The sequence below is a fragment of the Maylandia zebra genome, linkage group LG4, assembly GCF_041146795.1.
Source record: "Maylandia zebra isolate NMK-2024a linkage group LG4, Mzebra_GT3a, whole genome shotgun sequence".
Lineage (NCBI taxonomy): Eukaryota > Metazoa > Chordata > Actinopteri > Cichliformes > Cichlidae > Maylandia > Maylandia zebra.
The window spans coordinates 15,519,411-15,763,407 of record NC_135170.1 but is presented as its reverse complement, the minus strand read 5'-3'; the positions used below and the strand labels follow the sequence as shown (position 1 = coordinate 15,763,407).

Below are 243,997 nucleotides of genomic sequence, written 5' to 3'. Positions count from 1 at the left end.
AAATATGGATGGCTCAAGACTTTTGCACACTACTGTAAAGGGTAACTGTTGTGTTAGATATAGAATGAAAGAATCTTGAAGGGAAATATTAAGTATTAAGGTCACATTTGTGAAGACTGTGACTTAGTGATGTTCAGCAAGACAAAATCCACCAGTGGCAAAACACAACACCTGTTGTTCCTTGGATCTGCTGAGCCACTCGCTCCACACAGCAAAACCTTCTTTTCTGTGATTTCTGACAACTTACATTCTTTTTTTGTGTAAGGAGCAGCTTCAGAACATAATTATAAAGGTGAAAAACCAAAGCGGTGCACTTATTTGGTCAAAAGTTTTAACCCAGTGACTACTGGTGTAAAAACAAGCTATTCCATCTTATTATTGCTTTAACAAATCCTATACAAATGTGCAAATTTACAAATTATGCTGCCAGGCTAACACCAATGAAACAGTGTTTCAAGACAATGCATGCTTTTTTCCTGTTGTTGCTCTTTTTAAGTTTCTTTTAATACTCAATAATTCTTTTATGGACACACTCCTTTACTCTATTATTTTTCCCTCTGCAGGAAGAAACTTGACCTCTACTTGAGCACTGGCAGCCAGCAGAGGCAAATCTTTTAATAAACACATATTGATCCTGTTGTTACACACCACAGTGTGGTTGCTGTGTAGAAAGTACAATCTATTACTGTTTCACAGACTGTGATTAAAACCTTACTTAACTTGAGTGACATATTCTAAGTTCTCCATGATGCTCTGTAACAAAGTATCACAACCACTAGATGGCACTGTTTGATTGTAAAATGAGGAATCGGAGGCTCTTCATACAAGGATGAACCAAAACATTACAGTTTTTTCTGAATGCTTAAACCCTAACTGTGATTCCTGTAGCACAATCTCTAAAACTATTCAGACTTATAGCAAAACCACTCACTGAGTTTGCAAAACTAAAAGCTCAAAAACTGCTTTGCACTCAGTTTGCAATTTTGTAACACACACTTTGCAAAACTGTAGGCACAATTCACTGCACAACACTCAATTACCAAATTTCCAACACACTCCTAGCAAAAGTATACACATGTATGGCTATCATTAACACTAATTTGCCAACTGTCTGGCACACTTTCACATGTGAAAACTTTTTTAGATAATTAGTTCACTTTGCAATCAGCCTAAGCACTATAATACAGGTAAGCTGTGTGTGCGGAGTACAATGGAGGGAGCAGAAAGAGTGAGAAGTAGAGGAGGCCGAAGAAGAGGACGTGGAGGTGAAGAAGTAGGACGAAGAGGACGACAAGGACAAGGAGGAGCAAGAGGAAGACGAGGAGGGGGGAGAGGAAGATGAGGAGGGGGGAGAGGAAGGGTAGGAAGAGTAAGAAATAGAATTGCTGATGACATCAGAGCTACAATAGTGGACCATGTAATCAACCGTGGAATGACCCTGAGGGTAGCTGGCCAACGGGTCCAGCCCAACTCGAGCCGCTACACTGTAGCAAGTACCATAAGGACATCTTGAAATGAGAATCGGTTAGTACAGTCACTTCGCACAAAGATTTGTAGCACTGCCATATGCCAATGAGAAACACACCAATACCATTGATGTAAAAATACTGAAATTGTTACTTTACAGAATTGCTAGATGACCAGATGCTGGGGGCAGAGGAAGCATGTTCACTGCAGACCAAGTAACCCATATAGTCATTATGGCGATTGCAAATAATCCTATACTTGGAAATAAACACTTGTGTTTGTTTTGATGTGTTTGAATAAACACCAGTACTTGAAGTTTGGATCCCTCTATGCTTATGGATCTATGACAGAAGTATGAGCTCAAACTGACATAGCCTACCTTGTGCACAGAGAAAGCAAAAGCCAGATGTGTTTTATATTCATACCATCAGTGTGCAGTTGGCGCATTGTGTGCTTAGTAGATGATGGCTTGTGTGTACTGTTTGATACGGAAACACCATTTTTACGAAGGTGTGAAGAGTTAATCTAGCTGTGTTTGCTTTTGCAAGAGAACTACAATGTTTTGATTATTGGGTGACAGGTTTTCTTATTTGTGTGAAGAGTTTTGCAAAATTAGCCAATAGTTACAAAAAATGTGCTTAAGCAATCAGAAAAAACTGTAAAACTGCCTCCCTAATAATTTGTTGGCAGTGCAGCTCTCACCCTTCGGAGCACGGCCACAAGACCTGTGGGGGTGTCTCGGGACCCTGGCATCGGATTATTTGAATCCTGTGAGTTACAAGATGGGGCCTTCAGGGATCGGTCTTCTTCTGACTTAACAAGTCCATAAGTACCAGTGAATCCTAGTTTATGATGCATGGCACTAGCAGAGGGTTTGCAGCTGTCCTTATTAGGCGACAAACAGAAGAACAAATGATAGTGTGCAGACAATCTATCAGGACTACAATGAGACATGGTCGGAATAGTAAAGTGTGCTTCTCCGTCTGTGGAGTTGGACATCTGCACCCGAAACACTGCAATCTGATCAAAAGGGAAACAGCAATCCATTCTTCCAAGACATGCTGATCTTTGTGCATAATGCTGCAGACTAATGAGCCCAATCTCACCTCCAAGCTTTGCAAGATCTCATTTAAATATGACCAAGGAGTGCTGACCTTAATGCACTTTCTCCCACATTCATCTGACATCAAGCTTTCTGGAAGTTTTTGCAAGCGCTTGAAGAGAGCCGACGGAAATGGCAAGGAGCCGATAAAATACTTGCAGATTAAATGTTCAACTTAAATTGTTGAACTGATGTTGATTATTTTGGACACTATTTGCCCCCCTTTGCTTTTGATAAAAATATTAAAGGAGTGTTTCTTGGCATTACCGAGACCAAAAACTGCAGGAAAATGTATCCAATCTGTCAACATTGTGATGTCTTTGAGTTCAAATGCTCTGATTCTGAAGAGATTTGGCAGCCTGATATAGTTAACCATTCCTCTCACATAGTTTTGCTGCAACATTTTCCCTTTGTAAACCTTCGAGACACCACTAGATGGTGCTGCTGAACATAAGCTGTCAGTGGGAAAATGTGAGGATAACCTCTAAAGCTGCAAGAGTGTGTGCACATATTACAGTGTGTGTATGTGTCTTTACGTGTGTGTTTGTGTGTAATGTGTTTTTGTAAGAAGTAAAGGTCAGGATGACAGATTCACAGAAAAAAAGAAAATCAAAAGCCTCCCGCCCCGCCTTCCAAGCCGCAAACAGCAGCGCCTGCTAACAGCTTGTCTTTTAGAGTGCCAGTTATATTTATTTTGATTATTTATGTAAACCTTTATGTAGCTCTGAAAGACTCAATTTTAATTTATTGCCTGTTTCTAATAAAATCAGCTCTGGGCTTTTTTTTTTGTTCGTTTCAGCCAGCTCTGCCTTTTGATGTGTTAACAGACAGATTCTGGGTTTGGATGCAGCTCTGCATCTCCACGATTGAAATTAGCCAGTTTAAGCTGCATTCAAAGACTCCCTTTGCCTGCGACCATTTAAAGACGCATCTCTCCTTCTGGCTTATGGTCTCTTTGAAGCATGTTTTAAAAGGCAGCCTTGCAGATACTGTAGCAGCCCTTGGCATCAAGAACGACAGAAGAGTCTCTAACGGGTGCAGCCATTTATTTCCTCACCACACACGGCTCATTCTCTGGACGTTGAGCACCGTGAAAACTATAAAATAAGAAAAAATTGATACGCGTACAGTACCCTTTGAACTATAACAATGAGCTTAAGTTAATTCAGGCAAGTTCAAACAAGTAATTCTGAGATATACAGTCACAGATTAAATAAAACAAAAGGGGTTACTTCAAACAGCATCAAGGGATTACACAGTTCAGTTAAATAAAATATAACAACAGATCATCTCTCATCACATACCTCAGTCCGCTTGCCAAGGGTGCAAAACTCCGGTAAACACTTAAACACTTCGGCCCGTTTCTCATGGGGTGCTGCTAGCTTGCATGACACACATGTCTAGCTAAAAAATAGCACATGGATGTAAGTAACGTAAATAAAGAATAAAAGGGTTTTCAGATAGCTCACAATACAAACGCAGCAACATACCTTACATTAGAAACACACTTATCATACTTATCAAAGTATTATCGTAACTTACATGGACTTTGTACAACTTATTCCTGCCGCGACAGACTGCTCTATACGCGTTACGGAGCATGCCTCTGATCACATCTGTCCTTAGTGCGACTGCGCATACAGTTCCGACAACCCCCGCAAGGATGACTTATGGTACAGATCAGCGGTTCATTACACTCCCACCAATCATGCTATGATTTACAAACTAGCTAATCATACATGATTTGAACAACAACAAAATGAGACCACTTCAACCAATATACAGGTGTACAAACATCATAGAGCAGGTGCCACCTGGACTGTTACATTGTTTATGTCAGTATGTCAGTTCCTCTCAGATAATAACATGGTTGTTATTATTCTCTTTCAACAAGAACCACCAGTTTTTGAATAGGCCGCTCGATGATGGGGGGCTTGAAAGCACGGTCCTGTTTCTTGGTCTGACTTTGGACTCCTACTTGAACTTTGACCCGACGGACTAAACCATCATCGCCTTCGATAGTTTCAACGATACGCCCCAGTTGCCACTGACACCTTGGTAACATATCTTCCTTGATGATAACAATGTCATTCACTTTTAGATTACGGCGGGTTTTGTGCCACTTCTGTCTTGTGGAGACATTCATGAGGTATTCTCTTTTCCACCTACCCCAGAACTGCTCAGTTAAGTATTGTACTCTACGCCACCTCTTCGCTGCATACAAGTCTTCTCTCACAAATTTCCCAGGTGGTGGTAGAGCAACTTTGGACTTCATCAGTATAAGATGGTTCGGAGTAAGAGGTTCAGGTGCCTTTGGGTCACAGATACTGCCCACAGTCAAGGGGCGGCTATTTACAATAGCCATGGCCTCATAAAACAAAGTTCTAAGAGAGGCATCGTCTAGTCTTCCTGCACACTGAGCAGTAGTGGCATTTAGCACATTACGAATGGTCCTAATTTGGCGTTCCCAGATGCCACCAGCATGACTTGCAGAAGGAGCATTGAAAACAAACTCACACTGTTTGTCTGCCAGGAAAGCCTCCAGTGCCTGCATGTCACATTGTTTGAGAGCCTCTCTGAACTCATTTCTGGCTCCTACAAAGTTTGTGCCTTGGTCACAGCGGAGTTGGCAAACAGCTCCTCTGAGGCTGATGAAGCATCTAAGGGCATTGATGAATGCATCTGTTGATAGGTCTTCTAGCATCTCGATATGAACAGCACGTGAAGACAGGCATGTAAAGATAAGCCCATACCTTTTGTACTCCTTACGGCCCCGCTTGATGGAAAATGGACCAAAGCAATCCATACCAGAGTACGAGAAAGGAGCGGAGGCTTCAGTCCTTTCTTTCGGGAGCTCTGCCATGCGTTGCTCCTCGGTGGGGCGCCGAAGTTTTCGACATTGCACACATTTATGTATTAACTTGGCAACTGCTTTGCTTCCCCCAAGCACCCAAAACCCATTTGCTCTGAGTTCTGCTAGGGTTTGACTGCGACCCTGATGACAGATGGTGGCATGGTAATGAGACAGTATTAGTCTTGTAATGTGACTTTCCTTTGGAAGGATAACCGGGTGTTTTAGTTCTCGACTGAGCGTTGCCTTTGTCAGTCTTCCACCTACACGAAGAAGTCCTTCATCTAAGATGGGATCAAGACAACTTAGGGGGCTAGAGCATGGAAGAGAGTTGCCCTTCTGAAGTGTCTTTATGTCTTGCAAAAAGGCTTGTCGCTGAACCAGACTGATTACTAGTTCACAAGCTTTTCTCCTTTCCTCTACCGTCACAATGCTACTGACACGATCTGACTTCATGCCTAGTCTCTTAATTCTTGCAACTACTCTGATGAGCGTTGTCCAGCTGGAAAAGCGGCTTAGACGGTTCAGAATGTCATTTTGCTCATTGGCATGGGTGGCAAAGGTTTTCACCGATTTAACTTCAGGGTCACAGACTAGCAAATCTGGTGAAAAATGTAGTGTTGGGTGTATCTCAGGTTTCCATAGAAATTTAGGACCCGATAACCAGTTCGTTGACAGAATGTCCCCTGCACATAGACCTCTCGAAGCGTGGTCAGCTGGGTTTTCTGCCGTATCCACATAGTGCCACTGAGCAGGGTTTGTGGTTTCTCGGATTAGCTGAACACGATTTGCGACAAACACATGGAATCGCCGTGCCTCATTGCTGATGTAGGCCAATACAACTTGGGAATCAGTCCAAAAGAATTCCTCGTCAATCTGCATGCCGAGCTCTGTTTTTAACATGACGCTTAGCCTTGCGGAGATTACTGCAGCCGAAAGCTCCAGCCTTGGGATGCTCATGAGCTTTGTTGGTGCGACTCTTGCTTTGGCTAACACAAGGCTACAGTGTACTTCATCCTTTCCATTCTTGTATCTGAGGTAGGAACATGCACCATAACCTATGTTACTGGCATCTGAAAAGTGATGCAGTTCCACCCTCACTATGTTGCCAAAGTCTGGAGGATGGTAGCATCTGGGTATCGCTATTTCCTTTAGCCTGTGTAGATCCCTTTTCCATTGCTCCCACCGTGCATGTAGGCTATCGGGAAGCTGATCATCCCAACCTACGCCCATGCGACACAGCTCCTGGAGAATACATTTACCACTCAGGATAAAGGGAGCTACAAGACCCAGAGGGTCGTAGAGGGAGGAGACAGCGGACAGGATACCACGACGAGTTGAGGGTTGGTCCCTTTTGTCAATGTTGAAGCTGAAGGTGTCACTTTCTATTAACCACTGAATGCCAAGTACGTGACCCTCCGCTGTTGAATCCAGGCTAAGGTTGAGAGGTCCGGTGGTTACTGCCCTTTCTGAAGGCGCAACACCACATAGCGCCTCCACCTTGTTCGAGTTAAATTTGTGCAAGTGTAAACCTCCAGTCTTACACAGCTGCTGTGCATTGATAATCAGGTCTGTAGCTTCTGTGACTGATGGGACGCTAGTCAGTCCATCATCAACGTAAAAGTTCTTTTCAATGAAAGCAGCAGCCGAAGGATAATCGGCTTCGCATTGCTGTGCAAGATATTTAAGGCCGAAATTGGCACACCCTGGAGAGGAACCAGCACCGAAAAGGTGCACCGCCATTCTATACTCTTGGGGTTCTGTTTCCAGCTGACCGCCCTTCCACCATAGGAACCTCAGGTAGTTCCGCATGTTGGGTGGAACATAGAACTGATGGAACATTTTTTCAATGTCGCAGGTGATGGCTACTGCTTCCCTCCTAAAGCGGCAGAGAACTCCTACTAGAGAGTTTATCAGATCAGGGCCAGTCAATAAGGTGTCATTCAGAGAGATGCCCAGAAACTTGGCTGAACAGTCGAAGACCACCCTAAGTTTATCTGGTTTCCTAGGATGGTACACCCCATGATGTGGGATGTACCAAATTGTCTCTCCCTCATGTGCTGGGGGGGCTGGTTCTGCAACACCTTTGCTGATGGTTTCCTCCATGAATGCTGTGTAATGGTCATGGTACTGCCTGTTGGACCTTAACTTCCTCTTGAGGTGTTGCAAACGAGCTTCAGCCAGTCGCTTGTTGTTTGGCAGCATAGGTGGAGAGCTGCCCTTGAAAGGAAGTGGCATCTCATAGTGTCCATCCTTCCTTTTTGTGATTGTGCTGCTGAGGAGTTTTACAAAATGAACATCATCTTGAGAAACATATTTATCTTGATAGTTTCTTTCGCTGAAATCCATTTCTAGGACCTTCAACACATCATTGACCGGAGGCAATGGCATGTCCTTTACTGCCACTCTGTGTACAAAGCTTTGATGTTCCTTTCTATCAAGATATGGATTTGCTGATCCTATGATGCTCCAGCCAAGCACGGTTCTTTGAGCAAATGGATGGTTTTCTGACCCTACAATGACTTCTAGAGGGGCCAGTGCTGATGGGCAATCATAGCCAATCAGCAATCCCACTTCACAGTCTTGAAGTGGCTGCAGCTTGTTTGCCAGTTGCCTCAGATGTGGCCACTGAAGTGCGGTGTCCTTTGTAGGAATGTGAGACTTATCGACTGGGATGAAATCCCTTGTATATGCCTGGCGTAGCTGAACATGCGACTCACTATGGAGCCCACGAACTTGCAATCCACAAGCCACTTTGCTAGCTATGACTGTATCTACTGCTGTCATTGTACTGAGCCTTAATTGCACTGGCTGAGTCTTCACATTTAGTGCAGAGACCAGATCTCCCAAGATGAAAGTTGAATCGCTCTGTGTGTCGAGCAGAGCATATGTGAGAATCTCACTGTGGGGGTCTTCTGCCAATGACACAAAAACTGGAACAATGCTAGACGTAGCTGAGGAGTATCTTGTCAATGTGCGTGACATGACATTGCGGACTTCCTTTGTCTCATTTCCTGCAGATGGTGAATCACTGTTTAACATTTCACTGGCTCCCTCAATTCTCTCTATGTGCAAGCAAGTTGGATGATTTCGACCACATATAGTGCATGTGTGCCTTCTTTTGCATTCTTTACTAGTGTGACCCTTTCTTAAACAGCCAAAGCAAAGACGGTTTTCACGAATGAAAGCTCTCTTTTCATCAGGAAGCCTTGTGGCAAAGGTTGGGCACTTGGCGACGCCGTGTGTTTCATCGTTGCAGACGAAGCATGGTGGTCTTGGCTTTGAAATTAAGGTCCCTGGTTTACCTGCAGAGTGCTTAGCTTGAGCATTGGTGCTGAGTGCCTTGGTTCTCTTAGGAAGCCTTTCATCTGTAACTTTAGTGGTTAATAAGAAGGGAGAAGCAATGGGGTTGCAGGCTATTCTAGCTTCCCTTTGTAGAAATCTGGTGAAATGAGCAAATGGTGGATACTCTTGACATCTGTCTAGTTCATCCACAACAACACGACCCCATCTGCGTACCAGCCATTCGGGCAGTTTTTTGAGAAGTTTATGATTTTCTTCACAATCATTTAGAATTGCCAGCCCTTTAACATGAGGGATGGCCTCGGCACAACTTTGAAGGAAATCTGAAAACTCTCTGAGGGCTACTGGGTCATTGGGAGCTATTTTTGGCCATTTCATCAGTTTATCCCTGAAAGCCTTTTGGACGACAAATGAACTTCCATACCTCTCCTGAAGAATCTCCCAGGCACCCTGATATGCATCTTCTGAGTTTCGATAGAAGAATCCTTCGACCGCCTTCCGTGCCTCACCAGCAAGATAACTTTTCAAGTACAACATTTTTTCGCCTGCGGGGAGGGGTTTGTGGCCAATCAATGCCATAAAGGATATCTTCCAGTCTATAAACTTTAAAGGGTTACCAGTGAACACTGTGGGTTCAGGTGCAGGCAGACGGTTGGAGACGAACAAGCTTGCAAGCTCCTGTGTTAAGCTGACCTCCTGTTGCCTTTGCAAAATCTCAGGTGGTGCACACTGAGGTCGAAATGATTCAGCCTGTGGATTCAATGGATTCTGAGATTCAATGATTTGGCTATCAAGTTGTGATTTGTCATCTGCTTCATACTTAAGGCTTTCCAATCCATCGTAGTTGTTGTAAGCTCTCACTCTGGCTGCTGCTACTTTTACCTCATTTTCTGCCTGTAGCTGTTGCAGTTTAGTTCTCTCTTCCTCTAGCTTTGCTGTCATTTCTGCAATCATTTGTGCTTCCTTGATTTTCCACTCATGCTCTAAGCTACTCAACTTGGCTTGCTGTTCATGTATTCGTTGCATTGCCTTCGCCTGTTCTAGTTTAGCTGCAAGGTCAGCTTCGGCATCCACACGTTTGCTAGAAGTCGTAGATGTGGCTCCAGAGTATGAATCTGAGCCCTTTGAATGCTCTGAAATAACTGTTTCTGTTTCAGTTTTCCCAAAAACAGATCCATACTCCTCCTTACTTAATATCATCCTTACACGCTCCTTCTCGAGCCTGTCATTAAAAGTCTTATCTATATCTTCTAGTCGTTTACTAATGAGATCACAAATTTCTGTTGTTAGGGCAACACACGCATCCATTTTCTTGACAACATCTGGAGTAGAAGTATGATTACGTCGGATAGGCTCATACAGTTCATGCATTAACGCTTCTTTAGCCTTAATGTCCGTTTGTGTTCTAACAAGGTCTTCGTTTGAGCAGAAACCTTTCAGCCTTGTTCTAACTCCTCTTGCTAACTCCTTCCAGGACTCATATGCCTTGCTAAATGACCTTTCATTTTTCTTGGTCTCCTGTTCATGCATCTCCTGCCCCTTTTCTGTTAGTCTTCGCTCTCTGGAGCTGGACCTGGCCTCTTGTGCCTCTGTAGATTTGTCTATTTCTTCAACAGGGGACAACATTATTATTAATTTTATTTTTGGCTTGTTGCACCTGCCCTTTTAAGTGTATATATCTTAACTCAAATGGGTTGAGTGGTGGTTTCAAACTTATTAACACTCAACTTAGATATTTACACCTTTAACCTCACAGACTGGCAACAAAACCAAAATAATACTGATGATGCCCTCAAATCAGACAATTTGCCACTTAAGTTTTTACAGAAGTACAACTGATAGCATAAAGCCCAGATTCAGTCTTAGACATTCTGATGCAAGAAATGTGGGATATTCAGCATCACAACTTTACATGCTACTGTGTTAAATACAGAAGAGGTCTTTCTTTCTTGCATTACTTTAGACTGCCATGTTGAAGATCATTTGCTCACACAGCTTACAAGATGAAGGTGTGCATGACATTGTATTTATAATGTCCTTATTTTGAGTCCTTTACTGATCCAGTAGTCTCTAGATGATGCGATACACTCCTTTACTCACAGTTCGACGAAAGAATAAGATGAGTGTAGATGGCTGCAAGGCAGCGATGAGTTTTCACTGTAGCAGCCCTTGGCATCAAGAACGACAGAAGAGTCTCTAACGGGTGCAGCCATTTATTTCCTCACCACACACGGCTCATTCTCTGGACGTTGAGCACCGTGAAAACTATAAAATAAGAAAAAATTGATACCCGTACAGTACCCTTTGAACTATAACAATGAGCTTAAGTTAATTCAGGCAAGTTCAAACAAGTAATTCTGAGATATACAGTCACAGATTAAATAAAACAAAAGGGGTTACTTCAAACAGCATCAAGGGATTACACAGTTCAGTTAAATAAAATATAACAACAGATCATCTCTCATCACATACCTCAGTCCGCTTGCCAAGGGTGCAAAACTCCGGTAAACACTTAAACACTTCGGCCCGTTTCTCATGGGGTGCTGCTAGCTTGCATGACACACATGTCTAGCTAAAAAATAGCACATGGATGTAAGTAACGTAAATAAAGAATAAAAGGGTTTTCAGATAGCTCACAATACAAACGCAGCAACATACCTTACATTAGAAACACACTTATCATACTTATCAAAGTATTATCGTAACTTACATGGACTTTGTACAACTTATTCCTGCCGCGACAGACTGCTCTATACGCGTTACGGGGCATGCCTCTGATCACATCTGTCCTTAGTGCGACTGCGCATACAGTTCCGACAACCCCCGCAAGGATGACTTATGGTACAGATCAGCGGTTCATTACAGATACTCTCGCATCTGTCTCCATATGTCCCTGCACTTACCTGCTCTTCAAACAAGTCAGTCACCTGGCACTAGTCTGCTGTCAGCCAGGCAGGTTTCTATCTTCACAGCGCCATGAAACATCCGCTATCTGCTTTTAATTGGATATCTACATTTGGTTGTTCAGCAAAAGAGGCTTGGTTGTACCACTCTTCAAAAAGTCCCCTCCTTCAGCATCTGCTTATTTTCGGTGTGAAGCAGATTTGTCAGGTGGTGAGATGACAACTTCTGTCTGTTGAAACACGAGTAATATATGCACAAAAGAAATGTGGCATCCAGTTGCAGTAAGAAACTTGCTGATATTGCTGGTGGGTTGAATGAGGGTAATATATATGTACACACACACACACACACACACACACACACACACACACACACACACACACACACACAGATATCGCTGTGATTACAGTGAGGTACATGTGCAAAGTACAATGAGGTCTCTACATGCTAGCTTTAGCTGCTGACACTTAGCTTCATGACAAATAAACACAGCTACCAATAAATACACTATATGCCAGGGTCAATTTTTTTTACTGTTTTGTACCTGCTTACATGCAGATATACACGTTTTTACACAGTCTCTAGACTTTTGCTAGGTGGACTGGTCTGTTTACCCCTACTAGACCTGCTCGTTTTAGGGGACCCTTTTACACCCTTCTGTGGTGTAACCAAGCAATAACAACTCCTTCAGTAATACAATATATTGCCAAAAGTATTCACTCACCCATCCAAATCATTGAATTCAGGTGTTCCAATTACTTCTGTGGCCCCAGATGTACAGTGGGGCAAAAAAGTATTTAGTCAGCCACCGATTGTGCAAGTTCCCCCACTTAAAATGATGACAGAGGTCAGTAATTTGCACCAGAGGTACACTTCAACTGTGAGAGACAGAATGTGAAAAAAAAAATCCATGAATTCACATGGTAGGATTTGTAAAGAATTTATTTGTAAATCAGGGTGGAAAATCAACACGTTCTCACTCCCAACTCGTCAAACGTGTGACGCATGGTCAGGCTCCCTCTGCTGCACTTATGGACGCACAGGGTACCCCTCTCGCGTCGGGAATTGACGTGAAGGGTCCGCGGAAGTGCCTTTTGTCGGTATATTTAGACATTTTCCAAATCACATTGTAGTGACGTATACAGAACACAATAAATTATATAATGTAAACAACTACCTGAAAAACAGGTAGAACAATACTTTTGTATGGTTTATTGCATTTACGGAGGGAGTGATGTATGCTGGGTAATGGCACAGCTAGCTACTGGGTGACTTTATTCACCCGCTTCGGCTGTTATCAGTCCATACAATGGGCGTTATTAGCACAAACCAGTCCCATAGATATGGGCCATCTCCTGCTAGATTGTTCAGAAGGTTGTTCTCATCCATCCAGATGGAGGATCACTAACAGGAGCGTGGAAGACTCCAGAATCCACTCTGGCTGGAATCCGGTGGATATGCAGTGTTTACAGGTAAGACCATTTAAACGGACAGCATTTATAGAATGACTATTAAAAGTCAGCGAGTGTCAGTAATGTTAATGTGGTTATGTTAGTAATACACCGAGTGCTAATATAACAGCTGTAAGATGCATTTGTAGATGTTATTACGTGTTTTACCGTCTTTATGGTGCTAGCTTAAAGTTACGGTGTAAACGTTAGCCTATATTGGAGTAAAGCTGTTCCTGTTTAAACGATGTTAGCACAGAAATATTAGCTTCTGTCATGACTGATGAAGTTACTAGTTAATAAAGTTTCCAGTAAAGTGTTTAATCGCAGCCACAGATTGACAGCAAATATCTCGATTAGCTTCAGTGCATCTATAATAAATATGTGCAAGTTTCAGTGCTTCGTTTAAACTGTATGATACTTATACTGACCCAGGGTCAGTGTAAAATACAATCCTAGCTGTGTGAACAAAGCCTGGCTGCTTTAATCCTGCATGACAAACCTCAGGATGCAGGTTATTATTACTCTTTCCTGCTGGCACACCTGTCACACCTGAGAGTCAGCTAGAAACTTACAGTGACGTGGACATCATGCAAAGACTGCCAGACTCTGTAATACTGCAAATGATCAGTGACTCAGGTTAACACTAAACTTTAAACGGCACCTCTGTGTCTCTGTGTGCTGAACATTTAGGATTGAGTCAGGCTGCATTGACTGTGGGACTTTAATGTGTTAAAAGCAGGTTGAAGACGGCTCAGAAACATTTGAAGATTAAAATTTAGCATTATGGCTGCTGGTGGTTTGTAAAGCCTCTACTCAGCTGTATTTTTGTTACTAATTTATGTTTGTTGTTGTTTAACACAGATTTCAGAAGAGCAAATATGCTTAATAGTTTAACTAGATTTCATTTGTCAGTGTGGGACTGCTGAGTCACCTGAAGAACTCATTTCATTCATTCTCCACATGATGTTCATTTACAGAAATGTTTCACAGGAACTGATTTCTCCCAAAGGGTGAACTAGTGTGTTTCCATAGATTACCTCTGTATGAATGTACTTCTTAAATGAAGGCAAGTGTTTGTCCTTTTTTGTTCCTCAGGTACAGTACGTGATATCAAGGGCAGGCGGTCAACACTGGGGGTAGACAAGAAGCAGACGTACTTCCAAGAGGGAGCTGCAGTGAGGTCAGAGGTCAGAATCTGAAACAGCTCAGGTTTATATTTTAGAGGTTATAAAAAATCAAAATGTATTATTTAAAGAAACCTTTAAATAATAGTCATAATTATGATTATTATAAGAAATATCAAACATTTAAGTGGATTTTCTGTTACACATATCGTGTTAGCCCTGCGATAAACTGGCAGCCTGTCTTTGTCCTGTATCAGCTGGGATAGGCTTCATCCTCCCGCAACCCTGAATTGGATACATTGTATTCCAATTATGTAATCTGATCATTTACAAACTCAAGGTATCTAATCAAAATGTAAGTAATAATTATAAAATGGGAAAGCAGAAATAAGTGTGACATAAATGTAAATGTGTTAGCTGACATAGAGGACAGCTACATGTAGTCTGAAAAACCTTTGTTGTCAAGTTTGCTGGTATATCAGCACGAGACATTCTTACATAGAAGAGACATTAAAGTCTCTGACTCAGTGAAGCATTATTGGTCCCGTCTGTTTGGATAAATATAGTAAGTTGATGTATGTCCATTTATTGACACATTTTCTTAAGTGCTTATCCAGCTCAGCATCACAGTGGAGCTGCAGCTGGATATGTTTACTAAATAAACCTTACAAAAGTTAACAATAAACCTGCATCCATGTACGTTGTTGTCCACAGGATGAGAAAATCAAACTGGAAGACTGTGGAACATGTTAATAAATGTTTGTATGTTTATGCCTGTGTCTTTCACAGGTGGCGCTGGAAGGTTTCCCTAATAGTTCCTGGTGAATCAAAGCAGAACCATAAAGGTTGCTGGACTGCATGATGGCCTTACCCCTGAGCAGTCATCCTGTTAAAGGAGGAACCAGTTAGAAGCTGTTTTCAAAGTAGCTGAGCAGATTTCATCTCAAGTAAGCAATTAACTGTTTGTTCATCTGTTCTGCCACTTAAAGAGCATTTAAGGACGTCTTTCGAGTGTCCAGTTGAATTAATTCTACTGGCTCTTATGGTCATTTGTTATTATAGACATATTTTTCATGTTCATCCAGCTATTTAGTAAATTCTATCTATTTAGTAATATCCGTCAGCTATAAAATGTAATATAAATATAAAAATATCTAAATATCTCCTGCCCTTTATATTTTAATGATGTAAGTCTGTTATCGTGTTACATTAGCATTCCTCACATATCAATGAGATGCTGTACAGTACAATCCTACTGACGCAGCAGAGGGATAACGACGGCTATTCAACATCGTTACACGACACATTCGAGCTGCATGATGCAGACAAAGTGACTAAATCATCTTTTTGTGGTTTATTGTCTTCAAACCAGCAGACAAGGCCGATGGCAGAAGATGTCGGAGAAGAACTTCAGGCCGTGGACTGAAAAGGTATTTTTTTCTTGTTATCAAAGACATTTGGAGTGACGGCTTCTACAACTGGTTGTGCTAAAGTAAAGCTTACAGTCTAAGAAGTCACAGTGTTGATGTTCAGCACAAAGAGAAAAGCTCACTTGTTTGAATTTATTTACAATCATAGTTTTATAAATTCTGACTGTAAACAGCTTTTACAGCTTTGATATTGTTTGACACTCAATATCAGGTTTAATTTAAAGGTTTCTGTGTCCCAATGAGCCATTTACACTGACCAGTATCAGTTTAACTGTAACACATTCATTATTTAGATCCAGCAGAGAAATAACTGAATGTAAAAATGGCAGCCCTCAGGCAGGTTTATAGAGATATATGCATGCATTATGAAATTTATGTATCCCAGATAATTGTTATTCATCTAGTCATGGCAGACCCACCCCTTCCTCCCAAGTTAACTGCAACCCAAAAGAACTAGTGGGGCTATTTACACACTCACAACCAGTGTGGGGTAAAAAGAGCCACCAAAAAGCTGTCAGCCACAGATGTGCTAGAAGAGTTAGAAACTCTACTTATGGAGAAGCTTTCTAAGTCTAACAGGGGACAGGTACTCCTGCCCAAATAACATGATATAACCCCACATACAGCCCAGCCATAAAGTGAACCAAGTCATTTAGTTAAAGACAGCATGGGACCAAATGCATGTAACCAGCCTGCATCAACCTGACATTTCTTCCTCCTGAATTAAATGAATGAATGGATGAAAGTTAAATGACTACAAACCTAAAGCCCTAAAGCCACTAGTTCCCACACTGGAGCTCCCTGACACTGTGTGTTAACCGTATTTAGCTTGTATCAACAGTTGTAACAGGCTAAGCCACCTGAGACACTGCATTGAATTTGTTCCTGTCTTAATGATTTCAGCTGACTGGTTTCAGCTCAGATGTTCTGCTTTTTCATTTCAGTAGATCAAAGCAGCTCATGCTCCTTCTGCTTCCAATTTAGAAGAAGAAGAAGAAGAAGGCGAAGGCTTCAGCAAAGTGGCGTTCATGGTCTCAGTGAACAGTCACGGTCACACACTGCATGTGGTTTTAAAAGCAACATGTCTGTTCACCACAACAATGGAGATGTGTAATATTAGTGCAGCTACGGTTTGTTCTTGAACATCAGTTCTGTTTTCTACTTTGATCACTTAGACCAAAAAAGTGTTGTTTTCAGATTCTTTCTTTTAAATCTATAAAGCACCTGCTCATTTTTATTACAATTAGTTTCACATGAATATTAGTGTTTCCTTTATGATCTTTTAATGCTTACACCACACTGTACACGTCTACATTAGAGACATTTCTGTTACCTGTTTCTGTTGACTCAGAGTTGTGAAATGTTCTTTTATTTGATACACAATATGAAGTTCATAATTTTCTTACAAATAAAACTCTAATGACAAACATGAACAGCTGTGCTTATTTCTGAGACATGAGTTTTTGAATGTGTTCATATTTAGACAGTGTGCATCTGTCTGCTGAAACTGTGATGGTGAACCTGAGGTGATGGTCAACAGAAGGCAAATATATATCAATATAAAACAATATTGAAGTAATGTCTTTACCCTCTGCAGCGTGTGGACGCAATCACCTTATTCACTGTAGTAAACGTGCACCGCTAGCTCACGTGACTGACTGTCTCCATGGTTACATCGTATATTATTAGCTATGTTAACAGCTTCCAAAGATACCGCCATAGCTCTCTGCAGCTGTAACACTTTCACACTTTGCAAATCATTTCACGTTTTTGATAGTTATGAAGACAGAATATGTTTTTAAGGTCATGCTAGGCGGTTGCTATGGTGGTTGCTGTGGACTTGGGTGGACCGCGTCCGATTCCTGTTATTAGCTGTCCGCCGTAGGGAGGCTGCGTTCCATTTACAAGTAGTGACAGTCTGCCGCAACTCGAACTCAAACCCCGCTTTGTTCTTTAATTATAGGCCTTTTATAGCCGTTCATGACACGCACACACACACATAAAGCACTTTGCCTCACCATGAGAATGCAAGTTTACCTAACCTAACCTTAAAGTATCTGATATAGGATAGAAAAATGAAGCAACCAGAGATTTAATTATGAAGACTCTGGGTTCTGTAGTTCACGTTTTACAGACCTGAATGACTCTTTGCATATGATTTATTGAAGAGCAGTTTAGAATGCACTTTACATTTAGACTGTTGCTGTTTCATTTTTTACATTGTTGCCGTGTTATGTCATGAATAAGGTTCACCTGCTGGGGGTTTGATGGATCAGCTGGACAATACAGTCAAAGACAGACTTCATTCATCATATGCAAGAATCCTAGTTGGATTTTTGTTGTCACTCGTGTTTTTGAACCAAATATTGAAAACAATTCTGACAGACTGGATACCTGGCCAGGGTGTACATTACCTTGTACTCAAGCATCCCAGGACAGAGCCCTGCCCCACCATGAGCCTGGGTGGATACGTGGTTACGAATATAAAAGGACCGATACTGAATATGAATATTTCATGAAAATTGAATTATAATACAAATTAGTAATAAGGGTTTCTCTGCGCCCTTATCTACCCCATACTCAAAGAGCTGCGGGCAGAGAGGGTGACAGGAGAGGATGGCACTGAAGAGAAGATGCTCGGCTTCTGGAGTCTCCTGGTCCTGTCAGTATTAGTAGGATGCATCTGCTGTGTCTTCTCGTGGATGCTCACCTACCTTGACTCGTTCCAGCCTGGTATGGATTTCCCAACACTGCGGACAGTGGCCCACGTCAGAGACGTTTAATATTGATTACATATGTCTGAATTGCTAACCCTAACCCTAACCCTAGCTCAACAGACCACAATGCCCTGGACTGTCAGTATTATTACATGCTGTGAACATAAGTAGCTTTGATCACAGTTTATGTCGTAAAAGAGAAGGAATATTGAAAAAAAGATCAACATTGTGATATTATTTGTTCCAAACTGACCAGAAACATGCTTGTCAGACTATCACAGCAAAGGATCAGACTCACTGTGCATGACAGCTCGGGCCAATGATGTCTGTTAGATTGTCAGTTGTTTAGTGCTTCTGTACAGTTAGGGTCACCGTCTCTATTTCAGAATAATTAATATGCGGAAAACACAAAGTTGATTGTCTTCCAGTATTCTAGCATAATTAAAAAACTTTGACTTTGTAAGTACATATTATTAGTCCTAATGCCAGTATGATTCTTCATAACTCCTGCTTTGAAATACTGAACTTTAAAATTTACCTGATGAAAGATCATTCACAGTGGCACTCTGTCAGGATCATTCTGACTGTAAGATCACTGTATTAATCTGAATCCTTCTGAAATGTGCTGTGAATGAATGCTGATGCAACTCACTGTGGGAAAGCTGTTAATAAAATGAATCTGTGACACATGCAACACATTCACAGAGGAAGAGGACACAAAGGGAGGACACGCAGAGGCTGTGTTGAAGTCAGAAATCCAAATCTTTATTAAAAAACAGGCGGCGGTAACAAACAGGAAGACAAGCAGTCCATCAAACAGTCTACAGGGTCAAACATTCAGAGAATTCAAACAGCAGTAAAAAATAACTGGAACTGAAAAACTTAAAGCAATGTGTGACGCAATAGAAGGAAGCAGCGCAGTATATTCACTGAATTATCATCAATTACAAAAGAGAAAAACAACGATTTCTAAGGATTCTTTTCTTAAATGCAGTTAGAGTGTGGCTGGTAAAGATGGAAACATACAGAATGTAAACTGTGTGAGTTTGTGAACTTTGTTAGTAACAAATGAGGTAAAAAAAACAACCCCAAAACAGACAAAACAGAGAAAGAGGCTCTCAGTATTCATTCATAATTAGAAAGAAACATTCTGGTCGTGGATTTTTACAGTCTTAGTTCCGCTCGCTGTCATTATTATAATCATCATGATCAATGGTGAGGTCCTGAGGTGGGCGGGGCTGTCTCTGGTGATGTCACCATGAAGGAACAGCATCTGGCACGTGTTGGTGAAACATCCCAGTACACTGGTGTAGTTTCCTCTCCAGCTGTTTGACATGTGACACTTGAACATTAAGGGGAAGAAGAAGAAACAGTGTTAGGTCAGGTGACCACATGGTTTCTAAAGTAACTGACAGGAAGTAACCAGGCCGTCAGAAATGGATGGCATGTGTTTAGAGTTACTGGAGTTGGGTAACTCTACTTACCAAAAGCAGAAGCACACAGATGAAGGATCAGATGCTGAATGTTGCAGGAACATGCTCATGTGTGGTGGTCATTCAGTGCTGCAGGTTAGACAGTCCAAGACTGATATGCTGCCCATCTGAGAGTTTGAAAACACACATGCAAAGATTTATTTTGTGTTACAGTCAAAGTTGGATGTTCATTTTTGTCCTTTAAAAATGTTTGTGTATTTAAAAGCACTAACATTTAAGGATGACTTGGATCGTCTCCTTTAAAGGGGAGACAAGTGTGTCCACGGATCTACGTCACTTTACCTGGATGATGACTCCTCCCCCCTCACTCAGAAACACTCCTAATATAACCAAGCAAATAAATAATATTGAAGATTTACTTACATCATTACAAAAACATCAAAAACATCTCCCTTTGATTCTATTTCTGCATTCCTGCTGAACATCAGGCAACAAATATCTCAATAAATCACAGTAAAATGTAAAGCACATGTTTTCTCTGCTTTGTCTAACCTCTGCAGAGCCTCTGTCAAGAAAAACACATCTGTAAGCATAAAACAAATATACATTTCATAACACGTCACTGGACAAACCTCGGTCAGCTGATTTCCTCTGTGCAGTGCAGACGAACATCAGTCAGCAAGTCAAGGTGGTGAGATGGACTGGTGTCCTTTGTGACTCTGCTGGTTCTTCTGAGGAAACACCACCGTCTCTCCACACCGTCACCATCTGTGAGCACAAACTGCTGCTCTGCTCTGCCAGCATGTAGGAAATCACATATCACACACACAGGGGTGAAGAAACATCAGAGCTCAACTTTGGATACTTTAGATCTTAACAGATCAAAGCAGCTCTTAGTTTCAACAATCAGTGAGCAGACAAACAATGATACCAAACTGATTCTGTATGAATACAATATGGTATTTTCAATACAGCTGTCAAATTAATTTATTAAAACTAATACAGATATATGTATATATTTTTTTGATAAATTAGTTTGCTAAATTATAAGAATATATATTTTTATTTTTTTCATTTAACAATTGCAACTGAAAGAAATTCAATATTGAACAAAAATATATTGTCACATTCTGAGCATGCTCAGCACGCTGACAGACTTGAAGTTGCTACAGATTTTAAGAAGTGATAATTATAGGGAAGAAACTTCTCTTTTTCATCCGTTTAATCAAACATTTGATGCTTTAGATGTCTCAGTCCTGTAGCATTCTGCAACTACAACTAACCTGAGGCTTGGATTTGGCTGCAGGTGCCCCTGTACATCCTTCTCAGCAGCACACATGTGGGTACCATTTAATCCCACTTCTTCCTGAGCTTTGCTTCATCACAAGACCAAAGGTGGCATCCCGTGTCAGTCTTATCATCATCCAGAAGAAACATTTGAAGAAACATCATGGAGAAGAAACATTTACGCGCCTCCTGGTTTTGTTTTCTGATCCTGCGAAAAGACTGAGGACAACAAAGCCCAGAGAACACGAGATACACAACATCCAACATTCAGACTCAACAGCCTCCATAAATGAAGAGCACCAGGTTGGTTCAGTTATAGTAGATATGAGCATACTTCACATTACTGGGTATGAATAATAATGAGGAGGCAAACTTTGAAGATGCAGAGCATGATGTCCCATCATCAGACTGTAAACAAACATCCACCAGGCTTCTTTGTTGCCAAAATTGATGATTCTCCCATCAGGGATCAGTAGAGTGTATTAACCTGTGGTATAAGCAGCAGTCACTGAAATATTACTGTTTCAGATAAGAAATCTAGCACATAAAAGCCAGGGTGGGAGGGATCTCTGCAAACTGACTTACCTCTGCAAGTGTGAAGCTCAACAAAATCTGACTCTCCAGTCACAGACAAACAAAAACTCCAGCTGGGAGATAGAAAACGCTGTCTGGGTCTTGCTGGATGTTGCTGGTCAGAGTCCACACATTAGCAGAGTGCTTCTTGGTCCCACTGACCCATGTGGACAGCGACTGTGGAGAACTGTTCTGGAAAACAGAGAAGAGAATTAAAATAACAAAAAGCCAAACAGGATTTCCACAAAGACTCTCTTGGAATCAGCAATCAAAAAAATTACTGGTTCATATTTCAATTAAATATGAACAGGTTCCTTAAATGTACGCAGTTCAGACCTGATTTAATTTAATTTCCTTCACACAGCACATTCGTCCAGGCTGACAGGTAAACATAGAATTAATCTCAGGTAACATGACTCATAGTAGAGATTCAGTAAGAAAGATTGCAGGCTCTAATATTATTACCACACAATCCAAGGACACACCAACAGCTCAGATTTGTAGAACTATTTAAACAAATGTCTTCTGAATATTCAATTCATGTTCACAGTGGGAGGGGGGCTGTGTCGTGGAATTTTTTAAATAAAGTCTGCAACACAGAAAGAGCTGTGATCAAGCTATTTATTACTGCGCCAACACACATCAAACATCACAGTTCAGCCATGTCAGCGCTGCCACAGAGGTCGTGCTCCTGCTCCTTTATGCATTCCAAGGAAGAGGGAGGAAGTTACAAACTGATCCTACCACACTTCACGTGTCTCGCTATGAAACCTAACGGATCAATGGTTAAGCTGTTTTGTGCCCTTGGCCTTATCAGCACCTGTAAAGGGAGTTGTTTTCTCAAACTGCTGACGCTGAAGTAAGTTCATCTAGTTTTAGAAACTTTCACTGAACAGTAACAGTGTCACAACTAAGCACATGCATAAGCACTTAAATACTTTAAATGAGAATAACAGAACATTTCTATTACAGAGGCTAGAGCCTGTCCCAGTAGTCATAGGTAGAGCACACCTGGACAGGTCACCAGTCTGTCAGAGGACTAACACAGAGACAGACATCAGAGTAACAAATCTATTTAAAATTAATGTAAGTTTGCTGCAGCTGTATGTATGAACATGTGTTTCTGTGCTCACAGTCCACCTCTCAGGAACCTGCAGTTCACTTTTAGTCTACTTTAAACAGACCTCACAAAAGGCTGATGTGGCTGGATCAGTAGTCTGATTTAAGTACGATACCTTTGGCCAGGGATTAATCTGGTGCATCGCTTCACTGCAGTCTTACGTATTTTCCCCACACCTGAATAAAAAAATACTGATATATACAAATAACAGCTTCAGCTGATGCAGCCTGACTCAATCCTAAATGTTCAGCACACAGAGACACAGAGGTGCCGTTTAAAGTTTAGTGTTAACCTGAGTCACTGATCATTTGCAGTATTACAGAGTCTGGCAGTCTTTGCATGATGTCCACGTCACTGTAAGTTTCTAGCTGACTCTCAGGTGTGACAGGTGTGCCAGCAGGAAAGAGTAATAATAACCTGCATCCTGAGGTTTGTCATGCAGGATTAAAGGAGCCAGGCTTTGTTCACACAGCTAGGATTGTATTTTACACTGACCCTGGGTCAGTATAAGTATCATACAGTTTAAACGAAGCACTGAAACTTGCACATATTTATTATAGATGCACTGAAGCTAATCGAGATATTTGCTGTCAATCTGTGGCTGCGATTAAACACTTTACTGGAAACTTTATTAACTAGTAACTTCATCAGTCATGACAGAAGCTAATATTTCTGTGCTAACATCGTTTAAACAGGAACAGCTTTACTCCAATATAGGCTAACGTTTACACCGTAACTTTAAGCTAGCACCATAAAGACGGTAAAACACGTAATAACATCTACAAATGCATCTTACAGCTGTTATATTAGCACTCGGTGTATTACTAACATAACCACATTAACATTACTGACACTCGCTGACTTTTAATAGTCATTCTATAAATGCTGTCCGTTTAAATGGTCTTACCTGTAAACACTGCATATCCACCGGATTGCAGCCAGAGTGGATTCTGGAGTCTTCCACGCTCCTGTTAGTGATCCTCCATCTGGATGGATGAGAACAACCTTCTGAACAATCTAGCAGGAGATGGCCCATATCTATGGGACTGGTTTGTGCTAATAACGCCCATTGTATGGACTGATAACAGCCGAAGCGGGTGAATAAAGTCACCCAGTAGCTAGCTGTGCCATTACCCAGCATACATCACTCCCTCCGTAAATGCAATAAACCATACAAAAGTATTGTTCTACCTGTTTTTCAGGTAGTTGTTTACATTATATAATTTATTTGGAAAATGTCTAAATATACCGACAAAAGGCACTTCCGCGGACCCTTCACGTCAATTCCCGACGCGAGAGGGGTACCCTGTGCGTCCATAAGTGCAGCAGAGGGAGCCTGACCATGCGTCACACGTTTGACGAGTTGGGAGTGAGAACGTGTTCGGAAAATAAGTATTTGGTCACCTCAAACAAGGAAAATCTCTGCTCTCACAGACCTGTAACGTCTTCTGTAAGAAGCTTTTCTGTCCCCCACTCGTTACCTGTATGGATGGCACCTGTTTGAACTCATCATCTGTATAAAAGACACCTGTCCACAGCCTCAAACAGTCAGACTCCAAACTCCGCCATGGCCAAGACCAAAGAGCTTTCGAAGGACACCAGGAAAAGTATTGTAGACCTGCACCAGACTGGGAAGAGTGAATCTACAATAGGCAAGCAGCTTGGTGTGAAAAAAATCAACTGTGGGAGCAATCATCAGAAAATGGAAGACATACAAGACCACTGATAGTCTCCCTCGATCTGGGGCTCCACGCAAGATCTCATCCCGTGGGGTCAAAATGATCATGAGAACGGTGAGCAAAGGTCCCAGAACCACACGGGGGGACCTGGTGAATGACCTGCAGAGAGCTGGGACCAAAGTAACAAAGGTCACCATCAGTAACACACTACAACGGCAGGGAATCAAATCCCGCAGTGCCAGACGTGTTCCGCTGCTGAAGCCAGCGCATGTCCAGGCCCGTCTGAAGTTTGCCAGAGAGCACATGGATGATACAGCAGAGGATTGGGAGAATGTCATGTGGTCAGATGAAACCAAAGTAGAACTTTTTGGTATAAACTCAACTCGTCGTGTTTGGAGGAAGAAGAATACTGAGTTGCATCCCAACAACACCATACCTACTGTGAAGCATGGGGGTGGAAACATCATGCTATGGGGCTGTTTTTCTGCCAAGGGGACAGGACGACTGATCCGTGTTAAGGACAGAATGAATGGGGCCATGTATCGTGAGATTTTGAGCCAGAACCTCCTTCCATCAGTGAGAACTTTGAAGATGAAACGAGGCTGGGTCTTCCAACATGACAATGATCCAAAACACACCCCTCGGGCAACAAAGGAGTGGCTCCGTAAGAAGCATTTGAAAGTCCTGGAGTGGCCTAGCCAGTCTCCAGACCTCAACCCCATAGAAAATCTGTGGCGGGAGTTGAAAGTCCGTGTTGCTCGGCGACAGCCCCAAAACATCACTGCTCTCGAGAAGATCTGCATGGAGGAATGGGCCAAAATACCAGCTACTGTGTGTGCAAACCTGGTAAAGACCGATAGTAAACGTTTGACCTCTGTTATTGCCAACAAAGGTTATGTTACAAAGTATTGAGTTGTATTTTTGTTATTGACCAAATACTTATTTTCCACCCTGATTTACAAATAAATTCTTTACAAATCCTACCATGTGGATTCATGGATTTTTTTTTCACATTCTGTCTCTCACAGTTGAAGTGTACCTCTGGTGCAAATTACTGACCTCTGTCATCATTTTAGGTGGGGGAACTTGCACAATCGGTGGCTGACTAAATACTTTTTTGCCCCACTGTATAAAGTCAAGCACCTATGTGTGCAGACTGCTTCTACAAACATTTATTAAAGATGGGTTGCTCTCAGGAGATCGATGAGCTTCAGCTCAGCGTGGTACTGTCACAGGTCCAGTCATTAAATTTCTTCACTGCTAAATATTCCATGGTCAGCTATTAGTGGTATTACAACAAAGTGGAAGCGATTGGCGATGACAGTAACTCAGCCACAAAGTGGTAGGTCACATAAAAAGGTCAGCATACACTGAAGCACAGAACGCACAGAGGCCAGAGGCTTTCTGAGTCAAGTGTGACATACTGACAAACTTCATGTGGCCTTCAGATTAGCTGAAGACCAGTGTGTAGAGAGCTTCATGGAATGGGTTTCTATGGCCGAGCAGATGCATCCAAGCACAATTCAAAGCATCGGATGCAGTTTTGTAAAGCACGCCACCACTGGACTCTAGAGACGTGTTCTCTGGAGCTACAAATCATGCTTCATTGTCTGCCAATCTGATGGACAAGTCTGGATTTGGTTATTGCCAGGGGAATGGCACTTGTGTAACTGCATTGTGCCAAGTATAAAGTTTGGTGGAGTGGGGATTATGGTGTGGGGCTGTCTGTCAAGGCTGGGCTCCTTAGTTCCAGTGAAACTTTATGTAAACACCAGTGCACAAAGCAAGTTCCATAAGAACATGGATGAGTGGGTTTGCTGTGGAAGAACTTGACTGGCCTGCCCAGACTCTTGATCTCAGCCTGATATAACACACAGTCTGCGATGAGTTAGCGCGTTGACTGCGAACCACTCCTTCTCATCCAACATCAGCGTCTGATCTCACAAATATGCTTCTGGAAAAACGCTCAGAAATTTCCATAATCACAAGGGAGGGCCGACATCATATTAACCCTATGGGTTGAGAACGGGATGTGACTCAAGTTCGTATGTGTGTGAAGGCTGATGAGCGAATGCTTTTTGGCAATACAATGAATGTCACATTGGAGACAGAGACGCACATGATTCACTGAGCATTTCTTCTTCACTCATCTCTTTTCACTCTGTTTATACACCTGTTACTGAGTAGAAGCAGTTTTAATGTTTTATTCTGTCTTTTATTGGTTTGGTTTTATAAACATGGTTTATCCATGTTTGTATGTATTTTAATTTAATTGATTTTATTTAAAGTTTTTATTTTACTTCCTACCCACATCATAATCAAAGCAAACTGCATAAAAAGAGGTAAGTCAACAGAAGTCACAGAGCCCAGGCAGTCAGCAGAGGAGTCGCAGAGCATGCACAGAAGTGGCACAAGCATGAAGACCGCAGAGCTTCAGCAGAGCAGCAGGCTGGAGAAGCCAGACAGATGCCAAGGAGATTGGCCCTGGAAGTGTCTGCAGAACTGGTGTTGGATATGGTGGAGGAGTTGTATGGAGTAAGGCCTTTCTCAGTGAGATGCAACCAATGAAAATGAGGGATTTCTGTGATAGTTGGTGCTAGAACATCTATTTCAAGACTGTTGCACGTGTCATACATTTTATATACGTGTGGGACTTTTAGCTTGGTTTTGGTTTTAGTTTTTTTATTGTAAATAAATGTTATCTGCTACTCTTGACTTTTGTACTCCTTGGCCATGACCGCTATTTATTTTATTTATTTATTTGTTTTTAGCTGCTCTCCACCTGATCAAAAAGGACCTCCCTCTTCCTTCTCCTTTTCCCCCATTGCCCACCACTATTGTATTTAATCATTAGCAATTAAATCAGTTAGACTCCAGCTCTATTGTGTGTCCTTTGTCCCGTGTCTCTTCGTTCTGATTGCCGGGGCTTCTTTCTATTATTGGAGGGTATTTCTTTACCCTAAAATGTAAAGTGCCTTGAGATGACTATTGTTGTGAATTGGCGCTATATAGATAAAACTGAATTGAGCACAACAATAGTCTCAATTGAACATTTCTATAAGACCCTTGTGCTTTTAATTAGAAGGCATGATAATCATCGAATAAATAACCTTAATCAGCAAATCACTGTGCGGGTCTGAGGAAGATCATTTCTAGTCCAACAAGTCTTTGCTGATACTTCAAATCAGACATTTTAGACCTCTCTATTGTTACGAACTGAAAATATAAGTTCATTTGACCATTTATCAAAATATATTTAATTTATAGTTGAATGATGAATATTATTGAAGGTCTAGCCTCTCAGCTTTGATGTGAAGAGAAACAGCAGGGAAATTTCAAGCCTCAGTGTTTGAAGGAAACTGGATATATAAACATGAATAAGATATCAATTTGTCAAGAATACTTTGCAGGCAGTGGCCATCCTGAGTCCTGACTTAACATCCAATCCCAAAAGACTGTGCTTCCCACCTGGCTACTCTTTTCCAGGGCTTTTCCTGAAGATGTGTTTCAGTCTTCAGCCCCATTGGGTTTGAGATCTGGTGAGTTGCTCACCCAGGTAAAAATAATAAACCTGCTTTCCAATTTGGGTCATTGTCCTTCTGTGCTGTGCCATCCAGAGAACTTTTCAGAATCTGAGCAAACAGTAAAATTTTTTCAGAGTTCATGTGGCTGTTTCTGTCTTTTGTCCCATTCTCCGAAACACTGGTGACTCAGCCCATGCATCAAGCATCACACCAATGCACTGGGTTTTACAGGCTCTGTCCTGGGCTTTTCATCATTTATCACATTATTTTAAAATACATGACTGTGTACAAAAATAGTTTTAATTCTTCAAGGGCTAATGTAATATATTTTGTTCAGTGCCTTAAATGAAAAAGTGAAAGTCTTCCCTCTAATCCCATATAAAACAACTGTGACTTGAATACACTTTGGTACAAAACTTAAAATGAAAGTTGCATCCAAGAATATATGGAGCTGTCTATATTTAATCTCAGCTCGCTGCCAAGATTCAGATATAGTGAATTCCCTCAGACCCACATGATCAATTTCAGAGTAACATTAAACATTAAAAGACAGAGAAGCAAGAAGCCACTTACTAGAAGAACACTTGGCTTAATGCTCCTCTGGGAAATCAGGGTTATGGTCACTGCAATTGTTTCATCATGATCGTGATTGAATGATTATGTCTTTTTTTTCATCTGCGTGGGTCCAGTATTTTATAAATGTTAAAACACCTCGTTGATTACACTCACAGTTTGCCTAGAGGTGAGTAATATTTTCCTCATTCTCTGTGGTCTGGTTCTTGTTCATCATTACACGGCCAGCATTTATGTATTTCATTCATTATTATCAGTATACTGAATATATAAGACTTGACCTCATTGTACTAGGAAAATGGGAAGAAGTGCATATTGAAACATGTGCAAACATAGATGGAAATAAGGCATAATATACAGTAAGGCCGTATATGAGGCAAAACAGAGTTTGTACAGTTCTAATAAGCTCAAACATTAATGTTTCATATGACAACATTTTTTTTCTTCAGCACAGCCTGAACTGTATTAGGTGAGCTTTCATTAAATAGTCTTCAGGAAAAGTTAAAAACAAAACATGAACCTACTTTTCTGTGTGCATAATTTTAAATTGGACAGCACCACTGACTGAAATGCAGACCCAAACCGTGACAGAGCCCCACCGTGTTTTACAGATGGCTGCAGACGCTCGCTGTTGTACCGCTCTTCTGATGTCTGCCTTGCATAATTAAAAAGACTTAAACTAAAATTTTCAACTTTGGGTTTGTCTCCTTATCAGACCCGTTGCTACAGATTTACAGTGCTGTTGTTGAAAAATCTGGCATAATTCAAACTCTGCTCCTTATTTCCCTTCCCTTAAAAAAGCTTCTAGGTCAATGTGAGGCTGTGTCAGGCAGGAGGTGGACTCAAATGCAGGACTCAGACACAAAAGGTGAACTCAAGGCAGCAGCTTTATTGCTGGGAAAAATAACTAAAACATAAGCACAAAAACAAACTAAAATCCTCAACGTGAAAAACAGGAAAAGAACATTGTGAAAGTAGAAACATGGAACGCAAAGAGACTTATACACATAAGGAAGCACAACGCAACACAGAGCAAGGAAAACACAGGGCTTAAATACACACTGGAGCAATCAGGGAATGGGAGACAGGAGGGAAACACAGCTGGGAGAAATCAGAGCTAACAAGACAAGGGGAAGCAAAACCAGATACACTGCACACAGGAGTGGGATTACCAACATAAAACAGGAAGCACACAACAGGCACAGAGACAGACTAGACACTGAACATAGAGACCTGACTGACTGGGGAGACAGAGGGAACAAGGAGACGAGACATGACACAACAAAGAACATGAGAAAGGCAAAAATAAGAGAAACCAAAATCCTAGCACTAAATATATAAACTAAACCATTACAAAACACTGGGTCACACATCCAGTACCATGACATTCTTGACAGCCACAGATGCTTTTTTATGACTCCCACTTCTTCTTTTGTCCCCCATGTGTCCAGTATCCTCAAATTTATTAAGCACATGTAACCACTGACTCATTTTAAATAGTTTAGGACAGCCAAACTACGGACCAGTTGCTAGGTTCGGCAGGGCTACAATAGAAAGCGAGGCGAATGCAGAATGAAATGGCTGGAGACAGGAATTTGAGCAGCAACAGTTATTATTTTGCACAAAAATGAAATGAACAAGACACAAATTCCACATTGACAGTAGTAGTGATAATAACCATAACAATAACAAGAAGAAGCCGGCAAAACAAAAATAACCCCAAAAATAGTCGTTTGAGCTCAATATTCAATTGTCTTTTTGTCTTTGGTCATTTGTCAAGTCAAAAATTCTTAGTCTAGTTCTTGTTCTCTTTCGTTTGTGGTTTGTGTGTTACCACTTGGTAGTCTCCGTCGAGGAAGAAGAGTAAGTTCCTCTGCAAAGTTCAGTCTGGGCTCAGGCTCGCCATCTCCATCCGGAGAGAATCCATTGGAATCCAAAATCTTAGTTCCTTCCACACGGACAAGGGAAAAAAAACCTAGCCTGCCTGCACAACAATATTAACATTATTGTACACAGCCAGCTCCGTTTCTTCTCTTGTATCACAGCTATAGCTTTAGTTCTTTATCTCTTTTCACATTTCTTTCACATTACCAAAGTAATACATTACATGCATGCTTTGAATATATCTCTCGTTATACATGAAATAATTTTAACCATGTAAAACAACAAATGAATTTCTTGTTCTCTTTTTAACCATGAAATTATGATTAATAGGTATTACCAGCAAGATAATACATTTTTCCAATCATCCTTCGAGTATGCTAAACAAATCCTACCACAACAGCATTTCAACCGTTTTTAAACAGCAAATTACCACTCGCGAATCGGTATGAACAGAAGAAACAACTTTTAGCAACAGACTAACACATTATTAACTTTTCAAACCCATGGGCTAAACTCACCAAAATGTTAGAAAATTCCGCACGAGCTATCCGTGACCTGTCTCATCTATTTCCACGTGCGAAAAGATCTAGCTCATGTGAAATGATGGTCTGGTGTTTCGGAAGACGGGGCTAAAACCACCTTCAACCAATGAAAAAGGCATTTATCCCTTGTGATCCAGCAACAGAAAAATAAAGTTTGCTAGAGGATCACACTTCCTTTTTTCAAAATAAATGTTTCTTTTCAAAATAAAATAATGAAAATACATTTATACAATCAAAACGAAAACAAGAAAAAAATAACAAAAGGTAGTTTTCTCTACTGGGTTACACACACACTGCACATCATGCTAAGATTTGTCACATTTTCAGCTAACAGCTCTTTGGGAATTCCCCTGTCAATGAAAAAAATCCTATTTTTGTCTGTCAAACTGTTTTAATTTATAGATTCAACTAAAGAAATTAAAAGAAATAAGGTGTTCTTGTGAGAGGCTGCTAGTAACAAAGTGCCTAGAGATGCAATTTAAAATAGCTTCTTTGCTAAGATGTCTGTTATATGTAGATGCAACACTAGTTCATCCCTTGAGTTAGGTGCTTTTTTATGCTTCAATGATTCATAGGTCACTGTTAAGCCCTAAAAGTGCTTACATGTACTTCTACAACTTTGCCTCATTTAGTTTATGCAGCTCTATGAATATGCAAATCCCTGCCTCGCCTGACTCTCCCCCTGTATCTGTGAGTCCCACTCACTTGGTTGTCTTGCTTCACAGAGGGAGACAACAATTCCAAAGTTTGTGTTTTCTTAAGGAGAGGAAGACCTCTCTTTACTCCCAGGACTGCTTCGAAACACAAAAAAGCCGTTGTCGCTTGTTCATCATTACATATAACAAAAAGTCCTTAGTGCCTAGAGCATAGCAGTGAAAAACTTGAAAACTAAAACTGTCATTACAAATAAAGCAATTGGGCATCAACACTTGTGAAGCGTCTGTCTACTGAAGCAAACATGGTGAAACAGAGAGCAGAGCACAGCAGCGGATTAACTTTCTTTTTACCTCTCATACTGAACTGAAATGAAACTGGCCCCACTCTTCCAGATGATCAGATTAGTATCTCAGGTTTATTTGAAATCTTGATGATTAGTTGATGGTTGATTAGTATGATTAGTCTGGTAAGACTTTAAGAGTGCGGATTTCTAAATTTGATTATACATAGAGCCCCTCCTGTATAAAGTGATAAGACAGCTTTGGCCTGATGATATCATTTTGTCTGTAAGACATCTAGAGGTTGGTGAGAGTAAAAGACCCTTTATCTGAAAGGAACATCAAATGTTATAACAGTTATATAGGATACGTACGCCATCTGAAAAGATAAGCTTAATGCATGGCTCTCCATGTTGTAAGCATTGTGCTTATCTCTTTTTTTTTATTATATAAATGTATCTGTTTTTAAATTTTCATCTGCATATCCTGCATAAATATTATTTTTGCATGAGGAAAACCTGGCCTCTCCTGCATTTCCATAAAGGCTGTTAATATTAGAATCTTTTCTTAATAAGGCTGAGAGCTACACATAAACTAAACCTACAGTAGTTCATATTATGCGTGATGCTTTAATGGTCCAATGGCAAGAAATTCCATTGCAATGAGGTAAAAACACAACAAAACTTTGGCCTTGGTGCCAAAGAGAGGCTCTATGAGCTCCACATGTTCAGAGATCACCGAATAGTGGGGCGAAAGCAAAGAGGCAAGATGTGTGGTATTTCACAATGCAACCAGTGGAAAGGTAACAATTAAGGATGAAGTCATGCTGCTCAGGAAAGTGGAATAATTTCTGATCTCATCACCTTATCCCATTGGTAGCTAATGAGGCTTAAAGATACTTTGTCAGGAAATGCTGAGGAAATGGTGTAGGCTGATGCCGCTGAATACCTGATGCCTCGTATTACCGAATGCCACACAAAATAAGAATAACAGAAGTTTCACTCCAGTAAGTGCGTGACAATGAGATTTCAAATGAACTCCAAGTGGCTGCAAATTATAGTTTTCAAACTCAATTTTTAGAAGTTCATTTCTAAAGTCTGGATATCATTCCAGGAGGACATTAGGTTAATTTAACGTTTCACAATGTGAAAGTCGTGTCGACCATCTGCATTGTTTTGATTTCTTTTATTTTAATGTCGTGCTATCATTTATTTATAAGACGAGTTTTTGTTTCTTTATGAGTGGAATAGGTTTTTCCAAAGAGAATCAAATGAATGGAAAAGAAGAATAATGAACATCTGTTGTTAGATTAAAAAAAAGAAGAGAAAAAACTCTTTGCTTCAATCAAAAGGTAAAGTTTTCTGTTTCTGTCTTTCTTACATTGTAATAATTGTTTCGCAAAAGGTTTTCCCCCCCTTTATTCTATCATTTCCCTGTCTTCTTATGAATTCTGGTCATTTGTGTTGCTCACTATTATTCTGTGTTGTGCATGCTCCTTTTTTCCTCTGTGTTTTCTGTGCCTGCTCCCGTTTCCTCCCACAGTTTAATTGGTCATTCTAAATTGGTCCTGTGACTGACTGGCAACCTGTCCGGCACGTACCCCGCCTCTTGCATAGTGACAGCTAGGATGGGCACCCGCCCCCTTGTGACCCTGCTGGATAAGTGATTAAGAAACTGGATGGATGGACGAATGGATGGATTTGTCCAAGGCAGGAACAATATTTCTTGCAACACTGACAGGTTGTATATGTGATACATTTAAAAGTGCCACTTTCTGAGTTTAACAGGATTTAAGAGCAGATTGACATAATCGGGGATTTTCTAAACAAATTGCATGAAGTATAAAGACTTCATAAACACTGTGGTAAAGATATCATATCGTCATAATGTACCCCAGTAGCCCCAAGTCTTTTTGGTCTCTTCCCAAATACTAAACTAGTATACAGTGCTTTTCCTCTGTTGCTCTCTCTCTCTCTCTCTCTCTCTCTCTCTCTCTCTCTCTCTCTCTCTCTCTCTCTCTCTCTCACACACACACACACACACATGGATTTGTCTTCAGCACCTGTGTTACTTTGAAACTGTATTGCATATTTAACTTCTGGGATGTATGGATTTATGCTTTAGGAGGAAATATATGCCATAGCTATGTTGTAACATAACTATGGCATACATAGTTACTTTACAATGACGATGAAAAAGAGCGCTTTGTCTCGGTAGGAGCAGCCAAATGAAGGAGTAAATCCCTCGGACAGCCCCTGATGCCCACTGTCACAGACCATTCAAAGAAGCAAAGGATATCCTGGTAGCTCATAAAGTGGTGAAATTAATGTTTCCATCATTGTGTTGGTTCTTCAGCATTACACTCAGGTGTTATTGGTCATTACAGCTGTTACTGATAACGGATAAACTATATTCAGACATTTAAATAATATATTCAGTGGATGAGTGATCTTTTTTTCGATTTTTGGAAATGAAACAACACATACCTCAAACATAAATTATGAAAAAATGTCTAGATGTAACACACTAACCTTTTTGTGTGGACTGTCAAGTCTTAATACAGCCCATTAAAACAGCAGAATTTGACCCAAAGTGCTTTAGTACGGAGCCCCGCAGGGGACATGGGAGAAAGAAAAATTAAGATGGACTTTTGCGAGATCTTGCAAAACTTTTGCGAGATCCCGAAAGTAAGGACACGCAAAAGTTTTGCATCTCCGTACTTTAGAGACGCGAAACTTTTGCGAGATCTCGCAAAACAAACTCGGGATCTCGCAAAAGTCGAATTCCAACAATGGTGGCAGCTACTTAGTTGTAATATTACTCTTTCTGGGTCACAAAATACACTTTTAAGATATTTTGAGTCGTGAATGTAGTTGTGTAAATGTCAGATATCTGCTCGGTTTACAAGACATCACATATTTGCAAAAGTGCTCCGACATTTTCGGAGATCTGACACCCACCATCTCGAAGCTAACGGGAGGTCAAGACCTACTACAGCCGGGAGGAACACCGCTTTCCCGGCACATCGTGCCTCGACCTCCCGGTCGGCTTCGAGCTGGCGGCCTCCGAAGAATGCGGCTAAAACTTTTGCGAGATCTTGCAAAAGTTTTGCGAGATCCCGAGTTAGTTTTGCGAGATCTCGCAAAAGTCTGTCTTAATTTTTTTTCCCTTCCATGTCCTCTGCGGGGCTCCGTATTTTAGAGACACATTTATATTCCAGAGCTTCAAAAAAACTCGAAATGCAAGGCAGTTGGAAAGTTTGTTTTGTTGTCTTAACTCAGTGATTCCCAAACTTTTTTTGCTGGGCCCCCCTTTGTTTTACAAGAAAAATGTTCACGCCCCCCCCCCCACCTAAACACTTTTTAAAACTCCTTTTTTGCGTTTACGTGTGGACGAGTTATACAGAGTTCGTCACGCAACGTCAAAGGTATGTGCCTTTTTTCACGTCACGCTGTGCGCCACGTTATTGTTTACATGCGATGAATTGCAGAATGGCAGATAGAGACGAAATACGGTTAATCTGACTATCTGCAGATAGCTTACATACACACGCAGCTACTGTCCCTCCATTTAGAAAGGCAGAGGCGTCACGGTGTGATTATTTTACGTGTCGTTGTTTTTTTTTTCCTGTGTAATAATATTCAACATTGCTATCAATACATTTTTCAAAAAATGTCTCTCTGTGCAAAATGGTTTTAAAAACATAAACAACTGTAGGATCCTGTTTGTCCGTGATTTGAACAAATTACAGCAGGATCAGCCTGATGTTATTTGTATCCCACTGTAACTTTACTGTATAAAGAGCTAGCATCTCCAAAATGTCAGGAGTAGTTAGTCATTACAAGAAGTGTTTGTGAACTAAAAATCAAGAATGTGGGATACTGTTTGTCCGTGATTTGGAGAGCCCAACGCAAGGGAAAGCCAAAGCTTCTTCATATTTTCTAGTCTTTGGCTTGGAAGGAAGTTGGTTTGGAAACATATTTGGCGATGCTTCATCTCCTGCTTTGCCAAATATGTGTGGGAACCCCATCCAAAACCTGTCAATTATGCTAGCAGTGTCCAAGCTTTCTTTTTTTTTTTCATACCTTGTCCCCCCTGCAATGACTCTGCGCCCCCCCTAGGGGGCGGGCCCCACACTTTGGGAACCTCTGTCATAACTGATTATTCTGGAAAGCAAAACTCATGGTGATTTAGTGGTCATCAAACTGTGTTCAGATTTGGCAAATTGATGGTGTTTACAGTTTTTTTCAATCGCTAACAAGCGCCTACCCATACTTCAGATACTTTTTCTAAACTCTTAACACAGACTCACACCTACAAAACACAATTGGCCAAATGGATAATTTTCTTCTCAAAAATACATTTTGTTAAATATATATTAACTCTTCATTTCAAAATAGAACACATCTTTCTCTGCACACACTAACTGTACAAAAACACTATAAATCTGACTCAAAATGAAATTAGTCTGTCAAAGAATAACACTTGTTTTCACCTCACAAGGTACATGCAGTCAATCAAAGTACACCTTGTTTCAAAATACTGGCTATTATTGACATTACAAAAACTGCATAGACTTTTATGTTTCAGTTTTACAGGTATTTGCATGCGAAACATGCAATCCACCATTTTGACACCAGAAATGTCTTGGTTGGTAACTGTATGTCCACATGTACAGTAATGTTCACATTCAAAAGCATTCCAGTAAAAAGCAAACAAGTTTTTGTTTCTCTACTGTTTACTACAGGAGGTACAGTAGAAACACGGTATGATAGGACAGAGAAAGTTTTACAGTATTGCTTACAGTGAACAAAATATCCATGAAACACACAAGAGCATTCTGAACAAAAAAACAACAGCAAAAAGCCAAGATAAAAAGGGGGGAGGGGGAGGGGGGCTAAAAAAAGGCAAAAAATTTGCATCTAATCTCTGCGATCTTCAGGGTTAGGCCACATGTTTTCATCAACATCACATCTGATGTTATCCAAGTCGATGCACCTGGGATAAAACCGCCCGGTATGTTGGATCCACCCTTGGCAATCGTCAATTGTGATGTCCCTGGAGCCAGCATCCATGGCTTCAAGGAGGGACATCTGGTCATGTGGCTGATGGTCATAAACCTTCCACCTCCATGCAGAAAAAAACTCCTCTATGGGGTTGAGGAAAGGTGAATAGGGTGGACGGAAGAGACTTACCAGTCTTGGGTGGACTTCAAACCATGTTGTTATTGCTTGCGAGTGATGGAAAGCCACATTGTCCCAGGTAATTACAAAGGTCCTCATGTTTTCACCCTCCTGACCCTGCTCTGGAACCAGGCGCTGGTGGAGATCATTGAGAAAGGCAAGCAAGCGCTCTGTATTATAGGGTCCAACCTGACATCTGTGAAGGAGTAATCCTGCATTTGCAATTGCTGCACACATGGTAATGTTTGCCCCTCTCTGTCCTGGCACATCAACTGTGGCCCTTTTTCCAATTACATTTCGTCCACGTCGACGCCTTTTGGCCAGATTGAATCCTGCCTCATCGATGTATATGAATTCATGAGGGGCCTGGTTGGCCTCCAATTCCATAACTCTCTGAAACAAAGTTTATGTAAGTCATGTTATTACTGTATACCATACTGTACTGTAACCTAGTATTGTGTAGGTTACCTACTTGCAAAGTGCAAAGCTTATAGAACTGGACATTGGATTGAATATACACTGTACCTGGACATATTGTCGTCGTAGCTCCTTGACCCTCTCACTGTTCCTCTCAAAGGGAACAGTGTAGAGCTGCTTCATCCGCACTCTATGTTTGGACAATGTCCGCGTAATGGTTGTGAGGCTGATTCTATCGATATTGTCAAATATCTCATGGTCCGCCACAATTCTAGTTTGAATTTCACGCAGTTTTATTGCATTATTTGCAGTAACCATTTCTACAATGGCAAGCTCCTGATCATTACTGAGGAGCTTTCATCTTCCCCCAGAGGGTGGAAGACGTTGCATTCTTTAGAAAGACAAAAAATTCAACATATGCATTACTGTATGACCATATTGACATGTCAAGTGAGAATAGAAACAATCCATGTAAAATGCAATACTTACCTGTTGGTTTGTTGAAAGATGCGTATAATGGAGGCAACCGTTGACCGCCTCAAATTGGGCTGCACTCTTTCACCAGCCTCTCTTAGTGAAAGACCATGGTTGATTACATGGTCAATGATAGTGGCACGGATTTCATCACTGACTACTGTTCTTGCAGCCCTTGGAGTGCCACCACCACGCATTCTTACACCTCTACCTTGCCCTCTCCTTGGGCCTGCTCTTCTCCCTGGGCCCCTTGCTCTTACTCTTCCTCGACCAGACATTACAGTATTTGTCTTTTTTTTGTTTCCAAAAACATCACTCCTCAAGGTCTTGCCTTATAAACCCCACTGAGTCTAAGCCAGAATGGAAGAAGCTGTGGTTGGCCCAATTTACCCAACATAAATCAGCTGTGTGTCAATTATTCAATTGTTTGTTTATTATCAGCTGAGATATATTTTTGATATTGATATTGTTTTTGTACTGATATCATTGCAGAAGCAGAGGTTTTTATACTGTATCTACGGTTTGGAATATTGTTTTTGCTATTGTGGGATGTTGTTTGTTAACATTCGTAGATACTACAAAAACAGTCCATAATTTTGTTGGGAGGTATAGCTTGACTGTTAAGAAAATGTAAGCATCGTGGAAATGTGTTCACTGACTGCATATTGGGTGAACACGATATGAAATGTGTGAATGGTATGGCCACAACAGACCGATGCTGTGCTAATTGTGTTTAGAGTTTTGCAAATGTGACAACTGTTTGGACAAACGCTTGTTAGCGACTGCAAAAAACTGTAATCTCTTAACTCGTGACCCATCCAAGTGCCTTTATTAGTTGAAAGCACTGGTGTTGGACTGGTTCTGATTATGACCTGGGTATCTGCAATACTGGCTCTGTATTTATCAGATCGATACCAAAAGTTGCAGTATTGCAGTGCTAGTGGAAGGAACAGGTGAAGTCGATCGAGTAAACAAAAACACGACAGGTGAGGAAAGTACAGCAGCGACAATCATTTCATTTAGGACAAACACATGTGCACCTTGGGTGTTCACATTTGTGTGTCTGTGCATTCGTGTAATATATGTGTGCTATAATTGAATAGATGTGTGTGTGTGTGTGTGTGTGTGTGTCTGTGTGAGAGAGAGAGACAGCGAGAGAGAGAGAAAACGGGAGATACAGAGAAATGAGAAATTGATTTTTATTATCGGGCCGCTGCATCTAGAAAACCAGTGGAAACACTGAATTATATTCTCAATAAAAAGATCAAGAACCATAAGGGAAACTAACTGATCTCCATACAGTATGTTATGTTGCAGTGGCGTGTGTATTTGTGTGTATGGGGAGAGCGAGATCCTGTAATGTCTGTTTTCCAGTATGTCTGTCTCATATTTGTGGTTGCGTTACCGTCCGTGTGTGTGCGCGCATGCACGTGTGTGTTGTACACCCCTTGAGGCCATTCTGTCTCCCAGACAGCTGTTTGGTGACCTGGTAACACCCCTCCTCTCCCTCCCTCAGCATGTCACACAGACACCCTTCCACACACACACACACAGACACCCTCCCACCCACACGGCAGCGCAGCATGTCTGCCACCACTGGTATCCCCGAGCCATCGCACACATAGACACTCAAACGCAGTCACAGTCAGACACCTTCAGTCCCACACACAGTACACTTCCAGATCATCCAACATTCTTCATTTGCCTCTAAAAGTAGACGCTAAACCTTCTCAGTTGATGATTTTTGATCATTAGCACTAAAAAGTAAAGGATAGTTTAAAAATCAAACATTATGTTAATGGCATCTAGCATCCAGGCGTGAATGTGGTGGTCAATGCCAGACTGCTGCTTTCTGCATGTCACAGAAATTATTAAACAGCTTCTAAAATTCCCAGTCCGACATCAGAAAGGTGTGAGGATAAAGAAGCTTTTTAAACAGCCACTAAGCGCTCACAACAGAATATGTGTATATGCAACACTTTCTGCCACCAAAGGTACAGGGACCTTTACAAAAAAAACAATCTTTTGAGCTATCCTAAGATAGAGCGTCATTTTGATAAATAATGGATGCATGGAGATTTGTCAGTCTTGTGTTTTGTGAATATTCTCCAAAAGCTTGTTACAATATTGCGCGTGCAGTCCAGAGGGCTCTGCTGCGGAAATAATGAAAGCTAAATTAGCATTTTTGGCAATTAGCTAACCTTACTTCTGGACTCCAATCAGGATGTTCCTGCCTCTGATTCCTGACTGTTATATTCAAGTACAAGAAGGTGCAGCCAGACTTTCTGGATGTGATCCAAAGTGAAGGCATCGGGGTGCCATCTGACATTGTGCTTCAGTGGACCATGGTTACTGACTGGCACTGGAGCAGCTTGCAGTAGAGTGTTACACAGTCAAACTGGTAAAGCAGCATCACGTAAGGCATAAAACATCAGCATGTCCGGTTCCACCTATGAAGGGCTTAACTGAGTTTTTAGGGCTTCTTTTGTTATAGCCGTGCACTTCAGGTTTTTTTGTAATGTTCCTGCTCTTTTATTTGTAGATCAAAATCTAACTTGTGATTTTATAACTTTATTTTGAAGCTAATCTTTTTCTGAAGATCCGATTGAAAACTTTTTTTCCCCCAACTTCTGCTAACCAGAGGAAGCAGCAGTTTTTTGTTTCTTTTAACACAGCTTAGCCAAACATCCTGGTTTTATTTTAGACGATTACATTATTTTACTTTGCACACGTAAATAAGATTATTTCATAACCCCCAGAATCAAAATTGTTATTTTATGTGAATAGTCAGTTGTGTTGTTTTTTTTTGTACTGGATAATAGCCTGCAGACACATCTCGTGAATGATCCCAGCTCCTTCTTCTTTGCTGGTTCTCTCAAGCGCCTCCAGATTTGATGCTCGTCTGGCACAGACCTTCAGTTCAGCCCACAGATTTTAATAGGATTCCATCAGTCAACAACAGCTTCTGGAAGTAGAAGTGTGTTTTGGGTCATCATCGTGTTGATCATGATTCCTGACGAAATTCCCAGTTCCAGATGCACTGAAGCACCCCCACAGCATAATATGCCAGCCACCGTGTTTCATTGTGGGGACAGTGTTTTTTGAGTTGTACGTCTCTCCCTTCTTTCTCCAAACATAAGCAGCATCTCTGTGGACAAAAAGTTCTAGTTTGTCTCGTCTGACCAAAACATGTGCTTCCAGCATGCATAATCTTTCTCCAGTATGTTCCTAGAATACTTCAGTTTGGCTTTAAGGCGTCTCTTTTGCAGAAGTAGAGTTTTTCTTGGTCCACAACCCTACAGTCCATTCCTGTGAATGGTTCTACTGACTTCTTTAAGACCAAAATTCCTGACTTGGCTAAGTCATTCATTAATGTCTCAGCAGTTGTTCTTTGCAGAGTCTTTGAAATTTTTTGCTTCTTACCTCTGCCAGGCATGTTCGGTGTTGCATGGCTCTCTTTGAATTTCTTGATAATCCTTCTCACTCTAGTTTTCGGCACTGTGATAGCTTTGTATATCCATCTACTGCTCTGTGAGCATCAACAGGTCTAAACTGGTTCTTTTGTTTTTGGCACGATGCTTTCTCGAGCGACAGCTCAAACCCTTGCTGAAGATTTTATATTGTGTGTAAATTGAAACATAACCCACAGTTTTAACTTGATTTTACAAGCACTGAGCATTACAAAGGCAAAGCCCATCATTTCACAGCAGTGGTTTGTGCTATGGCTCAATATAAAGGTCAATTTTTCAGGGGGGTAATAATATTGACCCCGGTCAAAATACACTGAACAAAAATATAAACGCAACACTTTTGTTTTTGCTCCCATTCCCCATGGGATGGACGTAGAGACCTAAAATTCATTCCAGATACACAATATAACCATCCCTCCCAAACAGTGGTCACAAATCAGTCCAAATGTGTGGTAGTGGGCACATCTGCTATATTGAGATAATCCATCCCACCTCACAGGTGTGCCACATCAGGATGCTGATCTGACATCATGAGTAGTGCACAGGTGTACCTCAGACTGCCCACAACAAAAGGCCACCCTGGAATGTGCAGTTTTGTCTCACAGCAAAATGCCACAGATGCCACAAGCAATGAGGGAGCGTGCAATTGGCATGCTGACAGCAGGAATGTCAACCAGATCTGTCGCCCGTGCATTGAATGTTCATTTCTCAACCATAAGCCGTCTCCACAGGCGTTTCAGAGAATATGGCAGCACATCCAACCGGCCTCACAACCGCAGACCTCGTGTAACCACACCAGCCCAGGACCTCCACATCCAGCAGGTTCACCTCCAAGATCGTCTGAGACCAGCCACCCAGACAGCTGCTGGAACAATTGGTTTGCACAACCAAACAATTTCTGCACAAACTGTCAGAAACCGTCTGAGGGACGCTCAACTGCATGCCCGTCGTCCTCATCGGGGTTTTGACCTGACTCCAGCTCGTCGCCGTAACAGACTTGTGTGGGCAAATGCTCACATTCGATGGCGTCTGGCACGTTGGAGAGGTGTGCGCTTCACGGATGAATCATGGTTCACATTGTTCAGGGCAGATGGCAGCTGAGAATGTCCCAGTTCTTGCATGGCCAGCATACTCACCGGACATGTCACCCATTGAGCATGTTCGGGATGTGCTTGACCGGCGTATACGACAGCGTGTACCAGTTCCCACGAATATCCAACAACCTCGCACAGCCATTGAAGTGGAGTGGACCAACATTCCACAGGCCACAATTGACAATCTGATAGACTCCATGCGACGATGTGTTGCACTGCATGAGGCAAATGGTGGTCACACCAGATACTGACCGGTTCTGGGTCCCCAGACCCCCAATAGCGCAAAAAACTGCACATTCCAGGGTGGCCTTTTGTTGTGGGCAGTCTGAGGTACACCTGTGCACTACTCATGATGTCAGATCAGCATCCTGATGTGGCACACCTGTGAGGTGGGATGGATTATCTCAATATAGCAGATGTGCCCACTACCACACATTTGGACTGATTTGTGACCACTGTTTGGGAGGGATGGTTATATTGTGTATCTGGAATGAATTTTAGGTCTCTACGTCCATCCCATGGGGAATGGGAGCAAAAACAAAAGTGTTGCGTTTATATTTTTGTTCAGTGTAATTCCTTCAAATAATTACTTTCTAAAGATAACTAGTATTTTTTTTTTTAGAAATGCAATGTTGAACATCCCTTACTGTGTTAAAAATAGAAAATATTGAAAGTGAATTAAATTTAAAATTTAATTAAACTAAACAGAAACCCTGGTTATCCATGTGTTCTTATATATTCTACTGTCCATTGGACTGACAAAGTCTACATTGTGTATCGCCCTCAGCAAATAACTGTAAATTACGAACAGGTCACTTGTCAGATGTAGGCTATTGGATCTCCATTTATGTGTCAAATCAATTCTGAAAGAGGATAAAGTTGATTATCTGATGAGGCAGTCACGAGTGTATAAACTAGTACACTTCAAAGATCTGGTATCGTCGATAATAAATAGGAGGTCATGCTACAAAAATTGGTTTTATTTTTATTCCTGCGGCGAGGGAATGTACAGATGGGTGGAAAAACTGTAACGTGCTGCCAACAGCTTAAATGTACCTTAGCACTGATTCTCCAAGTCTCTGGGACTCAACTGGAGGGAAGAAAACTGCTTTAATAATGTATGCTCAACAGGGGTTTTATCCTGAACCAACCTGTGTTTTTATCCGAGCTTTGAGCATGTTTTCCACTCACTGTGAAGTTGTTTGCTTTAGACTTTGCGTGCCTCCCACTTGCTTCTCTTTTTACCAATGTGAGATACATCATTGCTTCAGTATTTTGAGCTTAGAAGATTTTTATTTTATTTTATTTTTTACCAAAGTATAATCACAAGGTCCATTTGAAAGACTGAGGAAATCCAAATTATGCTCGAGGACTTGTGTTTGTTGCTGATATCATTGACTTTGTATATTTTAATAAGCGGTCATCACTGGTTGTTCCTGCATATTTTTATCTGTTGCCCCTAAGTACTCCCAATTGCTTTCATTTATTGGTATCTTACTGGTACTATAAACCTAGTTGTAATATAATTATAGCTATAATTAAGTGCTGATAATCTCACTACACTCTTCAAAGACTTTATTAAGCACACCTTGCAAGTACCACATTGGACCACCCTTTGCCTTCAGAACTGCATTAATTCTTCGTGGCACATATTCAACAAGGTGCTGGAAACATTTCTCAGGGAATTTGGTCGATATTTGGCATGACAGCATCACACAGTTGCTGCAGATTTGTCGGCTGCTCATCCATGGGGAAAATCTTCTGTTCCGCCACATCCAAAAAGGTGCTCTACTGGATTGAAATCTGGTGACTGTAAACCAGTTTGAAAAGGTTTGAGCTCTGTGACATGGTGTTTTATTCTGCTGCAAGGAAGTATCAGAAGATAGGTGCACCGTTTCCACCGAAGGACTGACATGGTCAACAACAATACGCAGCTAGACTGTGGTATTTTAACAATGCTCAGTTTGGTTTAAAGTTTGAAATGAGAGAACTGATGAAGACTTACACCAAAGGTTTGTGACCCTTGTTTCCAAGTCAGAAACAGTCCTAGTTAAGCTACTACACAACATCAGTGACTTTGTTAAACGCAGATCAGTCCAAATATTGATAGTATCACTACGAACGCTGGTATTAGTATTGGATCGCGTGATAGGGTCGATATCTTGTTTCTATCCTTGTTTCTAAGTTCAATATGTAGATCTTAGAGGATAACCCGTTTGTGTTGACTGTCACATTTATTTTATTTATTAATTTATTTATAGTGCATTTAAACAACAGAAGCTGACCCACAGTGCTTTCAAGACAGGCACATTTACATTGCATGTCTCCAAAACACCCAGTTTCAAAATATATGAAAAGCTGAAAGTTGTATTTTATTGTATTAACTAAGTATTACGGAAACTAAAAATCACAGTGATTTAGTGGTCATTAAAATGTGTTCAGAATTTTCAAACGGTGATGATTTAGCTCATAAATCATAACACACTGCTCTTCCCTAGTAAGTTGTCTTTACAGGTTAAAAGTATCAATAGTGGTATATATAACACTGGGACTCTATTTAGTTGGTATTGGATGGATGCTAAAATTTGTAGTATGGCACAGCACTACAAGAAACCAGCAGGTGGGCTCTAATCTGAGCAATGAGCCAATGAGAACATCAGCAAGAACCAAGGCATCATACCTAGGTAGGTTAATTAGTGCAAAAATAATTCATGTTCAGTAAAAGATCACCAGCGAAGATTTCAGGCCAAGCCTTTTGTTTTTGTCTGCATTAAAAAGCAAGAAAAGCGAAAAAATCCACTCCATGTAGTTTATTGTACAATAATAACATTATATTAACATTATATTTTTCTTTTTCACTGTAGGACCTATGGTGTGCTCTACTGTAGTTTTCCGGAAGGATTGATTGTGTTGGGGGAAAAAATGAATGGAGGGAGCCGCTGCTGTCAAAAAGAAGATTAGTCTTGACAAAAATAAGAATTGAAATGGTGTAACGTTTCGGGAGTGGAGGGTAAAATGTGCTCTCTCGCTCATTTGTGATATAGCCCAACTGTGTGGGGTTTTTTTTTTTTTTTTTGACTGAGCCGCTGCCTGATGGAGCTTTAGCGCAGAGAGCAGGGGAGAGAGAGGGAGAGCGACAGACCGACGGACCGCCAGTCCGTCCATCTATCCAGCTGCCCCTGCCTCTGCAGAAGCGCGCAGGCACACACGCTGACTAAACGCCAGCACGCTCTCTCTCTCCCCCCTCTCTCTCTCTCTCTCACACACACATGCTCGCGCGCGCGTACGCGTGAACGACAAGAATCGTTGGGAGAGGGTCCCATGCACGGCTCGCAGGCTGCCGGAGCCTCTGCTGTACTGGTCAATGTGCGTGTGCGTCTATGTGCGCGTCCGGCGTCTGCATCTTCCCCCTATGCGCTCCTCTCCTCCCGGGACAGGAATAACGGGATACGGGGAGCTCCAATCGCACCGAGGCAGGTTGAACCCCCCCCCCACCCCCCACCCCCCCACAATGCGCGGGGCCAGTGGAGATTGCAGTGGAGAATCAGCAGCACAGGCGCACACACAATGAAGATTGGATTACAATGTTTTTTATTCGGAGCGGCGCGCTTGTGAAGTGCTAAAACGGGGGATTTCATTCATTCTTTTATTTTTCTTTCTTTTTCTTTTCTTTTCTTTTTTGTTGGACACGCTGGAATAATTCATTGCGAGAGAGTCGTTGAATTTTTGTTCACCCCCCCTCGCTCTCCTGTTGTGCAGTGTTTGTGAGACCATCAGTGGCTACATGGTTTCTCGGAGGATAGAGGGGACTGTTGCAATGCCATCTCGCACCACTGTTTTGGAGCTCTGTGGAAGGGAGATGCTGTAAGTACTTTGCCGTATCTCTTATTGCTCTCCGAAAATGGGTTTTGATGATCATAACCCCCCACCCACCCCATCTCCCTTGATCGGCGCGTGCCACTGGCGCCTTTTTGTTTTACCCACAAGCGTCCCTCATCCAAAAAGTGCGGCACCACACCGCAGGGACACGGCGCTCTAAATAATAATTAGAATAATAATAAAACAAGATCAACGTGGATGAAGACGATTAAAGGGAGTCGGTACGCAAACAAAAAAGCAAACTCTGCAGTCCAGCCTCTCGCGTCAAGCGCTATAATTTCCTATTAATTTACACTGGCGCAGTGAGCGGAGCGCAGGCGGCTTCACGCAACACACACAGAAACGCACGCACACACACACACACACACACACACACACACACACACACACACACACACACACACACCAGTTTATTCCCTTAACTTAAATTCATTGGCACACCTAGAGCTATAATCTGTCAGCTCGGCTATGAGGAAAAAAAGAGAGAAAAAAAAAACAGCTTCTTCGGCTGATCTTTGGGGGCTCGTGCACTCCTCTTCTCCAGTTTCTCAAAGTATAACCACCGACACAAGAAACCGAGCGTGTTTTAGCCGATAAAAACAAAGATGGATGATTGAGCGATGAGTATTATTTTATTCAGAGGTTGGACAACACGTTTTTTTTTTCTTTTAGTCATCCCAATTGTTGGCACAACTTCTAGCTCCTCTCATCCCGCATCAGGATGAACAGTCATCATACATCAAGGAGGCCTGTAGTTAATTTCTTTTTAAAGTTGTAATTTAAAGAAGGGAGATGCACATCGTGCCTGTTCCAACCTTAAACTGTGACACGAAGTGAGAACGAGCTCAAAAAAGAGAGAAAAGAAAGCTCTTTCACTGTGCGAGGAGCGTCTCAGCCAAGAGTGGGGGATTCAGGCCCACTTTCGCTTTCACCAGTAGGGGTCGCACTTGTATTGTATTGGCTTCACTGAACCAAACGGGGAGATCCAAATGAATTTACATCTACCCCTTCCCAGCACCAACGCACACACATTCTCTCTCTTCCTCCTGCTCCCTCAGTCACGTTGTTAAAGCGCAGTTCTATCACGGAAAAGCTCTCTCTCTCTTTCCCTCTCTCTCCCTGCATCCAGAGGCTGCTGCCCATGGAAGGACAAGCCAGTTTTTTTTTCATGACATCAAAAGGATCAAATGTATTAAAACCCACTACTTCCATCCAGGTAGAGTCAGGCCTTACAGTGCACGGTTGAAGGGTTTTCCCCTCTCGTGCAGGAGTGAAAAACGTGAACGTTTGCTTGCATGTGTGCGCCCAAACAGCTTCAAAGTATTGTTGCATGCCAAACAGGAGCAACAGCAGACACAGGGGAGAAGGGAGTCAAGAGAAAATGGGGAGTCTGAGAAGATAAAAGAGCGGGAGAGCGAGATCTTCTCTATGTGTTTGAGGGAGAGAGACAGGGAGATAGCGGTGATTGATTTTTAATGGCCCTTTATTTACATATAGATGAAGACAGAATTAGCAGAAGACAGCGAGAGAGTGATTCAGTTAGAGGATACCCTCTGACAACTTTAAAGTCGAGCACAGAGCAGATTTCTCCTGCACAGCAGTGTCCGTGTGCTTCGGATTCATCAGTGCTTTTCACGGGTGAATAACACCTGAAATCACCTCTGACTCTGGCCTTCGGGGATGGTTTAGGAGAAAAGATTGCTTACTTATTGGGCGAAACCAGAAACACCACGAGATCTGGATCTCTTTGTGATGCCACAAGGCAAGATCAAGTAGCACGTGAACCTACTCATGGATCTAAATAGCATTCTTCTGCAGATGTTTTACCCATCGTGCCGATCACAGCACGTTGAAATTGCAAGTGAGAAAGAGAGACGCTGCACTAACATGGGATTACTACAGGCTCCAGAGCAGGAAGCAGAAAGTGACTGATGCAATTAGCACTAAAAGAGCCAAAAGTAAATGAGTGAGGTGTCAAACTATAATGTGAATTCTGGTATAATGAGGGGGACAGGGGGGCGGCTAGGTGTATATTGGGGCATCGGGTGCATGGATGGAGAACAAAGAAGCAGAGAGAGCGCACAATTGTGTTCACATCCATTATAAGAGAGAACACAAGCAATCTCATGTCTTCCTTTGTCTCTCTCTCTCTACCTCTCTTGTGCCCATACACTCAGTGGGTTTGCAGGGAGCTAAAGAGGTATGCGCAGTGGGCACACAACACGGTGAAGCCTGAGTGGTAACAGACGATTACTTCCACTGGGCTTCTCACGGGCGCTCATGCACATGTCAGGGCACACAGAGCAGATGGCTGGGGCCTGAGAGAGACTGGATGAGAGAATGACTGGAAAAAAAATGGACAGAGGAATGAGGTGACAAAGGAGAGGAATATGAGGGGAATATGGGGAATTGTGTAGCAAAGTTTGAGGAACTGTGTCTAACAAAAGGCACATTATGTCAGCAAGCTTGTCAGCTAATTTGCCGCGCCTCAGCTCAAACAAAAAATTGGCCCTGATTACATTGTTATGGTTATTTGGCAGGTATTAGAGCAGCCCCCAGAATCATTAAAGATATTATACAACTGTTAGTCTCCATCGAGAGAGAACTGATTTGGCAGTGTAAACTGAAATCTTGTCAGCTAATTTGCAAACACTATACTTCCACAGGTTTTGGTGAACTGGGTTTAGCAGCATTTTAATGAGCATTTTTAAAAAACAATGTAGACCTTATATGTAACCACCGTGACTTTTTCAGCTTCTGCAATTTAAAGGAGCCGCTTGTTTTGTTGGAGCCTGAAGTGACTATATGTAGATAAGAGGGTGGGGTGCTAAGCTATCAGATAATGCTAATGCTAATGTAGCACAGATATTTCCACGAAAAACAGTCAAAAGGGAATCAACAGCAGAGACACAGCGGAGAGGTCCTGTTCAGTGACTCTGATTATTCAAAGTCAGGCTTCAGGTGCCTCTGTTGAGACACCTGTTGATCAAAGCGGTCATGCCCCTTACTCCTGCAAATAATAACAATAAATGACCCCCCCTCCCCCACGGAGTTGTTATGACTAATTTAGGGTTGTGAGGCTGGGGCCTTTCCCAGATGTCATAAGGTACATCCAGTCTGTCATGCAGAAAGGACCCAGGCTGGATTTTTTAAATCCAAAGCACTTTACTATAAGGCAGGAGTGCTAACCACTACATCACTGCCTTGGTACACTGACAATGGGGACCAAAATGGTTAATTGTACCAGGCTGTAAACATGCTTTTTAATGCTATAAAGTTTGGCATTTTAACATCTGTGCATCTGTGGAGAACAATTCACTTCTGAAGCGGTCACTAGAGTTAATACAGTTTGGGGATTCCTTTGTTGGCTTCAGTTTCCAAATTGGAAGGTTGGCCCTTGGTCTCTTAAGGTAGCACATTTTTGACTCCTCTCCTTACACACTCATGCTAATTATTAGTTCTTATAAACATGAGAATTTAAAACTCTTTGTGTGTTTAGCAGAGGCTTCTTTTTGATACGGGTGTTAGATGACAGAAGGTGAAATCCATTGGCCGGTGAAAGAAAAATAGCTTTACTACAGTCTTATTTTTGGAAAAAATAGTATCCAATCTTCCTTCGCATGCTTAGTTCATATGCAAAGGAAAGTAGACCTATAAGTTCAGCAGCACATTGGTATTCATACAGTTTCCTTCTCCTGGTGTCTGTTTTTTTCAAATGGAAGAATCTCATTTTAGAATGAAACTCTTGAAATAGAAAAGGACAGAGGGATAGAGAACCTGGGGAATGAATGAAATTAGTTGCAAAATAATAGGAGAACAATTGTGCAGGGGGAGAGAAAGGGAAAACGAAGCAGAATTATTTTAGTATTTAGCTATTGTTGAATTATTCTTTGTGTAATTGGGCACAGTGTTACAAGTATGGGGTGGGGGCAGGAAGAGAAACAATACAGGGGGGGGGGGGGGGGGGGGGGGGGGGACATCCAAATGCAACCATGTTATTTACTGAGTTTAAAAAGCCAATAAATAAGCTGTAGCATTGTAAAATGGTTAGATTCTGGTGCAAAGAAACAGCTTTCCCCTCATTAAAAACTGCTTTGACAGCAAATATGTGTTAAGTGTCTTATACTGCAACAAATGAAAGTTCCTCTTTGTTTGATTCCAGCAGGGTAGGCCATCTTAGCACCCAGACTTTCACTGTGAAACCTCTATGGAGCAATACCTGCAAAATTGTAAATTGTGTTGCATTATCTTGCTGAAATAAGCAAAGCCTACCCCCAAAAAGGCTAGTCTGGACTGTAAAATATGCATCCGTCCATTTGCTTCTGCTTATCCAATTCAGTGTCTTTGGGGGGCTGGAGCCTGTTCCAGCGACTGTACCATAGGGTCGACTATGAGCAGAGATGGGCAGTAACGCGTTACTTGTAACGCGTTACTATAATCTGATTACTTTTTTCAAGTAACGAGTAAAGTAAGGGATTACTATTGCAAAATCGGTAATTAGATTACCGTTACTTTCCCGTAGGAACGCTGCGTTACTGCGTTACTAAAACCGTGATTTTTTTTTGCGAGAATGTCTCATGACAGTGACGTAAGCAAGTGCGACGTTGGTGACAGCAGCTGTGTGCAGATCAACAATGGATAATATATCGAGTACAGGAGAGAGTATGAGCGTGCAGCGTTTAAAGTGTGGAAGTACTGACCTTACTTTGAGTTTGATTCCATAAAAAGTGACAAAAACATTAGCGTCCATCGTGCGTGGGAAGAAAACTTCTTTTTACAGCGAAAAAAACCCCTAAACTTCCGAGCAAGCACCGAGTAGCTACGACGTGATGGGAAACTCACAGAGACACTCGCGCGGATTCTTCAACTGACCGCAGCACACCTACACCAGGGTAACCCTCCGCCTACCCTGCTCCTGCTTTACAGGTGAAAATAGAGCAAAAGGACCACTGAGTCTTTGACTTTATTTATTTTCTGCTGTGTTTTACTTGCATCTGTTTGAAAGAGTGAGTGAAAACACAAAAAATATTTTATTTTATGTGCTGGAATGTGTAGAAAATAGGTTTAAATGTTAAACTAATTTATTCAAGTCAGAGAATGTTGCATATAATTAAATGTTTTGCTTGATGCATAAAGTTAAAAGATTAAAACTGATAAAACAAGTTAAAAAAAGAGACTTTTCCATTTGATTACATTTTGTATGATGGATTATGTAGAAAAAGTAGAATTGGGCTGAAAGATCTATCACTTTATCACCTCTTCAGGTTGTAAATCGTGTTTTTAAAAAGTAACTAAGTAACTAAGTAACTAAGTAATTAATTACTTTTGAAAATAAGTAATCAGTAAAGTAACGGGATTACTTTTTGGGGGGAGTAATCAGTAATTAATTACTGATTACTTTTTTCAAGTAACTTGACCAACACTGACTATGAGTATAAAATATGTTGCACCAAAACATGAATAAATTGTTTAGTTTCAGATCTTGACAGAGGAAAGTGGAGAATATGTGCTGGGAAACAAAAAGGAAAAGGAAAACCAATACTGATACAATATTTTTTTCCTTGAGACACCCAAACTGATTTCTCTAACATTTAAGTGCATTTATTTGTGAGGCCATAAAAAGGTAATATGACAGCAAAGTCGTGGATTGTTTGTTTATGCTCTTTCTCACTCTGCTTGTTGCGGTTGTGGTGTTCCAACAACATGCACCAAGAGAGAGAATCTCGTAGTTCCCTCTGGTGGACAAACTCAAACATTTTTGCCTTAGAAATGCAGATACCATATTTCAACAAACTGCTAATATCGGCTCATATATCCACCCTCATATATCGGTCAGACTCTAAAGAAAAATGACAAATGGAGAATAATGGTTTTGAGAATACACACAGTGCCTCAAGTTAGCTCAGTTTGGTAGCAAATGGTCGAGATGGCATAAAGATGCAGTATGAAAGATGAAAGTGAGGACAGATGGATAAGTGAAGGTATGAAGTGATGAACGAAGTCACAGATGAGCTAGTGAGGGATGGAATGAAAAGCATGCAGTATTTGGGACACTCTTGTAACGCATACATACCCACACATCCATGCCCTGGGTTGTGGCATAGCAAGAATCACACTTATCACCCTCAGTATCAACCACTCTGACCGTGTAAATAAATCATAGAGTGTGTAAACTATGTTAATCTAATTTTTATACCACGTAGAAGATAGCAGAAAGAACAAATGTGGCCACGGCGGCACATGCAATTATATTAACCGTTACATAAAGATAATGCAGCTTGAATTATTGATGCATGTGAAACCTAGTTGCGTGCGGATCGGAAATGTGGGGTTTGTGACCGTGAAGCACGAGGGAATTGCGGCCGTGGCTTAGCGAGAGAGATTTTTTATTGCCGAAGTGTCTGCGTGGAGAGCGTTCTGTGATTGAATATGTAGAACAAGAAATGAAATGATACCTATAAAAGCGCCTCACTTTCTTATTGACGGATCACCAAGAGTGAAGAATTGAAATGAATGCGCGCACGCACAGGGAGGATCTGTTTTGTGCCTCATGCTCGTGAGGAAATAGCAGTCTGTGTGTGTGTATGTGTGCATGTGTGAACACTAGCCAGTAGTATGGATGCGCCTGCCAAACATCATTTACGGTTGTGGTGCCAAGAAACGGTAGCCTTTGTGTGACGACAAACTGCCCAATACGATTTGGCTGGGGGTGCTCTCTCTCTCTCTCCCTTTCTTTCTGTATTTCTCGCCCTCTTTTATTATACCACTTTTTTTCTGCCTGCCTTGCTTTACTTCCTCTATTTTTTTTATCCTCTACTGCTTTTCTCATCGCCCCAAAATATCCCTGTACTGCTGCAGAGTTGTGACAAGGAAACGAAAAAACCAAAAAGACCACAACACTCTTTTGTTTGTCAGATTTCCACGGCACCAATTGGAACTGAAACATAATCTTGTCATCCTCGACTCGCCTGTTTCTATAAATACCATATTACACCGAATTGGTGCCATTTTGACCCTTTTTTATGAAACTGGTTTGTGCTGAGTCCCGTCGCTGTGGCTACTCAGAGCAAAGGCTGCGTGTGCGCACTTTCCCTAAATCATTTTCCACGACAGATGCTGCATCTCATGAAATTGTCTAACAGCTTGCTATCTGTTTTGTTTTATGTGTGTGTGCATCATCTAAAGAGAACACGAGAAACAAATACTAACAAACAAATACTAATATTCATGCCTGCACAGTGCACATTTATAGAACAGTGTTGTTTTAGTTAAGAGCATGTCCACCAAAGCTCCGTGGAGACTTTCCAGACTGTGTGGGCTTCATAAGGCCTCTAAATGGTGAAACTTAAGACTGGAATGCTGTTCTTTAACAGATTCTGCTCAAGTTCTCTTCTGAAAAACTGTATGTAATCTGCTCCACAGGTAATGTTACACAAACAAAATTCAGTTCAGTTCAATTCAATACTGAATTGAAAGAAATACTTTTAATAATCACAAAAACACTTGCCTCATGGTGTTTTATATTATAAAGACCCTACAATAGTACAGAGAAAACAGAAAAAATCCAATAATCAGATGAGTTCTATGAGCAAGCACTTATTGACAGTGGGAAGGAAAAACTCCCCTTTAACAGGAAGAAACCCTGGCAGAACCAGGCGAGCGGAGGAAGGAGAAAAGAGAGCAAAAATGAATAATAATAACAAACAACTAAATGATGGAATAGAAGCTTTTGCTAATTGGATCAAACTGTGACTATCGAGCAGCACGGTGGCATGGTGGTACGGTGGTTAGCACTGTTGCTGCACAGGAAGAAGGTCCTGAGTTCAATTCCACCATCAGGTCTTCTGTGTGGAGTTTGCATGTTCTCCCCGTGTTTGCATGGGTTCCCTCCCACCGTGCAAAGACATCTAGCTTGTGGGGATAGGTTAATTGATTAATCCCAATTGCCCAAAGGAGTGAATGTGGGTGCGAATGGTGGTCTGTCTCTGTGTCTTAACCCTGCGACAGATTGGCGACCTGTCCAGGGTGTATCCTGCCTCTCGCCCTATGACAGCTGGGATAGACTCCAGCACCCCCTGCGACCCTGAAAAGGATAAGCGGAAGCGAATGGATGGATGGATGGATGTGACTATTGAGTGGAATGTGTGCTTGGAAGTGGCAAACATTAAAAAGGACTTTGCGATTATGTTGTCTCTCGGCTAGTGAAGCAGGATGGAGATGATCGCTCCAAGTAATGTATGATGCATTTAAAGCCTGAATTCAAACAAAAGCCAGTCCCATAGAATTCAATTACTTCACAAGCTGCCAGGGCAAGCCTGCATGTAATCCTGAGGCTTTTTGACAAAGGAATATGATGACTTCTTGACAGAGACACTAGGAATCCATTAGGCATCAGCGCGCTCTCTGCAGTGAATGGACTGAGATTTTGGATGATTCATTCTCCGGTCTCTTCTCTCAGTGTTTCTGCTTAGTTGGGCAAGAGATGGGTGGGCGGGGGGGCAAGCATTCCTCTGCTTGTTTTAAAAACACAGGATGACACAGTTGAGCCCGCATGCATTATTCAGCTCACATTAGAGCCTGTCCTTTGGAGTCTCAATTTCATTACAAAATCACAAGGTATGACAAATTCTAGCCTACAGAAAGTAATCTGAAACTATCATTATACTTTGAAATAGACAGTGGAGAACAATCTTTCTCTGTGTTTCAAGCAGTATGTGTTGAGCGGTCATAAACAACAACAAAAAAGTCAGAAAATAAAAAGCATTTCATTGCACTTCTTAGGCTGAAAGGCACGATGATTAGGCCACAATGTTTATGACAAAAACAACAGAAAGGGCCACTGAAGGCACTTGAGAAAGAAACTGCACGCCACACGGCTGGTGAATAGAGAGCTGTGCTCGCTCCTGCAGCCTTCAGAGGGATTCAAGCATGCGATGTAAGTATGTGCACTAGTTGATGGGGAGGATCGGATGTTTGAGGTTCCCAAACTCTTTACAGTCTGAACAAAAAGCAGATTGCTTCTTCCTTGGCCTGTGGCCCAGGCCTTTCAGCTTCTTTCATTAAAATCTTTTAATATTTTCTGAAACAACTTGTTAAGTAAGAAAAGTGACAAAGAGACATGAGTCACTCTGTTCTGCTGTCTGTCCATGGAAGCTTTTGCCACCCTGTTGATTGCTTTCTATGCTATTTTGTCTTTAATGTTAATGGTAAGAGTGTGACCTCACGAAGCTGTGCTGCCTCTGACAACAGCACGCTGAACAACAGCTCCTGTGAATCAGTTATGCACCAGCGGTCTCCGCACCCATGCAAAAACGTAAGGGCCTGTCAGTGAATCCATAAATCGTCAACAATACACATGGACGCATTATGTGACCATATGTTTCATGCCTTTCTGAGCTCGCTCACGCTCTACTGTTCAGCACACCTGCTCATAAGTCTTAGAATGCCTGATGATGTTTTATGTTCGCTGAGCACTGGCTTTTCAAGTAGGCCGTGAGTGCTCTCGCCACGGGGGAGGGGTTGCGTAGAAGCGATGATGTCGCTTCGCTTTTCTGTTCGATTTGTGCAGAGTAGCCGTGATCACCGTCTAACCTGTTAGTCACGTTGGCACACACAAACATTTGTTTTCAGCGAGGTGCCCTCGATCGCCGTACTTCTGCCCCTCCGTCAGAGGCATGCGCTGTGTAGCGTCCCATGCTATTTGCAAGACTCGCCCTTTTGTATTGGTCTGCTTTTTTTTTCTTAGCTTTATTTAGTTTGCTTCATATTTACCTATGGGGTACAAACTAATCTCTTTGTGAGTGTATCTGTGTTAGCAACATTAGGTTTTTTGATGGGTTTCCATACAACTTGAGTATTTTGGAAAAGCGCGTCGGTTCAGTGAGGCATTTAATGAAAACCTGGGTGTGACCTTTGCACCCAATAGTTTCATACACTGTTTAACTTTTATAGATTTTTTTCAGTGTCTTCTAGAAAGAAGTAGAAAGAAAATGCCCAAAAAGTTTTTGGGATTTACCTACCTGGATGATTGAGCATGCATCAAAACGTTTGTGTATGTTTATTAAAATAAGATATTTTAATATTTACCATAAAATTAATCAAACTTGTAATGCAAAAAAGTTGACTTGATATAAGGTTTCAATGCTTATTGATCTATAGGATTTCAAAAGAGCGCTTAGCAGTTGGATTAATGGAATGATAAAAAACAATGTGGGCAGGGATGGAGCGTCATGTCCTCTTAGGAGCCGAGGCCTGTTGCAGGATAACTAAGAGATGGTTCAGGGTAACCTGATCCAGGCCAAACTGAGGAACGTTTTAAGTCTAATCTTAAGAGTAGAGAGAGTGTGTGCGTCTTGAATCCAAACTGGGAGCTGGTTTTACAGGAGATTTAAATTTAGAAAAGTCAATTTTGGATTAAACAGGGAGTCAGTGAAGAGAAGCTAATATGGGAGACATGTGCTCACTTTTTCTAGTTCCAGTTATTGCTTTCGCTGTAGAATTTTGGATCCAGTGAAGGCTTCTTATGGTAATTTAAGAACAACCTGATTATAATGGATTATGGCAATCCACGTAAAAAAATCACAAACTAGTTTTTCAGCATCACGTAGTGTTGGGCATGGTGGCGTCTAGGGTGGACCTAGCGTCTCACCAAATAATAGCTGGGTTTGATAAGCAGAAGAAAATGGATGGATGATTTGAGGTAAAAACAAATTGCAGAAACATTGTTGGCTTCTTTGTAATGATGTCAGTAAATCTGGAACCCACTGTGAGAAAAAGCTAAGTAAGCAGAAGGTACTTTCAGCTGCTGTCTCATTTTCCAGCACTTGATTTGGCACAAACTTTACATCGAATGCCTATCTTGATACGACCCTCCCATTAATCCATGCTTGGGACTGGAGTTAGGGTCACACTAGGTGGATTAGTGTCCTCCCAGATATGAACCAGAGATCTTTACTGAATAAGGCAAATGTGTTAACTGCTATACCACAAGTTAAGCTAATGTAAGCATAGGTGGGTCCAGTATTTTGGCAACACCTGGTTGCTGAGTGATAGCCTGTTCCTCTAGCTGCCAAAAGTATTGAATTTATCCTAAAAGGCTATTGATGTAGTGCTTTTCTACACAAGAAATTGTCCACGTAGTAAAAATTTGGTCAGCTCTTGACAACACAATTGACCAGAACGGTCAACTCTAAGACTAAACATTGATACTTTTGTTTAGCAATTATAATGTTTCCCATCTAAGTAGCACTGAACTAAAAGTTATACTGACTATGTTGGTAAAAAGAAGTCCAAATGGAAGACTGTTATCATTTGTTCTCGAGCCATGATGTTTATGTGACAAAGAGCACTTTTGGCTGCCACTTCTCATATTTTATGGTAGATAAAGTTGAACTGAATGATCCTCAGTCTGCCCACTGTTACGTCAGCCTCTTACGCACATGTACATGCACACATTTTTATTTGTCTGCTCTGCAAAACACTGCAAATAATGGCATAGCTGAAAGTATCTATCTGACAGTTTGTCTATTATTGTCATAGAAATCCTTTTGTACTGTAAGCTGAGTAGCGTTCTTTGCCGATTGGCAAATGTTGGTTTATTACACTATAAAAATGTCTTGTTGCCTTTTCTGAATACTGAACAGCTTGCTCCTGAATCATCTGATTCTTGCAGTCGTGACCATAAAGTTTATACTTGTTAGTCATCTTCTTTTTCTTTCACCCCTCCACAACTTCCTCACAAGGCCATCTCCCACCTCGCAGGGTTTGTGTTTAACAAAGTTACTAAGGAGAAATGAAGACGAAAAAGAAAGTTCCTACCTGAACGTGTGGGTTTTAAGAGCTGTGCATTAACAACTTATCTGTGCTTTTTCTCTCCCTCATCGTTCCACACCTCTTTCTCTCTCCAATCTCATTCACGCTTTGATCTGTCTTCATCCGTCTCTTTCACCCCTCAACTTCCTTTCATGTAGGGGATGAAGTGGTTTGGCAGTATGTCCCTCAGCAGCAAAAGAAGTAAGAGGAGGAGTAGAAGGGGCAGCAATCGCAGCTGTAACGGCGGAAGTAATAGCACGCTGCTCTCCCTGGCTCTCCTGGTGGCGTTGACCATGAAAGCCGATCCCGTGGCGGCTCAAAAGCAGCGAACTGGTGGCTCAGAAAAAGTGCCGGTCCTGAACATTGCAGTGATCCTGGGACGCACGCGCTACATCTCAGACCGGGACATCCGAGCGCTGTGGAGCAAAGAAGACCCCATCGATGTCAACGTGGTCACACTGCTGGTCAATGAGACTGATCCAAAAAGCATCATCACCCACATGTGTGACCTGATGTCAGGAACCAAGATCCACGGCGTGGTGTTCGGGGACGGCACTGACCAAGAGGCCATCGCCCAGATTTTGGATTTTATTTCCTCGCAGACGCTCATACCAATCTTGGGCATTCATGGAGGGTCGTCCATGATCATGGCTGACAAGGTATGGAGAAGTAAACTGATGAATGAAAGCCAGGATGTAGAGTGAACGGAAAGATGTTGTTGTTGATGGGTGGACGCAATAGTGAGCAAAGTATATGAGAAAAGACTGATGGTTAAATTGCTTGGCTTTATGTGATTTGCCAAAAGTTGCGGCTTTTGGGTATTTTACTGTTATAACCATCAACAACTCGTGAAATCAAACTCTTGCCGAGTGAAGGGAGTTCTCACCAAATAGCTGCACCTCACAAAATATCATCAGTTGGTATCTCGAAAAAGAAGCTGCAGAGCCAGGGTGTAGATGGTAGAAAGACGTGTGGAGGAGCGAAAACAAGGTAGGAGGATGAGGTAAGTATCTGCAGGAAAGTGTTGGAGGACTGGTTTGGAAGGAGAAAGTATTTAAAAAGAGCAGGAGAAAGGACAGAATGAGGGATGTAGTGACTAAACAAGAGAAAGGCGAGGAGAGAGAGCGAGAGAAGGAAATGTGAAAGGAGTGGGTGTTGCCGTAGCCTGGCTAACACTGACTGCGTGGTGCGGTGTGCTCTAATCTGGGAAATCTCCATTCATTGTGCAGGATTCCCTCAGACATGGTGCTGGAGTCTTGATTGGTCCCCTCATTTGAATAAGCAAAGCCAGTCTCATCGAACCCTGAATAGGAGCAGATGAACAGCGCATGATTGTGTGGTTTCATGTGTCAGTGCTTAGCTCCTGGAATTTGTCATATTTGCCAGATTGTAACAGAGGGAGCGGGGCAAGATGAGAATTGTTATGTGGAGATAATAATTTCATCATATTAAACTGTTAAGGGACACCTTTAAGAAAGCAATGCTTTATGATACAAGTGAAAACCTATATCGCATCATCCAGGTGAGCAACAACAGTTTTGTCCAAAACAAATTCTTCCCTGTACTGTAGCTCAGTAATTGGGAGCTTGTTGAGTAGAACTGAACGTCATTTATAAATATATATTACCACCTTCATTAGTTTAGAAGAATCAGAACCAGAAAAGAGGACAGAAATGCACATGTGCGTAGTAATAAACAAAACGTACGTAGTGATGTTGAGCAACATTGATACAATAACCTGCCACAATCATAGAATTTAAGGTTCATCACTGCAGATAATGGAGGAAAACTGCTCCTCTGTTCAGTGTGTTACAATAATGATGCCATTCTGTGTTTTAATGCACTGGTTGTCCATGCACTGATGTCACTGGGTATTACAGCAGTCCTCGCTCCTTCTTGATCACCGAATAAACACAACATATCCAGAGAAAACATGTCTAAATATGTACATTTGGTCATGCACAGATGTTGGCTGAGGAAGGCAGAGAGTGATCTGTCTCTGGACGTATCTGGAGCGGTGGCTCTGAGAGGTGAAGCATACTGTTACTCAAGGAGACAGGAACTAGAAAAAAAAGCTGCAAAAAGCACACAAACACAATGAAAGTGTCATAAAACACAACGGAAACAGAAAAAATGCCATCATAACTCACAAAAAAAACTTTTACAAAACATGCCAGAAGTGTTTTGGGGAGACAATAACGTGACGGAACAGCTGCGGACATGACAAGCTTCCAGTAAGTGTCCAATACCAAACAAGTACCTACAGTATTATATGAATCATGCATTTAAAACACACGACCTGCATCTTTTTCTATCTGACAACACTGATGAATCCACTGCTTATTTTAAGTGTGTCACTTCTGTCACTTTAGTTGTTGTTAGATCACATTATTGTCTCCCCAAAGATACTTACATTGTGTTTTCCGAGGTTTCAACTTCCATTTTTTTTTATATAACTTCCACTGTGTTTGTTGTGTTTTTTATGGTTTTGACATTTTCTGTTTGCTGGTGTTTCCTTAAGTCTGAGTGTGTTTGACCTCTCATACTGCTGTCAGTGACTTCGATGAAAGCCTGACCAGCTTTATGGTGTTAGATATATTTTTGAACATCCGCATGCCACTGTTAGCTAATCTGTGATGCAGTGCCTTGGTATAATTGCTGTAAACCAATGAAACTGTTATGCTTGTGTCATTAGTGCTAATGTTACTCAAGATTACAGCTACACTTCCTCTGAATTCTTTCATTTCCTTCCCCATCCTAATGGCTGTAGTGTGTCTTAAGTCTTTTCTACCACTTTTCTGTAAACATTTCTCTCTTTTCAAGATCCTCTTGTTCAAGAAAATCTTAAATCTTTTGGTCCATTTGCCCTTAAAGGAAAAGCGTCAATCTTCATGTTTTATACCATTAAGCTATCTTCCTCTAAAGTAGTTCAACAGATTTTCCACCAAATCTGACCCTGTGGTCCACAATAAAACATGCAGTTTGGTTAAGACTGTAGAACCTCTCAAAGATTATCTTGTTTATTTACAGTAAATATACAAATGTCTTAAAGGTACTGCGGTAATGGTTTATTGATCCTGTAATGCTAGATGTGGCACAGTTCTAAGAGATAGGAGGGATGGAGAGAAGCAGATAAGTGCTGCAGGAGAGGGCTGAGGAGGAGGGAGGAGGTGTGAGCTGGAATAGAGTAGGTGGAGAGGGGATGCGGAGAAATGAAGGGGTAAGAGATAATCCCTCTTTTTGACCAGAGGTGATGTTGAGTGGAAGGGAATTACTGAATGTCCTGATTGGCACCTGCCACACTCCACACACACACATGCACATGCACATGCACACGCACGCACACACACACACACACACACACACACACACACACACACACACACACACACACACTTAGATGTGCTTCCTTCAGGGTCACAGGACATTACACAAGGAAACAAGGAAATGACGTCATTCACGTAGATTACTGATTGGCAGCGCTAACTTTTCTCAAAATTTTGAGTTAATAAGTCCAAATTTTGAGAAAATAAGTCCAAATTATGAGAAAATAAGTCGAAATTTCAAGTTATGGAGCCTTTTTTTTTTTTTTTTTTTTTTAGTGGAGGAAATGGGCTTCCATACTAAACTGTACAAAGCTTAAGTTTAAATCATTTTCTTAACTTAAATCAAACAAACATCTTCGTATACATGTTTGTTTCGGGGCACGAAAGACCCAAAACAAACATGTATACGTTTCATTGCGCTCTCACTTTCCTTGTATTCATTGTTTCCATTTTCTGCTTTCTCCACGTGTTGTCCCTCGATCCTTTATCCCATCGCTCCATCCTGCTGTCTGTCTTTCTTGCTTGTTAATTAGATGAATGTTGCAGTATCTCCACGCCTTGTGGTACTCCCTCCCATACATTCCACAGCCTTTGTTGAATAATGCAGACTTGCCTGTATCGAAATGAATACATTATTGATTAAGGAAAGAAACGTCTTCCCCTGCTGCAATCTAAGCAACTAAGCTTGACTTTAGCACCCTAGCAAACTTAGATAAAAATGTCAGAGCCCAAGTTTTTTTTACTAAATTTGCGGCGTTTTAGTGTCACATACTTTGTCGTTCCTTTACCAGTTTTAAGTGTTTGACTAGATGTCTGACCTAACTCGTTGACTGGACTAAATAATAGCAGCTGGATTGTGTTGGTCACGAAGCCTTAATTATGTATTCCCGAGTCTTGTCTGTCCTGACTCTAAGCTGTCGCATCGAGTCTGAGCCGTCTGATGTCTTCTGTTGCTTCAGCTGCTTTCTTTGCTTTTTTCTTTCCTGTTTTTCATTTGTAGAGCATGCCACATGAATTAAACCATGGTCTGTATGCACCAGATGTGTTAGCAGTGATGGGAGATGTCCTTCCCTGTTTTGCTTCTTGAAGAAAAGACACTTTACTTCTTAATTAAACAGACAGTGTTCAAAGAGTCAGAAAATTTGTGTGTGTGTGCCGTCTATATTGTTCCTCATAAGTCATGGCCTTCCTCTGGACACAGAGGAAGGCCTTCCTTTACACACACACACACACACACGCACGCACGCATGCACACACACAGCTTTCACGTAAGCATTCATCCCTAGAGCAGCTGTCACTTCATTTACATGGGTTGATTAATTAATATTTAAGCAATTTAAACAAATGAATGAACATTGTGCTGCTGCGCAGTGAAGCACGTATTTCCTATTCTACATGCGTTCAGGAATAAGGCTGAGACTCTCAGATTAGCCTTCAATCACCCTCAGTTAAATAAAAAGCTGGTTTGAAAGCCCCCATTCAGACTGAAAAGAGGCAGCTGTTGGCTCTAGACTGACTGTACCTATGACCACCTGTGTGAACAAGAGGCCTGGTAATCCAATGAAATTAAATCTGGCATGGTGTCTTAAGGTTAGCGAAACTGGGCTGAGAGTTGTTTTCTCTTGTTTTTCTCGAGCCAATCAGTGGCGAGTTACGTATCCGGCTTCTGACATCACTGTCGGGTAGCGGTGGCTCTGGAGACAGACACATAATTGCAGTGTTTTTGGATCGATTCCTGGCCTCTCTTGTCCATATGACACTGAAGTACAAAAACAAAAGCATCCAAAAAAACCCAGAAACAACTGACTAGTTGCTGTAAAGAGCTTTGAATGGAAGTCATTTACAATTTTAGCTGCACAACAAAGCTGTTAGAGGTTCTTAGTCGGCTTCCAATTCATTATTGCCACATTATTAAAACAAAAACAAGTTTAACTGATTCTCTTTGGGATACTGAGTTAAAATCAGGTCTGCATTTTTCACTGAAAACACAACTTACACAAAAAGAGCGTGAATAAAGTGGCATAGCCCAGGCGAGTAAAATATAAAATGACGAGAGAAAAATCATTCAATGGGAAGAAAATTACACAAAAGAAAGGAGCATGATAAAATTGTGAAAGTTAAAATACATCAAAATAAAAACAGTGTTACCTAAAATAACAATGCCGTTTAAAAAGGTGCTTTAAAGTTAAGTTAAAATATATGAAAATCCAGAATATATCCAAAAGGTCAAAGGTTTACAGCTTTTTGTTAACCACTATTTAACCCCATAAGTGACAAACAAATAAACAGATTATGTCCATAAATGTTTTGCTATATATTCAAATGCTGAAGGTAAACCTTAGTGTCCACCTGTTAATATTATTAATATTATTGTTTCTCTACAAAGGCTGTGTTACCTGTCTGAATAAGTGTAGTTTTAAATTGCAAATTGAATAGTTATTTGAGGCTTTAGGTTTTACGTTTCAGGACTTGAAAAGAAAAAATCAGGTCCTAATTTTAAAAGGTTTCAAAATAAGTTAAATGCAACAGCAACACATAACATATTACACTGTCGTTTATTCAAACAAGACGAAGCCAATATACAGAGGCAATTTGTGAAATATTAAGCACATCCTTACAGCTTCTATAGAAATTAATAAGGGAAGTAGCAGACAGCCGCTTCTACTCAAATTATTCTACTGAATAATTGATCATAAGGAAGTATGAACACCTATATGAAAGGCAGAAGTTTTGTCAGTTTGCTGGTTTGGAGCATTTATGTGTGTGACAACACAAAGCCAAGAAAAAGACCAAAACAAAAAAAAGACTGAACCAGTATAACTCGTTTGGACATCCTGCCTGGTGTAAGCCCCTTGCATGGCAGCACAGCTAAGCTGGACAAACCACAAGACTTCTGGAACAATCTCTTTCAGAAGGACAAAACTAAGGTGGAGATCATATGTCCATGATGTTGTGGTAACTTTGTGGATGTGTAGGGGTGATGGTTGGGGCACTTTGCAGTCACTCAGTTGACCATGATCTTCTCTGGTTATCAAAGTAATCTAGAGTCAAATATGAGGACATCTGTCCGACAGCTAAAACGTGGCTAAAACTCGGTCACAGAACAAGACAGTGATCCCCAGAGCAACAGCAAATCTACAACAAAACGATTGAGAAAGAAAAGAATCAAAGTGTCCAGACTTCAACCTGACTCAAATGTGGTGGGACCTTAAGAGAGCTGTGCATAAATAAATGCCCACAAAGCTGTAACAACTGTGAGGTAATTGTAGTTGTATTTAGTTTAGCTAGCTTAGAGAAGACGACATTTCTGTTGTTAATCTTGCCCATTATCTCGGCCTTTTTTTCGTCATCGATCATCTTTAAGTCCAATCATATGTGTCTGAAAGAATGCCCTGCCCCTCCCAGTTCACATAGTTGGCTCTGACTGTGCAGCGTAGATGTTAAAAAGAAAAACCATCAGCAACTGTTACCCAATGTTTCCATTCAACTAATTAGGCAGTGACGCACGCACAGTATCCACTGCAGTATATGCTGCGAGTGTATTTTTGTAATTTATTGATCCATAATGATGAAATTTTGTCGATGGACCCGAGGACCCGAACAGTATTTTCTAATCATTAATTTACTAAAGTATTCTCCTCTACTACAGATGTACACAAGTGTACTCCTGGAAATTTGTCTTTTTTTTCTTCCTTTTTTAAATTTAGTTTTGTTTGTTTTAGTTTATTTATGCATTTTTTCAAACCAACTGGCCACACGCACACACCTGATGTAAATGCCAGCATTGTTGTAGTAGATTTGTGTGTGTGTGTGGTGTTGCTGTGATCAAAGGACATTATTCATCCATCCCTGTTGTTGTCTCCCCTCAGGCGGTATAATTGCACACATACGTGCGCACGCCCGGGGCGCGCGCAAACACACGCGCTGTCTGATGTTTGTTGCTGTCTGGTTGTGTCAAATAGCAAATAGAAGTGGGAGGGAAGGAAAGGAGAGGGAAAACAAGTGAATAAAAATAACATTTTATATCATTTATGAGTTTGTCCAATTACTGCGTGGAGCCATTTGTTTTTGTGTGCCTTAAATCACACTGCCATTTAACTAGAGCATCTTCAGCCTGCTGAACCACATGCAGGCTCTGCTGCACAGTAGCACACCTCTGCGCAGATAGTGTGTGTGTGTCTTTATACGCTTGTACTTTATCAATATCATGCACACAAATTGATTAGCTTTTGTGTCTCTGTAATTGGTTATGCGCCTGTGTGTGTGTTTAGTAATGGCATCAAAAGGAACTTTTCTTATTGCCACACTAAGACCGTCCTCATTGAGTTTCCTGTAATAACAGCTTGCTTGTTAGCACTCTTAGTGTTGTGCTTGTGTCTGACTTTGATTGTTAATATAAAAACACTGAAGTGGATATGTATATATATATATATATATATATATATATATATATATATATATATATATATATATATGTGTGTGTGTGTGTGTGTGTGTGTGTGTGTGTGTGTGTGTGTGTGTGTGTAGGCGTGTTTTATTCTAATAGCCAGATTCAGCTGTCGTCCAGATGAGAAATGGCTTCTCACTGCTCAGAGGGGATCGATTTGGATGAATATGCGGGACTGGGGGAAATAGAGCTGTTCACTTATTCTATGACTTTATTTCTCTTTCTTTTTTTGCCTCTCTCTCTCATCTCCCTCTTCTTGCAGGCTCTCCCCAATGACATCTGTTCCAAAGTAGTGGAAGTTTTTGTTTGTGCCGCACAGTTTTCGGCTCGCCGTGCATATCAAGTTTTCTTCTGACTTGCCTCTCGCGCTATCCCCGTTTTCCGCTGTCTCCCTCGTGGAGCATCCCTCCTTTCACCCACCCTCTCTCTTTCTCCTCCTGTCTCCTCAGGTCTTGTCTCTCAGTAAACATTCATGTCTCCTTCCCTCTGTCTCTCGGCAAAGCCTCAGCTTTAGCCTCGGGAACAGCGGAGGTTTATGCAAAGATTGCAGCAGACACACATACTCACGGGCACATTATCAAAGCATTTTAACATCATCAGCTGTAGCCAGGTAGACGAACTGGATCAGATTCCTGGGGTGGGGAGAGAGAAAAACTTATAGCCCACACTCTTCCTCCTTTAACTTAATTGACATTGGCACAGAATAGAAGACCCAACGCTGTGTAATGTGACGCCTAAATGGGAATATAAATTGATTTTGATGTTATTCTCGTGTAGACATTTACTTTAGTCTTTAATCCCCTTACGTGCCTCATCTTCTCCATTTTATCCGCCTGCCGCTACTTACTCCTCGTTTCCACTGCTGCCTCCATCCGCTGAACAAATCAAAATCTTTGTCGAGCTCGCTCCCGCAGAGAGAGATGCTCTAATAACGTCGGCCTGCGCTCGGCATGATTTTGACGGATGATGATGTGCAGGAATTGATCATGCCCTGTCATGTGTATTCGCTTGCAGTGTGTAATGCTGCTACATTGACACCTCCTCAAACAATTTATTTGGAGCTAGTGCCATTATTACTAACTGCTTCCTTTCCCCCCTCTGTGTGTGTGTGTGTCTGTGTACACGGTTAAACTAACAACAGCCCGGCTAACATCAAACTAATCCCCTTGTCTCTTTGTCTTTGCATTTTTGGCTGTTTTTTTAAGTGCATGTGTATAAATGACTGAATAATATGTGTGAAAGTTTTTTTTTCTTGTTGATTAACCCAAATGTCTCAGCAGTAAATTGAATTTCTGATCTGCCTCTTGTCAGCCATCATAAGCTGACACAAAAACCCCACAATAAATATAACATAAGCTCAGCTACTGAGAGACTGAAGAGGCATGCGGAGAATAACACAGCCATCACGGCTCTGAAGGAAAGAATTTTTGTCATCTCAGCTTAATCCTGACTAATATACAGATAACGCATGCATGCAGTTGCTGGCTCTGGAAGTCTTTTTATTCCTCATCTTTGTGCCACAAGGCAGTCGCATCAGCACAAGTAAAAACTTTTAAACCCCCCCCCAAAAAACCTTCAGTCGCCGAAGCTTCAAAGAAAAACATTTTATGAGTGTTGAAATTGTCAGATTAAATTGTCTACTCGGGTGTTTTAATACACCTAAAACCTAGATCCTCATTCTCTGTACGCACTACAAACCGGTTCATTACGAGCAGCAGCTGCTTATCAAGCCGAAGCATCTTTCAGGAGAACGTGTCAATCATAAATACAGTTTGGAGAGAGAGAGAGAGACTTGAGCGAAGGGTTGAGTTTTCAGAGTGCATTATTACCATGCGCTGTCGCTCACACCTCCTCAGATACATACGGATGAGTAAATATCAAATATCTTTGCCCTCAGGGATGCTGACATGGCAGCAAATTTATGATGATGTGAATATGCGCTTTGTAACGGTAAACACATCACTCTATTGATTTCACCCACGCTGACAATGGCATGGGGATCCAGATTGACAGCTTGTTAAGGAGTTGACAAAGTTTTTCAGGTAGCAGTAGGAGTTACAAAGTTACCGCCCTTATAAGTCTGCAGCTACAGCCTCCTTGATATTTATGACTGCATTTATAGAGTCATAAATATCCCAGTCATGTGCTGTGGATGACAAGCCAATTGCCCTATTTATATGATTAATCAACACTGGTTTTTGATGCATTTTAAAGATAGAGTTGTTTAGTCACAGTATCATTAAATGAGTGTGGGCAGACAAGAGAATTGAGCTTGATCAATATCGGACTTTTAAGACTGATACTATATAAAATCCGATACTCCGACATTAACCGATATACAACGTATGAAACAAAAACTGATTTCTCAAAGAACTTTTATGTGTAATAGTTATTTATTTATTTGTTTACACTCTGCTTAGATCACCTGGTTGTTTGTGTTTAACATTGTTTGAAGGGTATTTTTATTATTTGTTATTTTAATTTTCATCAGCTGCTATACAGCTGATATGTAATATTGGGCTCTTCCAGAAAACTCAGACCAGCTAGGAAGCATGGTAATTAAAATGTTAGAGTTTGTGGCTGTATCACTGCCAGCTCGCAGTCACTGATGTAACTTTGAGTTTTGCATTTTATCACCGAGCACTTGAAGATGATTAAGGCTACGTCAAAGCTGAAGTTGGACTTAAAGTGGACTTTATCATTTCAGCAGGATAATGACTCCAACGCATGTTTCAAAATTGTTAAGTAAGCACAGAAACTGCAATATCAGCAGCGATGAAGAGCAATGAACTTAGAATTAATGCTGAGACACACTGGGTCCAAGTGGTGAAGTGGGGCTGAGCAGGTGGGAGAACCTGATGCAGCGATGCAATGGACTCATTTCAAACTAACTCATAAATATTTAATTTTTTCAGATATTTCATAGCAATAAAAAAACAAACAAAGCAAAAAAATAAAAAAAATCAGATTCCATCAGTAACGCAGCATGTACAGATAATTAGGATAACGCACACTTTAAATTTTCTCTTTATCGGCCGCCTCTTGCTGAGCAGTCCTTACTTTGAAAAACATGTTTGATCTCCAGCTCTTGAGCCTCTTTCTAACATGTTCAGAGTGTTTAATTAAAGATAAAGGGAAAAAAGACATTGTGTCTGTAACTACTGCACCAAATTGTGTGCCAAACTGCACAGAAAGAGTAAGTTTTATCATAATTGTTTTAACCTGTTTCAAACAGTGAACCTGAAATTACCTGCTGCTGCAAAAACACTCTGCTCATTTATCCTCGCTCCTCTGCTGCAGGGCTAGCTAGATGCTGAAGTATCACATTCACATTTTTATTGACATCTGCATGACAGGGATGAGATGAGAAGAAGGAAAATAAAGATATGTCGAACGTGCAGGTGGTGACTTGTGAGTATCTTAAAAGCATCATGTGGAAGAAACACATGAAAAATTAACTGACTTAATATTAATGTGCATTAAACTGCCTATGACATTTAAATGGCGCTATCATGGGTTCCTATCTATCTATCTATCTATCTATCTATCTATCTATCTATCTATCTATCTATCTATCTATCTATCTATCTATCTATCTATCTATCTATCTATCTATCTATCTATCTATCTATCTATCTATCTATCTATCTATCTATCTAATTGTGAAATTGAGTGTAGTGTTTTAGGTGCATACATGCTATATATGGGTCTTTTCGGCCTGTTAGTAGGTGGTTGCTTGGCAAAAATTTGATGTCATAATATCCGATGTAGACAAGAACCTTTAGAGGTCTAAGATGTACCTTAGGACCCTCAAGTGGTTAGGAAGATGGATGGATGTATTATTTAAAACACTTTATTTAGTTGTAAAAATCAAGGATGTGAACTGAGGATGAGCCTTTTACTAAAGTGTTAAATTACATAGCTTTCTTCACAACTTGTTAGGTTAACAAGTTGTGCACATCTTTATCTCAAATCCACGGTGAGTTTCTGTAGCTCTTTCTCTCATACAGTATATTCCCTTTTTTTCTCCATGGATTTTGGTATAGTCTGTTCTCTAGGCTTGTTTGTGCAGTTTTTTATGCCACACACTGTTATCTTCCCTTCTAGCTGCTTTGGGATTTGAGTTAAACTCCACCGTGCTGGGAGGTCAGACAACAGTCACTTACTTTAAGTTTGATCTAATTAGAAGAGCAGCGGAAAAACAGACCTCCCACTCCTCAGACCTCATCCTGGAGAAAGATGGAAGAAAATTGGGAAAAGGGCATTTAATGAATGGTATGGAAGACATTTTGTTGTTTTTTCTTTCTTTCTATTTGTTAAACAAAAGTAAAATCCACTTGTAACATGCTAAAGATCAAGCTACAGTATGAACAGGAATTTCATCATTTTCCAAACAAAAAAAGTTACTGTCACGGTCCTGGGTCTCCTGACCCAGCGTTTTTAGTTCTTTGTGATTTTTGTATTATTGTACTTGTGTGTGTGATTTATTCTATGGCTTCTAGTTTTGATCCCTTGCCCTTCATGTCTCTCTGTGTCCCCTCTGTTCTGTGTAATTGTGTGTCTTTGCATGTTTGAGTTTCTTGTTTTCTGTCACTCTGCATTGTGCATTATGTTCTCATGGTTGGTTTTTTGTTACTCTCTCTAGTCTAGTCTCTTGTGTTCCCAGCTGAGTATTTCCCTGTGTATTTTGGTTCTTAGACCTCTGCCTTATGGTTTATGTCTCTGTATTTCTTAGTTGCTGTCTCCACTGTGTCAAGTTCGCGTCTCTGTGTGATACTTCCTGTTTTACTTTGATGGTCCGTGTCTCATGTGAATGCGTCCTGCTTTGCTTGTCTCGTCAGTCCTGATTTCTCCCAGCTGTGCCCTCCTTCTGTGTCTCATTCCCCTCGTTACTTCCCAGTGTATTTAAACCCTGTGTTTCTCTGAGTCAGTGTCGCGTCGTCCCTCATGCTGTGTGGATCTCCCTGTGTCTCTCTGTGAGTTCTTAGTTTGTGGTTTCCCAGTTTAGTTTAGTTTGTATGTTTGTTCTGCCAGCAAATAAAGCTGAGTTTTGAGTTCATTCCCTCGTGCCTGTGAGTCCTGCATTTTGGGTCCTACTCCTGCCTGCCGCACAGCGATTCCTGACAGTTACTGGTTTATAATGTAGCGCTGGCCGTCCTGTTAAATCTTTTGAGACCAGAATATTTGTTGGCCTTGTGTTTTCTTCTATCAGTCCACTGTAGTCTCCTTCCTCCCGCATCCTCATCTCTTCCTTTCATCTGCATTTCTCATCTAATCTTGAAAGTCTGTCTGTCCTTCCCTCTCTCCTTCTTTCCCCATCATATCAGTTGTTAAGTGTTTGAAGATTATACAGAGAGATTTCTCCTTGTGTCGAAGCCATGCCGAAAGAAGTTGGCAACAACTTCACCCCACTCTGCCTGCCCTCTATATTGCGCTCATGCACACACACACACACACACACACAATGAACACACAGCACTTATCGTAGCTAAGTGTGTCCCATGCTTTTGAGAGTCCCTCTTCTTTAATGGAATTGCTTTTTCTGTCTCCCCCCCACCCACTTCTTTCCCATTTTTGCTTCACCTGTTTCTGACTTAAAGGAGCACATATGTACCCAAGTATACATGCAACACATGGACTGTCATGCAAAGTTGCTGTCGCTGCATTAATCTGCAGTGAATAAGGCTGGCTTGTTTCCCTCCCCTGCCCGCTTCGTTCTTAGCTCCTCCAGCATGGCAACACAAAATGGGCCATAGCCTCTGCCTTCGTGTTAGCATAGTGTATCCTTGCCCAGCACTGCACCATGTTGGGGGCAGTGAGCTGTGCTAAAAGACAGGGAATGTAGAGATGCAGGCAGTAAGAGTGACATGAATTAAATATCCCTTCGACGAGCCTCTCCCTTGTTTCATTCCTCTCTCCATTATGACCAAAAGCCCCTTGGAGCATGAAGTCAACCTTAATTGTTCTGAAGTTGCAGGCAAGACCGTCAGGAAGGACGGATGGATGGATGGGAGAGGGAAAAAGAACCACGACTTGTAAGAACGTCCCTGTATGACAGGCGCTGAACAAGCTGTGAGCACCGTGGGGGGCTCTCAGGAAAATGGAATTATTCATGTTTTATTGGCATGCTCAGTTTATTTGTCTTTGCCTGCCTCTCTTCCTCGCTCTCGCGTTTTTCGTAATGTAGAGCCAGCACTTTGCTCTTAAAACTTCAGCTCTAAGAAAAAAAGAAAAGAAAGAAAAAGGATGCTGCATTGCATCCATTAACATGAAAGACAACTTAAGAGGTCTTGTAGAGGCTAAAAAGGAACCTGAGTGTCCTTGTGTCTGACAGTCTACTGAAAGCTACACAGGCTTCACATCAGCAACACAACAAATTTTTGACCCTCTGGAACTGAAGTAACAGAATAATACACTCAATAGTGTTATGCATGGGAGTCCAGACTGACATTTTATCTGTTCAGACATGAAGCATGTTATCTATGTCGTGCAGAACGGTTTGCTATAAGATAGGACGATAGCTACATGAGTTGCAGGGGGCTTCTGATGTAGGTTTCAGCGACTGCATTTTTGTCTTGCTAATTTTAAATGCTGCAGTGAAAGACGAGTTTTTTGGGAGGAACTATTTTTAGTTTTCAGGTCACTTGCAACTTGTCTCAGCGCTCTTGGTTCTTTTAACTGGAGAGTCCTTAATATGTAGTCCTTAAAGTGTCGCGTCGCATCATGTAATTGACACGGTGCAGTGGGCTCTGCGCTTCGACACCGCGGTGTTGCGGAATTCGGGTGACTTCAAAGATAGGGGGAAGACAATGGAGACGAGGAAAGAGTGACTCAACAGCTTTCACGTTGACAAAGCAGCAGCCAGAAAAAGACAAAATGGGCACAAATGAGAGCGTTAAAGATAGAATAAGAAGCACAGAGAAAAACCTGAGCAAGGCTGAGGGGCTTTTTAAAAAAGAAGTCTTTAATTAAGTTGATAGTGTGGTTATTAGAGATAAGGATTTTGCTGAGGAAGTCAGTGTGCGTCCTATTAACTTCCCCCTTGCATATTGTAATTACTGTATATGACCTCTGTGAATATTAGCTCTGTGTGACCTGTTAAGTTCATGCCTCGGGTACTCAAAATGAATCTGTTTTTTATTAACCTGTTAGTAGTCTGTTTTTTTGTGATGTACACATTCATGGATTACATTTTATTAGGAAAATGGGAAATAGGTGCAGAAATGTATTGACACATATGCAAACATACATGGAAAGTTTACACGTATAAGGCAAATACAGCTTGTAGAAATCTAACAAGTTCTGTTCTCTCATAAGATGATCTCACACTGCTTCAATAATGTTGAGGTTTGGGCTCTGGGGAGGCCAATCCATGACTGTTGTGTGTTTTTCTATGGTATGCTTTTACTGCAGTATGTTTGGGATTATTACCAAACTGGGAAATGAATGTTGCCAATCAGATGATGGCATTGCATGGTGGATCAAAATCTGATGGTACTTTAGTGTGTTCATCGTTCATCCATCAGTTTGGATTACGGTCCCAACACCACTGGCTGAAATGTAGCCCCAAACCCTGTCATGGTTTTCATGTTGTACAGATGAGCTGCTGTTGTACCTCTCTCTCGACCTCCTTTGCAGCAATTGTTGATGACCAAAGATTTCAAATTTGGATTCAACATTCACAAAAACTAGTTGCTGCTGATTTTCAGTCCAGTTCTTGTGTAATTCAATATACTTCTCCCTGTGTTGCTTCCTTAAGAATGGCTTTCTGACAGCAATAACAAGAGACAATAACAAGGCTTCAGTGAACAGTAGGAGTCCATCTCTTAGGTCCTGTGTCAAGTATTTGCTGGATGTTTTCCTTAAAGCCTCAGGTACTTTCCATCTGACCATTCTTCTTTTGTTTCTAACTTGTCTAGTTTCATTACATTTTCTAATGACACTGCACGGTGAGATATGCAGTGTGAGTATATATATATATATATATATATATATATGAATTTTTTGCCAGTACCTTTTTGTGAATGACCTTGTTGGTGGTAAAATACTATTTTATTCCCATCAAACTGTGTTATTTTTCGTAGATCAAATAAAATAGTATAAATTATGTGTTCTTGCAACAGGCTGCTGGTAAAAAAGTGCCTAAGAAAAAGGTTTGAAAGGCCTCCAGAAAGCCTGGAGAGCCATTGCTCAAAACCACTTTAAGAAATTACAGTAAAGCCTGGCTTCTTCTAAGCAAAATATATTGAAATGTGTGGTAGATCAAGACTTTTGCACCGTCCTGGAGCTGATAATGCTGTCTGCTCTCGGTGCTGTAAGTGTACAGTGGGTTTATTAGAACTTTTCAGCCGAGTGCATTTGCCTGTTGAAGCCGGAAATTAGGTTGATGGGAGTCGTGAGACTAAAGCAAAACAATGAAGTCTTTCGGCTTTGAAAGTGAAATAATGAGCTGCAAGACACTAAAATGCTCCATAAAGCTGAGGTTAACTGCAGAGTCAGTCGATGAGTCTTTGTGGGTTCTTGCTATGAGCGACACCTTTCACATTACACATCTGAGTCACTGTTAAAGATGAGCTCACAGTTTTGATGTACAGTATTTTAGCATCAGTGCCTAAAAGCTTCTCACTTCAGTAATATTTCTGCCTTTTTCTGTCCTTTCCTCTCATGCTCTCTTTTTCTGTCTTTCTTATCCAGCCTTTGATGTTTCTATAGCCTTTTTGGGAGGACAAGCGTACAGCGAGACATGTGGGGAAGACTTAAAAATAGCCGAAGAACCAGAAGAGGAGAAAATGGGTAGGGAGGGAAGACAGATATAGAGGGTATGAAAAGAGGGAGTGTTTCAGGGTCAACGTTGACAAATGGGTCTGCAGAGTTAGCTGGGGCTCCCGGGAGTACCGGCAGTTAGGTCAGCGCTCCCTAAGGGGAACAGGGAAATGGGGTTTTTACCTGCTGAAACACCTGAGAGAGAAAGGGAGGGAATGAAAGAGAGTGAAAGAGATATAAAGACAGGGAGAGTGAGGCCATTGTATTTGTGCTGAGAATGGGGTATTAGCCTCACTGTTATTTAAAGCTACGGGGCAGGGGGTTGCATTCACATATACAGAAGCTAGTGGCGGTGTAAAATCAACACAGTGGTTTTATAGTGTAATTTGCCTAACCACCACTATTTTTCCATTACCTTTAATGGACCACATGTAGCTCTAAACCAAGGCTGGGTGTACCAGCAAAGGCAGTTTTTTTTCTTTTTTAAAAACTGAGGTGATGTTTCTCTGTAGGTCTTTATACAATAAACTTCTTCTTAACACTATCTCCAGGTAAACCACCACTCTGTGATAGCTCAGGTAAGCTGTCCTTGAAAGAAGTGGTCCTTTATTCCCTTCACTGCAGTAAACCCACGCGCTGCCTGCCTGACCCTGTTTTTTTTGTGCCTGAATACTGAAGATCCCGAATGAATGGAGACTGAGGTTTGTTATTAATGGGCTGAATTGAATTGAAATCACTGACTTTTCAATAGCTCATTTCAGAGGTTTGATAAGAAGTCAGGATGAGGCGAGTTTTTGCGCATGTTTGCATGCGCAGCTTTTTTTTTTTTTGAGCATGTTAGTTGCAATGCGAGAAAGCTTGTGTGTGTGTGTGTGTGTGTGTGTGTGTGTGTGTGTGTGTGTGTGTGTGTGTGTGTGTGTGTGTGTTTGAGATGTTAGCTTAGTTCAACCTTGACAAGGAGGAGAGGGCATTGTTAGTGCACACCCACTGAGAAATGTGCCGTGACAGTGAAGAGAAAAAGAACGGTGCACCCACACACACACACACACACACACACACACACACGGTTACACAGAACTGAAATATGCCTGTTAACAGAAACAGTAATTGAAGATCTTTTACTTCTGTTTAGATAATTATTCTGGAAGGGAATTTAAGTAAATATAAGAAATCATATTTCACGGTCACGGTAATGTAAGGCTTAGGTTAAGGTTCAGAGTTATGCAGAGTTAGGTTTTAGGAAGTCTTGATGAATTTCAATCAATGTGAGCCAGTTTCCTCTTAAGTCATATTAGCTGCATGTGTTTATATATCTGCCTGTTACATTTGATCACGGGTCTTCATTGTTGAAATGCATCCACGACGATAGCCTCATACACACGATTTTACACATCTAGCTACAGATAAAAACTAAGTGAGCCCTCATTTAACTGTGTATCCTTGCAGTATATTACCTGTAATTTATTGCCGTTTCCAGACACAAGCACGCAGCCATAAGTGATGGCTTTGCAGTGCTGTCACTTCACAGCAAGGCCAGCTAAAGCTGTTTTGTTTAGCATTTTTCTCCAACAGCCCAGAAGCGCTGCTTACAGTGTTCTCTTGTGTTTGTTTACTCTCTCTCAGTATATATATCACCAAAGGCGAGATTTGCCTCCAAAAATCAATATGTATTCAGTGGTTTAGAAAACTGATGTAGATGAAGAAGTAAAAGCAGCTAGGAACATTAATTTAAGTTTTAATTTCATCATCTAAAATTATGAATACTTAAATATGTTTCTGTATTTTTAGAATATATATTGTTATGGTGGATAGGATGGGTTTCTCCACCTTTGCTAACCTTCAGAGCCGTCAAACATTAAAACTGAATTGTACCTTCAGTGCTCATGAGCCTGTAACAACAGATTCAGATTCAGTTCAAGTTTCAGGGTGAAAAACTACTGTTTTACTAAATGAAACAGGAATGAACTGGATGTTGGTAAAAGAGTCATCAACGCGGAGTGTTTTTCTAAGTGCACTATGTAGGAATCTACTGTAGTGGAATATTTAAGGAGACCATGCAGTGTTCTTACATTTCTGTAATCCACCAGTTTGCAGAAGCTCTTTAATCAAAATGATATTTTTAATCTTGAATATAAACAATGTTGTTATCCATGAATTTTCAAATTTGCTTTTTTATAAAAAAAGGTGAAAAAAGTATAATAATATTTTTATTTCCTTATAAAGATGCCAAATTACAACGATTTAACCCTTTCATGCATGGATTATGAAAACCTCAATCCGGATTTTTTTCTTAAGTTTTTTATTCATCTTTAGGCATGAAACAAAGATTTCTGAACTTCATTTTTTTAAACATGTACTTTTCACTGAGTTTTTTTATATGTCTGCTTAGGTGGACAACATACGTGTTGACTTTGAATTTGGTATGGAGTGACACATCAGTGTCTAATGTAGTGGTTTATGTGCAAGTATACCATCAACACTGACACAAACACAAGAAAACAGCCTTTGAACAGCTGTGCACTGTAGTGATCACAATGCGTGAAACGGTTAAATATACTATGGAAAGATAAATTCCTTTTTTTGGTTGAACGTCATGTTTAATTAATTTCTGACTTCTTTGAGGAGTCCAGTGTGCCGAGTGGAGTTTGGGTATACAAATGTGACTTCAGTTTGGTATATCTGTTGTATAACAACACAATTTCTAGTTTTCAACTAATTTTATAGAGATTTACAAAAAGTTGATGTTTTCTTGTTTTTATGACAGCTGGTCAAATACATTTGTTGAGCACTGTGTGCATTATTTATGTTTTCATTTAATTTGTGCTGCTGAAATTTGATCCCATTTCATTAAATATTAATATTAAATGCCACAGCTGGCTAAATATTGCTCTGTGGTGGGGATTTTGCATGTTGCATGTCATAAATAAACCAAAAAACAATAGAATAACCATTTAATTGTCCCACAAGGGGAAATTTGGTAAAAACAAACAAACAACCCCCCCCCCCCCCAAAAAAAAAACCAAACAAACAAAAAAACAACATTACTGTGATTATATGTTTTAAGTTGTCACCTTGTTTAGCTGACATGCACAAATATTCTTCAAAGGTTACATTAATGGCTGTCTGAGTTGCAAAATCGAAATCCTTATGATGTTCAACTGGTTAACTATGATGTGATTAAAATGTGTTAGTAGGAAGCATCAGATTATCTGTCCCTGTGCTTGGTGCTTCCTTGCAAATCTTTCACTTTGATGCTGCCTTGGTAACACCCTCAGGCGTGTATTTTAGGCAGCTGTTTGTATTTCTCCTCAGGCGTTTGCATCAGAACAACACCACAGCCGGTTGGATGTGTTTCATGGTTCGGCTGTTAGGAAGAAGATTGGCTTTTTGGGGGTAGGAGTGAGATATATCATACACCTGCCATCCTTGGTGTTCTGAAATTTCCCTATAGATTTCTTGTCACGACTCCAGCAGGTCTTTGTTATGTGACAGTGGAAAGCGGCAGTGCCACGTGCTCGGGTATTATGTATGGGATTGCAACATCAGCATGGAAGCATAATCTGAAAATTACATTGATATAATTTTTTATGGTGTTTTATTCTCTTCCATCTCTTTTAGTGGATTTAGAGTGCATGACTGTCATTTCTTTTCACCGGAGCCATTTAAATAGCACGTTCTACCCAGGAAATGATTACAATAGAGATGCCTGAGGTCTGGACAAAAAGTCACGGCAATGAGGAAATTGGTCATTCATAAGCAGAATAATTCTGCACATGGCTTTACAGAAACACTCATTCCAGCTGGAGACTTTCCCAGCATTTAATTAGCAACTTTGTACCCGTCATAAACTGACAAATAATCCAGGTGCGATAACAACAACAGAAATTGTGTTCTCGGTTACCTCTTTATCTCATAAATGAGGAAAGATTGCAAATGAGAATTTAATGATTGAGCAGTTAGTGTAATAGTTCCCCTCCCACAATACTGGATATGTGTTTCTGGGCTGAAATTCAAAGATTTAAAGACGTGAAGTGATGGTATGGGAGGGTCAGGCTCTCGGACTGCTTTTCTTTTTTTTTTATCTAGCAGATGCACAACATGTATGAATCACAAAAAAATGCAAAAGATGGCCCAGAGCATTTATGATAGGATGACACCCGCTCCCCCTGCCCCTTTCAATTTCCCTGTTTCTGCTTACTACTGCGTTTCTCAGTGTGCGCGCGTGTCTTTGAGACAAAAACAAAGGGAAAACGTTTGTGTGTGGGTAATTCGTAGATGGGGTAAATTGCTTTCAAGTCACCTACTCAGCTTGTACTCATATAGTCTTTGGGTTGCTGTGTGTTTGTGTGTGTGTGTGTGTGTGTGGTATATGTGTTTGAGAGCTGTCAGGCTGTCTCTGACTCTGTGGCGAATCATCTGTCTGCTTCCCTGGGGTCATCGGCAGGTGCTTTCCAAGCAGATCTCCCCCCCGCACACCCTTTGTCCTCGTCTCTGGCTGAAAGTAGCCACATCTTTCTCCCTTAACTTTCAATTGTGTATGCATCTGCATGTGCGCTTACGCGGTGATTTGTGGCATCTTCAGAATTGAAATTGAAATTTTCAGCACAGCAACCCCACCTGAGATTGTAGGTTTGTTCAGTGAGGAGCCAACGTGCAGTTTCAAGTCAAACTCATGGATCTCCGTTAAGTAGAGACTTGGGTAATTGATTTGAATTCTCTGCAAAGGTTGTGCGTATATGCTGTCTTATCAGAATGTAGATGTCCTGCAGCCACTAACACCAGCCCTGCAGACCAAAACTTTGTAATTTTGCATTGTATGGATGGACCTCGGGGACTGAGATCAATTCCGCGGCATTGTAGGCAGCGGGGATAATGAGGCTTTTCCATTGATTAGAATTTAATTGAGTGGCATCAATGGGCTGAGGAAGGGAGGAAAGGCTATTGAAGTCACTCAGAGCTGCGAGGCTCCCACTTGCACTCCTCCAGTCTTCATTAAAAAACTTTCATCCCTTCACTCCTTTTCACCGTCTCCTGCCCTCCTGTGTCCCTCGGCCACTTGTGTCCCCCTGCTCCCCCTCCTCTTACCTTCTCACTCTTATTGAAGGTATATGGACACAGTTGAATTAGGCCTGCCATTGTTTCCTGCGTTATCTCCGAGCGAGCACAGAGACCGCTGGCAGTGATGAGTCTGAAAGATAACCGAGTCTCACAGCAGCAGGCGCAATCACACCCTTCCAATTTACAACTTAATACAGATCAGTTCACTCTCAGACACTCAAAATCTCCTGTGATGTACACGCACACACATTGGAAACAAAGTAATAGACTTTTCTAACACATACAATACCGTCGCATTAGTAAACGCTATTAAAACTACATCTGTCTCTCACCTCTCCCATCTGTGTCTCTTCTTCTTTTCTCCCCATTCATCTTTTTCTCCTTCTGTTTTGCCTCCCCTCTCTCGCTCTCTCCTCTCAAAGCGCACAACTCTGGGCAACACTTTATCATTCTAATATGAAAACATCGCTCCGGTCTTGTACACCGAGTAATTGATCCTCTTCTCTGGGGTTTTTATTTTCTTCAATTACACTCTGTCAGAGGGCTGACAATAAGAGAGAGATACATGGATGGGGGTGGGGGGCATTTTAACTGGTTGCCTGTGCGAGAGTAGCAGATCTTCATCAGATCTGGTTACTTTGTTCTTACTTTATATCTGATGTATAAAAGGATGCTGTATAACTCTAAAAAAAATGTTCTTTTAAATATGTTGGTGGTATTTTTTTTGTCTTTTCTTCATGTTTAAGCACCACCTTCAAGTCACACAGTGTACGTCATGAATGTGATTTTCACATTTGTAATTTGTATGTCCTACAGCTTAATGTATGTTACTTTGTAATGTTCCCATAAGAATGTAATTGCAGCACAGAGCAGAAACACATACCCGCACTCATATTTTGCAGTTCATGTGTGATACTGCTGAATAGGTAATTTGCCTCAAGCGGACAGAGAGCGACTGAAATGTTCCCAAGGACAAATGTAATTGCATTTCATGTCCTGTTGTAGATAAACACGCACATGGGATATCAGTACCTTGGACATGTGCGTATGTGTCCATGCATACTGTTGGTGTGTGACAGCAACTCTTTGCACAAAAAGGTGACTTTCACTTTAAATTAGGTAGAGTTCAGTGCAGTGAGCAGGAAATGGATGGCAATGAAGGGAAAGACTAATGCGGGACACAAGGCAAGAGTGGAGGAAAAGCAGTGAGTGACAGAAGAGGTAATGTGGGTGGGGAGAGAGATCAGTACCTTTGGAGGGGTCTAAACATAGATATACAAAAAACAGACAATTCAATGCTGTGCAAAAGTCTTGAGCCGCCCCTCATTTTGTTTGTTTGAGGTTGTATGTCCATTTTTGCTGCTGTGAAGCACTTTGTGATTTTATCTTGAAAGGTGCAATATAAATAGAATTTTAGTTTACTTTTAGTTTGCTAGAAAAATTGGAAATAGGTGCAGCGATTTATTCAGACATCTGCAAACATCCAGAGTTTGTACAATTCTGACCATCTTACCTCCGTCTTCTTAGCCAGGGTTTGTTTTCATTTATTTAAGTAGTCTTCAGGAATAGTTGTCCAGCATCTTGAAGGACATTCAAAGCTCTTCTTTGGATGTTTCTAACTTTTGCTCTGTACTTTCTCAACATGATACCACACTACTTTAATTACATTGAGGTGTGGGCTCTGGGGAGGCCCATCCATGACTGTTGTGTGTCTTACTGGGGTATGCTTTCACTGCATTGGTAGTGTCTCTGGGATTATTATCACACTGGAAAATGAAGCTGTTGCCGGTCAGATGATGGAACTGCATGGTGAATCAAAATCTGATGGTGCTTTAAGGCATTCATAAGTAGGGGTGGGTATCGTTTAGGTTTTATCCGATACCAGTACCAAACCGGTACTTTTGAAACGGTGCCGGTGCTTAAACGGTGCTCTAACCGGTGCTTAAAGAATGAAGAACACACACTTTGTCCAAAAACCTCTCATGTTCAGCTGTGTTTTTGTAAAAAGATAACAATGTTAGCCTTTTCTGCAGCTATAGGGCATATATGGTATCACTCTTGGCTGGAAGCAGTGCTTAAACAATGGAAAAAAAACACCAACTTTGTCCAAAAACCTCTCATGTTTAGCTGTTTCCCTCTTTTTCTTTGGTCATTTTAGCCCTTTTGGCCAGGGTGAAGGGAGTATCTGCCATCAAACAAGAAGACAGCCGCATGTAACTACGACGGTGTTTGCTAGTTCACCTTACATGCATTAATGTAATAACGTGGTTAGCCTACTCGACATAAATTACACACGAACAACATTAAGTGACTCACCCAGAGAAGAATGGCTGCTGCTGCCATCATCATCCGTCATCATTTCTGCTACACTGACTCTCCTCTTTGGGTTCTTGGGGGATGTTGCTAACTCTGGGTCGATAACAGGCACCACACCCGCAGTAGATGTGCTCGGTGTGAGCTCTTGCAGCAAGCTATCAAATACGGTGCATTTCTCGGCTTTAAAAAAACACCGCTATGTGTTGCCAGGTGTTTCATCAGATTTGAGGAGTTACCACCTTTGCACAGTATCACAGTATCACCTTAAAGCACTTGTTGCAGGCTGCTGAGTTTGCATATTTTGCTGTGAAGTACAGCCAGACTTTGACCGCTTCGCTTTGGGCATTTTTAATCTGTAGCTCTGCTCTAAGAGAACGTACGTACCTGGGCCCGCCTACTACGCTTGCAAAGGTAAAATGATTGGCTAGAATTCAAAGTGTGTGACATCTCAGGGAAAAAAAAGCACCGAAATAAAGCACCGAAATGTGCACTGCTTTTCGATCTGGTTACTACCGTTTATGCCATAATGGCACCAGATACCGGTACCCATCCCCAACACCACTGGCTGAAGTGTAGCCCCAAACCATGACAGAGCCTCCACCGCTGTTTTACAGATGACTCATTGTTGTGCTCCTGTCCTGACCTCCTCTAATCATACTGATGACAACTTGAACCAAATATTTTACATTGCTCCTTCATCACCTGTTTCACTGATTTTCAGTCCAGTTCTTATGCAGTGCAAAATAGTGAAAAAGCAGCCAGTGTCTGGAGAACTGTTGCTTAAGACCACTTTAAAAAAGGAGGAGTGCTATCAGGCAGAATTTGGGAGCGAGGCAGCAACATCTGATGATAAAATACAAATTACACAGCGTTTCAGCTTGTCCTTCAGCTCTTGGCAGTTCTACTCATACCACAATCTATATTTTCCTCTTAGAGTGTGTGTATGTGTGTGTTTGTGTGAAACTGACCCCTTAGGGTCACACACCTTGAGGTAATGGCTCCATTAGGAAGACAAAGAGCAACCCTCTTGGCTCAAACACTATCACTCTCTTTTTTCGCTCTCTCTCTCGCTCTCTCCCCCCCTTGTAATGCTCTCCTCACCTCAATCTCACACGTCCTTTGTTTTATATTCCTTTTCCTTCTGCTCTCCACCTTTCTCCCTTTGTGACATGCAGGCATGTATGACATAAATAGAAAGCGAAAAGACAAGAGGTGTATTGTCAGCGGGCCCATCAATCTATCGCGTGCGTTTTCATCAGGCTGACCCGTAAACGCGTTTGTGTGAGCGCGCGCGCGCTCGTGTGTTTGCACACGCACTAACAAGTGCGATCCCGCCCGTCTTGTTTTGAAGACAGTCATTAACCCTCTTACCCTCTTCTCGTTACCTCTCCCACCCTTAATCTCTTGTGTGTACGTGATTTCGATGCGTGCTTATTCATTTGTGGCCAGCATTCATCTTAATAAATCACAAGCCTGTCTCGATTTTAAAAGGATTGTTTGGGGACTCGGCCATTTCAAGTGGTGATTAATTCATATCTTTAACTATTTCAAATGCTGTGGCTTTCAGCTTTTTTTTTTTTTTTTTGCAGTTTTTCGTAATTGTCCTTTAAATGCTCATTTTCAAATTTGTGTCACAGCACATTGTGTGTCAGGATAAAAGTGGGCCATTATGAGAACTTACTGAACAAAACCGGTACTTTTGAAACGGTGCCGGTGCTTAAACGGTGCTCTAACCGGTGCTTAAAGAATGAAGAACACACACTTTGTCCAAAAACCTCTCATGTTCAGCTGTGTTTTTGTAAAAAGATAACAATGTTAGCCTTTTCTGCAGCTATAGGGCATATATGGTATCACTCTTGGCTGGAAGCAGTGCTTAAACAATGGAAAAAAAACACCAACTTTGTCCAAAAACCTCTCATGTTTAGCTGTTTCCCTCTTTTTCTTTGGTCATTTTAGCCCTTTTGGCCAGGGTGAAGGGAGTATCTGCCATCAAACAAGAAGACAGCCGCATGTAACTACGACGGTGTTTGCTAGTTCACCTTACATGCATTAATGTAATAACGTGGTTAGCCTACTCGACATAAATTACACACGAACAACATTAAGTGACTCACCCAGAGAAGAATGGCTGCTGCTGCCATCATCATCCGTCATCATTTCTGCTACACTGACTCTCCTCTTTGGGTTCTTGGGGGATGTTGCTAACTCTGGGTCGATAACAGGCACCACACCCGCAGTAGATGTGCTCGGTGTGAGCTCTTGCAGCAAGCTATCAAATACGGTGCATTTCTCGGCTTTAAAAAAACACCGCTATGTGTTGCCAGGTGTTTCATCAGATTTGAGGAGTTACCACCTTTGCACAGTATCACAGTATCACCTTAAAGCACTTGTTGCAGGCTGCTGAGTTTGCATATTTTGCTGTGAAGTACAGCCAGACTTTGACCGCTTCGCTTTGGGCATTTTTAATCTGTAGCTCTGCTCTAAGAGAACGTACGTACCTGGGCCCGCCTACTACGCTTGCAAAGGTAAAATGATTGGCTAGAATTCAAAGTGTGTGACATCTCAGGGAAAAAAAAGCACCGAAATAAAGCACCGAAATGTGCACTGCTTTTCGATCTGGTTACTACCGTTTATGCCATAATGGCACCAGATACCGGTACCCATCCCCAACACCACTGGCTGAAGTGTAGCCCCAAACCATGACAGAGCCTCCACCGCTGTTTTACAGATGACTCATTGTTGTGCTCCTGTCCTGACCTCCTCTAATCATACTGATGACAACTTGAACCAAATATTTTACATTGCTCCTTCATCACCTGTTTCACTGATTTTCAGTCCAGTTCTTATGCAGTGCAAAATAGTGAAAAAGCAGCCAGTGTCTGGAGAACTGTTGCTTAAGACCACTTTAAAAAAGGAGGAGTGCTATCAGGCAGAATTTGGGAGCGAGGCAGCAACATCTGATGATAAAATACAAATTACACAGCGTTTCAGCTTGTCCTTCAGCTCTTGGCAGTTCTACTCATACCACAATCTATATTTTCCTCTTAGAGTGTGTGTATGTGTGTGTTTGTGTGAAACTGACCCCTTAGGGTCACACACCTTGAGGTAATGGCTCCATTAGGAAGACAAAGAGCAACCCTCTTGGCTCAAACACTATCACTCTCTTTTTTCGCTCTCTCTCTCGCTCTCTCCCCCCCTTGTAATGCTCTCCTCACCTCAATCTCACACGTCCTTTGTTTTATATTCCTTTTCCTTCTGCTCTCCACCTTTCTCCCTTTGTGACATGCAGGCATGTATGACATAAATAGAAAGCGAAAAGACAAGAGGTGTATTGTCAGCGGGCCCATCAATCTATCGCGTGCGTTTTCATCAGGCTGACCCGTAAACGCGTTTGTGTGAGCGCGCGCGCGCTCGTGTGTTTGCACACGCACTAACAAGTGCGATCCCGCCCGTCTTGTTTTGAAGACAGTCATTAACCCTCTTACCCTCTTCTCGTTACCTCTCCCACCCTTAATCTCTTGTGTGTACGTGATTTCGATGCGTGCTTATTCATTTGTGGCCAGCATTCATCTTAATAAATCACAAGCCTGTCTCGATTTTAAAAGGATTGTTTGGGGACTCGGCCATTTCAAGTGGTGATTAATTCATATCTTTAACTATTTCAAATGCTGTGGCTTTCAGCTTTTTTTTTTTTTTTTTGCAGTTTTTCGTAATTGTCCTTTAAATGCTCATTTTCAAATTTGTGTCACAGCACATTGTGTGTCAGGATAAAAGTGGGCCATTATGAGAACTTACTGAACAAAACCGAGGACATTATTGGATTCTGGTTGGCTAATTAATCCAGTTATACTGCTTCAAATAGACAAACTGCCAGCTCTACAAAATTACAGTACTTCAGTTATTTCTTGAGATTTTTGACTACATAAGCAATCAGCAGTGATCTAAACTTTTGTCATGTGAAAAAAATAATGCTACAAAGGTGCAAAACTGAATAATCCTACATTAAAATGTATTTGTCCATAAACATAGTTGATAAAGATGCAAGTGTGTTAAACGGTACTACAGAAATCTGTTGATGATTCCTGTAGCTTACTCATTTTTTGATGCAAATACAAAACAAAAATAGTGTTGTCTTATCTGAGGTGATCTATGTCAGGGTAATATTGTAGGATACTTCCATCAATTGAAAAGATTCTCAAACCCTTATGATCATGCCACTTGATGTAGTTTTGCTCCTTTATTTGATGCGAATACCATCATCTTTTCACTTAAATGAAAAGCTTCTTTACCTTCTGTACTCTCCTTGATTTTCTACCATAGAAAAGAAGCCTTTAACTTTCCAAGCATCTGTGCTTCACTGACATGCTATACACACTAAAAAAAGCAATCAATCATTGCAACCTAGCCGACTAGGGCGTACCTCCACACAGCTGGGGATAGAAAGTTGTTTAATGGGGCAACATATTAGTTTTAATTGCAATGTGATTTTGGTGTAATTGTTTGCTATGTGTCATGCTGTAGCCCAAACAAAGTTTATCTTATGCAGGAATAGTTTGATTTACAGGATAAAAAAAAAGAAAACTGAACTGAGCACTTTCAGTGTAGGAAATAATTATTTGATCTCATGTTTAATTTGTAATTCTGATCATTTACAAAGAAATGGACACTTTTTTAAATGATAGTTTCATTTTTAATGAAGAGAGAGAATGTCAACCAGAAATCCAGAAAATGGATTGCATGTAACTGAGTGAAATAAGTGTTTGATCCCCTAGAACCCAGCCAGAACTCTGGCTCCCATAAGGTTTCTATATATCAGTCTATTAGAGACACTCTTGAACTCAGCTCATTATGTGTATAAAGCACATCTGTACACAGATTAAGTTTCTTCTATTCCAACCTCTCCACCACCATGAGCAAGATCAAACAGCTGTAAGAGGACATCCGGGACAAGACGGACTTGCATAAGACTGGAATGGGCTACAAGACCATCAGCAAGAAGCTTTGTAAGAAGGTGACACTGTTGATGCATTCACCCTCAATCTGGAGCTCCATAGAAGATCTTTCTTCATGGGTGATGATAAGCACAAGAAAGGTGATGGAGCAGCCCAGGCACTGAAAGGTAGCACCACCAACTTGAGCTGCTGTGTTTGGAGGAAGAGAAATGAGCCAAAGAACAGCACCCCACAGTCAAGCACGGAGGTTGAAACATTATGTTTTATGATTCTGTTCACCAATACAACTTTCTTCCTGAAGCTTCAAGTTGTCAAGCAGCAGCCAAACAACCAAAAATAATTTAGAGAGTTTCTGTAACTCTGTGGGCCCAAATCCCTCCTGAGATTTACACAAACCCGCTGACCAACTGCTGCTTGCCAACAAGGGTTTCCCCCCCTAGGTCATGATTTGCCTTGGAATCAAATATTATTCACTCACTGATGTGCAAATCATTTTTATGTAGTGTATTTTTCTGGATCTTGGGTAAATATTTAGTTTAAAATGAAACCACCATTCATTTCTTTGGATGTGAACAAACTTATAATCTCAGCAGGGGATCACATAATTATTTCTCCCATTGTAAATACATTGTCTATGAATGAATTAGTTATAAGGGCTTCACACCTCAAAAATGAATGCATTTCTTAAGCAGAACTGGGTCACCTTCTCTCACTACAATGTTTTCATACAATGAGCTCTTTCCTCAAGCCCAAACTAAAGAGCTGGGGGATGACCACACCTCTGTCTGAGGCAGGAGTTAGTCAGAGAAAGTGAATAAGATGACAAAAGAAGCCGCAGTGCTGGCCCGTAAGTGTGTATGCGTGTGTGCGTCAGCCTGTACATAACCCTGCATGCCAGCCTATTACTAACTGCTGACTCGTCATTGTAAATACAGTTGCTTAAAGGGGTGCAAAATGTTTGTGTGTGTGTGTGTGTGTGTGTGTGTGGGGATAGGTAAATGAATAAAAAAAAATCTCATAAATACTTGGGATTCCTAATCTCTCTCACTCCTCTCCACTTCGTGTGTGTGTGTGTCAGTGTGTACCTATTTGAATGTGTTTGGTTGTTTGTGAGACAGGATTTAGGTGGCTGCTTTCTCTGACTAAGCCTGTGTGACCAGGAGTGTTATGTCACACTGCATTTCAACTGGTGACTGGGGCTCATTTTGTCGCTAAGGGAGAGCAAGGGACAGCGATGAGTCTGCTCAGAGAAGTAAAAAAAATAAAACAAAAAAAGGAAGTTGGTAAAACAAGTAACACACACAAAAGGAAGCAGACATGAAAGCAAACATAGGCTAGTGTAACCGACCCAGAGTTTGGGCCGGTAAAACAGATTAAATGTTCCTGCAAAACAGGGAAATGATGAGACAGAGACGACTGGTGAAGTTTCTCTTTGCCTCGCTTCTGCCATATTTATTTATATAATCACATGTATTTTTAATTTGCACCATCACCATTCTCTATATACAACAGAAATAACAGTAAAACCGTCTGTGTGTTCAAGCTGCAATACCACGATCTTTACATGGGAAACAAGAATACTTCTCGTGTAGTGACCTTCAAATCATTTACTCGGTTATTCTCTCTGAATGACAATTCAAAACAATATGAAATGCATGTTCAAATACATTTTACCTCTCTTTAACTCTTAACCCAAATACCTATGTATTCTGATTGTTTTAACCAACATACCAGTGCTTGGTCTTAAACCAATTTAGCTTAGTGGCTCACAAATACATGAAAGAGTCATGTGTATGTCGACAGGCTTAGCTTTAACATTCTCAAAATCACTTTTCAGAACCAGTAAACAGTCGTTTTTCACTGCCAACAGCAGGTTAACATTCATATTCACAATATCAGGACACAACAAGGAGCTTATTCAGCTAAACGACCCGAAATAAGTGAAGAAAGGAAACCAAAATGGCGCCCGCGGCTGGCTGGGTTTTTGGCATTTTTTTCAGTCCTTCTACTTCATAAAACGTAACCAATAACAGCGTTTACCCGCTGATTTATACCCCCACATTTAGCTATGTTTCTTATCAATATTTTAGAACCGTTTTAATATAGTTTTACCGGTTACAAACCTGCAAAACAGGGAAATGATGAGACAGAGACGACTGGTGAAGTTTCTCTTTGCCTCGCTTCTGCCATATAGGGCTTTGGAGCGTGATGTCACGGGGGTGGGCGTGGAAAGGATTTTGGCCCGATCCGCCATTTTGGGGGTCTAGCGCAAGTGAAAAGGGAGCACACACAACAGCCACGGTTCGTATTTGCTGTGTGGTCGGCTGCAATGTTCGATCGCACGACCGGCAAGAGAATAAGGTTGAAAATGGTTTATCTTTTCATTCTTTCCCAACCTGGAAGCAACATGAGCGGCTTGTGTATCGATGTTAGCAAACGAAGGCGTCTAGCCTGGAGAGCAGCTGTGAGACGAGCTGACGTGCAGTTCTCTTCCATCTCCAGATATCTGTTGGTGCTCCAGACATTTTCATTCCGGTAAGTTCTAAATATGTTCATATCACTCTTTATAGCCTATTAGTTTTATTTTCTATGCGCTCTGAGGTCGTAGCAAATTAGAACAAACATCCTACTGAGTGATTTTGCAGAACTACCGTCTATTTATAGAGTTGCTAATTATTTGGCATTATTGCAGCAAACCAGCCGATGAAATGGATGAAACATCATGACTGAGTTCCAGCGCTACACGAGGGACCTGCTTCAAACAAACCACCATGCCAATCAGATTACTTCTTCCATGTGAGGGTGAAGAGGTGACCCTCCTGGATAAGATGGTGAAGGTTTGCTGCGTTTGGTGAACAGTGTGATAATAAAACCAGAGAAGAATGAAACCTGCTCCTGTTAAATGTTCTTAAGTATTGTGCTGTTATTTTTTCAAAAGATACAGTAAATAAAGTAATGTTAGTAGTGGGTGATATCATGTAAACACTGTCATGATTTTATGTAAACATTTTGTCATTTGTAAACTGTAAATGACATGGATTCTACACTGTTACTGATGTGATGTTCTATAAAGTGGTTTTAATAAAAATAAAAAAAAAAAGGCAAAATTAGTTTGTTTCTTTATTCAAGTTTTGAACAGCGGGACTCAGTCAGTACATATTCAGTAAATGCAAATTATTTACACAGCAGTGCACTACAGGCATACATCTAGACCCCTAGATAAAACATTATGGCATTATAGCAGTGACAACTCCTCCACAGTAGCAGGTGGGATTTTTCTGTTTTGAGGACGGCTCCTTTTACCTGTCACTACAGATGGTCTGTGTATGTTTTGATCAAGAGCCTTTTTTTGGGCAGCTGAAGAGAAGTCGTCTATCTTATGGCCAACCTCTGGCTGTATCTTGGTAATATTACCCAGCAAAACCCAGTATGCAGGTTCATCTGTAACAGTCCTTGTGCCACAGATCAACACTGTTGCTTCTACATTAAACAGAAGAGCAGTGACGTGGGTGCAGGTCTCTGCGACTCAACCTCCCCTGTGATGCTCACAGTGACCCATGGCTGCAATGCTGGTTCATTCAGTCTTTGAGAGAGCAGGACCTGAAACACACACAAAGTTCATTTAAAGACAAGAACTATGAGCCAAGGCCGACACAAATGTGTTTTATCTACTTTATCATAAATGTAACAAAGTGTCTAGAAAGTTAGCACATACATGTAATTATGCATTTCTTTATGTATCCATCTATAGAGCGCTGCAGGTTATAATCTAAATCTGTCTGTTCTCTGTCAGAAACCTGCCTGCAGAAAATGAACCTAAAGTATGTAATGTGTAATGTAATCACTTTAGAGATGGAGAAAGCATAAAGTGACAATTATGAATCACTTAATATGATAAGGAGATTCTGCAGGTCATTAATCAATGTATAAAACTAAAATAAAAAGTATTTTTAGTGACACAGGATACAAATATGGAAGCAAGATGTATAATTAGGATTATTTATAATAAATATGAATAGTGCAATTTCTTTAACCATACAGAATAACTAAATCCTTCAGGACAGTGTCACATCAGTGCACTGAACTCATTATGTTATCCACCTAACAGCCTCCACACGTTCTCACTGCAATTTCCCCTCATGAATGAATTTATGCTGCAGTAATGTGAATGTTTGCAGGGAAATCAAACGCATTTCACACGCAGTACTCGAGCTGACTTACCTTTGTTTGAATGACGACTTGTACGCGCTGACTCCACAGATAAGGTATGAAATATGTCAAGTTACGTCAATAGCGGTTGGTCTTCAGGGTTTCTACTCCACGGCCGTATTTCATACGGGTCCACATTTCCAATGCACGCTATTTTCTGCAAGTACCGCCGCTTCGCCTCTGGACACAATCGGTCTCTATACAGTCCATTCTCGTTTGAGCTGCTTTTAAGCATCTTGTAATCGTCGTTCCAACACAGTGTGTTTGATTTGATTCGTAGACCCCGAAAATGGTGCCGCGCTCCCACAATGCATTGCGGCGTGCCGTCAACTCCAAAGCCCTATTAGAGAGGAGGACCTATGACCTCGCTATTCTGTCTCACTGAACAATGCGCCACCCGGAGGCTGGGGGGGTGCAACTACCTCATTACACATAGTTCTCTTCGGTGACAAATCTCTTTGTTTTAACAAGTACTACTCCTGATGTGGCCACACATTAGTGTGTCACACTAGGTTTGAAGAGTAAAGCGGTCAGAGTTTATCAGCAGGACGTCTCTTAAATACATTTTTCAGATTATTATTAAGGAAATGCCCACTGCAGCGTGGTGATAGCTTTGAAGCTCCAGTAGAAAAAGTGTGACAACTAGCTGATATATCACACTGAGGCAACATGTGCAATACACCTTTACTCCCTTTATATCTATACCTTTAAATACTGTCCGTTATAATACCTACAGTGTAAATTTTTGCGTAATATAAAAGTGTCATGTTGCAAATCCATGAGTTCTCGATCCATAGGGTGCATAACACCGAGACAAACCCACGCATGTCAGAGAGCAAGAGCACAGTCAGCCTCCGAAGACAATGCCTGAAAAAGAAGCTACTTCACCAACCCTTAACAAAGCACAAGAAAACTGTTAAAAGTGGAGGCAACAAACTTGCTTCACTAATTAGGTAAAAACACACCATCGAGATCAACCAGACTATGGAGACCTGCAAGGAAGAGATACCAGCAGCTTGCGATGTGCAGCCCGAAAGTAAAGAAATGACTCAACTGAGCATCGCTGCAGCGCTCGCCAGCTGCAGTCCAAATGACAGGAAGAGTAAACGGTGGGTAGAAATTACTGATGTGGTCACATGGTTGAAAAGCATGGTTTTAACTGGTTAAAAAAGCTGTACCCAAGATAGAACGTCCCAGGTAGTGAGAATATTACTCAGTTATGTTTTAAGACAGAACTGTGGAGCTCCTGGAGAGTTAAGGGTTAACACTTTATTGATTGTTAAACAGTCAAGTTATACCTTTAAAGTTTCCAAAAAAACACAAACTAGGCTAGGTTGTTTTGCTGATATCTGACTTGTGTTGTGGCACTGTGATGCAGCTGGTACGTTGCAGCAATAGATTGACACTTCAAAGGGAAGTGTGTCATCAGTGACAGTAGTTTATTGTAAAAGAAGGATGGAAAATTTTCCTCACACTTAAAAATGCTGCTGTCTGTAATCTGTAATCATTGATAACATGTTCAGCGTTTTGTTTTGTCATTAGTAAATAAAGTTAAATTCAATTCAGCTCTATTTATATAGCGCTAAATCACAACAACAGTCAACAGGACTTGGTGACAGTGGGAAGGAAAAACTCCCTTTTAACAGGAAGAAACCAGGTAAAGTTAGGCTCAGGGAGGGGCGGCCATCTGTCGCGAGTGGTTGGGGGTCAGGAGAGAGAGAAAGGACAAAGAGACACAAGTATTATTATCGCAAATGTTCTCAAAGTATCATATATAACATATAAGACGAAATCACCCACCCTTACTGTGAAGACAGCTTTAACTAAATTGTTATCTAAGATTAGGCCCCCAAACTGAAAATGGAGACATTCTGGGGACAAAAAGTAGAAAATAAACAACAACAAAAATGTGGAACATCTCAGCCTCTGCTGCTTTGACTTGAACTGCTCTTGTTTTAATAATCCTCAGACTTTATGTAAACATAACAGCACTTTGATAACAACTCCGTGTATTCTTGTCTAATTCTCAGCGATTCCTGGCGAGACGTTTAAGGGTGCGTTTAATAAGCTTGTGTATCACTCAACCGGTGCACACCAGCAAACCAAAACAATTAGCAGAAAGCTGCTTAGAGCTGCAGATACGGGCTGTGATTCTTATCTGTTAATATAGTAATAAAAGAACAGTGAAATATGCACAAAGAGAACTTATGTAAATTCCAGTTTAACGTAAAGAACGCGAGCAAGCGCGTGTGTAACATGCAGTCAGCTAGCAAAGCAGGTCATCGCCAGCCTGTGGCCTTACCTCAGGAAACACACACAAAGACACACAAGCGCCTACTTCGAAACACAAGAGGAAAATGCGCACATTTACCACAGTGTTGTTTTTCCTCACTTCCAGAGAGAAAATACACACACATACCTACACACACAACTACTGTACATCCGCTTGAGTCATCCCGATGACACACTGCATAAGCTCTCGGAGGCTGTAAAACACACATACGCACAAATGCAGTCACAGGGAAAGGAAGGAAAATGTAGGCTGTATTACATCATCAGACACACACATACACACACACACACACACCAAAACACACACAGAGACACACAGGACTTTCCAGAGAATGGGCGAGTTTTACAACAACAAATCCAATCAAGGGGAAGACGAGGAATTGGGTTTATTGTCACACTCACACCTACACGTACACACAAGCAGTTTTAATCTTCTCTTTTATTAACATCATACACAATGCATCAATAGTTACTGCGTGATTATTGGGTTGTTTTCACCGTCACAGAAGCAAATCACATGGTTCGTTTTCCCCAGACAAGCGCACGCACGGTACGCATCTGTGTGTGTGTGTGCGTGTTTGTGCACACTGATGTGTAATTCATGCAAACAGAACAGCATGAAGTCAGAGCCTGACTAGCTGAGGAAAAATGAGGGAAGGTTGAGGAAAACCAGAGAGATCCAATGAGAAAATACAGCAGAGAGGTAAAGAGATCTTGCGGGACATTGACAGAGGATGATGAATTGCGTGTTACACCACTCTTGCTTTCTCTCTTTTATGTGTCTGCTTGTTTTCTTTTTTCGTTCTTCTTCCTTTTTTTCCCCTCTTGCATTGAGACAGTGATTGTGAAGCTCAGACAGTTTCTGTGCCATTTTGGAGGCGGTTTCTATTTTTAGGGCTGTATTAAGGCTCATTGTGCTGAGATGAAAAGTGAGCTAAATGCACTGAATAGGATGATTCACATGAGTCCGATCTCTGTCGCGCAAATTGCAACGACTGCACGAAGAAGTGGAGCTGTCCATCTGAAGTGTTGGACCACTGCTTTTTTTTTTTTTCAGGCCGACAAACCAGTGGTCTGTCAGAAAGCCCCAGGGGAGCGGAGGTGACAGATGATATTTTCAAACGTGTTAGCTTCCAAAGCTTTCCTTTCACGTTCAGTTCAGAGGTCACGGCTTTAACATCTGCCTGGCAGTTCTGCAACAATTCGCGAGCATTTTTAAAATGGATTGTGTTTACAAGTACAGTACACTCTTTTTTCGTATATGTGTGTGTTTTTTTTCTTCATGTATGTGGTCAGCAAAGTAAAATCTTGTCCTTCTGTTTCTATATTCCAAACAAGGTGGGAAGGGTCTGAGAACAATTAGTTTAATGTATATTTAAATATGACAGCTGCAATATCTTTGGCAAGAAACAGCCAATTGCTGGGTGACAAATTCACATCTACTACATAACTCTTTCCCCCATAAAGATGCCATTTGACAACCTCACCTTAACAGTGAGTTTTGACACTTTAGTATATATCCTTAATATGTGGTTTGACAACCATTAGAATAGTTTTTGGGTTTTTCCAAGGGTAGCTGCATAGGCAGAGACCATTTGTCTGAAATATGGCAGAAACTGCTCAGAAAAGGGCTGCAAGAGTTCAAGAGATAAGGCAAGCACAATCCAATCTGAAAGAAGAACTCTGCACATTTTTAACAGAACTTTAACAATTCAATGTTTTGATTTCATTTACAGACTTATTTGCACCTCTGGCTAGCTTCTACTCCATGAGAGTATCAGAAGCTGAATCTCACGGTGACTATAGCATGAACAGCGCAGATAACTGATATGGAACAGTTCCTTCTTATGTATGTATTTTAATCTTGATGATATACATATGATCATATTAAATACTCTGATCCTGTGGGATGCAGAGGGTTTTGTGCACGGGAATGACAGAAACAGTTTGCTTTGTGTGTACTCAGAAGCTGCTCTGTCCAGCCTCTCTGCAGTGCTTTATGCCAGCAGAAACTTCTAGCAAGTGCATAGCATGTCTAACCATTACTTAACCATTTAATTATTGGGGGGGGGGGGGGGGGGATGCTCAATTCCCTTATGTGTCCATTTATCATAATGGAAAGCATTGCAAACTGGAGCAGCGGAGTTTGATAAATGTGAACATTTACAAGAGAGGGAGGGTGTACAAAATGCTGCTAAGTTACATTATGGGAAATGTGGGATGCAGCATTTTTGGGGCTTACCTCATCCATTACTAGAGACAGAAAGTGAGGAAAGTGCAGCATTTGCTGTATTGATTTTAGCTTTTTGGATTCTTTTGATTTAATTATGATTTTTTTTTTCTGCTTTTGAAGTCTGTCTCTTGCAAGTTCCCCAATTATACAGCAGTGCAGCATTAGATACTTAGGGAAGTTCTTTTGTATGAGTTTTAGGACCGTTGGCTGGTTTGACCATTTTGAAAAGCCGGTCGTGTAAACTGAAAAAAAATTGTATGCCCATAATGCTAAATTTAAGCGATGTGATTTTGTTACATAAGGACATATAGAATGTTAAATTTGGGTGATTGGTAGGCATACGGTTTATGCCAAAAATATTTTCATTAACTAACAATTATTTTAATACATAAAAAATTGATTTTATATAATTCAGCTGAATTTCACTCAAAATGATTATTTTGTGTTTATGAGCTGACCTCATGAACATATCAGCTGTTCTGCTGCTACTCCGAGTAATTTTGCTGGACAAATTTGTGACATGTATTTGTTAACATGAGGACAAACTCAGTATAGTTTGATGTAGACCTAATTTTTTTGCATTTTTTCTGCAAAAACACAACATGTTCAGTGTGTATATGTTATACAGCAAGCTCAAATCTGAAATTTTCTGGATTTCATGTTGGTTTTTTTTGTAAAAGTATTCGCTGTGTAATGGCCTTAAGTCATTTTGGAGAACGCTTTGTTGGCAAATTGAACATTGTAATGATAAACAATTGCTTGGAACAAATGAACATGATTATTGGGATAGAAAAATTGATGTATTTGGCAATTAGATGCCGATGACCCATCATGGCAGAACGGAATCACAGGTGACAGGATTTAGTACAGGACCCCTTGGAGTCTAGATGCTGGTGGAGGTGAAGATGAAGACTGAGGCTTGAAGTGATCTCTGACTGAGGTGTCTGAGGTGGAGATGGGGAGGAGGTGGGTTACACAAAAGAGAGTCTGAAAGGGATAATGACCGAGATCGCAGATTTAAACAGTGCGGAACTAAAAGAAAGCGGGCAAGAAGATGATTGGACAAGAGTAATGATGTCAGCATTCACACTAACAGCATGGGAAAGCAGTATTCATGTAAAGAACAGAAAGTAGCCGAACACCCAGGAAGGCAAGCAGATGAGTGATTACAGAAGTTTATCTTATCATCATTTGGCCTTCACTTTCACCTCAGTACTAAGACAATTCCCAAAAACAGGTTTACATCCAAGTACGTGTTTCAGATTTTTTTTCCCAGTCATTTTTAAACACAGTTTAAGCTTGTGATGTGTTTTCTCTTAAAAGCTCTACAGGCTTATTTGTTTTCCATTCAACAAAAGGTATAAAGAGCCATCCTATATGTTTTACTGTCATAATGATGCAGTCCTGCGGGAAGCTTTAAAAACTGCGTAATTTCCTTTATCCTTCAATACTTCTCTGTGCAGCGCCCGGGACACGCAGTGCATGCATTGTGTCTGAAAGTCCCACTAATCTAAAGTTAGTTGGACAAAAAAATTGCCCTGTGTGTAGGTGTATGTATACTGTATGACCTTCTGCGTGAAAGGCTAATAGCCTTAAAGATGCTATCACAGCTTCCATACCGGTATTGAACTGACGATCAATGGATGGAAAAATTGGCCTGGACGGAGAGGACACACACACACACACACTTAAACTCACACTAAACACTAGCCTAAATCCCTCACCTTTCTGCAGGACAAGTCTTTCCAGCTTCCCACACTTACAGTCCACCTTGCCCATCGCTCTTCACTACACACATTATCGCGCAAACATGCTGCAGGTTTGTTTAGATCGATATGGAGATGAGAGCCACTTAATTTATTCATCAGATTGTCCCAGCTAGAGGTCCAGGTGCCATCCTATCTATTGGCATATGGTGGATTGAAAGTGTATTGGAGTCAGCACCGCTCCCCTCCTGGCCTCCTGCATTAAAACACTTAATGCTAAATCAACAGCTCTCTGAGAGCCAGCTAAGTCTTCTAACCCCGTAGAGATAGAGGGAGGGAAGAAAGAGAGAAAGTAAGAGAAACTGGCATGGGGTATGTATACATTTTGAAGTGTGAGATATTAAGGAAGGGCACAGTAGAGAATAAAACTCTTTATGTTTGAACAAGTGTTGGTTGGGGACCTGAGAGAGACAGGGAGGGAAAGTGCTTCCTCTCCTTGCTAATCCTTCTTTTTTCATGCTCTTCTTCTCATCTTTTTCTTCATTTTTATCCCCTGTTAAAATTAGTGCAGTGGAAACAGGGCCTCAACGGCATGTCATGGCACAGGAGCCTAATGGCTAATCATTATAGGCTGGAACAATGATGGCCAAAGACTGTCTGGGGACCCAACTCAGCAATCGGCTCTAAAGGCTCTGGAGCTTTGGGAATCTTTTCAGGCAACAAGGACAGGCCGTTCTGCCTAAGAAACAGGCAACGATATGCAGTGTACCTTCATTCTTCATACCTAAAATTAGCTTGGCCTTGCAGTTAAAGAGCTAGCCTGTGAGTCTTGTTAAAAGTTAGCATGCCATGTCATGAATGTGGTATTATTAGTTTACTGGTCTGATACAGGTGGTCTAAAAATATATTTGACCAGATTCTTCTAGCAGTGGGTTGGATGCTTTTTGCCTTCAGTAGTGCATTAATTCATCTTGAAATAGATTCAACAAGGTGTTGGAAACATGACATGATAGCATCACACAGTTGCTGCATATTTGTCAGTTGGACATCCATGGTCTGAATCTCCAGTTCCACCACATCCCAGTGCTCTGTTGCATTGAGATCTGTTGACTGAGGAGGCCATTTAAATACAGCAAGGTCACTGTCATGTTCAAGATGTTTGATCTTTGTAGCATGGTGTGTTATCCTGGCCGTCAGAAGGTGGGTACACTGGGGTCATAAAGGGATGGGTATGATCAGCAAAAATACGCAGGTAGTCTGTGGTGTTAGAATAATGTTCAACTGGTACTAAGGGGCCCAAGGTGTGCCACATCATAACACTAGCACCAACCGAAACTGTTGATACAAAGCAGGATCCATGCCTTCATGTTGTTTGTATCTGATCCTGCTATTCAAATGTCACAGCAAAAATCAAGAATCATGAGACCAGAAGGCACGGTTTGTTATTCAACTTATTGCATTCATAGATGCTCCTCTGCATACGCGGGTTGCATTTAGTGCTTCGTTGGTTTTCTGTTGCATCCATTCCTATCAGCCTGAAACAGTTTGGCTATTCTCCTCTGACCTCATTTATCAGCGAGAGAACTGCTGCTCAGTGGATAGTTTCTCTTTTTCTACAGTAGATGGTTGTGTGGGAAAATCCCAGTTGATCAGCAGCGTGTCTTACACCAACAACCGCTCCATGTTCAAAGTCACTTAAATCACTTTACGTACTCATTCTGACTCTCGGTTTGAACTTCAAAAATTGATCTTGACCATGTCTACATGCATAAATGCACTGAGTTACTGCCATCGCAAGGTGATGTAAGATAAGAGCTAAAAGAAAAAGACAGTTGAAGTTGCCTGTAATAGTTATGAACCAACTAAATCACATTTTCCACATCAAAGTTAAAATGCAGTTTGTAATTGTGATTGACATCTGGAGGAAAGAAACCAACCAGAGACAGTTTGCATCGTATCAAAATCAAAGAGCAGTTTAATGAACACTGAACACTTATTATCTCTTATGGAGTAATTTAAGAAACTATTATTTTGCATCTTTTAAAGGTCAAAATATGTTTTGGAGCTTTCTCCATAGCACAATGATCTATGAGGGAGAAATATAGATATGTAATCTCTACACATGATTGGAATTCAGTGTGTAAGGACAGAAAACAGTCAACGAACAAATCCAGGCTTAAACCAAAAGATGATGTACATTAATGGAAAAAAATTTAAAAACACCAGTGTTTCTGCCTATGTTTAGCTCGTGTCTCTTTTTTCAGCAGTGCCATGTTGCATGCTAATTTAGTTTTACCTTGCTCCTATATGTGTGATTCTCAAAGGTCCACCATAGCTGTAGGGGAGTATTTGGACACTGTGAAATGTGGGTGCTGTCTGGGCTTCTGTGTTTGTTGTTGTTGGATGTGTTTAAGCGTCTGGTTTTGTTCTGTGTTCACTGTAAATGTCTGTTCGTGCATGTGTGTGTGTGTGATGGCAGTGCTGCTGTTGGTGCTAATGGATTCACTGAGAAAAACACTGCTGGCCATGATGTCAGCAGGGGTGTGAAGGCAACGGTAGGATGATGTGTGTGTTTGTGTGTGCCCGCGTGTTAGGGTATGAATGCCGTTGAGGCTGGGGAATAACAATGTGAACACTTTCGTCAATTTAGATCAGCGGGAGTGAGAAAGAGACAAGGGCACAATTAAAAGGAGAGGGGTGGGGGGTGTGATCGAGACAAGAAATGAGGGAGAGGGGGATAAGAAATGGATAGGAGGCAAGAGAACAGGAGATGCAGCCGTCTCTGTCAGAAGGAGAGAGAGAGAGAGAGAGGTAGGCAGAGATGCAGGGTGATTAAATCGAAAATAATGGTGTCAGACAGAATGAAATGAGAGCAGAAGAGAGAGGCGATGGCAGCGATGGAGGAATGGGATAAGAGAGGATTATTAAAAGGAGACAAAACAATGTCGTAAAGAGCCAGCAAAATGAAGGCTAAGAATTATGAGCAAATTATAAATGGGAACAGCGAATTTTCTGCTGCTTAACCTGTTCAACAGCACCCTTAAGTGGGGAGGACGAGGAGATGTGATGTTAATTTGCAATGAGAGGAAGGAGTCAACGAGGAACATCGCAGCCGGGACCGAAATTAGATCACATCAGATATGAGGTGCATGAAATTCTACATTAAAACAGACTTGACTTCACTGGACTTGACAAGAACAGTCATAATATATGATTGGCTTGACTTTAAACACTTTGGCACATTGCTGATTTAGCACACTAACCAATTTAAATCCCTTCATGGGCTGGCCGGGTGAAATATAACCCACTGCTCGAGCTCAAACCACAAAAAAGAAACAGACAGTGACAACAGCACATGCACACATTATATTGCCATTTAAATCATTGAATTCAGGTGCTCCAATCGCTTCTGTGGACACAGGTGTGTAAAATCAAGCACCTAGGCATGCAGACTGCTTCGAACAAACACAGCAACATAGTTAAACCCTTTCCTAACCACCACAAACGACATTCACAGCATTTCAACTCTGAGATATTTTTGTGCAACATTACTAGCCTGCAACCCGTTTGTCATTTTGATGTAATCTGTGTGCAGATATGTGCTTAATAAATTAACTGGAAAACTGTATATATTTAATGACTTTGATGGCACACTGAATAAATAAGTGAGATATATTATTACTTAGATCACATCTATAAAAATAAACTGAACTTAAAGTGAATGTACTGTCCCCGATGCATATGCTCGTGACACATGACCAGCTGGTGATACAATATGTTCACATCGCGCTTTACAGTACAATACTCTGGTAATTCACTGAGAGCTATTAATGCAACACTTTTGTAACACTAATAGCTTTTATAGTCAGTGTATTAATTTGTGTTCTATTTCACACAGAACGATCAGATTAACTTGAAATTAGATGTTCTTCCAATTTGCTTTCCCTAACAAAATTTGCCTGACTGGAGTATTTCTTGTTACCGGGTTTCGATCACATTTGGCTGGCATGCTGAACTGGAAAACATAAACAGGGTATGGTGCTGTAGTGAAAGCTATGACTCACTGGGTGCAGTTACACGGGCTTTCCCAAATGTAATCAGCCTGATCGACAATTCCCATGAAGGCGCTTATATGAGTTCTGAATAAAATGATACAGAAAACTACAGAAGGCAGTGCAACAGAATAGCTCTTACAGTTGCAATGAATTTGGCCTTACACCATATACAAGCATGACAGAAAAAAATGGACCTACTTTTACCAAAATATGTGCTTTATGTGGATACAACATACAGACTGGTGTTTTGCCGAAAAATCACAGAGGTCTGAGGTTAAATTTGTCAGTTTAATAGCATTTCTCGGAATACACCGAATGATTGTATGAGGTCAGCAGCTGTGGGAGCGGATGGGGATTTTTCCAATTTTCCAAAATAATATCTACAAATTGAATCAAAATGTGAGAGTGAGTTTGGAGTGATTTATCAAACAAAGGTCAACCCCCCCCACCCCTCAGTCACCCTTCTCTTCTTCCTCCTCCGTCTCCCCTCTCCATTCTTCAAGTTTATGGCGTCGACATGTCCACGCTCACAGCTATCAATTAGATAAACCACCAACCGCCAGACCCTCTCTTTCAGTCCTTCCTCCTCTCTTGTACATTTAACATTTACAAATTAAAGCTTTAGTATTCAATGTTGATTTTGGTAAATTAGCAGACACTCTGTTGTAAAGATTACAACAATACTGGTCAGTGCAATGTATTAAGCTACAGCCCCTCTAATTATCTGTTTATCTCATACTATATTTCCATTGCTGATCATATGAAAATATGGTATCAGAAAAAATGGTTCTGTCTGTTCGCTGATGGACTTTCCTCAGCTTCAATCTTGGACTTTAACACAACCATAACACTTTTTATATACAAATAACTGTATTATCGTGTGAAATTAACAGTGTCTATTAATGTTACAGACGCACAGGACTGAAAGCATTTGCTGCCTATTTCCCACATTGACGTTATCACTTTATAATTAGCCATAGCCGCTAGCTGTGTTCTTAATGATAACCTAACAGATGGTTAGTATGGTTAATTGCTAATAACTAAAGGGCTAAAGTTTCATTCATGATAACTGTTCTTCAATGGTGTTGAAACAGGAGCTTTACTGACCTCAGGAAAGTCTTGATAAAGACTGGGGTGATGGTCTTTAAGATCCTCCACTGTTCATGTGGTGAGCTGCTAGTGAGGGAAGGGGCTATGTGCCTACCTGCCTGCAGTGATGCTGTTTGAAGTTCTGTGTCAGCGTGTGGTAGGAGGCAAAGAGGGTAATGTTGGTATTAATACTCTTTGCTGTATCTAAACTGATGGTAATTTTTAGTATAAGTTGCTTTCCGAAAAACTGTTTTTCCCTTTCTAAGGCGCATTGAAGTTACATTCTTTCAAATGGCTCTGATTTTACAGCGCATAGAAGTTTATGGTAAAACAACATTGCTTTCCATGTTCTCTGTGACCTCAGTAAACTATTTCCAGGTGAATTTATGGTCTCAGTTATTTTATAAATGATTATGTCTTTTAGATTAAATAGCATGCCTTAGGGAAGCCCTGCCTTCTGAATGATAAGTCACGACCATGTGGGCTCACAGCGTCGCCTCAGTTTCATAGTCAGAACCAGCCTTTTCTTGCCATGTGCGGTTTCAATAAAACAAGTTGTCAATGGCCAAACACTCAAGTTGAGGCTTTCAAACGACTACACAACCCAGTGATTCACTTCATGGTGGCTATGACCATCTTTTATATACATAGTAGACTTTATGAGTTGAACTGTGCTCCTGTTGGGGCCATTTACAGCTGCAATGCAAAAACCTCTGAGAAGCAGCTTATATAGGTTTGATGTGAGGTGTCAAACCAGGCAAAGCACTGTGCTGAAATAATAAAGAAAGCAGTTCACAGAGGCATGATGATTGTAACGAGTATTAAGAAAAGAACATAAGGGTTTGTGCTGTGGTTGCTAAAGCTTGTGCTCTCTTTGTTGCAATCAGTGTATAGAAAGCTGACAATCAAGAGACATTTCAGAGAAAAAGGTCACTAACTAGCGGTACTTAGAAGTTGTCATAGCAACTAGTGAAATGCAGCTAGTGTTTTGGGAGTTGTCAGCAAACTTGGATTGCTTCTTTGACCAATTGGATTGCCTACCCAATTTATAATTTACTATGATATCTTTTACTCTTGTACAGCTGTGCCGGTGTCTGGTTTACTTGGCTGAGGCTGAGTTGGGATGAGATGGTGTGTTACATTACAACTGCAGCCAATTTGAAGGAAAGGAGGGGGGGAATGAGCCTTCCTTTTTATTTATTCAGCTTTAATGTTGAGCAGGATAAGTTGGCTGCACCCATTTTGTCAGTGTGAGAGAGTTTGCCTGCCAGCAATAAAATGCCATCTTTAGCTGTGAACGAAGATCGTGGTTTGCACTGGAGAAGCTGTGCGGGAGGAAGGCACTGTGCAGGAACTGTTGCTGGTGTAGACCTATTAACACAAGGAGATACAAAGACAACAACAGCGGATAACAGGCACTTTGATAGGAGTCTGTCTATTTAAACTGCACCATTTACTCATTATGATACAGATACAGTTGGAACGGTTTCATAAGATAAGATAAGATAAGATAACCTTTATTAGTCCCACACGTGGGAAATTTGTTTTGTCACAGCAGGAAGTGGACAGTGCAAAAGTTATGACGCAAAAATTAGAATACAATAAGAATAAATACAGTACACAGCTGTACAGAATAGAATAAAATAATATACTATATACAGTAGAATAAAATAGAATAAAAATATACAATAAGATAAAAATAGAATACGAATGCTATATACATAAACCTCCCACTGCAATGAACGAGGCTGGGAGCTAACAACAAATATGCAATAGTCTAATTATTACTTGGGGAAGCATTGCCATGGAACAGGCAGCTTGCATATAGAGTGACTATAGCTTTATAAGTGTACCGTTTTACATATGAGCAACATGCTTGCTGTGCAGACTTGCAGTATGTTGCTGGCCTTCTCTTACATGTGCTGTGCTTTGCTCTGCCGCTCTGGTGTGATGTGTGCAGTGTGCGGCTATGAGTCTATAATTCATAGACATATGCACTCTTCCCTTTGAAATCTATCCATAATTGATTCTGCCAGTCCCACTGTAGAGATGGTTAGGGGGCTATCTATCTCTTTGACTCACTACTGAGCACGCGCCTGTGTATAAGTCTGTGCTTGCGAGCGTTTGGGTGTGTATGCTGGTGAAAAGAGACTTGAAAGAGGTTGGAGAAAGACTCCTAATGTGGGAAAGAGCATGGCGCAGTGCAGTGTAAAGCGCAGGCTCTCTCTCTCTCTTTTTCTGTCTCCCTCTCTCTTTTTCAAATACCTCCCTCTTGGGTTTCTGAGGGAAACAAAGGAGTTTTACTTACCTCTCTCCCCCGCTTGCTTTCTCCTCCATCCTCCATCCTCCCTTGTCTTTTCCCTCCCCTCGTCTTCCCTCTTTTCCCTGGCTACATTTCTGTCATTTTCTATTCTTTTACTCTCCATCTCTTCTCTGCCTCCCTGGCTGTTTTGCTCTATAGCTAAATGGGTCCTCCATCAGTGTCTTTGGAACCATTAGACTGCTCTGAATGGCCTTGCCAATAAGCTCATTTGATTTCCCTTTTTTAAATTTTTTTTATTTATTTATTTCATGTGGCACCTGTGAACAAAGCAGTGCTACTGTACTGCTGTCACGGTGCATTTGGTGAGTACCATTGCCGTCGGCCAGTGTCAGAAATCCTTCTCAGGCTATGATGCAACTTGTGGTAACCCCTATAGAATTTGGCCATACGATGAGTACAGTGTGAAAATACTTGCGATGTCACTGACCTACTTCCTGGTGGGTGGAAACATTCCAACCAGTGAGGCAAACGGAAGCTGCCTGAACTAACTTTTGATCTAAAAGACAGAAAATCAATTATCTGATGATAGTGGGGTCCCTCCTCAACCAAACTCATAAAACTAAATTCTTTGTCCTCTGCCCTACTGAGCTGTTTGAAACTCTGGGAGCGCTTCAGAAACTTTAACACGTGCACATTGGTGTAAATTTGTGCTGAGCATTGGAGGGGTCAAGATCTCTGTCTAAATAAATAAATAAATATGGGTAAATTCCCAGATGATTAAACATGCAACTATTTTGTTGGTAATACCTGAAATGAGTAAAGAAAATCAACAGCCTATTTATGCAAGATAATTCATAATATTATTGGGGGTGGGGTTCATAACCCCCTTAACCCCCCTGGAAATTACGCCCCTGCACGTGCAGATACGCTCCCATTGCTGCACTGGGTGGGTAGCAGTGTGTGTAGACAGGATTTTTATTGTAGTTTGAAATCAGAATATTGGAAAATGAGCTAAAGCTATTTTTTTAGATGCTGAAAAGTAATCAAAATAGCAGTCTTTAAGATTGCAATTTTATGTTAAGATTAGCTGAAATCCAGTTTTGGAGTTGTTGGGAAATGTAAGTATCATCCATTTGAAAACATCCTGAGGAGAAACGGGTTTGTCCCTTACCATTCACACTCATACTTTGACAGACAGAATTTAGAATACAGAAGTAGTATAAATATTTTTCATTGTTATAACCACCAGCCAATCAGAGTATTGTGGGTATTGCCCTTTTTATGAACTTTTTATGAACTTTGCTCCCAAAAAGGCCTCTTGAAAGACAGCCAGGAATCGAAGATAGATTTTGAGAAACCTAAATTTACCAAAAGTAGTTCAGGCTAAACTACTTTTGGTAAATAAAATCTGATAAGTATATCTCAGCTTGTAGTGTTACCAATTTTGGCATAGTTTCACTTTATGTATCTATTACGCTATTTATATATAATCAAAATCTTCTACTTCTTATTACCCCACATTTATTTATCTGCCAGCTACACTTGGTAGAGTCTGATTTTCCATGCGTTGTTATTAAACATAAACTATTTTAAGTGTGGCCAAAATATTTTATGAAACTAGTTCCAGCTCAACCAGCTGTCGCCAAATGTTGCTTTGAGTGTGAACGTACAACATGATCCTATCACAGGGAATCAAATACTGCAGCTCTGTCAGATGCTGCTGGCGTTTCGTGTCAGCACTGATGCCAAAGGACACATTGGATGCCAAGAGATAATGTTTAAAAAAGGTGATTCAAAAGTCCATACTGGCAGATTGGAGGGGTGGCTGTGGAAGACTCATTATGTCATCCAGGAGACATCGGATTGAGTCATGTTTTGAAGCTTTGTGTTAGTCACTTTTCACACCCTTTCAACTTTTGCTCTCACACCTCACAATATTATCTTTGCATGTTAAAAATGCTTATAGTACATTTCTGATGGTGGTGGTGAGTGGACGCATCTTACTAGTGGCAAAACCAAGTGACTCATGGCACCAACAGAAATCGTTCACCCAGTAGTGGCAAACTGCTGCAACAAACACGTCAAAACGTCACGTCACATTTGAGTCTCACCTTTTTCCAATTTCATTACCGCTTGGCAAGTAGTTGGCAAGTGTTTGCAGACAAGTCCGTGCTTTCCAGGCAACTACAGGTGACCATGGCAATCTGCTATCAAGAAGATATCACAAGAAAGTTTTTGGTTTAAGATTCTTTGGTGTAACTGATTTTCATTTGCAATGGCCAGCAGCCTCCTGCAATCATTCTCCAACTGGTTGGGGATTACACATTTTTTTGTTTTGACTGAAGGTCGGCTGGGCATCACCGACTAGTCCCTCGGCCTGAGGTATTTCCCTTCCACAGATAGCTTTAGTAGTCCAATCTGCAATGGATTTACAATTATTAATTTAATAATACCACAAGATAATGAGGAATTTTGAATGCCTACAGTGTAACATGTAACATGTGAATATCGACACACAAGGTGTAGAAGTCAGATCGGATTAATTTAGGGGCTGCATTAATTTACTGGACAAACTCATAATTTTGTTTAAAAACGCATAATGCTGCATTGTTATAATAATGATAATTTTCATTGTCATTAATATAATACTAGGAAAAGCATATTGACTAAAGGTTCACAACAATTCCTCAAAGATGTAATTGGTGGAGGTTAAGAAACACTGAGTTATGATTTAACAGTGTTTTGAACGTACTGTTAAGAAAGGTAGAGGTAAATGCTAAGGTAAGTTTGGGGGTTTGTCAGTGTATGGTTGAGAAAGTGACTGGGCTAATGCCCAGGGAGCTAACGACTCCATCTGCTGCGCTCACACACGCCATTAAAACCACAGCTGGAGACACACCTCTGCTTGTCTGCTTTTCGCGCTGTCGTCTTCGCATCGAAACCTGAAATTGCTTCATTGGCATGAAAGACGAAAGCACAACAAACAGTTGATAATAATGGATGTTCAATACTAATTCTTAACTGATTACCAATTTACACAGTACCTGTTATGCATCTCTTGGTTTTAATTGTTAATGTCCCTTCTGCCTGGTGCTGGAACAGCTTGATACATATTTTCAGCTTCATTTGGCTCTCACTATCATTCTCCAGCTGTCTCTGCGTCTATTTTTTTTCTGTTTCACTTGCATTATCAGTCTTGTTCTCCTCCTCTTTGTCAGTAGGTTTGTGTCTCTGTTTACGTTTTTCCCCTGCTTCCCATTTTATAAGCCCCCACCCTCTCTCTCATTCTCTGGCCTAATTTCTCAGTTTCTCTCTGCACTTCCATCTAAACGCAGCCATTGCAGAATTTCCTTATTGCCCTACCTGCTTGAAGCAGTGTTTCTGCAGCTCTGTTTAGAATCTGGAAAGGAAAAAATATGCCCAGGATGCTGTTTGAATGACTAAGATATTGCTGGTACATATTGTTACTTTACTTCACATTTTATGTAGCAATATATCCAATCAGTAGTGTTCACAGTGTTTTGTTCTTTCCTCTTTTATAATCTTTCCTCTTGTATAAACAGAATTACAGATTCGGAAAGGGGAGTACTTTTCTTGTATTTTTATATAGTATACAGTACATACTGATGAAGCATTATGGAAATATTTTGCACTTTACTTCATGTCTTCAGATTCCCATCCTTTAAGTAACACCAGCAGGGTGATTATGCAACAGATGTTATGAGTCATTGCATCCAGTCTGATAAGCTGACTTGTACATTTTAAAATAAAGAACCAGTTAAGAAGAGTTAATTTGAAAATAGAACAATATAAATAAGAAAGTTGACAGAAAATGGCTAAACAAAATTAAAGGAAAAGACATTTAACAAATAAAAAAATACATAAGACATTGCACAAATTGCCAGATCACAGTATAAACAGAACTAAGCAATAAAAACATGAAGTTCTAAACTAAAATAATCAGAGCCCAAGAATCTGTGGTTCATAAATTCAAAGCATTTCAAATAGTTAGTGTAGAGTAAAACCACAGGCATCAGACTAATAAAATACTTTTACAATCAATGCAAATTCTAGAAGATTTGTGTAAAGACTTTTTAACAGGCTTATTGTTTGATCTCTCACTAGTCTTGTATTCTTCAGTAGAACTGGCAGGACTGGGAATACATTGAGGGACAGAAACACGTGAGAGAGTCTAAATGTAGCGGGATCACTGTTGCACATTCTCCAGGATATTTTCTGTTAACCTTGAAAATCTACCTGTTGGAGTGAGAGTTTAAGAGGCTACAATCACAACAACTGTCACTTCAAGGCACTTTATGGTGTAAGGTAAAGACTTTTCAAAAATACGGAGAAATCCCCAACAATCAGGCGACCCCCTCGGAGCAAACACTTTTTTGATTGTGAGAAGGACAGAATCCCTTTTAACAGGAAGAAACCTCCAGCGTAACCAGGCTCAGGGAACTGAGGAAACTCTCTCTGTTCTCTTCTTATTGGCGTGTAATATGAGTTAAAATAATAACACTACTCTAATAAATATGAACACATTGCGTAGTTAAGATATAGAAAAAAGCAGTTTTTGTTAATGAATGTGCAAAATCAAAGCTGTTTTCATTCTACGTGTTCTCATTTTTTGTATAACTCTAACCTTCTTTTTTACACTATCAATTCTTCCTTCAGCAATCTCCACGTTATCTGTCATACACACTTATACACACATACACACACAAAGCTGGCAGACAGAGGCTCTGTAGTTTTCTGCTGACTCTGCCATTATTACCATATCTCTACTGTTGAATAATTCACCACAGACATCGTGACCTGATCACTCTCTCTCTCGCTCTCTCTCTCTCTCTCTCTCTCTCTCTCACACACACACACACACGCGCGCACACACGCACAGTGCATTATCATTCACTTGCATGTGTTCCACATGCCCACACATAGCCTTACTGTCTGACACAAACAGACATGCACACTCCCACAACAACAACAGGGGGACGATACATGCGCTTAAATACATGCACACATGAACGCTGAGCTACCCTCCTTTCCATTTCCCTTTGGAAAATGGGACAATTGGGAGTTTTCATTACCCGGCATACAATGCATGACAGTTTACTAGTTTCTCAGTACATCAATCGTCCCATCCCCACCCCGCCTCCTTCATTCCCTGTTTATCTTCATTGCGAGTTAATTACCCCATGGAGTCATTTCTATGCATGAAACTCTCGTGTATGTGAAATTCAGTTCAGAGACACAATTTGTAGATTGTTTCGTTTCCATGCATACTCCAATTTTGACTTGTTTTTTTTTTTGCATTAGTATTCATCATATCTCCACGCTAATTATCATATGCATCCAGAGTTTTGTTAGCGTAACTTAGCATAAAAAATAGCGAAATCAGCAAGTCATGTTGAAAACCAAAACAAAAAGAAATCAGCCAATCAGCACGTCTGAAGCTCACTGATTAACATTTTATACTGTGTCCTGTTTCTTTAATTCACAAAAAGAAGGCAAAATTTAAACTTAAATAGTAATAGCTGATGGTGTTATGGAGAATTTCATCAGGCCCAGTAACTTTGTGAGGAGCTAAATACTTATTGGTGTACAGTTTACAAGTGATACTAAAATCCTTTGTGCTATGTCAATAACCATATGTAATACTGACAAACATCGACATCATATGTACTGCTGAGATGACACTTTTAGTGGGAAAAAATAATGTAGTTAGTTAACTTTTCAAATTAAGTAACACAATTATAGTTACTATAACCAAAACCAGCTCGTGTACTGCAATCTTTAAGGTAGAATTGCAAATGATATGCTTCTCTCTTTTGCACCATTCTCTGTAAACCCTACATGTTTGTGTGGGATAATCTCAGCAGATTAACAGTTTCTGAAATACTCAGGCTAGTCTGTCTGGGATGATGCCATGTTCAAAGTTACTTAAATCACCTTTCTTCCCCATTCTGATGCTCTTCTTGAATGCATCGAGTTGCTGCCATATGATTGGCTGACCACATATTTGCAGTTGAATATGTGCATCTAATTAGGGCACGTGTATGCATTCAATGTGAAGCAATAAAATCCCCTTTGAAAGAACTGGTATTGTAACTTAAACCTTCTTTTTAGTAACTTTTCTGACTCACTGAATTTCTCTGAGTTCCTCACGCTCTTCCTCACACCCTCCCACCTTAATGGTTGTTAAAACCACTGCAAGAACCTGAACAAGATCCAAATGAAATTGCCACAGCAGCAGCATAAGATATCTATCAAGGCTCACCAGCATCACAGGAGTAAAGAGAGCTTCTTATTAAATCACATTAGCTCCATCGATTTTTGCGCTTGCTCGCTTGACTTTTTGTCTCTTTCGCCAAATGAGCTTTTAACTCCTGCCTGGCCACAGCATTACTCAGTGTAATACTGTAAAGGGACAGCAATGGTACACTACAGTAAAGCGGAAAAGTCCAAGTACCACCCGGGTGCTTCATTCATGTATTTTTGGAGTAATTCTGGCTCAAATACTTCCACTTCGACTGTCTGTTAAAAACTGCAGTTATTAAAGTTGAAATGAATTTAATTATTTTAGCATAATTAACACCAGAGTCTTCACAACCCCAGAGGGGAGAACCAATCTAATAGCACTTTCTTAGTGGTGATACAGGCCTACACTGAAGCTGCCTCTAGGGGTCAGAGTGTCACTCATGGTATGATAGTTGAGTGGATTATGGATGGTGCAATGTTCATATCAGGGTGAAATAAGGTTTTGAGGATTAAGTACAGTTTATATGCTGAGCAGGGTGGTTTCAAAGGGTGTGTTTATCCATTCGGTCTCCAACCTCGTATCCTCGTGTGTGTGTGAGACATCTTGTTTATATGTATGCTAACACATACATTTGTCTGAACAGACTTTTACTATTTACTAGCGCTTCTCTATTATAGCAAAAATCATGTTCAGTGCCTTCATAAACCTATAACACACATACACATACAAACACACATTTACTGATATTCTTCATTTAATAGAAAGTAATCCCTTACAGATGCTATTAGCATCACTGTTTAATGAACCCTTATTTAAAGAAATGCATAAAACACAAAGTGACCACAAAGTGCCATTGCGCTTAAAATTGTTTAGCTATACTTATTTACAAAGTAATGTAGATGTGAGTGTAAAGTGAGCAATTTAAACGTAACATAATCATTTTGCAGATGCAGTGTTGCCTTTCTTTTGAGCTTAGCTTCTACACGTAATATGTGTCCTTTGTAAGGATTTGAATGTATTAAAAGTAATTGTCAAAACCTACAAAGATGTTGATAATCCTTGACAGCTTATGTAGTCCAAATTGTTTAATGTGTCCAGGAGAATTTAGAGAACAGACATAGATATATATGCTACGATCATGAAACTGTAGTATGATTATCTTGTCCTATTATTTGCCCAAACCTAACATTTAGAGCCTCTGATGATTTTGCTGGTGGGTAATTGTGGCACGTCACATGGGACACAATGAGTAAAAGATCAGCGAATGACAGATGTACAAGTGTTGTTGTATTGTCAGGCCCATCATTGAGCAACCTGACTGAGCCATTCCCAGTGAAGCAGAAATCAGTGAGAGTGTAATCAATAGGTGTTTGCATTGACAAACCAGCCACGCTGTCAGTCCCGGCCTGATCCTCTGACGCATACTAGCATACAGTAAGGCGAGGCTGTTATCGCATGTTGGGAGTACGGTACTTGGGAAGAGATATAAGAAGTGGAGTAGTAGCAGAAAGTAAGAGAAAGAATGTATAATGAAAGATAAGCAGGATATTTTATGAAAAGTACCATGTTCTTCCACAATTTCTCTCAGTTTAATATTGTTCCAACTTTGGTGTAATCATCTGGAATCGAATGCTATCTAATCAGGTCAATAATATAGTTCACAACAATTAAAAACAGCAGTTGTTCTTTGTGCCTTAAAGGCATTTTACATGAGCCTTGTCTGTTTTAATTGTAAAGATCCCAAAGGACTTCTAGGGACTCAACTCTGCAACATGATGAGTGGATTTTATTGGTGGCTGTAAATCTTTTTGAGACCCTTCCAAAAGATATGTAGAAACCTTATCTTTCTAATGCATCAGTATTTGGAAAAATGCCTTCACCCTCACCAAAGCATGTGTTATACAAAGAAAGACAAAAAGCAGAGAGCAACTTGTGATAAATCTGCCATTTATTTCACACATGCATCGGGGGGGGGGGGGGGGGGGGGGGGGGGTGTTCATGCTTCATAATATTATGTTAGGGTCCGATGGTTTAAGTGTGGGCATTTGCACGGGAAGGCATGACATTCACATACCCGTGAATGAGTAGTAGGCTGACAACCTATTTCACATGCATCAGTAGGTCCAGCCTATACCTTTACAGCACGTTGTGTCAAAGTGTGTTTGTGTGTGGATTGTTATATACAGAAAATATTTGCAAAGAAGTCATACTCACAGCAAAGATGTGCAACTGCTAAAATGTCTGTTTTGAGATTGTTAGCACCTTTATGCTTACACAGGGCATATAATCGAAGATACAACACAGTGGATCTAAGGTACACTTATTAGTACATAGCTCCGTGCATAGTCCCACACTTGCAATGAATTTCCCTCCCCACTCCCTGCTCTTCCTTTCACCTCCTTTCTAGCATCTTCCCCACATCATTGGATCATCTCTGCACTCAAAAGCTGTCTCACCTCTTTTCCATCAAGCAGCTTCCCCTAGCATATCGTAACCTCTTTCCTTACACCCCCCACCACATGTCTTTCTTCCACTTCTCTTCACCTTATTTACCTGATGGCCATCTGTCTCGCCCTCTTGGGGGGCTACAAATTGGGGGAGAGTGGGAGGGATGACAGCAGGGAAACAAGAAGAAGTAACCAAGGAGAAGGAGGTTGGTATTAGTGAGAATCGCCATAAAAGAAGGGAAAATGTAAGTCTTAGCACATGTCTTCATTATTATGTGCCTATCGTACAACATGCCAGGGGAGTGAACCAGAATAATTGTGCTGATGGTTTGATTTTTTTCTTTCTTCCTGAAACATGTTAATGTCAATGCAAAAGTGGTTTAATATTTTGAATTTTACTTAGAGTTCCACTCACACATGACATATCATTTGACATGGTCCCCTGTGGCAAACATTATCCATCTTTATCACACGTAGGAAGAGAAATAAAATGAAAATTTGAAATCTTGTGGTCTCCCACTGTCCCTTATAAAGCTCTTATAAGGGCAGTGGTTCTTCTGGTTGAAAATAAAACTAACTTACACAGAAAACCAAGATATACATAAATGTACAGAAGCTACATGTTAGATTACTTTTTTCTTTAACATACTCGATTAGCTAAAATTCCATATTTGTTCACTTCTGGTTCTGCACAACTTTCACGGAGGTAGACACATTTTTCTACTATAATTCCCCTTCAAGATTCAGGTGTTAATTATGAATTATCAGTATGCACAGCCAAGTATTTATGCTCGATTTGGCATTTGTACACATACGGAGAGACTCAGGCTTCATGCTTTCCATATTCCTAATGTTTTTTGTTAGGCAATTATCTGCTTACATATGGCAGTGTATACATTATGTGTGCATCTGTGTTATTGCTAATTAAGTCTAAAAAGAGCTATAGTGGGTGCGGTTCTAAAGATGAGAACACAATTAAGTAGGTCATCATCTTTCTCCTTCCACAAATACACACAAAGTACCTTTAATACTGTCGGATAAAGTAGATTTAGACTGCCTCAGCCTTCTCCTCCCACATCCTTCTTTGGGCGCTCCTCTTCTCAGTTTTGCAGATGAAGGATCAACTATAGTGAAGCCTCATCTCCTCTAGAACATTGTTATTGAAAAACCCCCTTTTCATGAGTGGCAGTGACAAAAAAGTAGGCAAAATGGTCTTGTGCTGGGAAGGTCGCCAGTTGGACACCATGGACTGACTGGGAAAATCTGCACAAGGAATGTTAGCGTCTGTCACTGTCCCCTTGCCTCTGTGATGACTGTTGAGTTTGTGCTGAAAGATCTGCCATATGCGAACGTGTGAAACTGTTTGGCAAGTGGAGGAAAATAGTCATTCATGCATAACCAAGAGCTGTCCTTTAACCTCCTAAGACCCAAACTCTTGGTCTAAATAACCCAAAATGTGATGTCCACATATGTGGACGACAGGTCCTAGGAGGTTAAATGTTATAGTTGAGTTTTGAAGACATGACTGTTTTGTGTGCCAGATAGAAATAGATTGAAAAGGTTGTGTCATTGTACATGAACAAATGTCCAAGCTCTTGTGCATCGTGAAGGCTACTCAGTGAACAAGCTCGTAATGTTCTTACAAACTTGTCATAATCTTAAAATAATTTCTTACAATACCAACCCCTTCAAATGTCTGGAACAGTATAACATATGCAGTCATACCAGGAACTTTATTTATTAAGCTGATATTTGGCTCTGCTGAATGTGTTTATCTGAGAATTTGATGCTGCCACAAGGAATTTTAATAAGCTATGACATAAAATTATTATGTATTGGTATTTTAAAGGTCCAATAATTAAAATTCAGAACCACTGAATGTTAAAAAATTTAAATACAAGCACAAGTATCCCAAATCAAAACAAACCAGCCCATTGGTAGAGGGCATTACTGTAGACAAGGCCAGGTTTTCTCTGTGGTATAAAACCCTGGTCTTATGTAAAAGGTTGACTGTAAGATTGAATACAACTTTTTAGTACATAGTTTGATTCCTCTTTTCCTTAACTACTGCCTATATTCTTTTTGAAATATCGGTCCACGTTAACACAATAGCATCACATAGTTCCTGCACATTTGCTGGCAGCGCATCCATTATAGGAATCTCTAGTTTGACCACATCCCAAAGGTTGTCTGTTGGTGTTCTGTTGGATTTATTCGGGACTGTGGAGGCCAGTTGAGGATGATTTGAGCTTTTTGACAGTGTGTTATCCTCCTGAAAGCATCTATCCGAAGATGTACATACCATGATCATAACGGGGTGGACATGGTCAGAACCAATACTCAGGTAGGCTGTGACGGTGCTCAGTTGGCTCAGAATGTACCAAGAATACATCCCCACATCATTACACCATCACCAACACCCTGAACCATTGACACCAAGCAGGATGGTCTTCTGCCATGGTAGCCCCACTGCTTCAAGGTTTGCTATCTTGTGCATTCAAAGATGCTCTTTTGCATACCTCAGTTTTAACAAGTGGTTATTTGAGTTGCTGTTGTCTTCCTGAAGCAGTCTGGATATTCTCCTTTAATCCCTCACAAAACTGCAGTTTAATGGATATTTTCTCTTTTTCAGACCAAGAGGTGGTTGTGTGGGAAAATCCCATTAGATCAACAGCTCCTGAAAAAGTCAGACCAGACCATTTAGCACCCACAACCATAAGAAGTTCAGAGTCACCTAAATCACATTTCTTCAACATTCTGATGCTCGGCTTGAACTTCAGCAGGTCATCTTCACCCTAACTCAATGCATAAATTACATTAAGTTGCTGCAATTGAACAATTAGACATTTGCATTAACGAGCAGCTGAACAGGTGTACTTAACAAAGTGGTGAGTGTGAAGCGGTAATCAGGCATCTAAGTAGTCCATCATTGTACAGGTACTATGATGAACTACAGCTGTGAACTACATGAGATTATAATAGAGTAAGATGTAAGGTGGCACAGATGTCTGCTGCTGTGGCACCGCCCTATTTCTTCTCTCTTTACAGTTTGGGATTGTTTGGTTAAAGTGCTAAAGTAACGCTCCCACTCATCCTGAAAAGAGAGTTGACTTCACCTCTGCCTTGCATCATAAGGTCAGGTACAATGGAGCAGCCTGCAGGTGGTGGAGATTCACAGCAGGACACTTCAGCAGGACAGATGCTAGACTTTCCACACAAACATACACTTATCAGCGTGCGGTCTGAATTTTTCCTGGACAATAATAAGATGATGCATACATTATGGATGGAATGATTCTGTGCATGTATGTGTGTGTTTGCGAGTGTGTTTACACATGCATACACATCAGTGTGTGCACATTTTTGCTGAAAGCAAAACAGCAAATGGTGAAAGTATGCTTTGTATGGAAGAATACAGCTGTGATAACCCATCACATTAAACTTTAAAAGTACTACTTTGGTTATAAGGAAGTTATTATAGATACAGGTGTACAATAATGGGTGTAGGCACCACTTTTGACCACTAGAGGCTCCCTATTACTCACATATAAACCACTGTTGGGGCTATTTCACTCTGGCGTGTGTTGCACACTGCTGAAGAGTAACGCAGTATAGGAAGCTCTGAGCTTCTCAATGTTTAGCTTCACATTGACTCATGATGCAGAAGTTCAGCTGAACTGTACACAAATTGACTTTAAACCGGATATAAAAGGTGTGCAGACATATGATGAGGTAGGGGATGAAAAAAACCCTGATCTTTTCATCCAGTAATCTTTTTTTTCAGAGATTAAAACAGTTTTTCCAATATAATTCCTCACACCATGCTTTTTTAATATATTTTCTATAGATTACTGTGACATGAGTTTTTGTTAAAATATAAAATCCAACATTGACACTTATAGTGATGAAGTAAAAGTCCTAACTTCACTGTGGTTTCGACCTTATCGTGAGTTTTTCTGTGTTGCAAGGCCAGAAAGAAGTCACGTTGAGTTAAATCAGACTCCAATAGAAATCAATGGCATTCATTCACTAATGATTGAAGTTCCCAATTATTGTAATGGCTATATAGAAAAAAAGCCTCTCTCCTGCAAAAAGTTCACATTTGAGGTTTATATTACCTCCCTTAAGAGACTGGAATGGAATTAAAGGAAGAGCTCTGTTGTCTGCCAAACTTTTTCCCTAAGTACTCGAATGCAGCACGCACAGTAGCTCTCAGTGATCCTTCAGTCTTTGGAGTCAAATCATACGCAGCCCCTCTTTGATTCCTCGGGTTTAACTTAATCCATGTCTTTGAAACTTGGCTCTTTCATAGCGCGTTTGAAATTTTGTCAGTGAACAGAGATCTCAAGTGAATGTGGGGCGACCTTTACCCCACCTGTCTTGCTCTCAAGATGTGAATACTACCAGCGCTTACCTGAATCCACTCACCTGAATTACAAGTTTCATTTTTGCCTTGCAGAACCATTAAACCCCTGGGTCACGGATGTTGTCACATTTTCCGTACAGAAGCTCAGACGTGAAAGCATCTTTTTAAAAAGTGTTTTCTTTTTTTAAGGTGTAGATATTTGCTGCCCGGGTGAAGAAGAATGGACTTGTAGAATTGTATGACCTTCCAGGCTCGTCTGTTGCTTTTGCCATGTTTATCTCTGTGCCTCTGGGTTAGATCTGGGCAAGGAGAGGGGTGTGCTGTTATACATTTCTGTGCCCGTATTGTGCATCCATTCCTAACTCTTCTAATTTTCTGTGCTTTTTAAGCCTTTATTTATTTTTTTATTTTAATTTTATATACTTTACCAGACAGCAGTTATCTCCACCAGTTTCAATCAGGGCCTACTTATACTTTAAAAAAATGAAAGAAAAACACTCTTTACAATTTGTTTTCAATCAATCAGGCAAACTTCAGTCAGTCCTGCAATCAATATTAATCAAGCATCCACTTAATGAATCCTGAACAGCTCGTTTTGTAGAGTGAAGTGAGTGGATTCAACACTGAGCATGCTTTAGTCACAGCATCATCCTCTCGGTGTAGTCTGCCACTTCAGGGAACACCCAGGATCTGTAGCTCTGCAGTGGCTAAGGCAGTCTCAAATCAGCTGTCATCTGTTGTAGCGCGCATGTTTATAGTTGCGTTCGACTTACTGTATGTGTTTTAAGAGGAAATTATGCGACCTGGCAGTTTGCGCTTTTATCGGAGCATTCAGAAGCTTGTTTGTCTGCGCTTGTGTTTGATGCACGCTCTGCCTTTCAGTGCTGTACATGTTTGATGCTTGTGCGGGTGTGTTTTATACATGTCTGCAGTGTGTGTGTGTGTGTGTGTGTGTGTGTGTGTGTGTGTGTGTGAGAGAGAGAGAGAGAGAGAGAGAAGGACTGGGTGCGACTGCGTTTGTTGCGCTGCTCTCTGCCGCTGTGCTCAGAATGCTGATGTGTCACGCTGCAGCACTGCCCCACTTATCCAGCTAACCTCTCTTCCCTCCCTCCCTCCCTCTTTCCCTTCCTTCTTCTTCTTCCTCTTCTTCTCGTGCCTCCTTTCCTGGGTTCCTTTCTGTTTGCCCTGTTTTCCCACAGCTTTTTTTTCTTTTAAGTCTTTTCATCTCTTCTTAAATTTTTCCTTCACACCTCTCTTTTGCCTTTATTCTGCTGTCCATTCTCTGTGGCCGTGTGATGAAATCACCTTTTTTTCGCCTGTCGTCTGTCTTGTCACTGTTTTTGAAAGCTTTTTCACAGTCTGTGCTGCCAGTGCCTGCGTGAGTTGAGAGTTCACCTCAGATATATTGGTTTACACTGTCTGTTTACAGATGTTTATAATTCAGCAATAAAAGCACGCCGGCCTGCGACCAGCCACCCAACCCATCATCTCTCTCTGTCTCTCTCTCTCACACACACACACACACACATACAAAATCGCTCTGTTCTTATCAACCAATCACATCGACCCCATCCACTCGCATCAGCTAGCTCGGAGAAGAGCTACAGCCTGTGACAGCCGCAGCCCCCGGCAACCCACATATGTCCATGCCAGAAAGCGAAGGCTAGCGCTGCAAAGCTGTCTCTGTGTTGGCAGCATCTGTCCCTCTGCTGAGCAGAGCCGGGTCCCTGATAATGAAATCTGACCACATTATTTGGTGATGTAAACACCGAAAATAACGCACTAATGAAGATTTTTGCCCTATGATAGCTGTGCTGAAGTATTGTCAGTGAACATCTGGCTGTGGTCACACGGAGCCATGGGTATGTGGTGATGATTTTATTAGATGGGATAATGAGCCCTGATTGAACAGAAGATAAGGTGTTCTGGGCGGAATTGTCAGGAATATGACATTTTGACTGGTGAGGGTATAAAAGGATCAGAGATGAATAAGACTGTAACATGGAGAACCATGCATAACATGCACGCAGCAAGGATCAAGATCAGAGACTACTTTAGTAGGTATTTCACACAAGGTTGGTAGAACTCAGCTTTTCAAGAGGATTTCCATAGATCAGCACAATCTTTAACCAAAGAGAGTTCCATTTGATCTATTTTTCTTTTTTTTTGTCAAACAGGTGGATGAACTAAAATTTGTGGCATCTGTGTGGAAAACCAAAACCCAAAGTACTGATTCTAATACTACTTATTTCACTGCTCAGTGAATTTGATTAAATAAGAACTTCTTTAAGACGCACTCCAATGCATTTCCATTTCATAATAAGTATACTGTGCTGGAGCCGTGCAACACTTTGGATCCACTGTGTTCATGACTGCTCAGATGGCAGAGACAGCACCGGGAGCTCTTCAGTATTCAGCATATACCTGGTAAAGTGATAGATGGGTCGGGTTAGCAGCCTTCTACGGACTCCCCAGGAAGATAAGATCAATGACCCTCTATCAAGCCTCTGCCTGCTTGTTTTCTTACTTTAAGGACAAACACATCTAGAATGTGTAGCAGACAAATTATAAAAAATAACAAGTAGCGATGCACTCATTTATTAATTTGTTTTCTAGTAAATACTCAGGGCTCGTAGCCTCAGCACCCTTCTCCTATCCCCTAAACCCTGTTTTCCAGCTCCTCTTAGCTCACCTGAAGGTGCTTCCAGATTACAAGGGACACGTAATCCCCTCAGTGAATTCCGGGTCTGCCCCGGGGTCTCCTTCCAGTTGTATGTGCCTGTAATACCTTCACAGGGAAGTGTCTCGATCAGATTCTGCCCCTACTCTATTTCATGGTGCTCACACAGAGATTCACCACCGTCGCCGCAGTAGAATTACCTTTTCTTCACATCGCCTCGTCATCCACCCGAGGGACCTCGGCGGGGAAGGCGGCATGCGATCCAGACAATAATTTTTCCAACCGTTCCTTTTAGTTCATATGTGTCTGATGGGCTTCTGTGCGTGTGGGATGCATCAACTGTGTCACTTGCGGGAAAAAAGAAGGAGCCCTCTGAGTATTGAGTCTTTATTGGATTATTAATTCAATCAGTTTACACCTATGGGACTTACTCAAGCAGGCTTTTTTTCTCTTTTGCATATTAAGCAGTGTACGTGTGGTTGTTTCTGCATTTGCGTACATGCTTATCACAAAACAAAAGGAAATTGTCCAGCAGTTGAGACAGCGTCATAGCAACACACCGCCAACAGTGACAGTCGCCTGTATCCCGCAAGCCAGCATTACTGAGGATCACAGTCTGTGTGGTAGAGCTGCCTGCGAGCGTACATGTGCTGCATGTGTGTCAAAGTCGTATTTGAACATGGGGTGAATGGAGGAACACCTCAGTTGAAGCCGTAAAAAGAAAAGAACCTTTGCACACGCGCACACACACAGAGGCAGGTTTTTATCTTGGTGGCAAAAGCAGCATGACGGTGTTCGGTATCGACCAGAGAAGGATGTGTAATCCACTCCACGGGTGTTTGTTTAGACGGTTCCAGAGTGTGTTGTATTTTGCTGTGTGTCTTGTGGTTACTTTCAGAGTGAGCGTGGCGTGTAAAGTAATTATTCAGACAATAAAGCTTGCCTCTTTTGTTTCTCACACACAGCAGAGGCTATGTGTGTGTGTGTGCTTGTGTTCGGCAGCGCACTTTTCACTCTGACTGATATTCGCGTGCTAATGATGGGTGCGCGCTAATGATGGGTGCGCGCTAATGTAAATATTGATATTACAATACCTGCATCTTTTTGTGAACTATTGATTTTGAGGAGCGAGAAAAAAATCAATACTAAATATACACACTGATATCTCTCTCACCTCTCGTTCCTTTTTTTCTCTCAGATTTTTGCATTTTCATGTCAAGCGTAAGCTTAGCTGCTTTACATGCCCGCCGTATCCCACCTAACATACCTAACAATGACGCACTATCTTCTGGGAAAATGGAGACCTTTGAGGTAAAAGTAATGGGCTGATGTGAAAGTTCTGCACCTATTAAGGTGTCAAAATGAGACATGATTTAATTAAATTCTCCCGTGAGGACAGTTTTACTCATAGTTTTACAGCCTGTTGACTTTTTTTTTATGGGGATATTTTAAAGCAGTCTGTCTCGAAAAATTACAAAATGAATTAGTAAATTTGATTGAACAAAGTCTTCGTTAATGTCATTAATAAAACATTTAGATTCTCTGGAGTTAACACAACAGTTTTTTTTTGTTTTGTAGTTTCACTGTTTGGATCACTTGGGATAAATACAGTATACCTATGACCTATTTCCAGCTCCATATTTTAGTTCTTCTACTAAAGTAAATGTATGTGTTTTGCAATTCAGACTTGTCATTTTTCATCTTACACTGAGTCTAGCCTTTCAATTTATTTACTAACTGAACCAAGTAGTTTTAGCCCCTTTGCAAACTGAAGGGTTGAAGAACAGGAAAAAAAATTCAAAATACTGCTCTCATGTGCACAGATATTTTATTTCATTTGAAAAAGATGTTTAATAGAATCATGCTTACATCGCCTTCATAAAGGTATTTTTCAGGAAACATTTCTCTGAGATCTGACATCAAATTCTGACCCAATATCACCACAGAAATTAGCATTCTTCTATATTTTTTGGTGAGCCGGTGTGAATTGTAACCTCCATGTATATATGTTTGCTTAAACATGAAAGCATGAGGAAATTATGGGCATCTCTTTGGCTTGGCTGCGGATGCACTTGAGAGATAGATGACTGAGGCTGATAGAGAAGCAGGTGGAGACAGAATAAGAAACCTTAAGTACAAAAGTGCTTGGCGAGATAGGAAAGAAAGGAATGAATCAAAGCAGATTGTTGGTATTGGGAGATTACTGTCTTCATAGAGCCCCTTTTGAGTGCCTGCAGTGAGAAAAAGAAAAGAAAGTGTGATGGGACAAAGAGAAGGGAAGGGACTCTAACAACGGAAAATTAGATTGAAATCTGTAAAGGGAGAAAAGGGGAATGAAACAAAGGGAGAAAAAGAACATTAGGAGAAGCAAAGAAAAAAGGCAATAGGGGAGTGCAGCATGATAGCAAAGCAGAGAAAAAGGAGGATTTTTCTGCAGCTGTGTTCAGCAGTGCCAACTAGAATGAACTGCCTACGGGCACCCTGACCTCGGTGATGAGGCACACACAAAGATTTAACCTATGGCACACACATATGCACAAATTTCACACACATACAGAAATCTGCATTATCACATCTCTCCCTCTCCTTTAAGTGGTTTCTGGGTCTGACGCTCATCTTTTTTTCCCCCTTTTTCTCCCACACCTCATTCTTTCCCTCCATATACCATCTCCATATACCATCTTCATCTTTTACATCACTCAGGGAGGGACGAAGCGGGGCATCAAGATTCGGTAACACTAACCTTTACGTCCGCCATGTGTATATTGATGGCCTCCTCTTCCTCCTCGCATCCTTACTCTCTCCCTATTCTCGTCCTCGTGCTCCAGGCTCCCCGAGCCCAATTAGCCTGTTGCAGCTAATGAACGGATGATAGTGTTTGTGTGTGTGTGTGTGTGTGTGTGTGTGTGTGTGTGTGTGTGTGTGTGTGTGTGTGTGTGTGTGTGTGTATGTGTGTAACAAGCATGAAATAAGATTTGGCCATTCATCCGATCAGTCCCAGTTGTGCCTTTGCCTCAAAAAACAGGGGATATAGATACACAAAGCTTTAACACTGAGGAAGAGATGGATAGACAGGCTGCTGAATGGGTTCTGCTGTGACAAGTATGGAGAGCACTTCATATGAATATTAAAAGTAAAAAGTAAGCATTGCATTTAGCCACAGTTGATGTAAATAATAAAAAAAACAACAACTTTTAATTCTTACAACTTTAAATCTAATTTAAGATACTAACCTGAAATTAATGTACTACTCCTCTTTTAAATGTGAAGGTGATTTCTTATTGCAAGTGATGTCTTGAGGCTTCTTTGTAGGATTGTTGTTATTCAGACATGGTGGAGGGTATTTGAGCATGAACAACCTGTTTAAGGTTATTCCAAAGCATCTGAATCTGATTTAATTTCATACTTTGATAAGACCATGATAACTTTTGGAGTTGTTTTTGCAAAGCCTTTGAAATTACAGCAAGTTGTACATGAATAAAATGAAATGCTGTCTTAGTTTTATGCCAGATGTAACTGGACTCATACCTTCCAGAAAGTTCAGCTTTTGTCTTGTCAGTCCAAAGAATATTTTCCCAGAATCCTTGGGGATCATCGGGATGTTTTTTGGCGGTTGTGAAATGACCCTTTGGGGTTTTTTTGGTCAACGGTGGCTTCCTCCTTGAAGCTCTTCCACGGCTGCCATTTTTGCCTAGTCTCTTTTTATTGAATCATAAAAAACTGAGACAATTGAGACCTGCAGTTCTTTAAATGCTGTTCTGGGTTCTTTTGTGACTTCCTGGATGACTCGTTGATGCGCTCTTAGAGGAATTTTGGTAGGCCGGCCACTCCTGGGAAAGTTCACCCCTGTTTTCTCCATTTGTGGATAATGGCTCTCACCATGGTTCACTGGATTCTCAAAGCATTAAAAATGGCTTTGTAAGCCTTTTCAGACTGATAATCAGTTTTTTTTATCAGCTATTACTTTAGATTGTATCATAATGTGTTGCATTTTGACGTCTTTAAGCCTACTTCACTTAGTCAGACGTTTCTATTTAAGTGATTTCTTGTTCCAACAGTTCTGGCAGTAATCAAGCCTGAGTGCACAAGATGAAATTGCACTCAGATTTCCAAAAAATGTGGTTAATCACAGTTAATTCATGTTAGTGGGATTTTTTTTCTGCCTTAATAAAAGAAGTCATCACTTCACAAAAGCATATTGTATGGTCTTCCAGCATAACCTGTTTGACTATTCCAAAGATTCAAGTGTGACAAAAATGCAAAAAACTAGGAAATCGGGAAGGGAGCAAGTACTATTTCACAGAAATGTAATTTTACTGAAAGTATAAATATAAAATATACCAAGACTTCTATAAGAAGATGTATAAAACATGGTACTGCTCTGTACTTCTTGTAGTTGCACGGAAGTGTTATTGGTGTCAGAAAGGAAGGTTGTTGTGCAACTATTACCCTTAACATAGAGACACACACATGGAGGGACTGCAGGGTCATTGGCCTTCTCTTGGCTGGAATGGCAAAGCGATGGGATGGGAACTAGAGATAAGGATGCAGAAAAGGCGAGTGAAGAAGGAATGGAAGGACAGGATGTGCTCCACTGTGTTCAATATGACTCAAACATGAATCTGGTCCTTTCTGGCTCAGCTCCGTGCGAGTGGATGTGAAACTCGTCTCCCCTGATGATTTTATCGCACAGAAACTGAAGTTCAGCATAACAAATTCTTCTTTTGCAAAGTCACTGCAAATTTTCCTTTGAATTTCTAAAACTATTTAAAGGCATCTGTAACTTGATTTTGCGAAAAAAGAAAAATGTAGCCAGAGGATCAAATATACAAGACACCAAAAAGTGACATGACCATATAAAGATATTGGACTTCAAAATTGCATTCAGGTTATGGTGAATTTTGGAAAGAAAGTGGCTCTCTCTTCTTGAGGCCACTATAACTCTGTCATCATAAATCAGGGCAGACAGCATTTCTGCAGTTTCCTCTTCAGTTCAGGAAAAGTAGGTAAGTGAGTAAAGTTTATTTATATAGACAAGGAACAGTCACCAAAGGTTTTGAAGAATGAGCACACCTGAAACAAGTTAGACAACACAAACACGTCTGAATAAGAGTCAAGTGTGAGAAGAAAGAAACAGTACAGCGGTCTACAAACTTTGAGGGGATACAAAAAATTACTTTTATTTTCATTGTATGGAAAGTCCAAAGCATGAAGGTGCAAACAGCGTGCAAACTGCATCAAGGAATCAAAAACTGCATTGTACTGCTAACACGACATCACCTCTTTGAAAGCATCTGTACATACAGCATGCTAACACAAAGCTAGCCAAGATCCCAGAGTGATGATGCAGCTCAGTGTGCAACCCAATCTCAAGACAAAGCGTGCAATAGACATGCCGGTCCACTGTGTCCTCTTCACACTTTGGAGAGGCAAAGCGTAAAATGGATACACATGCAGAAGTTGCAGTACCAGCAGGGTGAGATCACATATTTAAAGCCAAGAAGTCGCTAGCGAGCAAGGAAGGTATGAAGTACATTCGAAGGTCTTTTGATGCCGAAAATGATTAAGCTAGGTGGCTAATATGTATTTAATGTGAAAGTCTGTTCAACAGCTTTCCTGTGATTATTTTCATGGCTTCAAATAAAATATCTCCCTCTGTTGGTACCGCAGCTTATGCATGTGTGTCCATTTCACGCTTTAGCTCTCCAAACCTTGAAATGGACACAGTGGACCGGTGGTCTGTTATATGCTTTGCTCTGATACTGATTTGGAGTGTATGCTGACCCCAGCTCAGCAGCCAGAGCCTGATCTGCAGCAGCTGTTTAGGCAATGATGAGCAGTCAGGCTTGTAACAGTGTAGCTTTAGTTTCTACTTGCACCTCTTTCCCCAGTAGAATTGCAATGGAGATCGCCTGAAGACTCTTTGGGTTGGATTTAATCTGTTTGACTTTGTGTTCAAACTTAAACACTAACAGAAAGACCTTGTGTGTGTCCTCATTAGGATAGGCATTTGTGTGCAGCCTGTAACTTAAGTTTTACTATTGGTAGTTTTGTGACATAGACACAAACAATAGATTTAAGCCTATGTTACACATTATTGCAAAAGTAGTGTAAATTTCTCAATGGAGTTAAAAACTAGCGTACTGTATCTATCATTCAAAAATAGTAATATGTGTAACATATTTTTATTTTATTTTCCTTCTCTTTTTTGAATAATGAGTGTGTTTGACATCATCTCGTGCACACAGGCATTAGACTTGTTCTTATTTGGTGTTTGTGTTCTTATATATGTTTTTTTTTCTGAGAAAGACACATTTCATTTTTAGATGCTGACCATGATGTCCCCCTTTGAAAGAACTCACCTCATTAGTGTCTGCAAGTCTAGACTGATTATTCAGTTCAGCCCTTCTGCTCACCTCCCACCAAAAGTCAAACATTTAGTCATGAGCAGGAAATAATTGTCCACGACACAGATAGAATTAGTAACATACATATCTGCTGCAGTCTGTGTCTGTGACTTTTTTCCCCAGAAGAATATAATACTGAAACAAAAGGCAAAGGAAGTGGGTGCCGGGAAGGGAGGGGTGAAGACGGTGAAGAGGAAGAGGAGGAACTCATTAGTGAAAGAGTTTAAGTGGAATGATGAGAAGAAGCTGGAGGGAAGGACAGGATGAGATAAGAAAGGATTTAAAGTGGGAGAGAGAGCAAGAGAAAGAGAGTAAAAGGAGGGGAGAGGGGGAAGGATTTGGGAGGGAAGTGTCACTTTTAACATTCTTCACAGGGAGGGTTGGGGGTATCATCCAAGCCTTAATCCCGGTTTATATTTAGAATCTAAGATATATAAAGATGAAAATTCTGCTCAGTGCAGGTTTAAAATAATGTACTCTTAATCACTATATGGTGCTTAACTTCTAGAGTTAATGGAGATCCAGAGTTTGACTTTAGAGGCATCCCTTTTATGAGTAGGAATTGTAACATTGGGCAGAAGTCACTTTGAAGTCTGGAGCCACCAATAAAATATTAATCAATAAGCGATATTTTAATACTTTTGAGAGGCTGCTACTTACACAATTTAACAGTCGCCTGCACACACAACACTGGTCATCCCTTGACTTTTGTACATTTTTATGCGATATGATTCATAAGTCAGTAAGCAAACAAAAAGTATTCCTCTGAAAGGACTGGACTGACAAAACTGAGTGAAAAAGCAACCAATGAACAAAGAAACACTCTGAAAGACCTTGAAAAAAGAACTATTGCTCAAGATCAATAGTAAAAAGAATTACAGGAAAGTCTGGCTCCCTGGAAACAACATAAAAGACATGACTGTTGGCTCAAGAGTTTTGCACGCTGCTGCATCATGGGACACATGCCACTTGATGTATGCTCTTTGTGTTCTCTTGTCATTGCTGTAGATATAAGCTCTTTTCCCTGTTTCTACAGCTGTTAAATTGTGACTTTTATTACTTGGGGCTGTTATATCGTCTTTGAAGCAATGCCTTAGTTGCCAACCAAACAACACTAAATGTTTTATTAAGCTACAAAAGCTGCTTTATATTGGTAGAAGGACTCTTATTTATCCGTGAAGAATTAGCCATTTTCTTATCTTCCCGGCCTCTTGACTTTCTAGTAAAGTTTTGAATGTCATACTCTGGGTGCAAATAAAACTGGGAATGTGTTGGAGTTCAAAGATTTCCTGAGCCTGCACACCTTTTTGTTCTTTCTCCATCTCTCTGTCATACACATGCATATCAACACACACACACACACCTGGGTCCCCGGTGAGTACGCTTGTAAAAGACTTCCTGAAATACCCTGTGATTGTCATCCCATGGGACTTTGCAGCAGAATGATCTGATTTTCTCAGCTTCCCTTTTTTTGTCTCTTTAACACATGCACATAGATTCTCACATACACAAGCAAACACAAGGATGGGTGATCAAGATGGAAGCAGCTTCAGAATATCTCTTGCAGTTGAACAAGTGTGTGCGTCTGTCTGCGAGCGTGCATGTGCGTTCTGCGCATCGAGACTCAGATCTGCAGGCCTTCCCTGTACTATGGGAATCAGTCAGCAGTCTTTCAATGTAAGTACGTCACAGGGCAGTTTGACATTCTACATATGAGTGTATTTGTCCCTCTCACTTATCTCACTAGTCACCTAATGCGAATTCACAGAGAGCGCGCGCTACCAGTTTTCTTTCATAAAACCCCCTTCTTACGCATCTGCCTTAAGCCAGCCACTTGACTTTGATGCTCCATCTAAAACACTCCTACGTCCTCAGAAAACATCATCATGCCTGTGATGTACTGCAGTCATATCACTGCTACTCTGTGCCTGAGGGCCTTGTCAAACACAGATGTAACTGTCATCAAAATCCCACTTCCAAACATGCGTGCCACATGCTGCTGCTGTGTGTTTGTTGCATTTATGCGGGGCTTTAATGCAGTAATTACTCCTCTACACATATTCCTTTTTATTGTGTGATAGGCTACACATTACCATAATTTTGACACCCAAAATTGATATTCATCATAGCAGTGAAAGGGCAGGTTAGTAATAATAAGAATGATTATCACTTATACTGTTTATAGATATTTCATTACCTGTAAGCTTTATCAGTAGCCCAATAACCCACTTCAGCTTACTTGGCCTGTAATTCTTAATGTCTTTGACTTTTTTTCTATTTTTATTTCATTCCTCAGCTTTTTTCCAATCATTCCTTAGTCCTACATGAACTGCTAGGCCATAGTAACTCGTGCCACGATGCTGTTTTATGCTTTTGTTAATGCCAGAGGAGGTTTTGAACTCTGCAGTTATTGAGTCAGCAGAGCGTTGGTGACTTTTACGCACTGTGCGCCTCGGCTCTCGACTCGGCTTTGTAATATTACGTGGTCTGAAACTTACCGGCTGAGTTGCTGTGGCTCCTAAACATTTCCAGTTTGTAATGACACCACATACAGTGGAATATCTAGGAGGGAAGAAATTTATTGACTAACTGAAGATAGCGGCATCCTGGATTTTATCACCTGTGACTGAATGTGGCTGAAACGATCTGAATTCAGAGATATAGCCCAAGTAAAACCCAATATTGTTGTCTATATAGTGTATTCTGGATGACCTTTGAGAGAAAAGCTTGGAAAATAGGTTTACATGTGGTCAAAATTGCTTCTATGGCTTAGCATTGTGGAAATAAAAGTATACTACTGAGAAGTGAGAAGTGGCTGTATTTTTGTTGAAGCCAGCAACTGGCAGACTGGTGGTGGGAAATGAGGAGAGAGCTGGATTGAGGTAGCTGGACGTTAGCATGTCGAAGCTAGTGATTTGTATGCATAAGATAGCAACTTGGCTCCACACTGTGTAAAATATGGAGGTAGGTAGTCATACGTTGTTAGCCATTGACTTTGTGGTTTCACAATCAGAGCCTCTTCTCCTCCGCAAATCTGTTTTGTTTTTTTGCAACCGAGATGGTGAAATGCTCAACGTGAGACTTCAAAACAACCCTATAGCGGACGTCATGGTAGCTGTGTCCACCTTTATACTGTCTACAGAGCTGGCTATTCTTGGCTTGTCAATAGCATGGAAAGGCTAATTACACTACCTAAAAAAGGTCAATTCAGTTTACAACATCCCAACAACAGTCACCTCAAGGTGCTTTATATTGTAATGTAAGGACCCCATAACATAGAGTTTAATTTAAAAACATAATTCTTCTATTTCTCTCTTTCTTCTCTGTTTCAGCTAGCATAATTTCTTTCCTTCCCTGACTCTTTGGCTTATCTGCTAAAATTGTGAGGGTACAATTAAAAATTCAGAGATCTTTATTTGTTCTGGAAACACAAGTGATAGCTGCCGGCAGTAATATGCTGTCTTTGGCTTTAATGTGCCAGTGGAATGCAAACAAAGAACAGAAACAGTCACTTTTTAGCTAATTCAATTAGCCTCTTCATGCTAATGATGAGTGAAGTCAATAGTTTGTCAGCTCCGGCTTCCTAGCCCATCAGTTACCAGTGCTTCTCATTGGTCAAAGTCTCCTCAGACTTCTCAGTAGTATCGTTTTTTGTCCATAATGCTGCACTGTACCTTTGTTAAGTTAATACAGCAGATATTTGAAGGTGTCATCATTTTTAGCATCTTATATCTATTAAGAACGAGTAGCTGAAAAAATACTCCTACAACCGTTATTCTCTAAAAATACATTTACATTGGAAACAAAACACTCACAGTGTCTTAAAGACAGTGCGCCAGTTAAATAAAATCACACCAAAACAATTAGGTGAATAAGGAGGAAAGTATGTTTGCACGTTGTGTAACAAATTGTGTCAGAATAGTTTAAGTTGCAGACCAAACTTGCCACAAGCAGGACAAGTTATACATAAGGTGAAAAGTTTTGTGTTCTAGTTACTACAGCCTGGCCATTTTCAGGTAGCTGTTATCCACACACACTCACACATTGTCCACCCAGGGCGAGTCTCAGTATCCCTCTATAATGATGTTGAGCTGTTGCCCAAATACTTATTGATTGCCACTGAGCGTCTAGTGAACCTGACAGCCCATGCACAGACACACAAAATGCACACACACACACACACACACACACACACACACACACACACACACACACACACACACACACACACACACAGTCCTGTGTGCAGACATCACTGCAGTGGGTGGGAAGGACTGTGGAATGGACATAACGAAGGGGGCAAGAAAATAAAAAAGAAAGGAGGACAATGTAGAAATTAGTAAAGGAGGTTTATAATAATGATCAATGAGAGGTTTATTAAAAACTTTGATGCAAAGTAGACAGTAATCATTTCTCATCAATTTAATGTATTTCGAATTACAGGAAAAAACTTGTAACAACTGTTCTCATGGCTATCTTGTACTGAAAAGAATCAGCTGTATTGTAATTGGAATAATTGGAATATCAACCCTCACCAGTGAATAAATAACATTTAGAAATTCATTTAAAGTACAAAAAACAAAAAAACATTACTGAACAATTGTCTAGAATGGGATTCACACTTCTGTTGCTTTACTTTATTGTTTTAACATTATTAAAAGTTCAAGGCTGGGTCGCCTGAACAGATTACTGTGACAAAAGCAGAGGAAGTGTGTGAGGAAGTGCAATAGGGTGAAACAAGGGTAATGTACTGGAGATATTGGAGAGAGGAGAGGACGCGTTTGGTGGCAAAGCACTCTTTGGGGGTTATTCTGCAGTCATCCCGCTGTCTTTTCCACATACGAATGCACACACAAAACCATCGCAACACATATTCCCACAGTTACAGCCGTAGCTGTAGCGGTACTCCTGCAAAGCTGCTTAATAGCATAGTGACGAGGGCGAATTGGCTTATAGAGTGGAGGGAGGGAGAAAAGACATAATGGTGTCAATCTGGCTACTGCACACGCACATATAAAGGAACACTGATAGATATGCCGTTTAACTCTGTGTTATACATAAATAGGTTGAATCAAAGAACAATTTGGCAACAAAATGTGTCTTATGATTGCTTATCAGTTGGTGTGGGGAGACTATAGCATAGCACACATCAAAGAAATTTATGTTTTTACTATATATATAACAGGAAAACAAAAATCTATTGCTTTTTCTTTAGCAAGTCAGGACTGTCTCTGGGGTGGCTCGTGTTGTGTGTATGCGGTTTGCAGTTGGTTGTACCAGCGGGGTTGTTCAACAGTCATCGGTCTATCCCTCATCGATTCTTGGCAGGCAGTCCCGGGCAACAGCAACTGCCCTCGCCCCCACCCGCCTCGTTTCTCTCTCTCTGCCTCGCTCGCTTGCTCGCTCTGCTGCCACTGTGTTTTGGGTATCGCTTGTTTGATGGGGTCCGTGTGGTGCTTCAGAAATTGAACCCGGTGCTGCCTCAGCAGTTCTCTGGCCAGCAGTTGGTGCTTTGAAAACAAGTGGACAAAAAAAAAAGAGAAAAGAAAGACAGAAAGAAAGGGATTAAAGGGAAATGACAGAAGAATAGAGCTGAGAGAGAAAGCAAAAACAAAACTGCACTTTCTGGCAAAATTACAGTATCAGATATCTTAAATGAAATACAATTTGTTTCCTTGTACCAGAGAAATTGTTTTTTTGTGACCTTCTGAATTATAACAGTTGTCTTCCAGAAGCAAAAGTGGGAAAGTGCTGCTGCCAAAGCACTGCAAAAGTTTCTGTTAGAGGAGGTAATAGGCGCCAGTTTGATGTACAAAGGGTGCAAGTCGGTGCTGGCATCTTTTAGTCATGTAAGCAACAATTACGCAATCTTAACCAAGTAGCTTGGCATCAGTTTTGTAAAACCTATTTTAACAGTCGTACTTGACCATGCTACAAAATTGTCACATGAGTCATTTTGGAAAAAAATCACCCACGCCTCATTTTGTTGTTCACGTAAGGAAAATCAGTTGTGTGAGAGACACTGACAAGCGGACATGGTGAGTGAAAATGTGTGGCAATGTGTGGAGGGGGGCAGCAACGGGGGGTGAAGAGGGGACAGAGACAGTAAGTAAGGTAAAGAGAGGGCTAGACGGAGTGTGCAGCTTAGTAAAAGCTGTTCTCATCCTTTGAATAGAGGGTGTGATGGGAGGTGATACTCTAATAGGATACAGGACGGACAGATAAAGAGATCAGCTCCGTCTCCCTGGGAGCATTCCAGTCGGCCATCAGGTCTCCATGCAGGGCTTGTCAAATAAAACCGCTGCTTCATTCAAAGCCCTTCCCATCAGCAGGGATCCCATCCTGCCAAGCTAGCGGGTTGGAATGCATTGATGATATAAATGTAGAAGCAGTATACATCTATCAGCTCCATTTTAGTTTATCGTCTGAAGCATAAAAGAAGGCGTGATCAGTAAAAAAAGACATCAAATATTTGTTTTATAAGTCTGGAAATTCTAATTGCCAAAACCACTGTTAGTTTATTTGAAAGAAACCGATATGTTTTGCTGACAGTCAGGAAACTTTTGCTTGTTTCACTGGAAAAAGTAAAAAACCACACAGTTGAACATTATGTGATATAAATTGTTGTTCGTAAATGATGAAATTAAAAAAAAAAGAAACATGCTTTTTGCAGACTTATAAATGTATATATAATACATAAAGGTTCAAGTGTATAATGATCAGGCTGTCAGTTACATCAACACACAGAGTTAGCCTACAGAATGAGTGGTCTGCTAATTTATGTGACTACAGCGGCCTGGGGTGACATCAGACTGGATGAATTATTGTTTCAGGCCGCCCATGAGCATATCTACCTGCTATTAGAGCAACTTCAATACTCAGCTTTTGCAGTTGCTGACTATAAGCTTATATTACTGTAAGCACAGTGCATCCACCTGTGACCCTTTCATCTCTCTCAGATGTTAAAAGAGGCTAAAGAGCCACTTTTACTCATTCAGATGGAGTTTTGCTGTGCTTGAAAATCTTATCTCCAGCAATTCCACCTTTACAGCGCCTCTTCTTTGTTTCCATTTTTCTTAACTTGAGCTCATCAGTTACAATCCGACTGTGTTTTCCTCTGCAAAAGCATTTTTCTACGTGTCGAAGACAGAATAATGTCAAAAATGGTTTGTAATCTTCGGTTTTGGTAGCGAGAGAAAAGCATGACAGCAACAGCTCATTCATTAGCAGGGAGGTGCATGCTGTAGTACGAAAAGGAAATGAAGCTGCACACAGAAAACTAAACAAATTGAAGCAAGATAAAATGAGAGAAATCCAAAGGAGGGGGGAAAATAACAGCATGATGAAAAAATGTATTCATTGTTGAAAGCTAGAGTGATGAAAAGGAGGTGAGGGGTGCTGGGGGTGGTGGTGATGGGTAGGAAGAGAGAACCACAAAGGGTGGGAGGAGTATGGTGCTAAGTAATGTATCCTGCCAGTTTTCATTGTGTCTACAAGTGAAACTGCTACACAGAAGCAGGAGGCTGTAATAGGATAAAGACTGTACTGCAGAGGGAGGACGAGAGGGGGGGCCAGTGTAGGAACACCGAAGGGGAGGGAGAAAGAGAAATTTAAAAAAAGAGGAAAAGGGAGAATGAGACAGTATAAACAAAATCAGTCAAGATTCAATTATTGGTTGTGTAACCAGATTTTAACACTTCAATGATCAGTGAATTTGCCACCTCAGTAGTTTGAGGATGCTCTGAGTTTTCCCTGTAGAGAAGATGCTGTAAGATTTCACTGGATTGTCAAGGTAGAGAGTCAGTGTGGAGAGTGCAGTATTTTTTTTTTAAATGGAGAAAAATGAAGCACTGCTCGGTGAGTGTGTAACACTATGTCCCCAAATATTTGTGACGAGTGACACTTTTGTTCGATGCACTGGATTCCACAGCACAACACGCTGTACACAAACCTCAGTTTTGGCACACATCTGAATTTTCTCGCTGCAGATTGGACAGTTTCTCTGTGTTACCTGCCAATCCTTTTAGCAATTCAGCGCAAGCTCCACCAGATTAGGTTTTCAACTTCCAGTGCTCGTCCATCTGAGCAGCTAGATATTGTGTACGCCGAGGTTAACAGCTCTTCCTCTGGGGCACTTTAGAAGTTCCTGCAACTGTCAGTCACTTGCAGGGTTCTGAAATATCAGGACTCTCAAGAGCTCAAATGTCCCTTCCAAGTGTCGATTTTTCAGAATTACTGGCTGACTCTAGGACGCCATTATAATCTGAACTCTCCACAGTAGATAGTGTGGATAGAGCTGAAACAGCACGCTTTTTCTTTGGCTCCGTTTGCCCACAGATGATAACTCACTGTGTGCAAAAAGTACTTCCTTTCTTTGCAAAGCTTCAACACTTCCACATTTGAATTGGAAGATTTTACAAAACAAGAAATACACTATTGTTTACACAGTGTCATTTATCCTGTAAATAGTCTTTCTCTAGCATGTGAGCCTCATTCCTCATTACGATTGCATGCGCACCCTCCAGACAAGAGGCTGAGTGGATGCTGTGCATGCATCCATACAAACAGAGATCTGGATGCAGTAATGCTAAAATTGAAGCCTTGTGTAATTGGCTAGAATAGGCACAATGGGATGAATGTACTGTATGTGTATCTGGGTGATGGCCTTAGGGAGGATGCAAAGGGTCTGTTGTTTCCATTTCACCTGTCTTTTCCCTCTGCCTTTTTTTTCTTTTTTACATGTGAGAGATCACACGGACCCACATGCAAACACCTCAGATGGTCTAACATTAACATACAAGCATTTATACACTGAACATAACTAATACTGCACGATTATATATGTTTTTCCTAACAAATGTATGATTTACCTCATGGAGACTTGATCTTTGCCTCCAATATAAAGGAAAATCCTCACACACACACACACACACACACACACACACACAGTTTTTGGCTTTTAACCCTTGTGTGGTGTTCGTATTTTTGTTACTCAGCCAGTGTTCATGGGTCTGGTGGACCCGCTAGAGTTTTGGCTTTCCAAATTAACACTATCAAACAATTTTATGTTAAATTACTCAACAGATGTTTACTTCATCCCAATTACAAGACATATGAACAGCAAACATGGTTAATTTTTTACCTTTGTTAGATCACATTTATGAATTAATGTGCTTCTCGTTTTTCTTTTATATAACATGTTATAAATAAATCAGTTATAATCAAGTGGAGTGAGTGGAAAGACACAACACATTTACACATGAAAAAATAATTAATTGTTTAATTTTTCTTTTGACAAAAACTGAACACGGGTCTCACAGACCCGAACACCATACAAGGGTTAATAGTACAGGTCAGAGATATATTGTTGGGGACAATGTTAGCTAAAATTAGGCAAACCATTATTAGCTATTTGATAACAGTCAGTAAGTGAACATTTTAGAACTAAAGAAGAGGCAGAAGAAACATCTGTCAACCACGTTATGAGTGTTGGCACTCTGCAACTTCCCTATTAGTTGTTGTGCTTGTGGTGTGTTTGGACAACCAGCTGATCCGAGCAGAGTCTGGCAGAGCGCAAAGAGTAATCTGTGACTTTGACATTAAATCAATACAGTTTTTTTAGCTCGTCTTAGTAAGCAATCATAAATAAATAGACATATCAATATATCAGATTTTTAAATCACATATACCGGTACCGATATCAGTCTTCAAAACTGGTCGGATTCCAGACCATGCTAGTCTTCTTTGAAATTAGTATGGCAATCAAAAGAAAGGAAACCTGATATGTCAGAAGTTAAGGTTTAAATTTGCTTTCCGTTTACTGATTTCAAATTTTCCAAACCTTTGAAGTTTCTTTTGTTTCTTTTCTCAATTCCTCTCCAAATTTGAAATAGATGGACGCTCAGAATAAAGACGGAGTTTTTTGTTTATTTTTTGAATAAAAACTGCTATAGAAGATGCATCAGTGAGCATTGAAAGATGGGATGAAAATAATTGGTGAGCTTAGCAAGAGATAACACTTCTTCATCTTTAGAAGAATCTTTTACAAACAAGCAAGTCAGGCGTGAAAAGGGGGGAATGAAAGTGAAGCAAAAAAAAGGAGGAGGAAGAGAAATATTTTCCCCTTTGGCTGATTTGGCTATAAATATGTGACTCATAATGATTTGCAAATTAGGGCAACTGTTTCCCCCCCCCCCCACCACTGTACCCCATCTATCTCCCTCTTTTTTTTCTTAGCTTTCTGTTTCTTTCTCTGATCTCTCTTACTCTAGATCTCTATTCCTCAATCTCTCCCACTGTATTCCCACATGTAAAGTGTGCGCCTGTGTGCATGTAGATGTGTGAATGTTCATTAATTTGACTGCAGTCGGCAGGGGTGTGATGGGAAGAGAAAAAGCTCCCTAAACAAATCACACTCTTATCTGTTATCTGGCCCAGCCAATCACATGCAGATCTTATCAGTGACATCAACAAAATGCTCTGAGAGAGAGAGAGAGAGAGAGAGAGAGAGAAAGAGAGAGAGAGAGAGGTGAACGGAGGAGATGTACCAACAGAGGCGTGAGGAGAGGGAGAGGAGGGACACGAAAAAGCACCGAAGAAGAAGAAAAAGCAAAGCGAAGATAAAAGAGAGAGACAATGGAAGGAGGATCAGAGAGAGGAGGAATGAGAAAGAGGGTTTTGCAAGACTAAAATAGACCAAGTCAAATGAGAAAACTAACAAACCGTATCGAGCACTACCAGAACTGTGTGCAAGTGTGTGTTAGTGTGGTTCAGTGCTGCCATTATTAGGTGATGTAAAGAGCTAATGCGCTGTCAAATAAAAGCAGCACTTCCTTCATTATTCAAGGTGTCTAAGGTCAAGGGCCTGACAATTATGTTTGTGTCTTTTCACGTTTGTGTGTGTGAATTAATGCATGATATATGATGCGTGCATGTGTGTGTGTGTCTTGCCAAATTCTTGGCCACAACTCAGTCTCTCTTTAAAGAGGATTTGAAACTTTGAGAGCTACAAAGTGGGTCAGCAACTTTGTCTCCTCTCCTCTCCTCTCATCTAATCTCCTCCCCCTCTCCTCTCTTCTCCTCCCCTCCCCCCTCGTCTCCTCTACCTTCCACTCTTCTCTCCCACTGCAACTTCACATAAAACGCACATGACTTTCAGGGGTAAATTCAGGAGCATCTGCGTCGGTCAGAGTCCTGTTTTAAACACCGCACCAACCAGAAGAAAAGAAAAATCGAGAGAAATACCGAGTCCTTGTGTTTTTTGGGGGTGTGTGTGTGTTTGGGGAGTGGTTGCGGGAAGAGTTCGATGTCTGCTGCCTTTGAAAACGCGTGTTGCTCAAACCTTGCTGTACAAACGTGTTTGTGACCCAGTTGAGTCTCTCCCCCTCTGTTGTGCGAGCACTGATCCACAGATGCTCCCCTCCACTCACGACTCGAGTCGGATAGCATTACTGTCCTCAGTCCTCATACGAGAGATCACAGCGAGGCCGCGTGAGGACGACCCTGATGTTCTTCAAGATGTTCAGCCCCTAACCAGCATCACAGATGACTCATTTTTGTTTTCTATCACACGTGGCTTTTAACTAGCGCACACGGTCTTTGGCACTTCCCGTATGTTCTCTACAAATAAGTGAATGCTTCATATGTTTTAGTTTCATTATTTCTTGATCTGGAGAAAACTATGTGGAAACAGATCTATAATATCTTTTTTTATGTTAGTTTGATACCACATCAATGTGTCAATCAACGTGGTTTAAATTGCTCACACAAATTTTGCAACATCTTTTGCAACAGCTATATGTACTGAAAGTATGTAAAGTTAGAGGTATGAAGCCATATGCACAAACTAAAACCTAACAAAAGCCTCTGAAAGATGACACCAGAGATGTCAAATTAATTTTACACTGAGAGCCACATGCAGCCCACTTTGATTTTAAATGGGCCTTATGAGAGAACAGAGGTGTGGACTCGAGTCACATGACTTGGACTCGAGTCAGACTCGAGTCATTAATTTTATGACTTTAGACTTGACTTGAAAAAATGTTCTAAGACTTGTGACTTGACTTGGACTTTTACACCAATGACTTGGGACTTGAATTGGACTTGAACCGGTTTACTTGAAAAGACTTGATATTTTACCCCAAATATAAAATTTAACATGCATATTATATAGAGATTGAAAATGTGACGTCATTCACGGGTAGAACCGCAAAGGATTCTGGGAACTCGTGGCAAGCGGTACTAGCGCACGCAGGCTTTCAATTAAAATCAGTTATACAGCGATAAAAAGAAACACAAAAATGTCAAGAAGCTGTTGTATTATTAACTGCAATAGCCGGTCGCATGACAGCCACGGGAAGCCGACGGGTAAAGAGATCGGTTGTTATCGGATTACGTCGTTGAAGAGAAATTGTTCGAGCCATGTTTCCGAAGTAACAAAGAGGCGACTGGATTGCAGCCATTCAAAGGTCAAATATAACGTCCCAGAACACTCCAGCTCACAGGTTAGTCTGCTCCAAAGCATTTACACGAAGGTCAGTGTTTTTTAGTACTTAATACGTCATTTTCATAACATAATTAGTGATATAGGTTACAAGCAAGTCTGGCGCTGAACAGAAATTGTGGCGCTATGCTCCTTTATTTATTGTGCATAAATAGTGAATTGTCCTGACACAATATTGCGTTTCGCTTATGTTATTATGGTACATTGACAAAAACATATACGTTTATTCACAGGATAAAACAGGTTTTTTGTATCACTAATTGCCCAGTGCGATTACAGCATACAGTATTGTTGTCACTGCTACATTTCTGTGATGAACCAGAAATTATTTCCACTACTAATTAATTACCGTTGAGCTCAAAGGTTATATTAATAAACGGTTAAGGAATGTGTATTTATGACGACGATTTGTGAGATTGGTAAACTTATGATACGTACGATGGTCTTTCGTTCTACACGGTGCATTTCAAGGTCCTGCACCCATCTGTCGGTAAACTGTACCTGGACTTGTTGCAGTGACCGGAAGTTACTAAACTTCATGAGTGTATGCACTCACTCCAAGAACCGTATGATTATTAATATGCATATAAATAAAGAAGCTATTTTGTGCAAAGATGTCAACTGTAAGAATGCTGTGCATAAACATTTACTCTGCTCCATGTATGATGATATAGTGACTGCTCTGTATAAAAGTGGCACACTGCTTGATAAACAATATAAGCATAAGAAACCTAACATCAGACCTGGCTGGAAAGAACATGTATCCATGTACCATGATGAAGCTCGCATAGCTTATAAATGTTGGGCCATGGCTGGAAGACCTAAACAAGGCCCAGAATTTGAACAGAAAAAATGTGCGAATGCCAGATATAAGTACGCTGTTCGCTTTATAACTAAAAATGAGCAAATGCTAAGAGCAGATTCTTTGGCCAGGAAAATGCTGTGTAATAATACGGCAGATTTTTGGAAAGAGGTGAAAGCTCTTAATAACTGTAAACCATCTCTACCATCAACTGTTGAAGGTGTTTCTGGGGCAGATAACATTGCAGCATTATGGAGACAGCATTACAGTGCGTTGTTTAACTGTATAAAAAGTGAACCATATGAGGACAATCTTGACATGAGTAATGACACAATAAGTGTAAGGACACATGAAGTATATGAAGCCATTCATAGGTTGTCTGATAATAAATCCTCTGGTTTGGATCACATCACTGCAGAACATTTAAAACATGCTAGTGTAAGGCTAGCTCCTCTTTTAGCACTCTGTTTCACTGGGTTTATGATTCATGGCATATTACCAGACTCAATGCTGTGTATTTTACTGGTACCAGTTATGAAGGACAAAGCTGCAAAAGTGAGCTGCTTGGATAATTACAGGCCAATTGCACTAGCCAGTATTTTATCTAAGGTGTTAGAAAGAATCTTGTTTGACAGAGTTAGTGTGTTCATCTCTTCTCTGGATAATCAGTTTGGCTTCAAAGCACGGCACTGACATGTGCATATATGCACTCAAGGAAATAGTCAGTTTGTACAGGGCTAAAAATTCATCTGTCCTCATGTCTTTCATTGATGCCTCTAAGGCTTTTGATCGAGTGAACCACAGAAAACTTTTTGATAAAATGAAGAGATGGGGAGTTCCTCAGTACATCGTGAGGATTCTCTCTTACTGGTACGCTCATCAGAACATGCAGGTTAAATGGGGAAGCAGTATTTCTGCCCCCTTTGGTGTCAGCAATGGTGTTAGACGGGGTGGGATTTTGTCTCCAATTTTATTTAATTTGTATGTTGATGATTTGTCCATACAACTGAGAGCCTGTAACACTGGGTGTATATTAGGTAAAGCACTGATAAATCATCTTATGTATGCAGATGACCTGGTTGTTTTTAGTCCAAGCAGTGCTGGGTTACAGGATCTTCTTAATGTCTGTACTGAATATGGTGTGCAATATGACATTGAGTACAATGCTGCTAAAAGTGCTGTTTTGATATGTAGAACCAAGCAGGATAAACAGCTAAATTTCCCTTTGTTTAAACTGGCACAAAAAACTCTTGAAGTTCATAAAAAGGTGAAATACCTCGGTCACTTTATTACTGAGCAAATGAATGATGATGATGACATATACAGACAACGGTGTAAGCTCTATGTGCAGGCAAATACTATTGCACGCAAATTCAGCTTTTGTTCACTTCCAGTTAAAGTGGCTTTGTTTAAAGCGTATTGCACACCGCTATATACTGCCCCCTTGTGGTCATCCTACAAACAATGTAGCATGCAGAAGCTGCATGTTGCATATAATGATGCGATGAGAATCCTTTGCAGGATACCTAGAAGTGGTAGTGCCAGCCAGATGTTTGTAGCTGTGGGTGTTTGGACTTTTAAAGCACTTTTAAGGAAGCTAATGTTCAATTTTAGAGAACGACTGGATGGTTCGAGTAACAGTATAATTTTAGCACTTACAGATCCGACAGTGAGTGGTTCCCGTTACTCATCCAGTCTCAGAAAGCACTGGTTAAAGTGTTTGTGTATTTATTGATTTATTTTAAGTAATTGTGTTTTATGTATATTATGGTTTTATGTTTTTACAAATGTTTTAGATACTTATTTATATACATATATATATTTAATGGTGTATACCTTGTGTTGGGGGGGGGGGGGGGGGGGGGGAGTGTTGTGTGTGTGTGTTTTTTTTTTTTTTTTGTCTTGTTTTTATGGACATGAAGTCTGCCAATTAAGATTGAATTGAATTATAAAGATCCATTAGAGTGTTCATCATATCGTCCTATATCACTCTTAAATGTAGATTTAAAAATACTGTCAAAAACACTTGCTCTCAGGCTAGAGCAACATCTACCATTGTTAATTTCTCCAGATCAGACAGGTTTCGTGAAGGGTAGGCATGGTTTTTTCAACCTGCGCAGGTTTTTGAACATATTACACACCAAGTCAACTACAACCCCTGAAATTGCCTTATTACTCGATGCTGAGAAGACATTTGACCGGGTGGAGTGGGATTATCTGTTTTATACTCTGCATAAATTTGGATTTGGCCCTAATTTCATTTCATGGATTCAGTTACTTTACTCCTCACCTATGGCACGTGTTAGAACAAATTCGTTATTCTCTTCTTATTTCCCACTTCTCCGTGGTACGAGACAAGGTTGTCCCTTATCCCCTCTTCTTTTTGCATTATCAATTGAACCACTGGCGATTAAACTGCGAGCTGACAGTTGCATTAAGGGCATCTTCAGAGGTGACCAGGAGCACAAAATATCCTTATATGCTGACGACCTCCTGCTGTATATGTCAGAGCCTTTATGCTCTCTTCCCCGTGCTCTTGCCATTTTTGAATGTTTTGGTAATATTTCAGGTTACAAGTTAAATCTGCATAAAAGTGAACTTCTCTGTGTCAACTCTATAGCCAGAAAGATTTCATTTTCAGGTTTTCAATTTAGCGTTAAATCAGGGTATGTGACCTATCTGGGGGTTAAGGTTACCCACTCATACAAAGATCTTTATGAAAGAAACTTTGTCCCGCTGCTTAAAAATACTGAGACAGATCTTCAGAGGTGGAACAATTTACCACTGTCATTAATTGGCCGCGTCAATTCTATCAAAATGAACATACTTCCCAAGTTCCTTTACTTATTTCAATGTATCCCATGCTACTTACCCAATAAGTATTTTATAACACTGAATAAGCATATCTCTGCATTTATTTGGAATGGCAAAAGTCCACGAATTCGTAAAGATTTCATGCAGAGGACTAGGCCAATGGGTGGATTAGCCTTGCCAAACTTTCAGTCTTATTATTGGGCAGCAAATATTCGTAATATGCTGTACTGGATGAGTAATGTTACTACAGAGACTCCAGCTTGGCTCCAAATTGAGTCATCCAATTGTGGCAAAATTTGCCTATCAGCTTTGTTGAGTTCAGCTCTCCCATTAGAACTATACACCTATAAACGTAACCCTTTGTTGTCTGACTCGCTCAGAATCTGGGTGCAATGTAGGAAAAGGTTGGGGTTACACTTAATGTCAATTAAAGCACCTATCTGCTCAAACCATATGTTCCCACCCTCCATGATGGACTCTGCCTTTAAAATATGGGAAAGTAATGGCCTTAGAAATATCAAAGACCTTTTTGTAGATGGGATTTTTGCCTCATTCACGCAGCTCCTGAAGCAGTTTAATGTTCCTCGGCAACATTTTTTCCGCTATTTACAAATTCGTCACTTTGTAAAGAGTCGATTTCCTTCATTTCCGGAACTACCTGAGGAAACTTCTTTGGATAAAATTATTAATATAAACGTTCATAAGAGAGGGGCGATTAAAGAAATCTATGCTATACTATTAGATCTTCAATCTCCTTCTCTCTTCATCCTTAAAGCACAGTGGGAGAAAGACCTTGGGATGACTATAACAGATGAGCTCTGGCAATCTTTTCTCCAGAGGGTACACTCTTCTTCGATATGTGCCAGGCATGGGCTCCTTCAATTTAAGGTCCTACACCGATTACATATCTCCAAGGAAAAGTTAGCCAAGTTCTATCCAGGAGCTGACCCTCTGTGTAACAGATGTAAAGCAGAAACAGGTTCGCTCCTTCATACCTTTTGGACATGCCCCAATCTTCATATCTATTGGGTGTCTATATTTAACACTCTGTCAGAGATGTATAACGTTAAATATGAGCCTTCTGCTCTAACGGCTATCTTTGGGGTGATACCTCAAGACATCACTTTGCCAAAATGCTATTCGAATTCTATTGCCTTTGCTTCACTTATCGCAAGGCGCCTTATACTTTTAAGATGGAAGCAGGAAGCTCCTCCCACACATGAACAGTGGCTTGCGGAGCTCATGAGGTTTTTACATTTAGAAAAGATGAGATATACACTGGCAGGTTCAACCACCAAATTTCTTAGGGCATGGCAGCCATTCTTGATGTACATGGAAACATTTAAAATGACCACCTTATCATGACCAGATACCATATCTCTATATCGCTATCATAGCTAACTGTACGCTGAATGTCCCTTATACATTTTATTTTTCTATTTGTTTGTTGTTGTTTGTTTGTTTTTTGTTGTTTTGTAGGGGTTTCTTTGGTTTGTTTGTTTGTTTTTTCCTTCTCTATTTCTGTTATCTTTTGGGGTATTGTAAATACTGAACAGCAAACTACTGTATGTTCAATGTTTTGTTGTTAACATGCTGCTGTGACTGAAAATAAAATTTATAAAAAAAAAAAAAGATTGAATTGAATTGAATTGAAATAAATATGCTACGATGAGATAGCTGACTTCATCTAACTAGCAAATGTTGTCCAGGCTACGTTGGTGATACAGTTTTTTTTAATGTGTATGATATTTTTGTCATGCGATTTTAAAGCTGGTCCTACAACCGCATCCAAGAATAACATGCAGCGTATCTCAGAACTGTCGGTGAAAATTATTCTTGGAGCTAGGTTTAATTGAGCTGCATTTTAAAGAGGTGCAATTTCACAATTTGTGTATATTTTCTAAGTTCACTATTTTGTCATGTGTTGAGAAAAACACAGATTTTAAAATTACATGGTCTAATATTTACATTTAGCATAACTGCAACATTATTTTTTCGTTTTTTTTTTTAAAGACTCGAAAGGACTTGAAATTCAAAGTTTCAGACTTGTGACTTGACTCGGACTTTTACACCAGTGACTTGAGACTCGACTCTGACTTGCCTGACATTACTTGAGACTTGACTTGAGACTTGAGGATAAAGACTTGAGACTTACTTGAGACTTGCAAGACAATGACTTGGTCCCACCTCTGTGAGAGAAACTTCTCTTTCTGTCAGTGTAAAGATGTTTAACCCCACATTTAATCCCTGAGGGGTCACAATATAAGACAAAGAAGTGCAATTTCATCAGTGCAGCTCAGTTTTTCTACATGATAAATGTGTAAAATTACAGAAAAAGTTCTGGTAGCTCGCTGCCTAGACTTCTCCGTATCTGTTGCTTAACTTCTTTGGTGTAGTATGAATGGGTTTGGGTAATAATAATGGATTGGATTTATATAGCGCTTTTCAAGGCACCCAAAGCGCTTTACAATGCCACTATTCATTCACTCACTGGTGGAGGCAAGCTACAGTTGTAGCCACAGCTGCCCTGGGGCAGACTGACAGAAGCGAGGCTGCCATATCGCGCCATCGGCCCCTCTGGCCAACACCAGCAGGCGGTAGGTAAAGTGTCTTACCCAAGGACACAACGACCAGGACAGAGAGCCCGGGGATCGAACCGGCGACCTTCCGGTTACAGATACGCTTCCCAACCCCCTGAGCCACGGTCGCCCAAAGGGTAAGGTCTGATCATTATGAAAAGCTGTAAAACTGTATAAAAAAAAATACTGTTAAAAGTCCAATTCCTATTCTGGCCCCCAGGCTTTATGTTTGACACCCCTAGATTGGGTTGACCAACAAAAAAAAAGATCATCACAATGCAACCTTAGCTCCTTAGATGCTTCACAACCTCCAAATATTTGGTTTGCTTTTATATGAGACAATTTTGAGGCAGTGGATCCTCAATTTTGAGAACATTAAAGCAAATATTTGGTGTTTTTTGCCCAAAATTCCAATCTGAACTTTTGTTGTTGTTTTCATGTTGATTAAAGATGTATAAATGACTAACTGACTAATTGGTGCAAAACTAATGATTATCAGAAAGACAAACATAATTAATTAGCCAGACATTTTCACGCCATTGTAAGTTTAACTTTGTACAAAAGTGAAAACTGTTTAACGCTGTAATATTTATCTCTTCTGCTTATTGAAAAAAAACTGAAGTTAAAAGAAAATCACAAAATTGATATACTCTGTGCCTTTTCAGCTGACCCCTCCACTCCAATCTTTCACACTCCACTTTTTTTGTCCAGTCTCATTTCTCTTGTGCCCAGAAATGTAAGTGACCCATCTGTGATGGTAAAAGGTACATTAGGCATTAGGGAGTTCCCCTCTAGCCCTGTTCATGTGTATGTCTGTGTGTGTGTTTGTGTGAAACTCTGTGCATGTTGTTAACAGATATCGCCTGATGGAGTCCTCCCAGGAGTGCTGTCCATCTGCTTGGCCAATGAAATGAAGCCAATTACGCTGCAGGCCTCGCTGGCAGCCAATCAAACAGAAATAGGACAGCTTAGTGATGACAATAGGGTTCGGGGCATAGCGCTTATATAGTATTTTGCTAACATAAAAGGAAGTGTCTGAATGAAAATGCATGTATTTATTGGAGATAACGTACCCTACAGTCTCTCACTATTCTCTTTCCTACTTCTTTGATGGTGGACGCATTGTACTCATATATGGCTCCATGTTATTATTGTTGGATTTAAAGCTTATCAATTTGCCCCTGTCTGAGACAGGGTTTTGGCTACTGTTTGTCACGGCCAGCGGGGGCACACCGTGTGGAGAGTGTGTTTGGTGGACCCAGGCGCGAACACAGGCAAGGAGACGGGAGTGAACTTAAACTGAAAGCGAGCCTTTATTTGGGCTGATGCAGAGGGGAGTGGACAAAACATAACAGGGACAGAGACTGCAACTAACCAAAAACCTAAACTGGAAAAACACTAACCTGACTGAAAGGAATAACTATGATTACTGTGAACAGAATGCTGTGCAGATGCATGGAAACTATGAACCAAATGGCGTGACAAAACAGACATGAACATGACCTGCACCGAACCTCATCGTGCGGCTGCATGAAAAACAACATAAACCAAATGGCAAACATGAACTGCACAGAATCCTGAAAAACACTTAACTTGACCAGAGGGGAGGTACACAGACAACACGACGACGAACAAAGGAAGACTGAGGACTTAAATACACACATGAGGTGATCAGGGGAAGTGGAGACACATGAGAACACAGTTGACTAGAATGAAACATAATGACAATACAGGGGAGAGTGACACTAACTACAATGAACAAAGAACACCAGACTCTTCCAAAATAAAACAGGAAACACAGAGACATAGACATGGAGATAAAACATGACATGAACTTAACATAACTGCATAGACGCGAAACGTAGACGCAGGAAGGAACCAGGGAGACTGAGTACAGGGGGAGATGACAGAAACAACTAAGAAATAAGGACTAAACAGCAACCTAGAAATTAACTAGATCGAAAATGAATGCAAAAATACATAAAACTCAAACACTGGGTCACACGACCCAGTACCGTGACACGGTTGCTTTAAGACCTTCCTTCCTTTAAGCCAAGATCTGTCTATTTTCTCCCAAACAGAAGCACTGCCTCCTTCACTTGTCATTGTGGAGCTTCTAAAAACAAACCATAAACCTATCATTTCTCATTCTTAATTGGAAATGGCATATTCTGAAATCCAGTCCACACAGTATAAGAACAAACACCACACATGCTGGAGCACAAGGTTTATTTGGTAAACTGCCTGCTTATTGTGGGACGTACATGTAATCAGGGATTTAGCCTTACTAATACAAGCTGTGTGAAACACGCCTTGTTAACAAAGCTACAGGAAGTAAAGGAAAGGCTTTTGGTGTTCTGAAACCAGGTATGAAGAGCATGAGGCCTAAAAAGTGTGAATGAGCCCATAAATTTATCAGGAAGGCTTTTACTTAGATCTGTCTTTATTCAAAACGGGCCAGTGTCTGACAGTGTTTAATATAAGTAGAAGTCTTTTTGCAGCCAGCTATGTTGCATAAAAAATACATTAAAAAGTGCACATTTAAGGCACTTCTATGGAAACCCATTTCCGCCACAAAAAAACGATATCCATAACTCAAAATTTTGAGTTCTATTTCTTGAAATTTTGATGTAGATTACTCAAGATTTTGAGAAAAGTAAATTCAAAATTTTGAGTTAGCACTGCCAATCAGTAATCTTCGTGAATGACATCATTTCCTTGTTACCAGGAAGCTGAAGTCCTCAGCTACAAATGATACAGCTAAGCTACAGTTGTGAATGCACACATTGCTGAGTATTTTCAGCGTGGCTTCACAAATGATGAAATCCTTGTGTTATTAGCTGAATCATGGCGTTACTATCGGCAAACGCACTCTCGAAAGGGCCAATTTGTTGCTATACACTGGTAGCTTATGATACGGTTTTAAGTGAGCATTCCTCTGAGCCAAATCCTTCCGGATAACAAGAAAATCAAGTCATTCATGTAGATCACAGACTGGCAATGCTAAGAGTTACTTTTCTCAAAATTTTGAGTTAATAAGTCAAAATTCCGAGTTGTTTTTGTCAAAATTTTGAGTTAATAAGAATAACTGTGTGTGTTAAGAATATAACTCAAAATATTGTGAAAGATAACTCGAAATTTCAAGTTATAGATATTTTGTGGCGGAAATGGGCTTCCATACGCTCCCATGTTGGCCATGTTAAAAAAAAATAATGTTGAAGATTTTACGACTGCCAAGTTTTCTGGACTGTTTCCCCTGTTTGTAAAATGGCTTGCAACAGTAGATAGAATGATAAAGAACATCTTAGCTACGTTGCCCGTTTTCTTCACCAAAACTAGTTAAAATCCATTTGGTGTTATTTGTGGGACAGGAAGCTGCATTTACTGTGTATTGTGCTGCTCAGAGTAGCGTTGGGTCCTACCTGAGATCATATTGATGGAAACCATATTAAAGTGCTCTTCTCTCTGTGACATCAAACATAGCCACGAGCTCATTATTCAAAACTTCGGTCACATGCACGATATGGATCCATATGTATATGTGAGAGAAAATAAGAAAAAACATATCTCTACTTTAAAGACAAATGTGTGGGTGGAAGAGGAGTTGAACAGTGCTCCTGTGAAAGATGAAAGAGAAACATTTCCTTCATTGCAAACCAAGTTTTTCCTGGCTGGTCAATGACAGGATGTGATTAAGGACGATGATCAACATTTCTGAAAAAGCTCTTTTTTTTTGTATTGGGATGAGGGGAGCAATATAACTTTAATGGCTGTCATAACAAATTATCATCTCTATTTCTCTTGGTATATGGTCTAGAAAACTTGTTGATTACTATATTTTAGATCTGATAGTAGCTGTTCCTGCTGCTTCCTTTCATTAGATCAAACACCGCTGTGTCATTAGAACACATACAAGTGACTGATGTAGATATTTCATCTCACTCGGAAGAAATAACAGAGAAAAACATTCAATGCCTAACTGTCGCTGTACCACCTTCAACACTGTATATAGAACTATGTCTATATATATATGTCTCCCTGCTTCATCCCATTATCTTTCTTACTTCATCATCACCTTTTAATTTTTCTGCTTGTTTTCTCTTTTTTCCCCCTCTTGCTCTCTGCCATTGTTGCTGCCTTCCCCTCATCTGTCTTTCTGCCACTCATTCCATCCATTCTTCCTGCCCTCCCTGCTCTGTGTCATCCTCTTCAAAGTAGGTCTCTTGGTGTCAGTAGCTGTCGGTGGCAGCGGTGATGAATCACTGATACTGCCAGCATAGTTAGCAGTGACCATGGCAGCTGACTGATGCATCTCTGTGGGGGAAACTATCAGCACATTATGCGGTATTGATTTGCCTCCATATAGTTGTATGTCAGAGTAGGAGGAGGTTATGTGATGGGGGATGAGGCATGCTCTTTTTCACTATCTTATGTTTTAGCATATAGGTTTTGTGATTAAAGTGTAAGAAAATCTTTTATAAATGATGATGACTTCGGGAGGTCTAGAGCAGGTCCACTGCCGGTTCAGATAGAGGGGGAGGAGGTGGAGGTGGTCAACAAGTACAAGTACCTCGGGCTGTGGGTGGACAATAAACTAGACTGGTCATGCAACACAGAGCACCTGTATAAAAAAGCCCAAAGCCGACTGTACTTCCTCAGGAGGCTGAGGTCTTTTAACATCTGCAGGAAGCTCCTGAGGATGTTTTACCAGTCGGTGGTTGCTGGAGTACTTTTCTATGCTGTGGTGTGCTGGGGGAGCAGCACAGCAAAGAAGGACTCATCCAGGCTGGAGAAACTGATCAGGAGGGCTAGCTCTGTGGTCGGCATGAAGCTGGACACTCTGGTGACAGTGGCAGAGAAAAGGACATTAAAGAAACTGATGGACATTATGGACAATGCCAGACATCCTCTGCACACGGCCATTAACAACCAGAAGAGTCTGTTCAGTGACAGGTTGCTTCTCCCAAAGACAAGAACTAACAGACTTAAAAACTCCTATATCCCACACGCCATCAGACTGTTTAACTCCTCCCTGGAGGGGAGAGGGAGGGGAGACAGGAGGACAAAGGAGGGGGGAACAACTAAGCTGTAGTGCCTCTTCACCTCACTGTACAATACCTTTTGTGCAATACTTTTGTAAATAGTCAACAGTGCAATAGACTCAATACTTGAAATGTGCAATTCACTTGTATTTTTATTTTTATTCCTATTTATTCTATTTATCCCCTTCGTATATTTTATTTATATTGTCTCTGTATTTATATATATATATGTGTGTGTGTATTATATATATATATATATATATATATGTATATATATATATATATATATATATATATATATATATATATATATATATATATATATATATATATATATAATATTCTATAACTCTGTAACTTCTGTCGGTGCTGTGCTTTTTTGGAAATCGAATTTCCCAGAGGAACCCACCCGAGGGATTAATAAAGTTCTATCTAATCTAATCTAATCTAATGATGATGATGGCGATTTTGTGTAGATCAATTTTTCACACATTAATTTTCTTTTAAGCACCATTTATACCTGTGTCGCTGTTGTAGCTACACACTGTGTCTCTAGTGTGTAGTTACAATATCTAGCAAGATGCACATCAGATTACAGCAGATGCTTTCAGAATGTGTGTGTTTTTTTCTAACAACACAAATAACAATCCCATATAGATAGTCATTTAATTATTAGCAAGTACCCAATAGTCTCATTAGCCATCTTTTAAGTTATTTGGATAGTGGCTAGTGGCTAAGGCTAATGATGAAACGATAATGTTAATGTTGCTAGGCGGCAAATATTGTCACTACATTATCACTTTAACAGAATAACGCAAATATTTGTGTCTAAAATGTGTTATGATTCTCTTAAAATCCCAGATTTAAGCAGAGAAAATGCTAGCATTAACTAAACAGAAACAGTGGCAGACTGAAAAAACAATTCCATCTGATGGAATCAATGAAAATCAGATGGAGAAGCACAGAATGACCCCAGCCAGCATAAAAATATTATTGGCTTTTTTGGTTTTTAGCTTTTTTGCACTACATTAGAGAACCTAAAATTATGTTGTCATAAATATTACTTTTTGGACCGTTCTAATCTAATGTGGTATTGAAAGTAGTAATGAGTTTGAAATTCAAGTATCCTGAAAACAATAGTATAGATTAAAGTATGTCCAAAGTACCAAAACTTCAGCAACTAAGCCTTTATAGAACTTAAAAATGTGAATAATTTTTATAACACAGTTGTTATGAATGAACGTTTTTAAATTTCTGCTCTAATTTTGATCATTTCAGTATATGAATCTGTGAGGAGTGACATATTTTTGGAGTCAGTCCCAAGTGGCTGTGCAAGAAATTGCTGTTTGGGGCACATTTTCTTCATTTCTCAGCCCTGGAGGTGGCTGCTTTCATAAAACCCTCAACCAGAAAGCAAAAAACACGAGATTTAATCTGTGAGATTTACCACCAAATGTAAGTTACAGTATACAGAATGTGATCAGTTCCATTTAACAGCTGCACGACTATGCTCTTTATGACTTGCCTCACTTGAATGTAAAAAAAATATCTGCACACATTAAAACAAGTGTTGGAAGAGATGCAATTGGATTCAGCTACCAATGAACTGTGGGTAAAAAACATCCTAATCCAAATTTTTAGGTATTGGTTTAGACAGTCTTAGGCTATCCATTTTGAGCCGGCTATGCTAATTTGCACTGGCTGATTTGTCCCTATTTATCCGAGCTTGCATTTCTTCAACTCCAGCTGAAAGATCAAACTTTCTGTTATATACCTAAAGGTAAATCTGAGGTATCCTAATGCTGTTCCTGAAAACATGCCATTAAACTAAAAATGATTTCACACCAGTTACGTATTCATGCTCCCCCAAGTCATCTCAGCCTTTCTTCTGGGCTGTTTTACGACTCCATAAATGTAGGTCTAGGGTGTTTTGTTCCTGTGTAAATCTGGCCTTTGAGGCCTTTGATTTCCTTGTTTTTCCTGGGTAGTGGGTGTTCTTCCATTCTGTTTGAGCTGAGGTTTATATTATGTTGTTTGTGTCTTTGGAATAAACTCAGCATGATACACAGCCCTCTGGCACAGATACACGCACACACAAACAAGACTTATCTCCTTACCTTGAGTAGACGGTGTGCAAGACGCGCATGCTTGCGTGCACAAACATCGTAATGCGACCACATAATGTGTGCCATTTGTGAGTTATGTGTTTGCGTGCAGCTTTCTTGTGCATTATAATTTCCTAATAAACAGCTCTTAAACTTTACAGTTTTATATCTCCCTCTTTTTTATTTTCTTTGCATTGTACCAAACTCTCGTGTTAAACGCTTCCCGTTCTTTAAAACTCTTTAAGGCGACTGCACACTAAGTGCTTCCACACAGGATTACTTTATTCAGTACTTGGAAAGAAAACATGTTTCAATAAGTAATCCTTACAAAGAGGTTTCTTGTCAAAATATTACTTATGTGTTCAATAAGGGCGTGCAGCGACTTCCTAATTCAAAATTCCTATTTTATTGTGATTAGCACCACAGCTCATGTGGTGGGAATTTTTTGGTGTTATGTTTGTTTTCATTTAAAAGAACGAGGTAAGACGTAAGCCAAGAAACTAAGGATTTATTTAAAAAAAAGAAAAAGATAACTGAAGGGTGCAAAACTAGGAAGGAGAAGAAGAAAACGAAAACCTAAAATAGTAAGAAAATAATGGAGGGAAAGACGGAAATTAGGCAACTAGGTACACAGCAAAAATACCGGGACTAATTATGATGGTTATGGCTGCTGATTTTGGCAATTTTCGATAGTGATGATAATTTTCATAATGATCTCCACATTTTCTGTCTGTGTGGCAGGTGTGAAAATGCACAGTCTGTCAAAGCAGAGTGAGAGCAGAGATGATAGTGCTGAGATAAATAACAAGCCGGGCTGTGGTGGGGGAAGATGCCACTGTAATCAGATTACTACATTTTTGCGTGATTCCTCTCCCCACTTGCAAACATCTGTCACATCAGACTTTTTCTTTTATGCCTTATTTTAAGGACACTCAGCAAGGTCCAAAAAAAAGTTTACAGAAATAACAAGGCTTTTCTTTTTCAGTGACATCTTATGCGGCTGTTCATTTTTAATAAGAGGATTTTTAAGGTAAAATGTTAAATTACCCTCCAAGAATTGAGGATGGCTGTTTCTGCTTAGGTGTAAGATTTGGTTCCCAGAGGAGGGTAGCAGCATATTGGCTTTATTAGAAGAGATAGGGAGTGAGTGGGAGAGGGCAAGATGGATAGAGGGAGGTGAGAACAGACAGGGCCTCTGGATGGAGCGCTAACGAAAAAGAAAGGAAGACATAGAGAGGAAGATATTGGACTTATTAGAGAAGAGAGTGAGTGGGAGAAGAGGGCAAGCACAGGGAGACAAATGGAAAGAGAAAGAGGAAGGGAGAGAGAGGATGGGGAGAGAGAGGATGGGAGGGATGATGTTATTTTGTCAGTGTTTCCCCGTGGGGACTCGATTGCTTGTTAAAAAGTCCTGACAGAGGAACCACAGCAATAATACACACGTACACAAACATACACGCGTGCACACGGGCAGTGTTCCTGTGTGTTAAACTTCCAGTAGGTCTCTGTTTCCCCTCTGTGTGCATGTCTGTGTGTGTGTGTGTGTGTGTGTGTGTGTGTGTGTGTGTGTGTGTGTGTGTGTGTGTGTGTGTGTGTGTTATCTGCTAAACCGGACTGCATTCAAGCCAAAAATATTCCTCTGTGACGTCAAATACAGCCTCGCTCTCTGTCTGTGTGTGTAGCCGCTATTGCAGTTGAAGGCTACTGTTTCCCTACAATTATTATCCAACACAAACAAAGGATGTATGCCTCCCCCCACTCGTTCACACCACAGCACATCAACAGCCTTTAAAAGTGTACTTTCTTATTCAGAGTGCCTCTCAGAGATCTGCTTATTGTTTTAAAATACTGTGATCGTGTAAATCCCAAAGAAACGTTTGCATATTTGTTAGCCAGTTTCGGTAGAACAATGTGCCGTGTGTAGAAAGACATTTCTAAAGTTCAATGTTCAATTTGAGACTATAAGGAAACCCTGAAGAGTCTTACTTTGTAGAATCTCATATAGGTTTATGTGCAGCTTTGATTCTACTAAAGAACTTTTTTAAAATATCATCTGTAATGGCTGTACATTCAGCAGCCACTTTGTTAGTTACACATTGCTAGTAACAGGTTGAACCCCTTTTGCCTTCAGAACGTATTTAATTCTTTTTGGCACAGATTCAACAAAGTGGTGGAAATATTTCTCAGAGATTTTGGTTTACATTGACATGACATAACCAGATCCCAAGAGTGATCTGTTGGAGAGATCTGGTGACTGGAGAGGACATTTGAGAGGACTTCAAACTGTTCAAGAAATCATTTCCAAGTGAGCTGAGCTTTTTTGACATGGAGGATTACCCAGCTGAAACCAGCGATTACTAGTGGGTACAATTGTCCAATTTTTGTGAACTCATGTGCATTAAACCCTCAGTTTTCTGTTTCAAATGACAGGAGTTGCACCTGGTCTCTTTCAAGGTTCGACTTGTTGTGCATTCAGCGACATTTTTCTCCATGCCTTGGTTGCAATAAGTGGTTATTTGATTTACTGTTGCTTTCTTACAAACTTGAAGCAGTCTAGCCATTCTTCTCTGACATCAACAAAGCATTTTCACCCATTGACTTGCTGCTCAATGGATATTTTTCTTTTTCAGACCGTTCTCTGTAAACCCTAGAGATGGATGTGTGTAAAAATTCCAGCAGATCAAACCAGGCCATCTGGCATCAACAACCACACGAGGTTCACGGTCACTTAAATCACCTTTCATCCCCATTTAGATGCTCAATTTGAACTTTATTACTTTGTTTTATCAGTGTCTACCTACATGCTTTGAGTTGCTGTCATTCTCTGATTAGATTTGAATTAACAAGCAGTTGAACAGGTGTAACTAACAAAGTGACTAGTGGGTGTAAGTTTAACCTTTGGCAATGCCTTAATATCAAAGAAAGAAAACAATTTAAAAACCATTAGCAGGTGGACAGACGGACCTTGATGATCTTGTTAGGGAAAAGCATCTGTAATTGGGTGAGATGTATTAAGCAGGTACTACAGTCTCCTAAATGGCTTAAATTCTATAACATTGGACTCCATATTACTTTTAAAGCATACAGTTAGACATTACTATAGCCCTGTGGCGTTATTGCTGTTGTTTACAGACAGGCTGGTAAAAGACTTACATTTACATTTATGCAATAATCAGATATACTCTGTTCTTAATAAAGTGATGGTATATACTGTTTGTGAATGTTCAAGCGGTCAGTGGTCAGCGCTGCCTGCTCAGTTTTTCCTCCTTTGTTTTTCGACAGCTATTTTTGTGCCTGTTTATATTTAGCAAGTGGCCACTGAGGAATTTTTGTCATATCAGTGTGTTTCTCCTCCCATGAACCCAGCAGATAGCTGGCTATCTATGGTGAATATGTGATATAAAGATAGGTATGACACCCCCTTTATGATAAATGCAGATTTTGGTGTGCTTGTTTTCTACGTTATCAGGCCTTTTGTCTAGGTGAGCCTCACAATCTCAACTCACAATACACACTTATCTCTGTGTGTGCATTTCTGAGCGTTATATGTATCTGTATGTGTGTATGTGTGTATGTCATAAGACTAGACAGTGCAAGATGCTATCAGCAGTAGAGGATATGAGGACTACTATTTATAACTCCCCTCTCAGTCTCAATAGACACACTGTCCTGCCCCATGGGGTAGGTGCATGTTTGTTGTGTGCATCACTGTTGTCGTGTTTGAGTGCATGCAACAGAGTGCGAAATTTAAGAGAGGATGGAGACCAGGAATGTGGCAGACAGGGGCGAAAGGGAACGAGCTGTGAGTGACAGCCTGTGCGTTAATTTGTGTGCACGCACGGGTGTTTTTGTGTGTGCGGACACCACAAGCTCAAGGTTTGAGTGGAAAGCAAAGACATGTCACACTTGACAAGGGTGAAATGAGAGGAAATGATTGGCTGTTTTCTGATGTCACGGATTGTGAGCTGTCCTAATTAGAAACAGTCATACACTGCTTATTCACTTCAACAGCCTTCTCTCCACTGCTCTGCCCATTCCCTCTGTAGTGTATTCTTCTGTCTGCCCTCTAGCTTTTCTTTCTGTTTGTGTCTGACTGATTTCATGTATGTGGGAGTTTTTCTGCCTGCAGTCTCCATTGGTGCTTTAAACATAAACTTTCTTTTTCTTCAAGATCTCTTTTATTAAAATACCAATTTTTAAGACTACCAAAGTCTGGTTCGCAATGTTCTCATTGCACTTGTTTCTGTTTATGCTCGTAAAATGATATGAAGCCCAGCCTAAACCCAGTCAGTTCCTATGTGCAGTTGGCTTCTGCTGGGATTGTAAAATATCATTTCCCTGAATCTGCTATTATGAGATTCAGGGAAATTAAAGAGACACGATTTGGCTTACATGAATGAATACAGGCACAAGCCTCACTTGACACCAGCAAGGAGTAATTATTTTAGGGAAAAGGGAGATTTTTGGGTACTTTCCTCTCCTGGGAAGCCTTAAAGCTTGAATTCCTTCAGATGGGCAGAAACAAGCAAAAAAAAAAGCACACTCTTAAAGTGCAGACACGCATGTATACACAACATATCAGTGGATCAGAGGTCTTGGGAGATTATTCATAACCAGTGTTAGCTTTTGCCAAATTAATTTTGCATAAATGTCGCCTTTGGCATCATTATACTTTTCCTGTCTAGAAAAAAAATGCATTTTGAAATTTGATGTTTTTCCAAGGAGTTAAATTGCTCCTTTATGGGTGAGAAAGTTCCTGGAAATCTATTATGCTGAAAAATGCATTGTCCTCAACAAAAGTTACTGTGGAACAAAAAGTATGAGAGCAGCATGATTACCATTAGCAGTGTATGGCACAGTAGCTCAAAAACACACTGCCGGCAAATATGTTGACAGATGGTTTCCACTAGTTGTATGTCTAAGCCAAAACAAGTCACAAAAGCAAAAACACTGTTCCTTATCTAATTTATCCATATTCACCAACACATAACTACCAGTACCAGGCCTTTATATGTTTACATCCTTTTGTATAATGCAGGAAAGCGTGGGAGCATCGGCTGCTGCCGTGATGAAGACAGGGAGTGACAAGTCTTATAGCATGATCTCCCTCCTGTCCCACCATGCTCAAGCATCGCTTCAGTTTCTACCCCATTAGAACATACAATAGAGCGCCGAGCTGCACAGAGAGTCTCTGAAGAACACTCAAATCTGAGTATAGTGAGCCAGCCCCACATACAGATACAATACCATTAAAAAGCACTCAAGCGTCTCGATATAGGGAGAAGAGTCTCACTCGTTTTCTCATTCTCCAACACTGACCCAAATAATGCAAACAGTGAATTCCCGCATTATTTGGAGGCTATCAAGACAGTAGAAAAGAAAACGATAGATTGTGCAGAGGCGATGAAATTACATGCAGTGCTCGATATGGTTACAAAAGCCATCCAGTGCTTTCTGCTGGTGTCTCTTTTTATTCTCACAATGCGTTTTCAATATATTGTACAAAACCTACCCTGTAGAGAAATGCAACTTTACCTGCAGGAAATTGGTGATACGCCAATACCCTGTAACCTAATAGAAGAGAGGCTTATAGGAATAGAAAGTACTTGATATGTTTAATTGATGCAGCTGACTAGTTCCATACATTTAGTTATTAAAATCTCACATAATCAATCCGTGTTCCTGATAGGGGGGAAAAAACGTGAGTACTAATTACATCTAAACCTGCTGCAGCTTATCAGTCATTGTAGTTAAAGTGTCTGACTACTTGACCCTTTTAAATATTATTAAATGAAGCCAAATGTAGTATACTTATTCTTGGGAAAGTGTGATCAGAGCCTACAGGTGGATGCTATTTGTTAAAATAAATATTATAATGGTGAATATATGAATATGAATATGGCTGTGTAGTGTATATCTGAGCCAGAAAAGTGTACAGTAGTGTGTGAGTACTTTCCACAGCTGTGTATTTTCACTCATTGTAGCAAAACACAAAGTGAGTCGAGATCAGGTTGAACAAAGTGTAGATCTGACTGTGATGGATTTCTAGTAACAGCACAAAATGAAATTTGGACCTTTACATTACCCTTTCATACATGTCATGGCTGAAATACAGAATAAGATAAGTGGTGCGGTGCCACAGTAATCAGTGTCCCAACCTGAGAATATAGAGAAATTTTATGGTAAGCTAGTGAGTAGCATAAGCATCTAAGTGAGTTTTACGGTGGCCCTGAGGGGTCAAACTCACTCCAAAACTAAAAGAAAAAAAACCCAAAACGTACAAAACGCAACAGAAGTATTTTTGGGGGACAACAACATGTTGGAAGAGTTGCCAAAGTGACAAGCTAACAGCAAGTGGCTAATAGCAAACATATGTTTACAGTGTTATATGAATTATGCAATTAAAACACACATTACCTGCATTTTTTTCTCCCTAACAACACAGATGAATCCTCTGCTTCTATTAAGCCTGTCTCAGTGCAGTACTTATATTAATAGTTTGGTTTTCTGTCACTTCCACATCTTGTCCGTCACAATATTGTCTCCCCCGAAAACACGTTTTTTCAGATTTTTTTTCTACTTCCTTTGTGTTTTAATTAACTTTTTTTTTCATGTGCTTTTGCAGCATTTTTCTTTTGCTGGTGTTTTCTTATGTTGCGGTTCAGTTTGACTTCTCAGGGCCACCATAAGTTTTCCATTCACAATGCATTTGGGAGTAATGAAATGGAATAACAGTACAGCGTCTGAAGAAGTTACTCAACAGCTTCTGCTTGAGTATGGTAGAACCCGATTGAGCCATCATCACTACCAAAGGCCACCATAAACCCAGTAATAATAACAATAATGGCAGTTTGTTTAGTTAAAATGATAATTACATGTTGTAATGATAGTCACCTCTTTGGGCACAGCAAATTGCCCATCTGTATATAGTTTTTTATGGGTGCAGGGTTTGGAATGATTTTTGACCTTTTTTAGGTCTCTCTAAAGGTCTCTTCAAAACTGATTAGACTTGACTGTTGCAGCATATGGGATTGAGGCTAATGTTCGGCCCTATTACAATATGCAGTGACTCAGAGCATTATGGTTGCTGTTTCACTTTCTTTTTTTTTTCAACTTTAGCCACACTGTGGATAAATTACGGTAGAAGCAGGCCGCGGGCAGTGTGTACTAGCAAAGTGTGCCTTTATGTGTCAGTTTGTGTAACCGTGTGCAGCGCATTTATTAATTTTGAGGTGTGAGCCCAGTGTTTTGTTCTGTTTCTTAGCCTTTATGGTTTTTAGGTTGTTTTTTTTCCCCAAGCTGTCAGGTTGCAGCTTTACAAACACACACACAGACAGAGGAGACCTCCACACAACCCTGCCTCAATCATAATAAGAGAACCAAGTGACACAGAACAAGTGGTGTCAAGATAAGGTATGTGTGAACTCTCTGACATTTCAAGGTAACAGAAAAGCACGAAGATCGTGCAATACTCAGCCAAAGACAAGGTAACACATTTGCTCGTCCACACTTTTTGCAATGCTACACTCTTTTTAATTCTTCGCTGCTTTCTCTAATTTCACATCATTTAATAGTCCACTATAATGAGTCATTTTAAATACAGCATAAATGAATAGAAGTAATTTGTCCATCTATAATTGTGCTTGTCTGCGCTGTCCAAGCTAATGTCTGAGTTTGGCTGAATTAAATGGCAAATGATTCTCAGTCAGGTTTAATGGAGTGAATATGAGCGACTTGGAGTGAATGCAACCCTTGTTCCTCAGAACCATGCCCACAGAGTTCTGCAGCCTGGTCTGTACCGCACCAATCCAATCTGGTCTTAATTGAATTGTTCTGAGGCCCTCATCCATATATTTTCTCTGCAAGAAACTTATTACTCTCAATCTCTGTATGCATGTTTGAGTGTGTATGTGTGTGGGTGAGCAACTGAGAGAGTCTGTCTACTCATATTGTGCCAAGATTTAAATGCCTTGTTGCTGATTGATGTTTCCGAGATGCATCACCTATTCCAAGTTCGAATAGGTGGTGGACTAATCTGAAAAGTGCAACCGCCCCCCCAAAATAACAAAACAAAAACCCCCAGTACAGATAGTCTAATGAATATTCAGCTAATCTTGTGTCTCTGTGTTTCTCTTTGTTCCTAGGATGTGAAGTCAACGTTCTTCCAGTTTGGTGCCTCCATCCAACAGGAGGCTCTGCTCATGCTGAACATCATGGAGGAGTATGACTGGCACATCTTTTCCATTGTCACATCAAAGTTCCCAGGCTACCAGGAATTCATCAACATCTTGAAAACTACTGTGGACAACAGGTTAGAACAATACTGTGGTGTGTTCTCAGTTCAATTCAATTTTATTTTATTTATACAGCGCCAAATCACATATTGTTAGATAGACCCTACAATTAATCAACAGAGAAAGCCCCAGCAATCATATGACCCCCTATGAGCAAGCGCTTTGGCGATAGTAGGAAAAACTCCCTTTTAACAGGAAGAAACCTCCAGCAAACCAGGCTCAGGTTGGGGCAGCCTACACCTATTGCAGTGTAACTAAGGGAGGATTCAGGGTCACGTGATCCAGCCCTATATGCTCTAGCAAAAATGATAGTTTTAAGCCTGATCTTAAAAGTAAAGAGCGTGTCAATCTCCTGAATCACAACTGGAAGCTGGTTCCACAGATGAGTGGCCTGTTCTTCGTGCTTGCATTGTTTTTCCCTATATGTTTTTAATCCTTTCACCATGAACTGGGGCTGTTAACTCCACTGCTGCTGCTGGGTATAGTACAGGAAATGCCTCCCACCCTCAGGGTTAGTTATCCCCCTACAACTGGCTGTGGGACCAGTCTGCCACTGCCACTCTGTATTTATGGTTATTGAAGGCTCACAGGATTAGTAGCCCACAGTGCACACATCCGACCTGGGTATTTTCTGGCTAGTCAGCTGCCTATTGGGCTACCTGGTTTATCATAACAGGACCATTTGCTTGTCTCAAAGATTAAAGAATGCAGGCAGTGCACTGAAACATCAAATGGCTCATTAAATCAGTTATGCTGTTTGTTTTGATATGTGGCAATTATCCAACCATTTAGTTTTTGTAACGCTGTTAAGTGTGTTACATAACACAAAATATTAAATGACATTAAGGTTTGCAGGTATTAATTAAATTAAAGTTTCAGAAGTGGAACTCACGATGATAATCATAGCGATAATTATGATTTCTAATTTTATGATAATAGTGGATGCAAACTTTCTCTCACGCATACATAATGTTTTTCTAAAAACATTTGTTAAAACAAGGGATGCAGTTTCTGATTTTGATTGCATTTTAGATCAGTAACTTGATTAAATGTTTTCCGGGGGAGTTTCTGTTGAGTTGACCCAGAAGCCCCTCATTTGCAATAAAGTAGCCTAGACTTTAACTTTATGCTGTTTAGAAGCCAACCACTCAGTGTGCATTCCCTCAGAACACAACACACTGCAGTGCTACCAGAATGCAGGGCATTAAAAAAAAATACCTGACCGTTTTTTCAACCTGTTTCTCTCTAAAAGAGTGAGCAGGTGGGTTTCCACTGCTAATCATTTAAGTGTCCCCAATCCTCACACAGCATGTTACAGGATTATCAAAGCATTAACCAACCCTGCCAACTCAGTCTTTTAACTAGAAACACTTTCAATGTATTAAAATTAACAACATCAAAATTACATTACACCAGTAGAAGACTAGATGAATTGAAGTACATCCATTGTGCTCTTCAAAAATATCCAGCCTAAAAGAATTTCGTAAGCATCCTTTCAGTGAATGGGGATGATAAGTAGGTTTACTGCGCGTGCAGGTTGGCTGTTTGCCACACCTTTAGGTCATTCTGACTGATGGTGCTTGTTTCAGCGGAGAGAAAGAGGAAAGTACAGCACGCCATAATTTTGGGCAAAAATGGTCATATTAATGATACATGTTCAGCACTGTGGAGATGTAGGCAAGGACTGGTGCCTGTACCTGTGATATATTCAAGCTCACCTGAGGTCTTTCTCATCAGCAGTTACTCTTAATGTCAGACGCAGCAGGGATTCAACAGCTTCTCCTACTCTATGCTTTGTTGATGATAACTAAAGCAGTTTAATTACAGGCAGCAGGTGACAGACATGTTTAATACATTCATATGGAGAGAAAGGAAACTTAAAATCCCAGTGTCTGTATTTGTGCCTTTAAGAAGTGATCTTGACTTCAGTGCTACTTTTAGCTGCCCCCTTGTCACAAGGGGTCACCACAGCAAGCAGCTCTACACGTTTGATTTGGCAGAGTTTTATGCCAAATGCCCTTTTTTGACACCATCCCATGTCTACAGCTATATTACACAAAACCTGTCTGTTTGGTTGTCTCCAAATTCCTCCTACATGATCAGGAGTTAGGCAAGCTAACTTGGCATACAGGTACATTTCAGAGCTCAGAAGGTTTTTATCTTCAACAGAGATGATGATGTCATCGTGCTGCTTAGCAGCAACCTACCAACAGGTTAAATGAGGACACGTAACATATTACAAGAGCGTTGTATCATTTTAACTTCATGATAACAACATCTAATTTAGCAAATATTGACTGCTGAGATCACCAAATGTTTATACTATCAATATTACATTAAATCATTTGACACCTTAACTTATGACATCAGGTTTAATGTATTTAGGGTCTATATTAACAGTTTAATGTTGGATAAATGACTGGATAAGCATGCTTAAAGGCAAGGGGCTTTGAAGCCATTTGATTTAGTCCAGGCTATAAAATTCATTTTATGCACTTTTATCAGGTCCATTTTATTAAGATTAAACAATGAGACATATGAAGGTGTAATCAGAATGGAAGTTCAGTTATTAGGTGATCTTTTACTATGTAGATCTATATTCAGTTTTAAAAACATGTATATACCATTTTTTCATTATATGTTTGATGGAAGTGAACAGATGAGTGGTGTATCACAGTTATTTTGACCATGGATAGTAGACGTGGTCCCTTAATCATACACACAGAAGATATAAACACATTTTAATTTAAACAAACCCCATGTTTATCTTTAAAACAACCTCTTTTGCCTCTTTTTACTTTTTTCAAAGTGTTAAACAGTTGAAACCAGGGCGTGTATTTTCTCATCTCAGCTGAGTGCAGGTGGGCAGGTGGTCTCTCTGTGTAATCTGCAGATTAAAGGAGTTTGCATTGAGTTTTTGGATGGGAATGTAAATGAGCTGGACCAATAGAGACCGGTGTGTTCTCCATCATCTCAAACACAGAATATGGTGTTATCTATTTCAATTAAGGAGACCGATGCATAATTAAAGAGCATCCTGAAGAAACCCCCCCAACATTAGATGTGACTATCAACTTCTATTTACTGTTTACTTATAATATAGCATTCAGCAGCATGTACTGTGTCTTTTTCCTTGGGCGTGTATGTGTGTACTTGTCTGCATGTGGATCATTTTCTCTCTATTAGCTTTGTCATCTGGGACAAGTAACCTGTCATCACTTTGAAAAGCAAGAAGAGGCCAGGAAGTCCCAAATCACTCTCATGTTACACCACCTGTCTGCTGAAGGGTCCTACACAATGGTTAACTGCCATCTTTGCCCTATCGTGTGTCACACTTTGTATTCCTCACTCTCTCTTGTGTATGTGTGTGTTTTTGTGCATGTGTGTGTGTGTGTGAATGCGAGCATCACTCCCTAATCCTCACTCTGCCTGTTCATAACTGCTGTCAACTTGTGATACCGCAGAAAATCGCCAGTTTATCGCACAATTATGTTCTTTAATTGCGATCATAAGTGCCGTTTCCCTCTGTTTCTGCGGGTCTTTAGCCGCATGTACTGGGACCTTCTGATTATTATTACTCGTGACATTATGAAAAAGAGCAGCCAGTCCCACTGGATGAGAGAGATGCTCTATAAATTCATAATCTTTTTTAATGAGCACTTGCTATTTCTCACTCTGACCACTTTAGCTAACTGGCTACTGAATTACAAGGAAAAAAAAAATCTTTGGAAATTTTACATGATTGCTTTCCTTTGCTGCAGTTTCGACACTATAAAGTAGCAGCCCTATGATTGCGCTGTGGGAAATCAATACGTATTACCCTTTTTTGTGTAAAAGGTGACAGAAGCTGCATTATGTTTTGATCACTTCGCTGTTATGTTATCACCAGTGTCACCAATTAGCCCAATGGCCACAGGCGTTGCTTTGGATATTTATTATCAGGGCGGTGTTTTTTCACCTTGTCCTTTAACTGTGTGTAGGCTGGAACCAGCTGAGAATCATTACTGGACCAGCTTCATTCAATTTATTGTGCTTAATGTGCTCTCCCTTTGACAATAAGCACTTTACATCTATTAGAATTCACGTCGCACTTAACAGTGATATTAATTATAATGGATAATTGTAACTGCCCTTGCCAGCACCTGAGCAAAGTTAATAGTCTATTAGTTAAATATTAACATTTCACTCCTCTTCTTGTTATCCTTGCTTTAGTTTTGTGGGTTGGGACCTGCAGAATATCATCACTCTGGATGCCGTGGAGGAAGACAGCCGTTCTCAGATCATGCTGAAGAAAGTCCAGTCTCCAGTGGTCCTGCTGTACTGCTCCAAAGATGAGGCGGTGTACATCCTGGATGAGGCTCGCTCTCTGGGCCTCACCGGATTCGGATACATCTGGATTGTGCCATCCCTCACCACCGGCAACCCAGAAATAACGCCAGACGCGTTCCCGTCGGGAATGATCTCGGTGTCGTACGATGACTGGGACTACCCGCTGGAGGCCCGTGTTCGCGACGGTATAGGCATCATAACGTCAGCGGCGGCAGCCATGTTGGACGAGTACGGCGACATCCCTGAAGCCAAGACGTCCTGTTACGGCCAGATGGAGAAGACAACCAAGCTGCCTCCCAGTGCACTTCATAAGTAAGCAAAGAGTTTATTTCTTTGTTGTTGTTCTTTTGTCTCTAATGATTATTAACAAATAAAGTACGTGTGAGTCTGAGGAGCACTAATAGAACAGAAAGAGGAGCATAATAATATTGGTGTTTTTTTGATTTGTGTAATTTAAAAGCATCTGAAAAGTCCCCGAGTTAGCATGCGCGATTTTTTATGGATGACTCTTTCCCTCCAACTTCTGTTTTCACCCTTATCCTCGCTAATTAGAGAGAAGCTTTCACCGAGTTGCTGCTGAAGATTGCCATTCGAGAAAAGATGCAATTATTGGATACGAGAGCAAGGGATGGAGAGATAGAGGAAGAAGCACGGAGGAAGTGTAGGAGTTAAAAACAGAGAGGAAAAACAGGTGAATGGAAGTCGAGAGGGGAGCTTGTGATGTAGGCAGTGAAAAAACAGGGGCAGGCAAGAAATCGAGACTGGGGGGAACAGCGGGAGGCCGCTACAAATGAGTGCTCTCCAGAATTGAAGAGCTCCTTGATGAGTCCTTCTGTTCTTTTCTCATTTATTCCACCATCTCTCATTCACTCTCTTCTACTCCCCCTTCTCATGAGCTCAACCCTGCAGCAGCCAGTGGGAGATGGTGCAGGTCTTGCCAGCTCTGTCTGGCTTTCCATCTGGCAGAGGAAGGAGGGACACACACAGTTGCGCAAGCTGTGTTTACATCCCAATATTGTAAATTTTTTTTTAAGATAATGATGTGTGAAATTAAAATTTGCATGTCTAAAGGGTAAAACTTGATTCTACGACGTATTTCCAGGGAGGAAAAATCTCGCCTCTCTGTGTCTACTGTTACTTATCTTGCAACTAAAACGGTTAGTCTGGGGAGCGATTTAGAAACAATTTAGCTACACATGAAGCCATATGGATGTGTTTGATATTTAGCAGTGTGCAGAACATTTTGCCAAACACAGTAAATCAATATAATATTTCATCTGATGTAAGTGATCCAGCGTTTGAGTCGACACAGAAATCACGCCGCTGCTCTTTATCTTGGATGAATTCTTAAAACCCAACAAGAATAAGAATTTTTTGAAACAGCTGATTTAACCATCATGTCCTTATGTGCTGATGATGGCATTGGAGCAAAAGTTTGAATATTTGGCTTTGACAGAATCTCAGAGAAGGTTGGATGGCTTAGTGCAAAAACAGAATGAGGAAAAGAGCCCAGCAGCTGCTCAGCTGTAACACGGTGATGGGTTTTTTCCCTTCGTGTAACATCAGCTTTTAAAATTAAAGTTCCAATTTTCTTTCTCTGCTGGGATAATACTGGTTTAGTGCTTTGAGTTTGAAGTCTGAGATTTTTTTTATTCCCTTTGGTCAGTTCACTCTGCCATATGATGCATTTTAATTGGCTCTTTGTGGCTAGGTCACAGCAGAGCTTTCTTCTCTGCGCACCTACATCTCTACCAGCTTTTCATCATTATTGATGATGTTTCTGTCTGAATCTTCCCACACCTTCCAAATGCCACCCCGAATTTCATCTGGAGCCATAACAACCCCAAAGTCACAGAGGTAACAGGGTAGTTACTGGTGCTGACTGGCACCAATTAGCGAGCTTCCGCTCAAAACAGCGGTCATTTGCAGAAGGAGTCATTAAAGTAGGACGGATTGCATCTTAACTTACAACCTGATCTATGTCTCATTTTGTCTGGAAACACAGACGCATCAAACAGAATCACCAAACATCAAGAGCCAGCTGACGTTGTTCCCAGCGTGCTCTGCTGCCTAAGGTTGTTACCCAGGTGATCAGTGTCCACAGATGGCACTGTAGTGGGTGAGAGAACTCAGCCAATAGGGCTCTGAGGCCAGAACAAGAGAAAACACGATTGGTTAAAGGTAGGTCAGGGCAATGGCAAGTGTGGGTTGTTGGACCATCATCAGCTGTCAGGGAAGACATGAAGACACGGTCAGCTCACAGACATGCAAGTACACAGATGCACGCACAGAGAGGTGAGCAGATGGGATGTAAGTGCAAATATACAGTATGTGGGACATATTGCAGTATTTTCCTTTAGGCACAGTATTTATCCCAGTCTTTCAGGAGGTGTGTTTTTGTAAGCAAGATGTCAATAATGGTATTATTATCTTATGAGCATCTGGCTAGTGTTCAACTTGAGATTTATTGTTTGTTTGCTTGAGCACCTCTCAGACTCCACTGTGGTTTGTCACAACAATTAGATTTAAAGCAGATGCTCCTTCCAGCCCTAAGTGTGCCAGAAACCATTTCATAATTGAAAGTAACTTGTTTTGATGGGAATATTATTAATAGTTATTGCTGAATTTACAAAAAAATAAATAAATAAATAAATCCTTCACTCAATGGCTACTACTATAGCTACTATACTATACTACTATAGCTTCGGGCCTTTAGTGAAGTTTTACCTCAGTCACTTTGCTCGTGTCAGCTGTGATGATAAATCCACAGTGACATATCCAAGATGAATATGGTGTGCCAAGTAATAAAAAATAAAATTAAATAAAAACAGGAGACAAATGACCAACTAAGAGCGCTGGCCAGTGCAGCAATCAGACCGAGTGACAACCTGTACTCCATATAAAATGCAGCGCGTGGACCTGTGCTCGTGCGCGTGCACGCGCATGTTAGAAACAAGAGAAATATCCCCCCTTAAGAGAATGTTCTGTCATGACAGATTTACAGTGTGCTGCTCACCTTCCTGTAGAGAACAGTGTGCCTTAAAAGACTTTAGCACTTATTTATCAGTGTGTTAGTGTGTGTGTGTGTGTGTGTGTGTGTGTGTGTGTGTGTGTGTGTGTGTGTGTGTGTGTGTGTGTGTGTGTGTGTGTGGAAAAGGCGTGGTGCCGGTAGTTTGTTCTGACAGGTAATTTCGGGCTCTAGCCGTGATATATGGGGGTCAAAATTCAGAAAACACTTTTTTTTTTCGTAGATGCACATTACACACACAAACTTAGTCCTGGGGCAGCTGTCATTTCAGTGGTGCAAAGACGAACGCTTGCTCAACAGCGCTACACAATGCGATTTTTTGTAACCTGTCCTTTCTGGCATTTTTCTGTACGACACTTACAGACACATAAAATGAGGCATTTTTTCTTAAAATATGTACATTTTCATAATTATAAATCTGAGAACTGGATAAAAACTGGTTTAAAAGTTTAAAGTGTTTAAAAGGTTTTGAATATTGAATATTTCTTAATCACTCTATACATATTCCAAAATAAAACAAAAAAACAAACAAACAACATTTTTAAAAAACATTTTCCAGACATTTAAATTCAGGAACAAACAAATAAATTTATGTCCTTCAGATATTCTTGGGTTTTTCTTTTTTTTTTTTTACATGCAAAAAATGCAACATCACTGATTAACTTAAATCTATTTATTTAGATTTTTTAGGATTTAGCTTCATATTTGCACTAATTTCCATAAATGTCCACTAGGAGAACTATTTTAAAATAACGTCAGTGTGCATGGAACAAATGGCAACAGAAAAAATGGTTTTGCCTGTAGTTCTTCTTCATGCGTGCTGTACAAAACCGTTTAGTGTATTTATCATTTTAGAGCGTTAGAGATCTAACATGTTTTTTTGTCTTTTTAGAGAATGGAGACCGTCATGCCCCAGAGTCTCAACATGCCCGTCAATCCACAGCTCATACATAATACATTACCGCATAATCACTTGCTAACGACACCTATGGGCGTTTGTCTATTAATAAATGTAAATGTAAATGTTTGCAGGTCCCTTGTGGGATGTGAAATGCACCAAGTGATCTCAGAACTAATCATGTATTTAGGGGTAAGATTCCTAAACAATGAGTAAAACAGTACAGTGGATTTGATTCTATAATGAAACTGCTCTTATACTATTACTGTATAAGCAGGCAAAACATTAAAAAAAGAAACCTCTTTTATTTAGTCAGCTATTCTAGTGACTTCACACTATGTAAAAAAAATGAATGTAGTTGAATTTGTTCCTCAAAAAAGCTGTTGTTACTACATTTACATGTGGATGATTTATAGGTATAATTAAGCATTTTCACATTCACAAAAACGGCTGTTTTAGGCCTCGCACCACTGTTATCAGCTTTCAAATAGGCAAATAAACCTTCACACAAAGGTAGAAGATGTGTGTCTGTGTGTGAGTACAGTGGTTATGGCTTAAACATTGATGGTGTGAGGTGACTATGAAGCGTCTCTCCATTTCGATCTAAAACAACAGACTGATTGTAGGTCGAGTGCCTGATACTTCAAATGAAGTGTTCATTAAGCAGCGGTGGGTGTGCACTTCAAACGAGCTGTGAGAAAATCAGCTTTCCAACAGGCTGATCGTGGAGCTCAGATAGTTATCATCTTTTTCTGTTTTTGTTTTGGAGAATTAAAGCGAACAGTATAGTCGTCCCAACTTTCAACATTAAAGAAGTACTTAAAGCTGAGGACATAAAAGAGGTTTTAAGTTTAACTTTTAACTGAAAGGCTAATCGACTTAGCTTCAGCTAAACGACTGCCCTGTCGTTTGTTGCTCTAAGAAATATAAATGTTTCCTTGGCACTGAATTTTTAAAATGTTTTAGATGTTTTCACATATTTTAACAGGACATCTGGCTTCTTCTTTGTAGAGCAGAACAGTTGTTTGACACAAGGAACAAAATCAGTTTTACTTACTACCCATGTTTTTCCGTTGCTCATTCACACAACTCTCAGCCAATCACGTGGCAGCTTGTTGCATTTAAGCATGTAGACATTGTCAAGATGACCTGCTGAAGTTTAACCCGAGCATCAGAATGGGGAAGAAAGGTAATTTAAGGATCTGAATGTGGCTTGGTTGTTGACAGCAATGGGAAGAAACCAAGTACAAATACTTTATTTTCTACAGTTGACAGGCTAACAAACCCTCCTGTGTCAGTGGCAGCTGAACTTCATTCGACCATGGCCTGCAATGACTTTGCCAAATTCTTCACTGAAAAAATCCAAAAAATTAGACAAGCAGTTGGTACATCAACAGCAGATCCAGGATATGTACTGTGTCCACCAAAAAACTGTTTAAACACCATGAAACAGTTTCAACCTATTAACAGCAAAGACCTGGAGGACATCTTAGGTCAACTGAACTCCTCCTCCTGCTGTTTAGATGTCCTGCCAACAAGTTTTTTCAAAAAGGTCTCAAAGACTTTAGAGTCAGACCTGTTACAGATCGTCAACTTTTCTTTATTATCAGGTGTGTTTCCAGAATCACTAAAAACTGCTGTAATCAAACCTATACTGAAAAAGGACAATCTTGACAAGACACAAATGAACAACTACAGGCCGATCTCAAATCTCCCGTTTTTAAGTAAGATCATTGAAAAAGCAGTTTCTCAACAGCTCAATTACTTCTTAAAACAGAATAATTGCTACGATGCCTTCCAGTCAGGTTTTAGACAGAACCACAGCACTGAAACTGCTCTGACCAAAGTGTTTAATGACATATGTCTGAATACAGACAGTGGAAAAATGTCAGTCCTAGTTTTACTGGATCTCAGTGCAGCATTTGATACAGTTGACCACAACATATTACTCAAACGACTGGAGAACTGGACAGGTCTTTCAGGAACTGTACTAAACTGGTTCAAAACATACGTAGAAAACAGGAAATACTTTGTATCAATAGGTAACTTCACATCTGAGCAGACAAGTATCACATGTGGAGTTCCCCAAGGTTCCATCTTGGGACCCCCTCTGTTTAACATTTACATGCTCCCACTGGCACAGATTATAAACAACAACAAAATAAACTATCATAGCTATGCAGATGACACACAAATATATATCACAATGTCACCAGGAGACCGAGGCCCTGTACAGGCTCTTGGTAAATGCATTGAGGAAATCAATGACTGGTTGTGCCACAATTTTCTCCAGCTAAACAAAAACAAAACTGAGGTAATAGTCTTTGGCGCCAAAGAAAAGCGATTACAGGTCACCAGAGAACTTCAATCTATACACCTAAAAACCACAAACCAGGCGAGAAATTTGGGTGTAGTGATGGATGCAGACCTAAACTTAGAAAAACACATTAAGACAATAACAAAGTCAGCTTACTATCACCTCAAGAATATATCAAGGATAAAAGATCTGATGTCTCAACAGGACCTGGAAAAACTAGTCCATGCATTCATCTTTAGTAGGCTTGATTACTGTAACAGCATCTTTACAGGTCTACCTAAAAAATCAGTCAGACAACTACAGCTCATTCAGAACTCTGCTGCTCGAGTCCTCACTAAGACCAAAAAAGTGGACCACATCAGTCCAGCTCTGAGGTCTTTACACTGGCTGCCTGTCCGTCAGAGGATAGACTTTAAAGTTCTGATGCTGGTCTATAAAGCTCTGAATGGTTTAGGACCAAAATACATCAATGACCTCCTGACCCAGTATGAACCATCCAGATCCCTCAGGTCATCTGGATCCGGTCTTTTATCAGTTCCCAGAGTCAGAACCAGACACGGAGAAGCTGCATTCAGCTTTTATGCTCCTTATATCTGGAACAAACTCCCAGAAAGCCTCAGATCAGCTGAAACACTCAGTTTATTTAAATCCAGGTTGAAGACTCACCTGTTCTCAGCTGCATTTGAATAAAGCACCAAATCCACACTTTAAGCTTCAATTTCAAAACTTACATTTAACTACTGATTTTATCTACTGTTCTGATTTTATCTGTTTTGATTTTATATACTGTTTTTTGTTTGTTTGTTTGTTTGTTAATTAGTTAGTTAGTTTATTTGCTTGTTTTAATCAATTTTAAATCATGCTTTTTATTTGTTCTTGTTTCTAATGTCTCTGTAAAGCACTTTGAATCACCTTGTTGTTGAATTGTGCTATACAAATAAACTTGCCTTGCCTTGCCTTGCCTTACTGTATTCAGAGGTCAGAGGTGAGGAGCCTTGAGCTGACAAAGAGCAACTCACATAACAAAAAAGTAACTTAAATAATCACGTGTCACAACCAAGGATGCAGAAGAGCATCTCTAAATGCACAGCACACGAAACTTTGAAGCAGCAGCTACAGCGGATGTTGCTAGTATATGAACACGTATATTTTGTTTTGCGGAGCAAAAGAAACCATTTCATGATGCAGGTATTATTGTTTACATTATAATATTATTTTATGCCACCTAAACTCATGCAGCCAAAATTCACACACATACAAACCCATCTTGGCACAAGGGAGTGGATGCTAAATAGCATGTACTTCCCCTCCTGTAGCTATTCTTCATGTCAGACTTAACACCTGCCACCTGAGGCTGAGTGTGTGTTTTCAAATGACTACCCACCCTTGGGTCCTTTTAAAAGCCCTCAATCATCAGCCCTTATCTTTTTTTCAGATTTCCTCCGCTGTCTCTCACAGGGCATATCTCTTGTGTGTGCACTTCACAGGTCACAAGTACCCTGACAGTATACATCCTTGCTCTGACTGGTCCCTGTCTCTATCTTGAACACGTTCAGTGTTTTATAGTTCATCATACCATCTTTGTATAGCCTACTCGTTCCAGTATTAAAGCTAAAATAGATAAAAGTTAATGTCTTATCACACGGGAGACAATCCAGAACCACTCAAAAGACATTTGTTTTTGAGTGTTTTAGTCCTTGTCAAGAGAACTTTGGCAGTTCAGGGCACAGTGCTGTCATCGGAAAATCCAGACGACCTGGACGGTGGGCTTGGAACAATGTTACCATTTTACTTAGAACGTCGTCGTTGTTGTTGTTAATGGTGACACAATTAATGTTCTTTTTCTCCCTGATTAACCAAACGGTTAAGAAAAACAGCAGTAGGAGTGTTGAGAATATTAAACACTTGCAGCTTTAATGCAGTGTGTGCTCTTATTTTTCTCTTGCAGAGTACTTGTAGTCTTGTTAACTCTGCTGCAGTAACAGCAGAAAAAAAACACCCTCACCTCCACTCATGACAACACCCCTCCATTCCAAAAAAAGCTTAAAAGTAACTCTATACATTTTTCATGAGAGTCTATCAAGGGTTACTCCTCTTCCTCTCTCTTAGTTCTCTGATAATGATTTCCCTCAGTCTCATATTTAAAGTCTTCTTTGTTTTGAGGAGTGGGAGTTGGGGGGGATTGCATCATCCCTGCTGTTTCTCCACTTCCTTGCCCTATTCTGCCCCCTTTGGCCAGGTAATTGCCTGTGTTCCTGAGTGTCTGCAGGGATGTTTACTCTGGGGGAGGGGGGGTTGTTGAGGGTCATTTTGCAGCATACACAAGTCTGTGTCCGTATCCTAGCAACGCACTATCAGGTCCACCTGTTCGATGGCCGTCAGCCCAAATATACTTGCAAACATACACACACAATCCCGTCCTTCCTTCTTTTCATCCTGTTTAGCATGTTCACATTTGTCTATATATAACATAACAGCTTGGCTAATTTTACATATGACTCTTACAGCAGAGCCACACACACAGCTGTTGTGTCTTGCTTTTTTAAATTGCTATCATTAGAGGTTCAGAGTTATGATGAAGTGCTGACACATCACGTTGAAAACAGCCTACAAGATTCCCAGTAAAAAGCTTTTGTGAGAATCACAAAAACGAGCTTCATTTTAGCTTCACCTTTAAGAGAAAGTTTAGCCGGGGTAGAGGAGCCATTCTTTAAACACGTGAGAGTGCTTCCTTTTTTCACACAGATGGTTTCAAAGTGTAGAATGGACTGGTATCTAAAAAAAGCAGCCTGGGCTCTGGTATTGCTCCCAGCACCTCATTCTCTCCTGGTAGTCGCGCATAATTGGGTCGAGCGCAGCGCTGTGTGTCCAATCAAATGGCTTAATACTACTCACCTGGTTGCTTGCAGGCCAATCAGATAATTTTAATCACAAAGCCCACTCAATCCCCTTATCTCTGGCTGATTTCATCTGGGCATTGAGTTGTGTTTGTGTGCGTGCGTGCGTGCGTGCGTGCATGTGTGTGTGTGTGTGTGTCATCAGCAGCAATTTAAGGGGGCATGTTGGTATCAGGAAATGTCACCACCAAAGCACAGATATTAAACTACCTCTTAACAATTACTTTTGTCATCCTTGTGACGTATTGATTTTTTTTCTTAGTTGCTAGCCTCTGAAATAGATTAGTATAGTAGTGAGTACATAAATAATAAAAATCTATTTAATTAACTAAAAGCTAAGCTGTAAATTGGCAGTCACAGTCATATCTGGCAGATTATGTGGTGGTTGCTGTTATCTGCAGCATGAAAGCTGCATGGTGGAGGCCTCCTGATACTACATGAGCTTAGATGTCTTGAGCAGCAAGTCCCTGGTTCAATTACTGGCTTGCTAAACCGTCTTCTTGCTTCTTCCCCACATATGTTACTCCCCTGATAGCTGATGTCTACTAGTCCATAAAGTAATAAATGCTTTTCTTTTTTCTTTTTTCTTTTGTTTTTTTGTTTGTTTTTTGTTTTTTGTTTTACATAAAATAGGTATTGCACAACATTAATGACACAAGATTTTATGTAAATAAAAAAAGACATTGTTTAATACTAGAATTTTAAACTCAGAAAATAAGTGCCATTTTTGAGCTAATGGAAAAAAATTGAAATGTATTATTCTTTTTTATTTTTTATAAAGACAAAAAAAAGGACAATACTTTACCCTATATTTTGACAGGAGTTGGTAAGATAGATTCCCACTTCATCCTGGGACTTCCTGGGCAAACATACAGGCACTGTGTACTGGAAACAGTCTTTGGTGATTGTTTTGGTGGTTTCAGGTGTGTCTTAGTGAACTGGATGGATGAGATTAAAATTTGATAAACTGTGCATTTCGTTGCCCTGTACCTGTGACATGTGCAATGACAATAAAGTTGAATTCTATTCTATTCTATGATGAATAGGACTGATCATATTTGTTGCCTAGCAACAACATTAACTTAAATTATTTTATTATTAACATACCTCCTACATTATTGGTAACATAATAGACAGGTAATTTAGCTGTCAGATAATTGTTAACACCCATCCATTAACCTATCTTCCATTTATCCGAACAGATCTGAGATTGACAACAGTCAACACAACAATGCTAACCATTGCGCCGCCATGCTGCCTATATTTCAGTGGCTAATGTTAACGTGCCCCTCAGACAATTTAATATTTGTTACAAATGTTGGTACTACAACCCAAAATTAGTGACCGAGCCCATAGGAAGTCTTTTTGCAATGACACCTCATATCATCTTGGGGCCTTCAGAGGTTTTAATGCAGGTTTTTAGGCACTTCTGGATTGGCTTCATTTTTCTGATCCAGAAGCTGCATCTGTGTGTTACACTCCCTATCTGCAAAGGTGTTGTGTGGAGTTGTGTGTTAACCGGATGGAGCAAATATGTCACCGCTGGTGTCGATACTATTGCAAATCTGTAGCTAATCCAACAATTCAGTTGAACCTAAATAAATAAACAATCACTTTCCAATAAAAGATTGTAAAATAAACAGTTTTACACATGCAGGTTGTTAAAAAGATTTCTTCTTTTATTTATTTTTTGGTCCAACTCACACAAATACTTGTTTTAATAGTTTTCTGGCCGTTTTTACCCTTCAGCACATCACTGCACAATGCCCTACACAGCTTGAAAGAGCTCACCTGCAGCAATCCACTGTGAGTTTTCAACGACACATCAAGTGGGTCCGTGCTCCATTTAGGAGTTCTTTCACCCGCCTGGCCCCCCAGAATGGAATAAAGGTGAAAGAAAAGAGCAGCCATCTCTGTCGTGTTGTACCAGAGCGCTGACAGAAGGAGTGAGGGAGACAGAGTGAGGAAGGACAGCCATGATTAATGTAGAGGCTGTGTGGACCCAAGAATATCTTCCCACTGCCCTCCATCTTAGCTAATGTGACCTGCCATATAGGTCACTCATTACAGTGTATGTGTACGTGTGTGGTGTGTTAGAATGGACCGACTATATATATATATATATATATATATATATATATATATATATATATATATATGTATATATGTATATATATATATATATATATATATATATATATATATATATATATATATATGTATATATGTATATATGTATTAACTGAGCCAATCCTGGTAGAAGAGAGTAACTAAACTGTTTGTAGCTGAACTAAATAATGCCCAGCCATCTGCAGTAATAGATGCATCTACTTAGCTGAGGAAGATGATTGTGGCCAAACTCAAGGCAGCCACACAACCGAGTGCACGACTTCTCTTTTCTCACCACAGGAAATGCTTGCAAATGTGAACACACCCGTACTCAACATCCCCACTACCAGTATCAATAAAAGCAATAATCTCGTATATGCCACTGCCACAGAAATACTTGGGTCCAAAAATGACAAATACATATAGAGAAAGCCCCCCCCCCCCCCGTGTGGAAAAGAAGGCTGTAACGGAAATTAGGGAGATCTGGAATGATGTTTGGGCACTAACAAAAGTCCAGAAGGTTTTGTGAGAGACAGACAAGAGCTCTCTAGGGTGTACTCTTAGCTGCAAAGGAACCATACTATGATGGCAGACACTGAGCAATCCTGGAAGACAATCTTAGAGAATGAGATGGCACAGAGCACCAACACCAAGTGGATGGTGCACCTAAGAGCAGACCACAGCAATCTCCCAGACACAGCCCCCTCTCTTACATGGATGATATTAAGGTATATGCTGGGAGAGAGCGAGACTTCATTGATGCACCTCACCAGGCTCTACAGTGAGGACATCAGGCTGTTAAATGAACTGGAATAACATCCCAATGTGGAGAAAGAGACTTTATTGGAGGCTTTGCAAAGATGCCTTGGAGACAGTCCAGTATATAGTACCAAGATGGAAGATGGAACAACATAAACCGAGAGACACTACCAAGTGGCTGGGATAGCATACAGGAACATCTGGGCCACATATGGATTTGAACTGCCCAATTCCCGATGGGAGACACCACTGAAGATAGTTGAGAACAACCAGGCTAAGGTCCCGTGGGATTTTGAGTTCCAGAAAGACAAGCAGCTGCTGGCCAACCAACCAGACATAGTGGTGGTTGAAAAGGAGCAGAAGATGTAGCAGCCCCGGCAGACAGCAACATCACAGAGAAGGAGCACAAGGAAATAGAGAAGGGCCAGGGGCTGAGGGATCAACTGGAGCAAAAGTGGAGGTCAAAAGTGGAGCTTTAGGAGCTGTAAACCAGAGAGTGGCTTCAGCAGATTCCAGGCACAACATCAGGGATCTCTATTTAAAAGAGTGCAGTCCTGGGAAAAGCACACAACCCTCAAATTCCCAGGACACCAAGTTTGAGGAACACGCACACATACCGTCCCGCCATACATATATATATATATATATATATGTGTGTGTGTGTGTGTGTGTGTGTGTGTGTGTGAGTGTGTGTATATGACATATGGTTCTCATTTATGCTTCGACTGTTCAGTTTCTTTAGTTCTAAAATACAATCATAATCCAGTCCATAATGATCAAATGTGACTTTATAACTTTCACTACAAGAGCCTGAATATTGCAGAAAGGTAATAATAATAGTAGATTGCAAATGGAATATTTCACATGCTAATGTAATTCAATTTCCTTTTCTCTTTTTCTCACAAAATCACTCATTTCATTTCTTTTGTTATTCACTGGCTTTTCCCATAACCCCCCCATCCCCCCCCCCCCACCCCCATCCCTTTGACCACCCTTTGCCCCACTATATCTCATCCTCTGCTCCTTTCATTCTCAGATACATGATGAATGTGACGTGGGATGGCAGAGACTTGTCCTTCACAGAAGACGGCTACCAGGAAAACCCAAAGCTGGTGGTCATTGTTCTTAACAAGGAGAGAGAGTGGGAGAAGGTAGGATCTATATCTTAAGAATCCTGCACTGAAAAGCTTTCACTTCTTTGAAAAAGAATATGAGTTTGGAGGGAAAAAAATGTCTCTAGGGACATTTTAGCGGTGCTCCAGATGCCAGGCAGCCAGCCCGATTCCTTATTTAATGACCACCATAGTTTTCAGCTTTGCTGAGCATTTCAATATGATAAACTTGCATTAGGTAAAACGGTGCGCCATCAGATTGTCACGGTTGCTGAAAACAGGTAGGCTTGATTTATAATGATTTGTTCCACATGTTCAATAAATATGCATTTCCAATTGTCCTTATTTTCTCCTTGACTAAAAGCTTAAAAGGTCATTATTAAAAGAAGAAAAAGCTTGTTTTTGTTGCTCCCCTGTTTGTGGGAGGGTCACAACAGTGGATGGATCTAAATATTGGATCAGAGTCCTTCTAAGAATTTGTACCTGTTTCGGGTCTCAAACTCGGGATCTTTGGCAAACATGTTAATTGCTTGACTAAAGTCACTCAGTAGGACTTAAATCAAAATGAAAGAAAATGACATTCAACCACCATCTTTGACTTAGAGGTCACCGCTGAGACATGCAACACAAAAACAAAACCAGGCACGAGCACAGTATTGAAAATGCCACCTATGTGTCATCATACAGCACTCAGTTGATCAATGAGCTCATTTACTGAGGAGGTTATGGATTGCTGTAACTGGTTAATGTTAGGTGGCTTCTATAAAGAATGGCCACTATGAAAGGGTGAGCATTCGTGCCATTTTAATGGACTTTAAATGGCAGTCATGTATCTTTATACCTACATCTGACTCCCTGGTACTTACTTAAATACCTCATATTTAATGCCCCCATAGCTCATACGTTAGAATGGGTGAGACTGAGAGGACAAGTTTGGGAGAAGGACGGGGAAACAAGAGAGGAATTGGAGGGAATTGTAAAGGGAAGATGGATAATTTTGAGTTTTATGGTCATTTTCTTTTCTTTGCATTGATTTGATTTTGTCACTCCCTGTGCATGTGTCTCCTCACACTCTTCATTCTCCTCTTTACGGCTGTTTGCCACCTTTGATCTTCTTTCCCTTCTTCTTTACCTCATCTGTCCTCTTCCATCTTCTCTTACCTCCCCTCCTTTCCTTTCATCACCAGTTCAGATCATTTGTAGACTCTGGTGTTGTTTTTCTCCCCTCTGATAGGGCCTCAAAACACAGCTGAGACCTCTGATACCGGAGGGTGGCGCGGGTTCACGTGCATGCACGTGTGTAATTTGACTCGTCAACACTGGCTACTGACAGAAACACTTTTCGGGAGACTTGTGCAGCAACGAATGCAATTGTTATTCAAGTCAGACCCATGCGTATATGTGTGTGTCTGTGACTTACAGTTTGCAGTTCAGTTTGCCGCAATCTGCAGAGTCTCCACCCGATCTTTGAGACTAGCTGTTTCATATTTCATATCTACACACACACAAACACAGAGGCATGCATGCAAAATACCTTTTGTTGATGTGCAGAGGAGAGGCAGAGTGTGGTGTTTTTAATACAGAGCCTGGGAAATTGATCAGGACCACATGGTACTGTGGTTCAGAGAAAGCAACAGAAAGCAAGAGACACACCGAGACCCAAAGTGGAAACATAATTGGGAGCTTCTCTCTTTCTTTCTCTTTCTGTCTCCCTCTCTTTCTCACACACACACACACACACACACACACTTTCTCTCTCTGGTGCTGCTGTCCCACCCATGCGCCAGAAAGCAGCGGCACACAGAGAGAGACCTGCGATGATCAAGAGGTAAAAATTCAGTAACTGCACTAAAATATGGATATGCACTAAAAATATAAAATGTGTCCCCCTGAGGCACAGGAGAGACAGGGAGAGGAGTGCTGTATGGAACGGTATCAAGACGAACAAGAGACAGAGACAGATGGGAGGGAATATTGAGAGCAAATGACTGCAAGAAATGGAGACCCAAAGAGAGAGAAAGAGAAAAGGAAAGAAGCAAAAGGAGGAAAGGAAAGGTATAAATGAGCCACCAGCATGTGTATGAGTTCCCTTTTTTTGAGCACACCTGCTCCTCGCTGCAGCGCACAGCCACATTGGTTAGATGATGTGTCTTTTCCTTTTTTTTCTTTAAGTTTTGAGAAGAGCTACCTTTAAAGTCATTGCACTTGTGTGGTTAGATGTGCGTGTGGTGTTTGGGTTTATTTATTTACTAAGGGTTATGTAACTAATTCAAATGAAGCACATTTTGCAGGAAGTCATGGGGGTATATTTGCCTAGATAATGAGGATGGAGCTTATATGGAGTTTTTGGGGGGGATTTGCGTCAGAGCTTTAGACAAAGAAAAAACAAAGTCTTGGTTGACTAAAATGGTTCCAATTTTTCAACTAATCAGTTTGTCCTAAGGGGAAAAAAAATAATTAAAAAAGTGTACTCAGTGCAGTTTACCCACTAGCAATATTAGGCTAAATTAATTACAAGTAAAACATAAAAGCTAGGTTTTCTGCATATTAAGTAATCTTAAACTGGTTCTTTTAGTTTGAAATTATATCAGCAAACTTGGGACCAACCAGAAAGGACTTGCCATATTCATATACAGTAGTACAGTTTGTGCAGTACTGTCTTGTGTCACCCCTCATTTTGCTTCCAAGGAGCCAGACTCGGATCATGTGATCTCGAACAATTCAGTTGTTAAGTGATGATGTATTAACCCTGCTTCAAGGTCCAAACTATGCTGCGTTAATTAATGCTGTTGTCATTTTATCACGTTTTAATGCTTTGTATCTTTTTCTATTTAATCTAAACGAGCCCCTAAAAATAGTCAGTGATCACTTATTGCCTCTCTGGGTTTTTATTACGACTATTCAAAGCTCTTTAAGGTTTTTAAAACCCTACGATGTAACTACAGCCCATCAGCGAACAGTTTGCCAGGCGACAAATATTTGAATGGGACAGAAAAGAATCACTCTGAGGCTAAAAAAAGATTTGAATGGGTACATGGACATTATTTGGACATTTGCTGTTTCTTCTCTCATTTTCAGTCCAGTACCTGATCAATTTGAGAGGAGTTGTGTGTTAGTGTTTTTGTTGATTTATGAATAATTCAAGCATGAAAAGCCACCTAATTCAAGGGATGAATGAGAGCTGTGTTTAAAGAGCTTATATGTCATTATTTGGTATCAGCACATTTATTCTTCCTCATAGTTTGAACTCTTAGGCAACTGTCTTGTAATTTCTTTAAGTAGCCTTCAGGAATGGTCCTCCAGGCTTATTAAAGGACACTCAAAGCTCTTCTTTAGATGATCCCACACTGCTTCAATAATGTTGATGTCCGGTCTCTGAGGAGGTATTTTCTGCATATTCTTCTGCATATCCCAAACACCACTGGCTGAAATGAAGCCCCAGATGATGACACGACCTCCACTATGCTTTATAGATGGCTGTAGATACTCAGTGTTTTGTGCCTGTCACTGTTGTTCTCCACTTCTCCAGTTTCCTCCAATTTTATTTATTTATTGAATTTTTTAATTTTTATTTTTTAAGAACAAGTTACACTAATTGTTCTTTAAGAATCACCTTGTTGGTGTAAAAATACTACTTAATGCCCGTCAACCTGTGTTATCTTTGACATTCATGGACTCAACTAAATAAATGACAAATTATTTGCTTTCGTGACAGGCTACAAGTAACAAAGTGCTTAAAGCTAAAATGTAAAATTCTTAATGTAGACACAAAATTGGTTCATCCCTGGAGTTAGGTGCCTTTACTTGAATAATTCATAGGGCAAAAACAAAAGCACATTGTTCTGAAAATGGTCAAGTAAAAAGTCTGGACTGAAAATGAGTGGAAAAAGTCTGGAGAACTGTTGGTGTAGAGCACTTTAAAAATGTCCAGAATGTCTGGCCCCTTGAATACTAGTGTATAACTTTATAATTGCTTCATAACTAGTTTAACACATATAAGTAACGCGATTCATCACAGGGTGTTAAAATATTTATTTCACTTAATATGAATTTGAAAAAATGTCTAAAACACAACATCTATAAAGAGATATTTTACATTTCATTCTACAAATATGAATCTGAATTTATAACCTTATTACTCTTGCTAAGCAGGTTCTTTGTGAATGACTTTCACTTTTTCATGTTCTGCCTGATGCGATTTGATCAAATAAAACTAGGCATTCATCACAAATTAGCTAAAATCACAGTAAATAGAACATTTAAATAATTAAAGTTACCATTTACTAGTTACATTTTTTCCTAATTGTTTAATTTTGAAACAATCAAAGTCTAAAAATATTAACTGCTTCAAACTACTGTTCATTCAACAGATGCAACAAATGTACAAGGAAACATAATCCTTACTTACTACATATCCAAATCTAGATCCATGAACCTCTTATTTGATCAAAATATATTACATTTTCTGTTTGTATATTGCCCTTTTCTTATTTATGAAAGTCTACAGCATTGTAATTGTTTGCTGCATTAAAGCATGACTTCATCAACAGCACGAGAAAAGTGTATTTACCGATCAGAACCAGGATGTTATATTTTATTCCTGCTGAGTCGATGGAGTGCGTAAACTGCTTCAGGAACTGCTGTGGCGTTAGCAGCCAGTTCACAAAATAATTATTACAGACAGCATGGGATTTGTGCTTGGAGAATCACAATATGGAGAGCAGACGCACAGAAAAGCCCACGTGCATGCAAGTCGACACACAAACACGCACATGCGTCTTCGATTCAGGCGTCGCTATTCTCTGAGCCTTTGTGAAAGAGCTTCACTTTAAAGAAATATGTCTAAATTAATGGATTCCGTTTCTTTTCGATTTTCCACTCTTTCATCCTCTTTCTCTATGCCCTCATTTTTCGCGCACAAACGGCGGCGTGCACGTGCACCCGCACGCATGCACACATTCGGAGCAAGCGTAGGGTGTAGGAGAGGGAGAGCAGAATCCATTTTCCTGACATAATTTTGTCTGACAGGAGTGACAGATACTATTTTATGACTGAATGGGTTTCTCCATGCTATTAGGAACTCATTCTCCCATAATGCAACTTGCCACAACGATAACTCTCCCCGTGAGACTGGCACAGAGAATGTGCTTGGTGTAAAAGCCATGACCCCGGTTTTACTTTATTCTTTTATCATACTCTATCTGTTATTCATCCAGGTACTGGTTTATTATAGCCCTTGAATGTGTGTGTGTGTGTGTGTGTGTGTGTGTGTGTGTGTGTGTGTGTGTGTGTGTGTGTGTGTGTGTGTGTAGGTTTGCGTGGGCAGAAAAAGTGTAATACAAAGAGACAAATATGAAATGAAGAAAAAGACATGTTGGTACAAAGAGCAAGACCTTTAAAGAAACAAAGATAAAGAAAGATGATGATGGAATAGAAAGAACAACAAAGCGGAACAAGTGTGAAATGACAAAAGAAGGAGTGGTAGATGAAACAAGTGCTTTAAGAAAAAGTATACAAAGAAGTATACACCGCACTTCAGGGACAGAGTGTCATCCCGCCACCAAGTGGCTCTAAATCTATTTCAGAGTGATGATGCGATAGGATTGCCGGCGTGGATTGTTATAATGCTGTAATCCCACAGACTTTAAGATTGTAACCACACACATACACAAACATGTGCACTGCTTTCCATGAACAGCATGTGCACAATATTTGGTATTAGATGTGGGTAGATTCAGCATTTTGTTCTCTGACCAGTCGATAGAGAGTATCTTCCTACCTCTATGGGAATTAATTTATAGCCCCTCTTTCTTTAATTGGAAAGAAAGAGCGATTGGGAGGAAGAGGGAAGAGGAGAACAGCAGGACAGGAAATCAGAGGAGTTGCTGAAGTCAGCTTCTTCTTTCCCTCCTCCTCCTCCTTTCCCTCTTATTTTCTGAGCAGTGCATTTATCACGCTTCTTAGTTTATTGACTCATCCAACCAAATCAGGACTACTCTTCAAAGATGATATTAATGGCCGTACGGGTCAAACAGGATTTAGTTGTACAAACAGGAGAGAGGATAAGAAAATGAACTCGGTAGGAGGGATCTCCATCCATCCATCCAACCATCTATCCATCTGGGCCCATGTTCTAGTAATTCAATGCATTTCAATTTTATTTTTGTAGTGCCAAATCACAACAACAGTTGCCTCAAGACGTTAGCAGTAGGCAGTAGTCGAAGCAGAAATGCCTAAACCTCCCCTTTCAAATCAGGACCACCTACTTCAACTCTTCTGGCAGGACATGAAGGTGCTCCCAAACCCACCAAGAGATTTAATCCATCCAGGGTGTCCTGGGTCGGCCCCAAGGCCACTTCTTGGTGGGACATGCACAGAACACCCCACCTAGGAGGTGCCCAGGAGGCATCCTGGTCAAATGCTTGAACTACCTCAACTGACTCATTTGATGATGAGGAGCAGTGGCTCTACTCTAACATCCAACCGAATGACTGAGGTCGACAACCAGTCTTTATTGTCTGATCATAATTATGATACAGGAATTACATTTTTACTTTCCCATTAAAATGTTCTATTATCTCCACCCCTTTAATGCATAAACACTCACACAGACACAAACGCACATATGTGGATGGGCGCATACACATGCACTCACTCGATTGAGAAATGCAAAACAGCTGGGCTAAGACAGACAGGAAAATGTGGCCGATCCCTTGAGACTAACGATTACACGCAAGAGGCATGGGTGCCACCTCAGCGTCCGGCTTTGCTTTCCTCAACACATATGCCTACGCAAACACAAACACACACACACATTCACACACACACGCACAGTTTGAGGAATGTAGCCGACAGCAGAGTGAGCTGTTGACAGCGGTGCCGACTAAGAGTGGAGAAGAGACTCTAATCCCTGTCAGAGGATAGAAAACCACTCAAAGCAAAACAATTAAAATGCTAATTTCACTTCCTCCTCTCTGCTCGGCTGTTAATGACTTAGCCAGGCGTGCAGGCGAACCAACAACATGTGTGTGTGTGCGTGTGGTTGTGTGCGGATAACAAACACTGTCTCATGACTTCGAGGTCAAGTGGCTGACATATTAGCATTGCTATGATATGTGTGTCGGGTGCAACTGCGTTAAGATATTAGGGTTTTTTTCCCCCACACACCTAAAACAAAGAAACTATGTTTAGCTTAACCTTTTGCAACCCTGCTCGCAATCTTGTCACTAACGTCTACGAATGAAAATATATCAATACCTCTGTCTGCATGTGTGCAGTACTAGGATAGATGGAAACACACGAGACGTCAGAAAGATTTCTTAGATGGAGGAAAAGAGTTAGAGCAGTGTTTTGCCATTTTCTGCCCCGATGCCTGTTGCTGTTTATGATATTCCACTCTGCCTTCCCTGACATAAACATGCATATATATATATATATATATATATATATATATATATATATATATATATATATATATATATGTATACTTTATGTACGAACACACACACACACACACACACACATAGATCTACAGAGAGATGTCAGTAGGTAAAGATAAAAATAGCCCATAGGGGAAACTGTGACATCACAGCTCTGAAAACTTTTTGAATTATCAACAGAGTCCCAACTGTCATACTGTCACACTAAATCTCTGTTTCTGTATGGGTTTGCATGCATAGCAATATCACTGTGTGCATTTTGTGATCCAACCCTGCAGGTCATGCATTTAATATGCCGTGCTTTACCTTACATTCAAACAGGCATTTACTGTGGCCAAAGAGCAACATACAGTATATGCTGGCTGCAGCTTTTCCACAAAATCCTTTGTTTTATTTTGTTTTTTCTCATTTCTGCTGTATGTTATTAGGAAAGTTAAGTATATAATGGTCACTAAATCGCAACTGCAATTTCTTCACTGCTTTCACTTCATTTGTACTTATAACCATCTCCAACAGAACAGCGTGATAGTTTAGACTCCCGGGAGGTAAATGTGAGGCCATGAGTGTGACCCAAACAACAATCAGTCTATTGACTTCCAGCCTACTCAGTAATTGAAAAGCAATACATTGTAGCCCATTGGAAATGTGCCAGGTGTTCTATTTTTAGCCACCAGTTATTATATCTTGTTTCCTAATTTCCTCTTCTCTCACCAGATGGGGAAACTGGACAATCGTAGTCTGACACTGAAGTACCCCGTGTGGCCACGTTTCAACTCCTTTGGTGACGCTGAGCTTGATGACAACCACCTGTCCATCGTCACCTTAGAGGAGAAACCCTTTGTCATTGTGGAGGACGTGGAAAGACTCACTGGTACCTGCATGAGGAACTCTGTGCCGTGTAGGAAGCATATCAAAGAGTAAGTGGGATATCTGTCCATCTATCATGCTGCAGTGTTAGCTAGATAGCTAAGTAAGCAAATGCAGTAAAGCTGCTTCACTGCGAATCACCAAATATTACTGGTGTAAAAATGTTTGATTACATTTTGTTTTAACAGAATGAACAAACATCTGAAATGCAGTTATGTTCACAAATATCTGTACAAGGATACAGTTTGTGTAGTTTTTTGGATCTGTGACTTAGTTTGATTGTGTGTTTTTTTTAATTTGTTAAAGTTCAGATTTTATAACTAAAGAAAAACATTCTGCAGTCATTCACCTTAGTTGTCCTCCATAGTCGCCCAGGAGTATTGGTGTTGTTTCATTTTAAGAACTCTTATTAAGCATTCCAACAATCAGCTAACCAAAACGCAAGTTAAACACTTGGAATATCTACCTCAGCTGTCATGGAATAATGAGGGAACAGGCCTCACTTGGCAATGGAACTGCCTGTCAGTCAATTGTCCAATTATTTTTGAGCCTCTGGAAATAGGGCATTATGTATAAAAAATATCCCAAACAGTTAATGTACTGCTTTTGTTAAATCCCTTAAATCCCTTGAATGAAAGCAGAAAGTCTGCACTTCAGTCACGTCTTGATCTTTTGATTTAAAATCCACTATTTTGGTGCACAGAAGCAAAACTACACCAAAGAAATTAGTCATTGTCTTCAAATTTATGGTCCTAACTTACAAAATACAAAAAATTTGGGTCTCATCAACAAGTGGCCACTCTGAACATCTAGTTTTTGAGGTATGTTATACCTACAGTATATATCACACCTCAAAAAACTCGATACCTGCTCCTACTAGGGACACATCCATCATGCAAGTGTAAATGCAGCCGTAATAAGCAAAACAAGGAAATGAGAACGAGATACAGTATTACCGCCTATGTCAATGATATATATTCAAGTATATAAGAAAGTTAAAAGAAAATGCAACCATTAAAATCATCTAAACCTAAGGCACAAAAATGTAAGTGTGTGTTACAGCTAGTCTTAATCTAACAACGCGGTCCTGTAATGGCACACATGCTTATTATTGCAACACAATAAGCTGCACTTAAGTCATCTCACCCACTCTCTTCCTCCTTACCTTGTCTTGTGGAAAAGCACAACACAGTGAAATGGTCTGAAATACACTCTACTCGCAGTCTAACTGATTTACACGTAATGTTGTTGTATGAGAAGAAAAACTAAGGACCGCATAAAAGAAAGTTTCATAAGAGTGTATTGGATAATCAGAAGGTAATAAATTTACATCATCCGTATTTCATTTTCCACAGCGCCGTCTCTGCGCTCCTCTGTCAGTGCATGCTGTCTCGCTCTCCCCTTTCTCTCACGAACACGGAAAGCGATGCAGTGTGCAGGCTTTGCAGCAGCTTCTTTCCTCCTGAAAATGGAGGTGGCTGCTGAACTCAGCATTTTACTTCCTTCCATACCATTTCTTCCTTCTTCTTTTTTTTCACTAACGCCAAAATACCTCTAGCCCCTTGTTATATTATATTCCTGGAGCGCAAACACACACTGTGGGTGTATGTCACAGAGTGACTTGAGTGGTGCTGAATCAGCGTAATAATAAATGACGTCTGGATCACGTACATTTTCATGGATATTTATTATAGATATTCATTTTTTCCACATGGAAATACCAGAAAATGTTAGGAGATCAAGTCTGGGCATTTTTCAGAGTTGCCCTTTCTCACATGTAGCAATCAGCAATGTTCTTGTTGCTAAATACTGGATCAATTTGGGCAAAGGAAACAGATCTGCGATGTCACATGTCACACAGAGTCTAGAACAGTTCAGGGCTTTAATGTATGTGTGAAAAAAAAGGTCTACACACTTTATGTCACTCGTTCAATGCGTAACGCGTCTGTCTGCAGCTCTTTTTGCGTCACACAAACAGAGTTGATTAAGCGGCGATAGTTTTAGGGAAGTGGCTGACAGTGATTTACATCCAGAAAACACTGTGAAGTGGGGCGGAGAGCAAAGCATCTCCAAGGAGGAACACAAACACACATTTACGAGCTCGTACGCTCTCTGTGGCCACATGTCCACTCACTCACAGGCCAATGCTGCTTTTCAGCCTCCCACAGCGCAATTCCCACTCAAGCATCCAAAGCGCCCATTTGGAGAAAGTGGGATAGATGGAGGGAAGGAGAGAGGCAGACCAGGAGGGTGAACGGGGGTTGGATTGGGGTTGAAGGAGTACCCATGCATGCAGAACCAGAAATTCACTCATCCAGGCCTGGCTTAAGAGCAAGCCATACTTACACTAACGCTCTCATAGTCATACACAGACCCACACTTTCCTCCCTGGAGACCCCTCGGGCCCTGTAGTGTTTCTATATCAAGTTGGCCTGCCAAGTTCACAAACAGCCTCCATAACATCACATGCTCTTACTGCCTGATCTGTACAGTGGCCTGCCTAAATGGGAACGCCGTGTTCGTGAATGCAGCTAAGTTCTGGCCTATATGCTTACTCTGTCAGCTCCCACCATTCCCCACCAGCTGAATCTGCCAGAAACTTGGGTTATTTGTCCTTGTTTCGGCTAACATCAACCTGTTCCTTGTAGTTGCATTACATTTACCACAATTTCATTCTTACTTCAACATCACAAGAATATATTGCATATTGTGCTTAAAGCGGCCATGCTTGGAATAAAGACAAGAAATTTACATATCAAAGAGTACAGTGCAGCCGCTGCCTAGTGTGACCTCTTCTGTGGAGAAGACTAAGTTAATTAGCGCTTCTAAGCTCATACCACATTACCCACAGAACCTCAAGCCAGTATCTCTTTTTCTCCGTCCATCCACTCTGTGATTTTATTCCATTGCCACTGGTGTCCAAACTGTTGAGCTACTGTTGAAATGTGTGGATCAGGAAAGCAAAATAAAAAGTTACATTGCATTCGACAGAGCTGCAAATGCAATTAGGAAAAGACATTATTTTACACTAAAAAGGAGTCAAGCCCATTATTTTATTTCTTCTGTGATGGATTAAAGGTTGTTTAGTGTTTCAGTGTGGTGTTCAAAAGTTGCAGGTTTCATAGAATGACATTCATAACTGCTGACATATCGGCACTTGGCTCTTTTTTCCCCTTTCTTGTGTGAAACTGTTAGACTGTGAAAGTAAATGCCTTTCCAGTTCAAAGACAGGAAAGAATTCCACTTGGGGAGACATTTGTTTGACAGATCGATGGCGACTAGTGAGGGAGTTTGCGAAAAACTGGCAAATGTTATCTCTTTTTTCCTGGTGCTGCAGAATAACTTAAAAGTGACAAAGTTTCATCTCTGAAGGGTACTGCAGAGTCACAGCCTGATGCACGGGGGTCCCCTCCTTACTTTCCGTCAAGTTTTTGCCCAGGTTGTTGTTACGCTAAAGGACGAGGTTATCGTCTTCTAATTAGCACACATCTAAAAGTTAAATGAGACTCCCAGGTGGCTCAAAGTTGATGTGCTCTTGTGTGTGAACTCTTCTGCTCTCAAATTCATATACACAGATGGTACAAGGCTTGCAGATGCAGCGCCGTCAAAATTTCCTTCTCCAGAGAGGCGTTGGGAGAAAAGGGAGCATATTTTTCTAATCTTCAGTCATTCCTGAATAGATTGACCTGAACTTAAAGGTGAAAAAGACCCAGGGTGATATTTGTTCACTGGTGCAATCACAAATTTAACAAACATGATGGAAAAAATGAAGCAAACAATGTTCCTTTTGTTTTTTAATGAATGAATGAATGAGGGTTCCCTACCTAAACGTGGATGTAAAAATGGATTTGCAGGCTATGCAAAGAGCTGGTATTTGTTCTGTCAATGTTTACTTCAGTGTTCAATCATAGCGTTGATGCCATTTGTTTTTTTCCCACCGCTGACACCGAGCGAAAGACTAATCATCTGCTGATGGTCTTTGTGTTTTGTGCTTCTGCAGCAACACGACTGAGGCTGGTGGGACGTATATCAAGAAGTGCTGTAAAGGTTTCTGCATCGACATTCTGAAAAAGATAGCCAAGTATGTGAAGTTCACCTATGACCTGTACCTGGTTACCAATGGCAAGCATGGCAAGAAGATCAACAATGTCTGGAATGGGATGGTGGGAGAGGTAAAAAGAGCCTTTTTGTGTGTGTATATATAAGTGTGCCTGTGTTATTCAACTACCGTATTACTCATCTTGTTGGAAACTAAGATCATCACACATTGTGGAGATGTGCTTTGATGGAGCAGCACTTTGCTAATACAAAGTGATACATTTCAGATGAAAACATGTATTAAGGTTAAAGTTCATCCTCGTTCTTCTAAGTGGGGTACCTGCTGACCCCACAGGTATACCTTTTATGATATCATACAGGTGTTTCATTCTTTTATTCCAAATTTCCTTTCAGTTACTTGTTGCATGTTGGATGTTGCAGATCATCAAACAAATTTCAATTAGACAAAGATAACCCGAGTAAATCCAAAAGGCAGATTGATGATTAATGATGATTTGAATGAAGTGAAAACAGCTATCCAAACCTACCTGGCCCTGTGTGAAAACGTAATTGGATCGATCTCCAGTTGGCGTGTCAACTTATTCTTGGGCAAGATACTGAGCCATGAGTTGCCCTGATGCATCCGTTGGCGTGTAACTGGTGTAAATAAAGTTCTTGAATCTCACATTTGCAAAAAATATCTTGCTGATCAGATGAACTTTTTTGAGTTTGAGTCCCGTTAAATCTAACACAACATTTAAACATGCAAGCCCCTGAACTAGCGATTCGCCAACAATGACCCCTATATGTGATCAGGAGGTAAATATTGCAGGGCAACAAATGTGTGAGCAACCAAACCTCAGAACTGATGCCCACTGGAAAGTTTGATCTTAAGTAATCTGTAATCAAAGGCAGATTTAACTAAAAAAGGTGACCAACAATTTAAAATGTGCTTTTTTTTAAAGCAGACTGTTAGAATGATCATTTAGTTTTTCCAATTTTTTTATGTTTCAAAATAAATTTAAATATCGCCAGAGCAAATGTTCACAGAGTGTAAAAAACAAAAACAAAAAACAACTGTTACTATAGCAACTCAGACCTGAAGACCCAAGTTCCAGAGTTAATTTTAAGACTATAAACTTTGCATTTTTTAATGCTTTATGTGGTGGGGCGTGGTTTGCGGTGCCGTGCAGGTGCGTCCGCACGGCACCGCAAACCACGCCCCACCACACTTACTTAATTCATTTTATGGGTTGAATGTTATTTGTATTTGTTTTAATCCTATTTTGCACTACTGCTTACATATTGGCTACATTGATTAAATTTCAGTATGAGATTAAAAACTTTATTTATGTGCAATCAGTAATCTTTACATTCTTGTGCACAGATTTGTCAACATTTACTTTGGGTGGAAGAGACAACATGTAGTTAGCCTAATGAAGACATTTGTTCTACTCTGTGATAGCTATCGAGGGTGTACTCCACCTTTTGACCCTGTGACAGCTGGGGTGGAAATGGATCCAGATAGATGAACGGATGAGTAGATTGTAACTTTCTCTTTCTTTCTCCCCAATCATTCCTCTTATGTCCCTGCTCTCCTCCCTCCTCCTCCCCCTACCCTGAAAAGGTGGTCTATAAGAAAGCCGTCATGGCCGTCGGATCTCTGACGATCAATGAGGAGCGTTCTGAGGTCATCGATTTCTCCGTCCCGTTCGTGGAAACTGGGATCAGTGTCATGGTGTCCCGTAGCAATGGAACTGTGTCCCCATCAGCCTTCCTTGGTAATTGTCACCAAATAGCTGCTCTTCTCTTGTTAGACTGAGGAGAGAACAAGAAGAAAACCTGTCTTGTTTGCTTCTCTGGTTTGTGTTAGTATAGAACAGTGTTTGTTTTGAGTGTGTGTGTGTGTGTGTGTGTGTGTGTGTGTTCCCTCAGATACAGCACTGACAACATAATTCACTTCTGTTACCCAGCTGTCAATACTTGCTCTTTCATCTGAGGGATTTAGCTGAATGCCCGCTTCCTGCCACAGCGACTCTCACTTACCTGAGAGGCACTTAACCGCAGGATTTTAACCTAAGAGACCACGGATATCCCCGTTATGGTTCCTCAGTCACGTTCATTTGATGCAGAGTGCTTTAACATTGACATCCACAACAGTTCGCGATGCCACTGACCCAATGCACACACAAGCTTACATGCAAATTGGCTGCAGGAATTTCCACGAAAAAGAGAAACTCTAACACACACAGCAAGGACGCACACGCAAGTACACATGCTGACATGCGTGGAAGCATGCAGTTAGTGGTGTGAAAATGGAAATTATAAGGGCTTAGCAGGAAAACCTCATAATGGCTGCTTGCCACTCTGCACATGCACACTCAAATGCACACATCCCGGTGTGCGGCCCTATGCCAGCAGTGCTCTCCCATACATTAGAGCAGAGTTTAATCTCTGCAGTAATGTTAAGGGCTCAGAGGGAGGACAGGAGTGCTGACACCAGGGCTTTCTATACTGTACCCCTTATTCCACAGCCAAATAGGAGGAACGCCAGTATATATGCAAGTGGTTTGGGGTAGGTGGGTGGGGTGAGATCTGTAGGGCTTCTGAACTTAGAACGGTCTGCTTGGACATGGAGTTCTTCCCTCAGTATGTGTGTGTGTGTGCATACGGTATTTCTGACCTGTTTATTCCTTCAGTTTGTGGAAAGACGAGGAGTGTGCAAATGATAAGAAAAAGTGACGGATAAGCTATAAAAAGTGCAGTATTAGCTAAGCATTAGCACGACCTCTGTTCTCTTGACTTTCTCTCTTTCTTTCACAGAGCCATTCAGTGCATCAGTGTGGGTGATGATGTTTGTGATGCTCCTGCTGGTGACTGCAATGGCTGTCTTCATGTTCGAATACATCAGTCCTCTTGGCTTCAACAGAAACTTGGCACAGGGAAAAGGTGAGTACGGACACTAAAGCTTAATTTAGACTTCTGCACTGATTCTAGCCTATGCCAACATTTATGCCTGTGTTGCTGTGGTGCTGCTGCGTGTAGTCACATTTCTAAGGAGGTACACGTCAAGTTATGCCGTAGGGTTTCAGGAGGGTTACAATATACCTACGACATAAATTTAACACAGAAGCACAAGTCCACTGCTCTAATATTGGGTAGTTTAAATTGCATGTCACTTGTTCTACAAATAGATTTTGAAATATTTGTTTTCTTTCTATCTAATTTTATACCATCCATCTCGCTTTCCCACACACACTCTCTTTCCTCGTTTTCAGACCCTCACGGCCCTTCCTTCACCATGGGCAAGGCAGTGTGGTTGCTGTGGGGTCTGGTCTTCAACAACTCTGTGCCGGTGCAAAACCCAAAAGGAACCACCAGCAAGTTCATAGTGTCAGTATGGGCCTTCTTCGCTGTCATCTTCTTGGCCTCCTACACTGCCAACTTGGCCGCCTTCATGATTCAGGAGGAGTTTGTCGACCAAGTCACCGGGCTTTCAGACAACAAGGTAACGAAGAACGAATGAGGTAGTTTTATGATATGTTTTTTGCAGGCCTTCAGTTTTATATCATACAACAGGATTAGAAAATCATCATAGGATGAAGGGGAAAATGAAGCATAGTACCTGTTTTTGTTGCGTGTGGCACTACCGTTCCTCTCACAAAGTTCCAGTCACCTGAATTCAAATGTACAAGTTTTACCGTTTTAAATCCAGCTGGAAATTGTGTTCTGTTGCTCCAGAATGAATTAACATGGGCTCTGTTTTATGCACTCAGAATCAAAATGACATGCATATAGAAAAATGCAGCAACAAACAGAAAGACTGGGATATTAAAAGAAAAGGTCAAGCCAAATGTAGTGAAACAGATTGGAGGGTTGGAGAAGGCTAGACAAAAGAGCAGAGCGCTTCCAAGGACAGAAATACAGATGTATTAGAGGCGATACTATCAAGAGAAGGCTGACATAGAGGGTTTTGACAACAAACAGACGGAGAGAGGGAGGGAGGGATGGTGTAAGAGGTACATCAATTGGCAGGAGAGAGACTGAGGACTAGCAAAAGGCCAAGACACAAAAGATGGTACAAGACAACAGGCAGACAGATATGGGCCAGTTTGAAGGCTGAGGTAAGGGAAGAAAGGCATTAGGAGGGAGAAAATAGAATATGTGGAAAGACAGGGAGGGTTGGGAACGAAAGGAAACAGACAAGAAGGGCAAATGGCCGTTTAGACAGTTATGCTGAGAGAGGCTGGCCATCGAGCCAAATGCGACCGACAAAATGATGAAAAGCATTCCTCGTGCGGGGCCATGTTTTGTGTAGTTTACTTAAGGTGGGTTTAGACTGTTAGCAGGCACAAACAGATGCACTCTACTGTACCTATCAACCTGAGGGAAGGATGTAACACCACTAGTGTAAATTCTTATACTTTGGTACAACCATTTCCTTTAATATGCAATTATAATCATTTTATATGATGAGGCAAACACATTTTTTTCTAAAAGTAACATTTTTTTCTTCCAAAAGTTGCAGGACCAAAATGCTTCACAAAAGTGCACACACATACACACAACACTCTGGTGCATCAGTGCTCAACGAGATGAAGTTTAAGATTGCATCACTGCCCTCAATGCATTTGGGAAATATAGGCATAGTTTCCAAAGCAGGCTTTTGCTGTTGTTAGTTACCATCCCTAAGTTTGGTGCTTTACCTTTAGCTTTCTGGCTAGCTTGCTGTAGCTGTGATAGCATACATTCCTGTTGAATATTAGTAATGGACAGCGGTGTGAATCAGATAGCTCCCCTTCGCTGTCTTGTTATATCAGTGCGTGTAGGTGTGGTTACAGCTAATATGTATTTAAGCTAATGATGATGACAGATCTTTAAAGGCAGCAAATAGTTTACTACCACTCAGTCTGAAATGTTAGTACTGATAGTAGTGATATATGTACAGGCTCATCTCTACCATATACTTATGGTGCTCACAAACTATGTGCAGTGGACAAGATTTTGCACTTTCTAATGAAAAGTGGCAGCAGTGTAGAATAGGCTGGGTATCGTCACTGATTTCTAGAATCGTTTTGATTTTTCTATCTATAAAAAGAAAGAAGATTTTCCTGGCCTGGGATTTTATAGCAGATGACCTTAAAAATATTCTGCAGTAGATCAAAAATGAAAGAAAACCATTAATCAACATATGAACATTACCTGATGCTGCTGAAGTGAAGCAGAGCAAAGTTACAGAGGTTTTATTAGAGACACAGCCAAGCATTTTGCAATTTTGCATAATTTTAAAAAGTGAAAAGTTTAAATTTGTTCAGTATTGAACAGCAGAAATGAGGCTTTCTTTTCGGAAGTAATTAAAAGGAAAAAAACAGCGCTGTAAACAACGGCAGTCTTGTGCGTAAAAAGCAAGTGAATAATGCAGAAAACAGAGATTTTTAGATTGGAAACTGTTCTTGAAGTACAGAGACAGAGAGGTCTGCATGAAGTGTGATTTTATCGTGGTGGAAGCAAAACAGGAAAGGTCAGAGGGAATTCATGACGATGTTTATGTGAAGCAAAGTTTGGATCTTCTTTTGCTGCTGGTTCGGTCAATATTTTTGGAGAGAGATAAAAACCTGCAGCTTCAGAATCAGCTCAAAAAGGGCGTAAACACAAAGCGCAGACCCACAGAAACATCAGAATCAGCGAGCTGTCGGCTTTCAGCCCCGCCTGTGTCCGTGCCGTCGGGTGAGAAAAGCGACATCTCACTGATTCTGATCCGTCGGCGGGTCCACGCTTTGCTTTTACGTCTTTGTGCAGAATCCGTGTACCTGCTCTCATTTACTGTTTTAGGTGTTTGGTGGTTGTTGAAAGTTTGTGAGGTTTAACCTGAGATTCTGGCGTTTCGTGCAAAATACATTCATATTTAAAAATCGATTCTGGATTTTATTGAGTCAATATCACGTTATCCAAGCTAGAATCGATTTTAATCGATAAATCGATAATCAAAACCCACCCCTAGTGTAGAAGCTAGTTTAACTAGTGATCGTTTTAGCATCGCTGTTGGCATTGCTCAAAGATCATACTAAGTTACACAGGCATTATTTTACAGACTTTGTAGATTACATTTGGTGGATGTTTGTGCCAAATCTAGGAATAGAGAGCTTTAAGAATTGTATGCAAGTATAAATTTAAGTTGATTACATTAGTTACTAACAGAATTCTTAGAATGGTCTGTGAGACACCTGTGGGGAAGTACAATAGAACAAATTACTGGTAAATAAGTGTTTCTCCTAAAATTATACATTAACTGCACGACTGGTCGATCGCTGTGTCACATTGTTTTAATTTTAAATTCCTACTAACTGAAGCCTTCAAAAAAACGTTTTGTTTTTGTTTTTAAAAAAGTGTATTTTACATGTAACTTTCTTAAAGCTGCAGTATTTGTGCATTGGGTCCATTTCAGTCAATGGTGACAGGAAGAGCTGTTTTTATTTGTTTTAATAATTGATGAAGACAAAGCAATGGATGTTTACTGAGCTGTTAAACTTGTTCTCTAAGCAGCCTGCTTCATGCACAAGTGGAGAGCAGTCAGTTAACAGGTCTTTGGTGTTTTATGGTGCATGGGGATTTGTCTTTGCAAATCTGGCTGCTCTTTCTCTGCTTTTCGGTTTTGTTTCGGTTTCTCAGCATTATAAAATTGCTTTTTGTGAAGCCTACAGACTTCAAAGTTCAAATGTAAACAATCTGCTGCTGTTGTTGGAGCTGTAGTAGCTTTCAGCGGCATTATGATGAAAGAAATAACTAGGTTCTGGCACTTTCCACATGCATCTACTTAGAAGAGATTTAAAACATCTAAATAATGTTAAAAAAAAACAGTCACATATGAGCAAAACATGTAGATTTGTAGACATGCAGACAAATTCTGGGAAGCGATGGGACATGAAAATGTAGCGTGGAGACCCCCAATGACTCAGTCACTAAAAATAGGATGGCACAATACGACCACTTTTGATCGCATGGCAATTACAGAGGTCACCTGGTGGGAGGCAGCCTTCGTCCAAACATTGACTGTCTGACTGCAGTCACTTTCAGACAGACTAGTGAAGGTTTGCAAATAATTGCAGTCTGGTTCATAAATGAGTGCAACTCTTCTGCAATGTGCCTCACTCTACGTAAAAGCAAGGTTGCACAGTGCCTGCTATAATTCAAACATTTTGTTTCAAATCTACGAGGTTCTGAGTAGACAACAAATGTAAGTTGTTAATGTAAATTTTTGTTTGACATGAATTTCTGTGGACATTGCAACAGATTTGTGATTTTTGCCAGTTTATCTCAGTTAATTGAAGTCATTCCATTTATTGGCATTTTGATGCACCAAAGTCGCTTTGAAGACTGGTGTGATCGCAGATCTGCTCTTCAACCATTTTAAAGGCAGCGAGGTTGCAAGTTCATTGCAAATAGTCTGAATAATTTTGTTCATGTCGTGATCTCCACTGTTTTATAGCATAATATTTACACACACAGAGAATAAAAAAACATAGTAAGACATGTATCCGTCTGCATGCCAAATATCCTCGGGCAAGATACTAACCCCAAGTTGCTCTCCAATACATCCATCAGAGTGTGAATGTCTCCGACTGTTCGGCAGGAACCACTTAAGCATAGAAAATTGTGAATGAGTGAAGGAAGCATGTTGCATAAACTCCTTTGAGTGCTCAGGTAAAGTAACAAACCGTTATACAAGAACCAGTCAGTTTATAGTGATTAGGAGATGGACGGGAAAGCAGAAGCAGAACAGACCAAAGAAGACCTGCAGGACAAAATAGAAGAAAATAAAGGAGTAGGGTGAGTTAATAAACATGGCAAAAGCAATGAGATCGATCAAGGTTTCATGATAACCACAGACATTTGTAAGCAATATATTTATATGTTGCACAGAGTTACTATAATTTTATTGTGTTTTATTTTATTTGTTTTTATTCCATTTAGCTTGCGTAGGTTTGTAGGTTTGCTCCTTTCTGTGGTTTGTGGAGTCAACTGATACTCACATTGCCATCCAGTGTCTGTAAACATGTAACCTGTGCCTTGTTTAAGGTGAAAGTTTTTACCTATTTAATAAAACATATTCCAATTATAGTTATGTAACGTACATGGACATAATGTGTAGACTCTCAGTTTTCATTTGAGAGTATCCACATTCAAATTGGATGAAGGGTTTAAGAGTTTTAGCTCATGTGACATCCTTTTTTTTAAATGAGCAAAAGTAATTGGACAATTGACTCGAAGGCTGTTTCATGGGCAGGTGTGGGCAATTCTTTCATTATGTCATTACCAATTCAACAGATAAAAGGAAGATTTTGCTGTGAACAGACAATATGTGGTTAAAGGAGGTCTCCATGCAGGTGAAACAAGCCATCACTAAGCTGCAAAAACAGAAAATAAAACATCTGAAATGAAGAGATTGTGTTAAAAAAATGCTTTACTTCCTCACATTTTTATACAGTCTTTTTGTTCAACCCACTGAATTAAAGCTTAAAGTTTGCACTTCAACTGCACCAGAGTTGTTTCTTTTAAAATTCATTGTGGAACAGAAAACAAATATTAGAAAAAAAAGGTCTCTGTCCAAAAATTTATGGACCTGACTGTATATGTTCACAGTTTTATTACAGATTATTTAAGGCTTTTGATGTTGGCGTTTGACATTGAGCTTAGTTAATAAGAATAATTTGTGTGATACCTTTACATATCACTTTGATTTTAATACCTATTATTAGCACCTATACACCCTACATGCACTTACAGTACATAAGGAGAAAAGTGTTCTCAGGCTGCTGAGAGAAATTTCTCCTCTGGGTTTTGAGTCTTTTACCCAGGTAACTGGATTTTGTCCTGTGAGAAACCTTCATATTTTAATTAGATTAGTGATTATTACAGTCATTACACACATTACCAGATTTAGCCAGATGACTCACTTCACTCAAAGCTCACCTCTTACTGATGCTCTCCTTTCCCCATGGCATTGTATTGAAATGCAGTTTAATGTGCAGGGTTTGCGCAACCCTGCATATATTTGATCCAAACTGTGATCTCTTTCTAAAGCTAATCAAACAGATTTTGGCAGCTAACCTGCAAGTAAAAGTATACTGCTGTATCAAGGAAAAGACGCTAAAGTACATCTTATGGATAATTTGGTAAGACCTGGAGGTTTCTGACAGCATGGCAGTATTTGAAAGTTGAGAATACGTGCTTTTTTAAAATAGTCTTTGGAAACCCTGCATCAGAAAATCGTCCGGAAATCTTGCCAGAAAGCCTTGACGGACAACAATCCCCACGATCTGGTTGTGGCTATGTTGCAGGACGGTGAGTTCTTTTATCTACACCTATCTTAGCCTCAAATCCTCTCCTGCCTCCGCTCCTTCATTTTGTCGTCAACTCTGCATTAAGCTTTCGTTAGCAGCAGCTGGTGCAGTTCTTAAAAGCCCTTCACTGGTAATTATCAAGCAAGAGAAGAGTGCTTTTCAAGTCTGAATCCCAACCCGCCACTCCACCACACCCCAACCAGCCCCTGTCACCCCCCTCTCACTCCTCCTGGGACATTTACCCTCTCCTGACCTAAAAGCTTCTATTTAACCTTAAGAAAGGCACAAATGAAGAAAAGATGAAGAAGGAGAAGTAAACAATAGCAAGGACTGTGGGAGGAGAGAATGTCTCCTAAGGGCTGTTGCTTGTCATGCTGACAAACACACTGTGTGACATCTCCACTAACATATGAATGCGCACTCGTATGCACAGCGCAGTTTGACTTGTCGACACGCGCTCACACTCACCCTGACCTGATTACACAGCAGAGACACATATATGTGCCGTCAGATGCAGCATGTATAAACGCTTAGAAATATGCTCAAATATATTATGCAGATTCGTTTTTGATGCAAGCAAACGGTGCATCGTTTTTGCAAACAATCAAGCAGATGAGTTTTGTGTATGTTGAACAGACAGAGAAAACAACAGGAATGCTAATAATCTGCTAATGAAATCCTCCAGTAGCAGCCTACAAGTGGAGTCAATCATGTGTTGTATGAATACGTTAAAGCAAAGTAAAGTAAGCCTGTAAGCGTTTGAGATGACATGCAGTGTTATGTTTCTGAGAACCGCTTTAATAATATGGACTGAAACCGTCGGCGCACAAACTAGCACAGCATGTGGTTAGAGTGAGGCTCATAAATACACACTTGTAATTGATAGGGTTTGTCTGCTTCTGGCACCGAGGGCAGATTGTTACCACAGTCCTGGAGGGTTGGTTTTTACCTCAGCTACAAGCACGCTTGGACAAAACTCTTTACCTGTACTCTGATACACTGATTATACCTGAGAGGGGGTTTGTGGAGGAGGCAGAGAGAAATGATGGGAGAATTTAAAAAGAAAAGCAAATCAGCGAGTGGATGGGAAGCTACGGCACCAGTGGTTCCTTCAGTAAGGGTTGCTCTTGAAGTGTTGTGGGGTTTTTTTTTTAGAAATTCAAATGAAGATGTGTAACCTCAGCTTTTCCTTTTCCTTCTCCATTGTTCTTCTCATCACAGTTTCAGAACCCATATGCTTACTCGCCTCCGTTCCGCTTTGGGACCGTTCCAAATGGTTCCACTGAAAGAAACATCAGGAAGAACTATCCCGCCATGCACCAGTATATGGTGAAGTATCACCAAACTGGAGTCCAGGATGCACTCGTCAGCCTCAAAACGGGGTAAAGAGACACTTTGTGTGCATGGGTTTTTGTGAGTTTGTTGGTAAGTGCACTTTTACATCATTCATATGTGTGTAGTTTTTTGTGAAAACCTAGGCCTGTGAAGTGTACTTCTTTCATGCCTGAATGTATCCACGCTTGTGTGTGTGTGTGTGTCTGTGGTGACAGGTCCTGTGAGACTGTGGATGAATGGGCTTCCTCATTGGGAACAGCAAGGGTTATTTTTAGCGCTGGACTCTATAGTGGGACTGATAGTGTGTAAAGGGGGTGAGGAGTGGGGCGGTTATCAGTCTAACCAAGGAGAGATCTAAAGAGTGTGTGGATGAAAAAATAAAGGTAAAGATGGGGGGAAAGAAAAGTGAGGACCAGAGTCAAGAGGAAGAGGGTAAGAGTTGAAACCCAAGTGCCAAATGTTTAATTGCAGAAAATGAAGCACAAATGGGCCAAGAGACTAGAGAATAAGAACATAGAGAGTGCACTGGAAAAGAAAAGTGAGGCAAGGAGAGGATAAAGAAGGGCAGAGAAAAGGGACAGGAAAGGAAGTATGGAGCATCAAGGATAAGAGAGACGGGAGGGAAAATGAGAACGTTAAATGACAATCGGTCGTTGAGATGACAAGAGGATATTTTTAATTGGTCACTGGCAATGGGGTGGGATCCAATTAGAGGTTCTATAGCTCAGACAACAGGCTGCCCCCAGGGAGAAATTAAATAGAGAAACAATAGATCCTCTCAGCTCCTTATCTTCCATCCACAAGTTACAGTATAAGAAAGCTGGATGTAAACACAGCATCTATGGTACTGTTAGGCACTCTGGCTTCTGTTGTTTTATTCACATGCAACATATATACATGTGTTGAAGTAAACTAATGCTTTGTGCACAACAGCTTATAAGTATACAAAAAAACAAGCTTATCTGTGTATCTGTGGACTCCACCTGCTGAAGGTGTCTGCAGTCAGTAATGCAGTCATTGATATTTCGGCTCTGTGGCATAAGCAGTTGAGCAGCACTGCACCATTCAGCTATTTGGGGCTCGATGGCTGGATTAACTGTGATCACACATAATGCTGAGAGGCTTTACACACAAAGACACACACAAAATCTGTCACAGCCACAGGAACCAAGAATATTCACAGGGGAGCGAAATTGATTTGATTTAATTATTGTTACTCTTTAAAAATAAGCAAAGTTCAACTGTTTTAATGGTTATGGTTAATTTAAAGGGTATTAAAATGTTGTGTTAATACATGTGTTTCAGAGGAGTTTAGAAGTTTATAATGCTTGAACCACCGCATCAGCGTCGCACTGTAACACACTCGATTCTCCAGTATTGAAAACATCTTCAGTCTTAAGAAGTTGATGATTGCCAAATTCAAGTTAGCAACTTTTTCCCCACTTTTTTCAGAAAAAAACACCCATCTATTATGATGAATCATACAGTTTCTCTACATTGGTAACAAAGTCTGACAGTAACAGAGTGGACAATTAATTGCTAGAATAAATGCTAAAAGCACATGGCACAAATCAAATCATGGTTAAAATCCCTATCTGATCAATAATTATTGGTGTTTTCATCATGGTATAATGCTATTATAGTGACAAGTTTGGCATTAAATGCAAAAAACCCAGTAAACATATCTCCATGTGCTTAAGATTTTGTCAGTAACTGTATGTGACATCCTTTTCTGTAGCTTACATAGTTGTGGGAGCAATTCAAGCAATTTATATATTGATTGGTTTTCAGACACAAATTTTTTAGAGAATATATTTTTAAAATAATTTGAATATAATAGAATTATGAAAATCAACTATTTTGGGAGTTTTTAAATATTAAAAAATTAATGCAAAGATATTTTGATTGCAATAGTGCAGTGTTTCCCAACCTTTTGGAGCCACGGCACATATTTCACATTAGAAAAATTACACGGCACACCACCAAACAAAAATGTACAGAAGAGGATTAGGGCCACTGGGAAAAAAAAAAGTGGGAACATCTTTTTTTTTTTTTAATTCTGAGAAAAAAGTCAGAATTGCCTTTTTTTGTTCAGAATTCTGACTTTTTTCTCAGAATTAAAAAAAAAAAAGATGTTCCCACTTTTTTTTCAGTGGCCCTAATCCTCTTCTGTAAAACTGTCACAAACAGCATATTGATAATTTTTCCCCTCGCAGCAGGCCTAGTGGAATTAGCTTGGTTTGTCCCCAGTATACCTTTTTTGCTTTCTTCTGACCTGTACTCATGCTGGGGCCTTCATCTGGGTTGGAATTTTCTCCAGGACCCAGGTCAGGGGTCCGTTCTTCGTACCTCGCTAAGTAAGTTAGCTGGATTTGATTGTTGACGATTTCGCGTGATCCTGGATCGTTCGGTGCCCCGAAGCTCATCCGGGACTTGCTGTCATAGCAACAGGTCCGTAAGCGTAAACCTGCTCGGGAGCAGGCTTACTTTATGTAAACAGGATTAGATCGCGGCCACTCAGGTATGTCCGCTTCATTTATACGAAAGCAACAGCGATATTTTACCACTGTTTTACCATAAATAAATATTATCAATGTAACTAAAGATAATGCAGTATTTGATTATTTTATTGATTTCATACAGATACATGAAATACAGTACATTTCCTAAAAAAAGGTAAATGTACTATTATTAATCATTCTATTTCATGTATTTGATTATTTCAGATGTAATTCACAGTTCAGAGTAGTAATAGTAAATTACTTCATGTAAGCAAGATGAGAGACCACGGCTATAAAAGCGAAGGTGGATTTGGGAAGTCTGTCGCAGCCATGTCCTGTCCGTTTACGCGAGCCACCCATTGCGGAAGGTGCAAGATTGATAAGGAGAGTTTTCAGAATTCAGCGTATATTGCGGGATAGACAGGATCCTTTAGCTCAGCGCGACAGTGTGCTCATAGAGAGATATCGATTTTCCCGTGAGGGTATTATTCACTTAACCAACTTGTTGACGAGGGGGTGCAGGACCACCACCTGTCTTTTTTTGCTTTGCCCTTTTCTTGGTTGCTGTTATGAACAAACAAACAGATTATTTCAGGCTCTCTTTTCAAGAGACTAAAAGCAATATAAGTGATAAATATTACCATTCTGTAGAATATTCTTATATTTCACTTTTACTTGTTCCCATGTTCTAGTGGGTCCTGTCGTGGCTCTAATGTGAAAGAGGATATAATGTAATATAATATAATATGATATAATGTAATATAATATAATAAATTTACCCTACTGCCTACTGGTGTTGGCCAGAGGGGCCGATGGCGCGATATGGCAGCCTCGCTTCTGTCAGTCTGCCCCAGGGCAGCTGTGGCTACAACCGTAGCTGCTTCCACCAGTGTGTGAATGTGAGAGTGAATGAATAGTGGCATTGTAAAGCGCTTTGGGTGCCTTGAAAAGCGCTATATAAATCCAATCCATTATTATTATTATTATTATTAAATTACTTACTAGTTTAATGTGTCAGCAACTTTCTGCCAGCCCTCTCTCCTTGCTTTTGCAGCCTTTGCAGTGTTCCCTTGCGTTTTAATTAAACTCTGAAACTCCTGAAATCCCTCAATCAAGAGTTCTTGCTCTGCTGCCGTAAAATACTGAGCGCGCTCCTTCGACATTTTCGCCGACCAATCAAAGGGTTGCCGATCAATGTTTCTACTATCGATGCGTAGCCCCTGTTAAGCCACCCAGTGATCTCACATTACTTCATCCAGCTATACTAATCGTCAACAACAGGTGTGTTCGGAGAACCGGAATAGCGAGCTCAAAGTTAGCGCGATGATTTGATCTTGGATGTAGTAAGCGAGGTACGAAGAACGGACCCCAGGTGGAACCAGATAGTTTTCCACAGCACACCTGGTTGGGAAATACTGCCATAGTGGACAAAAACAAATGAAGACAACAAGAAATAATATAAAGAACTCTAGGAAAACCAGGAGAGAATGCCAATAACAATATTTTATGTGACTCAAATACTCTTTAGACTTTTGACAAATGGAATTTTTTGGCAAATTATTACAGCTGATTATTCAAAGGTTAAAACCCCCCTTTGGGCCACAATAAAACAGCCACTTAGGTTTCACAGTGATGTTGTTAATCATTAACATTTCACGGTTTGCCAGATTCTTAGCATTTATGGTGTGAATTCAGCTAATGATACTTGTCTTTGTTGTTTTATGATAGTTTAAACACCTTATGTTATGTAGGCTACACTGCAGAGAGATGTCCTGCAATAGTAAAGGAAAACTCAGAGTGACACTCAGTGTTCATTTAAAGGTGTAGATGTAATCTGGCAAGAAAATGTTTTACAATCTTTCACCGTCATGAACGTGTGGCAGATAAGTGGTGGTTGAATTCCCGTCCAATTCACGTGAGCTACAGCGTGTCTGGCTAGCATCTGCAAACATGCACAAACAAATCCCTGCTTACAGAAATGCACCAGTGCACACTTTCATCTGTTCAATCGCACACACTTGCTGACACACACTCCTGGTTCCCCCACGTTTGGATACACAGCTTGCCTGTGGATGGAGCCAGTGCTGGGTTAAGCTAATTACACAGCTAAACTATCGGCTGTGAGTCTCCGTTAGAGGACTGCATGTGACATTCAGTAAATGCCAACCAGTCACTGCACTATTAGCGGGGCTCTATATGTGTGTGTGTGTGTGTGTGTGTGTGTGTGTGTGTGAGAGAGAGAGAGCATTTACAGGCAATGAGATGGTAACAGAGCAGTGGATACTAACGGCATCTGTTACATTGAAAATGTCAGTTGAAGTGCGGGAGCTTCAACTTTCCACTTTGCAGCCCACTTATTTATGAGTCCTTCTGTGTGCGAGTGTGAAAAGCGAGACAGTGTAAATGTTTGAGTCTGTCTAAAGTTTGTTTAGGTCGTCCAGGCGCCTCCAAGGTCCTATCATCAGTGAAGCGTGGTGTATTGAACCGCCACCACTCCCCACTGTGTCCTCTGTGTGTTTGGTTATGCTTGGGTTGCAGTCCTATTGGAGATGATTTAACACTTTAAAATTGATCTGCAAGCAACACGTTCTTTAAAAAAAACAAAAAAGCCCATCTTCTGTTTTCTTTTTCATCTCTTCACTTCTCACTGACTCGCTTTAAAAAAAGGCTAAACATCTTACCATTTCCCTTTATTTGTCTGTTTTTTGCCTGTTTTTTTGTTTTTGTTTTGTTTTGTTTTCTCTCTCTCGCCCCACAGCAAGCTGGATGCCTTCATCTATGACGCTGCAGTGCTGAACTACATGGCCGGTAGAGATGAGGGATGTAAGCTGGTGACCATTGGTAGCGGGTAACTATCCCTATAATTCAGTTATTTGTAGAGTAATCCTTCAATGAGTAATCATGATTACTCATTAAAAGCATGTTACTTACTAAACTGAAGCTTCATATTAGCTTAAGCTAAACATTAGCGGTAGTGGCTGACTCTATCCTCTGTCTCTTAATTTAAAAAACTTTCTTTGTAGCTTAATAGAGTGGTGTCACAATTAAACATGTACACAAATAATTGTCTTTAGAGGGGAGTGCAAAATTTTGTTGATCTTGTTGGAAAGTATGACCTCACTTTCCATGTTATGCAACGTGAGAATGATCCCAAAGACACTACCAATGCAGTAAAGCAGACGGGGAGGAGAAAACAGTGGAACATAATGTGGGATCATGCTGACAGAGAACAGAAGAAAAGAAAGTCAACATCCAAAGAGGAACTTTGACCTTCAAGAAGCCTGAAGAACTATTCCTGAAGACAACTTAAAGAAATAGCAAGAAAGTTGCCTAAGAGAGGTCAGGCTGTGTTGAAGAATAAAGGTGGTCGTACCAAATGTTGACTTTGAAGATTATTAGAATTGTACAAACTCTTTTTTGCCCTGTTTCAATAATTGCTGCACCCATTTCCCATTTTACTAGCAAAATGAGGGGTTGCACAGCACTGTATGTTATTGAAGACATTCGTAATTAGAGTTACGCTATATGCTATATTTGTGTATGTGTGCATGTGTATTTCAGGTACATCTTTGCTACCACGGGGTATGGGATTGCTCTACAAAAAGGTTCCTACTGGAAACGACAGGTGGACCTGGCTATCCTAGCAATTATCGGCGATGGTGAGAAACACATACACAGCACTCTCATACAAATTCAAAGTGCATGACACTACCCACAAAGGCAAAAGGTTACACTGCCAGTCCTGTAATTCACCCGCCACACACTCACATGCAAACATCTCTGCTGCCTTGTCTGTGCCTGACAACACAAAGGGAAGGCAGTGAAGTATAAATAGTCCTTTGATGTTATTCTGGAGACAAAGGCTGCTCTAAACAGAGGGCAGAGTGTGTAAGTTATTCTAATGTATTCCTCTCTGCAGCACCAGATGTGTGTGCGTGTATGTACTCTATCTGAATTACCAGATTCCTTTATTACAGTTGCCTCAAAAGTTTTTACTTAAACAAATTTCTTACTGCAAAACAGCGCGAACACGAGACAGCCAGAGCTCTTAGTGACAAGATTCATTTACATTTTACATCGAAAGCGTTTTGCTGATGCGAGCGTTCACAGCCACTCACAGTAAGTGCACTGAAGTTGATTAAATGAACATTGGTGTCACAATAATCCCCTCTAACTGAATCTTATCAGGGCTTCTGAGCATGCAGGCCACACTCCATCATGTTTCCATAGCTGGATAATTTTGATAGGAATCAGGCTCTGTGTTTTTGTTTTGCCTTATCTTCTCCTGATAATTAATACTTCTTTGCAGTCCAATCTCTTCATACTTCTTTGCACCATGTGTTATAGCTTCTGGTATAAACTAGTTGTCGTGCACCCCCACCCACCCACAAACACACACACAAAGAGAAAGACAAATGCCAAAAAGATAAAGATAAAGGTGAACAGAGCAAGTGAGAGGGATAAAAGGAAATGGCACGAGACAAAGACCTAAAAAGAAAGTTTGTGTAGCAAGAGGAAGGAGAAATGAATGAAATAGTGATGACAGCGTCAGAAAAGAGGCAGCGTGCACGGAGGTCAGAGAGAGGTAAAAAAAGAAAAGAGGATGAGGCACAGGGCATGGGACAAGAGCAAGACAAGGAAAGCAAGTGTGTCTGGTAGAGATGGGAAGTGACAGAAGGGCAGGTACTTGATAGATGACAGTGACTTGTTGTCTCGGCAGATGCTACATGATCAGATAGACAGAATGTGGGCGGAAAGCATATGGCATTTCATGGGCAAGGAAGAGACAAAGAGAAGATTAATCTGGAGAAAAGTAGAGAGGGAAGGGAGGTGAAGAAGGAAAAGAGACAAAAAAGGAGGTGGCCTGGAAGCCAGTGCCACACTTCGTGTAGTGGTTTTTAAAAACAACAACAAATGTTCACATAAAATACATATAATTAGAAAACTGTAACGTCCTGTTGTCTTAGCAGCACCTGTTTGGCAAGTTCTCCACACTTGTGCTCTTACCATTTTTTTTCCCATTCTACATAAAGCACAGTGCTGAACATATGCATTTCTCATTGCATTTCATATCATCAAGTCACGTTTGGGAATGGTTTAATTTTGATTTATGAGGTAGGCTTATTGTAAAACATAGATACAAATTTTGAAGGAATCTGCTGAACTGGACTGACACATAAAGTCTGAGCTGCTCCATGCTACATGTTTTTTAAACCCGACTTGTAGGGACTTGTGTTCCTGTGTTCCAACCGACTGAACACCAGACTATAGCTTGAGCCGTGTGACTACTGAAACGAGAACAAAATCTGAATTTCAGCAATAGTTTCCCCTCTGGAGAAAAAGCAACAGCATGAGCAGCAGCCTTTCCCTTGAATAGATTAAACAAAAAGTGGAGACAAAGTCACCTGTTGATAACAATGTCATTCACCTTAATTTGCTTTTGAAGCCAGTTCTCGGCATGCCATAATTTCATTTAAAAGGTAGCATGGCTACGTCTAGTCATGTATTTGCAAGTCTGACATGAGATAAATGTTCTTCAATTGTACCAACAGGCTAATGATGTCTTATTGAGTCTGCACCCCAAAGACATCTAGCTGAACACCACCATGATATTTGTCTTTCCCACTAGCAGCCTTAGTTATCCGGCCCTGAATGACACCGATTGGATTAGCCACGCGCCAAATGTCACAGAGGAAGCCGGAAAAAGAGGGGGAACAGAGGGAAAGGAACATAGAGTAAGAAATGAGGAAAGATAAGGTCTTTATTCCTTTGTACCTTTTTTTATCCACATTTAAGAAACATATATTTGCCCTGTTGGCCAACATAGAGGAGACGGTAAGCCCAGTGACAAGTGACAGAATATAAAGGTGCTACCAGCCATTGAATTTATAGATTGCCTTTCTAGGGTAGAAATGCAGTATCTACATTCTTTATACTCAATTAGAGTTCATTCAGGACCACTAGTCAAAAGAAAATGATTATTTTTAACTGCAAGAATTTATATTTGGCTGTACTCTGTGACTCTGTTGTAGGAAAATTAGGAGTGTGGGCTACAGTGAGGTCCCAGCGCAGAACACCAAGTATGACATTGATTATGTGCAACACAGAATAGGAAAGTGCAGTTGTTGAAGTAGTGGGCTGCAAAGCGGTTTGCAGAGCATGGCAATACTGCACGCCGTACAATCCTCAGTTTCTGTCTGTATCAAGGATCTCACCATTGGCCTAAAATAAATTTGCAGCAGCTTTTAAGTTAACAGTAAATTTCTGACTTGTCTAAACATGGAAATCCTGTATGCCATTATGTTTTTGAGCTATTTGGTAAAGGATTTGTTGTTTTCCTTTCAGGTGAAATGGAGGAACTAGAAGCCCAGTGGCTCACAGGAATTTGCCACAATGAGAAGAATGAGGTGATGTCCAGTCAGCTGGATATTGACAACATGGCAGGGGTCTTCTACATGCTGGCCACAGCCATGGGGCTTTCCCTCATTACCTTTGTCTCTGAGCATCTCTTCTACTGGAGGCTTAGATACTGCTTCACTGGGGTCTGCTCCGGCAAGCCGGGTCTTCTTTTCAGCATCAGTCGGGTAAGCACCCATTTTTGTAAGTATTTAGGTTGCATAAAAATGAAATTCTCTATGAATCATTGAGGAGCTTTTTGCATTTCCACTGCAGGAGTCAACTGGAAAGTAAATTTTTGGTTAAATCATTTTATCCCCCAAAAAGTCCCTCTACTGAAGCGATGATTTTGACTCTGATATATTACTGCTGCTGATTCACTAACCCTAATTGCAAAACAGCCATCCACTTTCAGCCGACGCACAACTTGAATGAACTTCATGATCACTACTGTTACTGTGTCGTCCATCTCTCACTTTACATACTTCTGCATTACAGCCATCTACTAGCATGGTGGTTTGTTCTATAGCTGCGCACCATAGGGTTAAAAACAGCTTTTGCTGTTTCATGTGATCTTTAGTTTAAGTTGCTTGAAAAACAAACAGACCAAAGAGATGCTTTTGGTGAAAAAGTAGCAGCTTAGAGGGTTAACAGCGGATGTGTCCAAGGCGATGAGCTGCAGTGAAGATTGCAGCTAGACTCGTGGGCTAATAATGTATTATTGGGGTTAGACAGCTCTCTCTTAGTTCTATTTTCTGTCAGCAGAATAAAAGAAAAGAGCAAACATGCACACATACGGGCAGGGAAAGAAAACTGCTGATAAGCTAAGAAACTGAGTTAAACAAGGGAAAGGCGGGACAGCAATACAAAGGAGGATGAGAGGCAGGAGCGCGGGGGGGAGGGATCACGAGGCGGACCTGAATATCGACAAGATAGATCCTAATAGATCCTAATTGCAACATGTTTTTTGGGGGGTAAAATGATGGCAGCTCATGCCAAATCAATGTATTTTCTCTCATTTTTCTAAAAGGTCAGCATTGTCCCCTATTGTGTATATGAACATACAATGGAGACGTGTGTCTCTAAAAGCAGCAAGTTTCTTTGCTCTCATTTTAAAGCTGTGTATGTGAAAGTTAAAAGTGATGTTCGTGCACTAGTTACTTCAAAGCCATTCTCAATAATAATTTAAAACAAAATACAACCTTAATTGCCCGTTTTGTCACGATAAGCTTTGCAAAGTGTGTATTGAACCAAAAGGTTGTTTGATTTCGGGACATGATAAATGTTTTCTGGGAATTAATTTGTGAACTAGTAAGTTGTCACAGTGGTGAAAGGATTTTTTGTTCTTTTATAAACAGCTCTTTGGCTGTTTTAGACATTTAACTGTCAGCTGTTGTTTACTCAATACTTGCTCATTCAATAGTTTGTCTTAAGGTTCAAAAGTCAAACTGATGGTAGTTTTTGTTGTTTACTGCTTTGCTTACTGCTTTGCTTACATGAGGCTTATGTCACATTGTGAATACTTCTAAGAGAGATTCTGGAGATATTAGAAATCTAACCTCATTAATGAATTTTCAGCATCTTACTGATTTGAACTGCTGAGAGTTAAAGAATTTGTGAATGTGTGTTTCCCCTTATTGTTGACAGATGCTATTAGAGAATTTTTAATGTAATATTTCTAATTTTTTATTTTAGAGAAAACCCCAAATGTGTTTTATAATGAAAGAAAGATAAACTGAATATGCTTTCAAACTGTACTTGCATTACAATTACATGGTTACAGTGGGTGACTAATTTTGCATTGGATTCTGTGCATCTCATTCCATTGAATCTCTCCCGCCCTTTTCATTTCTCCTTCCTTTTTCACCTCTCCCTTCCTTCGTCTTCATCCATGTATGTAAATGCAGGGAATCTGGAGTTGCATCCATGGAGTTCACATTGACATGAAGAAAAAGTCAGACCTGGACTTTAGCCCCCAGGACAAAATGCTGAAGCTCATTAAGTCGGCCAAACAGATGACCAACATGTCTAACCTGGGTGGCTCCCGCATGAACTCGCCCAAACGAGAGTTCATGCACTCGGCTGGTCCTATGATCATGGACATGATGGCAGAGAAGGGGAACTTCATCTACGCTGACAACCGAAGCTATGCCCCCAAAGATATGATCTACGGGGATGCTGGCGACCTGCAGTCCTATCTCGCTAACCGCCACAAAGATCATCTTAACAACTATATCTTCCAGGGAGGTCAGCATCCTTTGACCCTGAATGATGCCAATCCCAACACAGTGGAGGTAGCAGTAAGTGCTGACGCAGTCCAGACTAACGCAAAACCGCAACGCACGCTGTGGAAGAAGTCGGTGGACACGGTTCGCTCAGTACCACCCGGGCCCTCGCCGATGCCTGACATGCTGATGCCAGACCCACGAATGTCAATGAAGACTCAGCGGTACCTCCCTGAAGATGCAGCCCATTCTGACATCTCAGACTGTTCTAGTAGAGCAGCCTCCTACAAGGACCCAGAAAACAACAAGCATCTGAAGCCCAAGGACAACTTAAAAAAAAGATCGGTGACTCCAAAATACCCAAGGGATTGCAGTGAGGTGGAGCTGTCCTACTTAAAGACTAAGCAGGTCAGCGGCGGAACCAACCAAACTGGGAGAGGAGGAGGAGGAGAGAAAATCTACACTATCGACTCAGACCGGGAGCTGAGCCTCCACTCAGACCCCATTCACTACCGTGAGAGCCACGGTCTTGCTGCGGACGATTTGGAATACCCCGAAATCTACTCCGACCACAGTGACAACTATAGGAAGTGTGAGCAGCCCATAATTCATCTGAACTCCTCGCCTTTGCATCATACAGACTCAGATCTTCTACCAGATCCAGCCTACTCAAAACACTACAACCTAAAAGAGAAAAACCTGTCCCCGCATGAATCCATTGATCGCTACAAACAGACACACTGCCGTTCCTGCTTATCCAAAGTGACTGCTAGCTACCCACCTGCAGGGCCGTACTCCTCTACTGGTTCTGCCTCAGCTTCGGGCACACGTTCACCTTATAATCGGTGTGAAGCATGCCTCCACACGGCCAACCTGTATGACATTAGTGAGGACCAGCTCCTTGCAGACCCTTTGGTCAGCCCTACCATGCATCACCAACAGCAGCAGCAACCGGATGAAATGTTTGGTCTGTACTGGCCACAGACAGATGGCCCGCATGTCCAAAAAAGAAATCGCTTGAGGCTGAGTCGTCAGCACTCCTTTGACAACATCATGCTTGAAAAGCCCAAAGATGTAGATCTGGGCCGACCGGCACGCAGTGTCAGCCTCAAAGAGAAGGATCGCTTCTTGGACTCCACGTCTGACTCGCACTATGCGAACCTCTTTGGTATGCGTCCCTACTCTGGCAGACTCTTTGGCACTGGGTCCAAGTCTACGCTGTTTAACCACAACCTAGAGGAGAGCAAGAGGAGCAAGTCCCTGTACCCAGCCCATGGCTCGGAAAACCCTTTTCTCAGTCATTCGCTGAGGGATGACACCAGCAGCAGACTGGTCCATGGGCGTAGCTCCTCTGATATTTACCAACAGCTTTCAGTGGCTCCCATCAATACACGCAACGATGCGAACAATCTCCGCTCTTCTGTTAAATCCACCACTTCATTTTGCTCACGGGACGGGCGGATAGCTAATGACATGTACAATAAAGAGCATGCGATGCCTTACTCAGCCAATAAGACTAGTGCATACCCAGCCCCACGTGGCGTCCTAAACTCAGCCCAGTTCAGCAATAGACGGGTGTATAAAAAAATTCCCAGTCTGGAGTCAGATGTTTAGTTGATATAAGAAATAATGTGTTCTCTCCTTCTTACTCCTCTCTGGGTTTGTATTATAATTTATCAACTATGTTATCCAATAAGGGATGCCATAGCCACACTACGATTTCTTCTCTTCAACATTGTAATCCAAACGAACTTGTGCCCACTTGGGTATGACGGTATTACTACTACTCTCTTGATATCACCATTTCTATCCATTCTCTCCCATGTACCAGTGAGACAGCTATAGGGCCAGCACTCTGCCATAAGGTATCCTTGTGTAAAGAGGAGGGTAATCATTAATCCCTAGGTTTTTAGGAGTAGAAAACGACATAGCCCCATAAGTGGAACCAATATGGTACCGTATACGTTAGAGTAACACAGGGCTCCCTGCAATAGCTTTCAGAAAGGAATCAGTTGATTTGGCATTCAAATGTGCGAGGAGGTGGTGAGGAGGATGAGAGGAATTATATGACAGTGGAATTAAAGGAAGCGAGAGGAAGCTCTTTAGCCACTGTCCACCTTCCTTCTCACCGTGTTCCTTTCCACCTTCACTGTCAACCTTAGAGCTCACCAGCTGAAGAGAAAAGGCTTGACAGAAAGACCAGATGGGCAGGCCAGACATGGAGGCATCCCAGGAGGGCAGGGGCGTCACAGAGAGCTAGTCCAACGGTCTGCTGCTTGTTATGCTGACAAATATGGGCACTAAGACACCTGGCAGTGGAAGAGGAGAGAGAGAGTGAGGAAGGAAGTGATTGGCTAACTGGCACATAGTGGAGCATCAAATAGTTTGTGGCTGTTTGATAGCGTGTTCTTGTTCAGAATACAACTTTGTATGTTCAGCCCACGCTGAGGGACGCGACAGTGATGAGAAGCTGAGAGCGATGCAGGTGCTTTTAATGAATATTGTTTACAGACTGACAGATAAAAGGCATGCTGACAAAATGACTGATAGAAAAGGACAGACGAGCAGGGAAACCTAAGGCACTTGATGGGCATTTCATTTGTGGCTCTGCACAAAAAAACAAACAATAATTGCGAAGTATTGCTTTTATTCTCTTGAACTATAAGATTTCTTAGGGATTCTGGCATCCGGATCCCCCTATGTAGGATTTTAGTGTTTGCTTATTTGGTAGCACAATAGCCATTAGTTTAAACCTCCCACATTTGCTTTTGAAAAAAAAAAAAAACCTAAAAGAAAAAACAACAAAGCTTACTGAAAAATACCTTCATGAGTAGCAGATTATTTTGCATGTGTTGATTTCATTTTGTGTCGGAGAAGAGAAAATACACATATACACTCTAAGACATATTTTACATTTTTCTAAAAGTAGCTGCGTCTTGCCGGATGCGGTGGATGGCTGTGTGCACCATCACGTGGTGATCCTCTACCCTCTTAAATCTGTCATGATTGACGTAAAGGTGGAAGGGAAGAGAGCAAAGATGAGATAAACAAAATAAAAAAGGTTAAGCGCAGCTGTTTCCACCACCATCATTTTGTTTTTGGTGGGCAATAATGTGTGAGTTTTTTTTATTAATTATTATTTTATTATCCACGCCACTGAGAAACAGGGTATTAGCTATGAAAAACACCAATGATTCCTTCCTTCTTTCATCTTTCCTTCTTCCCTTTCTCCATCAATATGACATCGCTGGAGTGTTTGATGTCTATAGAGCTAATCTGAATCATTTTCTGTACTAAAAATTGAACTTTGGTTGGTTCGTCCAGCCTCTGCAGTTTAGCTTGGGATTACGTTCAGAATTTTCGATGATTTAACTTTGTGTGGAACTGTTGATCTACAACAAACCAGGGCTTTTGAGGATGTGAAGACTGCTTGGGATGGATCCCTTGTTTACCTTTGAAGCGTTGTTTGGGAGGGATGCGGGATGGGATGGGTGTTATGTGGTCATCAATTACGTATCCATCCATTGGCATGGAATAAGTCGTGTGTGCGCGCATGGCAGAACTTGGGTAAGCTTGAACTTTTTAACCAGAACATTTGGTTCTTAATCTGATTGTGTATTTTTTTTTTCGTTCATTCCTTTTTTTTCTTTGACAACACTAAACTGAAAAAGACTTGCACACGCATAGATTTTTTTTTCCTTGGTAGCATCATGCTTTATAAAATGTACTGTCTAAAGAAAAATGTCATGTAACAATCTTAACTGACTGATTTGCTTGATTGATTAGATTTACAAAAGCCAAAATTGCTTCAAATAATATACCTCAGGATGATTCTGTATGTTTTAGGGGGGCGTTAATAACAGTAGCAAGAGCTGTAGGATGTGCCGCAGAATTTCTTTTTGTTTTGTTTTTTTGTAGGAAAAAAAAAGAAGGGGGAAAAAAAAGACGAAGAAGAAGCGGCCATAAGGCAGAATCAAACTTTTCTCTTTTTGATGTTTACCAGTCCAAGGTCTTCCAGTTCAGCTCTCTGCCTGAGCTCATGCAACCCAAGCAAAGATAGAAGAGGAAACGAAGGAGGGAGTGAAGGGACAGCGGTAGGGGTGGGGTGAGAGGGGGGCTTAGATTGTTTTCCCAGTGTGTGGGATGTGCTGTATGCAGCTCCACTTCACACTAAGCTGAGCACCCTTCACAGAACGAAGGATGATTCTTAAACATCCAAAATCTGAAATGCTACCCTTATAGTTCCTCCTCTCCATGACTTTGAATGGCAGTTGACTGCATTAGCCACTGTGTTTCGATTGAAGCTCCATTTTTAACCACTGTCATATCGCCCTTTTTGTACTCTTGGAATACCGCAGTGAATCTCCCCCTAGCTTCCCAATCAGCTTACCCAGTGTTGACTGAAGAGCAAGATTTGTCCTTTTCTCTCTCTCTTTTTTTTTTGCATCTTATCTACATATTTATTACTATCATATTTATCTCCACATGCTGCTTGTGTGAGCTGACAAGTGAACAATATGCACATGTAAAAAAAAAAAGAAAAATATCAAATGGCACCCTTGCGTTTTATGAACTCATCGCAATTTGTTCGTTTGTTCTACTTTTACAGAACTGTCATGTAAACTGATGATGTTTTCTGTTCAAACATACACAAAGAAACACGCACACACACACACGCACACACACACACACTCTCAGACACACTCTTGTGATGACAACCCTGCTATTTTTTAATGGCAAAAATGTATTTTAATTACATTTAATGATAACTAATGAGGTGATGGCATGCAACCCCAGATGTAACAACTTTAATGTTTTGTTTCTTTTCTTCGTTTGATATTTTTGTTATGATGTTATGATCACTAATGCGTTGTAACCAGGTGTGATGAGTATATACATATTTGAGAGGAAAAAAAAATTATCTGTGTTTAACACAATGAAGATGCTGCTGCTGTTTTGGGGGAGAGGTTAAAGACCTGATCCCAGTGCAACTTTCTCATTGGCTGGCTGGTCATTATCAGGCCATGTTTTTGGCTAGTAGAGTGGTTGGTCACCGGTCAGGGCTTGGCTTATTTTGGTGGGACATCTGTGCTCTTCCTCCAATGGCAGGTGAGAATTACTGTATCACCAGCTCTGCTTCTCTCTTCCCTCTCCTTCATGTGTAGTCAGGATTTCAACTGTAATGAAGATAGAAGAAGAAGAAAAAAAAAAAAGCAACCCTCAACTTTGAGTCTGCTATCCCTCCAAAGATACAAGACCTCTTTCTTTATGGTTTGCTGTAAGAATATAGCTTTTCTTTCTTTTCTTTCATTTTTTTTTAAAGAAAAAAAACATACTTCCTCAAAGACTTTTAGGGAACTATTTTGAATATATTTAGAAATGACACCTGTATACATCGCTTGTAAATTCATACTGAAATACATCATCATGGAGAATTATAAATGATAAAGAGTAAAAACAATATTTTTTGTGTGAATTTCACAAGAGCTCTTCTGTACAGTGGCACTGTTTATCTCTCTCTTTCTTTCTCTCTCTCTCTCTCTCTCTCTCTCTCTCTCTCTCTGTAGAGCGGCTAGAATAAAATTTCACCATTCACAAGGTTTGTTGTCCTGTCAAAATTCCCGGTAAGCACAACAGGCTTTGCGTCTTCCTCACCTTATATGGAAGTAACCTCTTTTGTCAGTTGAAGATAACAGCTGATTCTACACGAAAGCCATTCCTTTCACAGCTAATGGTATTACCTCTACTTCTGTTAGATAAACAAAAGCGGTGCATGCTGGGTTACAAATATATGATTATTTTTATTTTTTTATCAAGAATGTCAGGAATAAGGGTTGCTGCCTACAATATCCATCATTAATTACTTCCTCTGTGCACCTGCCACCTGTGTTTTTACATCTTTAGAAAGTCTCGTATTCATTTCGTAATTCTTGATTTTTAGCAGTAGTTTCACTTATCGGTTAATAAAGAATACCGGTAGCAATTTGCGCTAATACTAAAAGGCCTAAAATTTGAGTATACAAATGACAGCATGCTAATTTCTATGTAATCTCTGTAAGATGGTGTTTGCAAACAATTGTGCAAACATGAGATAAGAGTTTAGTACAGCTTCCAGTTACTACTGACCAGTCATGGTTAAGCAGACATTCATTGCATCCATATAAACATATAAACTGTTCTTAGGGTGAGTAAAACCATTGTATTTTCCAAAATCCAGTGTCAGAAGCACTGGCTACTGTCTGACAACAGCATCGTTTTATAATATCTGCATTCATTATCAATGACCAGTGGACAGAAGAGGAAGTTTTTGCCCAGATATCAATGCAAAAGTTATGCGCGTAAAAAATATTCTTTGGACTCCCCAAAACCAAGCTTTTCAGATTTTTACGCGAATAAATAGAGCTGACCATTTAGATGTCTGTTGGCAACAGATGAGCTCATAGCTGAGAAGCTGCACAGGTATTAAATACACAATGATATGAAAATAATAATACTATTTACCTCAGACCCGTAGCTAGATGCTGCTTCGGGTCAATCTGAAATGATTTCTCTGCCTCCTCAGATGATGTCCCAGCTCTGCCAATAAAAGCTCAAACTGCCTCATTGACATCCTGAAATATGCACGAAAGCAGACGTGATACAGCTTCAGCTCCTGGATCAAACCATGAAACTCTCCCCGCTGCTGTCTTCTTTGGATGAACCCAAAATCTCAGTTTCTTCCTTTTCTTGTTTAGAAAGATCAGGATAAGCTCATCAATGCTCGATGTTGACTTGATTTTTGTTAGGATGAAATTGACATGCTACGCTAAAAGTTTGCATCCAAAAAATTTGGAATTTCGTGTTTTTGTCACAAGTGTGAGTAAATGTCTTAAAACTGTAACCACAAAGTCACTGAAAGTCTGCAGATTCACCCAGATTGATTTCAATAAAATAGTTATACTAGTTATTTGTTTTCCATAAAAAGATTATCTTATCTGAATTGCTGCTTTACTAGTTAAACCAGACTAACAGTCTTTAAACATTTCCACTATTTTGTCAATTGTGTACATTTAATGACCAGGCAATTGTCATTAGTAACGGTAACAGCGTTGTAACGATAGAAATAGCAATTAGTTAGATTACTCGTTACTGAAAAAGTAACGCCGTTAGTAACACTGTTACTTGTAACGCCGTTATTCCCATCACTGACATGCAGATGATAAATAATACACAAAACTACACAGATCATATCATCTATATCCAGAACACAATCATTGCTCACATCTTAAATAAATCCTTGTGTATTCGCAAATTGCATAATGCTTTTAGATATCCCAAAGAGCTTCAGCAGATACTGTAGCCCTAAAATAAAAAATGTAAAGTAAATAACATCAGTTTATTTTGAAGCAAATCTCCAAAGTTGGAAACTCAAAGCAAGATAATTCAGTTGTGTTCTTACCACTAGGGAAATTCATGCTGAAAACCATCCCTTTACAGTGTACAGAATTTTTGTTGAACTGGAGTGTGTGTCTAATACACTTATACTTAGAATATAACCCTTTAACAGCTCACTTTGTATTAAGTTTTAAAATGATTACATTAAAAGATAACAAAAAAGACATACAAAGACTTATTAAAAAAAATCAACAAAAGTAAGTACATTTTATTTGTATAGGAGATTTAGAACCACAGTGCTTAAGAGAAAAGATAAATAAAAAAATAAAAGGATTCCTAAAAGTTCCTAAATAGGCTTCAACTGCTGGATGGACCTCTTATGAAGCAGATCTTAATAATCTGAGGGAGTGTATGGACACAGCATGTCTACCACAATTTCAGGCTGTCATTGGAACTGGTGCCACTCTATGCTAGACTCTCTATTGCATGGTGAGTCACAAGATCATAAAAATGATCTCAGTCATTCAGTATACATGGTACTACAGTAGTCCAGACCAGATGCTCTAAAAGCATGCATAGCCCTTTCAAAATAAGATGATTTTCGAATTTGTGTCAAAGATGATCCCAAAGACAGCTGCTCAAATATTCAATTACACAAGTCTGATATTGATATCAGTTATATTAAGTGATTAGTGAAGACCTAGAACTCACGTTTCTCTTTGCAGTCCTCATCTGACCTCGTCCATACGTTCTCTCTTGTAAGACTAAAAAGTAGAGCTCAGTCTTTGGCATTTTACTGAGGTTTTAGTGCAGCGACATTGCCTGCCTGTCACAAGCATGGACACTTCACTAGATTTGGTTCAAGAGGCTGGTTTGAAGATGAGGAACATGTGAGAGGCAGCCTCAAAGACAGCCAGAAGCACAGAGGAGGGGCAGTAATTGAAATGGGGGTGTCATTCATCAGATCGCACAGAGGCAGCCACAGTGTGGTCCAAAGAGTGCTGCAGAGGATGTCTGAGAGGGAGTATATGTGTGTGTGAGTGGTTGTGTCAGCCAGCACAACAAAAAGACCGTGGCGCATCATTCTTCTTTGGCGGAAGGGCAGATGAAAGAAAGAGAAGAGAGAGAAAAGTGCACTCGTTTATTTTGTCATTTTCTATTCTCCCCCTTGGTGCTCAGAAAATCACCTCCCGTTTGATTTAGGGAGACAAACAATTGGCGTGACGTGGAACTCTCATCCTCACCATGTGTGTGTCCACTGTTTTTTTTTTCAAAGCTCTTCTGTGCCATATACTGTACATCCAGTAGGAATCTGTCTTATTACCTCTACAAATATATGCATACTTTCCCATTAAAGTTCCCTCGCGGCAACAAAAGGGTGAAATAGCTCAGAGGTAAAAGGGATCCGAGTACTATGGTTTAAGTAACTATACCTTCCCATCACTCAGCCATTCACACAAAGGGATTCATGCTAAGGGCAGCCTTTGAAGAATGAATGATTCTTTAGATTTTTTTAATGGCATATTACTTCAGCATGTGAGAAATGCATACTTTGAAAGATGCTAAATTTTGCAGTACTCAGAGGATAGTCAAATAGGTGAAGGATTTTATTGAAATATGTGCAAACATACACTGAAAACAGACCACAACTCAAAAAGTCAATATTTGGTTCTCCAACACAGCCTGAGCTCTCTTATTCAAGCTGTCTTGTGATTTCTTTAAATAGGCTTCAGGAATAGTTCTCCAGGCTTGATGAAGGATATTCAAATCTCTTCTTTAGATGTTCGCTGCACTTTGTTTGCCTCTCTGTCGAGATAATGCTACGATATGCCTTTCCTTTATGATGGACAGATTTTCAGTCCAGCTCTTGTATGATTTGGCATACCTCAGCCTTTTCGCAGTGTTTCTCTTCCTTAAGCATGGCTGCCTGACAGCCACCCTTCCACTGAGACCTGTGTCAGGTTTTTCCTGAATTTTCTCCTATTTCTTAAGGACATGACTTCTAGATTCGTTTCATTTGCTGTAGATATTTTTAGGCCTTCTATCCATCTATCTATAATGATCTCTGCATACACGCGTATATACTATGTGGATAGTTAACAGCTACCAAAATGAAGTAGGTACCTCTAACAAGAAGCAAAACTATGTGCAAGGAATGCAGTTTGTTTTTTTCATTTTTTAGGAAAAATAAAATTGTTATCTTGCTAATGTTTACATTTTAACTGTCAGATGCAATCATTTATTGTTTTACTGTTGTATTACTTTTACATTTTACTAGTGCTACATTTTACTAGCACTATATTTTACTCGATAACGTGCATGGTTCTCATAGCTTCAAAGATAGAAGGAAAGAAAGGCAAATTCAATCTGGTACGTACTGGAGTGTAACTGTGTTTCTCAGCTGGTAGCAACTGCTGTCTGGTTGAAATGGGAAAAAAATGGGGCAAAAGAATTCAAGTTAAGCATATAATAATGTTGTAACATACTTATTAAGCCAATGCTGCCCTCCTTTAGGTGCACCTAGTGTCTGTGCAGCAAGATTAAGTTCTTTCATAGCTCAGTTTTAGGGTTATCTTAACCTTTTATGGCAAATATCATCAAAGTAAAACCCACAAGAATGATTTGGTACTGCATATTGCAGGGGTAGGCAACTCCAGGCCTCGAGTGCCAGTGTCCTGGAGGTTTTAGATGTGTCCATGATCCATCTCAGCTGATTTAAAGGGCTAAATGACTCCTCAGCATTTCTTGAAGTTCTCCAGAGGCCTGGTAATGAACTAATCATTTGATTCAGGTGTGTTAACCCAGGGTGCGATCTAAAACCTGCAGGACACCGGCACTCGAGGCCTGGAGTTGCCTACCCCTGGCATATTGTATCATCAGGTTTTTTTTAATGTGATTTTACTCACATGCACTTTACTCCAGAAAAATGCTTTAGAACATATGTTTGGACAAAAAAAAGAAAAAAAAGAAAAAAGAAATGCCCCAACATGCTGTTTTCATGTGGGGATTTTCTCCAATTTCAATTATAATTTCTGGCATGTAAAGCTTCGCATACTAACATGACAGCCCTGGGAAATATTTGCACATATCATAAAAATGTTATTGAAATGATTATATAAAAAAGCTCTTTTCTAAAGTGTCAGAGTATCACTAACTATAAAGCCATTTTTAAGGTACTGCCACAGTTTGAGGTACTGCTGTAGTACGTAGATGGTATGGGGTCATTGAGTAGGGTGGGTGGTTATGATGACCACTGATTGCTTGGACTTTGTCAGTCCGAATCTGATTAAGAGCAACACAGACAATTAGAAGCAAGTCTGATTATAAAGTGAATATCAGCATGTACTTAATGCGTGGCTTGGGTGCTGCAACTGATGAAGAAATGCTTTTGTGTGAGCACGTCTGAGCTAATGTTTCATATTTGTAATGACCTCTGAAAATGTGCGTGTGTGTGTGTGTGTGTGTGTGTTGTGTAATATGTCTTCACGCTGTCTCGGGCTTTAAATTTAGTAATAAAGTTAATTGGACCTTTGGTCTCCACTGCACATAACAGTTTGACTTGTACTTTTGTGTGATGTCGGCTGGTTTGTTAATGCTGAGACTTGTATTCATCTCAGGGGGAATCTTGATTGAGAAGGAAAGAAAAAGCTTAGTTTGTGATTTATCTTTATTGGGACGGCGAATGTTTATGTGCAAATTCAATCAATCAATTTGAAATCTTCATATCTTTCTAGCCAAGATGTTGGATTTATGAAGCACCAACATCTAGGAGTTTTGAACTTTTCTTAAATATTAGACTAACTTAGCTGATAATATGGATGATGGAGACATGGAGAAATACGATTTTTAGGGTGGGTAGTGGGCAGTAGAGGCTTATTCCTTAAAAAACATTTATCACTAAATGATTCTATTTGCTTTGTGTTGATTGCAAAGGCTACAATTCGCTGGATGTTTCTGGGTGAAATCAGTGGCAAAGTGTGTTGCACTACCTGAGCATAATTGCTGTAATGGTTGCATCGTGTGCCTCCAGTAAGTTCATTACATGGCCACTTTATGCTTACCATTAAGGTGCAGGTTGGTGCTGCAGTATTCTCCGGAACAATAGGTGTCGCCACTCAGACAAAACCTCCACATCAGCGCTAGTATAGGAAGAAAAGAAGTCAAAACCAAAATCAAAGAAAGAAATTGTTTTGTCAAAGTTTTTTCAAAAATTTTAATTTTTAAAACTGTTGCAACATTTGACTTTGTTCATCTCTGAGCTTTTGTACCAATATATCATTAAAAAAGCGATAAAAACCAACACAACCCCACTTTATGTAACGTTAATTTGATGTTAACTTTGTGTCTAGAAAAAAAATGTTGTAAAGTAACGTCTCGTGCACTTTGAGAACATGATATGATGAGATTTGCTTGTTATGACTGCCTTGGAACCTTAGAAGGGTTAGAGTAGGGGCTTTAAATGTATGCAGTTTAGAATTAGGAAGGATACACACACACACACACACACATATATATATATTATAATATATATATATATATATATATATATATATATATATATATATATATATTGGGCTGCACGATTAATCGTTAGAATATCGCGATCTCGATTCATACTTATGTGCGATCTCATTTCCAAATGACAACGATTTAAAAAAAAGAAAAAAAAAGACAACGACGATTGTACCGCATTTTGATCCGGGACGTAATCTGCATGAAAACAAGCGCTCACTCTTCCTGCTCAGCAAATGACAAGGGCGGAGCCTTATACCACGTGATACAGAAGCTGTGCCGTGTGATGCTAAAATTAGCAGGGAAAAAACAACGGAGAGCACGTCAGGGATGATGAGAAAGTGACAGGAGAAAATCCGTTCCGGTCAATCACCCAAACATCAATAATGGGAACCTTATACAGCGCTTCCCTATACACGTCGAACCCCCGCAGGCACAAAGAAATTAAGGAGGCTATCACTTATCACCTGACCCATCAACATTGTTTTTGTTTTTATGTTCAGTCTCAACTGTTACGAAGTTGATGTGCAGTTAATAAGTGCAATAAATATTTATACTGGAAAAGAAAATCGTGAGAGAATCGTGATCTCAATTCTAAGCCAAAAAATCGTGATTCTCATTTTATGCAAAATCGTGCAGCCCTAATATATATTAGGGCTGCAACGATACTCGTATCGATATTGAACCGTTCGATACAGTGCTTTCGGTTCAGTATGCATATGTATCGAACAATACAAAATTTTTAATTTATTTGATCAACTTTTCTTCTGACGATGCTGTCTGTGTTGAGAGCTCAGTGGATCTGCGTTCGACTACTCCGCCTAGGCTGCACTGTCGAGCGCAGATCCACTGAGCACAGCGCAAGCTAGCAAGACAGAAGCTAAGCTCGTTGCAACATGGCAAATTGAACCTCATTCAGATCTGGGCCCTATTTCAGGAAGCCGGTTTAGAAAACTCAGAGTGAAAAATGATACTCAGGGTTGAGTAACCCCGAACTGTCCAACTCGGAATATTTGGTTTCAGAAAGGCTGATAACAATTAGTTCAGTCAACGCGGAGTTGCTTTAACCCCAAGTTAAGCGCGCGCACGAGGATACATAAAGCCCTGATTAGTGGAGCACAGATTAAGCGAGTCACTATGGAGACGGAGGGAAAGAAGGCGCGGTCAATGTATTTTACAGCGCTTGAGGCCGAAATTCTGATGGCAGCATATGCCGATAACATGCAAATTCCGCGGAAAAAAAGTAACACAGCCTCAGCTGCAAAAGACAGGGAGCATGCATGGCAAAACAAAGCCGACAGAGTCAATGCGTGAGTGTTAATTTAAACATTGATCTAGGGATTTCCACCCATTTAACACGTTATTTTATTATATTATATTTTCTTTTTTATTTTATACATTTTATTTTGTGACGTGATGTGAGCGCAGGTGCAACCCAACAGGCCCCAAACGTTCCTGGCAGCAAGTAAAAATGAAATATAAAAATATAGTCCAAACAGGTAAGGTGTAATTGTATTATGAGCCATAGTGCTTGGTCTGTTTGTCCCATGTAAATCAATTGCAGTTAGAGGCTACATTAATTTTCTTTCTGTAAGCACTTATTGAAATTATCTGAGCACATTACAAGTACATATTTGCTTACTCTGTATGCTCAAATGCGACCCATTATAGCCAACAGAAAAAAAAGCGGAGGCCCGAAAAACAGGTGGGGGTCCTCCACCACCACCACTCACAGAGGCTGAGCAGTTGGCTTCCACATTTGTGATAATGTTGGCAGCATCACATATGATCTTCACAGTGCAGAGAACATAAATTAGCATCCATTACTGTAATGAAATAATTTGTTAGTTTGAAATGCTACAGGGAACTATGTACCTGTACATTAATGCTGTGGAAAGACTTCCTGTTCACATAGTCTCCTTCATTTACTGAAGGAGCGATGATTGGAATGTGAGTGCCATCTATACAGCCAATCATCTATGAAGCGCCTTGAGGCGACTTATGTTGTGATTTGGCGCTATATAAATAAAATTGAATTGAATTGAATCACGCCTGGGAACCCTGAAAATAAATGTAAAATTTAAGTAGTAGTTCAAGTATCACCACATCATGTATTAAGTTTTGTTCATCCTGCTACCTGCAATTTTGTGGAATCCCTCTTTGATGAATCTTGTGGGTCTATGACCGGGGAACACCACAAACGAGTACAGGAGACGTTTCAGTGCGACTGTAACATTCCCGACTGCCCGACGGACGGTAGCCTTGGAAACGTGCTCAGCGTCACCAATATTATACAGAAAGCTCCCGTTTGCAAAAAACCGAAGTGCGATACAAATAATATGTACAGAACTGAGAGGATGTCCGCGATGTGTCACATGAGCAATATTAGGCCTGAGGATGTTATTCAAATAAATTATAGATTGTGCTGAGAAACGGTAACGTTCACACAGGAAATCATCAGGAAATGATAAAATGTCCGAACGCGCTCTAATCACTCTCTCCCGGCGGAGAGCTCTGCGGAGAATTTGGGCTTCAACATCTACTGGCTCTTCAAGGAAGGGGCACGCCATGTCTGACACTTCCTACAGTCAGGTTTCCGACAAAGAGGCGGAGAACATCAGGGTTAGTTGAAGTAAACCTGCTAGGGGGCAGGTTAGCTTCACGGAGTGTGTCGTCATAGTAACTCACTCAGAATTAATCTAAACTCGCTTTGTGAAACCGAAAACCCAGAGTTTTCGTTAACTAAGGGTATACTTACTCAGAGTTTGCACTAAACCGGCTTTCTGAAACAGGGCCCTGGCCTTTGGAACTATTTTGGTTTTCATGTGACGTATGACCCTGATGGTAAGCGCGTCATGGACAAAAGTAAAACAGTATGTTGGATGTGCCACGCAATGCTCAATTACAAGGGTGGGAACTACTGCGTTAGTGCAGTTTGCTCGTTAACGTGTTGACGCTGTCCAGCCCCACGCGCGGGGCAATCTGCGGTAGCTCGTTAACGGAAATTTGCCGTGTTGTTGCATTAACGTCATTTCAGATTAACGCTGACAGCACTAGTGGGAACACAATGAATATGACTGCACATTTACGCTGACATCATCCTAGTGCAAAGACAAGTGGAAGCAGACAAAAACAACAAGCACGCATGCTACAAACTTTACCTGAGTCATTTAGACAGCCGTTAGCACATGATTCTCCTTATGGCGACCTGATATGTTTAATATGCTGCTGAGAATATAGCCCAGAAGAAGCGTATAGTATAGCTTTTATTTTGGAAAGAGCCATTTCTCTGTAATAAACTCTCTTTTCCAAAGATGAGTGATTTCTTGATCAGATAGATTTATTATTTTATCCCTTTGTTGTTTCAGTAACATTAAATTTAAAAACTGTAAGTTTGAGTTAAAATATATATTTGTAATTTTAATAAATGACAAATTAAAAAAGCATGAAAAATTTTTTGTATCGAAAAAATATCGAACTGTGACACCAAAGTATCGAACCGAACCGAACCGTGAATTTTGTGTATCGTTGCACCCCTAATATATATATATATATATATATATATATATATATATATATATATATATATAATTGAAACAGTTTAGCCTTATAAAAGCCTGAAACCAAGAGATTTATTTTGTGCAATTTTGTGCAATTTTCTTTTTAAAGCTGGAAACACACAGTGTATATTTATATCATATTGAATTTCTGTAATTCAAGCACTTTCCTTAGATAAAAAAAAAATGGAACACATTGGTACAAATCCTTAATTTTCAAGACTGTAAGCTTATATAATTCTCTTACATAAGCCTGGAACAGTTTGCCTTGTGCTCAGATTTCAACTTTTTTATTTTTATTAAACTTACATCAACTAAAACCTAAAAGCTGAAATGTTGTTATATGGACCACAATTTTTTTTCAAGTAGTCAATAAATTTTATATGGACTACATGAGAAATACTCCCTAATATCATGGCTGGCAGGATGATATCAGCCCAGGGAAGCGTGTATTGGCTGACAGAAGAAAGCTTGTACTCCAGGATCCTCTGTTTTCACAAGCAGCCCGCTGTCCCGCTTTATGTGTCCTTCAGCAGCACACAGAAGCAACGATGCTTGCTCCAGTTTTCTTGTACAAGCCAAATGAATACATGTATTTGAACTTTTTTTTTTTGCACTTACACTGTTTGACAGATGAAATCTCTCACGCAGGCATAATAGATAAAGTGACATTCTGTGCAACATGAAAATAATGAAGATGAGTTTTTTCCTCTCTTTCTCTCTGATGAAAAGAACAGAGGGAGAAAAGAGCCCATGGGCACAAGCAACAAAACATGCAAATACAGCCCAATGTAGGCTAGCATCTGTGTGTGTGTGAGTACTTTTAATGCAGATTTTGTGGGAGATGAACTGCAGCTGTGTCTAACGCTAAGTAAAAATGTCCTTATTTCTTTTAAGTGAGCTGTCTTTAGTGTTGATGCATGATTTTGCCCTGTTCCTCCTTTATATTCCTAATGTGACTTATCAGTGCTGTGCATCACCATGAAAGACTTCATAAATCAGGGGTCTGTAGTAGGCCTGCAGGTAATTAATTGCTGTGGTTTGTCAGCCAGGCTTGAGCTGAGTGGCCAGGGATGAGAGAGTAAAAACTTGCATTGGTTTTTGTTTTGTCTTTCTATTCTATTGCTGTTTTTGTCTCTTTTATCTGGTATCTCTTTAATTAGTTTGTTTCTGAAAGCAATTAAAAAATCTTACATTTATAATTCATCTTTAAGGATTCTGGTCAAATATCACAAATAAAAAAAGCAGGATGAGGTTCAAACTTGTCTGAAATCACAGTAATAAAGAGCACGCCGTTCTCATTACAATATAGTGCTTTAAGATGACAGAATTAACTTAGCCCCGTTTGGCCAGCTGTGCCACATAACTGCAATATTTGATATGAAATGTCAAAATGCTTTCAGTTCAAGATGCTCTACAGTAACAGTTAAAAAAATCTACCACTTGACAATATTCCTAAGAAAACAGTTTGCTTTGATGAGAGCCTTTTTCTGCTTTCCTGCTGTGTGTCATATGCAGGGTGACACCCTCTTTTTCCCCACATCGATAAATCTCTGTACAGAAAAGAGGGAAACCCTGTTTCTTTACTAAGACCGACAGCAGACGTTCGCATTTTGAGAGTCAATGACCACAGATTCTAACTGTGAATGAAGCAGTAAATGCTGATAAGAGAAGAGTTGATTTTTCCACACAAGAGTGAAGCTACAGCTGCTGCTCTGTCAGGTGAAAACCCAAAATACCGTGTGTGCAACATTTCTTCAGAGATGCCCTTTGCAGCAAAAGTTTGCAACTGCAAGCTGTTGCAGAAAGCAGCTCTGCCTCATAACTTCAGTCCCACAAGTTAAAATAAGAAGTAGGGATTCTGATGTGAATGATCAGACAAGTGGTTGGCATTCAGTACAAAAATGCATATGATTTGCTTTTTGTGAGCCTCCTGGAAAATCTGATGTTCTGAATCCTTTTTATTTCTCTTTTATTTAGTAAGGAGTAGTTTTCACTTTGAAACAGTAGTGATGTAACATTTGCATGAAGAAAAGATTATCATGTTTGCATTGTTGAGCGCTTGAAGATGCTGTACTAAAAGTCAGAGGAGGGGATACGTTATCATCCCCACAGGACATAAAATGTAGAGTAGGAAAAAGCTCTCCATTCTCTCCTGCAAAATTCCTATTCCTCTCTGGGTAATTGGGAATATTTTCAGGGCGCAGGGTTAACGTTGTTATTCTTGTACAGGACTAAAATCAAAATCAAACTTTTCTTTAGTAACAGTTTTATTTTCTTACTTTGTAACTAATGAAAATGAAGGTAAAATGTTATTAATAACCATCCAAATCAGTGATCAATTCTCCCAACTGAGACACTCGCTGCAGTGTCATGTTTTCACAGGAGTCATAGTTACACTGTACAAGTGCAGTCCTAGACTATACTGAAAGTAAGCTAATCAAATTGACTTTTTTCTTGTTGAATGAAATGCTAAATGAGAGGCTGCAGTGAGTTACAGAAGCCATAATGGAACAGCTGGAGACTTTATCTCTCTGTCGGCATCAAAATGCACAAGTTGTTACTGTGCATTTGACTGCCAAGCATAAGTTTCATCTGTATCTTTAAGCGACTCAGTTAGACTCTAAAATGCAATTAACAGAGAGCAGGTGTCCTTGTCTAAATTCACCCATAATTATACCTAACTTAGTGCTCCTATCGCATCACACTGCCCTTTCAAATGGTGATAAACAAGCATGCTATTGCTGGAAGCTAATTGTGTATCAGGCTAATCACTAACACAGGCTAATTACTTGTTGCTAAACTAGCTCATATGACTTAGGAACCCCGAAACTCTCTCTCGCTCTCTCTGTGTGTGTGTGTGTGTGTGTGTGTGTGTGTGTGTGTGTGTGTGTGTGTGTGTGTGTGTGTGTGTGCGTCCTTCAGTTTTAAATGGGTACAGGTGTGCAGCTATGTGAGCACTCGTGTTTGATTAAAAATATGAAGCTTGATTGTAGAATACCAGAGGGAGACTGAGGTGTTAATTGCCTGTGTCTACATGTGTGCATGTTTACGTGTGTAATGTGTGTGTGTTTGAAATGTTTGTACATCAAGAATTGCAGCAGTTAAATAATGCAATAAAAGAACGCCTGTTGTGACTCAATTTACTCTGACAGCATAAGCGATGCCAGCACACACAAATAGCACAAACATAAAACAAAAATCTGGAAATCTTATTAAATACTGTGATCTTTAACTTCCTAATGTGTGGATGAATTCAGATAGTTATCTTTCTTTGGTAGTGTGTGTGTGTGTGTGTGTCAATATGAAAGTGGCAGATGAGGAAGCTGAGATTATCAGGCCCGTGTATGTGCACCTCATCCCTGCTCCCTAAAGCGATTGTAATGTAGAATTATGTGATGGGACTTATTTGGGTATGTGGGACAGCAATTCAGATGTCTTACTTTGCACACAAACGCACATACTCATTTTTCAACTATTGTGGGGCCCAATTTATTTTTGTACTGTTGTGGGGTCCACCCTTTCCAGTGGTACCATAGCTGTGCAAAAAAAAAAAAGAATGCAGTGTGATCAGCGGACATCTTTAAGACGACGCGGGCTGTTGTGCTAAATCATGTTTGTTTATACATAGTCCATATTCATATGTATGTATGTTGATAAAAACAATATTAATATGTGTAAAGTAAAAAATATTACCTTTGTTATGTCCACATGATGTCCCAAAGAGCTACCCAGTCCAAGGTCATATTGACGTCCAAATCGTGGAACGAGTTTGGACATTGTTTAGATCTCCAGAATTTGTCATTGACCCAAAAAAAGGCATGATAGGCACATCTATCCTATGTCCAATGTTTAGTAGGTAGTGAAAACTCTTTTTATTTTTGGGCTTTTTCAGCCTTACTTGACTGGCACAGTGAAGAAAGGACAGGAGAACAGCGGCAGAGAGAGAAGGGGCCGACATGCGGCAAAGGGCTGTGGGCCAGACTCGAACCGGCCGCTCTCAGCAGTATGGCATGTGGTTGCCCACTCAATGCACTGAGCTAAACCAGCGCCCCCAAAACCGCTCAGTATTTTGAGGACACATATGTACATTTAATTAGAAGAATCATTGAACTATGCTAAGCGTTCAAACACAGCATGACTACACACATTTGAAAAAGTAGCATTATCACAATAAAGTGACATTGTAGCTTGCTACCTCTAAAAACAGCAAAGAGACCCAGTGTCCAATAACACAGTGTGTCAGCTTGTATAACCCTTGCAGAATTTTACAGTACCAGTCAACTCTTTGGAGTCTGTCCAAAATGGTACTGTACAATTTTGATTTGATACAAGCAGTATGCCATTTGGAGCACTTCAGCCAATTTCTGATGTCTGTTAACATACAAACCAAACATAACTGTATTGGATTTTTGCTATCAGGAAACTGTTCCTGACATATTTGACGTATTGATTTATTTTTATGTGTATGTAAATGACTAGTACTGTGAAATCCACTGGTGTGACATGCTGCCCCTGAAATGACCCCACATCCCCATACCATTTCAGTCTTCAGTATAATTTTCCAACAAAGCGTGGCTTATCCTTCATGACAGAATGAATGATATTGCATCACCAACAGGCCATAAGCTTGACTTCCATTTAAACATTATAGCTCTGTGAATTTTTTTTAAAATCAATTATGTATTATGGAGCATGGGAAAACTACACTGTCGATATCTAGACTTGATTTTTATAATATCCCTCAAGAAATTATACATTTATACATTATACAGCCAGTATCATCATCCCACAGTACTGCGAGTTGGGCTCCATATTGACCACTCCACCTCAAAACTCTTCTTTCTTATCATCTCTACTCCATCCTTTCTCCTCTTATCTTCTCATCTGTGTTTTTTACTCTTCTCCAATATCTCTGCAATGTTACATGATAAACAAGGACCATCTGGGTAGAGTCAAATCTCCAGTGGTACTACCAGACATATCTCCTGCCTGTTTTCTGTATAAATAATTAATCAGCTCTGACCATTTTGTAGCTTTCTGACAGAAGAGACAGTCAAATACCCAAATGTCACAGATTTTCCAATGAGCTAAAACTCAAATTTTGTTGACATGTAAAGGCTGTTAGCCTTACGAGACACTGGCGACCTGTCCAGCGTGTACCCCGCCTCTCGCCCTAAGACAGCTGGGATAGGCTCCACCCCTGCCCCATTCAGAAGAAAGATGGATATGTATGCTGTAGTTTGAAATGAGAAGGTTGATGCATTTCATCCCTTATCTAAGTGATCACAGTTCAGCATATTGAAATTTGATTTCAAAGTGTCTTCTGCATTGCTCACAAAGTAACAGCCAGTAACAACTACAAATCCAGACAAACAGAGGTGTTGCATCCTGCAGAGGAACCCATGCTGAAAAAACTAAACTGCTTTGGAGGACAACACTCCATGGACAGACGCTGAAAGCACGGAAAGGCAGTAAGTCATGTACAGCGGTGCACTTGTTCCACATTTTGTTATGTTACAGCATTATTCCAAAATGAATTAAAATAAATGTTCAAGTCAGAATTCAGTTTAGGAGCACCCTGTATTGGAACCACATGTAGCACATAAGACCTGCTGCTCACAGAATTTTGCAGTTGAGGAAATTGAGGATGTCTAGAAACACAAATCTGATCTCATCACTTGCAGATGCTAATGCACACGATCTCTCCTAATGATCTGAATTGAACAGCAAATCTGATTTGCCTGCATGCTGAACAAACCCAGAATCACTTTGCTGTGTAATCCAGTTCAGATGGATGTGAATTTATTTACTCATTATGTTAAAAGTTTACTCAGTACTGTTTTATACTAAAAACAACATACCACATACATGCCTAACAAACTATTTTAAAACGCAATTGATTCGAGTGCAGACAGACATGAACCTTTGCCATCCAGCCTTTATAGCAGCAGAGTATTTTACATGCACACGCTAAATGTTCTGGTGCAGCACTGTTTTTGGTTTTCTCTCAGCCTGTGTCATCTTCCTTCGTGCTCATGTTTCGCTTAACTAAAAATTCCAGTTTTTCCCCCATGTAGCTAATTTCATAACACCCCTTTCTCTTCTTCTTTTTCACACACACATACACATATTGCACTCCAAATAGAGTTGTTGTTAGCCCACATAGAAAAATGCTTAGCCGTGCCTGGTCAGCCTGTTATATAACACCAGTGCATTGCCCTAACTCAGGCTTGCCTCACAGTGATAGCACCCCTAGATGTGGATTTGTCTGTGTATGTACAAACATGCCTCTGTGTCTGTGTGTTTGTAGGTTTGTGTGTGTCCACGCAGTGATATTGCCAACTGTGTAACTTTGCTCCCTGTGTGTAACAGCCAGTTTTTGTGTGACTACTCTTGCTGCATTTGTTTCTCGTGTGTTTTGCTATTGTCCTTCTTGTATACAGTATATACATATCTGTTAGCAAAAACTACATTTTCCATTTTGCAAACACTTTAGGTGAAGCTGGGCTACACATCCAAAGACCAAGCATCTGGTGATACTGAATATTACTTAAAGAAAGCTATAGTGGAAACAACATCCATCCAGCTGAAGTGACCCTTATCAAAATACTCTTCTTTATTACAGCTCGAGGCAGCGTTCTGTAACTTGTGCTGACCTCTCACTTCCACTACGAACGAGAAAGTAAACATACAAATTCCCTCTGAGCGTCAACAGAGAGTCCCATCATCAAGCAAATTGCCAAGTTGTACATATGCTTTTCAGAACTACTGCACTGCGTAAAATATGCATGTTTCACAATACAAAAACATTTTCTCACTTAATTCCTAAAAGCCTGTTTTTAGAGAAAGTGGATTTGAGTGAGGAGGATGAACCAGTTATGCCACACACAATATCTGCAAAACTCTTAAAAATGCACAAAAGCATGAACTTGCATGACAATGTGAGTATGTGCGTGTGGTTGCACGCTACATGTGTGTAGGTCTATCTGTTTTTTAAACAGGGTCCCCGCCTGCAGGATGTGTCTAAGTGCATAAATAGATCAGGTACAGGAATTCCATCTGACACACAGTAAGAAAGGGACACAGAGGGAGAGAATGAGAGAGCAAAACAAGTTGTGAAAGTGAAATGAGTTTCATGTAGCCACCTTTGTCTTCTTTTATGTCTTCTTCGTCTCAGTGGAGCTTTGGAAAATCATTAAAGAGCACTACAAGAGTGATGGAGGGACATCGGCAGCTGTTATAAGTATATAAGGAGTTAATACAGAATAAATGGGAATCCTCTGTAATGACTACGAAGGTAGGCAGGAATGAATCTTCACTACCTGTTAAAAATCTAATTTGTTGCCTCATCGTCTTTACAGGGGGATTTAAAAGGAACCCAACCTGATTTCTCACTGTTTAAATAGCAATGAAGAGATAAGGTCTGTGTCATGCAAGTGGAAAAATCTGATTTGAGCAGTCACTGCAAATCCTGCCAGTGAGATGAGTTTCATTACAGATTCCCTTCGGCGTTTTTACCATGGATGACACATCTGTTTTTTGACCGTCCCATACTTCCGCCTCTATTTTTTTTAAATGCAGAAGCACGAGGGAAAGAACGGGACTCTGGCGGGGAGAAATCGAATCATCTATTATGTTGTGTGCACCCTTAATTTTGCTCTCCATGTGTTTGCTTTTCAAGAAGCCTTTTGTGTGCTCAGTAAAGTTGTTTATGTCATTGTGTGAGTGGTGGATCTTAATAATCACTTTCTCTCATTGTGTCTCCACAGATTGATGTTACATATGTATCATCACACATCTTCCAACCTTTTTTCACTGTTTCTGTTTACAGTGTTTGTCAGCCTCTGATCTGGAATGATTTAAAAAGCAGTTTTTAAGAATGTCATTAGTAATACATTTCTAAATTCTTCTAGCTAATGGCGTTCATGGGCGCTTAATTTTTATCATCTTACAAAGATGGGGCAATGATGCAATGACAAGATACACAAAGACATTATCTGCCTGGAAGAAGATTTCCTGGGCTCTGCTACAAGATTTCTTTTGGAAAAACTGTCCAAAAAACATATAATATAATATCTCATGACACTGATTTCCTTGACATACTAGTAAAAACTATGTGTTGTTGGCATTTTAGAGTGTCAGACTGTTCACTTTGTGACATTTACAGGTGTCTGCGAACTCAAAAGTTTTGAATGAAATTCATAGCCAATGACCCTGATGGATGAATGGATGGATGGCTGGCTGGCTGGATGGATGGATGGATGGACGGACGGACGGACAGACGGACGGACGGACGGATGGACGGATGGATGGATGGATGGACGGACAGATGGATGGATGGATGGATGGATGTATTGGGACATATTCATTGGCCAGTAGGAATGTTTGAGGAGATGCCAAATTTCAGGCCCCCCATCACACAGACCTAGTCTGACCAGTTGATGAATCCCTGGCATCCAACCAGTTGGTGATTGATTCCTAGAAACTGCCATGACTGCATTCGATTGCTACAGCCCCAGTCAGGCCTAGAGACTGGTCAGTGAACTCATGCAATATGTCTTCCCCAGCTGTGTGGCAGGTGGTTTCTAGAGGTCACAAAGAGGTATACCATGCTGCACTGAAAATCCTTTTGGTTTGGTTGCTTGCAGACTCCATCGCTCACCTGTAGTTTGAATGGAAGTCTGTGACTTCTCTGCAAACACAATCTAACAGCGGGTCAAATAGTAGTGAAGCTGTGACAAAGTTTCTAACTTGTGTCACACTTTTTCAAGTTTCACAATCCCTTGGTGAGTAGTCAGCAAGTCAGCATCTTCCATGCAAAATCCAGGCAACAGCATCATAATAAATATAACATAATAAAACCCTTGAACCGAAGTTATCATTGATATCCTTCCAAATGTCACATGGGTCATTCATACTGACAGACTGTTCCTTCATTACATTACGTAAATTGAGCAAAATGTGTGTTCATCCGCATTTTTTTAAAACAATAAACCATCTAAACAATACATGAAACAAGTGTAGCAGATGCTTCCACTAAAAAAGAGGTAACACACAGACTCCAGGTCTGGTCTCAGCGATGTAAAAGAGAGGGAACAGTCTTGGTTTCAGTGCAATAAATTGTTCCAAGGGGCTAGGAGAGGTCCTCTTAGACCCACCATGGAAACCCATGCCCAGAAGTTGCATACAGCTTTTGTTCTGATGTTAATGACAGGAGGTTTGGAGCCATTGAATCAGCAGAGAATTGGCGACTTTTACAGACTATGCACGTTTTATATTTTTTATTCAGGAATTCAGTGAATATACCACTTTATTGATGCTTAATAGTGTGACATTGCTGACATTGTATCATTGCTCCTTAGTATGTCATTTATTAATACAGATAATACAGTAATTCATCAATTCAGAGGAATGGCTTATTTGGGGCATTTCAGTCAGGTTTCAGAGCTCATCACAGCACAGAAACAGCTTTAGTGAAGGTCACAAATGATCTTCTTATGGCCTCTGACAGTGGACTCATCTCTGTGCTTGTCCTGCTAGACCTTAGTGCAGCATTTGATACTGTCGACCATAATATCCTATTAGAGCGATTAGAACATGCTGTAGGTATTACAGGTACTGTACTGCAGTGGTTTGTATCATATCTATCTAATAGACTCCAATTTGTACATGTAAATGGAGAGTCCTCTTCATACTAAGGTCAATTATGGACTTCCACAGGGTTCGGTGCAGGACCAATTCTGTTTACATTATACATGCTTCCCTTAGGCATGTATAAGACATAACATAAATTTTCACTGCTATGCAGATGAAACCCAGCTCTATCTGTCCATGAAGCCAGATAACACACACCAATTAGTTAAACTGCAGGAATGTGTTAAAGACATAAAGACCTGGATGGCCGCTAACCTTCTGCTTCTTAATTCAGATAAAACTGAGGTTATTGTACTCGGCCCTGAAAAGTTTAGAAATATGGTATCTAACCAGATTCTTACTCTGGATGGCATTACCTTGGCCTCCAGTAACGCTGTGAGTCATTTTTGACCAGGACATGTCCTTCAACGCACATATTAAACAAATATGTAAGACTGCGTTCTTCCATTTGCGCAACATCTCTAAAATTAGAAATATCCTGTCTCAGAGTGACGCTGAAAAACTAGTTCATGCATTTATTACTTCCAGGCTGGACTACTGTAATTCATTATTATCAGGATGTCCTAAAAACTCACTGAAAAGCCTTCAGCTAATCCAAAATGCTGCAGCAAGAGTCCTGACAGGGACTAGAAAGAGAGAGCATATTTCTCCTGTTTTGGCTTCCCTTCATTGGCTTCCTGTTAAATCCAGAATTGAATTCAAAATCCTGCTCCTCACATACAAGGTCTTAAATAATCAGGCCCCATCTTATCTTAATGACCTTGTAGTACCATATCACCCTATTAGAGCACTTCGCTCTCGCTCTGCAGGCCTACTTGTTGTTCCTAGAGTATTTAAAAGTAGAATGGGAGGGAGAGCCTTCAGTTTTCAGGCCCCTCTTCTGTGGAACCAGCTTCCAGTTTGGATTCAGGAGACAGACACTATCTCTACTTTCAAGATTAGGCTTAAAACTTTCCTTTTTGCTAAAGCATATAGTTAGAACTGGACCAGGTGACCCTGAATCCTCCCTTAGTTATGCTGCAATAGACGTAGGCTTCCTGGGATTCCCATGATGCATTGAGTTTTTCCTTTCCAGTCACCTTTCTCACTCACTATGTGTTAATAGAGCTCTCTGCATTGAATCATATCTGTTATTAACCTCTGTCTCTCTTCCACAGCATGTCTTTTATCCTGTCTTCCTTCTCTCACCCCAACCGGTCGCAGCAGATGGCCCCGCCCCTCCCTGAGCCTGGTTCTGCCGAGGTTTCTTCCTGTTAAAAGGGAGTTTTTCCTTCCCACTGTCGCCAAAGTGCTTGCTCATAGGAGTCATATGATTGGTGGGTTTTTTTCTGTACCTATGAAGCGCCTTGAGGCGACTTTTGTTGTGATTTGGTGCTATATAAATAAAATTGAATTGAATTATTACTGTTACACCACGTACAGCTATTACTGCTACTACATCACTGCTAATAATAATCATAATCATAGTCACAGTAATGTATCTGTATTTATAAATGGAATGCTAAGGAGGAGTAATAATATATAAATGATGAATTAACCACTTGCTAATGTTGAACAGTGTGTATCTCACTACTGTCAAGTATGGTCAGATAAACTTACAAATACTTTTCAAGTGAGTATTTAAAATCTGGTGGGAAAAAAGTAAAAGAAATCACCTCAAAACTCCCAAAATAGTCCTTGGTAAAAATATATAAAATGGAAGGATGGTTTGTCTCATTTTAGTGCTAAAAAAGTGTGATTTTCAGGGTCTGCTGAAAGACTTTTCAACTGACTGAATAACTGGAACCACATGGGACTATCTTTCATGAAGTCTTAGCTTTCTCAGCTAGAATCTGTTCCACTTTAGCACATCCTTCTCTCTGTCCCTCTCTTCTCATAAGTGACTTTCAGACATACAGAAAAAAGGCCCCTCTGCTCCTCCACGTGAGAGCAATTTGTTGAAGGAAGAAACAGGGTAATTAGAAGTGGATTGGGCTCTCTGCTGGGACAGTCCTACCAACTTTTACTTCTGTCATCGCAACCGAGTAACAAAAGTTTTGAGCAGCGTAAGCAGCATGGAGACCATCAATAAAACCTTCAGTGATATTACTTTTTTATAAGACTGTAATGCACTCAAACTGTTACCATGCACTTGGCAATATTTTATATATTAGATGCAGTTGATCATATTGTATTCAGAAATGGAGTCCAGTAAAAAAGGCAGGAGATGTAAAAAATAAATAAAGAAAGAAAGAAAGAAAGAAGATGAGAGAAGGAAAATGCATTAATCAAGCACAGTCATTGCATTTGACTGGAGCCGTGTGCAGGACTTACTTCAGTGAAAGGCGTTCTCTAAAATGTAGAGCTACTTTTTTAATATGTGCACTCTCATTTGAGTGTTTTTAAATAAATTGCTGTAAAAGAAAGCTTGAGATGTAATCTGGGAAAAACACCTATAACTTGTTAGATGCTAAACAAGTAAACCTTATAAATCTTCTTTAATTTTATCCTTTTTCTTTTATAGCATACAGCTCAAAATACTAAGTTGATGCAGACAGACTTTGTTACAAACCCTGTTATTTACCCTAAAGAACAAGCAAGCTGCACATGCTCATGCTCCAGAAACCAAAAGCTTAGCTGAAGCAGACTTGCTCCAGTGCATTCACAGTAAATACCATTTGCATGTGAAACAATCTCTATTCAAAGATATTTTGCCGTTAACCTTGCTCTTGGGACAGATATGTTTAATATTGGTTATGCATGTGTGTGTGTGCGTGTGTTTGTTAGTAGTGTCTGTGATCTGCCTTAAGAGTTGGAAAGAGGACAGGGTAAGCACATAGCCAGGAGCTACAGCATGTCAGCATTAATAACACCATACGGGAAGACAGAGAGGGAAACATACATACATACACGGAGGAAGACTCTGCAGGCACGACCCATGTGTGTGGGTGAGGGCTGCAGATAATCATCTCTCATAAGGTTCAGTGGAAGATGAGCACTGACCCTATTTTACCTGGCCTTCTCTCTTCTCTGCTGCGCTTCCTCCCTCCTCTCTCTGTCTCGGAAGAGCTTACGAAGGTCTTTTGTAACACTTGAGGGATACTTGCGCCAACTGAATCTTGTTTCCCTGTCACTTAGCCAACACTCTGCTCCTGTGCTGAATTCTTTATCAGCAACAAATTTTCTCTGGAAACAGAAAATGCTGGCTCACACTTTCTGCTAATGTTTGGCATGCTGGATATACACTTAACATAAGCCAAAGCAATATGTGCTCACACGCATGCTTGTCAAGTATGAGTGTGTATTATCTTTAATTCTTGACATTCTGTGTCTGTATAAGAAAATCTCATGATGTCAGCGCTAAAGGGATTGCTTTATTATTGTATGCTAAAAACAACAGTAGCACTTCTTACTTAGCAAAGTCAAAACCGAACTTAGAGGATGATATGGGGCACTGCCATGCCTTTCTGAAATTTGTTAAGTCTTCATTTTAGTTGGACAGTGGGGAGAACACAGGAAAGCGGGGACTTCAGGGTAGATTCGACCCCAGGGCCTCTGCATTAGCCTCGTGGCTTGCAAGCTAAACCAGCACCCAGAGCTTAAAGCTATTGCTAACACCATACTTGACTACATGAGCTGCTTATTCACATGAAAGAAACGTGATTTTATGTGCTCCAAATATATTCTGTATGTATGTAGTTTTACTTGAAGCTACCACTTAACATTAGACTTTTTCACATAAAAATGAACCCTAGCCTCAAAGTTAAGTGGGGTTTACGCTTCCACACTGGTGGGTTAGGTAGGGTAACTGGAATGAGGAGTATGGTGGAAAAATCAAGGAAATGCCCAAGAAAAACCCCTCACCCCATGAAATTCTGTCAGCGGCAGTGGCAGCCAGCAGCATCATAACCATCGAGTGGGTAAGTGGGTAACGCTGCAAAAGAATGAGGAAAGCTGACAGCTTAAGTACACCGGCATGATTAAAAGGGTATACTTCATATTTGTTACAGTGAGGGAAGCATGTCATGCAGCAGCAGAAGTGGACTTCTGAGCTGCAGGACATTTTAGGTTGAGAACAGAAAATTTCCTGCTGCTGCTGCTTCGTGGCATTTAGATGGCAGTGTGTGTGGGGTGTAAAGAGACCACAAGGGAGCAGCCACAGTGAGCTGTTAGATGAAGAGCGACAGGCTGCACACCTCTCACTTCGCAGCAGGATAATCAGCTTTAGTGTGCTGTTGCAGCATGAAATCAGATGGGAGTAGCATGTCACATGAATGAGATTTTTAACAGTGGTGGTTCAAAAGAATACAAGTTTGAGTGCATTGTTACAATATGCACTAATTTCACCTCTTGATAAATTGGCTTTTTGATAAAGTAACTTTTACTCTTAAACTGTACACTCAAAGCTTTGTATGACATTTTCCTCACTTCTCCTGCTTCATCTGCTTTTGTTTTTATCTTCATATCCCTCCACCACTTTCTTTTCTCTTGTTCTCACTCTGCTCTTTGGACCTCGGGCTCCTCACAAAGACTCTGTGGTTCCTGCGTACACCACCTCCTCCTCCTGAACCCCTGACATACCCTTGCTCCACATTGCATTGTTGTATTTAGATCCATTTCGTTCCTTTCCTTTCCCTTGTTTACACTCCCCTTTGCCTTATTTCTTTCTCCCAGTGTTGGTTTTTTTCTTTTCAGGTGTATGATTCATGGTTGTAGCGTTATAACAGAGACATAAATTTTTCAGAAGACCCAAATGTAATTTTTCTGAAGAAAAAAAAAACGGTGGGGAAATAAACCAAGGCAGCAAATAAAACAGGGATATGAGTATTCAAAATAAAAGCGTGAGAGTAAAACTGAGTGATAATTAAACACAATCACATCTTGTTATTGCAGAATCGTATGTGCTGCCACATAGCTTAGCTTGTAAATCTAACAGATTTACAGAGCTGTGAAGATGGACAATAAGTTATGAATAATACAGTTATGAACAACTGTAGGCTGTTATTGTTTTGTCCAAAATTGCACTCAAAAGTGACAATCTAAAATAACTGTGCCGCCAGTCTCTTGGAAACATCAGTGTGTTGTTTGTATTTCCCGTAAAGCTGATTTTCTTCAGGGTTCAGAGTGAACAGTAAGAGAACAGCTTTTAAGCAAAGATGCCGCAAGGGAGCTTTATTGCTGACTGACATGGCGCTCTTATAAATGCCTCTGCAGTCATTTAAAATGCTCAAGGTGTGACGCGTTTCCTTGTTGCACGTACAACGGTTTGCATGCTGCTCCTCAAGTCATGAAATCTTCTAATTTTTTGGCATTTGCGAAATGTGTATTTTATTATACTTTTGTATAATAAAACACACACACATGCAGACATTATACATGCTACAGGTATTCAATATTTTAACCACCCACATCTACACTCACCCAGACGGTGCAGTGATGTAGCTTTGCAGCTCAGATAGTGAGATGTCAACAGGGAACAGAATGACTGGCAGTTAATAGGGAATAGATGATCATCAGCCAGTAGAGACAGATGGTAATAGCAGGGGAAAAGTACACACACACACACACACACACACACACACACACACAACGATGATACAAAATGATCACTCTATCAAGGGCACCTTGTGTAACTGAAAAATATGAAAATGTGTGTGCATACACGCACACACACACCTGATGTTGACTCAGGAATTGTTAGTCAAGCAGGTGACAAAATTTCTATGTACTGTAACTAATTTTGTGTCATAGTTAGTGGAAAATGTGGACCCAAATTGCAGGCCCACAGGCAAACTTAACAAAAAAGCTAACAGCAAAATCCGATCCACATGTGGCATATTCAGCTCACTCATTGGCCAGATACGTCTGGGGCGGGAGCAACAAAAGTAAATACATGAAGATGGTGGTGTGATCTAGACTATAGGAGGACATGGAGAATTTACTATTATTTCACAGCTAGTTGCTAATCTGTACAGACCTTTGCACATCTATAGTATAGTACCTTCTTCCACTGAGATTACAAAGCATGTGTGGCTAGAGGAGGTTTTTTTTTATTTATTTTTTTAGCTCAAACTTGTAACATACACCT

At 40.5% G+C, this 243,997-nt stretch overlaps 1 protein-coding gene and 3 long non-coding RNA genes across 11 annotated transcripts; 2 read left to right on the top strand and 2 right to left on the bottom strand.

The window, feature by feature from the left end:
- The first annotated feature begins 12,535 nt into the window (after window positions 1-12,535).
- On the top strand, window positions 12,536-15,197 carry LOC143418497 (uncharacterized). The gene is made up of 3 exons (XR_013098491.1): window positions 12,536-13,099; window positions 14,174-14,265; window positions 14,992-15,197. It is a non-coding gene; the product is annotated as an uncharacterized LOC143418497 (long non-coding RNA).
- Window positions 15,198-19,079: 3,882 nt separating this feature from the next.
- LOC112434758 (uncharacterized) lies at window positions 19,080-227,519 on the bottom strand. Of its 8 annotated transcripts, none has more exons than XR_013098300.1 (8): window positions 227,475-227,519; window positions 23,670-23,748; window positions 21,655-21,834; window positions 21,066-21,556; window positions 20,415-20,576; window positions 20,055-20,162; window positions 19,834-19,949; window positions 19,082-19,691 (listed from the first exon to the last, which is right to left on the bottom strand). It is a non-coding gene; the product is annotated as an uncharacterized LOC112434758 (long non-coding RNA). The 8 variants fall into 8 exon arrangements; XR_013098303.1 differs by having other exon boundaries at window positions 21,655-21,829; XR_013098302.1 differs by lacking the exon at window positions 227,475-227,519 and adding an exon at window positions 22,878-22,938 and having other exon boundaries at window positions 21,655-21,829; window positions 23,670-23,928.
- On the bottom strand, window positions 29,408-31,096 carry LOC143418496 (uncharacterized). The gene is made up of 2 exons (XR_013098490.1): window positions 30,941-31,096; window positions 29,408-30,518 (listed from the first exon to the last, which is right to left on the bottom strand). It is a non-coding gene; the product is annotated as an uncharacterized LOC143418496 (long non-coding RNA).
- grin2aa (glutamate receptor, ionotropic, N-methyl D-aspartate 2A, a) lies at window positions 45,674-218,001 on the top strand. Its single transcript, XM_004560701.3, has 15 exons — window positions 45,674-46,401; window positions 58,386-58,886; window positions 161,090-161,256; window positions 165,452-165,880; window positions 178,613-178,727; window positions 186,842-187,044; window positions 190,995-191,166; window positions 192,660-192,813; window positions 193,856-193,981; window positions 194,311-194,540; window positions 201,595-201,755; window positions 206,968-207,057; window positions 207,771-207,868; window positions 210,555-210,793; window positions 212,513-218,001. Exons 2-15 carry the CDS (start codon window positions 58,389-58,391, stop codon window positions 214,442-214,444), a joined length of 4,614 nt encoding a protein of 1,537 aa, XP_004560758.1. The 5' UTR covers window positions 45,674-46,401; window positions 58,386-58,388; the 3' UTR covers window positions 214,445-218,001.
- Window positions 227,520-243,997: the final 16,478 nt, after the last annotated feature.

Excerpts from the sequence above, each read along its gene's own strand:
- grin2aa (XM_004560701.3), top strand. The coding sequence starts at position 58,389 with ATGAAGTGGTTTGGCAGTATGTCCCTCAGCAGCAAAAGAAGTAAGAGG. Across the intron at positions 165,881-178,612 it reads CCTCCCAGTGCACTTCATAA|ATACATGATGAATGTGACGT; the intron begins GTAAGCAAAGAG and ends TTTCATTCTCAG. Across the intron at positions 191,167-192,659 it reads GGAATGGGATGGTGGGAGAG|GTGGTCTATAAGAAAGCCGT; the intron begins GTAAAAAGAGCC and ends TACCCTGAAAAG.